The sequence below is a fragment of the Mesoplodon densirostris genome, chromosome 13 (genome assembly GCF_025265405.1).
Source record: "Mesoplodon densirostris isolate mMesDen1 chromosome 13, mMesDen1 primary haplotype, whole genome shotgun sequence".
In the NCBI taxonomy this organism is placed as follows: Eukaryota; Metazoa; Chordata; class Mammalia; order Artiodactyla; family Ziphiidae; genus Mesoplodon; species Mesoplodon densirostris.
In genome coordinates this window covers 88,224,304-88,469,607 of record NC_082673.1, presented here as the reverse complement: position 1 = coordinate 88,469,607, position 245,304 = coordinate 88,224,304, and the positions used below count along the sequence as shown (strand labels likewise).

Here is a 245,304-nt window from a genome sequence, read left to right as displayed (position 1 = left end):
GTGAGTTCTGGCCTTCGCTCTGCCCCCTGCCAGCTGGGAGACCCTGGGGAAGCCCATAGCCTGCCAGGGGTCCAGTGACTCGTATGGGGAAAGGCGTTATCATTTCTTTCCTTCCATGGCCACCAAATTGTTTTTAGGTTTTCTTCCTTGTCTTAATGGTTTGTATTTATTAAACATATATCATCTGCCAGGTCCAAAGCAATTTCCAGTTGGGGAAACTGAGGCACAGGGAGCCTAAGGTCTTGCCTGAGGTCCTATACCTCTGAGGGGCTGAGGTCTCCATCTCTCAGACTGGCCAGCCTCCTGCAGGCTGCCCTGCTGGGTCATGGCCTTCACCACTGGGCATCCTTGCCTTCTCTGTGCACCTTTATGTCATGGTGCCTATCCTTGTGGACCACAGCTATGACCTGGCTCTCTCCTTTCTGGTCTGTGTCCTCTGATGGCCCAGTTGTCTGTATCCCTGGTGCTTTGAGCAGGTCTGTGTGCTTGATCCTGATCCTGGTGTGTTGAAGGAATGAACACCTCCAGGAGATTCTCTGCGTTTGATCCTAAGCAATCCTGCCTTGAAAGGGGGGTGTTGGCCCACATTCCAGATGTGAACACTGAGGCTCAGAGATGCTGTGTGGCTGGTCCTACGTCCCATTCAGAGGTGAGGCCCAGAGATGGGATCTAATGCAGATGGGGTGTTCTTACAGCATGGCAGAAGCTTTCCTTGTAGGTGACACTCCCTTTCCAATGAAGAGATGCTAGTTTTCATTCCTAATGAGATTGTTTTCTTTGAACACGGAGCTGATTCTCATCGCAGTGACCAGGCAGAAAACTAGAGTTATCTACCTCTTTAGAATGGCTGTCTGAAGAAAATTGCCCCGGAGGGAAGGGTATCTGTGAATGCCGTTACGGGTGTTCAGAGGACCATTTCTGCTGCTTCTCTCAGAGCCGAGGAAGGAGCTCGATCTGATAGGGTCTTCCAGGTCCCTGTGGCTCCCCCGGGAACTCGCTGGGTTGTGCTCTGGCATCCTTTCTCTGTCCTCACTTGCTGCCCTGCAGTATCAGGCGGCCCTTTCCTGGAGCTTCCCCACTTGCCATGTTGTAATTCTGTGACTTGTAATCTTTTGAGCACAGTAACTTTGCATGCCCTTTTCATAAAGTCAATGCTGATGTCTATTAAGATCAACACGCCGTTTTTCATTTAATCTTTCAAAGGCCACACACTTTGAAGATTGATGTCTTAAAAGAAAGATTACATTTTAAAGGAAGACGTGTTTGTAAAGGGATTTGTTTCCGAGCTGTATCTAATGAGGTATTGGCATCGTGGTATTTCTCCAAAATAGCCTTAATATTTCTAACAAATTTCCTCAGAGGCTACTGTGAATGTTCTGAAACATTTTTGAAAATGTAAGTAACTAATGAAACATTTGAGAAACATTGCTGTAAAAAGTACAAACAATTTTTCTACCTTAATTGACGCAGAGGCCAGGCCTCCAGGGACCCCAGAGCCTCTAAAATAAAGGAGAGAGGGATAGTGCTTTGGGTCTGGATTGCATGAGGGCCTTTTTTTTTTTTTTTGCAGTATGTGGACCTCTCACTGTTGTGGCCTCTCCCATTGCGGAGCACAGGCTCTGGACGCGCAGGCTCAGCGGCCATGGCTCACGGGCCCAGCTGCTCCGCGGCATGTGGGATCCTCCTGGACTGGGGCATGAACCCGTATCTCCTGCATCGGCAGGCGGACTCCCAACCACTGCGCCACCAGGGAAGCCCAACATGAGGGGCCTTTTGAATTTCTGCCAACAGTGTTGAAGGCAGAAATAAAAATACTAACTGCTTCCACTGATGAGTGATTGACAATTTGCCAGGAAATGGCTGAAGCCCTTTATGTACATGATAATCTTCAGTCCTCAGAGCCACTTTAATGCACTGACATTCCGCCTGCAGTACCCATGGAGAAATGGGGCCTTGGAAGATCCTGTGGTATAAGAACTAAGGGGGGTGGATTCAAGCTCAGCTCTGACATGGAGGGGGGAGGAAAGCTTTGTGCCCGGAGGTGGGAATAGTCCAGGCTGAGGCTGTGAAGACCAGCTCCAGGTGGGGAGAAACTACTCACTTTTCTGAGCAGAGGGAGGTTTGCATGGGTGCCCTTGAACCCAGGCACGACCTCAGGAAATGCTTGTTTGACCTTGAGCACATCAGGATCACACCAAATGTAACAGAAGCATTGAAGCCACTAGAACATGGTGGGGCTCTTTTGTGGTAGGCAGTTAGTGCAGAGATGCCTGGGGTGTGTGTGGGGTTGTGTGTTTTGTGGGTGGGGTGTGTTGTGTATGTGCCATGGGCATCTTGTGTGTTTGATGGGTACTGTGTGTGGGTATGTCGTGTGTTTGTGTGTGTGTGTGTCTGGGTCTGTACCAGGTGTGTGAGTGTGATATGTATGTGTGTCGGACGTGTTGAGTGTGAGCCGTGTGTCGTTCAGTGCATATGTCACGTGTGTATTGTCTGTATGCTCTAACACGTGATCTCTACTGACCGTGAAGACAACTTTATGGGGCGGGTACTCTTATTATTCCCAGCTGGACAGGAGGAAACAGAGGGACAGAGAGATGAACAAAGCGATGGGCCCAAAGGCACGGAGCTTGCGAGGAACCGAGTCCACTCGGGTCTGCCTAAGTCCGTGACTCTCGTCTCTGCACCGGCGGTTCTCCGATGAGTGTTTGCATCAGAATTCCCTGGAGGACCTGTGAAAGCACAGATTCTTGAGCCTCACTCCTGCCCTTTCTGATTTAGTCGGTCCTGGTGGGACCCAAGAATTTGTTTTCATAAAGGGATGCTGGTGCTTCCGGCCGGGGGACCACACCTGTAAATCAGCCCTGTCACTGTGCGCGCTGTAGTCCTCAGAAAGATCAAGGAGAGCGTTGGGACCGAAGCCAGTGATTCTGTTAAAACTTGTGATTTTATATTGGCATAGAGCCGATTCACAATGCTGTGATAGTTTCAGGTGCACAGCAAAGCGACTCAGCCACACATATACATGTATCCATTGTCCCCCAGACTCCCCTCCCATCCAGGCTGCCACGTAACATGGAACAGAGTTCCCTGTGCTATAAAACCAGTGGTTTTGGATTCCTGCAGATTCCTGCACCTCCTACAAAGTGGACCTAGTACAGTTACCAGCAAAATCAATGTGGAGTTTTAAAACTGATATTTTAAATGTGAGCTCGCGTCGTCCTCATTGAATTGGTGTTTGGCTATAATGAATCACGTGGTATTTTTTTTTTAACCCCACATTTGTTTATTTATTTATTTATGGCTGTGTTGGGTCTTCGTTTCTGTGCGAGGTCCTCTAGTTGCGGCGAGCAGGGGCCACTCTTCATCGCGGTGCACGGGTCTCACTGTCGCGGCCTCTCTTGTTGCGGAGCACAGGCTCCAGACGCGCAGGCTCAGTAGTTGTGGCTCACGGGCCTAGTTGCTCCGTGGCATGTGGGATCTTCCCAGACCAGGGCTCAAACCCATGTCCCCTGCATTAGCAGGCAGATTCTCAACCACTGCGCCACCAGGGAAGCCCGTCACATGGTATTAAAAAGGAAAAGGCAGCTTCCCCACCAGGAAGCTGTGTTTGCATCTACATGTTCCAGGATTGCATCCTATGAGTCCCTGAACAGTAGGAGTGTAGGGTGCATCTTCTCAGGAGAAAATATTCTGTACGGTCCTCTCTATGTATTACATATTTTTTTCTTCTAAACATTAATTCCACCCCCAACCCCCGCAAGAAAAACACTGTCTCAGCCCTTCTGCAAGTAAGGACTGGCGCCAGAAAACCAAAGCGATGGGCTCCCGGGTCAGTGTTCTTCCCTCCTGGGGCATGGATGCTCCCCTGTGTGAATCAGAGTCAATACTACCTGCCTCAGAGAGGTTTTGAGATGCGTGTGAAGTGATGAATGGAAATCCCCGAACAGTGCTTAGCCTGTGGATGTAGGGGTGTCCTGTTCCTGCCCTCACTCTGATCCTCCATAAGCTCCCCCCAGGAGCAGAGATCATGGGGGTTCAGGCATTACTGGAACAGATAACCACAAGCAAGGGTGTCAGATGTCTTTGCCAGCTCTGCAGTGTTTTAAGGATTGAGACTGAGTGGGGTGGTGAGAAAGAGGGGAGATGCAGTGGTTGCTGTTGAATGTGAAAACGAAATGAAGCCCAGAGTGGCTCTATCTGCTGGCCCCTCCACTGGCCTTTTACTGGAAATGCCTTGAAATTGAAATTGAGTGGCGGGTTCTGACCTTCGCTGGCTCCGATGCATTCGGCAGGACCGGGGAGCGCCTCGATGGGTCATGCATTAGGGAAATAGGTTTTCAGCACTTTTTCTGAGGCTTTTCCAGGCTCATCAGCTTGAAATTCCATCCTGCAGAATTTATAGAGGTTGGGTCCTAGGATCTGCTGCATTTTAATGTGGCATGCGGAATCCTGTGTCTTTTGATATGTTGCCCCGGATGGCACCCTTGCCAGAGCTGAGATGCAGCTAAGGCCTCGTTAATCCCCTGTGCTCTTATTCTGGGGAGCTGGCCGAGCATGGCCCCATCAGCTGCAGTGAAGTTGTGCTCTGAACCCCAGCGATGGTGGTCTGGTTCTCAAGGTGTCTTGGGGGCAGAAAGAAGAGTGGCTTTGAAAGGAGACTTAGGTACCGATCACCGCTTGCCAGCTAGGAGAGACCAAATTTCCTCTTACTCCCCCCGTCCACCTCTTATTCTCTCCCCTCCCCAAGATCATGCCAGCTGCTACCTATTTAGAACCTTCTAGTTCCCCCAGAACCTGCTCAATTGCAAGGAATTGCAAGTAATTATCTCCTATCCTCCTCCTAGGTAGCTTGTACTGTCCCATTACACATGGTAGTAAACTGAGGCTGCTTCCCAAAAGTACACACCACTAGAATATTCTGGAGTCACAAAGAGGCTCCAGGTTGGAGACTTTCTGATCCTTTTCCTTGTCTGCCCTATGGGGCAAGAACTTTTATCACAACATTCTTCTTGGACAGAATCAGACGACTCACATAAAATATGCAGCACCGGGCTTCCCTGGTGGCGCAGTGGTTGAGAGTCCACCTGCCAATGCAGGGGACATGGGTTCGTGCCCCGGTCCAGGAAGATCCCACATGCCGCAGAGCGGCTGGGCCCGTGAGCCATGGTCACTGAGCCTGCGCGTCCGTAGCCTGTGCTCCGCAACGAGAGAGGCCACAACAGTGAGAGGCCCGCGTACCGCAAAAAAAAAAAAAAAAAAAAAAAAAAAAAAAAATGCAGCACCAAGAATACAGTAAATGCTCAGTAAAAGTCAGTTGCTTTTGCTTCCTCCAAATCTCTGATATCTAGGTGATTTCATATCCTCAGAAAATCCATCCTGCCTTGAGTCTCCCTGTCAATTTGTTTCTCATCCTAGACTGGGAATATTTTAATTTTGTACCCTTTCATCTTTCCTATCCAACCTTCTTATTATTGGCCCAGGGTCTCCTGGCTTGGAAAATCAACAACCTGTCATGTTGGGTTCAGCATCTGCTTGGCGATAGCGCCCACTACCTCTGCTTCCTCTGCTCAGTAGAAAACACATTTGTCCTTGCACTCCAGGCACCATAGATCTTTAGAGGCTACGTTTATACTAACAATGATAGAACCATCTTCATTCATTATTATTAATCATTATTAATTGTCTCTTACATTTATGAGCTTTTTACTACATATTGGGAACTGTGCAAAGTGCTCTATGTGGCAGATTTATTTAATCTCCCCATTGTCTATCAGAGTTATATGCCATTTCCAGTCCTCCTGTGACAGATGAGGAAACTGAGGATGGGATAGGCTCAGTTGACTTGCTCAAGGTCACACAAGTAGAGAGTGGAGGAGTGGGGATTCCTGCTCTGTTGGCCATGAAGCATGTGCTCATAGCTGGGGTGCCAGTGCCTCCAGGTGCTGACAGGTGAGGAAGGGCAGGGAACTAGCCCAGCTTTAGAATTAGTGTATCTGGCTCTGAGTCCCAGTTCTTGGAGGTGTGAGCTGTGTGACATTCCTAAGTTACTTCATCTCTCTGTGTCTTTGCTATAATAGGAACCCCTGGGTGATGGTGTCCAGAGGACATGTCATGGTCCCGTTGGTCAGATACCCTTGTCCATCTAAATCAGTGCTGTTTGAGTTCCAGTTGTAGAAGCCCAGGCTCTCTGTGTTTGGCTGATGTGACCTCAAGCTGTTCATTTCCCTCTTGTTTTTTAGGTAATGAACCAAAAAGATCATGTCTGAAGTACAAGGCACGGTTGAGTTTTCTGTAGAGCTACATAAATTTTATAATGTGGATCTCTTTCAGAGAGGGTGAGTATGCTTTCACTATTTGTATTTGTTTACATATTTGTTTTGTTTCGTTTTTTCTCTGGCAGATCTTGGTGGTGAGGACGGGTCATAGGGAATTTTGGGTTAATGAGGAAAGAATTTGTATTATTTTTCCTGCCAAGTGGAAAATCCAAACTTTTAGTGCATTTGAAAATAAGCCATAAATTGACGAAGACCAGGAAATGCTAATTTCTCTCTAATTTCTCCTCCTGCGCCTCTTCCTACTTTCTCTTTCCATTAAATCTGTCAGTCAGTGTTAAAGGAAAGTGAATTTATTGGAAATGAAGCTTGCCTGGGTAGCTCTGATAAGAAAGGTGTCTGTAGGATCAATATGTCTAGGGGCCATCTCCCCAAACCACATATCATAAAACCTGTACCCAGATCTCTCAAAAACTGAGAATTTACAATGTCTTTTTTAAATACACAATTAAAATATAGCTGCTCCTACTTTTTCAGGATATACTCTGAATTTGACATTTTACATGCATGATCTCACTAAGTCCCACACTGAGATGGAATCACCAGTTCATCCGAGCCCAACACTAAGTAGACTGAGATATGTGCACTTACATATGGACTTGTAACCATAATTATTAATAATGTACCTCATCTGAACTGTATATTGACCATCTGATATTGACTAAAGCTTGTATGAAATCGTCATCGTTAACAAGACATTTCAAAATGGCACATCCAGAACACAAAGAGAGCCCTGTGCAGGCGGTAAGGGAGGTTGAAAATGAATATGGAAATCATGAATTATTCGATAAGCCTGTGGTGTTCTTTTCTTCTTTCCAGATCTATGTGGTTTGGGGAAGCATCTCGTTTAGCTGCATTCACTGCTAAAGTCTAATGTTGAATTAGTCTGAATTAAAACCAGACCACTGAATCACTGTTCTATGTATATATATATATATATATATATATATATATATGTATTTTAACATGCATAATATATTATATATAATTTTATTATTGTATATTACTGTATATATATTACCACTGTATATATAATATATTATATATGTTATGTATACAATTTTATTACTGTGTATGTATATATTACAAAAGTTATGTGTTCCATCAATACATAAAATAATTATTTTTAAAACATGAATTATCACATTTCTTATCTAATCTTTTAAAATACCTTTTCTTGTGTTTATAATGCATACTATATACAAGTAGAACTGTACATGTATATGATTTATAAATAAATATACATATATTGGGGTTGCATGCCCCAAAATGTTTTTACTGGTAAACATGCAAATCAACGTTGGAGACCACTGGTCCATCTAGCAGAGCAAGGAGAACTCTCACAACTTTCTTCTAGCTCTTAATGCTACTATTTCATGGTGTCAAGGAGTGTGGAAATCTAGGCACACACTTCGATGTGGATGAGGGCATAACTGTATGATCAAACTTGCTTGAGGGTGGGTTTCATTTGAGCTACCTCCATGAACAAGCTAGGGCATCTTTTGGATGAAGGCGATTAGACCTCTCGGGGGTGGAGGGAGTGCTAGGATCTCTAAGGTCCCATGTGCAATAAGACCTTGACGTGAATGGTCCCCAGCCCCCTGGATTCTGCCTACAGGGAGCTGTGGACAGGCTGGGCATGATGCCAGCCAGGATTCTGCATCTGCCAGGGGAGTTTCTGACAGGCGTGGTCCCTGATGCTCAAGGGCCAAGGAATTTTCCACTCTGAATCCTACAGGAGCCATGAGGATGGTGAAATGTAATTACTTTCCTAGCAAGCACTCTGTGGGGATGTGATAGCTTCAGTCCAGACCTAGTAGGCAAGGTGGGAGCCTGGGTGAAAGAAAGTGGATGATCTCCTGATGTCATTAAAGCAAAGGAAGATGGGATTTGGGGAAGCTGGCCCCTTTTGTGGGGTGTGAGGATATATGATTAAATGTGTGCTCCATACTGTCCTTGGGATGGTAGAAATCAGAGCTGGGGCTTGCAAAGGGAGGAGAGCGCCCTTCTTAGGGTTGCGTTTGGCTGTGGTCATCCAGGTTCCACCTGCTTCTCCAGTTGATGAGCAGTGCCTATGGGCCTATCTTACAAATGTGCTATAGCTCATGTACCCCATCTGCCCAGATAGACACCCCTTCTTGATTTCTTGTGAGATGTTGTGTCGGAACCGCATGGATACAGAACTGAGAATACTGAGTGAGGATTTGCCCTGATCAGGGAGTTACTTGCTTACAGCACATTTATATTTGTCAATAGTTTTTCTAGTCCCAGAATGCATACTGCTTTTTGGTGATGTTTGCTTTGAACAGTCAACTTGCATTTATGCAAGGTCTGTGTTGACTGAGGTGAATTCTCAACGGAAAAGCATCTCCTGAAACCAGTCAAAAGCATCATGAATTGTCACCCCTGTACTTGGCAGTGAGACTCATCCTGATAAAAAGGCAGGGGCAGGGAGGCACTTGGGAGCCTGGCTTTGGGGTCGGACCTGGCTCTGAAGCTAAGCTCTGCCACTTATAAGCTCTGAGAACATGTCCCTTTAAAACCGCTATCACTCTAAAATGGTGATGACAAAGTCTATCTTGTGGGGTAATAGGAATGGTTATGGCACTAGTTGCATTAATTAATATATGCAAAGCAGCTAGCATGGAACCTGGTATCTAGTAGATGCTGTCTAAATTGTCGCTTCTACTAGAAAATCCTGGCTTCCAATCCACCCTTAACACTATTAGAAGAGTTATTACCCCAAAGGGTTGTTGAGACCATCTCGTTTTCTCACTCCTCAGCCCAGTGCTCAGAGACTGAATGGTTTGAACTTAAACTTCCTCCATCTTACTGTCTATACTCAGACCATTCTTGACCCTCCCCCCCAATATCTGCCTTGAAAATTCTACCCTCTGCACGTTCCCACACAAATATAACCTCCTCTCCAAACCCCTTCTGTATATTGATTGATGTTCTCCTACTGTACTCAGCCCGGTTTTTATGAATCCCTCTTCTCCCTGTTTCTAAAGCGTACCTCATGTGTTTTATTCTGTCATCCACTCACACACGCACGACCACAAACACTAGTAAGCATACATTATTGGGTTATAGGCTCCATAAGGATGAAGATGAAAGATATTCTGCCTTCCAAGTGTTTACCAGCTAATGAGGGAGATGGATACATACATAGAAAATGACCTTGGTGTGTGATACGGTCTATAACAAAGACAGATTCGGGTGCTGTGCTGTGAAACAAAAGCAGGAAGCCAGTCTGTGGGCAGAGTCAGAGAAGATGTCTTGGTAGGAGATAAGCTATCATTTGAATGCTGGGCGGGCGTTGGCCGAGCAGAAGACCTGGAAGGGCAGGACCGGAAGGGCTCAGCGGTGTCAGGAAGCAGAGCCAACCTGAAAGACCAAAGTGCAGTGAAGAGTAGGAATGGAGAAGTGGATGGGGGTAAGAGGGTTATAGAATTCATCCCAGCTTATCTTTTACTGGACGTGTGATTATAGAGATATTAATGTCAACTGCCACAAACTTTCTTAGATTGCTGTGGGGGGAGGGCTAGGCTGCAAAAGGGAATGATAGTGATGTCATGTGTGGCTTTATCTTCTTCTCAACTGGATCCAAGCTCCTTCAGGCTAAGGACTCCATCTTACGTGACTTCATATGGCCAGTGCCCAGCATAGAGCCTGGTGCACCCTGACAGATCAAGAACAGCTTAGGTATGGGGTCACATGGATCTTCATTAAATGATAGTCATAAAGATAAAACAGTCCCTGATTCCTAGTGTACTATTTAAATCAGTGCTAGTCAGAGTGTGGCTGGGCCAGCAGCATCACCATTACCTGGGGGCTGATGAGAGATGCAAGGTCTCAGAACCTGTTTCAGATGTGCTGAGTCAGCATCTCTGGTTGTGAGGCTCAGGAAACCTTTTTTTAAACATGTTCTCCAGGTGGTTCTGGTTGAAAAGCACAGGAAGCACTGTTGGAAAAGTTTCTGTGAAAATATCAACCTAGGCTGTGTACTAGAATCATCCGGAGAACTGGAAAATCCACCCTCCAGACAAATTTATTTAAAAATAAAAAAATTCTGGGGTGGGACCCAGGCATCAGCACTTTCTAAAGTTCCCCAGGTAACCCCAAGGTTGAGAATGACTGGATTAGAACTAAGTGCATATACATCACTCTGTTGTTGATAACCTCTTTATCGTTAAGAAAAAGAGACATAAATCTCTTCTTTCATTATACGGTTGTGACATCTCTTCTTCCCCAACAGGAGACTGGATCTTAACACATGCCTTTGCACATGCCTTCTGCTCAGGAACCTATAGAGATGCCACCCTGGCTTTCTAGCATGGGTTCTGGGAGCCAGAAAGCAAAAGGGAAGCTATTATTTCATTTACAATAATTTTCTCATAAGGAGATGCTTAAGTGAACAATTAATTATAAAACCCATTGCCTGGATACGTGTAAGTCATTAATATATTAATAATTCATGCCTGCTTATGAGAGCATGAACCTTCATTTCTAATAGTGTTAGCTGAAAGGGAGCTAACATTTGTCCTTGAAAATGAATTCAGATTTCATTTTCAGTCTTAACTCAAGACAAGGCTCTGAATCAAAGTGATTTTCTTCCTGAGTGAAGGTTTTCATTGTTTGATGTTCAGATTCACCTCCTGTCTTTCCTCCACCCGTTATCTACAAGGTCATTTAGAAAATTTTCCCTACTCAGAGGTTTTAGATGATTTTACGTATAAATTCTGTCCTGCCCACAGAATAGTTGCACAAAAAAGAACTATAATCAATATGATCAGATCTTATGTGGAAGGTCCAATGCTCGTAGAAATGTTAGGATTGAAATCCCCTTAGAACAAACTCACCTGCCTTGTCTCTACCAGAGTGAAAATGGTTGGCTCCCAAGTTAAGTGATTCCTGAAAGAAAATCCCATCTTGTGTTTATGCCCTGACATCCCCACTGTGGACTGATACCCAGTGACAGCTAAGCTCCCTGGGAAATTAGCTAACCAGCCCTGATGTGCTGTAATAGACTCAGAAATACAGTTATCTTTGCTTGCCAGAGAGCAATTCATTGATTTGTCTGGTTCTGTCGGAAACAATCCTTTTCTTTACTTCTCTTATTAAAATATGTCACGAGCCTTTTCATTCATTCCTACCCTTTTGAAAGGGAGTGGGGATTATACATGGTTTGATTTGGGATTTTTATCACTTGCAGCCAAGGGTTCCATCTAGCACAAGGAGGGTAGATAGGCTCAATGATCTTTAAGTCTTTCTGTGAAATTCCATGATTATTATTTTCATCAAAATTTGATCTCTCTTTCCCCATAAAATGGCATTTTTTCTCCCCACAATAAGTTTTTTATTTTTAATATCTGTTTAAGTAATACTGAGGATAAACAAGAATATAATTATTATAAATGTGGCTTCTTTAGTAAAACTGTTATTTAAGAACCAGTAATATACTGACACTAATAAAGGGATTTATGTCCCTCAAATATTTGTCTCAATGTCCTTCTTTGAAGCAATTTAACTCTCACCATCTTTAGAAGTCTCCATTCAAATATTTTTACTTTGCTAGGTTTTACTTCTTGGCTACATATTCCGGCATATAGGCCTCTCTGGGAAACATCAGTACTCAAGGTGTGGTGTGTGTGTGTGTGTGTGTGTGTGTGTGTGTGTGTGTGTGTGTGTATCATCAGACCTCAGAAATATGGAACGCTTAACGAATTTGTGCATCATCCTTGTGCAGGGGCCATGCTATCTTCTCTGTATAGTTCCAGTTTTAGAATATATGCTGCCGAAGCGAGCACTAAAACGGCATTTTTAATAATTATTCCTATGGAGAGTGAACAGACGTCAGTTACCCAAGGGCTTATGTAGATGGACCTTCTGGATTATTTTTCTAGCAAATCCACATTCCTGTTAACAATTACCCTGTCCCATTTTTTTTTTCCTTTTTATTTCCCTTTGAATCTGTGACTTCATAAGCCTGCTGCTTTAAGCCTTTTATCCTCTTAACCCCTGGCTGAGGACATGCTCAGCAGATCTGTAAAGAAAAGCTCCTTCCAGGGGGCTGAGAGTTGGCCTGCAGAGATTAAAATGTCTCTGGTGAGCTCAGAACCACCCACAGGGCCTAATAACCTCCTGAAGGAATAAAGGTGGAACAGAAAGCCACTGAAGAGTGTGGCCCTTTCTAGTTTTGTGCTCACAATGGTCCTCGCTCAGGCCTCTCAAGGAGAACGACAGGGCATGTGGTCATGGACGTGGTGTAGAGGGCAGAGCAGAGACCCAGATCTGGTCTAAGAGACAGAGACCTTGGATCTATTTCCACATCTTCTGCAACTAGCCGGGTACCCGTGGGCGAGTTACTTTCTCGGTTTCCGTACTTGTTTTGCAGGATCTCTATTAGAAGTCATGAGGTGATATTTGTAAAGCATCTAGTTAGAGAGCTAGGCCTGGCAGTGCTGCCAAAGTGCGTTAAGCCCTCTCTGGCCTCTCTGTCCCATTGATTACAGTGCAAACTCTGCACCAGATGGTCCTCAGCTGGTCAGTGCCAGGGCTGGAGCAGACCACTGGCCTGGTCAGACTCTGGACTGGGTGATCCTTTTTATATTTTAGGCAGCTATTTAAATTCATCACTACTGATCTCCCAGGAAGAGGTCTCCTTGCCAGTCGGAAACCTAATGGACTCCATGCTGACTTGTATTGGCCTCAATGGGGGAAATTCTGCTTTCTGTTCTTTATCTCATTTTTGGAATCTATAAAGTGAAAATGCCACAGTCCTTCTGCCTTTATTGAGATGTAATTGATGTATAATATTGTGTAAGTTTAAGGTGTATGTGTGATGATTTCATATATGTATATATCATGAAAGGCTTACAGTATGGTTAGTCCAGACATCCCTCAGCTCAGATAGTTACCATTGTGTGTGTGTGTGTGTGAGATCATTTAAGATCTACTCTCTTACTAACTTTCCAATACACAGTACATATCTAAAGAAATAATAGCTTTAGGGAAACTCATGAGATACAATCGTCAATAGAGGTATACTGAACTATAGCATGTTTCTTTTCTAGAAGGGTCTTTGAGTGGATCTTGGGTCAGAGTAGAAGATAGAAGAGAGGAAAGTCCTTAACTGCTCTGGTTTCATTCCCAACTGTTGTCAAATGTTGCTCAAAAGCAATTTTAGGGGCCTCCCTGGTGGCGCAGGTGGTTGAGAGTCCGCCTGCCGATGCAGGGGATACGGGTTCGTGCCCCGGTCTGGGAGGATCCCATATGCCGCGGAGCGGCTGGGCCCGTGAGCCGTGGCCGCTGGGCCTGCGCGTCCGGAGCCTGTGCTCCGCAGCGGGAGAGGCCACAACAGTGAGAGGCCCGCATACCGCAAAAAGGAAAAAAAAAAAAAAAAAAAAAAAAAAAAAAAAAAAAGCAATTTTAAATGCATTTCAGGGAACTCTACTCAGTGCTCTGTGGTGACCTAAATGGGAAGGAAATCCAAAAAAGAGAGAATATATGTATATGTATAGCTGATTCACTTTGCTGTACAGTAGAAACTAACACAGCATTGTAAAGCAACTATACTCCAATAAAAATTAAAAAAATAAACTTTCAATAGCACACACATATAGTTTTGCCTAGTGAAAGAATTATGGTGACATTTTCATCCTTGTACTTTTCCTTATTTTTCACAATATACATATCACTTTTGTAATCAGAACCCTCTCTCTCTCTCTCTCTCTCTCTTTCTACCTGTATCTCTCTTTCTCTCCTTTTACACCAGGTAGACAGTATTTCATATGCACATGTGTTTTGCTTTACAAAAATCTAATATATTAGTTTGTTCTCTATTTTCTCTCTTTCCAGGTTGTGAACATTTTTCATCACCCTCTATGTCCCTTTAAAACATGCTTAATAGCTGCAAAGAATTCCATCATAGGACTCCATCATAATTTATTTAACCAGTGCTCAATTTGGGGACATTTTGCTTCTTTTATTTTTTTACATATTAAAATGCATTTCATTATTTACAGTTGTCATGACATTTTTGTTCTTGAATGATTAGGAAACACTTCACTCTTGATAATATAGACAGGACACCCTGAAAATGAAGGACTTTTCCCACGTGTCTTCCTTCCAAGCCCCTGGTAATGTTGATGAAGTTGAATACTCTGCTTGACCAAGCTCTTGTATCATCCAACAGGGTGAGGGAGGAAAGGATCGTCACCCTAACAGTCCTTGTTTAATCTCAAATCTCTGTTCCATCTCATCTTAGACTTCTGCAGAAGGCATTTTACAAAGCTCAGAGGAATTAAACACTGATTAAGAATCTTCATGGCATCAGGCAGGGAATCTCCACCTTCTGAGTAAAGGAGCATTTGTGAACAGTGGGAATCTAAAAATCTCCCACGTCACTGATGTCTGGGTCTCCACGGCCTCACAGATCCCAGGAATTGGCACTCAGGTCACTGCAGTTACTGTTTGGGAAAAGAAAAGACATGCCTGGAAGGCTGATTCTTTGCTGCTCTTCCTAAAAGTAGGCAGAACTTTGCTTTCATTGGCATGCTGTGCTCCCAGAAAGGGTGAAATTCTATGCTGTCTCTGAAAAAATCTCTTTAGTGTCATTGCATGAAACTTTTATGTCTCATCCCACTAGAATCAACCAGAATTTATTTGGAGTAGAAAATTATAAAATTATTATTACAAATAGCCTCACGTAACCCCACAATTCTACAAGGGATGTAGTATTATCCCTAAATCATAGAGGAAGCAGAGCCTGACATGGGTTCCAAGTCTGGCTCAGTTTTGCACATTGTGCAGGTGGCCAGGTGGAGGGTTTCTTGCGGGGATGCCTGCACCCCAGAGTCCATGCATTTGCTTTCTACTTCACGAGGCACGTTTTGTTTGGCTTGGGCAGACAAGGGTGTTCAGATGTTACGATGACTGCACCTGCCTCCAACTTCTTTAAACACTTGCACTTCTGCAAACAACACAACTACAGAGCACGACTTTCCCTCCTGCTCAAACTTCCTTTCCTGGTTGCCTGGCACCTATCTGGATGTTTTCCTTGAATAATCAGGGGATGATGTACTGGGAATTGAATCCTTCCAGCCAAAGACTGGAAGGCATTTGCTTAACCAAATCTATTCACACTTCTTTGACAAAAGATCTTTCCATAAATAGATTCCTCGGAGAAGATCTCTTGCCCCCCCCCTTTTCTACCCATTAAAGCTTCCTCTACTGTCATCTTTCTCAAGAAGGAATATGTAGCATGCCTCCCATGCAACCCTTGCACAAATTGCCCCTTGTAAAACAGACCCAGGGTCGTCTCTTGTTCTTGTATTTATTTCCTCATTATTTTACCCATTTTGGAGACTTGGAGCTCTTGCTCTCGTCGGCTCTGTCCTAGGAATTCTGGGCAGAACGTTGAGAAAGAGCCATGAACTCAAGTTGTCTCCAACCTGCCATGGGAGAAAGAGATGTAAGTTAATAAAGTGATGTCAGAAATGGAACAAGAAAGCAGGGACAAGGTGCTAAGGTGCTGAGGGAGGACAGGGATGCCGTCTCCTCACTCGGGAGGCATCACGACAGGTTATCCAGGAGACGGGGGTTCTACTAGTCGAGTGAAGGCTGGAGGGGAATCTCAGTCATTGAGAACAGCATGTGCAAAGGCCTGGGGATGATAAAGATCATGGCATCCCTGGGAAATGCCACACTGCTGAAGAGTGCTCCCTAGAGGTGGGTTTTTTTTTTCTGTGGTACACGGGCCTCTCACTGTTGCGGCCTCTCCCGTTGCGGAGCACAGGCTCCAGACGTGCAGGCTCAGCGGCCATGGCTCACGGACCCAGCCGCTCCGCCGCATGTGGGATCTTCCCGGACCGGGGCATGAACCCGCGTCCCCTGCATCGGCAGGTGGACTCTGAACCACTGCGCCACCAGGGAAGCCCCCAATGTCCTTTATTTGTAGTTGGGAAAGTTCCTAATACTCTCACAGGGCAGGGTATTGACACAGCAGATTGAGCAATAAGGATTAGGCATAGGCATAGATGCCACAATGGGATTTCTTCCGGCCTGTGTCTGCCCCAACTGAGATAAATCTTTACACTCAAGTGTTTAGAGACAGAGGAGGGGGAGGGAAGGAGAGAAGATGAATGGATACCTTGGGTCCAGGAGGGGCCCAGGATTTATAGGCTGAGCTGTACTTACTGAATACAAAGAATAAATGGCAGATAGAAGACTGTGCATGGCTCTCGATATTTATTGTCTATTATTAAAATACATTCCTTTCAGTATTTCAGTTTTTAACCAATCAATTTGGCAGTGCTTTTCTACACTCACTTCCTGGGTCACCCGGTCCCATGGATTTAAATACCACCTATGAGCCACTGGCTTCGCAGTTTATGTCATCAATTTCTCCTCTCTTCCATACTTCAGACTTGTGCGGTAGGTGTTCTCCATCCATTGTCATCTTGCTGCTAAAAGGCATCTTAAACTTGATCTATCTGAACCAAAAACCTGATCTCCTGCCCTCCCAAACCTCTTCCATCAAACAACCCCATTCAGTCAACTCCATCCTTCTAGGGGTTGAAGCCAACATCTTAGAGCAATTCGTGACTTCTTTCTCCCTCATACCTCGTGTCCACTTCATCCAGAAATCTTATTGGCTCTATCTTCCAAATTTATGCAGGATATGATATTTCTCACCTCTATCGCTAATATGCTGGTTCTATCCACCGTCCTGTCTGTCCCATCTGGATTTGCACAAAAATCTTCCCCATCTGATCCCCCTGATGCTACCCTTGCTCATCTCTAGCCCCCTTACAACACAGAAGCCAGATGGTCCTTGCAAAGCATAAGTCAGACTGTGATGCTCCTCTGTTCTAACTCTCTGTTCTCCAATTTACTATGAACAAAGCCAGAATGACTTACTCTTTACCTCATTGGCTCACCTCCTGCCATAAGAGTCTCTCTCTTTTTTAAAAAATTATTTATTTAGTTAGTTAGTTTTGGCTGCGTTGGGTCTTTGTTGCTGCACGCGGGCTTTCTCTAGTTGTGGCGAGCAGGGGCTACTCTTCGTTGTGGTATGCGGGCTTCTCATTGCGGTGGCTTCTCCTGTTGTGGAGCAGGGGCTCTAAGCACGCAGGCTTCAGTAGTTGTGGCACGTGGACTCAGTAGTTGTGGCTCACGGGCTCTAGAGAACAGGCTCAGTAGTTGTGGCGCACGGGCTTAGTTGCTCCACGGCATGTGGGATCTTCCCAGACCAGGGCTCGAACCCGTGTCCCCTGCATTGGCAGGTGGATTCTTAACCACTGTGCCACCAAGGAAGTCCTCACAATAGTCTCTTTGTAGTTTCTTGATAATGTCGGGCATGGAACCTTTGCACTGGCTGTTCCCATTTCATGGAATGCTCTCCCATCAACTCTTTCAAGTTTACTTACTATATAAATAAGGAGACTGAGTGCAGAGAAAGGGTACTTTGCCTTGCAGTAGTTAGGCAGCTGGGCAGTGGAAGAATCCGCTCAGGGTCTCAGATTTCCTGATTCCTAATCAAGACCTTTTTTCTCACAATCAAAAAAAAAAAAATCCCAAAGTGTGTTCCATGGAACCTTAGTCCCTAGTGGCAGCCTGCCATAGTGCTCTCTTGGGATTTTCCTTGCAACAATATTTCTTTACTCATCATATCACAGATGTGTGCACACGTGCATGCACAAGTATGTGTGTGTGTGCAGGTGTGCACACACGTGGAGTGGGCTGTGTGATACTAGTGTTCTAAAGAACATCCCTAGGAGATTGCTCTTTCCCCCATGCTGTCATCCATTCATCAAAAGGGTAGATTTGCAAAATTGTCCAAAGTTGGAGTTAATTGGTGCGGGGGAATGGTGCATTGCTTTGTGTCCTTTTTGTCTGGAAACCTTCTTCTGAATAATACGGAAATATGAATGTTGATGTAGGTGAAGGAAACAGGTAACATTTATTACCAGCTCTTTGTAATAAGAACTTCATGTGGGATATCTAGTTTATGTCTTTGAGATATCATGTGAATGAGTAAACTTCTTAGATAAGGCCACAGGGAGGTTCAGAGGAGTTTGCTCAGTGGCTGGGATTTGGGCTCTGGTGTCTGAGTCTGTTTCCCGGTCCCAAACCCTCAGAGCAATATGGTCCTGGACAAATGACTTCATCTCTCCACATCTGAAAAACAGGTAATGATAGTATCTGCCTCCTATGGTTTTTGTGAACAAAAGATTACATGTGTGTGTATTGTTCTCTATGATTTTGAGCTATCTAAGTATTATTTATCATCATCATCATTATGGTTATTGTACAGTTTGCCTGAGGGAGCCTTACTGCTGTGAGTGTCAGTCCAGGATTTGAGCCTGCCTCTGGTTCACTGCGAAGCTGATATAGTCTTGTACGTGCTCTGCATTGCTGGCTCCACTTTGCTTATCTCAGCCTGAAGAAGGGGCCACAAAACTACCTCTCTTGAGAATTTGTCCATCTGTCTATATGGGGAGGGGGAAGGGTAAGCTGTGACAAAGTGAAAGCGGCATGGACATATATACACTACCAAACGTAAGGTAGATAGCTAGTGGGAAGCAGCCGCATAGCACAGGGAGATCAGCTCGGTGCTTTGTGACCGCTTGGAGGGGTGGGATAGGGAGGGGGGGAGGGAGACGCAAAAGGGAGGGGATATGGAAACATATGTATATGTATAACTGATTAAATTTGTTATAAAGCAAAAAAATAAATAAATAAATAAGAAAAAAAAAAACATAACCATCCGTTCATTCCCCCATTCATTCTTCCTCTCATCTTGCATATATCAAATAGGTAAAAGGTGGCCCAACCTATGTACATACTGGGGAATTAAACAAACAAACAGAAAAAGAAACAAAAAATGAATCAACCCGAGCTTAGTCCTTGAGGTACCCTAGGGACTGAACTAGGCATTTTATCTCCATCATTTCATCTAATTATCCTGGAGAAGCAGATATTATATTTCCCATTTTACACATGGGCAAACAGCCTTTGACAAACAATAAAACAAAATAACTCTAGCCATGTAGGCTGCTAATGGTTCCACTCCAAGTCTGTCTCACTTTCAATCCCATGCTCTTTCTCAGAAGCCACTCTGCTTCCCTTCCAAAACCCACATCCAGACCCCTACCTCCAAATGTCTTTCTGGGGACTCAAGAAATAAGAAAACTCAGAGATACACCACTCATTCTGTTGGCAGTAATTTCACAAGTTTCATTAGTCCAGACCTTGAGAAGGACCTGCCCAGCTCAAACATCTTGACTTGCATTGTCCAATCCCAGTGCCAGAGGGAAGCTGGGTGTTGGTGTCTCCTCTCTGCTCTGGTCAGACCTCAGGGACTTTGAATTCCACTCCATGTATCAAATCCAGGACACCTGGAAGCGTGTTGACAAACCTGAGTACCCTAAGCCTGCAAATGAAGCCCCATCTCTACCCAACAAGGAGTAATTGAATGAATTAGAAAGGATTCAGAACTGTGTGATCACCATTTAGGGGTCACTAATGGCCTCCCAGGAAAATGAATTAGATTCATCATTAGTTTCTTCAAAGGTCAGAACTAAGACCCTGGGAGTGAAAGGAAGAAATATTTCAAGTACTTGATGTCAGGAAGCGTTTTCTAATGGAAAGATCTTCAAAGGGCAGGGTTGCTTTGAACATCATGGGTGCCCTCCCTCTGAAGAAGATGGGGTCAAGGTGGTTGAGAGTCTTGGAAAGCTACGTATTTGGTGAGAAGAAGGTGACGATGTATTCGAACAGAAATCTTTGAACATTTTTTAAAACCTTTGACTTCCTTTCCTCAGAGTGAATCTTAAAGGAAAGCCTGATATATAAAAGGGAAAAGTGGGACTGGTTTGGTTGACATTTCACGGGGTGCAACCTCCTAGGCTGCTCGTCATATCATGGGGGCATCATTGCATCTACTTGAAAACCTTTGGAAAAACAACAGTAAAGATAGTAACCACTGTATCGGCTAACATTTATTAAACACTGAACCTGGTGCTCTTCTAGGCTTTGTATTTATTACCTCGTTCAGTTCTTCAGACAATCCCATGAAGTCAGGGCTAGGATTCTGTCACTATCATGTAGGTGAAAGAACAGAGGGTCACACAGGTGATGGGCCTCATTTGAGTTGACACTGCTGGGCTCAGGCAGAGCCGGGCTGTATGTTATGACACAGATTGGAGGGTCTCTAAGGTCATGCCAATTCTTACTAGTCTGTGATTCTCCCAGGACTGGTGTGTCTGCGTCAGGTCCCAACTAGCCAACCCCTGGAGACATGTAAGCAGAGCAGATGGTGGGTTGAGGGCTGCTACCTGGATTATCTAAAAAGCAATTAAAAAGTCTCAGGAGACTGCAAGACGGCTGTTCACTGGAGAAGCAGCAGGTTGTCCCTTTCTGTGGGTGCAGTGCTAACTGGTCACCATTCCTTTTTGGCTATTCTTTCTTGGGATCTTTCTGAAGCCTGGGTTTCCATGAACGATGCACTGGCAGAGATGACCTGTAGGACTTTCAAGCCTCAGTGTGATAGTTCCTGATGTTGGTGCAAAGGATTCAAGACTTCCTATAAGCATTGTCACCCCTTTTGTCCTCTGACTTTGACAGCGAATCGTGGGCTTGTGGTTCGTTGATGCCACAGGAAGTGATGCTTTGTGTTTTGAAAAGCTGAGGTCTACTTCCACTCTTTTGTCTAGAAAGCACCAGGGAGGACAAGGACATGGCATTAGCAGGGTCCTGTTCTGAAAACTTCCATCTACCCAGCGAGCAGCCAGCTCCTCTTGGAGAAGATGTCTTCCTACTGCAGACCTGTCATCACCTCCCTTCATTTATTCTTTCTTTTGCTCATTTATGTATTCACTCATCAACACCTATGTGCCTGTCATGGTGCTAGATACTAGGGACCCAGAAGTGATGGACACAAGACCTTTCCATTGAGCTGCTAACTCCTTGTGGTAGAAACAGACACACATTATTGGGCAGTGTGATTGTGATGAGCATTTATGAGCTCCTGCTACATGCCAGGCCCTCTGCTGAGCGCTTTGCATGATCTTACTTAATCTTCACAGAAACTGAGGCAAGTCCAATCCACACCCACCTTCTAAAATGGGGAAACTGAGGCCGTAGACGTTGTGCAAAGCAATATGGGAAGTCTTCTGTGCCAGAATCTGGTTTGCCCTTGGAGAATTCAGGAAAGACTGAGAGTCAAGGATTGGGGTCCTTGCTCCTTTTGAGGTGTCAGATGTTTTGGTTGATCATTGGGTAGTTTGGGGCAGGGAGGGGCTTGAGGTAGAGCTGGACAGGAAGCTGGGTTAATATCACCAAGTTCTCCAAAGGGGTTTGCATCAATATATAGGGACCAACACATTGTTCAACCAGGAATCCTCTTGTTATTCTGGCAGCTAACTTGCCTCCCAGCCGCCCTGTGCGTTAGGAATTAGCCAGGATTTTGTATGTTCTGTTGCCTCCAAGCTTTGCATTTGTCCCTACGACAGCTAGGAACATCCTTTTTGTCTGCAGTGTTCTCCCTGCTAACTCCTGCTCAGGTTTTTTGTCTCTTCTAAGATATCACCTATCTCAGGAGACTTTCTTATGGCTTATCGTGGTCAGGAGGCTCCTCCAGGCTTTCCTTTGTCCTACCACTAGCACTGACCACCTCTCCATGACCTCCAAGGGCCTGACATCCGGGTTCCATCCATTCCTGGTTCCCAGGCTTGCCTCTCAGGGCTGGCACAGAGTGGAGCTCAATGAAAGCTTATTGAGAAATAGACGATTTGGGCTGAAATATTTGGACCCTCCCCATCTATGTACTGAACAATAAAACAGTATTTATTGAGGGTCAACTGTGTAGTTGACACAGTTCTGGATGCCATGTTCATGGTTATGACCTGAGCAAAACAGTCCCTGCGCTCACAGAACATTGGTCCAGTGGGCGAGACAGTCAATACATCTAAACTCCCTTTTTTAAGGAGCCAGTTCGGTATGAAATACGTGCTATGATGTAAAGTGCAGGTGGCCGTAGGAAATATGACAGGAGACGCCTCATTTAGAATGAGGGCTCAGGAGAGATCTCTTGGAGGAAGGAACATTTAAAAGGAGACTTGAAAGTTAATTAAAAAATAGCTAAGTTTGAGTGGGAGGAAAGAGGCTGAACAAAGGGCAGGCATGAGGCCCCAGGAAGGAACACTTAGTCCAGAGAATGAAGTAAGGCCACTGCAGCTGCTGGAAGGTGAACTTGTACCAGATTCTCTTAGGTGTTACTGCTTTTGCTCAGACTTTCCAGAAAATAAATATATGTATATATATATAATTATTAATCATCTCTGTCCTTGATAAAGTCTTGAATGAATAGAGAATTTATTCCATTGCAGTATTAGATTGGGTAGCGGCAATGCTGTTTCATCAGCAGAAGAAGCTAAAGGGCTGTGTATAAGTTTTTGTTACTATGCACCACCTCTGTTCTTCTAAAGCAAGTATTCATGTATCAGTGCTTAAACCATATTCTCTCTGTTTGACTTTAAATTATATTTTTAAAAATTATACTTTTATTATGAATATATATATGAATTATATTTTATATATGAATATATTTAAAAAGTACCAGATTCTGCATGGCCTCGTTGCGCCATTGAGGATCTTCCATTGTATCCCACTGGGTACCTCCCTTTGAGAAGGGAGGCAGCCACACACAATCGAACCTCAGAGTCATTCTTGACACTACTTATGCCTCAGGCAATGCTTTTTTTTTTTTACATCTTTATTAGAGTATAATTGCTTTACAATGGTGTGTTAGTTTCTGCTTTATAACAAGGTGAATCAGTTATACATATACATATGTTCCCATACCTCTTCCCTCTTGTGTCTCCGTCCCTCCCACCCTCCCTATCCAGGCAATGCTTTTGACTTTCGTTCACAAGATACCCCAGACCCAACCCAAGCCTCTGTCATCTCTCTCCGGATGCCTTTCACTGCCTCTACCTAGTCTCTGCTTCCTCCCTGTTCCCACTCTTCCCTCTGTGGTCCACACAGCAGCCCGAGGGTCCTTTTAAGACCGAAGCCACGCCACTCTCTCACCTCGTCCCAGCTTCCCCTTCCCCCTCCCCGAGTCCTCAAGTCCATTCTCTGCGTCCGCGTCTTTATTCCTGTCCTGCCCCTAGGTTCTTCAGAACCATGTTTTTCTTTTTAAGATTCCATATATATGTGTTAGCATAGCACAGGGAGATCAGCTCGGTGCTTTGTGACCACCTAGAGGGATGGGATAAGGAGGGTGGGAGGGAGATGCAAGAGGGAGGAGATATGGGGGTATATGTATATGTATAGCTAATTCACTTTGTTATAAAGCAGAAACTAACATGCCATTGTAAAGCAATTATACTCCAATAAAGATGTTAAAAAATAAATAAAGATGGTGATTATCTGCTTATGAAAAAAAAAAAAGACCTAAGCCAGGGAGTGTCACTTCTCTGCCTAAAACTAGTGACTTGACGCCCCATTTCCGTCAGGGCAGCAGCCCAAGTCCTCATGATGGCCTATGAGGCCCTTCCTGACATCTGGCCACCTGCCTGTTCCTCTAACATCCTCCCCCACAACCTGGGGCCTTTGGGGCATCTTCCTCCATCTGGAACGTTCTTCCCTAGTACGTCCGCAAAGCACAGCCTCTCACCTCCATTAAGTCTTTGTTCTTGTCACCTTCTCTCATCACACTTGAAGTCTGCAGCTTCTGCCAATGGGACCCTCTTTTCCCTCATCATCTTTCAACATACCATGGACATAATTCATTTGCCGTGTTTTTATTTATTTGATCCTCCCGCTGAAATGTAAGCTGTACAGATGCAGGGATCTTTATCTGTTCCTGTCACTGATGAATCTCAGTGCCTAGGATACTCCCTAACAGTGAGTACCTTCTTCAACTATTCTTCATGGTGCAAACTTTTAAAGGAAAACAAAAATGCAGGCACACCTTACAAGAATCAGTGCAGGTCATTGCAGCGTGGAACTTAAGGAAGAAAAGGTTACTGGTCTATGAACATAAAGACGTCATTGCATTTGCTTCTGAATCTCTTGCCTGCATGTTTGCGAGACTTCGTGGTGTGTGCACCCGTGTTTGTGAGCATGTATGGTTTTAGCCATGCATGTTTCCATGTGCACGTGCCTGTGGTCATGTGTGCTTACATTAGTGGGCATGCATGGGCACACACACGTCTGTGGCATGCATTGTTGCGGGCATGCATGGTTGCATATGTGCATGTTTGTGGGCACATGTGCGCACTTGTTTAAACAAATGGACTAGCAGACATGCCTGAACCCTGTCGTGCAGAACTGGGAACTCTGGACTTTGGGGGAGGGACCCTGGTTCTGTCGTTTCTCATGTCCTTCCCCTGAGTCGTTCTTTAATTATCCACCTCATCGTGCTAAACGTGAAGTCTCTGCTGAGTGTCATGGTCTCCTGCTCAGCCGCACTCTCAGGCGTCTTCTCCTCTCCCAGGGGTTTGCGTGGCTGAGTTCTAAGAACAGTGTGATTGCCAACGGCCCTTTAAAGTCACCTGGAGGACTCTTTGGCACAAACACAGTTTAAAGCACCTTCCTCCTTCTCAGATCTGGAAGGAGGCAGTGCCTTTTGGGACCTTGCAGCTGGCTGCACTCACTCAGAGGTCAAAGCAGGGAGGAACGGTCCTGCTGCCTGGGAGAGGAGGAGCTGCTGGGACGGGTCCTTCATCCCTCGGTGGCTGCAGAGGAGACACTTCAACCCTCTGGCTCTCCGTTTCCTCGTCTGTCACTCACGTCTGGACCCGCTCACTGTGGGTCTGGAATTGAGTCCTGGCTCTGCCCCTCCCCAGCTGGAGAGAGCGCTGGTGTCATCCCTCTGAGCTCAGTCTGTATTCTGTGTATCGGAAGAAGAGGCATCTCAGGGTGTTCTTGTAGAATCACGTAGGTGAAGACACGTGGAGGTCTTAGCAGCATGCTCGGCACATTGCAGGCCTCCCCAGTGGTAATCGATGACAGAGTTAAGTGACAGGCCAAGTGCTTTTCACATCTGCTGGCTTGAGAACACCAAGAACGTCTTAAATAACTTTGTAGCCCCTGCATGTTAAACAGCATAGAGTGCACAGTCGGGATTTGTTAAAGGTTCACTATAAAACATAACGAAAGGGTGCATAATTAGCACCTCCCCCTTTTCTTCCTTGGGGAGGTTAATGTCCTCCCTGCTGAGGGAGGGCTTGAATGACGGGCTAAGACACTGATGTTTATGCTTTAGGGGCCAGAAGGGGGCGATGGCAGGGGACATGGGCCCAGTTATGTCCGAGGGCAGACGTCTTCAGGAGGTTATTGAAGTGGCCAGATCTTCCTTCACTCATTCAATTTATCAAACACCATCTTCTCCCATTTAAAACAATCGTGGTAAACACACATGACAAAAACGTACCTTTTAACCATTTTTTAAGCATATGGTTCTGTGGCTGTAAGTACATTCACATGGTTGTGTGCCCATCACCACCATCCATCTCCAGAACTATCCATCTTATATGTATTATCTGCATATATCTATATTTGTATACAGATACATGTACACAAACATGCACACACACTGATGGAAGCATTTTAAAGAAGAATAAGATTATATTGTACACAATGAACACATTTTTTTTTCCCGACTGTTTACTCGCAGTTGAATGGATGAATATTTTCTGAGGGTCTCTACAGTCAAAGGCTGAGGGACATGAAAATGCAAAAGTATTGCCAGAGCAATATCGCCAGAATGAGTTGGAGGTCAGGATCAAGAACTCGGTGGGTTCAGGACTGAGTCACTCACTCATCCCCTCAAATGAAGAAGTCAGAGAAATAGGCTGTAGAAATCAATAAGGCACATGTTCTTCTAGCAAGGAGCTCACGGTCTGGGTCTTGGGTTAAGCAGGGACAATCCAAGTATTCATCCTTTCCTAATCGGTGCTTTGAGGGACTGCTGGGTGCCAGGCATTGTGCTGGGGTTTTGGCCTGAACAGGAAGGAGCAGGATATTCTTGCCCCTCATAGGGCATGACCTCACCAGGGAAGGTCCACCTGGAGAGCCAGCATTGGAGATGCAGTGTCACCAGCCAACCCTCTGGAGCCCCAGGCACATAGAGAACAGGGGATGGGTGAAGGACAGTACCCTACTCTGCAGGTGTCGGGGGGCAGGGACAGGGAGCCTTTGAGTTGAGTCCTGACAAATGAGGACAACTGGAGGTGTTTGAGGCTGTCATCCCAAGGAAGGGGAGTGACACCTACAAAGGTGTGGATGTGCAGAAGAGTAGGAGGCATTCACAACAGCACATTATACCAGGAGCAGAGGCCGATGATGTCAGGGTAGAGAACAGACTTGTGGCTGCCAAAGGGGAGGGGGGTGGGGGAGGGATGGGTTGGGAGTTTGGGATGAGCAGACGCAAACTATTATATGTAGGATGGCTAAACAACAAGGTCCTACTGTAGAGCACAGGGAACCATATTCAATATCCTGGGATAAACCATAGTGGAAAAGAATATGAAAAAGTATGTATATGGATGGATAACTGAACCACTTTGATGTATAGCAGAAATTAACACAACATGGTAGATCAACTATACTTCAATAAAATAAATTTTTAAAAAGATGATAGGAGAGAAGAAGAGACATCTGATGCAGAATAAAGAGTCAGAACTTGATAAAAGGCAGATCCTGTGCAGAGGAATCTGGTCTCAGGTTTAGCTGTCCCAGGCAGGGGTTGGAATTGTCTTTCTTCCACGAACTGGTTTGGAGGCTAATACCAGAAGGTCCCTGACTATGGGATGTTCCCTTATCTCTCCATGGGTCACTGAGCCCTTTGAGATATCCTGTGATTCAGTAACATTCTGCAATGTTATTTTTTTCTCGAAGTGTTTTTAAGGTTTGTTGAAGGACTGTCATTCTAAAATATATATATATATATATATTATTCTAAAATATATATATATATATATCTTTCCAAATCCCAACTGTAGAGTTCTCTCTTATGGAGGATTGGGAGGTAAGAGTGTCACCACTCACCCTGTTTTATTCGAGGTCATCTCCCTTCCACCATCTTCCTAAAGAAGCATCACACAGATGTCCAGAAAGCACTGCCAGCCCTGTTGCTTTGGGTGTGGCTCAACAACTTTTAAGGCTTCTCATTTCTCCTCTGCTGTATTAGGAGTCCAGTTAAATTGGTTTGGAGTTCAGTGGGCTCCTGACTCCTGCGTGGGTGGACTGTACTCAGTGTTCACTCTTGTCTCCTCCCTGCCCCCATAATGTAAGACCACACACACCTTCACCCCAGGTCTTCACATGTCAGGGTTCATGGCATCACAATGCAGCCGTTGCCTGAACTCAGGCAGAACAGAGTGGTAGAGAGGATGAGTGCACTCTCTGCACCCAGATCTGGGTCCAAGTCCCAGTTCTACCATGTCATCAGGTGGGCTGGTTTTACCTGGACTTTCAGGTTCATCTCCTGTAAATTGGGTACGTCAACAGTATGACTGCCAGGGTTGAATGGTGTAATTTATGTGACAGCGTCCACCCCAGCGCCCGGCGCCTGTAAGTGCTCCCTGACACCTCCATCAGCCCTTGCTACGGCAGCACACCCCCTCACCACTTCTCTGCAGCACATGTGACAACATAATCTGAACTGGCCAGGCTCATTTACCCTCCATACCTTTGCTGGTCTCTTTACCTGGGATGAGAGGTAGGTCACCCTCCTTTTTGTCCTCTGCTGGTTTCTTTCTGAACTCTTTCTTTCCTTTAAAACTGAGTTCAAATATCCCTGATTCCTTGAGAGGCAGGTTAAAGAAACAGATTGCAGCAAATGTTAACATATATTTTTTTGCAGCCCTGAGAGTGTCAGCATCATTCTAATGCTGGAAGCAGAGAGAATTCTGGGCCATCCAGTTTGGCTCACAGAGAAGCAGGTGTCCTCATGGGTCTTCCCACCCAGGCTCTGCAGAAATACGAATGTCCCTTATCCTTGCAGACCAAAGGGGTCACTCTTGGACTAAAGTAGGGGGTCATCTGGGCTGCCAGGATGTGGCACCCCAGCCTTGGACCTAGAGCCAGGCAGCCCAAGTGCAAATCCAAGCTTGAATCCCTCCCGCTGAGAATCTCATCGATCAGAAGACCAAGAGGACACTCATTAGTTGCACCCGTCCTTTGCTCTTTTTCCTGCCAATAAGCAGGAACAGGGCTCACAGCCCAAGCTGGAAATTGCAGCATTGTGTGGAGCACTGCAGAAGGATTCTCCAGCGGATGGAGCAGGAATTCAGTTCTGGCTTTCAGACTTCAGGTCGGTCTCCTCACTGTGTGGACATCTAGACAGAAAGACCTGGAGACATAAGGTGACTTGCCTAAGGTCACATGTGACTCGCTGGCAGCAAGCGTTCTAGGACCTTTTGACCACATCGCATGGGGCTGTCCTTTCACCAAGAAGTATCCCGTCCCAGCCTACCAGGGGGCCTCTGCATGCTGGTATCCATCTCAGAGTTCTCATGGGGCTTGCCACAATTCTGTTGTATTTCTTTACCCCAACTTCAACTCAACCTGCTATAAAAGAAGTGGAACCAAACGAACAAAATCCAGGGCTTTGGGAACACAGCAGGTCACTTAAGTGTAAAGTCTTTTTTTCAAGTTTCCACTCATTTGTCATCAGTGTGAGGTGATTAAGGATTGACTGTGTTGTGCTCAACATTGGGAGACCTTTCTGTAGTGTGGGGTTATGTGGTTCAAAGAATCTGACAAACCTTGATTTTCTTTCTTTATTTATTTTAAAATATATTTATTTATTTTTGGCTATGTTGGGTCTTTGTTGCTGCGCTCGGGCTTTCTCCAGTTGCGGCGAGCGGGGGCTACTCTTTGGTGCTGTGCACGGGCTTCTCATTGCAGTGGCTTCTCTTGCACGGGCTCTAGGCGCGTGGGCTTCACTAGTTGTGGCACGCAGGCTCAGTAGTTGCTGCACGCAGGCTCTGGAGTGCAGGCTCAGTAGTTGTGGCACACGGGCTTAGCTGCTCCGCGGCATGTGGGATCTTCCCGGACCAGGGCTTGAACCCGTGTCCCCTGCACTGGCAGGCGGATTCTTAACCACTGCACCACCAGGGAAGTCCCTGACAAACCTTGATTTTAAATCCCAGCTCTGCTGCCTCTTTGCTGTGTGGCCTTGGGGAAGTCAGTCAACCTGTCTGTACCTCTTTCCTCATCTGTAATTTCAGATAATGACTACTTTTAGACCTGCTTTTAAAAGGAAGTGAAACTGTTTTCTGTCATCCTGAAGATAGTAGGGCCATTTTATTTCTTTTTTTTTTTTTTGCGGTTCGCAGGCCTCTCACTGCCGTGGCCTCTCCCATTGCGGAGCACAGGCTCCAGACGCGCAGGCTCAGTGGCCATGGCTCACGGGCCCAGCCGCTCCGCGACATGTGGGATCTTCCCGGACTGGGGCACGAACCCATGTCCCCTGCATCGGCAGGCGGACTCTCAACCACTGCGCCACCAGGGAAGCCCCATTTTATTTCTTGAGAACTTAAATCATAAAGTAAACTATTTGGGGTTTGCACACTATAGATGAAAATCACGCAAAGATCCCTAATTAGTACCCTGTATGCCTGAGTCAAATGACAAAATGCATACAAAAGAGGCATGCAATATATATATATATATATATATATATATATATATATATATATACAGTGCGTTTATGATTTATGTCATTCATTTCTCAGCTTTTTATGTTTTGGGGACTCTGTGTGAAGTCAGCAAACATTTCTTAGCACCCACTGTGCGTGCCATGCCAAGGACACAGGAGTAAAAATACAGATTTATTGAGAAGGGCTGACAGCTCACTCTGGAGATGATTGATTGCCTGAAACTTGGGAGCTTCCAGGATACAAGTCTTGCTAAGAAAAAGTGGAGTGGGGAGAGAACATGGGCTTTGAGGATGGACGGAGCGGTTCTCAATCCCCGCTCAGATCGTTATGAGCAGCGGAGCCTTGGGAACGCCACTTAACCTCTGTGAACCTGTTTCCTTTATTAATAAAATGAAGATGACCATAACTAGGTGGTTCACTGACACCTAGAGGGAAGGTGTCCTCTTGGACGGAGCAGTGGCACACGGCAGGGTCAGTGCTTGGTAGCTAGGAGTTGTGCTCATTGCCTTTGGACAGGGCAGCACCTTCCAGCAGGACAGTGTTGAGGATCGCGACCATGCAGTAGGTTCTCTCCTGTGTCATCTGCAGATTCAGAGATGCCTGGAGCATCGCTGCTTCTTCCCTGTAGGCCCTGCCCTTGCAGATGTTGGTTGGGTGTTTGCCTTGCCCAGTCTTCAAGGGCAAGGGGGACACCGGAAGTGGTGGATTGCTACCAAAGACGGTTGACATTGCCCTGAACTGCATACACCAGCAGTCGGAGCTTTGAACTCAAGGAACCTTGATTATAGATTAAGGGAAAAACATAAGAAAAGGCAACTGATAGTAAAATTGAGCAGCTGGTGCCTGGCTGCAGAAATAAGAGCAGATGCCTCGGCTTTATAGTCAGAGAAGTGGCGGGGTTGAGGGTGATTGGTGGTAGAGAGGGAGAGAGAGAGAGACAAGGAGAGAGGGAAAGAGAAAGAGAGAGAGAGAGGTTGGAGAGTTTGCTTAGGGAGATATTGAGCAAACACAGCCCATCAAAGAGCAGTCTATTTCCCCATCAGGGTGAGTGGCATCTCTGGTTCAAGCTAGCCTTCCTGGGTTCAGTTCGTCACAGATTTATTAAGCCGCCTCTGAATTCTGCTCTTAAACATTTGAGATTCTTTTCCCTTTTGTCTATGTGTTCAATTCACTTAACATTTAGATAGTGTCATCTGTCTGTTAACCTTCCTGACCCAGGTCTTCTTCCTTACACTGAGCCCAGAGCTTGTCCAGACATGCTAATCATGTTTGTATTAACATTCACAACTATGGCCAGAGTGCAGAGCCTTGGCTGGGCATGCTACTGTCTTCTTCACACCCACTTCCTCTTCTGAGCCTCACAGCCAACCCGAGAGGCAAACCTCCTGCTTCTCCAAGTCCTTCCGACCCTGAGTCCTTGCTTTCTACCCCCCTCCTCACTGCCAGCTGGCGGGGAGTCCTCCAGTGACAGTTGGCCTCATAGAATGATCTTTTGGTTTCAAATGCCTCCCCCATTGTAATTACAGAGCACATCTCTTAGTCAAATGGAGCTAAGGGACTTCTTTATTGTGGTTCCGTCGGAACAGTTTTGCAGAAATAAGGATTTGATGGGTGAGGAAATGGACATCTCTACGCAGACAAGGAAATCCCTTGAAATCTCCAGATTGCCTTCAAGCTCCTGTTAGTTTTTATATCAAAAGGCAATTAAGAGGCACAGCAGCTGAGGGAAGACAATTAACCAAGGTGGTGACGATGTCTTTTCTTTTTTTTAAAAAAAATTTTATTATGGGCTTCCCTGGTGGCGCAGTGGTTGAGAGTCTGCCTGCCGATGCAGGGGACACGGGTTTGTGCCCCGGTCCGGGAAGATCCCACATGCCGCGGAGTGGCTGGGCCTGTGAGCCATGGCCGCTGAGCCTGTGCTCCGCAATGGGAGAGGCCACAACAGTGAGAGGCTCGCGTACCGCAAAAAAAAAAAAAAAATTGTTTATTGTTAGCTGCATTGGGTCTTCATTGCTGTGCACGGGCTTTCTCTAGCTGCGGCGAGCGGGGGCTACTCTTCGTTGCAGTGCGCGGACTTCTCATTGCGGTGGCTTCTCTTGTTTCGGAGCACGGGCCTTAGGCGCACGGGCTCCAGTAGTTGTGGCACGTGGGCTCAGTAGTTGTGGCTTGCGGGCTCTAGAGTGCAGGCTCAGTAGTTGTGGTGCACGGGCTTAGTTGATCCGTGGCATGTGGGATCTTCCAGGACCAGGGCTCGAACCCGTGTCCCCTGCATTGGCAGGTGGATTCTTAACCACTGTGCCACCAGGGAAGCCCAACTGTGTCTTTTCAAAAGAGACACATTCTGATGGAAAGGGCTGGAAACTGGTCAGGGATTCTTTTTCTGAGAACAGTTGGCGAGTGTGTTTATTTGTCTCTCTGTTTATACATCTATCATCTATCAAGCTGTTTTTAACGCAGGTTTAGTACCCACTTACCCTTTGTTATAGCCCATGCATGATATATGACTCACACCAGGTTACTTGGGTTTTTTCAGACCGGAAGCAGGGTAGTAGGTGACATCGTCCAAAATGATGTTTGAAGCATCTTGTATTTTCTGAGTACACATGGTGTGCAGGCACCTTTCATACATTATCACATTTATTCATTCTTACAACAGACCTACCAGAGGGGTGTCGCTACTCGTCTTTGACCAATGAAGAAACTGAGGCTCAGAGAGGTGAAATGATTTTCCTAATGTCACACCCCTGGCAGGTGGCAGCGCCAGGATTCACACCCAGGTTGGACTCCAAAGATTGTTCATTCCCAGTGTAGCACAATGCCTTCCACAAAACTATCTTTATTAAAATAATAATGGTAATAATTACATTAATTCAGCTGGTAATTATTAAAGACTTATGTTGTGCTGCACTAAACTTTTTTTATGTCACCCTCAGGCAGCACTATGAGTTGGGTCTAATTGTTTATCTACACATTACAAGAGAGGAAATGGTAGCTCAGGAACGTCAAGTAACTTTCCTAAGGTCAGACAGCTGGGAGGTGATGAATGTGGGACTTAAACCAAGCTCTGTTTGATTTCACAGTTGGTACCTTTAACCACGCCACTTACACGCTCTGGGTGGTGGAGGAGGGGTATCTTGGGCCATGTGTTTATATAGTAGCAGATATTAGAGTAAATTATTTGGGAAATGTCTGTTTGTAGTTCCTCCTTCCCTATCCTGCATTCTAGCCACTTAGCTCCCCACTATTCCCATACGCTCTCTCCAGGAGCCACCCCTCTGCAGGTCTCCAAGCTGCTCTTCCACCTTAAAATTTCATTGCATCTTCCCGGCATGGCCAAGACCTACCCATTCTTCAAGGGTGAGCCAAGATGGTGCTAAGCTTCATCAGTACTAACCTACACTTGTGAAATGGGTCAAAGCCTAAAGAAGGCAGGTGAACTCATGTGCGGCTATATGCAGCATGAACACAATTCCATTATAGAGCACCCCTGTCTGCCAGGATCTCAGTCATGCTCTGGGTCAAAGCCTGCACTCTAATACCAAAGAAGCACACTGTGATTCTACGGAACATGGGTCCAGCCTTGTTACCTGGAGACCAGCATTATAAGGAGGGCCTGCTGAAAATGGGTGACGTTCAAGGTACTGCCTTCTGCTCTAGCCACTGTGCTGTCTTCACTGGCCTTGACTCTTTTTTTTTTTTTTTTTTTTTTTTTTTTTGTGGTACGCGGGCCTCTCACTGTTGTGGCCTCTCCCGTTGCAGAGCACAGGCTCCGGACATGCAGGCTCAGTGGCCATGGCTCACGGGCCCAACCGCTCCGCGGCATGTGGGATCTTCCCGGACTGGGGCACGAATCCGTGTCCCCTGCATCGGCAGGCGGACTCTCCACCACTGCGCCACCAGGGAAACCCTGGCCTTGACTCTTGGCTCACACTTCTGTTTCTCGACATGTGAGGTCTCTCCTGTATGCTGTGCTCCTTTTAAGGACCAGTTTTAATTCAATTCTGCCTTGGATGGACCCCTGCATCCTACTGAAAGCAACATCTCCCAATCTGAGCAAACCTTGCCCTTTACCTCATCCTCTCGAAAACTCTGAGAGCCTCCTTATGATGGGAATTATTGTTTGTGAAATCGGCTTTCATCTCTGCTAGACTGTAAGCTCGAGGACAGGGGCTGTTTTATCATCCATCTCTGGGTCCTCAGCCCCTATTTTGATGCCTTGTACCTGGCTTTGGTCAATTGACCATAAGTGAGTAGGAAGAATATGAATAAAGTGTACAGAAAACTTGCAGTGGCTTTTTCCATTATCATCACTGGCATGGCTTTTCATGTTTGGGCTCTTCATGCTATTATGAGTCATCACTGGACCCCACTTACATTTGCTGGTGACCAGTATATATATGAGTTGACCTTAACTGGAAGAATATATATATATATATATATATATATATATTATCTTTGGAGTTATATAGCTGTGAGCTTGCATCCTAATACTAGTTATAAGCTGTGAGTCTATGAGTATATAGTTTCATTTTTTTGAACTTCAGTTTCCTCAAAGGAATAGTGGAGGAGATAATGATCATCTTTTATGAGTACTGTCCAGGTAGAACGTGACATTGTATGTGAAACACCTGACTCAGGTTGGCTTGTAAGAATGGGTTGCTTCCTTTATTCTTGCTCTGATATTGTGGTTGTTACTGTTAATATTTATGGAGTATCCAAAGCAATGATAAGATAATTTGCTCATCTATGTATAGAAGATATTATCACTTAATATCAACATATATCCTAGAATTAGATTATGTCCAAATATATCGGTACGATGGGTTGGAAAATGGACCAAAGTGAGCAGTCTTGTGTTCTAGTGTGGACTCTGCAAACTAGCTTGGTGGGCTTGGGGATCATCTTCCGATTTGCTGAGTCTACTTCCCAATGGCAACATCTAGATAAGCCACTATTTTAATAATTACAATTATAGTTTTTTTTTTTTTTTTTTTTTTTTTTGTGGTACGCGGGCCTCTCACTGCTGTGGCCTCTCCCGTTGTGGAGCACAGGCTTCAGATGCGCAGGCTCAGCGCCCATGGCTCACGGGCCCAGCCGCTCCGGGGCATGTGGGATCCTCCTGGACTGGGGCACGAACCCGTGTCTCCCTCATCGGCAGGCAGACTCTCAACCACTGCGCCATCAGGGAAGCCCCTACAATTATAGTTTTAAAAGGAATTGGTGCTTCCCACGTCTCATGCACTGTGCCCGGCACCCTCCCTGTAGGGTCCCCTTTGTTCCTCATGACCATTGATTTTTAAGATGAGGAAACCAAAGCCCAGAGAGGTCAAGTGAATTGCTCAAGGTCACGCACCTCGTAAGAGGTGAGTCGGTATTTAACACCTGGTCTGTGTGAGGTACAAGCCAGAGCTCTGAGGTTCCACCACGTGTTTTCATGCCATGCCTCTGGTCCCTGTACACAAAAGACCTGAGTTGTGTTTGCTCCCCAACCCTGCCCCCGGCCTCTGACATCTTGGACCTCGTTGCTGGATCAGGTCTTACCCATTAGAAAAGTTCTCTCTGCAGATACCCTCGGCCCAGTGTGATACGGCACAGCAGATTTTCTGGTCTGCGGTTTTAAATCACCCATGTCATTTAAAGCTGTGTGAGAAGCTTGAAAGCCTGCTTCCACCCAACGTCATTTAATCCAAGCAACACAAATGTGAAGAAAATAAAATGCTGCCTCCAGTCACAAAGAGAACCCACACCCGTTGAGTGTGCACTGGTGCCAGGCATCTTTGATGACATCCCGTCCCACATTGGCTCTCGAGAGGGGACCTTCATTTTACCTGCAGGTGGTGCTTTTCTGGGTGACACAGAGACTGGCACTGGTAACAGTGACACATACATGTCCACTCATGCACGTTAGAACCCCCATCTGGGTTGACTCATCAGGTGGGAACAACAGGTCCCGCAGCCAGTGTGAATGAAACAGCAGAGGGAGACGCCAGGATGGGGAAGCCCGTTTGTTTCAGTGTTCCAGCAGCTCTGCAACCCCATTCTTTATAGATAGCATTTCCAACTAGGCTACGTGTGTTGCGGCTTCGAGTTCCTTAAGTGGGCTGCTTTTATGAACAGGAGCATTTGTTTGTGAACCTATTTGGGTTGCTACGTAAACATAACAATAGCAAAAATAATGCCCGTGATTTACTGCGGGCCATGGTTGCTCCACACCTTGGCTTTTATTTCTTTTGATATCACCTCTAGAAGGGAACTGATAGTCCCTTTGCAAATGAGGAAACTGAAGTTCAGAGAGTTTAAATTGCCTTAAGTCACACAAAAACATCATTATCGCGGCTGTAGTTTTGTTTTGGTTTTTAATGTGAATAAGAAGAGGTGAAAATAGGGGAGGAATTATAGATATTTCGTTCTGACTTCCAAGTCTGTATTCAAAGGGCACCCATCTTGTGAAGGTCATTCTTCTTCCAGCTCGTAGGAGAATTATCCCAGGAACCTAATTGGTATAGCTTTATTCACTGAGGTGTCTCTGAGCAGTAAGATAGATTTTTCCAGAAGGCTCGGCAGTTTGAGTCTCACCCAACGGTGACTTTCTTGGAATTTTTCCACATTGCCCGCTTATTTACTCTGTTCAGGTTTCAGATTCCCTTTCTTTAAAAGAATGGAGTGGTGATGGTACCCAGAGGAGGGGGCCACAGTGGTGTGCTGATGAACGTTTAAAACTGGCTCCAGGGGCTTCTCTGGTGGCGCAGTGGTTGAGAGTCCGCCTGCTGATGCAGGGGACACGAGTTCGTGCCCCGGTCTGGGAAGATCCCACATGCTGCGGAGCGGCTGGGCCTGTGAGCCACGGCCGCTGAGCCTGCGCGTCCAGAGCCTGTGCTCCGCAACGGGAGAGGCCGCAATGGTGAGAGGCCCGCGTACCGCAAAAAAAAAAAAAAAAAAAAAAAAAAAAACTGGCTCCAAAGGAAAAAAGAGTCGAAACAGTGGTCAGTTTCCCTGATGCATATGTACCCATCATGGCCAATTTCAAGCTACCAACTTGAAGGCAAAGAACATGAAGTTTTGCAGTATTGACACACCACTGCCTGGTAGCAGATGTGCCACTTAAACATGCAATAACTCTGTAAATGGGTTTCTGTAGACATTTGATTTAAAAACAGTTTGATTGGACACATGTTTATTAAGTAACCACAACTCAGTTAGTGGTGCCGTTAGTGGTGTGTGTGTGTGTGTGTGTGTGTGTGTGTGTGTGTGTGTTGTCCACACACCCTGTTGGAGAATGACAGTGAGTTAGGTTCAGCTACACAAAGAGATCCCTCTTCCTCCAGGAAGTAGCTTTAAACTCTGGTGGACCAAAACTATTTGCTTTGTTTCTACTAAAAAGTCCAACCTGGAATCTTAGATTTTAATGGCTTAATGCATGGTAAAGCTAAGCTCTCCACTGCCAAGAGAAAGTCAGGGAGAGAAGTCAGATTGCCTCTGTCACGTCTTCTGAGTTTTCCCCCATAGAAAATATGGCCCCAGGACGGTCTGGAATCAGATTCCATCAGGAAAGATTGTGTTTGGCTTCAGACATGTGACCAACCCTGACTTAAATACCACAGGGTGTCACAAGAAGCCCAGATGCAGACAGCATCACTGTGCCACTGTGACACCAGGGATGCAGACTTTTATGTTTCTGATCTACCATCCTTTCCACACGGCTTTCGTCCCCACAGCTGAAAGATGGCTGCTTTAACATCCACTACTGTTTTCTGTCTGTGCCAAGTCAGAAGACAAAGTCAGAGAAGGGACACACAACCCAAAGGTCATAAACCTGAGGCTTCTTCTTCCAAACTTTCTGGTTTGCTCCATCTGACAATGTATGCTTTTCTCTCCATAACCAGGACAGGATCTTAAGATCTCTCCTGGCTGCAAGGGACTCCAGAGGGAGAGTATTTTTGAGTAGGCACACTGTTTCCCCTGACAAAGTCGGTTATTTATTTATTTATTTTTTGTAAGGAAGGAGGGAATTATGGATGCTTAGCAGACAGTTCACAGTATGATTACCAGACCCTTCTGGATCAGCAGGGAGATGAGGATACAGGAATGAGGAGGGCACTCAGAGTAAACATCAGTGGAATCTGACTGAATTATTATAATCGTTTTTTTTTTTTTTTTTATTGTGGTACGTGGGGCCTCTCACTGTTGTGGCCTCTCCCGTTGTGGAGCACAGGCTCCGGACGCGCAGGCTCAGCGGCCATGGCTCACGGGCCCAGCCGCTCCGCGGCATGTGGGATCTTTCCGGACCGGGGCACGAACCCGCGTCCCCTGCATTGGCAGGCGGACTCTCAATCACTGCGCCACCAGGGAAGCCCTATAATCGTTGTTTTGATGCTGTTGAAGTATCCAGACAAATTTTGCTAAAATATTAAAGTGGACTTTCCTTGAAAAAGTATCTCATTATTTGCTACCAAAGCCAGTAAATTCCAACAAATGGATTGTAGTCCTGTTGTGGTGGGTGGATACTGTGAGAACAGATGAATTAGTCTATGAGTCTGTAGTGAAAATATATTGGTCATTTCCTGGGTCTTTTATTTTTTACTGTTGTTGTTAATTTTTTGGAACATCAAGCCTCTCTTACTGACAAGACTTCCTTTGTTTCCCTGCTAGGCCAGAGAGTTTCACCCCAAGATCAGTGGGTCTTCCACTTTCAGGTTGGGTTACACAGCCTTTAACAGGCAGAGTTTAAGAATTCACATTTTTAACCACTGTGCTATAGTGCCTCTGAAGACTCAAAGAAAGATGATGTTTTCCAAACATATGGACAAAGCCGTATCATAGTAGAGCACTACATCTTGTGTCCGCCATTTTGTATTATCATGCAGTATGTGCCCCAGGCATCTCTATACCTTGTCCCACCCAGACCCTCACCTTTCCCCCAGTTTCACCCCAGCTGTGAGGTTGGAGGATACATAGGGATGGTGTTTGGGGGAGGATGTCTATTTCACATACATCTTAGGTAATAGTAACACCAGTATTTTATCTTTAATGGAATATGGGGGCTGAGAATCATACCCAGGGCTTTCCATGCACTGCCCTGTACATACCTCATGACAGTTCTGTGAGGTCATTACAGGTGTCATCACCCATGATTGCCTGCTGGGCTCTGGATCCTAGGCGTTTTGACTCCAGACTCTGTGTTGACCTTTCCACAAACACAGTGATTTGTATTTTAGGTCATGTCAAATGTCCCTGGGTCCCAGAGTGGTGGTTTCATAATATGTCTGATAGAAAAGTGGTTATGACAAAATGCCATAGATCTCTGTATTCCCATTATAGAATAGGATTTCTAGTTTTATTAGTATTAAAAGAATTGCTTGTGGGTTCTGAGTCACTCACACAGTTTTAGATGTTGGGATTGGATTGTATATACCCGTGGTTTGAGGGAATTCCTGTTATTGGAATTTTCATCCATTCATCCATTCCTCTGGCACTAAATGTATGTCAACTGTGTGTCAGCACCATGTTGCTGGAAATACAAAGTTACTGGAAATACAAAGATGAATAGGGTGTGGCTTCTCCTTCAGCAGCTGGTGGTGATGGGTATCTCTATAATCAACTGAGAACTAATGTTTATGAGATGCTTTTCTCTCCTTAGTACAGAGCTCTTAGTAAGAGCTCTAAGGGACACAGGAGTGAAAAGTATCATTCTTGTTCTCACTGTGTTTTTGAGAAAACAGGGGGAAATACATTAGTGATCAGAATGAGTAGGGTTGGGCTTCTGGGGATAAAAAGATGATGGGGAAATTGAGGCGAGCTTATGAAGGTTGAAACACCAGGCTTTGCCTCCCCCAAAATAAGAGCTTGATTTTAGTCAAATGGTCCTGCATTTTAATCCCTAAACTTCCCATGAACTAGCTGTTTGCCTATAGGAAAATTAATTAACCTTTCTGAGTTATAGTTTGTCTATTGTTAGCATAGGGATAACCATTCCTGTCTACTTTGTCGTGAGGAGGGAATTTGAAAGCCTCCATGCATTAATTTACTATTACTGCTGTAATACATTGACACAAACGTAGTGGCTTAACACAACGCAAATTTATTATCTAACAGTTCTGGAGGTCAGAAGTCTGAAATGAGTCTCCCTGGGCTAAAATCAGAATGTTGGCAGGACTGCATTCCTTTGTGGAGGCTCCAGGGGAGATTCTGTGTCCTTATCTTTTCCAGCTCCTACAGGCTGCCCACATTCCTTGGCTGGTGGCCCCTTCCCTCTTCCCAGCCAGCAATGGACGATAGAGTCTTTCTCACGTTGCATTGCTTGGTCACTCTCTTTTCTGCTTCTGTCTTTCACTTAGAAGAAGCCTGGTGAATACATTGGGCACACCCAGGTAATCCAGAATAATCTCCTCATTTCTTTTTTTAAACGTATTAAAACTTTGTTGATCCACTTATTGGCATTATTTTAACTTTTAAACAACATATCAGAAAAATCAATGGGGATATTCCCATTTAAAAATTTTGTGTTGAACATTTTTCCATTATTAAGTATTCTTCAAAATCATAATTTTTATTGGCTATCTAACATGTCATCATATGAGTGCACAGCCATTTATTTAACTATTTCTTTGTTGTTCTGATTTTTCATTATTATACAATCACACACACACACTTTTAAAGTTAGATTCCTAGGATAAGACTATTGAGTCAAGGAAAATAAACATATTTGAGATTCTTGCTGAATTGCTTTCCAGAAAGGCTGTTGTGATTTTTCATTTCTACCAACAGTGTAGAAAAGTACAGCTCTCATTGTACTTAAAATACTTTTTTTTGTTGATTAGCAACTGTAATTCCATCTGCAACCTTAATTCTTTTTTCACAGGTTCTGAAGATTAGGGTGTAGATATCTTTGGAAGGGACATTATTCTACCTGCCACATTAGGTAAAGGGCATAGTTCAGTGGATGGAAGCCAATAGAGGATGACTGTTTTATTATCACTTCCCAAAAGGGGTTCTGTGGAAATCTAGACTCTTCAAACATACCAGCACATTGTCTGAAGTTTTCCACTTCCTGGTCTTAACTTCTCCATTCCTTCTGACTGGTACTTATCCCCCATATTCTCCTACCACTTGTTCATTATCCAAGGATTTGAGCCAACTTCTCCCTTCTTCATGGTGTCTTCCTTGAGTCACCACAGCTGGAAAAAGGTGGCTTTAAGATGGTTAAAGGATATCTATTTGAAGCAATAAGGTTATTCTAGGAGTTGCACTAACATTATTTACCAAATATGTGAACTCGGACAAATTCCTTCATCTCTAGAGTTAGATTTCTAATTTAAAGATGGAAGTCATGGTAAGTGCATCACAGATTTTCTGAAGGGATCAAACAGTATCATGTATATCATATATGACATGGTTTATGAATTTATGACCTGGCAGGGCCTTCATGTCAGACAAAAGAGAATTGCTAAAGGGGTTTAAACATTCTGTGTAATCAAGCCAGAAGCCAAATGGACCAACCTAATTAACACTTATTTCTTTCAACATATGCCTATAAAGCATCTGAAGTGCAAGATGACTAGTTCTTTGAAATACGGTTCAGTAGCACCAGTTCTTTTAAAGAGGAAGAATTCAGACAGTGCTCTGGAGTTGGTTATAAAAGTGTTATAATTATGTAACAAAATGTGATTCCTATGAGAAGTAACAGGCAAAAACAAATTAGTATTATTTCTGGAGTTAGAACCTCGTTGCCCTTTGCTAGCTTAACTACTTTAGCTAAGTAGTTAGATACCTCCAATGACTCAACATCTTCTTTGGTTGACACTTGAGAGGATGCTTTCTTTTACAAAGGCTTTATGGAGTGTCAAACAAGATTGCATACATGGAAGTTCCTAGAACAGATCCTAGTGCAGAGATGCTTAATAAATCTTGAGCATGCCTGCAACTGCTTCCAACACAGTCTGATAGAAAAGTGATGCATAGCCTCTGGCAATGATTGACCTATTTTATGTTTGGAGAGGAAAAGCCATTCGACTATTACAACTGCTGGTGGTGCAATTGTGCCTCTTCCTTTGATGATGGAATTATTGAAATGCACTGGTCTTTTATTATGGAAACACTAAAAGTGACATCTTGTATTTATATAAATTAGAGTTGGCCAATTATTGGCCCTTGGAGATTTAGCCTGAAAATGTGCTTTATCTTGTCAACACAGTGCTTTATTGTTAACACCGTGGCCGTGGTTGCTGCTGCTAATTGTTTTTGCTGTTGCTCTTGTCATTGTCATTGATTTATGAACCAACGTTTAAAAATTTAAAGATGTTTGGGCTTCCCTGGTGGCGCAGCGGTTGAGAGTCTGCCTGCCGATGCAGGGGACACAGGTTCGTGCCCCGGTCCGGGAGGACCCCACGTGCCACGGAGCAGCTGAGCCCGTGAGCCATGGCCGCTGAGCCTACGCATCCAGAGCCTGTGCTCTGCAATGGGAGAGGCCACAACAGTGAGAGGCCCACGTACCGCAAAAAAAAAAAAAAAAAAATTTAAAGATGTTTTATTGAAAATCCAAATTTCTGTCTTCCCTTGAAAAATGGAAAGATCTAGCATTGCATAGCCAACATTTCTTTACAGTGGTAATTAGCTACTGCTAAGTAGCAGCTATATCCTATAGACAGTGCAGGGCCCTTCCACTCTGCCTCAGCCTCCCTCTCACAGTTGACGGTGTCCATGGTTATTTATTATTGTGTTTCCCCTGTAAATTTCATGATGGTAGTAAATGTTCTCTGTATAATGAGCCATGGTTTCCTTATGTGGAGACCCTGTGGGGAGCCTGGATCTCTACCCTCCACACAGCAGTCACAAGGGCACAAATATGTTATGTTCCTGGGAACCTCCAGTCACATTTTCATCCATTGATCAATACATAAGCCTGTTTTAGGTGTGTTTCTGTGTAAAGGCATATATATATATATATATATATATATATATATATATATATATATATATATATTCATCTGGTTCTGGTTCATTAACATTGAACTCATGACTGACAGCAGTGTAACTCATACCAGAACAAAGCCTATCTAGCACACTGTTTTCTGTGTGAGGCACATCACAGCCTTCTTGCTTTTAGGAACACATTAGACAGGACTTTACCTCTACACTCAGAGGCCATTTTGAATATCAAAAATAAGCTCCAACCAAAAAGCCTGCTTTCTCCAGAGAAAGGACCAGGAAAGAAGCAGCCTAGCAAGACAGAAACATTTTGACAATAGTAGTTCGACCCTAGCCAAGCAACACAGGAAAAACAGTGGCTTCACCTCCACCCACACCAGCAAAGGCCAAGTGGGAGCCTAGATGTCCACCACTGCCAAGCTGTAACAAGCCACACCTTCCCCCAACCTGGCAAGAGCAGGTGTCCAGTAGGGAGCTAGATTTTCACTACTAGTGGGTGGTGACGAGAACTCCACCTAGCCTGGTTTACGTGGAGACCCTCTGGGGAGCCTGGATCTCTACCCCGACATAGCAGTCACAAAGGCACAGATATCCCCAAGAGATCTTTTACAAAGTTTCAAAAGCAATTCTGTAAAGCCTTTCCAATAAATGGTCCTGAAGCAACTGGACATCCACAGGCCAAAAGAAAACAAAACAAAAATTCAACTTAAATCACAGTCCTCATATAAAAATTAACTCAAAGTCAATCACAGACTTAAATGCAAAATATAAAACTTTTAGGAAAAACAAATAGAGGAAAGCTTTGGGATCCAGAGCTAAGCAGAGAGTTTTTTTAAACTGGACACTAAAAGCATGATCCATTAAAAAAATGGATAAATTCAAGTTCATCAAGATTAAAAACTTTTGTTCTGTAAAATGTGTTACAGAGGGGATTAAAAGATGAGCTACAGGGAGAGATATATGTGGTATATGAGGCAAAAAAGAAAATGCAGAAAACTCACCATCATGTCTTTCCTTGGACCTTGAGGTCCCTAGACTGTTTGCTTTCTTTTTCACCTTTAAGAATCTTCTTTTGTTTGTTTTCTATATACTGTCTAGAGTTTTTAGCTGTACTCAGTGGGAATAGAAAAAAGTATGTCTACTCCATTTTTCCTGGAAGCAGAAGTCATGACAAGTCCCTTTTTTTCTTTTCTTTTCTTTTTTTTTAAAATCCTCATTCTACAGATACAAGAACAAGTTCAGAGAAGTTGTGTGATGTAGTCAAAGTCACACAGCTCTCAAATGATGTCACCCAAGCTACATAAGTGCAGTGCCAGTGCTCTTTGCTCTACATCTCCTTGGATCACCATATACACATAGACATGTCAACATAAACATTCTCCAAGCGTATTCACAGTGCAACAGAGTCCACAGCAAAATAGCTCCCAGCTGTGAGTTCAATGAGCCATGAGAGACTGATGTGTTCATGGTCTATTTTCCTTCTATTTCACTTTGTTTTATTCGTGTTCTATTACACAATGGGTTTGAAATCAGTGGAAGGGGAGAACAATTATGAGGCCAGAAATGTTCTCAAGTGCTTGCAAACAAAAGGATCATTGATTGCAAAGCACAGAACTTCAAAAAGTGCTTCTGCACATGTGGCAAAAGAAGACAGATGAGAGAGTTTGCTGACAGTGTGAGAACCTGTACGATATTCTGAAATGACCGAGTCGGGAAATGCGGGTGACATAATAAAAACAAAGGCACAGAAATACACTGGTAAAAATGTTTGTCAATATCCCCAGGATTAGCAGTTCAGCTGCCGTGTTTCTAAAGGAAATGTTTGTCTGTGTTGCAACATGATAGCAGTTCAATTTGTGTATGGATTGTCCACCATGCATTAAACTTCCTATTTTTCTGTAAAATGGTCTTTTTTGACTGAAGAAAAATCACACCGCTAATGTACCTGTGCCATATGACCTATCTTTTCCTTTTTCCTATTTCCGTCACTACCAACCTCTTATGTGTTTCATATGATCTCAGGTGTCTTCAGCTTTGCCCATCCCATCCCTTTCCAACTATGCTAACAAAATAAATCTCTCTTTGATGCTAATGATCATGCACATCTTCCAGAAACTTTCCTGGTTCCCTACAATCTTTAGGATTAAGTCTAGGTATTTTTAGCAGCAGCCAACAATAAGAAATCTGATATTCAGCAGCCTGTCCTCTGTTCTTTTCTTAGGTATTATCAGATCCGAGTGACCTTGAAGGTGTCCTCAAGGATCCCCCACAGACTGAGTGCCTCCATCCTTGGGCAGACAGGTGAGCAGGAGGATGGCAGTGGGGCACTTGTTCCCCGCTGGTAAGCCTTCATTTATCACTGTAAGCCAGGGCTTAGCAGAGTGCTAGATACATAAAGGCACTCAGTAAATCATTGTTGAATGTTGAATGAGTGGGTTTTGGAAATGGAGACCCACTGTTGCTTTGGCCATGTGTGTACGTTATTGCAAGGGGGACCTGGCTGAAGGAAAAAACAAACAAACAAACACTCTCCCAGGAGCAGCTGGCATCTGAGGATAAACCTGGCTGTGGAGGTTGACTAAAGTCAAGTCAGGGAGGAAGAGGAAGGGAAATGGCATCCAGAAGATAGGTAAAAAGAAACCTGTTGTTTAAGAGAATTTGATAATCATCTAGGTATAGGGGACTGAGTCAGCAGGCAGGCGTGGTAGCACTTTCTGTGCACAACAAGGAGTCAATGCAACACTCCTAGGGAAGAAGGATTGCCAAGAACAATCCAGGTTCTAACCTTGGAGAAGCTGGAGTATTAGTAGGTATCCAGGGCTCCCAGCAGTTTCAGTGTAATAGTGTTGAGTCCGAAATATAGAACTTATTACATAAAAAATAAGGCTAGGCATCAAGATTATATTCTAACAGAAATATTTTCATTAGTAAATTTGGGCGAATGTTTAGATCAGCCAGACCTGAAGAAGAAGAAGAAACACTTCGGGATGGAAGCGGAAGTATGGAGATAAAAAGACAGAACTAGGTAAAATCTGCTTAACTTTCACTGTACAAGGTAGCCAAGAATATTATAGAAATCAAATCCAGCAGAGTAAGAGGTCCAGTCATCGCTACACTTCCAAAAATTCATCTGGAGTTGCCCTGGCAATTAGACCACCCCATTGTTGACAGTGATATTATGGTGAGTAAAACTGCGTGCAGTTGAATAACCACAAAGTGGGAGTGTAGATGTGGTGACCTGTTTAGCTCCACCTGGGAGGAGGAGTGGGAGATTCGGGGCAGAGTAGGCTACTTGGACCATGCAAGGGGCAATCAGGGGAGGCTCATGGTTTATGGGCAACAGGTTGTCTCAAGCCTGTGATACAGAAAGAGGAAGATACCGGAGACCACCGGCTCCTCCCCTGACTCTGGAAAGGGTCAAGCATTAAGTAGTAGTCAAGGCTCCACATTTCCAGGGAGGTCCTTCTCTTCCACTCTTCACTCTACTCCTCTCTCCAGGAAGTAAATCAGGCATCTACGACTGGTGGTCACTCCCTCTCCTATGTGCACTCAGGACGCCTGCAGTTCCCCACTGTGCTACCACCTGTGTCCTGCCCCTCCCCCAGCCCAGCTTCTGCCAGAAGAAGGTTCATGGTGGTGAATGAGAAAGTAGAAGATTTGACCCCCAATCTTGCAGGAACTAGTCATGTGATCCCAGGCGTTAACAACTTGAGCTTCATTTCCTCACCTGAAACATGAAGATAAATATCCATCCTCTGTAGGGCTTTGTCTTAGACATTGTAGCTCTAATTTTGTTTATTTGGGTCCTCTCTCTTTTCTTCTTGGTGAGCCTGGCCAGAGGTTTGTCAATTTTGTTTACCCTTTCAAAGAACCTGTTCTTGGTTTTACCGATTCTTTTTCGGCTGTTTCTTAAATCTTGATTTATTTCCTCTCTGATCTTTATTATCTCCTTCCTTCTGCTGACTTTAGGTTTTGTTTGTTCTTCTTTTTCTAATTCTTTTAGGTGGAGGGTTAGGTTGTTTATTTGAGATTCTTCTTGTTTCTTAAAGAAGGCTTGTATCACTATGAACTTTCCTCTAAGAACTGCTTTTGCTGCATCCCATAGATTTTATATGGTTGTGCGTCTTGGAGATTATAAATGAAAAGGGCGTTTCATATTTTACAGAGATTATTAAGGTAAATGTCCCAGGTTAGGAACTGGCACAAAGTAAGTGTCCAATCAGTCGGACGTGTGAGTGGTCACCTGATCAGGGGTTTGAAGCTGGGTTCTGGTCTCAGGGACAAGGCTGGACCTGGAAGTCAGGTGGGACTAATGCCTAGCTGACTTGATGGATGCCATCCCCAGGTCCCCGACAAAGGACTCTGCTTCTTCTCGTGACTGTGTAGCTCAAGAGCTCAGTCCCTGTCTCTGGCTGAGCTGTCTCTTGGAGCTGAGAGGCCCAGCTGTGAGGATCAGAGGACTGCTGGGCGTCCAACAGCTGGCAGAGCCCAGCAAGCAGCTTGGGGAAAGGAGAACTCCTGCTGGTGCTGCACAGAGACAAAAAAAAAAGAAAAATGAAATTCAGTTTGGGGAAAAAAAGGCTATTTTCTTCTTTGGTCTAGTTTGAGATGGGGATAATTGTGGTCCACTTGGTAGGCCCTTGAGTTAACATGAGTATGATATTTAGAACAGAAGGCCTATATGGAGGTCAGCAGTAATTACAATAGGGATGGCTCCATGGGTGAGGAATAGATAGTGTTTGCGATTTCTTCCTCAAGGTGAATTTTCCAATTTTAGTGTTTTCAGTTAGACATTGCATGATTACAAAGCACTCCGAAGCTTAGTGGTTCAAAACAACAATTTATTCTTGATGTTTTGAGTTGGCTGGGTTCAGCCAGGCCATTTGTGCACTGCTTTCAGCTGGGATCTCAGTGGAGGACAGGTTACCCACGATCATAATATCAAACGTGTCTTCACACACATCTGATCCCCCAGTTGAGGTGGCTGAACTGCCTAAGGGAACGGTCCAACTGTCTCCAGTTGGGTGTCCAACTTCTTCTATGGTAGCTCAGGTCACCAAGGGAAAGAAAGTGGAAGATTCCAGGTCTCTTAAGGGCTAGGCTGGGAAATGGCACAGGGTCTGTCCTCCACATTCCATTGGTCAAGGCCAATTGCAAGGCCAGTCCAGCTTCAAGGCAGGAGTGGAATAGTCTCCAAACCTTCACGGAGCAACTTCTGTATGTACAGCAAAGGGAGAATGTTTCGGCAGTCATATTTACATCCAGTCACCCAGACATATTTCCTGTTACCTGCATGTAGTTCTCAGTAAAAAAGAAAAAAATATATATGTTTAGTCGAGTACTGATATATTGAGAAATCACCAGAAGGAGTCAAAACACTTGATGTCGTTGACACTTATTAGTTGAGTGATCTTATTGGGACAAATCATTTAATTTGTTTTTTTGGTTGCATTTATCTCTAAAACAGAAATAGGAAAAGCTTTCTCTGTCTAAAGAGGCAGAATTCAGGATTGGTGCAGGACACACATTCAGAAATTTCTGGGTTCAAATCCTGCTTCCGACTCTTCTCAGCCATGTGGATTTAGGAAAGTTATTTTAGCCAATTTGGTTTTTTGGGTTCTTCATCTATAAAGTGGGGCTGGTAGGAGGTCCCTACTTCATAGGTTTATGTTAAGGTTTGAATGAATTATGCAAGGAAATGACTAGAATGGTCCTGGCATACAGTAAGCCCACAATAACCACTAGCAAGAGTAAGTGATGCTATTATGCATTCAGTAGTTGTTTACTTAGTAGCATCTGCCCCAGGCTGGTCCCATGGAACACATCCCTGGGGACGAGAAGATTCCTTCCTGCTCTGGAGGCACCCACAGTCTTCCTGGGGAGATAGAAGTTTCACACTAACAAATACAGTAGAGGTGGAAGCAGACACAGCTCATTTGAGACAATGAGAGCTGGAAGGGTGAGCATGAGTTGGCCGTGCAGGCAAAGGAAGGGAAGGATGTTCTCAGCAGAGGTACCAGGCCCCGATATCCCTGTGACCTGAGGAAAGGTGTTCTTGGGATGACGAGAGATCTGGCGTGGCAGGTGATAAGGATGGGGACAAAATGAGAAGAGAAACCTTGGCAGCCAGGTTTGGAGACCATGATGTGCCATGTTGAGCAGATTGATTTCGTCTCAGAGGCACAGCCAGATGAAATGAAAGCACTCGGAAGACATAAATCCAATGCTGTTCAAGCACAAGATGTTGCTGCACAAATTAAGGGGCAGAATTATACAGTCTTACTCTCTTTTTAAATATATCTGTTCTCTGGTAGCCATATGATATGGAAATGTGTTTCAACTGTGTAGGTGATTTGGATTCTGCTTCTCTAGTTGGGAAATACTTTGTCATTGGGTTTTCCAATGATTTAATTTGATTCTGTGAATAAGAAAAATAGTAACTCCCCATGTGAAATGTAGCCATAACCTGTATACTATGGTGTTTTCTTTTCTTCTGTACTTTTTAAAAAGGTGACTTGGGAAAGGTTTCTGTGGTAAATGGATAGTTCCTTCGTGTCTGAGGTAGCGACATATCTTGTAGAATAGACTAGGACAGGCTGTGAGCTTGCACCAGGTAAGAGCAGTCCTCCCCTGGGCATTCTAGAAAGATCACCACATTACAGAAGGGACATGTCATGTGTGTGAACAGGTGACTGTACCCCAACTGTAACAGTGCATCACATCTGCTCATGGCACTTGATGCCGGGCATAAAGGGAGCTACTTCTCTGTAGATGTGGAAGAGTGGGTGATTCGGGCCAGTGGTCAGTACGACTCTAAAGGCCACTGGGTCTTGGTCATCACCCCAAATAGAAAAGTATAAATTGTAGGTGATCCTCTAATGCTTCACTGACACCAGGATATCCCTGGGCTGTTCCAAAACTTTTCAGATTCCTCCTATAAGCTGAAGTCCTGGGTGCCAAGAGGTACAGAGATGAATGATGGTCAATGAAAATATAAAGGTTAAGGTATTCCAGGAAGAGAAACCAGAAGTAAGAAATTTAAAAAAAATGTGATTCTGCTTGCTTCAAAGGCTTACATTTTGTGGGTCTCACAGATTTGTTCTCTCTTTTCTTCTGAGTTCAGGGTTACAGGTAATTGGCATGTCTGCATCTGTGAATGAATGTTATGGATACTTAGCCTTGGCTGTTTCCTTCCACCAAAATGATGCTATTTAATAGGTTTTGCAGTCCTTCCTACCTGGAGATGTTAAAAAAATATTATTTTCCCTTAGAGGGATGATCACTTAAGGGAAAATAGGGGGAGGGGGAGGGATACTGCTTAAGCCAATGGAGGCTGTGCTAGGTGATTTGGCACAAATGGGCATCTGCTAGTCACCGCTCATCCAAGCAGGAGAAAGGATGAGCATTGAATTGTGGAAACATGTAAAAATTGCCATGATTAGTTTTAGTAATGTTTTGAGAGGTAATTTCCCTTTCCATTAAGCAGAAGCTTTTATGAGTTTCACCGTGTTAAGGGGTGGGGAGAGACATTTATTCTTCAAATGAATCAAACTAACTTCTTTTCAGGGTCCATTAAAGTACCCCTACATATCAAATATGCTTGTTTTCATGGAGAATATTAAGCAGGTAAAACACTCCAGCTCCCAGGCTCTGAGTGCCCACCTGGGGCCGGAGGAGAGTGCTGCTCAGGGCTGTCAGGAAGGATGTGCCTGGGTGAGCCCAGGCTTGAAGGATGCTCTCCCCTCTGGTCCTCGCAGCAGTCAACTGAGAAACACCGAAGCCAGGGCCCCTCACCTTGGACTCCCAGTGTAAGCTGGGAATCTGCTCTGCCAGCTGGTCCAGTGACCCAGCTCCCTGGGGGTCCAAGTCAGAATTGTTGCCTATCCTTTGTCCTTGAGATCAAATCTTAAAGTCTGCTTGACCTCCAAGGTTCTCCTTTGGGAAGCTTTCTTCTTTCTCTTGTACCATGGCTCATGCCTCTCTGCCTCTGCTTTTGCTTTTCATACCTATCCCTCCCTTCCTCACCCTTTCACCCCGCTAGTCCACTAGGCTGGCAGAAAGGATTTATGCCGGTTCTCCAAGGGTGGTCCCTTGCCCCTGGCAGAATTGCTCATTCCCTGTCTGAACATCCTCTTCACTACCTGTACACACACAGCACGTGCCCCTCCCCAATTTGGGTGCTTCTCCTGCCCCTTTGCTCTCAGTACCTGCACCTGGGACTTTGCTTTGGATGACCGCCCCAGGCTCCCAGAAGCACTCTTCCCAAGATCTGAACTTGCCTGGGAGTTTGAAGCCCACTGTCCCCCATCCCCTCCCCACCCAACCCCTGCCATGAACCAGTGAGTATTAGTGCAGGGATACAGAAGCCCATCTCCCGTCTCACGATGGGACAGACTGAGATGTAGCTCACCCTCCAGAGTCCCCTGCAGGATCAGGCTGGCGCTGCCTTCTTGGGGACCTTTGCTGAAATGCACCCTTGCCTGTCTTCCTTCCTTTCCCTGCTCTGTGTCCCCACGTCCCAGGTGGTCTCACTGGGCACACCTGTACTAAATCACCTGCACACAAGTCCTCTTCTCTGGATCTGCTGTTTATCATCTGTATCCAGAAACCACTAGAAGAGGTACTGCAGCTCATTCATTATCATATAGGAGGTGTGGTGTGAAGTTAGCCAGACCTGCGTTCACCTGGGTTCCTTGTGACCCTGAGCCAGTAGCCTTTGGGTTTAGTCCCCTATAGAAATGACCCTGAAGGGCTGTTTTGGGGATCAGTTAAAGTACCGTATACGGGTAGTGAATGGACTTCCTGTCGCATTGGGAGCCTGCATGTACATCTACACACCAAAGCGTGACCTCCTTGATCACCCTCCTGCCATGTTTTTCATGGATGGTCCCCTAATCTATCCCACATTTAAGGCATTTTCTGTGGAGATGCTTACACAGCATCAAATCCCAGATTCTAAAGCTGGCTGTCTATGAGGCACAGTTGACACAGAGCTTGATGGCTGACCTGCTCTCTTGGAGCTCAAGGACTAGGGTGGGGGACCACGGGGTGAGTGACAAGGTCTCAGGAGGAGGGAGGCCCTGGGGGTCCAGGGCTTAGGACAGCCTTCCCTGGAAGGCCTGACTGCTGTCTTCCTGGGTCTGTCTTCTGTGAGCACACCTGACCTCCAGGTGTCCCGACTGTAGGTCCAGGTCATCAGTGCAAATCTCTCTGTGCTCAGAAAGTGAGCAGAGTCCCGCCGTCGGGTCTTCACAGCCTCCGCTGCCCTGCCATCGGCACACCTGCCCTGCTGCTTCCGTCCACGCTGAGCAAGGCTCCTGGGCCCCCTGCCTGCTCTTCACTCAGACAGCAGCACCCCCAGCGCACACCTGCGCAGCAAAGCTGCACCTGGGGAACCGCATTTCAGGGAAACACACCTAGAGAAAAAGGCGAGGGAGAACACAGGCTCCCTGAAGCATAGGCCAGAGAAGATACACACACATCAGAGCCGCTTCCCTTGCAGATGGGAGAGAACAATCTTTATCTCTAGAGCACTACACACAGGCTCCAGAACCAGGTGGCTGAGTCCCAGTCACTCTGGGTGACCTTGGGCTTGTTTCTCACCTCCCTGTGCCTCATTTTCCTTCTCTGTAACATGGGAATAGTGATAACAATAACAACAATAATAGTAATAATAATAATACCTTCTTCATAGGGTTGTAAGAATTTAAAATATTAATGCATGTAAGCACGCAGAAGGGAGCCTGACATCCTAAGCCCTCAATAAATCCTGGCTATTTTTTTTAATTTAAATTTTATTTTTTATTAGGATATGATCTGGCAGCATCCCTTTATTTATTTATTTATTTATTTTGCGGTACGCGGGCCTCTCACTGTTGTGACCTCTCCCGTTGCGGAGCACAGGCTCCGGACGCGCAGGCTCAGCGGCCATGGCTCACGGGCCCAGCCGCTCCGCGGCATGTGGGATCTTCCCGGACCGGGGCACGAACCCGTGTCCCCTGCATCGGCAGGCGGACTCTCAACCACTGCACCACCAGGGAAGCCCCATGTGGATTTTTTTTAATTCAAGGGAGCACACAGAGGAAGAGTCAGGTGTACCAGAACCTCTGGTTCTGGGGAGGTTCTGGGAGGGAGGAGGAATATATTTAAGGGTAAAAGTCCTGCTAATGGAGATTCCCCACACTGGGCACCAGAGCCATTTCAAAACCACTATCAAGTCTTGCTCTTGCCTTTTTATAGAGTGTCTTTGATTCATGGTGCTATTTATGTGCACCCAGTAAAAAATGAGGAAAATATTACTTGAGGCTTCACTCAGAGCAAAATTCCCCAACAGCTGCCCAATGATTTGAACAAGAGCCACTTTAAAGCAGAGTAGGGTTGTCCTGGAGAGTGGGGTTACTGGATCAGGCTTTCTCACAGATTGGCTTTCCATGCATCTATCAGGTAACCCTTTCTTTCTAAGGACAGCCCAAGATAAGAGGATGGATTTATGTTAAAACTGCTCATGCTGGAAAATTAACAGAAAATTCCTATCTTACCTTGACATATCCGTAGGGTATTTGGACAGTTACAGAAACAGGATTTCCCACTTTGTCCTGGTAGCTAGTTCTGAAGATCCCAAGGAGAGGCTATGAGGAACACATAATCTCTGAAGAGTATGGCTTTTACTCAGAATGTTCTTGAAAGAAAAGCATGAGAGTTTTGTTTCTTTTTATTCCATTAATTTTTTTTGTAATACTACATCCACTTTAAATAGACATTGAATTTTTTTTTTTTTTTTTGTGGTACGCGGGCTTCTCACTTTTGCGGCCTCTCCTGTTGTGGAGCACAGGCTCTGGGCGCGCAGGCTTAGCGGCCATGGCTCACGGGCCCAGCTGCTCCGCGGCATGTGGGATCTTCCCTGACCGGGGCACGAACCCGTGTCCCCTGCATCGGCAGGCGGACTCTCAACCACTGCGCCACCAGGGAAGCCCAAGACAGTGATTTTTTTAAAGACTTTACTTAGCATGACCCAGCACGCACATATTCTCAGGGAAACTTGGTAATATAGATGCACAGAGCCATGCAGCCTGAGAATTTTTTTTAAAAATTTATTTTACTGCAGTATAGTTGATTTCCACTGTTGTGAATTCCTGCTGTTCTGCAAAGTGATTCAGTTATACATATATATACATTCTTTTTCATATTCTTTTCCATTATGGTTTATGCCAGGATATTGACTATAATTCCCTGTGCTGTGCAGTAGGACCTTGTTGTTTATCCATCCTCTATATAATAGTTTGCATCTGTTCATCCCACACTCCCAGTCCATCCCTTCCCCACCTCACCTCCCCCTTGGCAACCACTAGTCTGTTCTCCATGTCTGTGAATCTATTTCATAGATATGTTCATTCATGTCGTATTTTAGAATCCACATATAAGCGATGGCATATGATCTTTGTCTTTCTCTGTCTGACTTACTTCACTTAGTATGATCACCTCTAGGTCGATCCATGTGGCTGCACATCAGCCTGAGAAGTTTTCAGTCCATATCCAATGCAGTGATCTTTCTCCATCACTCTCAGGACTCAACTCATTTTAGTTCACCACTGCCAAAGGCTGACCTGCATCACCTTCACACAAAAGCCAGGGTAGTGCTTTTTACAGATAAGTTGGATTATGTTGGACCGCTACTGAAAGTCTTCTAATGATGATGATGATGACACAGAATGCTTAATATACACCAGGCCCTGTTCTATATTCTTTGCGTATATTAAATTTTCTCACTTCTCACAACTCCACAGGGTAGGTGCTATTATTATCCCCACTTTATAGATGAAGGTACTGATGTGCACATCTGGGAAGAGGCTGGGTTAAGGTCCCATTCAGGCAGTCTGGCTCTTAACTACTGCATCACATTGCTTCTTGCAGACCTTCAAACAAACTACAAAGTCCTTAGCAGGTCCTGATTGGCCCCTGTATGGTCTGATCCTTGACTTTCCCCTTAAACGCATCTTCTACGTTCTTCCCCATCACTCTTACTCTTCCTTGAATCACCAAGCTCATTCCCAACTCAGAGCTTCTGAACTTAGGGGGTCCTTCCACTGTGAAGTTGGTCATTCCTCTCACCATCTTCACCTAGCTTGTTTTCTCAGTGAATCCAGGTCAGGTCTCTGCTCAGATGTCACCTCCTCAGAGAGGCTTCTTGCCCAGTTATTTAAAAAAAAATAGATTTCCTGTTATAACCCAATTTCTTGTTCTGCTTTATTTTTCTTCATACCACTTCAGCTAGTTTTATTACATATATATTTATTGTCTGTGTCTCCTCTAAAATTTGATAATAATGCTACTTTCAGTAAATCATCACTGAGTGTTTTCTATGTGCCACGAAATAGAATATTTCAAATATGTTATGTATTTATGTGTATGGATTTACCTTATTATCACACCTTCCCTAAGTGATAAGTTACAGGAATAGGTACCATTGTATAGAAGAGGAAATTTAGGCATGGAGAGCTCATGGACTGGCTCAAGGCCTCCCAGGTAGTGAGTCTTGGAGTGAGGATGCAACCCCAGTGAGTCGGGCTCCAGGGTCTGGCAGGTCCCTACTCCACCCGCAGTGCTAAGGACAGGACTTGTGCTGAGCATCAGCTGGAGGAATAAATCAGCTGTGTTGCTAAATGGCCCTGCTACCCACCTGGTCCTGCAAGATGGGCCGGAATTACTCCTTGAACCCCGTCACCAGCACCCCCTCCACACTGCATCAAATTTCAAGTCCTATCAATTGGGACTTTCTCCTCCTCCTCAGGTCTTTCGGGTCCTCTCCAAGCCCACTGACATCACTCTGGTCAGGCTCAGTCCTCTTTCCTGGGCTCAGCCTCCTCCCCAGCCTCACTCGCTTCACGCTCCAGCCCTCATCACTCCCATGGACACTGTAGTAGCAAACTCAGACCTTCAGGGGCTGCCCCGCCGGGGTCCCATGGATGTGCTTTTAGGATACTGCACGTCGTCCCAATTTTACTATTTAAATATTTTCAACCTTTTTTAAAAGAGGCAGTGAACCAAATGTTCGTACCATTGTTTCAGTGAGTGTTTACACATGGAAGACCCATCAAAGAGCACAAAACGGCATCTATAGTCTGTCTGGGTTCAACCCTGGTTCCACATCTTTGAAACTGAAACAAGTGCCCGGTGCCTCCGTTTCCTCCACACAGGAAACTCAGGGCTGGTTCCAGGGAAGATTTACGCTGAGGTTCATTCATGCAGAGTCACCAGCAAATACCCAGAGATTAATGGGGATAAGTTTACATATGGAAGTTCTGTGGGTTTTGAAGAGAAGGCAGCCAAGGATGGATGGGGCCCCGTGAAACCTAGGCTGAGCAGATGAAAAGAAGCTCATGAAGATGCCTGAGGAGGGCAGCCAGAGAAATGAGAGAAAAAACAAGGATGGGATTGTATTTGAAAGGGAGTCTCAGTTCACAGTACCAAACGTTTAGAGAGAGTATTTTTTTTTAATTGAAGTATAGTTGATTTACAATGTTATGTTAATTTCTGCTGTACAGCATAGTGATTCAGTATATATATACATATACACATACATATTCTTTTTCATATTCTTTTCCATTATGGTTTATCACAGGATTCTGAATATAGTTCCCTGAACTATACAGTAGGACCTTGTTGTTTATGCATTCTGTATATACTAGTTTGCATCTGCTAACCGCAAACTCCCAATCCACCCCTCCCCCACCCCCTCCTCCCCCTTGACAACCACAAGTCTGTTCTCTATGTCTGTGATCTGTTTCTGTTTAGTAGGTAAGTTCACTTGTGTCACATTTTAGATTCCACATATATAAGTGGTATCATATGGTGTTTGTCTTTCTCTTTCTAAATTCACTTAGTATGAAAATTAGAGAGAGGTTTTTGATACAGAGTAGGAAGCATCCAGTAGCTGGACATTTCTAAGCTTTATCTTCAAGGTCGTTGAAATAAAACCTTTCAAGTTTTCCCCTGACACATGCCCTGGCTCAGCCTGGGCTATTTCCCATTTCCCTCAGGAAGTAGTTGCCTCTGCTTGTTCTGTGATACCTACCAGATGTGCTTAGCCCACCCCCTCTGTTTTTTCTTGTTTATGTCCTACTATATTACCAGATCATCACATTCCTCTTCCTATTTACACAAGCTTTTTATCTTCCACGTAAGAGTGACCTTGCTTCTTAGAAGCTTCCCATATTTTATCTGAACATTCTTTGTAATTCTTACTGCTTATTACCATGTATTCATGTTGCATGTGCACCAGCGTTCCCACTAGGGTGCAGGCACCCAGAGGTAGGACATTTTATGCATCTCCCTTTGTCTGTCCTCCCCTTTGCTTCTTTGCTCCTACTTCTCCTTTAGTACTTCTTTTGAAGTCCATTTCCCCCAGGAAGCCTCCCCTGAACTGGCTGAGTGCTGGTGCCTTTGCCTTGTGGCAGTCATCATGGTGTGCATGTATTCCTGTGAAAACCACTTGACTCCTCTCTTGGTCCCTGCAGCCTAGAACTCAGTGAAGGTGGGGACCATGCTGTTATGACTCCTTTCCATTCTTAGCGTGTGGCCCAGTACCCAATGCCTGGTATCCATCAGGGACAGCACTCATGTGCTATAGATAAGGAGACATTGCCTCTATAAAATTGTAGCCCTGAATATTCAGTGTCAAAGCCACTGTGGGAACCTGCATGCCAGGTTCCTAGACCAGTGCCCTTCCTACTAGACTAGACTGTTCTCACCTTGGAGCACAGTCTGAGAAACCCATCCCCTGGGAGCCTTTACTGTTTTGGGGTGTCAGACTTCCTTGGGCTTGTGCATTTGAGGAGTCTGGGCAAAGGGCTTCTAACCAAAGGGATGAACCAGCCATCCTGGGATTTTAGAGTTGCATCAGGAGTTGTGAGGAACTATTGTGATCTAAATCTTTCTGGTTAGTTCACTTTCATGGAGGAAAGACTCCAAAGATCATTGCCTTGAAGTCATTGAAATAGGAACCAGAGAAAATAGACTTAAGTGCGAAATACATCAGAGTTTTAGGGCCAAAAGGAACTTTAAAGATTAAGTGGACACAGAGCACCGAGCTGCTCTCCCTGTGCTATGCGGCTGCTTCCCACTAGCTATCTGTTTTACATTTGGTAGTGTATATATGTCCATGCCACTCTCTCACTTCGTCCCAGCTTACCCTTCCCCCTCCCTGTGTCCTCAAGTCCATTCTCTATGTCTGCATCTTTATTCCTGTCCTACCCATAGGTTCTTCATAACCATTTTTTTTTTAGATTCCATATATATGTGTTAGCATACGGTATTTGTTTTTCTCTTTCCGACTTACTTCACTCTAGAGGGGTGGGATAGGGAGGGTGGGAGGGAGATGCAAGAGGGAGGGGATATGGGGATATATGTGTACATATAGCTGATTCACTTTGTTATACAGCAGAAACTAACACAACATTGTAAAGCAATTATACTCCAATAAAGATGTTAAAAAAAAAGAAGGTACCAGTAGGCAACATGCAAAAAAAGAAAAAAAAAAAGAAAAATTAAGTGGAAACCTTACAGACCCAGAGTCATTAAATGAATTGACCGAGGTCGCTAGTCAATGGAAAAGCTGCTATTTTAATTTAAGAACTTGAAATCTAATGAACATTTTCACGATAAGTGATTGTTTTTGCTCCATTATGAAAAAGGCCCTCCATTTGCAGTTTGAAGAGTCAGAAATTCATTTAAAATTCCTGAGTTTTAATTTCCCCTGGGGAAGAAGAGGCCTGTTTTTTTGTTGTTCAACCAAATGGCTCAAACAGCATGAAGCTCCTAGCATGGTAAGTGGCACTCTTGAAGCAGTTGACTTTTTGGATTCTATACTCCCTTTTTCTGTCGACAATGTGCTAATTGTCCTTGGGAAGTGTCACTCTTCCATCTTCTCAGCGGTGTGGCCTATTGATTCCCAGCTTCAGGCCTGGCTTTGATGGGCTCAAGCAATCAATATATGCCTGGGTCCTGGACAAGGACCTCCAAGGAGGGACCTGTCTTCTCTCTCTAGCCTCCTGGTTATTGGGGTGCTAGGATGATAATTCTGAGACTACTGTGCCCGTGGTTCCATTGTACAAAGAGCCTTGGGATGTCCACTGAACAGTCAAAGGGATGTGGAGAAAGAGAAAGCAGAGAGGCATTTAGGGTTTTGAGTTTCATCCCTTGGCCAAGGAATCAAGCCATACCTGAAGCTAGAGCTACTATTGGATTGAGAAGTTTTCTTTCCTGTTGAAGACAGTTTGAACTTTCTGGCCCTTGGAACAGCTGTCTCATGAATACAGACGTTTAATAAGAATTTCCTTAATTCCTCTTAATTTAAAGTAAATGTCTTTGAAGACTAGAGTAGACAGTCTGATGTCTCATAGTCCACCTTGCTTTAAGAATCACTGATTTAGTTCCGTAAGGAACTGCCAGACACAGGTTTCTCCACCAACAAGATTATAACCCCCCAGGTTGGGGAATTTGATGTAAGTCTTGGTCGCGTCCATATTCTCCTGCAGCACTTGGCACAAGTAGGCACCCAATAACAGTGCATTTAATGGATGAATGAACAAACTTAATTTGTTTCCCACAGGGTTCACGGGAGCTAATGGTAGAAGAGAGAATAATAAAGGAATCAACATTAATTGGCCATCTCATTAATTTGCTGCATAAGTAACACCATTCTGTCATTTTAACAATTTCAGTATTTTATGAATTGGATTACATAAGTGATCTATGACTAAATTTTCCTTGAGCACGTTACAAATCAGGCTACAAATATTTTTGACCACTATCCAAATGTGAAACCCCACCCATCCCCAAAGAAACCATGGCTAACTTGCAGGTATACGTTCTCTGCATTTCATTTCATGTTCTATTCAACAAGAGATAATGGGTAGATTTTGTTTTTTTCTTACTTTGACAAAGTCTGTTCACATAAGCAGATGGAGACCGAGGTGTGCTGTGGTCATCTTACACCTGCGCCTGAGAGTTGATTGTGTTCATCTCTTCCCAGGTTTGGTGACTTCATGTGGGTAGCTTGAAACTGGCCATGGAGGGGGTGGAGGACTGTTTGCACCAGGAAATCTGCAAACATTACAAATCAGTTCTGTTTAGAAGACAGTTTTTAGACTTGTGCTGGCATACCACTGTTCGGGGGGCATTTGTACACAATGACGATTCAGACAACATTGCTGTGCATGCCTCCTTGTGCGAATGTGTGAGGACCTGCTCTAGATGACAAAAAGCCCTGTTGCTAAAGCATCCATCGGGCATGCAGATTTAAATGAAAGAAAACTGCCAGAAGGCGTTTCAAAGTTCCAGTTCAAACTTCCACCAGCAGTTCATGAGGATATTTCCCTGCACAAATCTAGTATCTTGTTTTGTCTGCCTTTCCCTAATCACTTTCCTTTCATGTGTTTATGAGCTATTCTTATTTTCCCTTTTATGAGTTTCCCATTTACAACCTTTGCTGCTGTTTTTGGATAATTTGCTCCTTATTGATGTAATGTTGTCTCCTACCTCCTGCTCAACACAGCTTTGCTCATGATTCCCTGATGTATCGTGTAGAAAATATCTTCTCCTAGTCTGTAGCTTGTCCTTTATCTTTGTTTTAGACAAAGTCATGCTAACCTTTGGAGTCTGATGTTTCAAAGCTTTTGCTTCTCAGCTTAAGTTGAGCTTTCCTGTCATTCCTACAAATAGGGATGTATTCTTCCCAACAATCTATGGATATAATCAACAGTATTCCCAGTTATAGCTGGGGAAACTGAGGCTTAGGGAGGAACATGGTGGGATTGGGATTTGTATCTGGGTCTGTTTGGCTTCACCATCATTTTCACGTGAGCTAGTGTTCCATGCTGCTAATGGGGTGCGACCTCAGGGGTCCTGTATCAGCAGCTCCACACACCTCCCTGCTGGCTCCGCCTGCCCTGGATCTCCATCTTGTAATTGGATGTGTTTCACTCACATAGACTTTCCCTGCCGGGATCTTCTTGTCACATATGTGGTTCCCCTGAGCTGGCCTTAAAATGGCACCAGGTCAGCTCTCCCTACAGATCTCATGTCTGCTCCATACATAATGTCTCCTTTGCCTCAACAAATTCTGAACATCTACGCTTATCCCAATGCATTAACCTCTCTCCTGCTGCATGGAGTGGCCTTAACTTTCTGAAGAGTCCAACATGCACTGGTCCTCTGGTCCCCGAACTAGACGGATCTGTATTAAGCTGTTTGGGCAGGCCCTCCGTGCTTAGATGAGAGGAGGTGACACCGCTTTTCTCTCCTCCATCAGAGGTGGTGTACATAGAGACTGACTTCATAGCAACAGCTTTCTGCAAACATCTGTATGTTTGTTCTCTCTAAGATTCTTTCTTCCCTCTCTACCTGACGCCATGTCACTCCTCTAATCGAACTGAGGAATTCAGAGGCGTGGTTCCCATCCACTCCCTTTGTGAACCTTGCTTTTGAGTCTAACCCTTCACATTGGTTTGTAGGGTCTGTTGTGGCCACTGTCAAACTTCAGTTTTAATAGCCCATAAGATGCCTCTTTTCACCTTAAGGTCATACGCTTCCCGCACCCCAAATTAAGTGTGCCATATTCCCTTCTGTTTCTCTTTTTGTAGCATTTATGACGTTATAACTGAATGATTACTCGAGCATTTCTTTTTTTTTTTTTTTTTCTTTTGTGGTACGCGGGCCTCTCACTGTTGTGGCCTCTCCCGTTGCAGAGCACAGGCTCCGGACGCACAGGCTCAGCGGCCATGTCTCACGGGTCCAGCCGCTCCGCGGCGTGTGGGATCCTCCCAGACCGGGGCACGAACCCGTGTCCCCTGCATCGGCAGGCGGACTCTCCACCACTGCGCCACCAGGGAAGCCCCTCAAGCATTTCTTCTCCCCCCTTTACCACAGTGTAAGTCCTAGGAGGACAGAAACTTGCTTACTGCCATGACTCACACACCTGCTGTCACAGCTTTGTCACTCAGTGCTGAGGTGTGGAGTCCACGGACTGATGGATGGATGAAAGAATGAGTAGGTGGATGACAAGAATTTCACGTCACTTCCAGACCTCATTGAGAGATGCTTTCCCTTTCATCTAAATTCTGTTTGAAAGCTTCACCTGAGCACACCTTCTCCAGTATTGATTGCCTTGGTTTAGAGCCGTTTGGTTCAATATTGTTAAAGTTTAAAGCGCGATAAAAGCCATGACTCCTGAAAGTGAACGTTCTTGTTTATCTTCACTGGAGTCGATGCACTTGGCCTCAGCCTTCTGACATATGTGCCAGTGGATGACCCATAGTTTCCTGGATTGGTAGCAATGGCACTAACAACTTTCTATTGAAATTGCAGCTGAATATACCAGGCACTGTGCTAGGTATTTGGTCAATCCTATTTTGTCAATTCTCACAGCAGTCTTTGGAGAAAAGAATCTCAGTTTCCATTGTCAAAGGAGGAAACCATCTCAGAGAGTTTATACATCAGTGGAGTCAAGGAGTTGGGTGTTTCTGAATCATTGCCACAGTTACAGTGCTAGTTTTGTTTCAAGTGGATAACTCGTTTGGTGATTTTTTGTAATGATCAAATGAGAAGGAAATGATTTTTAAAAAGATATTAAAAAGTCAGTAAGGGTGGGCTTCCCTGGTGGCGCAGTGGTTGAGAGTCCGCCTGCCGATGCAGGGGACACGGGTTCATGCCCTGGTCCGGTAGGATCCCACAGGCCACGGAGCGGCTGGGCCCGTGAGCCATGGCCGCTGAGCCTGCGCATCCGGAGCCTGTGCTCCGCAACGGGAGAGGCCACAACAGTGAGAGGCCCACGTACCGCCAAAATAAAAAACAAAAACAAAAACAAAAAGTCAGTAGGTTAGAGTCTTTATCCATTATTTCAAACCTAAATATATATATTTTAAAATTTCACATTCAGCAAATTTCTATCACGCAGATAGTTCTGTTTGAGCAAGAAGAGCCTGTCTTTCACAGAAGACTTGGTCTAACGTAGGAGATTATTCAAACAGTCAAAGTCATTTTTACACCAACTAATATCACAGTACTCAGAGAGATGCCTTGTGTTATGAGGGCTTGTAATCATGGGTTTGAGAAGATTTAGGGCGATGAGAGAACATTTTCTGGGGAAAGAGATGGGTTAGCAGAAGTTGGCATGATCCACAGGGAAGGGAAGGGCCACTCCAGGCAGAAGGAGTCGGCACGGGCCAAGGTGATGCAGTGACAAAGGGGGATGACAGGCCACTGTGGCTGTGGAAGAGTGATCAAGGGAGCCTGGAACGAGATGAGGATAAACAGGGACAAATTGGGTCTGAGGACTGTATTAGGGCAAAAAAGTGTTTCCTGTATCCTAAAAGGAATGGAAAGCTACTGAAAGAGTCTGAGCAGGGCAGCAGCTTGATTCTATTTGTGTACTGAAAATATGCTTCCTTGGAAATGTTGTAGAGAGACAGACCAGAAGCAAGGTTGAGCAGAACGAAGGCCATTGAGCCACCCAGGTGAGAAGCCAGGTGAGCACGGGCAGGTTGGTTGGTGGTTGCGATGGAGAGATGAGAGATCACACCAGAAGGCGGAGGGAGACAGTGACTCCCAGATTTCTGGTTTACACGACAAGGTGGCTCCTAGAGCCATTTACTCAAATAAGGAATGTTCGAAGAGAAACCAGCATCTTAGCTTTTTTCCCCCCCTCTAGTGGTGGTTTGAAACATGTTAACTATGTGCTGCCTTTGAAAATCCAAACAGAATATCTCAAGTAGGCGACTGGACTTCAAGGTCTTGAACGTAGAGGAGAAGTCTGGGTTAGACACATGGATTTCATTGACTGGCTAAGTAGTGCATTCCGTTTTATGTACAGGACTTGGAGAATGCATAAAACAGGCCAATTTAGTGCTCTCATAGGGCTTACATTCTGGTTGGAAGAGAATACAGTCAGTATGACTCCAGCAGTAACTTAAGTGAAACACACCGTTGTAAGGGAGGTGGGGAGTGACACTGAAGGCAGCAGGGAGGTGACTCTGATAAGGAGGCAGACGGAAGCCACCCTCGAGTCAAGAGGAAACTGGTGGAACTTGATTTCACAGAGGCCACGGGGAGGGGATAGTTCAAGGAGGAAGCATTGACCGACATTGCAGAAAGTTTCTGAGAATTCAAGTACAACGTGCATTAAAACTTTCCTGGACATCTTAGTGACAGCTAGCACATTCATTACCTTGATAGGAGCTCTTTGGGTGGTGATAAGGGTCCAGAAACTAGACTTGGGGGGCACTGAAGCGTGAGTAAAATGATGAAGAAATGGAGACAGCCAGTAGAGGCATTCTTTGGGTAAGCATCACTGCTCGGGCAAGGAGGGAGAGAGAGTGATAGCCAGGAGGGCTGAGAGTTTTGGCTTTTGTATGTATTTTAATTCTAATGAGAGAAAGTTGACTTCGCTTAAAAGCCGTTGGATATATATGGAATCTAAAAAAAAAAAAGTTTCTGAAGAACCTAGGGGCAGGACAGGAATAAAGATGCAGACGTAGAGAATGGACTTGAGGACATGGGGAGGGGGAAGGGGAAGCAGAAGCGGAAGCTGGGATGAAGTGAGAGAGTGGCACGGACATCTATATACTACCAAATGTAAAATAGATAGCTAGTGGGAAGCAGCTGCATAGCACAGGGAGACCAGCTCGGTGCTTTGTGACCACCTAGAGGGGTGGGATAGGGAGGGTGGGAGAGAGACCTAAGAGGGAGGAGGTATGGGGATGTATGTATATGTATAGCTGATTCACTTTGTTATACAGCAGAAACTAACACACCATTGTAAAGCAATTATACTCCAATAAAGATGTTAAAAAAAAGGGAAAATCATTACAGTCATTAAAAGTTTACTTTTTCTCAGCCCCAGTCATATGGCTGCTGAGATGAACTACATGACTGAACCCCAGGACACTCAAAGAGACATTAAATAATGAGGAGATGAGGTGTGATCACGAGGCATGTGATGCCGTAGCAGCCCAGCATGCAGTGGGGGAGGCCGACTCTGCCGGGATGCCCAAAAGGAGAGCTGCCCCCATCTCCTGCCCCCAGCTCATGCCAGGTGGGTGATGGCGGCTGTGGTGCACATCAGCAAGTTTTCACGATCACCTCTGTGCCAAAGTGGAGACGTGCAGAAAAATGAGCCCGAGAGAAGAGACCATCTGGTAATTGAATCTAAATCTGCAATAATTGATTCTGAGGACACAGACCTAGGTGTGCATTGATTTTGGAGCCCACTGGCCAAGCCTTGGCTGACACCCAGGCAGGTGCTGCTGCGACTTTCAGATGCTGTTTATAGAATTTGCTCAGACACAAAGGCATTGAAACAGCCTTGCAAACAGTCCTTCAGTGCCCCAGTGAGCACCAAGGGAGGGCGTTGAGGGGCAGGAGGAAGAGCCCTGGGCTGGATTCTAGGTTCCACTGCTAGTTCTGCCCTTGGGCTGGATTCTCCATCTTCTTGAGCCTCCCAGTTCCTATCTGTGAAATGGGTTTACAGAACTCTGTGATTTCCTTTTAGCTAGTAGTCCCCATATGGATGTGTGGATTCTCAGACTTAGGATAGTGGCTCAGATGAAAAAGGAAAATTTGTCTTCCTCAATGAGGACTCAGTCTACCTTTGGAGATAACCAGGCTAATCCTCTACCTATTACTTTGCCAGAGTCTTATTGAGCACCTGGTTTATTCAAAGCACTCACCTAGGTCACAGGGAAGACACTCAAATGACCATCCTATTGTCTGTGCTTTCAAGTAGCTTGTAGAACGATGCGGGGGGGGCGTGCATGTGGGTGAGGATAAGGTGATTCCAAGCTGAATAAAGTAGAAGGTGGAATACACACAACAAAGATGTGAACATGGATAAAACGCACTGTTAATAAAAATAATGACACCAATCACTGTCTTATCTAACTTTCACGATAACGCTTTAGAAGAAGAGGTTTTTCTGGTTAGTTTACACATGAAGGACATTAGGCTCAAAAAGCATAAGTAATTTGCAAGTGGAAAAATCAAAACCGCTAATTTGAAAAGATGCACGCACCCTAATGTTCATAGCAGTACTATTTACAATAGCCAAGATATGGCAGCAGCCCAAGTGTCCATGGACAGATGAATGGATGAAGAAAATGTGTGATATATATATATATAATGGAATATTATTCGGCCATAAAAAGAATGAAATTCTGCCATTTGCAGCAATGTGGATGAACCTAGAAAATATTATGCTTAGTGAAATTAGTTAGAGGCAAATACTGTACTATTATCACTTATATGTGGACTCTAAAAAAAATAATACAAACAAATGTATATAGCGAAACAGAAACAGATTCACAGGTATAGAAAATAAACTCGTAGTTACCAGAGGGGAGAGAGAAGGTGAAGGGGCAAGATAGGGGTATGGGATTAACAACCTATTTTATATAAATAGATAAGTAACAAAACTATGCTGTATAAAACAAAGGAATTGGGCTTCCCTGGTGGTGCAGTGGTTAAGAATCCGCCTGCCAATGCAGGGGACACGGGTTCGAGTCCTGGTCCAGGAAGATCCCACATGCCTCCCGCACGCAGCAACAAAGACTCAACGCAGCCAAAAATAATAAAATAAATAAATTTTAAAAAAAACAAAGGAATTATACCCATTATCTTATAATAACCTATAATGGAGTATATACTATATACTATACTTCAATAATTTTTTTTTAAGAAGACTAAATGAAAAAATGTAAAAAAATATTACACGTGAATGGAGAGTCTGGACTTGAATGCAGAGCTGATTTCAGAGCCTGGGCTACTTGTAACTACAATGAATGGGAAAATCTCCATGAGGAGGTGACATTTGCAAGGAGACACAGGTTTCTGAGATGAGGATGAGGCTATCCATTCATTAAAAAAAATATTAATTGTGTTCTTTTATGCCAGGCACCTTGCTAGAAGCTAAGAATGCAGTGGTGAGGGATGTATTCCGCAGGCTCAGAGGAGAGTCACACAGAACTTAACTGCACACGATAGATGTTCTAAGTCAGCTGCTGCAAACTGCTCTGGGGTCAGAGGAGAGAGCAATGATCTCTGCCTGGGGCATTGAGAGAGTGTCTGAAGAAGGAGCAAAACCAGCAGCGTCTATGATGACTGAGAAGAAGAAAGCTTAGTGGGAAAAAGGTCATAGGAAACAATATTCAAACAGTATGTATAGATTACCGACTTTGAGCAAAAGCACTGTGCTCGGACGTCTGAAAATTATCAGTAACATAATTTATATTAGCTTTCTTAGCTTTTATTTCTAATCAGAAATAAACTTGTATTTGACACGGTAGAAGTCACTATCAGCCAGTCACTTCCTCCTCCGAAAATAATTAAGAAAGTAGTTAGAACATTGAAAAGTAGTGTTCATTTTAGCGAACCATAGACGTTGCTTCCTGTGATCTAAGTTGGTACTCATGACCATACCATAATTAGAGATTATAGCTGCATTTTACAGAAAGCAAAGTGATGAAAGGAACATCACGTCCTTGTGATAGGGAAAAATCGAGGCAGGCACTAACCCAGACCTCTTGGCAGTGCCCCTCCCCACCGAGTCCCAGTGGTCTAAAAAGTTCTCTGACATTCCTCACGCCATCTTGCCATAGCTCTGTAATTGACCAAACACCCATTGATCACCTGTGATGGGTTATAAGTGCACGATTCAAAAGGTGAAACTATTGGGGGAAATCATGACATTTATTCATCGGAAGAGAATGATAACGGCCTTCTTCAAGAACAGGGACTGTCTCATGTCCACAGATCCATCACGGACCCTGGAATTCTCAATATTTTTGATGAATGGGGTGTAAGCGTGTTGAGGGGGTACAGTCAGAAATGGAGCATCTTCCAAATGCTGAGTGAACGTGTAGGATCCACTTTCCCTCTAGGCTGCGACGGTCAGAGAAAGCTGCTGGAGGGGAGAGTGAAGTGGGCCAGGAGGACGGGGAGGGAGCAGATCCTAGCTCAGTCCCTCAGGGTCCTACTCCTTGCAGTGTCAGCACCACGTGAGTGGGTGCTTGCCAAACACTCCAGCTGTGCTGAGACTGGTCCCGTTGTAGGCTGGAGCTAAGAAGTTCAGATCAAGGAATATCTCAGAGTTGGGTCAGGGCATGGAGTAGACACACTTGTGTCCTGCATTTGCTGTGTGGGAAGTTGAAGGTCAATTACTAGGTTCAGCCGCTGCCAGGTCTGAGTCAGGGTGACCCATCAGAGTCCAGGACTCTAAGGCATGCAGACCAACTTTGAGAGCCTGGGGGTATCTAGCGATGGAGATGGTTTGCGTTGGAGAGAGGAGAGCTGGCCCTGGGGTAATTTCCACGTCCACGCATAGATGCGCCTGTGGCACTTGTTGCAGATGCACAGCAGAAGGACAAGATGCTGATGCAGGGAAGGGGAAAGTAGCGGCTGCAAGGCCACCCATGTCCTGGAGGACAGGCGCTTAGGTTCCTCTGGGCTGACACTGAGTTTAGAGGGAGAAGGAGTGAGATGAAAGCATGGGACTTCTGAGGGGCAAAAATATAACCCCTCTAGCTGCAGGGACAGGTCTCAGCAGAGAGGTTGGGCTGCCCTGCACACGGTTTGGAGAAACCATGTTCATGTTAATGAGGGGCGATGTTCAGCCAGTGCATCTGGTAGGGGCAGTTGTCAGGGTAGCCACTGCCCTCAGATGCCTAAGCTGCCCCTCCACTGGCCAGTTAGCCTGGTCCCTCTCCCAAACCCTCGCATTCCCTGTAGTCCATAAATAAAGGATTTGTGCCTGGCACAGCAGATGGCCTCCAGGACACTGGTCATCACTGTGCCTGGCACGCATTCTGATTAGTTGGTGCCTGTGCTAACCATTTGGGGTATGTGTCCTCTAACAGACAGGGGTGTAATAGAGGAAGGTGAGGCATTGGAGGAGAGTCCAGGGGAGAATGGCCTTGACTGGGGGCAGCTCCACTCATTCACGGCTTGGGGAGGGGACAGTGGTGGGTTCAGCTCTTGGGGAGAGTTGGGCCCTGGGGCGCAGCTCTGTCTCTGGACTGGTCAGTCTTGGCTCAGCCATGGCCATGGGGCTGATCTTCTGGAGGGGACTTCCATCTCTGTGGAGGAGAAAGGCAGAGTGACCGCCTGTTCTTACCTACTCAGCAGTGCCTCTCGGCACTCCCTGATAATTTCCTAGCAAGTCACAACTGCCGCCTACATTCTGTGGTCTCCCGTTAAGGCCAAGGTCACCTTGGGCTGCAGAAGGGCTCTGTGCTCCTTGGAACATGCCAGGCCCATGACTGGGTGGGGATGCTGCAGCTCTTACAAAGATTTGATTAGCTGCAATTGTGCTATACTTAGTTCTCCTTGGGAAGCATATGGCCGAGGCAGATGGCTCGGGAAAGTCTGAATCACATAAACAGGGCTCTCTGCCTCCCATTTGCTGGGTCTGATAACTTTTTAACAGAATGGGTTTCAGAATTAGAAGGTGGAGCCTTGGTTATACCCCTCTCAGAAAACCCCAGGCTGTATGTTTCAGGCATACTTAGCACTGGCTGTTTGTAAGGGAACAGGATAGGTGTGGATTCCGGGTCATCTTGAGGACATAGCAGCAAACAGATCCCTGAGCAGCAAGCTGCTTGAGCCCAGCTTCAGTTCACTTCCACAGATGTTTATTAAACACTGTTGCCAAATTCTCAGTGATCGGACCACTTGGAGCCTTGGTCAGTCATGCGTTTGATAAATATTTGCCTGACCTAGACTTCAGGAAAAGACCTGGCTCTGTGCTAAACCCTCACCTGGACTACAGCTTCCAAACTGGTCATTTAAGGCCAATTCAACCATAGTAGGTAATTTAGATTTTATTCTAAATGCAATGGGGGGAGGGCGGTGATGAAGTCTGGTTTATATTTTATATGAAGAGACTAAAGAGTAGTAATAGTAGAAGTAGAAATAAAGTTTTCCATATTCTCTATTGAGAGAAGATTATGAAGTGACCCAGAAGGGATTCATCAGAACCGCATTTTGAATGTAAACCCACAGGATTTATGGGGGATTGGGTGAGAGGGTAAGGGAGAAAGAGGAACCAAAGATGACCAGGAAGGGGCTTCCCTGGTGGCGCAGTGGTTGGGGATCCGCCTGCCGCTGCGGGGGGCGCGGGTTTGTGCCCCGGTCCAGGAGGATCCCGCGTGCCGCGGAGCGGCCGGGCCCGTGAGCCATGCCCGCTGAGCCTGTGCGTACGGAGCCTGTACTCTGCAACGGGAGAGGCCACAACAGTGAGAGGCCCGTGTACTGCAAAAAAAAAAAAAAAAAAAAAAACAGAGATGACCAGGAAGTATTTTACTCTTTGTGTTTGAGAGATTGGGGGAGGGTGCTCGCTTCAGCAGCACATATGCTAAAATTGGAACGACATTAGCATGGCCCTTGCGCAAGGATGACACGCAAATTCGTGAAGCGTTCCACGTTTTTGATTCACTTTGTTATAAAGCAGAATCTATGTTGTAAAGCAGAAACTAACACACCATTGTAAAGCAATTATACTCCAATAAGGATGTTAAAAAAATTTTATAATACCTAAAAGCAACAGGAGACTGAACAACAACAAAATTAGCCAAAAAAGAAAGAGTACTTTAAGAATGATAATGTAAAAAAAAATGATATAAAAATGAGGACCATTTTTTCTTCCATTATTTACCAATAATAAAATAACAAGAAGTACTCGATTAAAAAAAAGAGAGAGAGATTGGGGGAGGGACACAACCAAAGGTTCTATATTGGGTATGTAAGTTTATGGTGTGGATTTGATGTCAAAGGAGTAATGTTGAGAGGACGGGGGATCAGGTCCACTCAGGAGAAAGGTGCAGCTGGAGTCAGGCATTTGGGGGTTGTCAGCTTGTGAGTGGTGTATAAAGTCTTGGAAACAGCAAGACATAGATGGAGGTCTCCAACACAGAGGTGGGAAGGGCAGGAGGAGCCATCCCAGGGGGAGCAGGGAGAGGAGAGGGAAACCATGAACGTAGCTACTTTCCATCAGCAGGCAGGTGGGGATGGGGAAGGGGAAGCTGGGACGAAGTGAGAGAGTGGCATGGACATATATACACTACCAAACATAAAACAGATAGCTAGTGGGAAGCAGCCACATAGCACAGGGAGATCAGCTCGGTGCTTTGTGACCACCTAGAGGGGTGGGATAGGGAGGGGGGAGGGAGACGTAATAGGGAAGAGATATGGGGATGTATGTATATGTATAGGTGGTTCACTTTGTTATACAGCAGAAACTAACACACCATTGCAAAGCAATTATACTCCAATAAAGATGTTAAAAAAATAAAATTAAGATATACAGTGTAAAAAAGAAAAACAAACAAACCAAAAAAAACAAACCAAAAAATAAGGAATCTTCTTCTTGCCACCCTGCTGAGTCAAATCATTATTGCCATTTTCGTCTGTGAACAAACTAAGCCTGGGAGAGTTAACGTCTCACTGAAAGACCCCCAGCTATAAACAGGGAGATTCCTGAAACTCTGCCTTTCCAGGCAGTGCCCACTGCCCTGCGCCAAGCCTGCTGTCTTCCCAGGATCAAGAAACAATTGAGGATTCCCTTTCCACCTCCCTCGAGAGTTCTGCTAGCAGCTGCTAGAATTCCACTGTGGATAACGTTTCATCGTCACATCAGCTGCACGCTCCTCTCCATCCAGCAGTATATTCACTGCCATTTCTCCGAGACCACCTGTTAAATGTTAGACTCTGTGCCTGGTACACTCCTAGGTCATCTCATTCAACCCTCCCAACCCTTGAACTCCCATCCCCAGTTCACAGGGGCAGAAACCGAGGTTCAGACCAGGTAAGTTCCTTGTTCACAGGTGCGCGGTGTACAAATGGCAGAGCCCTGAGGAAATCCATGTCTTTGAACTCCAATCCATTTCTTGTCGTTACAAAAGCATGAGGGGCAAGGCCATGGACTGGACTCTGTAATTAGAACACAAATGGAAACACCTGAGACTGCACAGGGGTTAGGACCGATCAGAAGGAAGCCCAACAGGGGAAGTCTTGGGCGACTGGAGTGTGTTAGAGGCGGCCCTCTGGCCTTTTACTTTAGAAATTACATAGCAGTGCACATTATTGGCTAATAAAGTGTTATCAAGTGCTAGCCTGACTGGGCTCATTCTAATAGGTGAAAAGGGTTTATAATTAAGTAATTAAGGCCACTCAGTGTGGATGGGAGGATGCTCACGACTAAATTACATCAGCAGCCCTTGTTCATTTTCAGGAATTTAAAGGGTATTTTTTTCTTCCCTGTATTCTTTGGTTTAGTTGCCCTCCTTCTGCAAGTATGAATTTCTGCCAGGCCACGGTCTCTGCTTTGTAACTCGAGTTTTCTTGCAGACTAAGATAGGAGTCAGACGTCCTGGGAACTGGAGCTTCCCCCAACATAGGGAACCTTCCAAAAATCATCCCTTTGTATCCCTGCCTTCATTAATAACTAATTAATTGATTATTCAGTGCATATCTGAGTGAGTATAATACACAAGGCCTGCTGTTCCATCATGCTAGGACTTCAGTTCTTTTCCCGTGAAACAGAAGTGATGGAGTAACGTGAGTGCAGTGAGGAGAGAAAAACGTTGGGAAGTATTGCACTAAGCATTGCAGGCTAGCCCTTATTGTTGCTGTACCATCACCAGTGACTGGTATTATGTCTAACATTGTCTGTGGGGTCGTTTAGTTAAATAATAAATGAGTAAACAAACTCAGAGATGAAAGAATGAAAAGAAGCACGTGATTTGGAGTCACCATTCTACCATCTACTATTGACACATTTGCTGCTGAGGATGTAACTTAACCCAATGATCCTGAGTTCCCTCATGAGGGGAATGAAGACTTTCATACCCAAGGTCAAGTGAGATAAGGAATATAAAGTGCCTGGAACTCAGACCAACCAATCTCAGGCTAACTTTTGTAGAGCAACGTGAAATGAGCAAAACGGTTTCGAGTATGTTGCATCTTACAGAGAAGTGACTTTTTCAAGCCATAGAGTTAGAAGTAACAACATCTGTGCCCAAACCCAGTTTGTTGTACATAATTTGCTCCCTCAATCAAAACTGTTAAAGTAGCCTATATAAGATGTTTTAAATAATGCAATGTATCTGGAAAGCTGAGAAATTCGTTCAGACAAGGAGAAGTCTGTGGAGGTGAACAATTAAGGGACTACTCATCCCTACTCCATGGATAGATGTTCCAGACAGGAACACCCCACAAGGAACCCTATGATTGTTTTTGTTTTGTTTTGTTTTGTTTTCATTTACTTTGTTTTATTGAAGTATAGTTGATTTACAATGTTGTATTAATTTCTGCTGTACAGCAAAGTGATTCAGTTTATGTGTGTGTGTGTGTGTGTGTGTGTATCTATATATACATACATACATACATACATACATTCTTTTTCGTATTCTTTTCCATGATGGTTTATCACAGGGTATTGAATATAGTTCCCTGTGCCATACAGTAGGACCTTATTGTTTAGCCATCTTGTTGTTTATCCATTCTATATACAATAGTTTGCATCTGCCAGTCGCAAACCCCCACTCCATCCCTTCCCCACTCCCCCTCCCCCTTAGCAACCACAGGTCTGTTCTCTATGAAGGAACCCTATGATTGTTGATTACTGAATCTGTTTTTTTTTTGGTTTTTTTTTTTTTGCCTATGACTTGATGCCTAGTAGGTGATTCATAAGAATTTAATGAATTAATTAATATATTTTATAGCAAAACCCATAGAAACATATTAACCTGGAGATATGGTTAAGGCTTACACTCATCTCTATGGGCACTAAAACAAAATAGTCAATATTCCATGTACAGAAGGGTCAAGTAGCAAGTAAGAAAACCATTTGCTTTCTTTCAAATGGCAATAAAAATGACAACGAAAATGCAGCCCTTTATTGGTGTATCATCCATCTGATGCACTTCAGACATCGAAGGTGCCAGTATGTTCACAACTCTTTGGATATTCCACCAACGGGCTTGTGTCTCTAAATGCCCTGTTGGCAGACGTGCCAGCGTGCCTCCCCCGTCTCATATTGTCCAAGAAGCTCTGAGATTCCACAGTGGACCAGGGTCCTTTTCTGAATGCCAGGCTAGGAGAAAACTGGGTTTCTTGGTCTCTTGCTCTGGGCTTCTCGTGGCCATGCTGGTGCTCTGTTAAAGGTGATTCTCTAGAGTTCTGAGAAGGCTCGTCCTCTCAATGGTGAACTTGCTTCTACAAGCATCCCTACACAAGCCTCGGAACCCCAATGCCATTGCTCTACAAAGCACAGCCTTTGTGCCAGGATAGATGGGTCCACAGAGCTTTTCAGGTCACCATGTAACAAAACCAGCCTTCTGCTTACAAACCCCTTGCCCGTGGGCAACATCCAGAGTCATCATTTCAGGCCCCAGCTTTGTTCAAAGTCCTTCTACTTCCAGGAACAAGTTTTCCATGCCGGATCCACACAGTGTGTTAATACCTCCTACATCAGGAGAAGTCTGTCCCAGTGTAACAGACCTCCTCAACTTCCAAACTCCAGAAAAAGTCATCGAGATCTTGGTCTCTTTGCTCCCAGAATTTCCTCCTCTCTCGAAGCAGACTGTTCCACTTGTACTCCTGTGATAGGGTCTCCAGGAAAGGTAGCCGCCTTGATGGAATTACAGAAGGCCATGCCACACCTCTCTGCCCTGGCAGTGAGTGTGCAGTGGCCTTACCAATCTGACAAAGCTTATGTGATACTGAAGGTCATTCTGCTCATTCTCTGGAAAAGCAGTGAACACCTGCTTCAGGTAGCTTTTGTCTTCTGCCTACTCTTTGAAACAGTTAGAAACAATAAACCTTGGCTTCAAGGTGACTTTCTGTCCTTCCTCTTCCTAGAAATAGCCAGACAGTTATCTAGTGTAAAGAGTCATCATCATTATCATCTTCGTCTTACCAGGAAATCTGCTTGGGTTTTGAGAATTTCACAGTTATACATACACCTCTTTAGTTCTCATCTCATCTGAGTCTGACATTCATCATGTAAAATAGGCTGGGCATGACTCTTGCTTCACTTAAGCTCCTATTTACTGTCCTGCCCAAGGCCACATAGCAAGAAAGTAGTGGGGCAAGTCTAGGACCCCTATTTTTGCTTTGCTGAGGAGATCCTGTTCTAAACCATATAAACTCCAAGGTTCTGACCTTGAGTTGCTCATAATCTGACTTGGCTTTTTCAACTTCCATGAACTCTAATGTTTTGGAAGTTTCTCCCATATGAATGTGGCCTGGGTTCGAAGAAATGCTGTGATAGCTTCTTAGAATCTTTGTTTTCAAATAGCCCAGACCTCACCCAGCTGTCCTCAGGCCTGGAGGGCTGGAAGGGGTCCCCCAGAGTTTTGACTGCTTAGCACAAACCTGATTCTCTGGGGAGCTCCTTTGTACTGGCAGAGCCATGACCATGTTCCCAGAGTGGGAGTGAGATTCAGTCTACAAGTCAATGCCCATGAGAGCTCCCTGGCTTGGACTCTGAGGTAGAGGGTCCATGTCAGATAAGCAGCACCTGTGCTTTGTAATCTGTGCTCACAGAGCCCCCTGGGGCTGGAGGGGGCTCTCAGCAGAGGGAAGGTAACTTGAGTTGTAAGCATTTAGAGGCACATAAGATATGCAAAGTATCGGTATCACTCATTTAGGGGGAAAGAAATAGCAGAACCTAAAAGATTTTTACTCTTGCTTTCTGGTTGGCAGTTCCAGATTAAACTGTTGGGACAGTGGGAGCCGTTGAAGAGGTCCTCTCTCTCATCTCTCTGCTCCCTGTTTTCTACTCCCCTCCTCTTCCTTCTATCCCCTTCTCTTGCCCCTCCCACCTTCTTTCCATCAGACTTGTTTTCCCTCAAGGTTCTAACCCTCCTTTCAGATACTCATCCATGGTATCAACCCTGACACATACAAAAGAAGACAGATATTTAGGAAGACTAAGCGACACCTTCTCATTGGACCCCTGGTCTGGTCTCCAAACAATAAGTAAAAACAGTCTAAAGATAATCTTGAGGTTTATCCATGTTGCTGTAAATAGCATCGTTTCATTCTTTTTTAACGGCTGAGTAATATTTCATTATATATATATATATATATATATATATATATATATATATACCACACATCTTCTTTATCCATTCCTCTGTCAGTGGACATTTAGGTTGTTTCTGTGACTTGGCTATTGTAAATAGTGAAGTAAGTCAGACAGGGGAACACAAATATATAATATCACTCATATGTGGAATCTAATTAAAAATGATATAAATGAACTTATTTACAAAACAGAAACAGACTCACAGATTTCAGTAACTTATGGTTACCAAAGAGGAAACAAAGAGGGGGGATAAATTAGGAGCTTGGGATTAATTTACACACACTACTATATATAGAGTGGATAACCAGTGGGAACCTACAGTATAGCACAGGGAACTCAATGTTCTATAATAGCCTATATGGGAAAAGAATCTGAAAAAGAAGGAATGTATGTATATATATATGACTGAATCCCTTTGCTATACACCTGAAGCTAACACAACATTGTAAATCAACCATACTCCAATAACATTAAGGGAAAAAAAAGTGTCAGAATATTTGAAATAACACTTGGGATATACCGAGACATGTTCTTTTCACCGATGAAAAGTTAGAAAGGGATTAAAAAAAAAAAGATGAGTTTGTGATTTCAACAACAAAGACAACAAAACAGTCTAAAGAGAAAAGTGGCTTTTTACCCCACTGCTAGGAAGCGGCAGCCTCCCAAGGTATGAGCAAGTTCTTTCAGAGTAGAGAGAGCAGGCACTGCCCTCACCTCTAGGTGCCCGGAACCTGGTGCATAAGAGGGTGAGGAGAACAAGGTGTGAACGAGCGCCCTCTGTCTGCCTAGGAAGGTCCTGCAAATGAGCCAGTCATAGAAAATTCAGGAAGTGGCCTTGCTGAGGGGAAGAAAGGAAGCTTTCCTTCAGCATGTCAGGAAGAGAGCCAGGATAATGAGCAAGGTGTCCAAGTGTGGGCTGTCATTGTTGAAGAAGGGAGGATCCCAGTGGGAACAAAGCAGGCAGGCGCTGTCCCAGTGATGCCCACAACCCCAGAGGGTGTCTTGTGATCAGTGAACCTTCCTTTGCAAGGAGGCACCTGTTTTGTGCCCTACTTACTAGTGATGAGAAAATGCCACAGAAAGTCTCACAGGGCATCAGAAATGCCTTATCCTGGGCTTAATGAGGCACCTTGGGATGCCACGATCTTCTGTAAATACTGCTGAGTCCTGTGATCTAGTTTGTCAATCTGCTCAAAATCAGAGGAGCTCCATCTCCCATAGGTATGTAGCCGGTGGAAATGTATTCAACAGAAAGTGCTACGACCTTTCTTGAAACACAATGAAAAAGTCATCCTACCGCATTTTGCATGCCTAGGACATGCTTGATCTTCAGATCTTGATTTATCTTTTCCTCTTCTGTCTACGCTGATCCCAGAAGGTCAGTGTGTGGAGATGCCTGTTTTTCACATGGAAAGCCGCTGTTACAAGGAGTGATGTCACTTGCCCAAGAAGGCAAGTGATTGAACTGTTTTGCTGGCTGTCCCTCCAGGTCCTAGACGGCTCAGTGTTGCTCTGACCTTCAGAGTATTTACCCCATCCATCCTCTGCCACGTTGTCGGCCTGGCTTATAGATCAACCAGGCCTTGACAGTGATAGAAAAAGGGCTGGTGCAGCAAATAAAAACAGAAGGGCATTTGCACGCAAGGATCACTTCTGTTGAAAAGCCACATCAGTTTGAATCCAACAGGTCTAAATAGGGCTGTGTCAGGCCAGAAATTTTATCTCCTTCACGATGAAGTGCAAATTAGAGCATGAACATCTACGCAGCCTTGGAAACGACCTGGGATTTTACATTTCTTTTTCCCTACTCTGAAGCTACAATGCAGGTGTTAAGTGTCACTGTGCATGGGGAGGTGACAGTAACCCTTTGTCCCTGTTTACAAGGGACTGTTCCAGCCAGCTGGGGACACTGCACTAGGCACTCAAGCCGTTTTCCTTTGCTGGTTGGGCTTTTTAAAAAATTTTCTTGCTTCCCTTTGCAATCACACTATTTCCGTTTTTCAGTAGACCTTTATAGCATACCTGTCTTTTGCTAGGAAATGGGTGCATTTTATTCATTCACCCAAGACGTCTTTTCTCAGTTGTTAAGTAGGTGGATGTGAGGATGAATCCACACAACGCCTTCTCCTATAGCGACTGTCATGACACCTCCCTCCTCTTCTTTGAGGCTTGGTCTCTTCATCTGTGGTGAAAACTTACCCTAGCAATTTTCTGTGAGGATTAAGGGAAGAAACACATTTGAAAAGCACTTTGGAAGCTGTGAAATACCACTTGGCCATTATTATGAATGAGTTATCTTTGCTTTATATTATATAAACAGTACCATTATTTATTTTAGAAGATTTCTATATTTTTCCAACTCTGCAGTTTGTGTGTTAAGTGATTTGGAAGAATTCACCCATTTTCTCTTCATAGTAACCCTGGTCAGTGGATGCAGGAAGATCTCTTAACCTCCTTGGGTAGGTTTATCTTCCTGAAATTCAACTTAACTTTGAGACAATGTTTAGGGATTAGGGTACAGTTAGAATGCACTGGAAGACATGGGATTGAGCAAGTTCCTTAGAAAACTGTATATCTAATGTAATTAGAATTAGCACATTTATCTAAAACTCAAGACAGAGCATCCTTCATATCCTATGTGCTGTGCAAACAACACTTTCAGGAGAGAGAGATTCTGTAGACGCTAGGATATCCTTGTAGAAGACCAATTTCTGTTTTTATCTCTCTGCTTTTCTCATTATTTTCAGGAGAGGGGGATTATGGAAGGCTTTATGAAGGAGGGGTTATGTGAGCAGGTAAAGAATTTAGCGGGTACTAATTTCCAGCCAAGGAACACTGCCCACTGCACGGCAAGTGATTAAGCCAAGATCCTATGACTTATAAAGGACTGAAGAAGGTTCTTTCTGAGATGCCAGCCCGATTCAGTGACCATAAATCTTGTGTGATGGAATCACATTCATCTGTGGCTTTTGGTCTTTGGGAATTGGAATGCAGTTTGGGGCCACTGTTTTCCTTGAGCTGGACTGACCCCCAAGGAGGCCGCAGATCCAGGCCAGGACGGGAGTCATGAGCTACTACTGGTTCTTGTTTTGCAGACAGCGGCAGCCTGCACTCAGCCTGTGTCCACGAGAGCACTGTGCACAGCCGAGTCTTTCAGATCTTATACAGGAACGAAGAGGTGCCCATCAACGATGCCGTGATCTTCCGAGCTCATTTGCTCTTAGATGGTGAAAGGGTAAGTCCCGGAATCTTCCACCAGCCACAAATGGCTCTTCCCTCCTGTGCCTTTTGTATCCAGTGCTAGGAGAATGGGACGTGAAGGAGACGTTGTATATTTGCTCTGAAATCTGACAGATTGGGACTGGGGATTTCAGAGCGTTCCTGCACCTCCTGATTTATTCCTTTTTGTACTCATGCTTTTGTTCATATACTTGCTGGTTTCATGTTCCAAGTGGGTCCCATTGACTAACTTGCTGACTGTCTCACTCATTCCTCCTTCGCCCATTTGCTCGTCTTTCTGGGCCTCCGTTAGCAGGTCAATCAGCAGGTGTTTGCTGAGCATCTGCTTTGTGCAGGGCTTGGGGCAGGCCCTCGGATGATGGACAAAGCTGAAGAAGGCAGCAGGGCCGATCCCTCAAAGGATGGATGCTCCATCAGATAAACAGATGTACAGACAGGCACTGGTAGCTGAAATGCACTGTGCCAGCTGCATGTGCAAAAGAACAAGGGGCACCAGGGTTGGAGATGAGCTCTGTGGGAGGACATCAACGGCTTCACAAAGGAGCTGGCTTTGAGATGCTGGGACTAAGAGTTCATCACACTAAGAAAGAAGAAGGGCATCCAGTACAGCGGGGGAACAGCATGAGTCAAGGCCCAGAGGCCTTGGAGAAAGTTGATTGAACATTTCCTATTTATGAGATTAACATCTGGTAGTAACCTGATATTAACATCAGATGTTTCAAAATTTATGGTTACTGGGGGGAAAGGGCAGGGAGGGATAAATTGGGAGATTGGGATTGACATATCCACACCACTATATATTAAATAGGTAACTAACAAGGACCTACTGTATAGCACAGGGAACTCTACTCAATACCCTGTAATGACCTATATGGGAAGAGAATCTAAAAAAGAGTGGCTATATGTATATGTATAACTGATTCACTTTGCTGTACACCTGAAACTAACACAACATTGTAAATCAACTATACTCCAAAAACATTCAAAAAATTTAAAAAATCACTTGTACCTTTTAAAAAAATCAGATGTTTCAAAAGAATATCTGAAGTCTAAACCATTTTTCTCACTCTCCCAGCCCCGCCTCGAATCCTCTTTACCGTATTCCAGCTGGCCATTCCCTGCTAGAGTATCTTTAAAGATGTGGAAGTATACTCCTACTTTAGGAGAGCCTAATCAGAGATGTGTCCCCTACGGGCATCCCCTACAGGCATTATAGCACGCATAACGACTTCTACTGGCCTTCTAATACTCCTCTCATGTCCTATGGCATTTTTTAAGTTTTATATTCAGTTGACTTTTTAAAAAAATATATTTATTTGGCTGAGCCAGGTCTTAGGTGCAGCATCCGGGATCTTTGTTGCTGCGCACGGGATCTTTAGTTGCGGCATGCAGGATCTTTTAGTTGTGACATGCGAGATCTAGTTCCCTGACCAGGGATCAAACCCAGGCCCCCTCCATTGGGAGCACAGAGTCTTAACCACTGGACCACCAGGGAAGTCCCTCCCATGGCTTTTTGTCCACATCTTTTGTGCTTGAGGTAGTGATGAGTTCCCCTGTGTGGCTCCATGTGAAAAGCTGTCACTGATTCTTCATTTATGAATCCATGCATTCATCAAAGATCTGTTGAGCACCTACTGTGGGCTAGAGATAAAAATCATGAACAAGAAAATATGCCTGGTGTCTGAGAGCTTATGTTTTAACATGAGATCAATACATCACCATGCAATCAAATAAATACATCCTGTACATTCTATTGCTGAGCCTTCCCACTGCTTCTCGCTCAGCTCACTCATCCATGAGATACACTCACACAGATAATAAGAGTAGGAATTTTCACCCCTGTTGGAGGTCTTGTGAAACTACAGCTGGGCCCAAAGTGGAAGAGAACTCATGGCAGGCGCACTCTGCGAGACTTCATGCTGCCTCCTGATAGATACTCAGATTTCCAAGAGCTCAGCTTCAACACAACCTTCACACGAGATGGCGATTACTTCCTGGAGGGGAAGTGACAGACAGGAGAGCTCCCTGAGCAGCCAACACTGAGCTGAGACCACATGCTGAGGAGGGGCCAGGCATCCTGGGAGGAGGGCACAGCTAGGACAAAGGCTGTGAGGTGGGAATGAGGAGGTGCTGAGGAGTCCTGCAGTGACTAACCCCGAGGTACCCAGCCATCATCATTGGTTGCTTTCCCTAAGTTCCCCCACACCTTCATAAATCAACTCTTTTTAATGAACTGAGTGCATCATCTACTTCTTTACTGGACTCTGGTGGACACAGGTAGTTTAGGAAAAGATACTGGAGCTGGTTTTGAGGGTTAAGGGACTCCCAGTTGGGCTTCATGCACAAGCTCAGCTTCTCCGAATTCTACTAAGAGAAAGTCACTTGATTTCTCATGGGCTGTTGTCCTTTGGCACGTTGATCTCAAAGACCTTCCTGGGCAGAATGGTTGTGACTGGAGGCTGGGTTTGGACATTACTCAGGTCTCTTGGTCATTATTCCATCTTAATTCCATCAGACTCTTCTTCCTGCCCCTAACAGTTTAAAGCTTTTCAAGGTTAATGTTTCCCAGCACTCAAGTTTAGCGTCACACAAGTTTGCAACAAGCCATAGTTCAGAGGTTGAACAGGGAGTGTGTTTGCCAGCATGGGTTGTAGTCTTGTACATATTTTGTACAAGACTTTGTTCATATGGTACATATTGTTTACTTCTGCATATAAAATCACTTATCTCTACAAGCTAATAATTTATTATTGTGTTGGGGGTAATCCATATGGCAGCAAACAACATTATCATTAATCATTACATCCAAATCAGTGACAATTAAAGTTAATTGGATAAGTTCATAAAAGCTGTATCTCTGGAATGCATGCATTAGCTCTAGTGAATGTCTGTTTATGGCAGCCAAAGCACCGTATAGCCAGTTGGCCAGAGTTCACGGTCTTGCATGTACGTAGCCATCAACGTGAGTGGCAGGTGTATACGATGCCAACACATCAAGCGTACTGTTTCCTGTGCTATGGGAAGTGCAGACGTGGAGAAGATTCAGTCCACACAGTTAGTGCCCAAGTAAATGTAAGAGATAACAATGGACAGAACTAATCACAGCTTAAGGCACAAATGTTTTCATAAAAGTTGCAAAGAATCCGGGAGTGTGGAGTAGGATAGGTATATTATTTATATACATTTTGTGTAACACCCCCCCAGAAGATTTGGGAAGGCTGACAAAATACACAGAATAGTAAAAGGGAAAAAATAGCAATAGAGTGAGCCAAAGAAGAGGAAAAACACAAAAGGGAACTAAAGCCTGAGTTAAATGTAACAGACCAAAATGCGCAAGCATAGTTCTGGACCTTTGCAGATGTTGGCCCACACATGCAGTGCTGAGCTTCCCAGCAGACAAGGCAGAGAAGATACAGTTATTAGCAACGAGATGCTTAATGTCCTGAAGAGGAAGAGGAACATGTTACATAAAATAATCTTTGTGGACAAGGTTGCATTTTTTTTTTTTCAGTACCCGGGCCTCTCACTGTTGTGGCCTCTCCCGTTGGGGAGCACAGGCTCCGGACGCGCAGGCTCAGTGGCCATGGCTCATGGGCCCAGCCGCTCCGTGGCATGTGGGATCTTCCCTGACCGGGGCACGAACCCGTGTCCCCTGCATCGGCAGGCGGACTCTCAACCACTGCGCCACCAGGGAAGCCCAAGGTTGCATTTTTTAATTGAAGTGTAATTGATTTACAATGTTGTGTTAATTTCTGGTGTACAGCAAAGTGATTCAGTTATATATATATATTCCTTTTCATACTCCTTACCATTATGATTTATTACAGGAGATTGAATATAGTTCCCTGGACTATACAGTAGGACCTTGTTGTTTATCTATTTTATATATAGTAGTTTGCATCTGCTAATCCCAGACTCTCAGTTTATCCCTCCTCCACCCCCTTCCCTTTTGGTAACCATAAGTTTGTTTTCTATGTCTGTGAGTCTGTTTCTGTTTTATAACTAAATTCACTTGAGTCATATTTTAGATTCCACATATAAGTGATATCTTATGGTATTTGTCTTTCTCTGTCTGACTTCACTTAGTATGATAATCCCTAGGTGCATTCATGTTGATGCAAATGGCAATATTTCATTCTTTTTTATGGCTGAGTAACATTCCATTATATATATGTATATGTGTATATATATATATATATATATATATATATATATATATATATATATATACCACATCTTTATCCATTCACCTGTCGATGGACATTTAGATTGCTTCCATGTCTTGGCTATTGTGAATAGTGCTGCTATGAACATTGGGGTGCATGTATCTTTTCGAATAAGAGTTTTCTCCAGATATATGCCAAGGAGTGGGATGGTTGCATTTTTATGGGCTCCAAAAAGAAAAGCATTTCTCAACGTATGATTCCTAGATGCACCATGTTCTAGTCCTCTGGCAGTACTTTTTTAAAATGCAGATTCTTAAGCCCAGCCCAGACCTAGCCCAGGCAGTCTGACCGCAAAGCCTGTGTTTGTGACCAGTATGCAGGCCTGGGGGTGGAGTTAGTGGATGAAGGGGTCCTTTAGGTGGTCAGGCCCATAGTAAGTTGGAAATAATGATAATAACTAATATTTGTTGAGAATGGCCTTTGTTCACACAGTGTGTTAAGCCCTTTATGTGCATTTTCTTACATAGTCGCACAATAGCAGTGATCTAAGGGGTAAGTGTAATCATTTCACCCCCATTTTACAGATGAAAAAACAAACCTAGAGAGGTTGATTGGCCCAAGGTCACACAGATACTTAATAAATGGAGAGCCAAGCTTTGTACCCATGTAGCTTGACTTCCAAAGCTGCTTTCTTATCTCCCCAGCTATGATGCAGCTCAGGAGAGAAGTTCATAAAGGGGGAGAAGATACAAGGATTACTGCTGTTATGAGCAGAGTTGAAATCAGCTAGCGTGAGACTGTACAACCCACAGCACAGATGAGACCCTGGGAAAGGCTGAAGAAGTGAGGAAGCCTTGACTGAATCTGGGCTTTGGAGCCACTAACTAGTTAGGCCTTGGAAGTGTCTTTCCTACAGCAAGTCTCAATTTCTTCATTTATAAGTGAGGCCAATATGTCTTAATTCACAGTTTCATCCACATTAAATAAGATAGTATATGACCGTGGTAGGTGTCCTGTGTAGTACCTGCTACATAGTAACTCTTCTGTAAATCCTAGCTGCTGTTCTTATTTCCACTACTATGTGAAACTGATGCCCGATGCTAAAAAAGTCATCTACCTGGGAGGTTGAGGTTAGCTGATGTAAGCTATTATATATAGGATGGAAAACAACAAGGTTCTACTGTAGAGCACAGGGAGCTCTATTCAATAACCTGTGATAAACCATGATGGAAAAGAATATGAAAAAAGAATGTATATATGTATGTATAACTGAATCACTTTGCTGTACAGCAGAAATGAACACAACACTGTAAATCAACTATACTCCAATTTTAAAAAATCGCCCTTGAAAGGAAGCAATCCTTTTAACGAAAATAAGGTAGGGCAATGGAAGGGCATGCATGCGTGAGTGTGTGCGCGTGCATGTGTGAATGTATGTGTTTGGAGGAAGGGGCACGTAGCCAACAGCCAATGAAGAAAAATGAGTGGTTAGAGAAACCAGTGACTGCATTCTGGGGCATCTTGCAATTAAAGATTTATTGAGACATCAGTGAAGTCATAGCCAGGCTCCATCTAGCCACAGCTGATCTTGGGCCTGGATTTCTCTCCTTGTTCTAAAAAAATTGCAGCAAGTTTAAAACTGGAGCTTACTGCGAATTTTTGTTAAGTAGGCAAATGCATGCTTGGAGGTGGTTAGGAGGACTTGCTCTGCCAGTCTTATTTCCCAGGAACTGGTGACAAGAGGCTGTGTTGCTTGGGTTGTGTGTATGAAGCGGGGTGAGTGATTATGCAAAACAAAGCTAGGAGAGGAAGTTATTCATAGCGCTTGGATTGAGCAAAATGTTAACTTTTAAATGCTTAAAAAATTTTTTTAAACAAATTTTAAAACCCTGGGGAGCTAAAGATAAATTCCATCCATATGTCTCTGCCTGAGCTATGCTTCACCAGGAACATGTTTCCAAAGAGGCCTTTGGGTAAGAGATTTCCATCCCTACAGAATGAGGATATTCTTGCAAAGAAACAAAAACCAAGGGGTGGGGAGTGGAAAAGAGCTTTATTTATCCTTTAAGACACACAAATACTTTCCGTGGGCCAGACCTTGTCCCTGGAGCTGGGAATCCAGAACGGATTAAGACTAGTCTCTCCCTTAATGATACCGGATTACAGGGGATACTGGGTAAGAAAATGGCCCAGGGGGATTTAGCCACAGTCAGATGGATTTTGTCAGAGAGTCCCCTGAGCCCGATCCAAATGGAGCTTCTGAATGTCAGCCCAGCATGGCCAGATCCATGGATTGTTTTTTTCAGAAGCTGGAAACCCTCAATGGAAATGTGAAATTGCCTGATTTTTAGATGTTTTCTACTTGTTCAAAACATTGTAAAAAATACTATCAGGACTAAACAAAAGGTGTCTGCAGCTAATATTTGTCTCATGGGCTTATAACGCAAAAATTATAAAGCTGAGACAATTTTATAGGAAGTGTTGAATGGTGGGATAGGAAAAAAAACAGGGTTTTGTGGGTCACAGGGGAGAAGGGGTCCATCCCGCGTGGCTGTGGGGAGGAGATTATGCCCTGTAACAGGCGTGCAGTACTTATCTGGGTTTCCTGAGTAGGGACATTAGCTAGATCTGGTACTTATTAGCAAGTGACTGTCCTGGAGGTGGGGATGAGGTGTTAAGTTTGGGAAAAGAAGAGGCGTGGGTTACCATCTTTTAGATGTACCTGAGAAACTGGCAGGTAGAACAAATAGATTCCGATGCTAATTAATGAAAAATGATTTTTTAAAAAAAGCTAAGAATGGAAACGGTCATGGATAGGACATGAAATGCTAAAGTGTCTGAAAGCATAAATGGTTAGATGTAATAGATCTCAAGACAAACGTGAAGGATACGCTTTCACATAAAGCTGAGACGCCTTAGGAACTGACTTGACTTTTCTGAGCATCAGCTTCCTCTTCTATGAACCTGAAGGATAGTGTCAGCCCCTCGAAGGCGCCAGCAGTAACACCACCTCCAGCGTTGTCCCATCTCTAGACAAGTGGGGTTTCCTCTCTGCAAATTCACTGCTCCAACCTTTCCAAAGCACGTGCCACAGAACACTTCACTACTGCTTCAGAGGATTCCAGATCAAATCTGTTCTGGAAATAAGGTGCTCAAAAGTCCTGCAATCTCGAAAACTCACTTAACATTCTTTTCCTGCAAATCGGCTTTTCCCCAAATTTGACGTAAATCCCTTCCTTCTACTGTCCATGTAATACAGGCACCACATTTAACTAGAATTCCACAGAACATGCATGGAAAGTCTGCTTTACACATAAATGACGTTAATTTTGCTGTGAGCTCCTTCTTCTAAACTTTGGGAAACCGGCTGGCTACATGTTTCATTTGGACCAGTCCTTAAACTTTGTTTCTCTTCTAGGTGGAAGAGGCACTAAGTGAAGTCGATTTCCAACTCAAGGTGGATTTGCACTTTACAGACAGTGAACAACAGTGAGTGTCCTTGGAATCCTTGAATCATGATAATACAGTTTCCTTTGCCCAACACTCTTCCAGCCCTGAGGTATCCTGATGGCCATGACCTCAGAACATCCCTTAGAAACCCGGTTCTTGATCAGCTACAGAAACGAGGGCAAGGAATATCCATGTGGTCACTTAGAGCTGCATGCATTTTACGCAGGTAGCTCAGAGGCTGCAGGCACAGAGAACTCCTGACTTCCTGCTTTATGAACTGGCACCTTATATCCGAACCCGCCTCCGTACACTTGCGATGCAGTATTAAATAACTCTTTAGACTAATGACCATATGAGGCTGCAGATCTCAAGCCCCCTTCTGACTCAAAGGAGATCCGGCTGGGATCCTCGTTCAGACATCTGAATGGATTCATCAGGATCCATCCTGATCCTCATTCAGACATCTGAATGTCTGCTATGATGTTTCAACTTTCTGAAAATTGAAAATCCATTGACGTACATTGAAAATCCATCAGCTTCCTGCTTATTGGATTCAATAAGCAGGAAGCAACCCTCCTCCTTCTCATAACTTCTCCCTTTAAGCTGGTTCGGTGGCCTCTTCCTCCTACCCTGGGGTGAACAGTCGTGTCGCATGCTGTTCTTTCATGTCATGAATAGATAGTCCTTTTTTCAGCTACGAAAAGTCCAGTCGAATGTATTACCGAAACGCCAAACCCTCATCCAATTTATAACTTCTTTTCATTGACGCTGTGCCTTTGCTCCACTGCACCCCTGCTCCAGACGTTCTCGGGGTAGGAAACTCCCGCTGTAGCAGCTGGGTATGGTGAGCAGCTTGATACAGCTTCCTGTCTTCCCCCTGGGGTGTGTGGGTGTTGCAGGGCCAGGCACAGGGAGGAGGGAGGAGATTGCAGATGGGGTAGGGAGTCATACGTGATGGGTTCAGTTGCAAGCAGGGCTCTTAACGTGGTAGATGCTCACTCACCGCTTTCTCTGCTCTTGGGGTGTTCTTGTGCCTTCCATGGAGCTGTACCCGTTAGGCGGGCTCCCTCTCCCCCAACCTCTGCTGTTCTTTGATAGAATGATGCCTCCTATGGTTGGGTCATTCTCTCCTTGCAGGAAGCTCTTTTGGCAGATTCTTCTCCGAAGAATGCACATCTGGCTCTTGGGAAATGGACACAAGCACTTTCATCCTCATCTCACACTGGTGGGGACCCCCGCCCCAGTGCTGCTGACTCTTCTTTGGCCAATCCAGCCACCCTCAGCTTCTCTCCTGAGGGCCTTTGCAGGATAAGTCCGGCACCAGGGCCTGTGTTCCCCCAGGGGGCACAGAGCACGCTCACATGAAGACTCCCCTCATGAAGCTGAAGGTGAAAATGGAGGCCCTTCTTTTCCATCTGTTCTTTTAGCAGAATCTCAGCACAGTCTGACCACTTTGGGGAAATTAATTCTCCCTTCTGAGCTCTACAACCTCTTCAGCAAATGCTTCGCCTTCTCCAGTGGAGGATGGGAGACCAGGTGGCCAAGGGGCTAGTGCGGGCGGAATGGTTGCCTGACCCCTTCAAATTTCAGAGTCACTGTTAGCACTTTGGCTCCCTTCCCAAGGACTATCCCATCCCCGAGATGGGTCTGATTGTTATGGGAGTTTTCATAACACGGGGCATTGAATCAGAGGGGATCTGAACCACAGATGGACCACTACTAAAATGTCAGAAACCTGATTGTGTCTGTGCTTTGAGAATAGACATCTGCTGATGTGTATGTACTGTAGGTGGTCACGCCTCATCTCTGGGCTGGCCGGAGGATCTGTCCAAGGTCCTGCCATTGCGTCTGGGCTCAGCATCACAGATCCCTCACTCTTGGGGTCTTTATCTGGACCCCAAGCCCCTCTGGACACCTGCTTTTCTCATCACTTCTGCTTACCTCTTGGTGGGATGCTGGATGCTTGAGAAATCTCATCTTCCTCACACCATCTCCAGGACTTATTATTCTAGCAACGTACTGAACTCAGAAGCCCCATAAGAGGCTGACCTTCTTTCGAAGCTATAAACTCAGAAATGAAGTCCTCGTCTCTATTGCTCTCATAGTCCCTCTCAACTATTTAGGGTTTCTATCATTCACTCATTTTATTAATTTTATTAACAACCCCTGCCCTATCTTCCTATGCCCCTTCATTCAGAGGTATTCATCCATAGCGCCATGGTAGACATTTCCATTTGATCACAGAACCCTGCCATTGATCCCAAACCCAGCCTGGAAGTCATTCCCTACCCAGCTCTCCAGGCAGCCTCAATGGTAAGTTATGGTGGACACAATAAATGTGACCTTCTTACTGTCAAAACAGTAGTTAATGGAGAGGCTTTGTACAGGAGATTGGCCCAAAGAAAGTGTACGGAGTTCAGCAACAGGCTCTGTGCTCACTGACTATGAGAGACTGGGTGCATCCCTGCACTTTTCTAAATCTCAGTAGCCTCATTTATAAAATGGGCATCATTATAGATTCTGTACTTCATAGGTCTGTTATGAAGATTAAGAGAGGTAATACCTAAGCCAGGCCAAGGGCACGGATCAATGTCTTCTTCCTCTTTGTGGCTTCCTAGATGCAGGTGGGGCCAGTTTCCATGTGTCACTTCCTCCCTGTAGTACAAAGCACTTAACAACAATCAGAGCAGAGCGTTTTCATGGAGTATGCGGTTAGCTAACAGGAACAGGAAGCCAGAGGCTGGGGAAGAATTGAAAATGCCATATTTTTTCATTTTCATAAATGGGGTTTAAGGATGACAAGACATCTGTAGCACATCCTGGGGATAGACTTTAGGCTTTGAAACATGACCTAGGCAGTCAGCTTCTTTGTAACCATTTAGGCTTGAGCAGGATCAAAATACAGAAGCGTGACATCTAACGTCAGGGGCAGAAGGGCTCTTGATGTCCATCTCGTCCAGTGGTTCTCAACGTGGGTGGGACAGTTCTGTCCCTCAGGGAAATCTGGCCATTTCTGGGGACATTTTAAATTGTGACACGGGGGGGTGGGTGGCTGCTACTGGCTTCTAGTGAGTAGAGTCCAGGGATGCTGCTAAACATCCCACAATGCCCAGGACTGCATCCCAGCTCCCCAGCAAAGCATTATTCAGTCCCCATATCAATATCACTGAGGGTGAGAAACAGTGCTCTAGTCTAACCTCACATCTGAACCTGCTACTCTGCAAAGACCCATGAGCATGTGCTTGCACAGAGACAGGAGCTCACGTCTCCCCATTATATCCCATTCTGTCGACACTTCTGCTTATCAGGAAATTCCTCTTTACTTCAAGGGACAAGTCATCCTTTGTGCCTTCCTTCAGTTGCCCTCAAGTTCAGTCCTTGTAACCACGCATCAAAATTCTCAGTCTGGGGGCTTCCCTGGTGGTGCAGTGGTTGAGAGTCCGTCTGCCAATGCAGGGGACACGGGTTCGTGCCCCGGTCCGGGAAGATCCCACATGCTGCGGAGCGGCTGGGCCCGTGAGCCATGGTCGCTGAGCCTGCGCGTCCGGAGCCTGTGCTCCGCAACGGGAGAGGCCACAGCAGTGAGAGGCCCGTGTACCAAAAAAAAAAAAAAAAAAAAAAATTCTCAGTCTGGATTGCAGTTCAGGTATACACGTCATCTCTTCCCCTTCAGCTGGACACCAGGGCTCTTTCTCTCTGTTTTGCATTTTTTGTGTGTTTGATTTTTTTGCTGGTTTTAGTTCCTTTATAAGAACCCAGGCATTTTCCTCTCAGTGCTATCCAGTTTACCTCTATGTTTTTTTTTCTAAAGTAAGACCTCCCCTTCCCCCAGAACTGAGTTGTTTTTTTTTTAAACATCTTTATTGGAGTATAATTGCTTTACAATGGTGTGTTAGTTTATGCTGTATAACAAAGTGAATCAGCTATACATATACATATATCCCCATATCCCCTCCCTCTTGCGTCTCCGTCCCACCCTCCCTATCCCACCCCTCTAGGTGGTCACAGAGCACCGAGCTGATCTCCCTGTGCTATGCAGCTGCTTCCCACTAGCTATCTATTTCACGTTTGGTATTTTATCTCCATTAATTAGCTCTATTCATTTCAGGGCACAAAAGAGCTATCATCTCCCTCATTCTGAATTCTTTACTCCTATTAAAGTGGCTTAAATTCTTGTTAACATTTTTGACATCTTTGCTACCCTGACATGTATTTCACCCCCTGTTGTCCAAGCCCTAAGGATAGTCCTATGATTTGCAGCAGCCTGTGTCTGAATGGATTCAAAGTAATTACGTGCAGTAGTGTAGAACAGACTGTGGAGTCAGACAGACCTGGGCCCAGCTTTTAGGTTTGGCCTTGTGACTTTGAACAAATCAGTTATAACTCACGTCGGCTTTACCTCCCCATCGGTAAACGGAATTACATCAGTTAATACCTCATATGATTGTCGTGCACATTAAGGGAAAAAACGCCATGTTCAGTTCACAGTAAGGCCGCAATAAACAGTTGTCAGAATGATAGTGACTATGGATGTTAATGACTTCCTGAGACTCAGCAGAGGACACTCAATGCCCCTCCCCATCAGGCTTCTTCCTGGTAGGAGAGGAGGTCATCATTTGTGGGCTACTTTGGGGCCACGCTGGGCTCCGCTGATTTATTCGGCTCTTTTACCTGGCATTCACTTGCACCCAAGCTCTAAGCGACATGGATTTCCAGAAAGCAAAGCCCATTGGGTGGGGTCTTGGGAGTTTGCTCCCCTCACTGTCTTCTCTCTGTGTCTCTTGTCCTCATCTGTGGAGGAAGAAGAAGCTTCTCATCTGGACATCCTCCGAGCTCCCTGCTCTGCGCACAGAAGATGCTCCATCCAGGTTTCCCAAGGGGTCTGGTTCAGAGACGCCCAGAGAGCCTGAGTGCTTGGTGTGCGGAGGAGGAGATGAGCCCTGGATGGCTTTTATTTAGAGAAAGATCAGCCCCATTTTTACAACCAAAGACTCTGTTAGGCTTTGCTTAGCAGCTGGTCTATCTCTTGGGAATCAGACACATACCGATTACAAAACGCTAGAGAGAAGGTAGGGGAGTCCTTGATGAAATTGATCAGACTCTTTATTATTCTTTGGGGCTCATTCATTTATTCATTTAGTCACATATCCCTTTTAATAAGGAAATATTTGACCGACTTCTACAATATGCCAGATTCTAAGCTTGGTGTTAGGGATACAAAAATGAAGTAGTCATAGTGCTTGCCCTTAAGAAGTAGAAGTCTAGTAGAAAACACAGAGGGACAAAGGAAGTGCTGTGCTGGACATCTGTGGGGGAAATACAAGAGCAAGCAGGGAATGGGGGTCTGGGAGGGCTTCCCCGTTAAGCCTGGAAAAGTGTCTGGGTATCTTTCCTTCACTGACAGATGAGCTCCGTGTCAGTCATACCAGAGTGTGAGCCCCAGCTCTGCTGCATAGCAGCTGTGTGCTGTCCCATGAGTTCTCTTCCCTCTCTGAGCCTCGGTTGCTTCATTTGCCCATCACGGGGAAAACAGTTTCTACCTAGCAGAGTATTTGCAGGAATTGGATAAGCCGATGCAGGCACGGTGCTTGTGCACGGGCCAGGTTGCCTCGTGGACCCACCTGGCTGGCAGCAGGGACAACCTGCCACCACTCATGTGAGTCACTCGCTTGCCTTCCAGGCTGCGGGACATGGCCGGGGTCCCCGTCATCAGCAGCCGTGCTCTGGGCCTGCACTTCCACCCCCGGAGAGGCCTGCATCACCAGGTCCCCGTCATGTTTGACTATTTCCACCTGTCGGTGATCTCGGTGACCATCCACGCTGCCCTGGTGGCCCTGCAGCAGCCCCTGATCAGGTACGAGGTTACGAGCCCTGCTGTTACGGGGAGGCGGAGGGGTGCGCTTTGGGTTTCTTGTCACGCTTGAGTCTCCCGTGTGGCTGAGATGCTGAGAGTTGGCCAGGAGAGATCAGTTCAGGCCAGAGGAGCTTCCCCCAGGCTGCAGGTTTAGGCTCTGAGCCTCACTGCAGGGCAGGGGAGAGATGGGCAGGGATGTTGGAGTGGGAGCCTCTGGAGTCAGGAGGACACCGGCAGGGAACCTCGGTGCTGAATGGGTGAGACCTGCTGCCTTCACCTGAACTGGCTTTTTTCTAACCCTGTCTTATTTGAAAAGTCACCTAACATCCCTGAGACACACAGTGTTCATCCCTAAACCAGGGACGCTCATGGGTCCCATCCGTTTATGGTTTTAGTGACTCTCACACGAGGACGGTGCCAGGCACACGACTTTCTGCCCCTTCCTCCAGTAACTGTTTGTTCAGTGATAAGACCACCTGAGTGGCCCCGTGCTCGCCCTTCAGTGAATTGTCCCAGAGCATCTCCATGGTCCCACGAATCACCGAGGTTCTATGAATGACTTAAGCAGAGGATCAGAGCCGATAACAATGAGCACATTGTACTGTGCCCGGGTGTCTTCCTCCAAGCACCCGGAATCACCAGATGTGGACATCAGCCCACTTCAAACCTCCCACATGCGTGGGGGCACGGGTTGCACACGTGGGCAAAGGGATATTCGGGGATGGAATCGTGCAGCATGGAGTTTCTGGAAGGGAACTTTCCCAATGTCCCTTTTCAGTGCTGGGGGTTGAAATGCACGTGGTGGAGACTCCAGTCCCCACTCACTGTTGGGTAGGGGTCACTGTCCCGATCCCCTGCTGGGGTCAAAGAGTAGGAAATGAGACCTTGGCCGGGCGATGTGACCAGGATGTGCTTCTGCAAGTCACTGTGCCCATCTGCTTGCTGAGCTCCATCCCAGGCTCTGCTTGCTAATGGGGCTATTTTCGACACTCTGCATAGAAAGTTTAACCTCCTGACAGAAACAGTGCTTTACAGGTTTGTCTACAACCACCTTGCTGGAGAGCAGTGCAGATAGAAATTCACCATGAGAGATGAGGCTTCTCCAGGGATGGGGGTAAAAATAGAACTGCCTTCTGTTCTCTGGATTTTGCAGGAAGCATTTCTATGAGTTCGTTCACAGTGGCTGGGAACACTTTAAGGTTATGGGAAATACCTGTCAAGTAGGGCAAGCTCCAGTTTTTCCAGAAAAGCAGTTTCAGCAGCAACTGTTAAATCCAGCCAGGAAGAAGCAGGTGTGAAATGAAAATTTAACCGCAAAAGGTCCTTCACCTTCCCTGAAACAGACTGAGGTCTGTTTAACTCTCAATGTTTAACTCTCAGATGGGTACAGTTTGATTTCACTGGAGAGCTTCAGCAACTCAAGGCCACACGGAAGACAAATAGCGGGTTATTCTAGTGACTAATTTGCAGTCGGTCCCCTGATTGTGCCATGAGCATTGCTGCTCTTACACATATTCTGCATTTCTTCTGCAATGTTCCTTTTACCCATTTTCTAGCTAAATTGTAGACTTGCTTCAAATCTCAGTTCTAAACAAATGGGAGAAATGATTTTATTAGAGTTGATTGTGGTATTTTCAAAATAGCTATATAAATATAATGGTTATATTAGATTTTATTATTTTGTGGTATTATTGACAATAACTTCTAGCATTTATTGAATCATTACTATTTGTCAGACATGGTACTTAAAGGCGTATGTGGCTAAGCTCATGGAATCCTCAAACAACCCCACTGTTAAGGTGCTGGTATCAATTCTTCTGACTTATGAGGAAACAGAGGCACCGGGAAGTTTAAAGCTTTCCCCACGGAGCTGACAGATGCTGCTGCTGGGATTTCAACCCTGGCAGCCCAGCTCTACCGGCTGCCTCTTAACCACTTGGCGATACATATACTCTGCTTAAGTATCATCTCTAGCTGTTCATCCCTTTCACCCAGCTTGGTTTGTAAACTTCCCTTCTGTTCTCACTGGCCTAAGTTTACCCGCATTGTATATATTACATCTGCCTCCCTCTCTAGACCCAAATGTCTTTACACTGAGGACCATGCCTCAACCATCTTGCCACCCAAGTACCTCACACACTGCCTGGCATATAGCATTAGCCCAATAAGTATTTGAATAAATGAGTTAAACCAAAATATAACGTTAGCTTTATTTCCCCATCAAGCTCTTACTCTGGAAGGTGTAAATTCAATCCTTCCACAAATATTTCTTGAGCATCTAGGATGGAGATAATGCCATCTGAGGCTTTGTATTATCAAGACCCTCTTGGCCATTGGAGACTTTGACTCTTCCTGGGGGAATTAGACATGCCTATAAAAAAATGTTCACAATACGACATGACAATTAACCATTAGGGTGTTTAATAGAAGGGATCTGAAAGAAGGGGAAAAGGAGTTTAAATAGACTTTACCGATAGATCAGTTGGTGAAAATCAAAAAGGTTAAGGGAGAGAGAAATGATCATAAACCCAAATAAGATGAATTCAGCTCACATAGACTTTTCTAGTCTCCTCTGATCCTAAAATTGACGATCACAGACACACTCTGCCAGTCAATCTTGTGATGACTTGCAGAGCTGGGCAGGGTCTGTGTTTTTGTCTGGGAACAGGTACAGTATTTCTAAGTAACATCGATGCAGTGAGGGTCTTTGACATCCACGATCCTATGAGACTCCTGTGTGGGTCGTGGAGGTGGGTATTGTTTTATGCTCTTCCACAGAAGAACAGAGGTTCAGGGAGGGGATGGGGGTTGAAGAATCTCGCCCGGGTTATGCCAATGAAAGGAGAGGGGGAGGACTCAGACCAGGTCAGGTGGAGGCTCCCCTTGGCCTCTGGCCAGAAGCCCAACCCACCTGCCCGGGTGGTTAAGTAACTTCTGCCTCAGTGAGTCTCCGCAGGCAGGTTGTGGGCATTTAGGGGGCGTTTCTTTGTACACATAGTGGGATGTGTGTCATCCTTGGCCCCCAGGCTCACATGCCAGTTGCACCCAGTTGTCATGGCAGCATCAGAAAGTCCCACCCAAGCACCCCTCGAGGGTGAGCTACTTCTTCGAAATGGCTTATCTCACAGGCTCCCCAGTAACAGCATCAAGGGGCTGAATTAATGGCCCCATCACTTTCTTCACATCCTTTTAGAAAAAATTATATAAATTTGCAATTCTTTCTGTTCCCTTCTTTTCAGTTTTACTCGTCCAGGAAGAGGCTCCTGGCTTGGGAAAGGCGGCCCAGATATGGGACCAGAACAGTCTAGCCTTTCCCTGGAAAACCTGGTCTTTGGAGCTGGATACTGCAAGCCGACTTCCTCAGAGGTAATGTCTGCCTGGGGGCAGAGGCCCCAAGCCTTGCAAACTTCACTTTGCAGGCTGTGTCTGTTCTATGAGATTTCGGCTCCTTTCCAATGTCCCAGGTAGAGATTCTTTGCTCCCTGCATCCCTTCCTCTCATCGATGCATCCATCCCTTCTTTGGATGGCTGCTGCATTCATCAAACATATTCCCAGTGCCAGGCCCCAGGGTTGATGCAGGGAGTAGCGTCTTCACATGGCACCTCTTCCATATGGTACCTCAAAGGATATGGTTCCATGGAGGTCATGGGATGTGCTGTGAGGGGCTTCCCCTGGACCGTGTGGAACATCAAAAGCCCATTCGCATTGAGCTCATTTCAAAACCTGGCTCGATCCTTCATTTGCTTACTTCTCTGAGCCTCAGTTTTCCCACCTGTAGAGTGGGGTTGCTAATAATAACCTCACAGGGTAACATGTGTATTCGTTGCTGTAATGGATAAAAAGTGCTTAGACCAGTACTTGGTACTCAGTAGGTGCTCAGTAAATATGCATACCCTGTCCTTCCCCTTGCTCCTTCTTCCTAAGAAACACCTGTTGTTACACTTCTGTGATGCACAGGGCTTTAGGCATCTACAGCATTACTCTATATTTCTTTTGAGCCAATACACGATTGTTATTATCAGGGGCCTGCTCAGAAATAACCCGATTGTGTTTGTCTGGGCTCACCAGAGAAGTAGAATCAATAAGAGATGATAGATAGATAGATACGAGACATTTATGCATCTCCGTTCTATATTATAAGAAATTGTCTCATGCTATCATGGAGGATGAAAAGTCCCACGATGTGACATCTGCATCCTAGAGACTTGGGAGAGACAATGGTGTAAACTCCTATCTGAGTCTGAGTTTGTTTTGTTTTTAAACCTTTATTTATTTATTTATTTATTTTGGCTGCATCAGGTCTTAGTTGCGGCATGCGGGATCCTCGTTGCAGCACACAGGCTCTCTAGTTGGGGCCCGTGGGCTTAGTTGCCCCGTGGCATGTGGGATCTTTGTTCCCTGACCAGAGATCGAACCTGTGTCCCCTGCATTGGAAGGCGGATTCTGCACCACTGGACCACCAGGGAAGTCCCTGAGTCTGAGTTTTACGGCAGGAGAAAACCTGTGTCCCAGTGCAAAGACAGGAAGAGAGAGAAGCCCTCTCTCACACAGCCTTTTTGTTCCGCTCAGGCCTTCGATGGATTGCATGCTGCCCGCCCACACTGGGGAGGGCAATCTGCTCTACTCATTCTCCTCTTTCAAAGGTTCATCTCATCCAGAAACAGCCTCACAGACACACCCAGAATGATTTTTAACCAAATATCTGGGCACCCGGTGTCCTAGTCAGGTTGACACACATGGTTAACCATCATACAACCCGTGTCATAAGTGGGAAAACTTGTCCACTCAGCCAGCCCCCAAAAGAGATGCTGCATCTCCCTGTGCAGCCAAGCCCTGTCCTCAGACGTTCCAGCACATCAGGTCCTACACTCAGCCGGCTGTCCTGTGACATCACCTTTCCCAGCTCTGAGCCCAACCAGGAAGTCTGGCCTCAAAAGCTGCCCCGTAGGGCCTCCCTGGTGGCGCAGTGGTTAAGAGTCCGCCTGCCGATGCAGGGGATACGGGTTCGTGCCCCGGTCTGGGAGGATCCCATATGCCGCGGAGCGGCTGGGCCCGTGAGCCATGGCCGCTGGGCCTGCGCATCCGGAGCCTGTGCTCCGCAACGGGAGAGGCCACAACAGTGAGAGGCCCGCATACCGCAAAAAGAAAAAAAAAAAAAAAGCTGCCCCGTCGAGTCTCCATCTTGTCCCGGCAGCTGTGTCACATGTTCTCAAGAGAGGAGCTTAGAAGAAAATTGCCAAGACCCTCCTGAGGGACAGGGGACCTGAACGCAGGACTGGGCTCTGTGCTCAGGAGGACACAGGCTTTAGAGCCAAAGAGAACTGCTGTGCAGGTGGATTCCTGTAGATGCGGGACCTCAGGCAACCACTGAGCCTTAGGAACCAGTGTCCTGAGCATTGGCAAAGGACCTGGGGACAGTAGCAAGGGAGAGGAAGGCAGAGACCCAGCCAGCAGGGGTGGGCATTTCCTTATTACCTTGTGCGCGTGGATGGCTTCAGGGCTCCAGGATGGGATGGGGAGGGATGGAAGCCAGGGACTTCCTGCTCCCTCTGTATCCCCAAGGCCAAGCGCAGACCCTTCCTTATCAGGGGCTGTTGTGTGCCTCCCCTAGGTCACCCCCGACCCCTGCCGCAGGTCAGTCCCTGCTCCATACCCGCTGGAGCTTGACTGAAGGCTTTGTCGTGACCATATCACAGCTCAGCTTCTCCGTCTGTCCAGTCCTGCTTCTCATTCCTCTGGCTCCAAGAGCCTCCCCAGTAGATCCACATGAAAATCTCCAGTTCAGACTCTGTTTTCCAGGGAACATGGTTTGGAACATCAGGGGTCATAGATCAGTTCAAAGCATCTTTTGACACTTACATCCCAAGACAAGGGCCTTTGCTGGGGCCACAGGAGCATATGGGGATGATGGTGATCTGGTGTCTGCCCTGAAGGAACTCTCTGTTCCTTCCTGTCTGCACAGCCTCTCATGCCTCATTCAGTTGCCACCACCTCCAGAAGCACTTTCTGATTTCCTAGCAAGAAATTCCCTCTCCCAAATGTTTTCACCACAGTCAACTCTAGGCATCTCTGTCTTTCCTCCACTGGGCTCCGAGTGGTTGGGGACAGAGGCCATTGCCTTTAGCTGCACACCTTCAGGGCCCAGCACCGTGCCTGGCACACATAATGAGTGCTCAGGAAATGTGTGTTGGACGAACGATTGATCCAAGTGCATGATCGTGTTTATATAGAACTCTGAGCGGTGAGAGGGCTGAGCCGCAAGGTGTTCCTTGCCTTACGTGGCAGCAGACAGACAGCAGCGGGAGAGCAGGAGAGTGGGACACCTCCGTGGACATGTGGGCGCCAAGCGGGACTGCCCTTGGCAGAAGCCCTGGACCTGGCATGGGGTGGGGTAGGGAACATTGTAGCCCATTTCAGCCTATCTGATTCAGTGACATCTGAAGAGGCCGAGCATCACCGCAGTGATGTGGCAGAGAGAAGATTCTGGTTTCGAATACCTGCTCTGCTCAGTGCTTTGTGCCGTGGACGACCCTATTCGCCCTGTAAAAACTCAGGCTGCTCAACTCTAAAATGGGATAATACCTATATTTTAGAAGGGATTTTAGACCTTATTATGTGTAAAAACAGTATAGAAATAGACCCATAGCAGGCATACAATACAGTAGAATTTTTTTCCCCATTTTTTTCTTGGCTATTTTTGGGGATGTGTGTCAAAGAAGATATACCTGACTTTTACAAGAGTCAGATAAAATAGCTTATTTGTGGGTGCTCAGCAGTGAACTTGCTCGCAGCTCAGTGGGGTATTTTCAGGACCTGATTCTTTCCCTGTGCATTTTCCATTTGGGTCCCATCCAGTTATGCAGGCTCAGAGCCTCGTGCCCATCCTGTGCCTTCCCACCTGGCAAGGGCTGCCAAGCAAAGAATAAAATCCACTCCCCCGCCTCCCTTGGGGGCTGTGCCTCCCAAATCCCCAAGAAGTCCAGCGCAGTAGCAAATAGCATCGAAGTCCGCACAGATTGCAGCATCAGCTGGAGCGATTAGAGAACAGGTGTCCCCTTCAAAATAGGCCTTTCTGTGCAGAGACATGTGCAGAAACTAGAGATTCACAGCAAAATGAGCCCATTGGCGTGGAAAATCATGGGGAGGCGAGGCTTGCTGTGACGTGTCGTGCCCCTTTTCCCATAAGCCCAGGTCCCTCTGGTCCTGCAGCCCTGCTCTTTCCTGCAGCATCTTAGGCAGGGAGAGCTTCACATTCAGGGTTGGAGCCAGAGCTTATGGTCCCCTTCCCCCAAAAACCAGCAGCTTTGCCCCAGGGGAATTATTTTACCTCTCCCACTCATGGCTTATCTGTTAAAGAGTATACTAATGCCTGCCTTGCAGGGTTGCTGAGAAGATTAAATGGAATAAGCATATAAAAGCCTGGAGCAGAGAGCTTGGCACAATAAAATCCTCTGCTGGTCTTATTTTTATTTGAATTTATCCATGTAATGAAATCAAACGTTACTACAAGAACCTCAGCGTTATCTTGTGGATAGGACATGGAATGAAGGATCTTAGATGTTTCCTGTTCTTGGCTCTACCCTGCTGTGTGACCCTGAGCCAGATACTTGCCCTCTCTGGGCCCCAGTTTCTCAATGTCTAGAAAGAAGATTGGATGTGATCGTGCTGGAGGCCTCCTTCAGTCTTTGCTATGCTGTTTTTACTGTGATATCCCTGACACTGCCTGGTACAACTGGGGACACGACGTATGCTTGATGTATTCATTCAGATTCTACAGAGAAACATAATCAGTAGGATAATAGGATCTCGCCTGTGCATATATTCATATATATAAAGAGAGAGAGAGAGAAACAGAGACAAAGAGACAGAGAGACAGACAGATTTATTGTAAGGAATTGTCTCATGCAAATGTGGAGGCCAGCAAGTCCAAAATCTATAGGTCAGGCCAGCTGGTTGGAGACCCAGGGAAGAGTTACAGTTTAAGTCCAGAGGCCTTCTGCTGACCAAATGACCAACTTCCTTCTTCTTTAGGGTGGGGAGGGCGGGTCTTATGTTCATCAGTTGTTTTCTTTTAACGTCTTCAACTGATTGGACGAGGCCCACCCATATTGTGGAGGGTAATCTGCTTTACTCAGAATCTAATGATTTAAAGGTTAATCTCCTCTGAAACATACCTTCACAGAGACATCTAGAATAACGCTTGACCACCTATCTGGGTGCCATAGATGGGCCTAACTGACATGAGAAATTAACCATCACATTTAATCAATGCTCAGAGTCTGACAGACTCTTCTTGAAGATCAGGAATCCAGTGACTCAAAATTAGGAGAATCCCTTTCTCGGTCCAGGGAAGCTGCACGCCCCCTTCCTTCTCACTGAAATAAGTGGGTTTGTTCCAATTCCCCGGGGGAGGAATGGACACGTGGTGGAGAGATGCAGACTTTAGAACTCTCCTCATTCTCAGACCTCTGCTTCTTCAGGCAGGAGTATCAGTGTGTCTGTCTATTTATCTGTCTGCCAGTCCTTTACTTAGCCCCTACTCTGTGCTAGCATCTCTGTGCTGCAGGGGCTAAAACAAATAAAACTCAGTCCTTACCCTCAATGGGTCATGAGATCCAGTGTGTGAGGCAAAGGAGAAATGAAAAGTTTTGAATTCCACAATCATGTGAAAAGTGTGATGCTGATTGTTTGAAATCACATTTTTGAATACCTGCTTTGCACCGAGGTACTCTGTTAAACGACTGATGTGCATGGACTCTGTCAATGTCCACAAAAAAGTTTCCTATTTTCATTGACAGCTGAAGAAACTGAGACAGAGAGAGGTTAAGCCACATCTGTAAAGTCACACAGCTGGGCAGGGACCAAGCTGGCGTTTTAACTCAGTCAGCCCGATGCCAGCCCACCACCCGTCATCAGCCACTAGGTTGGTGGTTAACCAAAGAAGGGGCTTTGGTTCGTCCACTCTGCGAGGGCAGGTGCTTTTCTACTTTGTTCCCCTGCGTGTGCCTGGCTCAGTGCTCGTGCTCAGGAAGCCTTTGTTCAATGAATGAGTGTCTGAGATCGTGGAATCTGAGAACATCAGAATGCGAGAGAACAAAAGCCCTTGTATGCAGATGGTTAGGCATTTACCTTTCCAACAGATCTGTTTCCCGCCGGTGCTCTGAGCCTCCCGAGTCCTGTGCTCACCTGTGGAGATCACAGAAACCATGCTGCCAGAGCAGATGACTGTGCCTGAGATGAATACCTTGGCCACGAAAGTGAAACACCTCCATCCTCTGCTTCCCTTAGAGGGTGCTTCCCCATACAGAGGAACATGTGTCATTGAGAGGAAATGCCAGCTCCCTTTTAAGTCAGATTGCTGAGAACTGAAGAATAGCATCTTCCTTGAAGGGAATAATGCTCACACAGCACATGCACACACACGGCTTGGCTTTGCAAGTCCTTCTGTGCTGAGCCTTGTTGCATGATGGCCCTGCCCTCACTGATGGGAGGCGTGGGTCTGCTGAGCATGGAGGTGGGAGGGAAAGTGAGGCACGGACCTGACTTCCAAGCAGAAATCCCCCCTCTCCCAGGCATGTGCTTCCTCTTTTTCCTTCTGCTCCATTTTTATTGGCTTCTTTGCTCTTTACCCTTTGCTTTAAATATACGCTTGCTTGTTATTGTCAACATCTTCCTTTCTTGAGGATCTGGAGTCATGAGGATAAGACACAGACATTCACGATTACTGTGAACACATCATTAGGTTGACTCTGGATGGTGACATCTCCGTAGGTAGAGACACTGCCATTGGTTTGGTTGCTAATCAGATAATTATCTAGCGCCTACTATGTCTCAGGCTCTGTACGAGGAATTTGTGACATAGCCCTAAGTAAACTGGCTGCCTGACCTGCCTGGTGGGATGTTAGCATTTCTGTTGCTCTTGGTGCCCATCTGAGTTGTTGGCACATCGTAGGTGCTCAGTTAATGTTGGAGGGACAGATGAGGTGAGTTGAGACCTCATTCGATTCTTGATTTTATATAAGATGTGACCACAGATGACTTAGCCATCAGACACAGTAGGCTCAGTGCTGAGGGCCCAGAGTACTTCCAGGGGCCGACAGAAATGTTTTAATTTCATTTAAAATCAGAACCAAAAGATGGATATAATCCAATATGGATTATAGTAATCTTCCTATCAGTGCAGTCATACAAACATAATTTTAAATCTATTTTTTAGTGGATGAAAGGGCCTGGGGCCCACGAAAGTCATAATTTGACCCCGAGAACAATGATTGTTCCTTGGCTTTTGTTTCCTGATTATGGGCATAAGAAAGCAGAGTCTGGTGGACTCAGATAACTTCCCCCAAATGGACAAGTGCAAACCTAGAATTCAGCTCTCTGGCCCTGTGCTTTGTCAAAACTCATTTCACCAGTGTGATACCTACACATGGAGTGTGCTACACAGATATTTGTACGTGAATGACATCGAAGAGATGTCAGAGGGTGCAAAGAACAGCTGTTTGAAGTGTGTGAACACTGTGCTCTAAGGTTAATAAGTACCTGAGGAAGGACCAGAAGTTACCAGGAAAACAGTAGTTACTTAAAGGAAAGCATGGGTTGTAGTTTTCACAAAAACTGCATTTAATGCCTTCTGTTACTTTGGCAAGTAAGATGGCAAACACTGTTGTGTTCTCCCACTCCATTAAAATTAAATAGTTCTAAATTTCTCATTTAAATGATTTTCTCATTTACTAAAATCCTGTGGAATAAATACCAGGTTGCTAAATGGTGCACAGGCTATGATGGGCTTTCTGTATGTGGTATATTGCATCAGTCTGCATATGGATCCAACATGATTGCACAGGTCATTTCTAAAAGAGGATATAAATCAGTGGAAATGGGCTTTTCATGCAAAAGCCTATAGTATTGCTTATTTATGTACCACCCTTTTCATTAGTGAAAAATTGCCTGTATTCCACATTGCCTGCTTTCAGATGTCTTGTCCCTCTCCAAAGAGTCTAGGCAGGATGGGGAATGTCAGGTAGCAAAGATGAGGTAGGTGCATCCCTTCCCAGACTGCCCTGCGTTTCCCCGCTGCATCTTCAGGTTCCAGTGCAGCAGACACTCAGTGAACACATACCAAGTGAATATAAGATGCAGACACAGCAGGGTATACAGGCAAGAGCACCAGATTTGGAGGAAGAAGACCTGGTAGGGCTAAGGCCAGGTTCTTCCATGGATGAACTATGAGAGCTTGGACAAGTCATTTCACCACTCTGAGCCTGTTTCTTCTTGTTGTCTTAATGGAGAGGAAGAAACCCGCTCACTTTGTGAATTTTGCCTGGGATTCAAGATGGGAAAGTTGGTTCCCCCTTTGAGCATCCCTGTCTCCCGACCGTCTCCTCTCCCCTCCTGTTCCCCACCCCAGGGATGGTGTGATGCTGACACTGCAAATCACAGCTACCTTCTAGGATAATTATATCAGCTACATATATTAAACACTTCTTTGTGTTAGGCTCTGCGCTGGATGTTTTCATTATGCTCCCTCTCAGCTCCCTGCATAGATTCACATGAAACAATTGAGGAAACTGAAGCTCTAATAACTTCAGCAAGCCACTCAGCGTCAGATAGCTGGTCCCCGGCAGGGCTGGGGCCTGAGCCCAGGGATGCTGAGCCTGACCCCTGCTTTCTGTCCACTTGGAATCATTTCTCACCTGCTCGTCTCCTTTAATCCTCCTGTAAGCGTTGGGGCTGTGTCTGCCACACTCAGCACCAAGCATTTAACCCAGGTATGTCTTGAATCAATAATTATATTAAAGTGTGCTCCTTTTTGCAAATAATAATAATTTGTTTTTGAGGAGCCTGAGTCTAAACCATTCCTTATGCGCGTTTTCAGACAATGCTTATAGTTAATGCTCAAGCGGGAGGATGAGTGAAGTCATCGTGAACAGATTAGCCCCATCCCTAGTTTCCTGGAATTTACAATTTTGCCAGAAAAAAAATATTGAAAAAGTAATTTCATGGAAGATAGGCATTAAGAAGGAATCATCTACAGCGCTGTAGCACTGCTGGAACATGTAACGGGGTGGTCTCAAGATTATCAGGGTGATTGAGGGCAAGCTTCTCTGCAGGAGGAAATTTAAGTCGATTTTTCAGCTAGTAGGTAACAGGGTGCAGGACTGGGTTTAGATCCATCTCTTGTCATGGACTAGTGGCTTCCCAAGCCCTCCATCTTCCAAGGCTAGACATCAGTACCTTCAGGACCTTTGAAGTCATTTGGCCCATCTTCCTTTTTTCAGAGAGAAGATCCTTGGTTTGAAGCTTTGATTTATTACTTTATTTAACATGTTTCTATAGAGCACCTATTTTCATTGACCTCGTGATGAATTAGACAAGCACAGCCTAGAGAGAGAGGAGGACCTCACACTGCAGGGGGTCGATCTTTGGATAGGGGTCTGCTAGTGAAGCATAAGGGAAGGTCAGGTTCCCTAGAGTCAGATGTAGTCAGGAAACCCTTCTCAGAGGGAAGGATCTCTAATCTGAGTCTAATAAATGGATTGTCAGTTGTTGAGGGGAGGTGAGGGGTGAGGAAGGGTAATAGCAGGGCCGAGGGCAGGGAGTGAAGGGGCATGGCACCTCTGGGGACTCCAGGGAGGTCATTGTGAACAGACAGGGGGCCAGGAAGGTCATCGGTGATCTGATCATTAGGGGCCCCGTGAACTAGGTTAGCCACAAAAATATTACAAGCAGGGGACTGCCACAATAGGATGGGTTATCTTTCTTGCTGCTGTACAGAGGACTGATTGAAGGAGAGGGCTGAGGCCAGAGAGGCAAGGTTGGAGGCTGTTGCAGTGGTCCAGGAAAGAGTAGAATAGTTGCCTGGGCAACGCAGAGGGGAGTTGAGCAGAGTGGAAAGATAAATGGATGTCAGAGCTGCAACTGAAGTAGGAATGGAGAGAATGCAAATTAAGTAGATGTACTAGTTTTCTGTCAAGGGTCCTAATGGATGACCCTAATTTACGCTTTTACATTTAATAAATGAATGTTTAACTCACAGGAGGGAATATATGTGATCCTCTCTGCCCAGAATATCCTTCTCTGACCCTCTCCCATCACTCACCAAAGAACTCCTATTTAGCCTTCAAAACCCAATTCAGTCATTGCCTTTTTGGTGAAGCCTTCTTTGACCACCCCAGATAACCCTAAGCCACTAATCTGTCTGTCCTACATTTGCACTTTGGGCACACTTCTCTTATTTTGCTTAAATGTAATGATTGTTTAATGAGTCTCTTTGTTCCACTTGAAAGCATTCAGTGAGGGCATATTCGTTCATCTCAACACTCACAGTTAAGTCACTCTAAGCACATTTTACCCCCCTTTCCCAGGGTAAACCCAGGTCATGCCCTTGAGGAAACAGACAGATGATAGGCTTGATCAGTAACCAGAGTTTAAGCAAAAAGGAATTAAAGAACCCAGGAGCGAGCTGACAGTATCCAGAGCTCTTTGCCATGTGCCTGCCTTTGCCCTCTTTGTGGATGTCATGACAGGTCATGGGGAGTCTTCATCAAGGAAATTAGGGGCTGAAAGAGATCCAGGCTTTGTACATTGCCTGGTCAGGAAAGAGGGAGTTGGGTTCTTGGGCAGGTTCCCATTACATGATGTCTAACACACCACTGCCAGGCTACTAGTTAAGAGAATCGTCTCTGTCACTCACTTGCTCAAGAACCATCAGTGGGGTAATATTGCCAAGAGAAGGAAGGTGGCAGGGGAGAAAGTGCATAAACTTTAGTTCCAGACACCTGCTCTGAGGTGGGATGTGCAAACTTTGTATTTGGTCCCTTATTTTGTAAGCATTCATTTCATATCCAACATGCACTGCATGCTTAAGTCTGGGAATTTAGATAGAAGCAAGTGGTATATGTTTCCTGTTGTCAGGGAAGAAAGGAGAGAAAACATATAAATTCTTAATAATATTGTCATGAATGCAAAGAAGTGGCATGGGGGGATCTGACCTGGTCTGAGGTACAGGGCAGCTTTCCTGAGCAGAAGGAATGTAGGCTGGGATGTGACGGATGAGACATAGCCAGGAGAAGTGAGGGGGGAAATAGGGCTGCCATGTACAGTTGTGTAAGTTGTGCACTGTGCACAGATGCCCGGTGGAGCAGGTGAGTTGGGGCTGAAATCCCACCCGCTTTCCACTTGCCAAGCTGTGCATCAATAGGCTTGTGCCCACCCAGACAAGGGACCTTTTTTCCCCCTAATTCATCCACCTAAGAGGGAAATTTCTTTCTGATAGCACAGAGGCATCCAGTGGGCTGACAGTGGCCCTGGAGGAGGAAGAATATTTGAGCTAAAGGCTTGCTATGGCAGGGGAGTTCCCTGGTGGGCCAGTGGTTAGGATTCGGCACTTTCACTGCCGTGGCCCAGGTTCAATCCCTAGTCAGGGAGCTGAGATCCCACAAGATGTGCAGTGGGGCTAAAAAAAAAAAAAAAAAAAAAGTGTTGCTGTGACAAAGGCCCAGAGGTAAGAAAAAGTGGCATGATAAAGGGTGCTCTTGCCAGTGAGGCTGGGACCTAGTGACCAAGAGGGCAAGGGGTACGAGTGAGGTTGCTCAGGTAGTTGGGATCCTGCAGCTAACAGTTGGGATCCTGTTATCCTGTTCGAAGGATAACCAGGCTGACCGCACAGGGTGAGTGATGATCAAGCGTGGAATGAATCTGAAACACCCAGATGGTGTCTGGCAGGGAGGCTGGGCTCCTTGAACCAAAGCCGGTGTTGCTGTAATCACAGCAGCCTGACAGCCCACCTCTAGCATCCACGTCTCCATGCATGTCTGCTGGTCTCCAGTCTCCATCCCACATTCAGTCTTTCTAGAAAGGTGATTTGTTATTTAAGAAAAATGGCTTCATAAGAAAGTCAGCTGTGGGTGACCAGATGTAGGAGAATGAGGCTTCCTGAGAATACAGTGGTTCTTCACCAGAACTAGGTGTTTGGGGTGATTTGAGGCTAGAGTGTAGGATTGACTGTGGCATTGATCTGCACTGTGGGAGGGTCCACCACGTGTCCTAAGCATCCGTGAAGGGAAAGGAGGGAATCCGGGAGGTGGTGTCCCAGTTGCTTTGACCATTGCAAATACTGATGACCGAGTTAGAGAGGGGGGGCAGAGTTACAGCCAGAAAGACAGTTGGCCAGGGGTTGACTCTAACTCTGCCAAGATATGTTTAGTGTTGTGTTAATGTGGAAACAAGGACTGAACATACAGCATTTCACTGTGAATGGATTTGTTGGACCCAAATCTCTCAGCCGGTTCTTGATAGATGGCGAGGGCCTGTAATTGGCTTTGCCCAGAATAGTGGTTATTCATTTGGTTCTTTCATGACATCTAGCTGGGCGCATATCCCCCAGTGGAAGTCTTGACGTCAAAGAGAAGGCCTTTTCTCTTTACTGTGGTCTTAGTGTAAGGGTCACTGCTATAGGAGCCAGAATTTGGAGATTCTAGAAGGGATTTCCCCCAATGTCGGTGCTGTGTGACCCCAGCAGAGACCACCCCCTGCAGATGCGCTAAATTAGGACACGTGGAACCTTGGTGTTCGGGTGGGTGTGGAAGAGACTGTGGACATGGTCCCAAACTCCCTTCATTCTTTTCTTTTCTTTTCTTTTCTTTTTTTGCGGTACGCGGGCCACTCACCATTGTGGCCTCTCCCGTTGCGGAGCACAGGCTCCGGATGCGCAGGCTCAGTGGCCATGGCTCACGGGCCCAGCAGCTCCACGGCATGTGGGATCCTCCAGACCGGGGCACGAACCCGTGTCCCCTGCATCAGCAGGCGGGCTCTCAAGCCACCAGGGAAGCCCCCCCTTCATTCTTTTAGGTGTCCCTAAGGACTGTTTTTCTCGCAATTATGTTTAGGCTTTGGGACTAGGTTCTGGCCATTTAAGTGGGAGAAGCGATATAGGCCTCTTTCCCCACTCTTAAAACATCTTGCTTGATTCTCTGGCCTTCCTTTCCTTTCAGTGGTGACCCCAGGGGTCATGTGTTTAAGATGTCAGTGGCACAAAACAGAAGACACTGTTTGGAGGAGAGCCACACTGGACAGCCACTGACCTGTATCAGACTTTGGGAAAACAGAAAAGACAGAGACTTGGGACAAAAATCAGATTAATGCCCTGAATCTCCTATATACTGACCCAGAAAGCTTTAAGCCAGCTTCCATTCAGTTTCTAGGAGAAACCTGAAGACAAAATCAAAGAAATGAAGCAGATTTAAGAGCTCATAGGAGAGACTAGAAACAAATGCATTGACAGCCTAGGTTTTTTGTGGGGTTTTTTTAACGTTTTTATTGGAGTATAATTGTTTTACAAGGCTGTGTTAGTTTCTGCTTTATAACAAAGTGAATCAGTTATACATATACATATATCCCCATATCTCTTCCCTCTTGCATCTCCCTCCCTCGCACCCTCCCTATCCCACCCTTCTAGCTGGTCACAAAACACCGAGCTGATCTCCCTGTGCTATGCGGCTGCTTCCCACTAGCTGTCTGTTTTACATTTGGTTGTGTATATATGTCCATGCCACTCTCTCACTTTGTCGCAGCTTACCCTTCCCCCTCCCCGTGTCCTCAAGTCCATTCTCTAGTAGGTCTGCATCTTTTCCCATCTTGCCCCTAGGTTCTACATGACCTTTTTTTTTTTTTTTTTTAGATTCCATATATATGTGTTAGCATACAGTGTTGGTTTTTCTCTTTCTGACTTACTTCACTCTGTATGACAGACTCTAGGTCCATCCACCTCACTACAAATAACTCAATTTCATTTCTTTTTATGGCTGAGTAATATTCCACTGTATATATGTGCCACATCTTCTTTATCCATTCATCTGTCGAGGGACACTTAGTTTGCTTCCATGTCCTGGCTATTGTAAATAGAGCTGCAGTAAACATTGTGGTACGTGACTTTTTGAATTATGGTTTTCTTAGGATATATGCCCAGTAGTGGGATTGCTGTGTCATATGGTAATTCTATTTTTAGCTTTTTAAGGAACCTCCATACTGTTCTCCATAGTGGCTGTATCAATTTACATTCCCACCGACAGTGTATGAGAGTTCCCTTTTCTCCACACCCTCTCCGGCATTTATTGTTTTAGATGTTTTAATTATGGCCATTCTGACCGGTGTGAGATGATATCACATTGTAGTTTTGATTTGCATTTTTCTAATGATTAATGATGTTGAGCATTCTTTCATGTGTTTGTTGGCAATCTGTATATCTTCTTTGGAGAAATGTCTATTTAGGTCTTCTGCCCATGTTTGGATTGGGTTGTTTGTTTTTTGATATTGAGCTGCATGAGCTGCTTGTAAATTTTGGAGATTAATCCTTTGTCAGTTGCTTCATTTGCAAATATTTTCTCCCATTCTGAGGGTTGTCTTTTCATCTTGTTTATGGTTTCCTTTGCTGTGCAAAAGCTTTTAAGTTTCATTAGGTCCCATTTGTTTATTTTGTTTTTATTTCCATTTCTCTAGGAGGTGGGTCAAAAAGGATCTTGCTGTGATTTATGTCATAGAGTGTTCTGCCTATGTTCTCCTCTAAGAGTTTTATAGTGTCTGGCCTTCCATTTAGGTCTTTAATCCATTATGAGTTTATTTTTGTGTATGGTGTTAGGGAGTGTTCTAATTTCATTCTTTTACATGTAGCTGTCCAGTTTTCCCAGCACCACTTATTGAAGAGGCTGTCTTTTCTCCATTGTATATTCTTGCTTCCTTTATCAAAGATAAGGTGACCATATGTGCGTGGGTTTATCTCTGGGCTTTCTATCCTGTTCCATTGATCTATATTTCTGTTTTTGTGCCAGTACCATAGTGCCTTGATGACTGTATCTTTGTAGTATAGTCTGAAGTCAGGGAGCCTGATTCCTCCAGCTCCGTTTTTCTTTCTCAAGAATGCTTTGTATGACTGATTCACTTTGTTATAAAGCAGAAACTAATTTAAAAAAATAAAATAATTTTAAAAAATGCTTTGGCTATTCGGGGTCTTTTGTGTTTCCAAACAAATTGTGAAATTTTTTGTTCTAGTTCTGTGAAAAATGCCAGTGGTAGTTTGATAGGGATTGCATTGAATCTGTATATCGCTTTGGGTAGTATAGTCATTTTCACATTGTTGATCCTTCCAATCCAAGAACATGGTATATCTCTCCATCTATTTGTATCATCTTTAATTTCTTTCATCAGTGTCTTATAGTTTTCTGCATACAGGTCTTTTGTCTCCTTAGGTAGGTTTATTCCTAGGTATTTTATTCTTTTTGTTGCAATGGTAAATGGGAGTGTTTTCTTAATTTCACTTTCAGATTTGTCATCCTTAGTGTATAGGAATGCAAGCGATTTCTGTGCATTAATTTTGTATCCTGCTACTTTACCAAATTCATTGATTAGCTCTAGTAGTTTTCTGGTAGCATATTTAGGATTCTCTATGTATAGTATCATGTCATCTGCAAACAGTGACAGCTTTACTTCTTTTCCGATTTGGATTCCTTTTATTTCTTTTTCTTCTCTGATTGCTGTGGCTAAAACTTCCAAAACTATGTTGAATAATAGTGGTGAGAGTGAGCAACCTTGTCTTGTTCCTGATCTTAGTGGAAATGGTTTCAGTTTTTCACCATTGAGGATGTTGTTGGCTGTGGGTTTGTCATATATGGCCTTTATTATGTTGAGGTAAGTTCCCTCTATGCCTACTTTCTGGAGGGTTTTTATCATAAATGGGTGTTGAATTTTGGACAGCCTAGGTTTTAAAGAAAATTATATTGTTGAAGAAACCACCATTTTAGTCTACAAGACGATCTTTATTCAGAGGTAATCTTAACCCTTGGGCCTCCGATGCTATAGAGCAAGAGATAGACTTTGAATGCTGTATCCCCCCAAGGGATCATTTCCCCCACTGCCCCCTCAGTGCCCCAGAAGGCAGAGCCAGGTCCAATAGCTACATGGATCCAGGGGAATGGATCAAAGAGTTCCAAATAGTAGCAGAATGTGTGTATCATCAAGGCTTTCCCACACCCAACCAGAGGGCCTACCCTTTGTTGGCCCAGCAGGATTTCAAGATCGCTGTAGACCTATGTCTGCTCTGTGTCTCCTTTTCTTCATTCCTAGTGGGAGTGCCCATGTCCGTTACCCTCTCCTATTGTGCATCGTGAAGGACAGTTAATTTATACTTTTAGATGTTTAGTTGTTGAACCAAGAAGAGCCTGATTCAGACCTATTGTCATGAATACCTCCCATCACTCAGGAAACCCTACTGTTGGAATATGATGTAGTGGGTCCATAAGATTCGGGTTGTTTGCTGGTATGATGGTATTGCAGGTGTGGGAAGAAGAGTGAAGCAGATGGTTGGTGATCAGGATGACAGTGGTGGTAGAGCTGGGCTGTATTCTCACCAATCTCATTTCCCCTTAATGCGCACATTTGAAGATCTCTTTCCAAGCCTCGCTTGCAGTTAGTCTGGGGACATATGCCTGGATTCCAGCCAGTGGAATACATAAGGCATGGACCTTAAAAATATTTTGCATGGTGCTCTATGCTTTCCATTCATTCTATGGAAATGTTGGAGAATGCCTGTTAAAGGTGGGAGTGTAGGAAAATGGAAGGACCCTGGATCCTGAGTCCCTGCTTTTAGGACACCTGCTCACAAAAGAACTGCTTACCTGCAGTAACTTTTGCATAAGTGATAACTCAGCTTCGGTAGTGTTACACACTGAGAGTTCAGGGTTATTTGTTACTGCAGCACAGTCTGACCTACCCTGACTATAACTGTGGATCTTTGCAGGAAGAAATCTATATTTATCAAAGACTGGAAGTCTGACATGCAAAACCTGTTTAGAGGCTGTGGTGTGGTCTTCAGATCTAGGATGCATGGTAGGGTTTAGTGGAAGATGGGCCAGACCATGAAAGATCTCCAGTACCAGGACCAGGCATCCTTGGTGGTGACAATTTTGGACTCAGTTTCTCGCAGGCCCCATGCCAAGGGTACCAACAAGGAAGACATAACAGGTGGAATGCTGGGAGAGAGCACTTAGGTATGTGAACCCAGTGACACTCCTTTAAATGCCTTCCTCCAATAATGAAAACACATAGCAGCTGGCTGATTGACTTTTTGGTGACACTGTTGTCCATGTGAGTGTGATGTGTGCACACACACACACAGAGGTGAGCGCATACATAGGCAAATGTGGCTTCTGCAGGAAAGACGCAGCAGTCCCCACAAAGTAGCTGTGTTCTGGTTTGAACCCCGTCAGCAGACTAGCAGGGCAGTGCACACTTATTTCCATGAGCCCCCTGCTTCTCTCTTCGGTCTAAGAAGTTAGCTGGCCCAAGAAGGACAGATGCCACAAGCAGATGGCTGGAGAGCATCCTGGGAGCCAGAGGGTGATCAAGGTCCTCTTGATCATTTGCAGGCAGCACTTGCAAGCCGAGCTACCCTCTCCCTTCCTTCCTCCTTTTCCCAAGTCTCATCCTGGACTAAAGGTACACTTGTATTAAAAAGGAAGAAAGGGAAATTCCGATAGCCAACCTAAAAGCTGACATATATGCCATTCACCCTCAGTAAGCTGGCTCAAGAGAGTCTGTAGTTCAGCTCAGCCTGTCAAACCTACCTTGTCAAAGGCAGCTCTACCCACTGCCAACATGTGCCTGTCAAGCTCCATGGCTTCTTAGCCTTCAGTATATTTGTTACCATAGGCATAGACAGCAGATGTCCAACACATTTGCACTTCTTAGTAGCTTGTTGGCAGTAAACAATCTTGAACATGATACCAGTTCACAGGCAGAGAGAGCCTTTCCCTGGGGCTGCCCCTGCAGTTGGAGACAATTATTAACCAGGAGTGCACATGAGAATCTCCTGGGAAGCTTTCTTTTTAAACATTATGCATATCTGAGCCCTATTTCCAGAGATTCCAATTCAGCCCAGCTAGAGTGAGGTTTAGAGAGCAGTAGTTAAAAAATCTCTCCAGGTGGTTCTGAAGCACCCTGGAGTCAAGGTCTCCTGGAATGAACCAAAAGGTACAGGCTTTGGAGTTGGACTCACTTGGGTAGAAACCCAGGCTCTGTCACTCTAGTCCTTGAGCTCATCACCTCTCTGAGCTTGGAATAATGCACACATACAGGTGCTCAACTTGGAAGAAAGCTCAGTAAGATCCCTGGCTCAGTGGGGATTTGTTTCATGTTTATGAAGAAGGCTATCCAAGCTTTAACATATGTGATTCTGCATATTCTAATTAGGCTTTGTTGATTGTAGCATTTTTTCCTCCAATTCCTACCCTCTCCTCTGACCCCCGATTGGTTAGGCCCTTCTTGGGACACCAAATATCTTCTTGCTCATCCTTATCATCTCAAACTTTGTATTTCATTGTCACTGCTCATTTTCTAGCCAGTCTTTCGCTAGACTTTGAGTTTCTAGATTGCAAGTATTGGGGGCAATAGGGCAGTAACTATTCCTCACTGTGTAGTTTCGGACCAACAGGTGCCCCCCAAGAAGGGACTCCAGGTGAACAGCCATTGTTACATGATTCTTGATGCTCTCTGTGCTTTATCCTATTTAACGCCCATGATAACCCTCTGAGCTAAACATCATCACTTGGAATTTGGACACAAGGAAACTGAGGCTCAGAGAGGTGGACCAACTTGCCTCACGTCTCACGAGGACAAAGCTGCAGAGGAGAACCCAGTGTGGCAGACTCTGTCTAACCCCTGTGTGCCTGGCCTTGGAAGCTACCTACAGAGACCTGGTCCACAGTGTGTGAGAGCCTCACGTTCTTGGCATGTCCCCTCCCCTGCCGTTCCCCGTCCATCCCATTGCTTCTCCCTCGCCTGCAGCTTTATAGAATGTTTCTTTCTCCTAAATATAGCAGAGATGCACCCTGAGCCTCTCTGTACTCATAACTGCTCCATCTGAGAAAATAAAAACTATAATTTGAGCGTAACTATTCATTGAGGAGTTGAAGGCTTGGCAGGAGTTCCTGAAAAGAATCATTTTATGTTCTGGCTCTGAGGCGTGGCCTACACTTGGAGTAAAGAAACCCGTATTCAAATGGGACTCTGCCCTTTACTAGCTTTTGTTCTTGAGTAAGTCAGTGAACCTTCCGAGACCCAGAGCCCCGGTCAGTAAAGCAACAGCAATACTTGCTCTTTTTCTTCCTTGACGTATTCAGTAACTGGACCCCCTTGCTATGTTTCTGTATCTGTTCAGCTTTGGTAAGACTGCAGTAAGAGCTGTGTTGTCCTGCTGTCGTGGACAAGCAGGACGCTGCGGGGGGAGTTTACTGGGGGAGGCGTATGTATTAAATAAATACTTGTATCATTACGCCATGCGTTATAATTGTTATGAGTTAGAAACAAGTACAGCAGGTGATTGCTCTTCTACACTGTCGTCACAGTTTTCTTTGGGTTTTTTTTTAGCATCTTTACTGGAGTATAATTGCTTTACAGTGGTGTGTTAGTTTCTGCTTTATAACAAAGTGAATCAGTTATACATATGTTCCCATATCTCTTCCCTCTTGGGTCTCCCTCCCACCCTCCCTATCCCACCCCTCTAGGTGGACACAAAGCACCGAGCTGATCTCCCTGTGTCATCATGTTCTGTGTCCTGCTTTGTCCCTCCCTGGTCCTGCCCCTAACTCTGCCTTGTCCTCTAGCCAGGTGTCTGGTCCCTCATTTCCCCCTCACTTAGATGCCTCGCTCTGTTTAGCCCCCTCGCTGTTGTCTTCCTGCTTCTGCCACCTCTCAACTCCCCTCTCTCTCTCCAGCTCCTCTTGTCTCTCCTCCATGTCTCCACCTCCCACTCTCTGCCTCACCTTCTTTTCCTCGCGGTAACTCTCTTTGCTGAGAACTTTTTTTTTGCGGTACGTGGGCCTCTCACTGTTGCGGCCTTTCCCGTTGCGGAGCACAGGCTCTGGACGCGCAGGCTCAGCGGCCATGGCTCACGGGCCCAGCCGCTCCACAGCATGTGGGATCCTCCCAGACCGGGGCACGAACCTGTGTCCCCTGCATTGGCAGGTGGACTCTCAACCACTGCGCCACCAGGGAAGCCCCCCCCCCTTTTTTTTAATCATCTGTGCCATTTTGGATTTGTTTCTATTGCTTGATTTTTCTCCTCATTGTGTGTTGTATTTTCTTGATTCTTTGTATGCCTGGTAATTCAATGTCAGGCATGGTGAATTTACCTTTTTCATGTTCAGTGCTATTTATATATCTATATCTTTATATAGCTATATCTTTATAGAGATATTTGTATCTTTATATAGATATAGATCTTTATATATATATTACATATTTAGAACTTTATTATGAGATGTACTTAAGTTATTTGGAGTCAGTTTGACCAACCCCCTCCCCCCACCAAGACTTGCTTTTAAGGCTTGTTAGGAAGGACCAGGAAAGTCTTCAGTCTTTAGGGCAGTTTTACTCAACTCCTAGGACGATGCCCTTCTGAGCTCTCTACCTGTCTGGTCAATAGTGAGGTTTTCCACTTGGATTAGTCGCTGCACCAGTTATTCTCAGTTGTGTAGGAGCTTTGGGACTTGTGTACTCTGCTCTCCTCTCCAGTGTATTGTCCTGTGGCTCTGGGCCCCATTGACCTCCTTGTGCTCTCAGCTCAATCTCCTCAACTCAGAGAGTCTACCAGGATTTACTTGCGTTCCACTCTGCTGCATCATGCCATGGAAACTCCGTGCAGGCGGTATGTCAGGACAGTTGTAGGGCTCACTTTTAGTCTAGGCAGCCTGATGTCCAGTATCTGGAAACTGTGGTTTCATATATTTTATGTGGGTTTTTAGTCATTTCAAATGGGAGAGTAAACTGGGTCTCTGTTTCTCAATGCTGACCAAAGCAGTTATCCCCATCCCCCCAACCTTTAGTGGAAACTTTAAACAATGATATATGTGCAGGTACTTCTTGTTGTTGCTGTTCTATTTTCTATTTTCTTGTAAACCATGAGCTGAAATCTACACCAGCTGTTTGAATAAAAGGCTTGAAAATGAGTTTCCGAAGGCGTCTTTTGTGGGGTAAACACATAACTTATTTTAATCCCCATCATCGCCACCACCATCAACATAATTGATGTGCCAAACACGCTTCTACGTTCTTTATATTTATTTACTCATTTAATTATAATGACAGCCTATGAACCAGGTTATTCTTAGAGTCATTTTGAAGTTGAGGAAACTAAAGCACAGAAAGCTCAAGGAACCAGCTAGTGAGCAGTGGTCTAGAAGACAAACCCAGGCAGTGTTCCAGAGTCTCCAGGCTCAACAACTGGCTATGTGTTTCTCACTAGCAGCTGAGCACAGTAGGGCCTTTCCACAGTGTCCCAGAATAGCACTTCAGTTGCTGGTTGGAGTGATATTTGAACTACATTCGTAAGAATGCAGGTCTGAATGAAATAGCAGGTCTTCTCCAGATTCCAGGCTAAAAGGATGACTTAACCATGTGCCAGAGGGCTCTTGTTATAATATTGTCATCTTTGGGAAACCCAAGCATTTCAAATCATATACCTGCTTGAGTGTCTACAATACCTTCCATGAAGCCTGGACTCTGGATCTAGGTCGCTAATTTTCTGTTCTCGACCCTGTGAGTGAGTGAGAGAGAGAGAGTGTGTGTGTGTGTGTGTGTGTGTGTGTGTGTAATTTTAGACAAGTCTCTTACTCTCTCTATACCTGAGTTAAACACATCTGTAAAATATAAATTATATTAATGTGGGAAATTCGTAGTTTGGGGATGAGAAGTCAATGTGTTAATATATTAAAGCATGTGACTTAGTGCAAGGTACAAGGTCAACCTTGCATAAGTTGCTGTCCATGTACTAGCTCCTGTTAACAGCTTATCACCAGCACCTGCATACACAGGCATACCTGTGTCTCTGTCACCCGATAGCTCCTAGAGGGAAGGAGTGAAACAGGTAAACAGGCGGTGGTATGGGTGGCCCTTGCAGTAATCCAGGAACGAACCTGCCCCCAAGTAATGATGCCAGGAAATGAGTAGTGTTAAAGAGTGAGAGGCATTTTGGAGGGAGAATAAATAGGTCTGGGTGAGGGAGAGAAATTTCAAGGACAACTCTGGGTTTTTTTGTTTGTTTTTGGCTAACTGGGAGCGGTATGGTCTTCATCATTTATTACCTTAAACCATTCTTTTGATATTTTCTCAATCTCCAACTCAAACGTTTAAACCGATTTGATACTCTTTAACATATGATTGCTGAGTGTTCTCCCCGAGTTTACAGGGCTCTGAGCATTTGCTGGTACCTGGTGGGCTTTTGTAACATGACTAAAGGCAGGAAGTCAACCCCACAATGAAAGCCACCAGGGGCAGGTTCCAGGCTTACCATTTCTAGAAATTACAGGAAAATTGGATATTGTGATCTTTTCCCCTAAAAGATCAGCCAGTTCTAATCAGGGTCCTTTTTTTCCTTGCTGAAAAATGAGCAGGACCAATGGAATATTCCAAAACTCCACACTTTCTATCTCCAATGTTATGCATAATTGAATATGTTTGATAGCTTCTATCATCTTGAAAAATCACTTTTCAAATATTGAAATAATAAAAGATCCATCAAAGAACAGTGGTGTGATAGTACCTTCTGTTCCCATGGAGACCAAATCACTAGTGCTCAGCTGTGTGATTATTAATGGCATCTTCCCATGTAGCACACGCTGAGTTTGCTTGGTAAGTAAGCACATGATATTTATCATCGCCTGCAATGTTTTCAACTCATTTCAACTTATGTTTGCCGTTGGGATTTTATAAATGGTTTTATTTTCTAGTTTGGTTCAGTTTAATTTTTTGAAGGGCGTATTGCCAGTGTCTGGTAAGAAATTTCTTGGCTGTGTTGCTTAGTCTGATGGGAAACACTTTATTTGTGTGTGTGTGTGTGTGTGTGTGTGTGTGTCTTTGGGGGAAGCAGGTCATTGAACAGGATTTCTGTAGTGTAGACTCAACAGCTGTAGCACACTTAAGGAGGCAAGAAATCCAGTACCCAGGAAAACTAGAGAGGGATATGTATTGAGCACTTTAGGAGGCAAGAAATCCAGTACCCAGGAAAACTAGAGAGGGATATTTATTGAGCAAGGACTATGTGATATACACAGTGTTCAGTTTTTGCAAACAGGATCTCTTCTGAGCTTTCTAACATCCGTGAACATTTCTTATTATGAAACCCACTCTATAGATGAAGAAACTAAGGATCTGAGAGGCCAAACATTTTTCCTAAGAGCACTTATCTGAACCAAAATTCTAACCCACTTCTATACAATTCTGAAGCGATTGCTCTCTTTTGTATATTGCACTCAACTAAATTGTGGTTCTGAGCAGAACATAATGCTATAGCCCCATGGGTTGTTCTCGTGGTCAGCATATTTAAAGTGATTGGCACATGGTCAATATTGAATAAATGCTAGATCTCTTCTCCTATTTTCATTCCGCTGTTTTTATTTTTCTCATTATTTTTAGTACAGCTACAATTAGAAGGAATAGAAGTTGAATTATTGCTATTTTTGCTCATGTGCACAAGAGAATTTTGACTCGAGAGCTACACTTACATGGATTCAGTTTTTCTTTTTCCCCAGTCTCGCTCAGATATTTGGAAGTAATCTGAATTATCATGTTTCCATCAACACTACATTTGCACCCATTAGAGTTTATCAGTTATACTTCGTATGGAGGGGTGGAGGTAATTATGTTTTCCATTAATAGTCTCGCTGTTATTTGGAAGAGAGAGATCATGTTTATCACAGAAACGAGAATTCCCTGAACTTGAAATCCTGCCTAGAAGGAGCCCGTGAGTTTCATGTCTTTACCTGATGGTTATTTCATAGTAACCATCTACTTCCTATGGTTTATTCCCATTGTCTCTCCATCACCACCAAAGCTCTGAGGAAGGGACCATGTCTTTCTTGAACTCTGCTGGATCCAGTGCCTCGTTAACTATTTTTGTGTAAATGAATGATGAGTGAACAATGAATAACTCATGAGGAACTCCAGAGTCAAGGCTTGTTTTTCACCTTTTATAGAGGAGGATATTGGAATTCCAAAATCAGTTCTTCCAGCACTGAAGCTACAAGCTCTTTCAAATCTCTCATCTGGTTGTCTAGATAGAAGTCTCTGGAGATATACAGATAATTCTAGCCATAAGGCACATTTTTTTAATTTAGTTATCCTTTACATGCACATAGATCATGGATAAATTTTCCAGACTCACAACCGAAGTGGGCATCTTTGTCCAGTGCTGTACAATGTTGATGATTTTGATGATGATGTTGACAGTCAACACTTACATAGATCATCTCATGTAACCCTTACAACAACTCTGAGGCTAGTGTTATTATAGCTATGCTATGCATCAGGAAACGAAGACACCAAGAGGTTGTGTTATTTGCCCAAGTTCACAGAGCTGGGAAGGAAAGAAGCTGTAGTCTCTATAGCTGAGGGGCTGTGTAGGCTCTGCAGCCTACTGGTTACAGGGTCTCATGCCTCAGTTTCCTCCCCTTTAGAAAATGGTTAGTATTGAGACAGCTATGTTCTTCAAGTGGCATCTGTTCGCAAACATAACAGGGAACTGAATTTTTTGTTTTTCAAAGGAGCGTGAAAGGCAGTCCATCAGTTTTTTTTGTTGTTGTTGTTGTTGTTGTTTTAGTTTTCCCCCACGTATCTTTCAGGATCCAGAATGAATGTTACTTGCCCAAGGAGGGTTTGTCTAAGAACCTAGACTGGTGTGAACCCTCAGTGATCCCTCTTTCCCCCTTTGTGCAATGCTCATCTCACTGGAAACAGTTGAATCTTCCCTGCTAGATGGAAAGCCCTATGGGGACAGACCACATCTTCCTTTACCCGGTAACCCTCATCATCTGGGTGGGCATGTGGCACTCCATAAATATCATGTGCATGAATGTTATTAGAAGTTATTCTGAAAAATCCTACCCCTGAACTGACTAGATAACCCCTCTTTTATTTAAGTGACCCCCCAATAGTTGTAAATAGTTGTGAATCTTGCTCATGACTTCGTAGAAAGTTCTATTACAGTCGTTTATATTTTTATTGGCACTCACCCTGGACCTCCCATTCCAGGAGTAGACCTGTCAGTGAAACCCTCTCGGAATGAATTACGTCTTCAGACCGTTCCAGGTGTAGACCAGCTCCTGGTCTGCAGTCCTGTACTATGTTGACTGACCCTGTCACTTCAACAGAGTCTGCTCCACTAGTAGTTGTTGGAACTGACTCTCATTCCTTGCTGACTTTTGCCATTCTCTCTGCCTCATTGGCTGCTTTCTCTGGGTAGCATAGGGAGTCCTGTTCCATATTGATCTCATTCTCTTTCCCAAGAGAACTTTCAATGAAAATGCTGCCTCCTTGTGGCTGCCAGAATGTCTGCTGGGGGCTTCAGCCTTGGCCCAGCCTTGCCTGTAGGCTCTGAGCCATTCATGGGAGGGGCGAGGGTCGGAGAGTGGAGAGCCCCTGAAAACTTCCCAAGGTGCCTAAGTTACACTTTTTGAGACTTCCCATTGATGCTTCGAGTAATGGTGATGTGATCCCTGAGTTCCATAGTGTGCTGTCTGTCCCAAAGCCCTTTCACCCTGGTTCCTTTAACAGCCATAACACCCCTACGATTTGTGAACCCCCATTCATAGATGGGGATGCTGAGGCCCTGAGAGTGGAAGTGACTTACCTAGGATTGTCCATATGGTAAACTTTAGATGCTGGATTTAAGGCTCTGAGGTCAGTGTTGTGTTTGCTATGTAAATTTTCCTGGTGATCATGGCAGTGAATTCATAGAGATACAAGGTTCTGTGGCTAAGATTCAGATCAGACTCCATACTTTCAGTGAATTACTAGACTAATATTAGCTAAAGTATATTGAGTGTCCTTACTCTTTTCCAGCCCGTCTTAAGCCTTTGCACACACTAGCTGATGTACTCTTTGCTAGCACCCTATGAAGAAGGTATTTCTATTTCCCTCGTTTTACAGACAAGGAAACTGAGGCGTACCCAAGACCAGGTAGACTGTGAATGATGGCACTGGGATTTCATCCCAAGCTGGTGGACTCTAGAGATTTAATCTCAGCCAACGTATCTATTCAGCTGGCATCATCCTCTTGGGACCCAAACATTTTTTCTGTGTTGCTTATTTGAGTGAATCACCAGCAACCTCAGGATCATCTTTGATCCCTTCTCTCTTACATTCAAATCAGTAACTGATTCCTTCAAACTCTAAGTGGCTTGGGTTATCCCTCTTCTACTGCCTAAGCAGATGCCCTTTTACCTGGAAAATGCACAGCTTCCCAATTTGTCTCTGATCTTCTGACCCTCCTCCCTCTACTGTATCTCACCTAGGCTAATTTGAGATGATGAACCTTACATTTATCATCATGACAAGCAAGAGAGGCCTTCATATTGCCTTATTATTTATTTATTTATTTATTGCAGTACGTGGGCCTCTCACTGTTGCGGCCTCTCCCGCTGCGGAGCACAGGCTCCGGACGCGCAGGCTCAGCGGCCATGGCTCACGGGCCCAGCCGCTCTGCGGCATGTGGGATCTTCCCGGACTGGGGCATGAACCCATGTCCCCTGTATCGGCAGGCACACTCTCAACCACTGTGCCACCAGGGAAGCCCCATACTGCCTTATTTTATACCCCTAAATCTAAACTCATCTTCAGCCTTATCTCCACATGTATGCTGTGCTAAAACCATACTCATTTTCATTTTTCACTTCTGCAAAAGGTTGTCCTTTACATGAGCCTTCACAGATGTGCCTGGAATTTTCATCCTCCTTTTTTTAAAAAAAGAAATGTGTCTCTTAACTTATAGGGTCACTTCTTACATGGCACTTTTCTTGACTGGCCCGAGATGATACAGATACTTTGTGAGTGTGTGTGTGTGTGTGTGTGTGTGTGTGTGTGTGCTATAGTAGCCTTTGTGTATACATTTCTCACAGCACTTCCCGAGCTGCAGCACAACCAGTTATCCCCATGTGCTGCCTCACACACTGAACTACGAGGGGCTGGAACCCAGAAATCCTGCACCAGTAATCTTTCAACATTTCCTAAGAGCATTTTGCTTAGTGCCTAGTCCAGAAACAACACCCGATCAATGATTCTTGAAGAAAAGTATACAGGATTGATGTGGGCACCTTGCTAAATATTTTAGGTATGTATGTCTATTCTACTCCATTCTAAAATATGGCTGTTTGTAAAAATATCAACCATAATTAGGGTCAACACCACCCAAAACTCTTCTTGAAAGAAGTTTCTCTTGCCTCCGTGTAGACGTATTACTAAAAGTAACACTTGTGTAAAGGAAATGACAGAGTAGTCCCCAAGGAGAGAAAAACTTGCATTTACTATGATCTCTGTTGAGAATCAGCAAGGGTCTATCCCCAGGGCGTCTGTGACATGGGTTTGGTAAGGTGAAGGCATACGGATGCTGGTAGGTTGGGATGGGAGACTGGTTTCAGGGTCAGAACAGGCTGGTATCCGGGCAATTAAAGTCAGGACAAGGAGAAACCATGGCGAGAGGGGCCAGGCTTTGGCCTCTGGATTAGAGCAGCTTTCATAAGAAATCCACGGGGCCCACATGTTGAGTTATTGTGAGCTGGGTTGAGAGCAGACTTCCGGCCACAAGTCTCCAGCGCTGATGAGAAGCTTACATCCATCAAGCCCTCCTGTTCTGTGTGGTGCCTACTTGGTGCCCACCTCTATGTGGGTTCCAGCCCAGTGGAGCTTGTTGCTTCCTCTCTGCTCCTCCTTGAGCTCATCAAATCTTCCCTCCTTTGTACTCCTGTTTCTTTTCACCTCTTGCATCTACCCTTCTCTTGCTTACATCCACAAGCAGCAGTGTGCAAGGGGGATAAACCTCCGTATTTGATCCTGACCAAGCTAAAATCCTATTCCCAAAAGGTGTTTCTGCCAGAGCAGAGAGCCAAGTCTTAACGAATCAAAGGCACCAAGTAAAACAAAGAGGAATGCATCAAATTGAAAATAATGCTCAGAATGTAACTGACCTCTCCCATTGCCCCCTCTGCCTGTCTCCTGTAACTCTCGAATGTGATCTGATGAGGAGGAAAAATGAGATGATGTTTTATTAACACTAAAATGTTATTAATAAACATAATAGGATTAACTATAATAATGATAACAATCATCATTATTATTTTATTCATTGTATCTACTATTTATGGAGTGGCCATATGGTACACTTAATATCAACCAGGCTTTTGATTTATTATATAACTAAAGCATGTCATCAATCTTGTATTATAGATGGTATCTCATTCCAAAATTATTTTGAATAGATAGATCGATTCAGTGATTACACATGCAGAGTAGAGCCCTGAAGAGGTTACAGTCTGCAAAGCCAGCATTTAAATCCAGGTTGACCCTGACAACGGAGGGCATGCTTCTTTCACTCAGCATGCGATCGCTCGTGTTTTTAAAATATCACATTAAGCGACTGTTTGGGAATTTTTAAAGGCATCCGATTATATGCATCCGATTGACTTGATGGATAGTATTTAGTTAAGTCAGAGCCTTCTTCAAACTAGACTTTAAAAATAAAGACATTCATCAGAAAGGTGTTTTGGATTTGATGATGATCTGACAACTAAATTGCTTGTTCAGCTTGAGTTGTGTAATGTTCTCAATTAGATTAAATATTAAGCATCCAGTTTGCCAACTGCTAACAAAATGACTGAACATTGCACACAGTTTGGGGAAATGCTTTTAATGAAGAAGAACTGGGAGTAAAATACTAGAAAATCAAAGTGTCAAAGCTATAAATGTTTTATTGGAGAGATTAGGCATTTTCGAATGTGGGATGTTGCAGTATTTTCTACATCATAATGATGTAGTGACTCCAGTCACCTTAATTAAAGAATCTACTGTCTGTAGAGTCCTCGTTGGTAGACACAATTTTCAAATGGCCTGTTGATATCATCTGAAGGCTCTATCTGTAATACTGAAAGTCAAAATCACCTGTATTTGGAAGACTGCAGGGAAATGGGATTCTGGTTCCCCCTTACCCCCTGTTTCTATGCCTCGATCTCTTTAGCTCAGAGAAAAGGGAGGGAGTGTCTGTAAGTGTGCTTGCAGGTATGATGGCCAGCAACATCACTGTACCTGCTGGGCCCTCTGACCTGTCCTTTCTTTGCACGGTAGAACTCTGTCATCTCTCCTCCCATACCTGTGAAGTGGCTTGAACTCCCCTCTTCCATGTTCCTGTAATACAAATACCCATTCTTTGTCAAATGTTCATTCTTTGCCAGATACTCTTCTAAGTACCCTGCTTCCATTTGCTGTCTTAGTTGCTCCTCATCATATTTCTTGGAGGTAATTGCTCTTGTTATTCTTATTTTATCGGTGAGGTGATAATCACCAGTTCAGGTCGGGCTGTATGTCATATAGAAGGTGCTCACCGTAGTCAGTAGAGTACTAGCAAGTAATGAGCAGCCAGTTAACTTCAGACCAGCATTAAGAACAACTCAAGGGCTTCCCTGGTGGCGCAGTGGTTGAGAGTCCGCCTGCCGATGCAGGGAACACAGGTTCGTGCCCCGGTCTGGGAAGATCCCACATGCCGTGGAGCGGCTGGGCCCATGAGCCATGGCCGCTGAGCCTGCACGTCCGGAGCCTGTGCTCCACAACGGGAGAGGCCACAGCTGTGAGAGGCCCGTGTACCGCAAAAAAACAAAAACAAAAACAAAACAAAAACAACTCAAATGTCTAACCTTGGTTCAGAAGTGTGGCAACGTTAATGCTGTCACTTTAGTGGCCTTTACATTTAACAGCTTGATCTTGAACCCTGAGGAAAATGCAGCTACTTAATGCACAGCAATATTTGATTGCAACGTGGTCCTGGACACAATCCAGATTTTACTTAAAATGTGTTCAGATTATTATTGGTCTATAAATTTGGATAATATTTTATGGAAAACTCTCAATTCCTGACACTTTGAGAGATCCACCACTTTGTCTCTTTATCTATAAAATGAGGACCATAATGACACAGACTTTATAGAGTTGATTTAAAAGCCCTAGGTATACTATGACTTATTATGCAAATACTCTTATTTTGGTTTCTACGATTGCTATGGTCATTCCAATAAAAGCCAGAAGTATTCTGAGCTGGTTTCTTATAGAATTAAACATTCTAATATGACAATATTGGTGCAGTGGCCTCCCATTTGCCTTAATAATTTCTCAGAACAGCCTGATCTGTTTTCTGCAGAGGCTAAGAGAGAGCCAGTGTTCGCTCCAGGGAGGCCAGAATTAATTGTTGGTGGTGCAGGAGTGTGGGCTCTGGGGTCGGGCACACCTCATTCAGGTCATACCCATGCCCATACCCACCATCTGACATTGAGATGGTCATCCCCCACCTCACTTAGAAATGACTCTGGGTGCTCTGTGTGTCTCAGATAAGAAGATTTAAAAGGAGCCACATGGGTGTTTGTATGTTTGCTATCAGAACATAGAATCTGTTTTCAATGATGCTCTGCTCTGGTCTGCTTTCCAGGTTCTCTATAGAATGAGCTATATAGAAAGCCCACCAGAAGTACGAGGGGGAAAGACAAGGACCAAATTCACACAAGAGACTTCAGAACTCGAAATAGGAGAGTAATTATACATGCTGACTCTATGCCGGTCCCAGTGGCAGCTAAAGGAATTTAATACCTTTCATAATTAAAATCACAAAAGCATAGAATTTTACATTTTTAAGAGACCATAGTGAACCCCTACAGAATCCAAAGTAGAAACATTTACAGTGGTGACAAGATCCCAAGGCACTGAGACTGACAGCTCATTTATTCTGCAGATACGTCTGAGTTTATGATCTTGGAACTGGCCTCTTGGGGGTGGAAGTATTCGTTGCTTGACCCTTCACATGCTACATAATTAATCCAGTGTATCTGATGGCCATTTCACCTTACTCCTGCTGTTTTTATTATCCCTATTCTTGCTGTCTTGTCTTCAGTTGAGAAGATGTTGATTCTGGGGCATTCAGAATAGTACCCTCTGGGATAACAGACCAAGGCTGTGCTGTTTTGGAATGCTGGACTTGTCTTTTAGTACTTATGGGACCACAGGCCATTTACTTAATGTCTCTGGACCATTCGACTTTTGCAAATTTACATTATGATTTCAACTTCCCTACATGTTTGGAGGTCCAGATGCAATGACTAGTGAGAAGCCAGAGTCATAGAAGAGGGCTTGACACGTGTCTTCCCATCTCCCACTGACAGGCACACTGGCACACATGTTGTCCATTTCCTCTGTGTCTCTGGGTGCCTGGGAATTGATTTTTGATCAACATGATATGACCGACCCTCCATGCCCAGACCCCAGGCTGTCTGTCTAGCATCATCTCCTGCTTTGCTCTCCTGGGTGCATTTACCTTAGCTGCATGCTATTGATTATATTTTCCTGCACTTTATTGATTTGTTCCTTCTCTGTCTTTGTTTATGACAGTTTCAGTGCCTTCCCTCATCCCTGCTCTACTTGCCTAGTCTTTCAAGATTCAACTGCAGCGCTACCTGTTCTAGGAAACCTTCCCTACCTACGCCTTTCCACGCACTCACAGCATCCTGAGGTTTCCTCTAGTATGATGCCTACCGCATTGCACTACACTTTTGCATTTGTGTCCCCATTTCCTCTAACTTGAGAATATGTTCTTCCAGGTGGGGGCAGGGTGTGTTAATGTTTGGAGCTCAAGTGTTTAGCACAATGACAGGTACACAGGAAGCACCAAGTATAGAGTAATTAGGATCATGAGGATAAATGGAATTGGACTGACCCCAGTGATGAGCTGAAGACACCCAGTGGGACTCCCAATCCTAATACTTCTAATATAAATGCACAATTCTCTAAAATCCAGTGGGTCAATAGCAGCAATATATGCATTCACCCAAATTACATCATAAGCATCAAAGTAACTTACAAGATGGTTATGAATTATTCAGATTCAATATGTCAACTTATCTAATTACTAACGAGTTATACTTTTTAAAGCTTTAAATAGGTCAAAATATCTTAGTTATATAGGAATTGAACAAATTACTAAAGAAAATACCATCACTTAAGCACATCGCTGGAAGGATTCACACGGCGTTCTTACTGATAATAAGACCAATGGACTATGTGTTTGTTGTACTTTATGGAAGGCAAAGAACATTTCCCCTTTATCCTCATTCTTACCCGGAGGACAATTAAGCCACTGTCAGAAGTGCTGAAGCTGGGGAGCAGCAAAAGCAGGACTTAACCCTTTGACCCCAGGTCATTCCTGTAATTCCAAGTCCACTGAATTTTTATGGAACTCGGTTGCTTTTTCCTGCAAAGTGGAAGAACAAAAATACCTCACGGTCATTTTGGAGCAATTCGAGTCAAAAAGTATCTTTGTAAAAACTGCTGTTTAAAACAGGCTTATAAACAGAGAGGAAATAAAACAATAATTAGGAATCAGGAAGGAAAACAATAAACAACAAGGACTGTTGAGGTCTGATATTCAGCTACACAATTTGTACTTGTCTTCTGGACTACAATGGAACAGCTGAGCACTCGGGCATTAGATGAGTCCAGTGGTTTTCAAATTTTCTTTATTTTTTTAACTAAGGACTTCTTTTTCAAATGAATGCTCTTCAGAACCCATCATAAGGCTGCTGTGAACAGAAAAGCTCTGATGAAGTGGGGTCCTCGCCCACGCTGCCCGTTTCTTACTGTTTAAGGTATCCCCAGGATTTCTCCAAACAGTGATTGAAATCCACTGGTCTGTTCTAACCCAACACTGGCTGCTCTTCTTGTTTGCTCCCTCTGTTCCTGAGCACCCCAGGTCGTATGACACAGGGAAGTGTTAACGTTAGTGACTTCATTGTCAAAGAGATCAAATCTCCTGGGTGTGAAGGGGAACTGATACACAATACCTTCTTCCTCTTAACTGAGTGCTGACCCAATTGGAAAATAAGACAAAATAAGACAAACTAGAATTCAAACTAAGATGTGAGATTTGGTTTACATCTTTGATCAAGGGGGTTCCCAGACATTGAACTCTAGAATTGACTACTTACTTAATCAGATACAGCCATGCTAGACAAATGTAGGCCTCCCTTGAAGAACACCTCATCTACCAGGCTTCCCCCAGGGCTGAAGGTGATGGAGATAAATGCCTCTGAGGGAGGACTTGCTACTAAGAGAGGAAGACACCAGGGAAGAACCTAGTTTCTTATCCCAAACTCACCTTTTGCTCAGTAAGTTGGCAGAGAGGAGCTGGGAGTACTATGCTACTGGATGTCCCTCCACGTTGCAAACACATCAAGAGTGGAGAAGCAGTGTTCTCATCCACAGTGTGTACCTTCCTAGAACTTCCAGCCATTGGCTCTAGCTCCACTCAGTGGGACATTATGTCATAAACTCCCCCATGGTAGCCTTTTACAGAGTAGCTCTTCAGCCCCACTGTGACCCTTCATTCTTTCAAAATATCACTTCAGTCAATGACATGGATGGATTGCCCACTAGGTGAAAGTAGCTGGGAATAGAAGATGAGTAATATTCTGTTCCTGATTTCCAGGAGGGGAGGTTAGGGCAAAACAAACTTATAGAGGGAGAGAAACACAAACCCAAGTTTATTTCTTTTATGGCTGGAGCCATGTAGGATCTCTCTGTGATCATTCCACATTTGCTTGTATGATGCTTCAGTGCTGGAGCCATGTGAAGATGGCAGGCAGCAAGCACATGCCTGTAGAATGGAGCAGTTCCCTGCGTGGGAATGTGACCTAGACCTGGGACTGTCAGTCACCTTCCCCACCCCATGCCTACCCATCTGTCCAAGCCTGACAATGCTCACTCTATTTTTCTACTGCTGAAGGAACCTCTGTGGGGTGTCGGTAAGAGGGCGGCAGGAACAGCATTGGTCGAAGTCATAGTAACATGAAATCATCTGTGATTTCTATATTTTAACCATTTTGGGTAACAAATACTTGTAGTTCAGCTCACAGTTAGTCACCACAATCCAGTGTGTTGGGACACAAAAATTGGGAACTGCTAACCAAGATAGCAACAACGTGTTGCTGACAATTAAAAGGCCAGAAAGTTAAAATTGTTTTCCTGGAATCACAGCTAGTTAGTTACAAAGCTAAAGGCTAGCACGTGGTGGGGAGTGGGGGTGGGGTTTGATTCCCTTTGTGATTTATAGAGCTGATTTCCTTTTAAAATCTAGGCTTTAACATGGGTTAGAAGCTCAACTCTTCTACCTCCTGGATGTGTGAACACAGGCTATTTGAACTTCCTGAAGCTCAATTCGAAGATTAAGTTCAGTATTAAGACTAGGAATGTGTGGTTTCCAGTGTCAGACTGTGTCTGCATTGCTGATCCACATCTCGCATGCCATGAGACCTGCAAACAAGTTGTTTATCACTCTGGGGTTCAGTCTCCCAGTCTATAAAATGGGGATAAATAATTGTGCTTATCTCATCAGGTTGGCAGAAGAATTAAATAATTAGTACATATAAAACACTTAAACAATGCCTGGTATTTAATAGAGTCAAATAATAAATGTTAGCTGTTCATTAATGCTGTTGTATTATTATTTTCTTATTGGTTAAAAACAAAGATAGTAATGAAAAACTCACTGAATCACCAAGAAGAGAAATTCAGGGGCCAAAAAAAATAGTACCAGGCACACAGCAGGCATACAATGAACAGTAGCTACTATTAATAGAATTCTAGATTTTGAGGTCTGCTTGAGCTTGCATTCCCTTTTCAAAGAAACATTCAGAATAGTACAAACCAATTCCATTTGTGCATTCTCCCATAACTGTAACACAGAAGATGACTGATATTTCTATACAAAAATGTGTTTTGCCTTTATGGGTGTGTCTGAATTAAATGAAAAGTTATCAATGTTTACCGCATGCTTAGTAAAAATCAGATTGTATACATATTTCATATAGAGTATAAATAAGTATATTTCTACAGGACATAAATATCTATAGCAGGATTATTGTGGTAGTCTAGCAAATCCAAATTCCAAAATTGCGTGAAAGCTCCACAGTTCTTAAGTAGGGGGAAGTGAAGGTAATTTGGACCTTCAATCTGGGGCTATGTTCACCAAGCCCATTTTGTCATGATGCTGCCAAGACCTCTAGAGGATGCTACAATTCATTCATTCATTCATTCATTCACTGTTCATGTAGTCATTGCATTCTGTGTCCTAGGTGTGTCAGGTTCAAAGACAAATAGCATATTGTCTAACCTCAAAGTGTGCAGGGAGGGTTAGAGAGAGAAATTTACAGAAATAATGGTGGTCTAATGAGGTATGTGCAAGGGACCCAAGAGGAGGGAGCAGTTGGAGAAGGTTTACAAAGAACAGGACATTGACCTGATTCTTGGTGGTGACTTTTAGGCAGCAAGGGGACAGGCCCTGAAAAGAAGGTAAAACAGCTAGTGGACTCTGGAGTGAAATAAGAGGCAGCCGCTGAGCCAGGAGATGTGATCGGGACTCAAGGCCTTGAATGCCATGCTAAGGAATATGAACTTGATCTTGTAGACAGTGGGAACACACTGGTGCTGCAGATGAAAGGGAAGACCTGGGCAGTGAGACCCAGGAGAAGGATGTGTTAATAATTAAAGTGAGCAATAGAGAAGACTCAAACAAGGGCAGAGGCAAGAGCATTTTAGAACTTTCAAGACTTCATAACTGGTTCTTGGGGTGAGAAAGAAGTCTGGAGACTAGAGGAACTCCCTGGCTTTCTTGGATGTTGGGCAAGGTGGGTCCATTAACAAAGACCAGAAGGAAGAGAAGGACCAGGTAAGGGGGGCAGTAATAAGCTCCTTTCAAGATGCGTTTGTGACAACAGGCAAGCTATCCAATCAACAGTTTGGAATAGAGCTCTAGAGCCCAGGGCAGTAATTAGATGTAGAGATGCAGACTCATTCGAGAGGCATGTATACAAAGGTCTGATGTGATGGCAAGGTACCTCTGTTAGGTAATAAATGAATGAAAAAGCAAAACTTCTAACGTCTAACAAGTACTTAATATAAACCAGTCACTATACTAAGCACTTTAACTTTATTATTGTCCCCACTTTTCATGTTAGGAAACTAACATTTCAGGTGTTGAGGACCAACTGAGTCACGCTGATAGTCCACAAGCGAGGAATAGACCCTATACGACTCCAGATTCTGTGTTCTAACCAAACTTTATCCCTGCACAGCTCCCAGAAGACTTCCATCAAGTTAAAATCCATTTGCAGGTTTCTATGTGGATGACCATTGAGGTTTGAGCTGCATAATCCATAGACACATTTCCAGAGGCCATCAGTGGGTGGGTCCTACTTGAAAAACATTTTCTTTTTAGTGCACCCTGACATTACACTGGGGCATCACATAAGTCTGTGTTTTACCTGAGTGTTGTTGTTTAATCCTTCACAGCAACTCTAAAAGCCAGATTATTATCATCCCCTTTTTACAGATGTTGCACAGATGATGCCGTGTGGTGGGCCCTGGTCGGGAGCCTTCTGTTGTGAGTTTGCACACAGCCTATGTTCTGCTTACCCTGCGTGAATCTGTCGTATTACTTAGGGTTTCCTTTCTGTTGAAAAGGAGGGATGCTAAAGTGTTCTTTCTTTGTGCTGGGGAGATTGGGCAGGGCTTTTCAATCCACTTCATGCAATTCTAATGGCGGGGCGGGGGGGGGCAGGCATTGGCTGCTCCATGCTGGCTCTGTGGGCCTGGAGGGCCGGCTAATGGGATTTTCTGTGGCAAATCATTCACTTTCTAAAAGTCGTGTTGTTGAGTGTTTATGGGAAATGGCACTGGTTTTGTTTATGATCATCTCCAGCCATATTTTTTTAGGATTTCTCTTTGGATGAACACTTTGACTTCATATTATTTCAATAATCATATCAAATCAGCCTTATGAAGATTCTCCAACATTTTCTTTACGTCTCTCTCGAAAAATCCATATGCTATTGGTGTCTAGTCTTAAAAGTGAAACTTAATAACATACTTTGTAGATCCCTTGCCCTCTTCCATGGGTCCTGGAGCACTGTCAAAAGGAGGCCTTGGTGATAAGAAAATGCAGTTGTGAGCAGGTAGCAGGACCAGAAATTGGAGGGTTCAGGGGATGTTTGAGGTAAACAGGCTGTGGACTCAGAGCTGTGAGATCTGATGCCTTTGTTAATCCTCTGTCTGCTTTCATTTCTGCTTAGTCACAGATAATGGAGTCACTGCAGGACTTGTATTAATGCCTATGTCAAAGTAAGCAGACCTAGCTGAGCCGCTGTCCTCTGCCAGCCATGCTTTTCAAAGGCACACATGGCAGATGAGAAAGGCCTGCCTTCCCTGAGCACCTGAACTTGAGAATCCTTTCTGCTGCGGGCAAAGCAGAGTAACTTGTACAACTCACTAGATTCTTTGAGCCGCAGTCTTCAATCTATGAAATGGGAATTGGAGTTGCTATCACTTCTTTGGTCTGAGAAGAAAGAACTTCAAGGCATAAGTGATAAAAATGAGTAGCCAAGAAATATCCCGAGCATTTTTCAACGTGAGTGTGTCTCTGTGTGTTTTTAGGACATATATGTATATAAGTGCACATATATACACATAGGTATGTATACATATAAAAGCATTGTAGAAGGATGTACAAGAAAATTATTGGACTCTAGGGAATAGGAAACTTTATATTGTGTTTCCTTTGGTAATACTGAGATTTTTACCATATCTGTATTCTATTTTGAAAACAAATATTAGAATATCTGCCTTATAAGGTGATTGTTAAGCATCCAGTGAGATACAGTATGATGGGACTATCTAGACGTTTCATGATTAGTGTATTCTTTCTTGCTCTATAGACCTGGGGAGTCCAACACACACAGCCTGCTATGCACAAGCTTTGCTGGTCTTCCTATAACTGTACTGACTTCTGATCTTAATATAATAGGAAAGATGAGAAATGGGAATATACAAGTTACCCTGAGTTCCTGGCAACCACAGATGTCCTGACTGAATTTTCTGCTTATGAAATGGAAAAGTCTTTTTATGACAAAGCTTGTTGAATGTCTCTGTTACGTTCAAATCAGAAGGGACCTCATAACGTAAAGCCAGGTTTAATTTGAGGCACTGGGGAGTGAAGGATGCTGCTGAGACTTTCTCCAGGGAGTTCTGTGGTGCCCAGTTTCTATCTTCAGGCCTGAATCACTCCTTCCTCATCCTACCAAGGGTGATGGTGGCCAACTGCATATGGCCAAGTCCCTCTCTGGAAATTGCCCTGTCTGGGAGAGCTGCCGACCAAGGTAACACCTCTTCCCCGAGGTAACCCATGCCCAGTGACAGTCAGTGCATGGGTACAAAGACCTGGCCCTTGTCTCAAGGCCAGACAGCTGCAGGTCCAGCTCCCCCTGGGATCAACTGAGGTCCCTGTGCCTGCATGACAGCGCAGTGTACCTCCTCCCTGTGCCCCACCCTACTCTCCCGTGGCCGTTGCTCCCAAGAGCACACGCCATGACCTTCCTGCAGGCCAATCTCTGTCTTGCAGTCTTTCTCCCAGGGAACGAATCTAAGACCGTCTCAGAGTGAGGTGACGGCAGACCTGAGACTTCCATCCAGGTGTCCTAATCTGTACCACCTTGCGAGCCATGACCCAACTATCATGATGCAGTGATGAGTGCGAATATAATTCTACCCACCATTGTCTGCCTTCATGGCACCACTGGGGATACAGATGGAGTTCAGGTGGCTCTTGACCCTTATCAGACCTGTCCTGCCCCCACTGGACCAACTCAACCCTCTTAGATGGCAGCCAAGAGAAAAGGAAACAAAGGAAGCAAGAGGCTGCCACATCGACAACTATGCAAGTCAACTCACAGAAACCAAGAGGATGCAATTCCACCAACACTCCACCTGGCGTTTCTCCCAGCAGGACAGGCCAGGAAGCCCTGGATGGACCATGAAAAGACATTTGCTTGCTCTCCTCTTATCCACGTGAGCAATAGCTTCCTACATCCGCAGAATTCTCCAGGTCACTACTCAATGCCTCCTTTTTTCTGCCCAAACCCATCCTGGTGAGGTTCCTTCTTCTGTTCTTAAAACAAATCCTTCCTGAAATTCACCGCAAGCCAGCCTTCTCTGGTGGGCTTGCAAGGAAGTCAGAACGGTCCTGGTCCTTCTTTTTCATCATGTCTGGGCCTCCAAGTAAACTGTAGACTTAGGCATCTTTTCCTCATCAGACAAATGACATGTGTGGAATTCTACTGCTGTCATGCGTCCTACAGCTACCGACACAGTAGAATGTGCAGAGCCTTCTCACACTGCACGGGCACATCCACAGTCTCTTACACTTTCAACACTGAGAATTGCAACTCACAACTACTTCCTATTTTACAGCAAAGCATTTTTCTCCTTCTCAGCACTGTGTGCTATTCATCCGTCAATACAGAGGTCTTTCTAAATGCCTTAGCTCCCTGTGAAAAGGAGCCCACCTCAGTCCGTCCCATGGCTTCTTCTTACAGTGGCAAGAGAAAGAGGCTTGTAAGTGGGTGACATTCAGTGGCCCCAAACCTGTGATGTCTGTGTCCTCCTCCTCCTTGTCACCATCATCTAATATTATTATTACTATTATTATTTTAATTTGAATACAGTAAGATAGAGGCTTGGCCGGTTTCAATGGTTTCCCCATACAGAAGGATAGGGAAGACATTCCAACTCTTCTGTTGGCATCTTGAACCGCTTTCCAGTTTTGCTCAGGACCTGGCCACGTGGGATAGCCCTCAGCTTGCTTTTCTGTTTTCCCCTGCAGGGGAGCTTCTACGTGCCCTCTGAGAACTGCATGCAGCATGCTTACAAGTGGCACCGGGAGCTGTGCTTCCTGCTCTTACACGCCTACCGGGGACTCCGTGCCTACTTCCTGACCATCATGAGGGACATCCCTGAGCTGCCACGCATGGAGCTGGGTAAGGGGCTGGGCACAGGGGAAAACTCACCCCAGCAGCCGACCGAACTTCCTCTTTTGGACTCGGGCTCGAGAAAAGTCAGCATGCTTTTGTAAATGTCACAGCAGCAAGCACCGTTTCAGATTTTTTTTTTTTATATTCGACATCATTCTAGCCAGAGAAAATCTTGGACGTGCCAATGCAGGGAGAAAGGACGCAAGCACCTCGAGTCACATTCATTAACTCATTCATTCATCCACAAAGCATTTATTAAACACCTACTTCCCACCTGGTGCTATGGGTACATAATGTGGAGTTGCTTTCTAAGGGAAAGTGCCTGTTTACAGCCTTTTTCTTAATTAGTCTGTAGTTACTGTATTGCAACTTACAGGAGTATAAAACAGTCCTACATATATATATGTAGGTATTTCTACATATATATATATTTCATCTGGATGATATTAGCAAGCTCTCAATAATCACCATATTTGGTTTTGGTTTTCTGGGGATAAATTGCTTCTTGTCCATCATCAGACATCATGATCATTGGGCCTCATCCCTCTTGATTGACAGATGGTGGAACTGAATGTCAGAGAGGTGAAATGACTGCTCGGGGTCACAGTGTGTAGCTCAACAAGGCAGAAGCACAGAGATTCTTCAGTGATGCCGGGGGCAGAGTCTTTATATCAGGTCACACTCATTTACAGCAGGTGATGGGTTGTGGTTTTGCTCTAAGTCTTCTGATGAAGCCCTTTGCCCCTAGAACAGAAGCCAGGTCCTTAGTCTGGTATTCAAGGGTAATAACAGTCCTGCTGGGAAGGAACCTCAACTTCCCTCCCTGCACCCCGAGACCTTCCTTGCGGAGATAATCCTGCTCTGGCAGTATTGATGGCCTTGTGCATTATCTGTTATTACACTGAACACACCACACAACAATCATTTATTTGCATGTTTCTCTTCCCCGCTAGACTGGGGGTCTTTGAGGGCAGAAGCCCCCCAGATCCCTCACACACAGTGCTTGGCGCGCAGGATGAAGGCATAGGGGCAACGTTGTTGTTGTTGCATTGACTTCTGGTGCCATCTTACCATCTGGCTTTGTCAGCTCTAATGCCCTCTTTGAAGCACGTGATCTTGGAGTTGAAATTTTTCAGGCAGTCACAGGAGACCCACATAGTACAGAGCCAGTTTAGCTCAGGGGGAGAATGAAGACAGTGTCTTAGCAGTTGGCTTCTTGCTTTGACTTTTTTTTTTAACCCAAAGGAACTGAATTTATTTGTTCATTCACTCACTCACCATATTTTTATTGAATGTTTACTGTGTACCAGGCATTGTGCCAGACCCCAAGCTTACAGCCATGATCAGTGATAAAAGTGCATTGTGCCTCGTGGAGCTCACAGAGCTGAGGACAGCTGCTGGACGGGCAGCATGTGCTCATCCGTGAGGACTGCAAGGAACTGAAGGTTTGCTTGCACTCACCTTGGCAACAATGCTTTAATTAAAACCCACACATTGGCCCCATGCAAGGTCTGACCACAGCCTCATGGAACTACGGGAAAGTTCAAACACAGGCAAAGCTGCGACCGTGAAACCACAAGCGGCCAGAGTCCACCCAGTTCAAGCTGTAAGACAGCGGGGTTGCGGGCTTCTCTGTTGCCAGTGCGGAAGACTGGGACAAGTTGGTGGCGCTGAGCAGTAGTCTTAGCTCTGCTACCCCACTTCCCTGGACTTCTGAACATCCACCTGTATGAAGGACATACAGATCCAGGTCCTAGATGTGTCACACAGACGTGTGTGTACGTGTGCGTGCCTGCATGTGCGTACATACCCGCAAAAGCACAACAGAATGTGGAATCGCTTTGGACCACACAAAGTGAACATGGGGCTCTTCTGTTTCTTAGAAATGCATCCATGGAACAATGTTGACCTTTATCTAGTGTGAAGCCACATGGGTCCAAATCACCCTCTTTATAAACAGGACCCTTTAGACAGAATAGATAAGGAAAGTCCACAGAAGCTGTGTTTTTTTCTGTGACTTCAGTGCCGACTTGAAATCTGTGCTCCGTTCATTCCGTTAACAAATTCTGCATTTCAGTGTGTGTCCATTTAATTGTGTGGGTTTTTTTTTCTTTCCTAGAGTCACTTGCTGTTGAAGAAACACTCTCTCAGCTGTGCTCAGAGCTACAGGTAATTAGGAAACTGACTCCTTAGTTCTGAATGGCAGTAGTTATGTGGGGCAAACATAGTTGCTTGCTTGGTGTAGAAATCAGAGATGAAAAGACACGACTGGTTACCTCACGTTAGATCTTAAACTGAAGAAATACTCTTCCATCCACTGCCCTAAATCATTGTGTCTCTTAGACACCTGTTGTGTGCCTGGCCATGTGCTAGATATTTTGAAAAACACCAAGCAGGTTAACAGGTCTTGGTTTCCCTGACATTCACACTTTTTATTTGTCTATTAGCCATGCATCTAACAAACGTTTATTGACTACGGGCTATGTGCTTCTCACGGAGGGTGACAGAAACCTTGCACCTGTGCTCAGGTGACTCACACATGGCAGGAGGCTAGCTTCCATGAAGATGATGATTTTGAAAACAGTGCTTTGCATTTGCCAAAAGTTCATCAATCACGTATTAAGAGTATGTGCTTAATGAGTACTTGGCCAATGCATGCTGTTCTGTTATTTACAATCTCTGAAACACTTTCACATCCCATTGCATTGGATGGTCTGGGTGAGCACTGCTTTCCTCATGTAACAAGAGTCAGATGAGATGGAAAGGAGCGTGTAGCTCAGGGTCGGGGACACAGCTAATCCATGCTCAGAGCAGGACTCATGAGACTGTCTCATTGCCAACTGACGTTTCTATCTTTTAAACCAGTGTTCCTCATCCCTGGCCTCTCAGTAGAAACACATTTGGACTTTAGACGCACCCTGGCCTGGGTCCCATCTAAACTGGTTAAAACAGAGTAGATGTGAGTAGAGCTCAGGGATTTGCATTTTCATCACAAGTTCCCCAGAGGAATCAAAACCACAGTGAGAGCATCTCACACCTGTTAGAATAGCTCTCATCAAAAACACAAGGGGTCAGTGCTGGCGAGGATGTGGAGAAAAGGGGACCCTCGTGCACTGTTGGTGGGAATGAAAATCCGTGCAGCCACCGTGGAGAACAGTATGGAGGCTTCTCAAAAAACTAAAAAATAGAACTACCATATGATCTAGCAATCCCAGTTCTGGGTATTTATTGGAAGGAAATGAAATCACTATCTTGAAGAGGTATCTGCACCCCCATGTCCATTGTAGCATTATATACAGTAGCCAAGACATGGAAAAAACCTGAGTGTCCACCCAAATGCGTAAAGAAAATGCAGTGTGTCTGTACACAGTGGAATAGTATACAGCCATCAAAAAGAAGGGATACTTGCCATTTGTGACAACATGGATGAACCTTGAGGGCATGATGCTAAGTGAAATAAGTCATTCAGAGAAAGACAAATACTGTATTATCTCACTTATATGTGGAATCTAAAAAAAAAGCTCATAGAAACAGAGACCCTATTGGTGGTTGCCAGGGGGGATGGGGGGAGGTGAGGGAAATGGGCGAAGGTGGTCAAAAGGTATAAGCCTCCAGTTATAAGTAAGTTCTGGGGATACAGCATGGTGATTATAGTTAACAATACTGTATTATATATTTTAAATTTATCAAGAGAGTAGATCCTAAAAGTTCTCATCACAAGGAAAAGAAAATTGTAACTATGTGAGGTGATAGGTGTATTAAGTAAACTTATTGTGGCCATCATGTTGCAATATATACATGTATTATTATGCTGTACCCCTGAAACGTACAAATGCACCAGGGGTTCCTCCACTGCAGCCTGCGAGTGCAGGGGGAGACATGGATATGTCCCCATGCGTTTGGCCACAAGCAGACACAGGGGAGCATCATGGTCTCTGAACCACTAAGGGGTGGGCTGGGGACCTGAACCCAAGGCCATCTGAGAGGCACTGCAACACTGAGGCATCTGGTCCCTGCAGTGGTTCAGGCCGCAGCTCCGGCTGCCAATGAGTTCTTAGATATATTTCGTGAAAACCCAGCGGGTTGCCTGCCTCCTTTGGTACCGCAGGAGAAAGATCCCTGGGTTTGAGCGACAGTGTTGCCTCAGGCTTTATTTGGTACAAAGCAACCAAATTAGCTGACTGCTGCAGGGATGCAGCTGGGTGACACGGAGGGAAAGGGGGAGTCGGGGAGGAGCACAGCCTGGTCTGTGGTTTGCTAAAGGGCTGGCCTGGTGCTGGGAGTGAAAGAAACAGAGCTTCCTCCCTGCCCCCCGCCCCCGCAAAAGGCACATTCCCAGCCCACAGAACTTTTAGAGGCAGGACATCGCCACCTAGTGGTCAACCAAGCACATGGTCACAAAAGCATCCATCTCAAGGATGGATTGGACAGTGGAAACTGTTTCAGGTGATTTAAGACAATTTGAAAGCATAGAGCTCTACAGTCATGGAGTACTTCATCTGCACCTTTACTCTGTGCAAATCTTTTACACATTTCTTAAGCACCTACGATGTGCCAGCTACTCTACTGTTTGTTGGAAATACAACAAAGATGGCAGAGAGCTCCCCAGGACTACCAGCCTAGGGTGAAACAGATTTGTTCACGCATGAGGCAGTAGCTGTCAGTAGCATCAGTGCTGGACCGGGAAGTGTAAGACGAGGGGCCTCTGTGAGCCCCGGAGGCTCTAGGTGACATAGGAGTGAGGCAGGGAGGGAACAACCATGCAAAGCCAGGGCGAGACTCGACCTGACGGAAGCACCATGGGGGCTCGGGGCCCAGGACGGCTGCAGAGGGAGCCTTTGAAGCCAGTTTTGGGGGTCTGGGCTGGAAAGGTGATTGGGGCCCATGATCAGGATCCCCGCTGTGCAGCCTGATTAGAAAAGGGATGGCTTGTGCTCTCCATAACGGGTGGAAAGGTTCTAATGAAACTCAGCCACGTGCTTTGGTACAGCAAACAGGTTCAAATCAGGTTGAGTGTCTACCAAACAGCAATGGAAAAATCCTGGTGTCTGGGTCCTACCCTCAGAGATGGGCCCAAATGCTTTATGGTCTCCCAGTGGTTCAGTGTGCAGCCAGGACTAAGGCCCATGGTGAGAGAACGCGGCTAGCTCAGGGCGTATAAAGCAGGCTTTCCTCCACCTGACACCTGCTTACCTTGAAGACGCAATGCAGGCATCACCTCCTCCGGGAAGCTTTCCATGACCCTTTCACAGCACTCAGGACCTATCTCTTTCATAGTACTTTGTAGGTCTAACTATTGAAATAAATAGCTGTAACTGGACCATGTGCCCCTTCCAGGACTGGACGTATTTATCTTTGGCTTCCCAGAGCTCGGCATACTCCAAGCTCAGACTTCAGTAAACAGAGCAAGGGGCGGAGGTGGTGACTAAATGAGCAAAGGAGCGTGGCTAGCCCCAGATGAAAAGCACGGCAGGGGTGGCTGTATATTTTTCAGGAGCTTCACCTGAAATGGCACTGGGTCCAGACTGCCTCCTTGTCAGTGTGAAGGGCTTCTCTTTTCCTTGCCAGAGAGACCCTTCCACACCCATCATCTGTAACTGAACAGGCCCAGGCCCCTGTGAGAGCAGGAAAGTCCTCTTGTGGCTTAATTAGAAGCTTCCTTAATCTTATCTAGAACCATTGCTGTAATCAACTCGGGGAAGAAAATAATGCTCCCAAAGACACATTTAATGAATGGCTTTTCCTTTCCTCTCTGGGGGCTGAGCTCAGAATTCATGCTGTGTTTGCCAGTATTGCTGGAGTGGACAGTGGGGAGAGCCGTGGGTGTCAGGGCGAGAAGGCCAGTTAAGGAAGTCCAGTTCCTAAGGCACGGGTGCCTCTCACCGATGCAAAGTCACCAGCTGACTCAATAAAGAGTTACCGAGTTTCCATCATCCATCAGCCACGGTGTAGGTACCGAGAATATTGAGAAGGCTAAAGCTCAGGGTGCAGGCAAAGGAGGGTACCAAAGCACCCTATGGCAAGTGGTGCCTGAGAGTAGTCTGTGCAAGGTCAAGTCGACCGCAAGGACAAGGGAGGCTAGGCTTACACGTGGAACACAGTAGAAGTTCTGAAAGAACCATCAGGAACAAGAGGGACTGCACTGGCTTCTGAAACAGTTACCTCGTGGAGAACAGACAAGTCCAAAGTGGTGAAGAAAGGGAGAAAGGAGATTGGAAGAGGCGGTAGGCATTCCAAGGAGAACGTGCAGCCCGATCAAGGCCCTGGTGCTTGGAAAGAGCTGTGTGTTCAGGTTGGTGTGACTGGAGCCATGGGCAGCACTGGGCCAGAGGGGAGGTAGCCAGAGGGAAGGCCGGGAACATTGTCAGGGGCAGAAAGGTGTCTGGTGTTGATGCAGGAGCTTGGCGTCTATTCGTGAGGGTAACGTGTTGGAGAATGTAAAGATAAGGCACTAATAGACCATCTAAAAGCCTTACTCTCCAGCCTAGAGGTTTCCAGTGGCCAGTCACATCCCCTACTCTTCCCAGCCCAGTCCTTCCTTTTCTGCCTCTTAACTCTTTGGGCCATGGATTATGGGACTGAACCAAGAGTGGACGTTCCATGTCTGGTCCCCGTCTCCCAACAGAGCCAGTGATGGAAACAGTGCTTCCATCAGAAGACAGGGTCATTCTCTCGTTTTGGAGTTTTGTAGCTTGTGTTGTCTTTGTCACCAAAGACTGATCTTTCCTCTTGGAAGGAGCAGCTTAGAGACGCTACAGGTGAATGATGCCTTGTACCCAGAAGCTAGTCATTAATTACAAAGCTGCAATACCCAACAATTAAAGAGCCCTACAGAGGGTCAAATTCCTCCTTCTCTGCTTTTCTTTTTTCTTTTTCTTTTTTTTTTTTTTTGCAGTACGTGGGCCTCTCACTGCTGTGGCCTCTCCCGTTGCGGAGCACAGGCTCCGGACGTGCAGGCTCAGCAGCCATGGCTCACAGGCCCAGCCGCTCCGTGGCACGTGGGATCTTCCCGGACCGGGGCACGAACCTGTGTCCCCTGCATCGGCAGGCGGACTCTCAACCACTGCGCCACCAGGGAAGCCCTTCTCTGTTTTTCTTACTCTCAGATGCTTCGCTCCACCCAGCATGCCTTACACTGGCATCAGCCTTTAGTCCAGGAAGAGTGAAGGGAACTTGCAGCGTTTCAAGCGAGGCTTTGAACTTAGTCCCCCCATACATTGTTACACCCAATAAAGGGTTATTTGCTTTGCACACTCATTTTGCAGATGAAGAAACTGAGGCACCTGGCAAAGAAGGAGCTCAGAGATGGGTTTGAAACAGCAATGGTTATGTGTCCTGCTGTGTCTTCCAAGACAGACACATGCCCACCACTCTTTTTTTTTTCAGTGTTCTTAAGTTGACTTTTTAAGCATATTAAGGATAGGGATGGTATAAACCTATTTTTATTGAAATACAGTTGATTTACAATATATTAGTTTCAGGTATACAGCATAGTATTTGATATTTTTACAGATTATACTAAATTTAAAGTTACAAAATATTGGCTATACTTCTTAGGGTTAACCCACCTTCCTATCTCCTCTGGTAAATGAGGCTCTCTGCAGGCAGAGACACTCCTTTTTTTAAAAAATACCTTTACTGAACTTCACTTTATTTATTTGCCGTGCCCTGCAGCATGCAGGATCTTAGTTCCCCGACCAGGGATCGAACCCGGGCCCCCTGCATTGGGAGTGCGGAGTCTTAACCACTGGACCGCCAAGGAAGTCCCAAGAGACACTCTCTCATTCATCTTTGTGCTCCCATGTATTCTAAACATGTGCCTGGGATATGAGAGATGCACATTAAATTCTTGGTGGGTAAGTGATGAAGCGTAGAACTCAGTGTTAGGTTTGGACCACTGGTTCTCTGGCTGTCCTCAGAGATGTGATCTCTCTTCTCACCTCTCCACAATGAAAGTTACCCCCAGGCAGACAGCTCTCATCGTTCTAAACTGAAGCTAGCCAAAAGTTCCCCCAAGGGCTCCCGACCTCTGTAGGCTGGGTCCTTCAAGCTTTTGTTAAGACAACCTGGGATCCTCCTTAAGAAATTTGGAGTGATGGGGAGAAGGTGGTGGCGGGTCTGTTGAGCACGGCCATGTGGAAATCACCTAGCAAGTTAGATGCCGTGAGGTTATAAAGACTTGATTGTTTCTCGGGAGATGTTTTACGACGCCTACTCTGTAAAGGCAGCGTAGTGCCGTGGCTTTGTGGTGAGATGGTCTTACAGTTGAATCTCAGCTTTGTGTGACCTTGGGTGTGCTATTTAATCCTCTCTCATTTAATTTTTGTATAAAATGATGACTACATAACTCTACCAAAGGTTCATGGTGGGGATTAAATAGGAAAGGGCATATAAAAACACCTAGTGTTCTACCTGCCAACTAGTAGATATTAATAAGTGGAAGCCATCATCATGGTCGAGTACTGAGTTCAGAACGTAATAGGATGCAGAGGAGAGTCCAGAGAAAGGAGAGGGATTCGTTAAAAGCAGAGAAGCCAGTAAAGGCTTCAGGAGGAAGACGGCAGTAGCTTCATGGAGCAGAGGTCCTTTACTGCCACCCTTTTGCCTCCCCAGATGTTGAATAATCCCGAGAAGATAGCTGAGCAGATAAGTAAGGATCTTGCCCAGCTGGCCTCCCACCTGATGGCTCTGTGGACCCAGTTCCTGGACACGGTGACATTACACTCCCAAGTGACCGCTTATCTCACCCTGGAGCATCACACCTTGCGGGTAAGGGGTTAAATGGTATCAGTTCTCTAATCATGCACCAGTGATCTCTCAAGGAAGCTTTACAATAGTTGGTTCATTGGGCAGAATTAAAGTCAGGATTGACTTCCTCAGACCCAAGTGCTAGCCCTGCTCCACTGTGAACTTGCGGTGAAACTTGATGAACTTCCTTCGGCTTTCACGTCTTTGCTCTACTGTTCAAAAAATACCTTCCTTGGCTACCAAGGGATAGCAGACCCATCTCAGTGATGTGACGAAGTGCTTTGACAGTGTCTCAAAGAAGTGTCTTCACATCTACTCCATTGTTCCTAGCACATTTTTTGCCACCAGCCTGAGTGCACAGTGGTGGGTACTAATGCCTAATAAAAGATGTTGGTCTTCTCATTCCCAGCAAGAGGACCAAATAGCTAAGTCTACAAAGAGCTTAGCGGACACACTTGCATGACTGGCTTTGCACATTCTATTTCATCTGCATTTATTTACGGCCTCTGTTTTCAAGGGTCTCATATTCTAGTAGAAGAAATAAGACCTAAATGTAAAAACGACAGAAGGCAAGCCAAGAGCAGATGCATAAACATGCATCCAGTTGTGTCCATAAATCAGGTTTGTGCTAAGAACCAGAAATAGAGAGGGCAGCGGGGGGTGGGTAGAAATACTAGTGTTTCAGAACCTCTGGGTTGTTGGCTAAGCTCTCCCTGATATTAATATATGTTACTTCCCTCGTTGAGCCTTAATTTCTTTTTAAAAAGTCAAGGCTAGGGACTTCCCTGGTGGTCCAGTGGTTAAGACCCTGTGCTTCCACTGTAGGCAGCATGGGTTCGATCCCTGGTCGGGAACTAAAATCCCACGTGCTGCATGGTGTGGCCAAAAAAAAAAAAAAAAAAAAATGAAGGCCAAACCCACCCAGTGAGTTACATTGTTTATACTATTTTATTCCTCAGGTCCGAAGGTTTTCCGAGGCCTTCTTTTATATGGAGCACCAAAAACTTGCAGTCTTGACCTTTCAGGAAAATCTGTAAGTAACCAGTTGCACGCCCACATCATGAACCCTAAGCGCCAAGGACATTCTTGTTCAAAGTTATTTCTTCCCTTCATCTCCAATCATGAAGGAGAGAAGTCTGCCCACCTCTGCACTTTCAGGTGCATTCTCTCTGAAGGCAAAAGAGTCAGACAAATTGCAGAGGCAGGAGCTGGCAGGTGTCAGAGAAGATCAATAGCCAAAGTTTTTTGTTGTTGTTGAGTATCCTTATGGTTCTGTAGACAGAATCAAGACTTCCTAGGTCCCTGAAGACATCTGTGCTGAGTCCTCTTTGCAAAATGAATTAGAAGCAGGTGGTGTGGGCACAAGCTATGTCAGAAAAAAAAATTCACCTGAAACTTTGCAGCAGCTATGAAATGCATTTAGCATATGAATTAAGGCTGAACTACCTAATTAGGAGGACAGATGAATATCTAAGTTTGGCTTCCTCCGGAAAAATTTTAAAAATATTCAGAAAAGTCGAAGGGTTGACAAAAGATGAGGTCATTGTCTCTCATTGTAGATTTCCCTTGTGGGCACAATCATTGCTTCCTCCAAGATGTCTGGCCGTAGCTACACAAGTCCAAGCATTTCTTCTGGTTTCTGAATAGTATGTTTGCCTCCAAACTAAATGTGGATGGAATAATGTTTGAGATGCTATAGTAAATCCAGCAGGAGAAACACTTGAAATCCATCCATCACTTAGGACAGACCCGAAGATCTTTTCACCTTCATCTTTATAACCTTATTTTCTCCCCACACTTAATTCTAGTTGGAAAGTTACAGCAATGTTTTTTTTTGTTTGTTTGTTTTTTGCGGTACACGGGGCTCTCACTGCTGTGGCCTCTCCCGCTGCAGAGCACAGGCTCCGGACGCGCAGGCCCAACGGCCGTGGCTCACGGGCCCAGCTGCTCCGTGACACGTGGGATCCTCCTGGACCGGGGCACGAACCCGTGTCCCCTGCATTGGCAGGCAGACTCTCAACCACTGCGCCACCAGGGAAGCCCCAGCAATGTTTAAGTTTGCCTCATGGATTCTGAAATTGAGAAGGGCACCAAGGAAAACATCTCTCATGTTAAAATGGCTTTTCTAGAAATATCTAGAGTCACTCACTCATGCATTCATTCATTCAGTCCAGCCCCCTGCTAGAACCAACTGTATTTTTTTTTAATGAAAATTGGGAGAGTTAATTTGGCAAATAGAAACATCACTTTGAGGACCACTGAGCAAAGCACTGCAATTCAAGACTACTGCAGGAAGTCTAATTCCAAATCACCACAACGATATGTAAACCTCAGACTGCCAGTCCCTGGCTGCATTCCCAAGGAGTGTGAACACACAAGGAGGTGACAGACACATAGGCAGCTAGTGTCCTGGAAGAGTTTTGTTGGAATGACAACCACTTGTACAAAGTACAGATGATATGGTATCCGGGAGACCTGGGCTCAAAATCCTGCTGCTCTACTTGCCACAGATCCTTGAGAGAATTAATTTTCTGTTTGTTTGTTTGTTTGTTTTTTCCCTGAAGCTCACCTAGTCTTCGTTTCCTTAAAATGGGTAGGATAATAGCTGTGAGGATCACATGAGAACATCCATGCACAGGACCTGACCTGGGGCAGCTGCAGACTCTGCTCAGAAAGAGTTAGGTGATGCCTGATGACTTAACACAAATGTTTGCTCTTCACATAGACACTGGGGATGCAGCAGGGAACAGAATAAAGATGTTCTCCCCGTGGGTCACTCATTCTAGTGGAGAGACAGACAAGAAGTACATGATATCATTTCAGATAGTGATCAGTAAAGAAAAACACATCAAGGTAAGGACATAGAAAATTATGAGAAGAGGTATGGCCAGTGTCCTCATGAATGTTTCACAACTAGCTCTCAGGAAAGCAAAAACAAGCAAAAAAACTCCAGTCTGTAGTGTTTGCCAATTTCCATGTGTCGATGCTCCCACCATAGTCAATTTCAAGCTAGGGATATGTTAGCACTGAATGTGGATTCAGGAAGAGATGTATACAGCTGGCTCTTGCAATCCAATATGAACTGGCTCCAACACAGCACTGGGTGTGGGAGAAGGAATGTTTTAGCCAAAGAGAAAAAAGGAAGTCTTTCTGAGGATGTAGCATTTGGGCAGAGACTGGGGTTTTAGCAAGCCATGCCCTGATATGGGAGAAGACTCTTTAGTCAGAGGGAATAGTTGGTGCAAAGGTTCTTGTATGGGAACACAAAGTGTTTGGAAGCAAGTGTAGCTAGATTGGAGTGAGCAAGTAGGAGACAAGGAGGTAGGACTGGGGAGGACCAGGATGAGGAATTCAGACTTTGTGCTATGGTAGTTATAACGAATGCCTTAAAAACCTGGCAAGTGACTATGGTGGTGAGACCTTGGATTTCAAATCTCATATACCTGTTTTGAAATCTTGATCCTGTAACTTATACTACTTGTGACATCAAACTAGTTACTGCTTAGCTTGTGCTTAGATGTAAAAGGGAGATTCCTTTATTCAACAAGTATCTATTTAGTGTTGACTGTGTGCCATATACTCTTTGGGCTATTGGATACCCAGCAGTGAACAAAACAAACATATTCCATGTCATGGAGCTCATCTTTTAGTAATGGAAAGCATATGCATAAATAAATATACACATAAATATATGAATATATACATAAATAAATATGATATGGCAAACGTAATAAGTGCTATGGAGAAATATATCAGCGTGACAGGCACAAAATGTGCTATTTCATAGAGCTGTCAGAGACAGGCTTCCTAAGGAGACACTTGAGTGGGGCTCTAAAGCAGGGGGAGGGACTGAGCCCTGCAGATACCTGGGAGATTATAACATTTGCCCCATAGTGCAACTCTGTCAGAGATTAGAGGAATGTGTTACCATTCAATTAATAGTAGATATTAACCTACAGTAGAAAGCATATACTAGAATACCAATGATGCTATTTAGGAAGAGGTAAACGATTAATTATGTCATTAAATAAGAACTATAGAATCAAGAGGGAAATTTTATTTCAGACTGAGAGAATTACTGGAGGACAGGCCCTAAGGGCTGTGAACAGAATTAAATTGTAGATTGAGGTAGTGAACAGATGCTCTGCAATGCTGGCGACTGTGCATGGACACGGGGGTACTCACCTGGTGGTCAGAGCTGGAGGGGAGGGTGCAGCCGCAGGGAGCTCATGCTGTTTGCATAGGGGACAGGACCATCCTCCCACATCAGGGTGGACAAGTGAAACTTCTCTGTCAAGACCCTTCTTGTTCAAGCACATGCTAGAGCGTGTTTCCCAAATGATAGGTCACAGTCACTTAGTGAATGGTGAGATCATCTTAGTGGATTTACAATGGCCTTTTTTAAATGACATAGGATAGGATAAGATAGGGTAAGTTAAGATAGGTAGTAGTAGTAAGAAGTGTTTCTGAAACTTTTGTTTCAGCATGTGTGTTTCTGGGACTGTGCGTGGTTGTACTCCGTGGCCATGTAAAATGAAGACCATTTCTTGCCATGGGTTGCACTGTTTAAAAAAGTGTTTTAAAATGATTTAGAACTGGTTAGTAGCAAGGGTGTGTTTTATTGTTCCTCTTTCTGTTTTTACCAATGCCAGCCAGTGCTTTTCACACAGTAAGGAAGTGTTCAAAGAAAGTTTATTGAATGAATGAATGTGAAAATGTTGATGAGTATGAAGACCTATACTGATGTCTTAATTTCTGTAAAATGATCATTGAGATGTCACTCTTTTATGATTTCTGTAGTAATAATTGTAACACCGTCTCCTTTTTAAAAATCATTTATTCTACAAGTTGCTATGTATATAGAGTTGAACACAACAGGCACTTCACCTGCCTTCCTGGTGCTAATAAGCCTATTGAGAAGCTTCCAGTAAGAAGCTGTGCTAAATACTTTACATGCAGTGGCTCATTTAATGTTCACACTCAGCCCCTGAACAAGGAACTGTTATTATCCCCACTTTACAGAAGAAACTGGAGAAACCTGGGCTCACAGAGGTTAAGTAACTTAGACCACACAGCAAGCAAGTGATGCAAACATGGATCTGTCAAAGTCCAGATCCCACACTCCTAGCCTCCCTGCTATGGCTACTCTATATAGTGTTGAACCATTATCCTAAAGAGTACACCAGAAAAATAGAATATAGATTTTTTGACCTGTAAATAGAAATATCTGTATGCTGTTGGGCTGTACTCCGGGAGTCAGGATAAACCTGACCTTGAAATAAAAATGAAATGAACAAGGCCCTATATGCTCTACACAGCAGATCTCTAGAACTTCTTCATCTTACTTCATTGAAACCTTATGCCCTGTGATGAGCAATTCTCCCATTTTCCCCTCTCCCAACCCTTGGCAACCACCCCTCCCCTCTTGGATTCTATGAATCTGACTAGTTTAGATACCTCATGTATAGTGGAGTCATGCAGTGTTTGTCCCTCTGTGACTGGCTTATTTCATTTAGTGTAATGTTCTCAAAGTCCATCCCTGTTGCCACAGATTGCAGAATCTCTTTTTTCAAGGCTGAATAATATTCCATTGTCCCACATTTTCTCTATCCATTCATCTGTCCATGGGCAATGAGCTTGTTTTCATATCTTGGCTATTATGAATAGTGCTGTTATGTGCATAGGAGTGCTAATATCTCTTAAATATTCTGATCTCAATTATTTGGGATAAATACTCAGAAGTGGGATTGCCAGCTCATATGGTATCTCTATTTTGAAGTTTTTGAGGAACTTCTGTACTGTTTTCTATGGCCGCTGCACCATTTTGCCTTCCCCTCAACAGGGCACAAGGGTTTCAGCCTCTCCACATACTCACCAACACTTGTTTGTTCCAATAATAGCCATCCTAACAGGTGTGAGGTGGTAGCTCACAGCATACATGCCCTGGAATTTTTAGTTATTTGTTAACACATGAGAAGCATTGTTTGAGGCGTGTGGTCACATTCACAATGTCTGTATACTACCTTCCAGCAAGAAGGAACTCCCTGCCTAAAATAACTTAGTTCTGACTCTCCAGCACCTATCCTGTTGTATTATAATTAACCTGATTAACCACCTAACTTATTCATGACTCTATAAGTTCTTTAGGTCCAGAATCAAGTTTCAATCCTCTAGGTTTACTCCCTACCCTGTGCACACCATCCTATGCATGTTGGTGTTCAATCAATATACCTTGTTAATAAGCTGAAAACTGGACCAAAAACTGATGATAGCTGAGAAGTGCAGAACTGATTGCAACAAAATTCCATTTAAATATTCAGACAGTGGTCCAAAGAATGATGAATTTGCAACGGCCTTCATGGCTTTGAGGGAGAGAATAAATTGCTTCTCTTTTTCTTTCATAGGTTAAAATCCAATTGAGAAATAAGAGGCAAATGAAATATGCACATTTAATATTTATGTTAAATATACATATATAAAATAGCATATGTGCGTATATGTCCATCTTCATCATATTTCTTACTGAGGATGCTGGATTACAGAAGTTGCCCTGGCCTGTGCAACGTTCCACAGCTACAGAACTGTTCTCTGTGGGCAGATAAGCTAAAGGGCTGGAGAATGAGTTTGGGACTTCCAGAGTCAGGCTGCTCTAAAAACATCTGCAGTTGGACAAAGAGACAGAAAGACAGACAGACAGGAAGTAGCTATGCATGCTCAATTCTTCTCCCAAACTCACCAACCTGATAAGAGCATCATCTTTGCCTGGGGAAGAGTGATTGAGCTGGCATGGAGAAAAATGATGGATTGTTAATAATTTTCCCTTCATGGGGGAAAAATAAACCCTTGCCATTTTGCAGGGACTTGAGGAGAAGGGAGTAAATGTTTTCCACCAGCCCAGCCTTTGAACTAAGAATACTATTTATTTCAAATTCTGGAATCATATCACTACTCGTGGAGTGATATCTGGGTCATGGAGGAGGAATAAGGTGCCTTTTAAAATCCTATATGCAGAAACCAAAAATATGGCTCCTGAACTAGGGGAATTTATACCCTAATCAAGGATCCTGTTGTCCACACAGCAAGCAGTAAAAAAGCAATTTTAGATGGTTCTGTATTCAAATGCCACCAAATATGATTAAGACCCTAAGTGCTATAGGTAGTTAGAGAAATAGGAGTAAAGTATATATAGATTTACAGGTTTCCTCCAAAACACTAATTTACGATTCCTAGCCATTTAGAAACTCAGCATACATTCCACTAGAATGGTATTATTACATTCTACTAATTGGTATGTGATAAATGCCCTGGTGTTTTGACTAAACACACAATCCATGTCCTGATCAGCACCCAGAACAGTTCTGATTCAAAGCAGACTAGGGCTTTGGGGGCTGGGTAAGTAGCTGGGAAGAAAGGGAGGGTAGACAGACAGAGGGCAATTGTTAGAGTCTACTGAACGTTTTCTGAATGCTGTCTTGGGATAAGAGGGATGGAGCAGTAAGTTTAAAACCTTTAAATCTTCCTTGAATGCTCATCGGGTCTATGTTCCCCAGGATCCAGACCCACAGCCAGCTGTCTCTGGATGTCCGGAATTCAGAGTACCTCACCACCATGCCCCCACTGCCCGCAGAGTGTCTGGACATTGACGGCGACTGGAACACTCTGCCCGTTATCTTCGAGGACAGATATGTGGACTGCCCTGCCACAGGTGTGTCTTTTCTGTTTTTGCTTTGGAAACCTCAAGGGTAGGGCTTACCACTGGGTTCCCATCAGTTGCTCTGTTTACATCCCAGCAGCCATGGGAACAAATCAGTGAAGTATTTGTCAGTTCCTAGAGGAGAAGCAAGGTTAAGGTTAAGCTTGTTATTAGAAATGACTTCGTTGCCGTGAATGGACAAAGCAATGGAAGCAAAGGACACTTACAGTAAAGACTCCCTTTTGGACTCCTGGGGTGGAATTGTATTTAGTGCTTCAGTGTTTTCACCTGTAAGCTGGGAACCAAATTCTCCCCCTCACCAGAGTCCCCTGAGAGTCAGATGGAGATCTTTTCTTATCTCAAATGTACAATTCAAGTATAAATTCATTTCTGGTTGAACCTAAATGGCATTCGGTTGACATTCCTATGCGGTGCTTGCTTTATGGAACGAGCCAGGTAAAGTATTTGAGAAAGTGGGCACGTAAATATATGGATTAATGGATGAACAGCTCACTTCAGGGGGAAGAGGTAACATGTTTGTGTGTGTGTGTGTGTGTGTGTGTGTGTGTGTGTGTGTGCGTGTGCAGATTGCAATCTGTTTTGCTGGGGCTGCACAGAGTTTGTTAATGAACTGATCCATCAACTGGAAAGAGCCTAGTGCAAACTGTAGAGTGAATGTCTGTTCCCTGTCCCCTGCACAGCCCTGCTCATGGAAACACAACAAGCTCTTACAAATGACAGACCTGAAAGAGACCCATGATCCGTTAAAGGACCACACTATGCCAGCCCCTATGCTGGAGGTTTTATGAGCTTTATCTCTTTAACACTATAAACAGCCTCAGAAGCCCTATTTAACAGAGAAAAACTGAGGCACAAAGAGGGTAAATATTAATCAAAGATGACACAGCTTGTAAAAGCCAGCATTCAAAGCCAATTCACTGCAATGCCAAAGCCCATGTCTGCTTGTCATCTCTTGGCAAAATATTTTTTAAACCATTCTATTGGTGTGCCCATAATTAAAGGAGGGGCCACTTAAATTTCAGAGTTTCTGCAATCTGAGATTTGTAGGATGTTTTAAAAAGTCTAGGTGACTTCCAAGGACTGCAACGTTGCAAACAAAGGATGTTATTCGGTTTTCGGTTGTACCCTGACATCTAGTGTCTATGCTGTGTATGACGGCTTGACTGCGTGTGAGCTCCAGAGATGGCAGCCAACCAGCTGCTCAAAACAATATCAAGACTCCCTAATGGCCTATATAGGAAAAGAATCTAAACAAAAAAATAAAACAGTGGATATATGTATATGTATAACTGAGTCACTTTGCTGTACACCTGAAACTAACACAATGTTGTAAATGAACTATACTCTAATAAAAGTAAAAAATAAACAAATAAATAAATAAATAAAATTTGGCACCCATCTCAAAAAAAATACATATATATATTGAAAGGAAAAAAAAAAAGCTCAGAACATTGGATTGAGACTGTGTGTGTGGGCCAGTCCCCTTTTTTCTGTTTGGTGTATATGGAAATTGAATAATATATCATATAGCTTTCTCAAAAGAGCTGTGTTACAGGCACTTATCCCAATTATGCATATTGGGAGGGGGAGAGAGAGAGAGAAAGAGAATAAAGAAAAGAAGGAGGAGGGGAGGAGGGGAATGAAATAGAAGAGAAAAGAGACTAGGGGAGAGAATGAGAGACAGAAAAAAATAGTTTACCCTCAAGAAAAGTAAGAAAAAGAAGGTCACACTTTGGCACGCCTCCATCCTGCTATAAAGACCAAAACGACCTGGGAGCCTCTTGTGGTCTGAGTGCCATGTACGATAATTGCCCTGGTTATGGAGCTCAAGCTTGGCAGTGTTTCCCATCAGAAAGCAGAAATCTGTCTTCCCCATGTGTCCATTTCATATCAGAAGTCTACTCTGAGTTATGGCTGTGAGGCCCACTGGTTACTATGAACCTGCCCACCCAAGAAGAAAATGTATTCAACTAGGAAAAAAGTTTATTTTTTTTTCTAACTGTCCGAGGTCTCACAGCTGGCAAGTGTCAGTGTCAGGATTGGAAACCAGGGGCTCCTGGCTCCAGAGCATTCTCTATACTCTGTAAATACTGTACACAAGATGGGTAAATGTTTTAATATTTGTAAGTGGTAATTATTCAAAATGTTTTTTTTACTAAGTAAAAGGTAAATCAAGAATTATAATCTTTGGCAGCTTTTGCATTAGTGTGATGCATTTCTGACACTGATAATCCGGTATCAGGTCAAACCTCACAGGTTAAGGGCACAGTCTCTGATACGATTGTCCTTCCTTCACAACTCAGCCACAAGCTCAGGGGTTCTCAGGCCTCCCAGACTTCTGACCAACTGGCTACCAATCCAGGGATTCCCATGACCCCCTCAGGTTTGATAATTTGCTGGAACAATTCATAGAACTCAGGAAAGGGATATACTTATGATTTCAATATTATTAGAAAGGGTACAAATAAAGACCAGACAAAAGAATAGACTCATAGGGCAAGGTCTGGAAGGGTCCCCAACATGAAACTTTTATGCCCCCAGGACTGCTATTCCTGGTATATGAATGTGCATTGCCCACCGGGGAAGCTTAGTCAGTCCTCCATGTCTAGAGTTCATACTGCGTTTCATAATGATTGATTGAATCATGGGCCACATGAAGGAACTCAATCCGCAGCCCATCTCTCCTCCCCAGAGGTTGTACCAATGCCACCTGGTTCAAATCCTCAGTCAGCTAGTCACGTGGTTGGTCTTTCTGGCATGGCCAGCCCCCGTCCTGAGTTACCTCCTCAGCACAGACTACCAGAGGACTCACCATGAGTCACCTCGTTATCATTAGCTCAGGATCCACCATGAATAGCTGACATGGGAAATAGCTGACTTGGGAAATGACAAGAATTTAGAGGATATCTCCCAGGAAGCAGGAACAAGGTCCAGACAAACTCTTTATTATACAATCAGGCATTTGGGTAATTTGTGCATGTAGATTTTTTAAAATAAATGTATTTATTTTATTTATTTCTTTTTGGCTGAGTTGAGTCTTCGTTGCTGTGCACAGGCTTTCTCTAGTTGTGGTGAGCAGGGGCTACTCTTCGTTGTGGTGTGTGGGCTTCTCATTGCGGTCGCCTCTCTTGTTGCAGAGCAGGGGCTCTAGGCATGCGGGCTTCAGTAGTTGCGGTGTGCAGGCTCAGTAGTTGTGTGGCGCACGGGCTTAGTTGCTGCGCGGCATGTGGGATCTTCCCAGACCAGGGATCGAACCCGTGTCCCCTATATTGGCAGGTGGATTCTCAACCATTGCGCCACCAGGGAAGCCCCATGAATGTAGATTCTTAAAGTATAACACATGTTTCTTTCTTTTTTCTTTTTGTAGGGCATACTTTGAGTGTGTACCCTAGTTTTGATGTTCCAGCAACAAGTCCCGCAATACTGAATCTAAACGACAGAGAGGAGAACCATATTGTAAATAGAAAATCATCTTTGAGGGAAGACCTTGTCTTGCCCACCATGAAACCACCCCAAATGGACTCTAATGAAGAGGTTATTAGGTGTCCAGGGCCAAATGAGAATGTCACCACACCGAGTCATACGGACGTGTGCTCAGAATCTCAGGTGTATCTGACAATTGGTGAATTCCAGAACAAAACAGGTTTGCCTGAGGATGAACGTCGGACTGGCCAAAGGTCTGATGTTGGAACGCACCCGCCGACAGATGAGGACCTGCCCAGGAGGAGTCCTGGTCCAGAGGATGACCAGGCCCCAGCACTGACCTACATTGATGTGAATTTTAGCAATAAGAACCCCTGCAGAGCTGAACCCACAGCAGTCACCAGTACCCAGCATGAGAGTGAGTGCTCTCGAGATAACTATGAATTAGACAGAACTGAGCTGAGCAAAGGGGTAGCAGGTGGAAGTCATCACAATGCCATCTCTTCAGAGAAAGCCACACTCCATGAGTTAAGTACTCTCGGAAAGGGAGCGGACCAGGGGAGCAAGATGGTGCTGCTGAGTCTGAAGCTCATCCCCTCGGAGCCCTGTGATCCACTAAACTCTTCTTTGAGGGATCCCTTGGATGTCAAGGCTTCCCCAAAGGACCCTCACACAGAGGAGCAGGAGGAAGTGTCCGTACTATCTGGGCTCATCAAGAGATCCTCTTCCATCATCTCTGATTCAGGCATCGAGAGTGAACCAAGCTCCGTGGCCTGGTCCGAGGCTCGAAGTAGAGCCCAGGAGTTACCTAGTGACCGGGATGTCTTGCACCAGCTGGTTCGAAGACATGCCTTGCACAGGAACTCCTTAGAGGGTGGACACACAGATAGCAATACGAGCTTGCCAAGCGGGATCCAGGCCTCTCTCACCTCCATTAGCTCTTTGCCTTTTGAGGAGGAGGAGCGGGAACTGGCACTCACCAAACTGACCAAGTCTGTCTCTGCGCCCCAAATCAGCAGCCCCGAGGAGTCTGCTGAAGATGCGGACTCCCTGCAGCAAGGGGGAGGTCTCTCTGAGACTTCAGCTGTGCACACCAGGCGCACGGATCCCTCTGGACACCGCCTTCAACTTAGTAATGCTGGGGTTCACCGTTCCCTTGTGGAGGTAGTTTCAGATGCTGACAACCAGCAGGGCCCTGGTTACATAGATATCCCCAAAGGTAAAGAGAATCAGCTTGATCCTCAAGGACGCTGTTGTCTCGATGGCAGGACCGATAACCCTCCAGGGGTTGAAACCAAAGGCCTGAGTTTAAAAATACCACGCATCCCAGCACTTGAAACCCCTAGGTACAGAGCTTTTCCTAGAGAACTCGTGGAGACCCCAAAGCACATGCCTAAAGACCCTAATGTGGGGAAAAGAACTCTTTCCAACAGCAGCGTCTTGGACGTTGAGCATTTCACCCCCCATAAGGTGCCTGAAGTGAGTTGTACGTCAGCTGCCGAAATCATCAACCCGGATTCAACAGGTGAGCGAAGCAGCTCACCTAGCATCGTTGATGCTACAGCACTTAGTGGAGGACCTAACACCTTCCCAGAGGATGGACGTGAAGCAGGCACCGTGTGCTCCACTGTGACTCACTCCCAAGCTACAGGAAACCAAGAGCCAAGGGCAGGCCCCTCCATCATGCTGTCCCACGTAACCTCTGCAGAGACCTTCTCTCTGGACAGCCTGAAAGCTGTCGAGGTCGTCAACTTATCCATGTCTTGCACTGCCACCTGTCTCCCTTTCTCGTCTGTGCCCAAGGAGACCCCTGCCAGGGCTGGATTCTCTTCCAAACAGACCCCATTTCCCATCACTCATCAACCTTTGGGTTCATTTGGAGGTGTTCCAAACCATTCCAGCAAGTTGGAGGAGGAAGTCAGTGAAAGGATGTTCAGGTAGGTTTGCTGGTGGCTTACCTATACCAGCACCATCTTTTAGATTTTTCCACATATTTCTCAATTTCAGGTATACTATTTCAAAATTGTGATATCAGTTATTTTCTGGTTTAAATAAAGTGTTATATTCTTATCATACAAGTCAGGAATGTAGAATAGTGTAAAGAAGTAAAAAATATCATCAATAAGCCCGTCTCTCAAATAATAGCCCCTGGGCTTCCCTGGTGGCGCAGTGGTTGAGAGTCCGCCTGCCGATGCAGGGGACACGGGTTCGTGCCCCGATCCCGGAAGATCCCACATGCCGCGGAGCGGCTGGGCCCGCGAGCCATGGCCGCGGGGCCTGTGTGTCCGGAGCCTGTGCTCCGCAACGGGAGAGGCCACAGCAGTGAGAGGCCCGCGTACAGAAAAAAATAATAATAATAATAATAATAGCCCCTGTGTTAGTTCATCTATACTTCTTCCTATGTGCATCTCTATGTATATACTATTAATTTGAAAAAGTAAGATAATTCTTTACAAACTCTAAGTTTTTTCCAACTTAATATATTGGAAACATCTTTATATGTTTATAAATCTATTTTTGCATTACCATTTTAGTGTAATATTCCATTGTATAAATGTACCATGATTTTGTTAACAAAATCCTTTAGAGATAAACCCTAAATAGTGTTTTTCAGTTTTTCTTATGATGAACAACTATCTTATGAGTGTCATTGTACCTCTGTCTTTGCACACTTCTTTAAGAGCCTTTTGGGAATAGGACTAATTCAGATTTTCTTCCTAAGCCCCTTTTGTGTGGTTCTTAAGTTTATCGTTCCTTTTGAAATGCCAGAATCCATCCCTTTATCCTTGTCTTGGATTTGTATTCCTATTACTCCCTCACCTATAAACTATGTATTTGATTAAGTATAGTATGGAATCATTTCATCAAAACATCCCATCTCATTCACTTGTTCAAAAAATGCTAAACAGTTACACATTAATGTTATCCCCCAAAGAAATTGCACAGGCAGGTAAACTTTGGATCCCATGTTTTATAAAGACCACTAAGTACCTATTATATGCCCATGTCATCAGCTTAACCAGTGCATAGCAGGCACTGTCCAGTGCTTGGCCACTGTTGTCCTGGTTGTAATTGTGCTGTCAGTCTAACAAGGAGACAGGGAGATGATAGAAGCAAATGAGGGCAACTGAGTAAATGGGATGGTTCATGTATGCACAGCTGAATCAGAAAGAGAAGGACCTAATCTGGCTGTGGGGCAGTGAGTGTGAACAGAGATTGTGGCCATGAGAAGCGTTTTAGAGATGATACCTAAGCTAAGGAGAAAATATGAGACATCATGTTGATGATAATGATGGTGATGATGATATGGCTGGTAATCGATCACATCTCCTTTTTCACATTTAATCTGTTTCAAGTACTGTTCTAAGCATTTTGAATAGATTATATCACGTAATACAACAAGGCAAAGACAACTTTATGAATTCGATACAGGTGTTATTCCCCTTTTACAAATGAGGAAACTGAATGCAGAGAGGTTAAAGCAGTTGGTGCACAGCTAGTCAGTGTCAAAGCCGAGATTCTGACTTTGGAAGTCTGATTCCTGGGTCCGTGGTCTTAACCATCTTGTCAGGTAACCAGGCAAAGAACAGGATAACCAGGCGGGAAAGGAATTTCAGACAGATAGACCCAAATGCACAAAGACATGGAAGTCAAGACAAGATGCATAATTCATGCAGGGACTTTATGAGAAATGTGTTCTTTTTGGAGGCTAGCTGATGATGCTGGAGAAGTAGATGGAAGCAGGTTAATAAACTCTCACTCCCGGAAGATCGCTTAAAGATTGCATGGATCCTTGGAGCTGGAGGGAACCTTAGAGGTTCTATTCAATGCAGGAACCACATCTGCAGAACCCAAATCAATACAGTCCTTGGTTTTCCTGGGTCACTTTTCTGCCTCGTTGTTCAGAACAAACCTTCTTTCACTAGCGTCTCCCATGAGGTCCCACATTCAGCCTTGGTTGCTTGGCAGATACTTCCTTGTAGTTGTCCATCACTCCTACATCCCAGCTCAATGCATCTCCTGTTCAACATGGAATACACAGCTCGGCTCGTGATTAATTAGTGTATTCTCCAGTTTTTATCAGGCCAAAGAAAAATTTAAAAAAGAGCTGAAGATTGATGGATTTCTGTACAGTGACTTATCTGTACTAGCTTCTGACATACCGTATTTCCCACCAGAGGAAGAGGAAGAAAATTTGGAAGATGGGATTCACCTGGTAGTCTGTGTCCATGGCCTGGATGGTGAGTTCTAAAAAGGTTTCCTCCTCAAAGTTTTGTGCTGTAGACAAATTATCATATTTATGAATTAATCTAGTTTAGGGACTTGTTCAACCAATGTTCAATTAGTGACTGTGGAATATTAGTAAGTATGCTGGATCTAGGAAAATGGCCTGGCTTTGCTCTCAAAGAAAAGATCTCTTTGGCAAAAAAATATGTTGAGTTAATGAAATACACAAATGAATGAATTAAGGCAATGAAGGAATGAATGGAATGAATAAATCACATCCACTTCATATGGATTCTAATGTATAACTAAGGGTCAGAGGAGTGAAAGGGCTCCTCTAGGGCTTCAGTGGTGATGAGGAGCAAAACCAGTGGTCACATTCTTCTTATGATGATCAAATAGGGAATGGTGATGGGCTTCACTTCTATGACACGCTCTTGTTAATATCCTTAATCTTCCTCACTCTTGGGGCTCATGCATTTAACTGTCCACATCAACTCCTGGCTATATGCATTGCATGCCAGGACGCTAAGTCAACAGGTCTATTTAGTGAAGTGTCAAAGAATCCAGTGATAGATCATCCATTCCAGATGATGATGATGATGATGATGATGACGATGACGACCATGATGATGATGATGACTATGATGATGGCCAGAATGTATACATCACTCACCAGGGGCCAGGGACCATTCTAGATACTTAACATTTATTAATGTGGTTGATCCTGACAATAGCCCTGCAGAGTAGCTGCTATTATCATCCCCATTTGGAAGTGGGGAAAGTGAGTAAGAGGGCAGCTAAGTAACTTGTATGAGGTCCCACAGCTAATACGGTTGAGTCAGGATTAAAACCCATCTGTCAGGCTCCAGAGCCCATGGTTTCATTTTGCCTTTTACCAACAAGCTCATCTCTCCCCCAACCCGAACCTCCATCCACATCCCTGAGTCATCTTCTTAAAATCTTACTAGATCTGGCCATTCCATCACTGGAATGGAAGCTCTTTGTAGCTCTCAGAAAATAAAATAAAATGAACTCCTATTTTAGAAAGCTTAGAAAATTCCCAGCATAAAATATTCTTTATGTCTGATCCTCCTCATTCTCATTTCCTGCTCTTTCTGCTCTTCCCTCTTCCAGCTGCACCAATTCACTCCCATCTCCATGGACAGGGACCATTTCACACCACTGTGTCTTTCTCAACACTGGGTTTTCTTTTGGGTGAGCTTTCCTCTCTCTGCACTGACTTCAGTGCTTTGGAAATTTCACCTGTTCACACATTCCTTTCCCCTTATTTACTCTACCCATGTACCTTGTACTATAATTTCAAAATTTGTACTGAAATGGGCATACTTTTTGAGTTTATTTATTAAAAAAATAAACTTCAAATCACACCACAAATTAAATACTAGACTCACGTGCTACACACAAAGAGTAATACTAAAAATAATTAATATAAACAAAATAAGTTTGCTGAAGTTTGACATGTGCCATTGTCGGAAGACGTTTTTGAGCTTGACACTCACTTTCTCTTTGCAAAAGTATTAAGCTGTTGAAAACATGCTTGTTTTTAACTGGGGCTTCCAATCAGAAGGACTTCCAGAAAGTCAAAGAATAACGTTCTCACTCAGCTTGTGTATTTTAAACACAGGATCTATGGCCTTGCATGACCCGTGTGCATCTCTTACTTATATGATATTAAATTAAAATGAGATAAGCCTCTCAATCTCTTTGTGAAAATAAGAAATCTGGTCAGGCCACAGACTCCATCCTGCAAGTGGGAGAAGAGGGATGCTATAAAGATAGGCCAGCTTCTCCAGTATTTGTGCTGTGTCAGAAAACGGAGCCGCCAATCACAGCATTGTCACTTGGGCATAAAATCATCAAAAAAGACAACCAATAACAAAGCACACGTTTCTTTTGAAGGTGATTTCTCTAGTTCAACGTCCATATGTTTAAACTTTGCAGAGTTTTACAGGATCCATTGGTTACATTCCACTTACAAGGCTATATTGATATGAACAGAGAACTGAAGAAATTGGTAATGGTTATGGATATTTGCCCAACTCTTCATATTGTGCCCAGAGCCCAAGATTTGTATTCTTGTAAGTGTCCTCAGTGGAACACATTATCAAATCATATTTTTTGAAAAAGTTTTAAGTTGCAGAAAGTTTTCTGTTGCTCGACAGCTGAAGGAGGGGGGCCCATTGTCATCTCTTCCTTAGACTCCTTCTGCTAAACAGAAACACTTGATACATGTTTATTAAGGCCACGACCTAGAATGCCATTAGGTAGCTTTAAACAAGAGCAGGACCAAAGAGCAAACTTTTACTGTCAGAAATGAAAGGAATGAACAAAATTTAACTTAGTACAAAATAGAAACATTTTCTAAAAGAATGGGAGTATTTTATAGCTGTAGCCCTGCATGTATGAGCATGGGCTCTGATGGGCCATTGTCGTGGGTCACCCTTCTATTGGGTCATCCTTGAAAATTAGGAGGAGTCTGTCAAACATCTTTAGTTCTCCCATATTCTGTGTGTCATTTTCATCCTCCTTTGAATCACTTGGTGGTTTCATAAAGAAGGGTATAAAATTGGTAGTCAACGATATCACTTCTCATTTCCCAGCTGCTTTGAAAGGATGGTTACATGGTAAAGTAGGTCACCTATATAGCCACATAAGCAACTTCGGACTTTCAACTCGGGAGGGATCCCTTTGAGGAATAGATTAAAACATTCATTAAGCTACCACTGAACCCCATGGCCTGCATGAAATTTACCCCTAACCATACTTGAACACGAAGCTTATTCTCTTATATCAGAACTATTTTCCACATGATTTTCGCTTCAGGGATGCATTCTGTGTGTTCTTTGTGTCTTTTCTATTGGCAGCAGAGCCTCAAGTCCTCAAGCTCTTCTTCCTCTGCCCTGATGGTCACTCTGGCAGATGGTACCCATGGAGCTTGCCCTTGCTGACTCTGCTTCCCAAGGGTGATTCTTACTCTGTCGTACATAACTGTGCCCCTGTTTGAGGGACTTACTTGCTGACAACCTGTAAATGGCAGAACTAGTCCTTGTATTAAGGAAGCAACTTGAGAGGGGACTTGTAGATATCACATCGTGCCTCATCAGTGTGTCATCATTAAGTGACACCACTTGCAGAATGTCCTGAGTAAACAGAATTGGCTGTCAAAGAAGGGAGAGGCGACGTGCCTTCAACCGTTCCTGTGTACAGAATGTTCACAAGCCACATATTTATAGATCAGGGAATGATCCCACTGAGGGAGGACTACCAGAAAGGCCCTGACCCTGTGTGGACAGGAGGAGGGGCAGCACGGGGACCCGTGGATTGGACATGTTTAGTTGTTTTTATTATCAACTTATTGAAAAAGCAGGAAATGGGAGGCGGACCGGAAAGGAGTAAGAAATAAATCCCTTGTGTGTCGGCTGTTGTATGATTAATTGTGGATCCGTGGTGGGGTTATCTGTCGTTTTTAGGGAACAGTGCGGACCTCCGTCTGGTAAAGACTTTCATAGAACTGGGGCTCCCTGGAGGAAAACTGGACTTCCTAATGTCTGAAAAGAATCAGGTATGACAACAAAAGCGTCAGAACTGAAAGAATCCCTGATTCGTGTCTTAGATGAGCCTCCTAAAGTCACCGTGATGGTTTATGGCCACACGGATGGGAGGGGATTTACCAAGGAACACTGGCCAGGCACTTGGAAGGTCTAGAGAGCTCATTTTCTTTTGGGAGGAGGAAATAGTAAGAAGGGGGGACATGAGAGTCAGGTGACTGGGCCATTTGACCTCACAGGTCATAGGTTGAGTGACAGCTCAGAACATAATGATTGGGCATCCGTGGGTCTGTACTGGGGAAGGAGTTTGTCACTGGCATCTACGTAACCAGTGGAACTGGATTATGACCTTTTCATAGTCAGAGGTAAACTAGGGGGCCTTTGCCATTTCAGGTCTGGAGCCTTAAGGGAATGTCAAGGTAGATGAGCACTGAGAGATTCCATGGCCAAGAGGTGGGGTTGCACTGAGTCCCAGTCCATGGGACTTGAGATGGATGAGGCTGAGTATTCTTTGGAGGTGTAGCACTCCTGATCTAAAGGGCCCCATGACCACTGACAATGGGACTCGTACAGAGAATAATCAACAAGCAAACACTGGAAGGGACCGTCTCATTCCTCCTCTCTTAGTGGTCCGTCCTGTTGCCTTTTCTTTGACACCTGCTCTATACAAGGCATGCGCTTGGGTGCATGGGGTATAAATATGAGGAGGAGGAAAGAGGATCGCTTTGAGCATCTGCGCTGCACTGAGCAGTTGGCGTCTGTGTCTTCATGTACTTTTCCCAACCGTTCTGTGAAGGGTTGGCACCATTGTCGCCTCACAAAGAGGGAACCCACAGCCTGACCTGGAGACCCCCAATCGGGGGCTCCTTTTCTGATTGTTGAATATGGATTTGCACCCTAATGTCAGGAGTGGGCATACCCCCAGGACGCACAGTGGTGTTTAGTGGAGGAGGAAGATGGGCTTGTGCATGGGGCCCGGCCTGGCACCACGCCCTCCCCAATACCCGTTCCCTCTCTCTCCTTCCAGATGGACACGTTTGCAGATTTTGATACCATGACCGATCGGTTACTGGATGAAATCATTCAGCACATCCAGCTGTACAACCTCTCCATATCGCGAATTAGGTAAAAGGAAACCACAGGTAGTTAATGCTGGGGGGAGGGGTGCCATTTTTACGTGTTTGCTGTGTACAAGTTCAGCATGATGCCGTCTGTATACTGGTCTGGGATAAGTTAACTTGGGACCTTTAAGGGGGGTAGATTACTTTCCGAACAGAAGTGGGTACCAGGGCTGCTTGACACACCCATATCTGTCATAGCAGGTGTGCAGGAGAATAAACACCGTGTAGCTCAGTAGAAGGAGAACTGGACTTAAACAAATATCCTAGGTTTTAAATTCTCGTTCTTCTAACACTCACAAGTTTGTGTCCCGATTCTACCACATAACCTTTTACAAGCTTTCTACATCTCTGAGCCTCGGTTTCCCCATCTGTTAAGTGGGACCAGCCCTGAGGGGATGCATCGCCTGCCCCATAAAAGGGTTTCAATCAGTGCTAAGTGTGTTCTTCCACTGTAACAGGCAACTTGGTGTAAATATTGAGATGGTTAAGGTGAAAGTCAGTAGCTTGTGTTTCTCGGGCACTTGCAGATGTGGACATAGTGGTGAGTCCTCAACATCCATGACCCCATTTAGGCCTCTAAGATACCACTTCTTTATTCAACAGATGAGGTTTCAGAGGCCTACAGAGTTAGGTAAAAATAAAAGGACGCACACCAGAAGAGCTAGGGAGCTAATATAATATATAATATAATAGGGTTTTGATAAATAATCATTTAATTTGAAAGTGATGATGTGTCGAATCCATAGATCTTTGAGCAGCAGTGCAGCTGGAGCACAGCACGTGCTGTGGGCTGAAAGCAGGCAACTCACTAACTGTACTGAGTGAACAAGGGATGAGTAAAATTGGAGAGGCAGGCAGAAGTCGGGACATGAATGGCCTCGTAAGCCAGACTAAGGAGCTGGGATTTCACCCTGTGAATGACCGGGAGGGTTCAATGCTCCAATGTGAATTTCAGAAAGAACCCCCAGGTGCACTGAGGGAGGCGTAGAGACCAGAACTGGGGGGAGGAGGGTGCTCTAATGACACCAAGATGCCCACGCTTCTCTTCTGACCACACTGGGCTCAGAGCTTCCATTCACAAAGGCCCCACCTCGGGGTTCATGTGGCCAGCGTTTAGAAACCCGATGGGGATGAATTAGCAGCCCCCCTTCTCCCTGCTTGTTCCCCTAAATCCCATGGGAGGAGGAGGGTGGCTAACACCTTGGTGCTCCTGGTGCAGCACTTTCCTGGCAGCCAGCCTCCTGCTGTCACTCACGTGGACCCCTTCTGTCTCTCAACAGCTTCATTGGCCATTCTCTGGGCAACATCATCATCCGATCGGTCCTAACACGGCCCCGGTTCCGGTATTACCTCAACAAACTCCACACCTTCCTGTCTCTGTCCGGGCCGCACCTGGGGACCCTGTACAACAACAGCACCCTGGTCAGTACAGGTAAGACTCTCCCCAGCCTCATCATTCCTCAAAGTTCATCCAGGACCCAGGGGAGGGGGAACCAGAGACAGACGCTCTTCTTGATGGAACCTGTGGCTTTGGAACCTCTTCAAAGCGTGAGATGGTGGAAGGAGACCTGGGCTCAGAAAGATGTTATTTTGTTTGTGAGCTGAATGAGATTAGACAAGATGTTTCACAAGGTCTCTTCTGCTTCAGTTTTCTGTGAATAAAAATAAATAGTGGTGGGGAAGAGAGAGTGTGGGTGTCTGTGCATTCAAGCTGTTGTAACAAATTGTCATAGACTGGGTAAGCGGGGATTTATAAATAACAGACATTTATTTCTCACACTTCTGGAGGCTGGAAAGCCCAAGATCAAAGCACTGGCAGATTTGGTATCGGGTGAGGTCCCGCTTCCTGGTTCACAGACGGCCGTCTTCACACTGTGTGCTCACATGGTAGGAAGGTCAAGGGAGCCCCTGGGGTCTCTTTTATAAGGTCACTAATCCCATTCACGAGGGTCCAATCCTCATGACCTAATCACCTTCCAAAGACCACACCTTCAAATACCATCACATGGAGGAGTTTAGTTTTCAGCATATGGATTTTGGGGAAACAAACATTCAGTCTATAGCAGTGGGCTTTGAATCATGTCACTTCCATGACAAGCTTACGGTTAAGTTCTAACCCAGGCACTCGAGGAAGACTCTGACCAAGACATTTCATCTCTGTGCTACTTAGTTTCCTTATTGGTAAAATGAAGCTAATGTGTATATGTTTGTATATAAGTATGGATACATGCATGATGTGTGTATATGTATATATATACATATGCCTATCTGTAAACATATATTTTATATATGTGTGTATATGTGTGTGTATGTGTTTATATATGTCTATAAACATGTACATTATATATATACATATATGGGGGTGTGCATGTGGGTGTGAATGTGTGTGCCATAGAATTGTTGAGGATTAAACAGGAGAAGGAAAAAAGGAGTTATCATGTATGGAAGGTGACCTATAGCCGGATTCAAAGCTTTTTCCTGGGATGACCACACAGCCACAGCTCCAAGGCTCTCACAGTTTCCTCTGTTGTAAGGGAGGGACATCATGGAGGGTGAAGCAGTGAGACTCCATGAATCTTGGAAGATGAGCAGAATTTCCAAGACAGCGAATGGTAAGACGAGTTTTCTGTGCAGAAGAAATAGTGTATTTAATAACCTAGAGCTCGATGTAATCAGGAAACTACAGGTGGTTCTCTGTGACAGAAACACAGGGCAACCTGCAGATGCAGAATGACCATGGCAGTCAGCAAGAGCCTGGTGATGATGAAGAGCCTTGTGTGACATGGTGGTGCTAGAGTTACCCTGTAGACCATATAGATACGACTAATGGGGTGGCATCTGTGGAAGTGACATGATTTGACGTAGACAGCCCAAGTATTATAGGTCACTGGGGTTTGTATAATCATGAACAGTTTATTAAATTATATTCCTAACAAGGAGTTCAGTAGTTCCTGACTGCCCAAATCCATGTCGTGTTATTGGGGGTCACCCCAATAAGCTTCCCCTCCATGCCTATCTCCCAGCTCTGCCACTGCTCCCCTATACCTGACCGGCACTCAGGGCAGACTGGGCTGCTTGTTTTCCTCACAGGAGGTGGGTCAGATTTGTTTGCTTTTTGTTATTGTAGGACATCAATTGGGAACATGAGTTATCTGACACAACGATACATAACAAATGGAAGTCCTTTCCCCTGTCAAGCTGTCTTTCCTCACAAACCAAGGAAGCCATTTTTGAACAGAAACAAATGATTTGAACCACATTTTTTCACAACAATAAAGTAATTTTGCAACACTATAAAGAGTTGAAAAATGAGACATTACCAATAATCCTTCCAATCTAGCATAGCTAGAGTGATTTTGTATGGTTCACTCTCCTTATCTTTGCATGCATGCACATTAACATGGCAGTAATCATAATATATATAGACCCCGTGTCTTGTTTATTTCCTTGCATTTTTTAATAGATCTTTATTGGAGTGTAATTGCTTCACAATACAGTGTTAGCTTCTGTTGCACAACAAAGCAGATCAGCCATATGCATACACATGTCCCCATATCCCCTCCCTCTTGAGCCTCCCTCCCACCCTCCTTATCCCACCCCTCTAGGTCATCGCAAAGCACTGAGCAGATCTCCCTGTGCTATGCTGCTGCTTCCCACCAGCCAACTATTTTACATTCAGTAGCCAGCATATATATGGGTCTTGTTTTTGTATGCATTCAGCCAGTCTGTGTCTTTTGGTTGGAGCATTTAATCCATTTACATTCAAGGTTATTATCGATATGTATGTTCCTATTGCCATTTTCTTAATTGTTTTGGGTTTGTTTTTGTGGGTCTTTTTCTTCTCTTGTGTTTCCCGCTTAGAGAAGTTTCTTTAGCATTTTTAGTAAAGTTGGTTTTGTGGTGCTGAATTCTCTTAGCTTTTGTTTGTCTGAAAAGCTTTTGACTTCTCCATTGAATCTGAATGAGATCCTTGCTGGGTAGAGTAATCTTGGTTGTAGATTTTTCTCTTTCATCACTTTAAGTATATCTTGCCACTCCCTTCTGGCCTGCAGAGTTTCCACTGAAAGATCAGCTGATAACTTTATGGGGATTCCTTTGTACGTTATTTTTTTGTTTTTCCCTTGCTGCTTTTAATATTTTTTCTTTGAATTTAATTTTTGTTAGTTTGATTAATATGTGTCTTGGTGTGATTCTCCTAGGGTTTATCCTGTATGGGACTCTCTGTGCTTCCTGCACTTGGGTGACTATTTCCTTTCCCATGTTAGGGAATTTTTCCACTATAATCCCTTCAAATATTTTCTCAGACCCTTTCTTTTTCTCTTCTTCTTCTGGGACCCCTATAATTAGAATGTTGGTGTGTTATTCCAGAAGTCTCTGAGATTGTCTTCAATACTTTTTATTCTTTTTTCTTTATTCTGCTCCTTGGCAGTTATTTCCACCATTTTGTCTTCCAGCTCACTTATTCCTTCTTCTGCCTCCGTTATTCTGTTACTGATTTCTTTTAGTATGTTTTTCATTTCAGTTATTGTGTTGTTCATCTCTGTTTGTTTGTTCTTTAGTTCTTCTAGATCTTTGTTAAACATTTCTTGTATTCTCTCAATCGTGCTTCCATTCTATTTCCAAGATTCTGGATCATCTTTACTATCATTACTCTGAATTCTTTTTCAGGTAGATCGCATATTTGCTCTTCATTTATTTGGTCTTGCAGGTTTTTACCTTGTTCCTTCATCTGTGACATATTTTTTTGCCATCTCATTTTTTTTTTTTTTATGAGTGGGATTGTGTTCCTGTTTTACTGGTTGTTTGGCCTGAGGCTTCCAACATTGGAGTTTGTAGGCTATTGGGTAGAGCTGGGTCTTGGTGCTGAGATGAGGAACTCTGTGAGACCTCACTCCAATGAATATTCCCTGGGGTCTGAGGTTCTCTGTTAGTCCCATGGTTCAGACTCGGAGCTCCCACCACAGGAGCTTCCCCCCGACCCCGGGCTCGTGAATCAAGATCCCGCAAGCCATGTTGGGTGGCAAAAAAACCAAAAAAACAAAGTAAAAAGTAAAATTAGACCAGGAAACTAACAGATATGTCAGAAGGAATGTAAAAATAAAAATATAGATGAATCAACAATGGGAAGGTACATCAGTACCACAATAGTAAAAAAGAGGAGGAGGGAAAGGAAAAAAGGGTGGGGGGTAAAGGCCTTGGCTGTGGAGGGCGGGGCCTAAGTAAGGGTTCGGGCGGTGGGTGGGGCCAATGCTCAGGACCAACAGGGCTGGAAAAGGCCCTGGGGGCTGTGGGGGGTGGGGCTTATGCTCAAGGAACAGAAGGGGTCCAGGTGTGCCCCCAACCCTGGTGTCAGAGGACAGGGGACCTCACCTGGGAGCCTAGCAGGCTTCCTGGGCTCGAGTGGGTGGGGCAAACACCTTCCTTTCCTCTCCTGCTTCTTGGGGCGTGGGTAGGTAGGGCCCCTCCCACCTGCCTCTCCTGATCTCCCTGGCCTCCCTCCTTTGCCCCCAAGGACCCATGCAGCCGAGAGGGGGTTGGGAGGGCAGGGGATCGGCCTGGGAGCTCAGCAGGCTCCCCGGCCCCAGTGGACCAGGCGATCGCCCTCTGCTCCTCTCCCGCTCTTCCCAGAGAGTCCCTCCCGCCTGCCTCTCCTGATCTCCCTGGACTCAGCAGTGCTGATCTTGTCTGGCCTCCACTTCTCCTCCCCACTAGGTCCCCCTACGTCCTACTGGTTCACTCTAGGGTGCCTTCCGTCTCCTTGGGGGTCAGAGTCCCCCACCAGCAGCCGACAGGTGCCCTAGTTGTGGGGAGATGCTACCTCTCCGTCTTCCCACACCACCATCTTCCTTGCATTTTTGTCAAATTCATTTCTTTGTGCTTGTGACATAATACTCATACTCATCCATGTTAGTGTCAGCATAACCATAGTAAATGGATAGACTTCGAAATAGGTTGAATTTGGCTTTTTGATATTCTAAATGGATCTGTAAGGAGCATTCTTATATACTTTCTTTTGGTACTTAGGACAGTTTCCTTAGGCTAGATTCATAGAAGGGGACTGAAAAATCAAAGGGTTTGGGTAGTTTCATGACTCCTTAAGCCTGTCTCATAAGATTTTCTATCCCTGCTACCAGTACATAAGAATACAAATGTCCCTCTGACTTCCCAAGGATTTGTTAAATTGCCTAGCACGCTCTCATTTTTAAGTTAGCTAACAAATCACAGTTTAATGTTAAGCTTTCCTCCATTCTTTTTTGCTTTCTTTTTGTTTGATGCGTTTGATGTGGGTTTTGCTTTGTTTTCATCTTTCTAGGCTTGTGGCTCATGCAGAAATTGAAGAAATCCGGGTCCCTTTTGCAGCTGACCTTCAGGGATAATGCTGATCTGCGCAAATGTTTCCTTTACCAGCTAAGCCAAAAAACAGGTGAGTGGATCCCCTGCATGACCCCGAGGCCGCGATGAGTGAGAGACGGAGAGCCAACTCCTGAGACCCAAATTAGAGTCAAGGCTACTTTGACTCACTCACAGAAGGATGTCATCATGAGCTGCATTGTTACACAGTCTCCTAAACTCATGGAGAGGCCAACAGCTACCCAAGAACTCAGCTGCCCCTGGACCGTCTCCCCCCATGGCCTGAGGATGTGTGTGCAGTGTCATCTCTACAGCAGAGCTGTAACCACCACTGCCCACCAAGCCTTTAATGTCCTAACTGCACAGGCCCCAAGGTCTATGTGCCAACTCCCAGCTCTTTCAGCCAGGTGCAGATCCACCTACAAAAAGGGCAGGTGGACACTGTCCATTTCTGTTGGCAGTGCAAGGGGAGAGGGGGGTCCCTCTCGCAGGCCTGAGATCATACCTTCACCCGCACTCCATAATGAGGAAGCACACATAGATGTCGAAGATCCTACCTGCCATGGGAGTGAACAGAGCACAGCAGTGACCTCGTGTCCGCGGAGAGAGCAGAGAGGCTGCCCGACTGTCCCGCTCAGTCCTGCTGAGCAAGCCGGCCTGGCCCAGGGTCTGCCTCATGGTCCACAATCTTCCATTAATTTATAAGCACTGACTCTGATGATATCTCTGTCTCCTTGAATGTGAGTCCGGCATAGCCCTGGGCTGACGATAACCTTGGTCAAGTTCCTTACCCACGTGTGTCTCTGTGTGCTATGTTGAGGGTTATCCCCCCATGGGGAAGTGAAGAAGGAGGCTTGGGCAGCAGGGCAGTTGGACCACAACGTGGTCACCCCAGACATCTCAGCGGGCCCCACCCTCTGGGAGCTTGGGAGCTGGGCTGGCCCTACAGAGGTATCCTGACGGAGGGCAAAGGGCTGGTCTTTATACTCCCTGCCCCGTATCTGCCGGTCACTGAGTCCAGCCAGTCCCCAGTGTATTATGGTCTTGGGCTGTGATCTTGGATGAGAAGACTCACGTCAGTGAAGGCGTCCCCCGCAGGGTCCCTGGGCTGAGAGCAGGCCGGTGGAGGACCTGGGCGGAGCACTGCAGCACCTGGAGATCCCTGATGGGCTCTGGGGACTGAAATAATAGGCTGTGATGCTTAATTTCAAAGATCCCTCTGCCTCAGTGTGAGACTGATTCCAGGGAGGTGAAGCTACCTGCAGGGACATGAGGTCAGAGGTTGATTTCCTCAAGCAGGTGACATGACCGAGGCTGGAACAAAGGGAGCCGTGGGGTTGACGACGAGCAAAATACTAGATTTACTTCCTCATGGGCTCCCCAGTATTCCCAGCCCAGAAGGGCATTTCTGTTACTTCCGTGTTGTTTATCTCTCACTGTTCAGAGTAGTGAGCTATGTGTCTCCTTAACTTCCATGGCTGATGAGGACAAAGCCATCACCTTCCCTCTTTCAACCTCCCAGACCAGAAGGTCCTTATGCAGTGACTCAGCCAGTGTGTCTGGTGTCTTCTCCCTTTTCCTCTCTCTGGGGCAAGTTTGTAAAATGTATGCAAAGCAGAGACTAAGATGAAACTACCTGGGTAAAAAGCACCCATCTGGCTTATTGCAGGTCTGCAGTATTTTAAAAATGTTGTGCTGGTTGCTTCTCCCCAAGACCGCTATGTGCCATTTCATTCAGCCAGGATCGAGATGTGTAAAACTGCCCTCAAAGACAGACACACAGGTGAGCCACATTCCTTTTCCTTTTTTCTTTTCTTTTCTCTTTTCTTTTCTTTCCTATTCTCCTCCTTCTCCTCCTCCTTTGTTTCAGTGACTTTCTGATTTAAAAGCAGAAGGAAATCATGAAGGTGCTGTACCCACTAGGGCACATCAGCTGTTCTGCTCAGGACTAGCAGCCCGACACACACCCAGCATTTTTCTCTAGATTCTATTTTTCTCTAGATTCTTCCCTCCTTGCAGGACCCGTTTTCGCAGAGATGATTGACAACCTTCTCCGCCCTCTGGTGGATGCCAAGGACTGCACTTTGATTCGACACAACGTGTTCCATGCCTTGCCCAGCACTGCCAACACCCTGATTGGCCGAGCAGCTCACATCGCTGTACTGGACTCCGAGCTCTTCCTGGAGAAGTTCTTCTTGGTCGCAGGACTCAACTACTTCAAGTAGCGGCTTCGAGGGAGCGGCCTTGGGGAGCTCACCAGAAACGTTGAAGATCCGTAAGAGCTCTGGCTAAGACATCCTTTTACAGACCTCTGTCATTCCAGGCTGGAGCTCCGAGAGGAAGGCGCTGAGGGATGGAGGGAGGGGTAGGACCAGACCTTCGAGGTGCTTCAATTTTGGAGATGTGGGAAAGCTGTACCAATAGTGTAAAAGACAACAGACTTTGCCCGAACCTGTCTAGCCACCTGGAGTCTCGTTCAAGATGCTTTCTAGGAAAATTCCAAGAAAATAAAGAAACACAATACTTGGAGTTGGTGAGCCCACCTGCTTAACTACCACTGGCTCACAGAGAGGTCACTCCAACGTAACTAGATTTGTTCGGTGTGTGACTAGTTCATAGCTTTATCATTTTTGATACACACAAGCATTTCAGAACTCAGGTTAACCTCTGTGCAGAAGTGGAACATATCTGTGTAAATACAATCCTTAATAGATTCAAATGTGCCACTTGTTCAAGACCACGTGATGCCCATATTCTCATTCTCTCCTCATGTTTTCTCAACAAGGGACAAAGGAATGCTTTGTAAACACCAATTTTATTTCATAACAGCAGTGGGTGGGGTGATTTGAGGTATGGGGAGAGGCAGGTGATGCTATCGGTAAATGCAGGTTTGTTGCAGAGAAAAAGTAACTGGTGAACTGGCTGCTCCGCCTACTTCTCCAGATTTTTTCTATGCGTAGCCTTGGTCCGCACATTACTTTCATGATTGCTGAAATCTCTGTCTGTGGTAGGGAAAACTGACTGAGACTAAACCTAGCAGAAGGAGGCACTGAGTTGAATGCACATGTGTGAAGCTCCTGCTGATATACTTCCAAAGAAATGCTATGTTAGCATTTGATGCACTTGCAAAAAATTAAAACTATTCACATGGCCAGCTGCTTCTCCTCTCCGTGGAAGGGGAAAGACATCTAACTGGAGGAGTGCTGGATTTAAAACCTCAGGGGAGCTCTAAGAAGGGTGCTGGTTATCTTTCACTAGAAATGTCTTCTTGCCTTAGGAAAATAAAGGGCTAGGAAAGGTCACCACTGATACAAACCAAGAGACAACAGGGACAAACGTGAGATCAGAGATGAGAACAACCGCCAGATCGAGGACTCACTTTAAATTGTTATTGGTAAGTGACTTGAGGGGAAGTTTGGAAAATTACCAGGGTGTTTAATATGGTCCCAAAGACTGACTACACTCTATGAGTTAAAGGAAGACTAGAGAATCAGTTGTACTGAAGGAATGCATGACCCAGGACCATAGGGATAACTAACATGGGAGACCCATCTTCCGGAGGCAAAAACTCCTGCTTCTGCAAAATTTGCTTCTAAAAATGTGGAAACTCATCTAGGACCAGATTCGTGGTCCCAGCCCCTGGACCTGAACCTTGGTGATGACCACCAATGCCATGGTAATAAGCCAAGTGATTCTAGACTCATCTGAGAATTTTAGTTCCTTGCATATTAGCAATGTGACTTTGGAAAACAAAGTAGACCATGGGGATCAAGTCCAGGTGGACAGCTTTGCAGGAGAGCAGACTTATTCATTCCTTAAGAAAGGAAAAGGTGGGGAGGGAGTTGAAAGACAGACTCCCACACAATGGATGTAGGGTTTCTGTGGGTCTTCTTCAAACTTACATTGTATCTTGGTCTTAACACGTATGGGATCAGTAAGTCCTCTGGTCACTCTCCCACTCGGTACTTTTCCAGGTTCCCGATGGGCATAGACTCTGGTTACTTGTGAACAAGACCAGTCTGCTATATAACCCAGAGGGAATATGCTTCCTGCAATGCAGCCTGTGATGTTGTGTTTCTTGGTCCAGATAAGTGCCCAAGCTCAGTGCAGGACCATACGTTTGTAGCAGCTTCTCCTTTTTGGCCTAATGAGGAGCCCTGCCCCTCCAGTGAGCATTTCATTTTTGTGTTCCCAATGCCCATCAGCAAAGTTTGTCATTCCCTGGTCATTTGAAAGACCGTACAGCCAGCGGTTATGGAGCCAGGGTGAATCAATGATCATCGTCTTTTCCAATAACCAGATGCCATTTTTAACTTGAGTATGCTGTCTGGACATAGAACTAATGGCAATAAACGTCCAGCTGCATGGTGCACCTCTTTTTTATAGGGGTGCTCTGCTGTCTTTGTAAACCCTCTCTGGCCTCTGAGCATCTATTGTAATTGTGCAGAAAGTACATCTCTATATTGTAAATAAGAGTGTCCAGTGTTGCGTGTCATGCCTCATTTGAAAAGGCTTTTTTATGTCTCTTTCTATTGAAGTATAGATATATAATGTATATATATATATATATACACATAAAATATATACCTAAAATGTAAAACAGGGACATCCTATTATTGACTATAAAATTATAACAAAATGCCTGCCAAGATAATAATAGGTCTTCATCCTCAGCAGACTTTCTGTTGTTTTGTTTTGATGATTTGTTAAGTTTCTCAGAACTAGTTAGAAGTAAAAATGAGTAATATTGAGATGAGCTGGAATTTGTTGTTCATGCGCCAGATACACCCAGAGAAGCAGATGTAAATCTAAAGTGACCTTGGGGCAAAGTAAATACCTCCATGGCAGGTTGAAATCAGCTGAAGTGTTGTGCACCTGGGAAGAAGGTGGACAGAATAGATTCCTGTTAGTTTCTAGAGTCCACAGGTATTGACTGAGTCACTTGCATCTGTGCCAGGTGAGAGCACAGGGTCAAATGCAGAGTCCCGGCTCTCAAAGAGCACGAGGAAGATCCGGTCTTGTTATTACAACACGATGTAATGAGGGCTTTGATGAGGCCCAGGCAGGATGAAGGTGATTCTAGAAGTCCAGTCTTCATTGCCTGGAGAAAGCTGGGAATGAGGCTTTGAAAGGGAGACCTGGAAAATGAGACGCTTACATTGCACAGCCTGTTGCCACCAAATGCACGTTCATCAATTCATTCATTCATTCAACAAATACATATCAAGGGCTTACTGTGTGCTGGAAATGTATTGGTAAGATTCAGTAGTTCATGGTTTAGCAAGGAACACAGCCAGTCAAATGGGAAGTTAGAGCAGGTGGTCACCATGGAGGCGGCAGGGATCTGATGGGGGCCCAGAGGAGGGACATCCAACCTATGCTGCAGATGTGGCGTGGCGTGCAGTCTGGAAGGTCCTAGTGGAAGACTTGATATCTAAACCCAGACACAAGGCTGAAGAAGAGTTGGCTGGGTGAAAGGTGGGTTGTGGGGACTCTCAGGGAGGGAACAGAATAAGTGAAAGGTTGAAGGTGAGAGAGAGCTGGGAGCCTTTTGTGCACTGGACAGGCAGATGGAGAATCAGTTTGGGCATTTACGAGAGTGACAGAAAGGAGGTGTGAGAACTCAGCCACCATGCGGGGATTTTCTTCTCCTATCAGGAGGAAATTTCCATTGTTAACACTAGTAGGAAAATTTCTACTCGGTAATGAGGGTCCCGTGGGAGACCAAGGTTCACCCCTGTCATCACATCTCTCTCCAGGGTTATTGAATTGAAAGCACGCTCTTAGGTATTTATAAGCCCCCAAATGTAATTGATAATTTTTGTCTTTTTTTTTTTTTGGCCATGCTGTTTGCTTTGATTTCACAGAGTTTACTTCTAAGCATTGGCAATAACCAGGGCTGCCATGTACAGATGCACAGGTTGTATACAAAAGAAGAGTGGTCATGGCAATGAACACATAGAAGAATGGTGCTTTCTTACCCCATTCTTACAAGGTGTCCATCCCAGTATCTTTAGGAAGGATGATGTCATTCTTTAATTTATAGAACCAAGCACCATGTGCTAACAGCTGGATCAGTTTTTTTTTCTCCTATTTTTTTCATTCACTTTTTCTTTCCATGTTTTAATGAAAATCTATTTTGTGTTGGGTATTGTACTAGACTGTAGAGATATTGAGATATTAAGATACATCATATATTTCTAAACACTGAAAGGATCTGGGACAACCATAAAACTTAGTGTTTTATTTTTAGCTGTTAGTTTTGTTTTGTTTTGTTTGTTTGTTTTTGCAGTACACGGGCCTCTCACTGTTGTGGCCTCTCCCGCTGTGGAGCACAGGCTCCGGACGCACAGGCTCAGCGGCCATGGCTCACGGGCCCAGCCGCTCCGCGGCATGTGGGATCTTCCCGGACTGGGGCATGAACCCGCGTCCACTGCATCTGCAGGCGGACTCTCTACCACTGTGCCACCAGGGAAGCCCTAGCTGTTAGTTTTTAAATTAAAATCATGAAATCTCAGAATTGGAAGAGGAACAATAGGTTGTTTCATTCAGACTCTGTCTGATATTTAGCATCCTGGGCTATGTCCTTCCAACCTACACGACCAACACCAACCACGTGGATCTTCATCTATGTATGACAAAGTAAGAGAGTGCTGTGGTGACGTTACAGGCAATAGTACACACAGACATACATGCTTTCTTCTTTTAGATAAAGAGCTGCCCCCATGAAGATTTTTCTAAACCTTCAAGGTGCCTTCCTGAGTCTTTCTGTGTCCCTTCCTCTTTTACCTTTTTTTTTTTAAAGCTTTATTTTCCATGGTACCTCTTTCCTACTACACATAATGCTAGAGATGTCGCAATAGACAGCTCTATGGAAAATCTAGAAAAGAAAAGCTGAAATCCTCCCAGTGTGCTTCTTTTCATGTTGAATGGTAACAATGCACCTTACTATTCAGTGTGTCGAATTCTAAAAACCGGTTTTAATTTTAGGGAAAAGGACCCCAGTGCCTTCTGTAACACAAAGGAATGTCCTTACTATACAGAACTGGGCTTCTAGAACAGATGTAAACTATGGATGGTCATGCTCTGTTTATATCTAAACCAGGTTATTTACCTACAGTTGATCTTTTCACAACTAAATTATAAAGTGGAGAATGTGTGTGTGTTCATTTCATAGATGTGATTAGGATTATATGGCTGTAAGACATAATCCTCAAACCCAAAACTTCAGGACTCAACACAGATTCAGAGATTTTTAGAGGTAAAACCAACCTGGGCCCTCATTTATCTTATTTTTAACAGGGGAAGGAGCAAAAGAATGGAAATAACATACAATGCTCAACTTTGGTTTGCTAAGTCTTGTGCGTGTATGATTTCATTTAATCTCTAAAACTCACAATATACAGATGATGTTGGTGGAAGTCAAGTAACTTGACGAAGGTCACACAGCTTAGCCATAGTGGAGTCAAGATTTGAGCCCTGTGCCTCCATTTTATCCTTCCTGCTACAATTCCTCCAACCCAGAGAAGTTAATAAATTGCGAAAGTCACAGGTCTGTTAAAATCGACGCCAGGGTTCAAGTCTTCATCTCCTAAACTGTAATCTTATGAGCTTTCTCTCGTAACATATTCCTGTACAAGGCACCTACAAAACCTATAAATTAGACGGCAAAGGAAGACATCATTCAGTGACAACGGTGGTTTTATAAAGCACTGTCCCTAAGCATAGTGGGGTGATTGGGATTGGCTGGCCTGTTGCCTCTTGGTTGATCATCTGTGTTTCTCAGTCCCTATGTCTCAAGTTCTTCTTTCTCCTACTAGCCCAAAACCACTTTTCCCTAGACCACAATGCCTTTCCTTCCAAAGCTGCCCCAGACCATGCCTTCCATCTACACCTCCTGTCTCTTTCTGCTCTTCCCACATTGGAAGGGCTGGTCATACTCATCTGGGAATCAATTCCTTGTACTCTCGGTTGTGAACTTGCCCTCAGTGGTTCACGGATTGTAGATTCCCGCTTCAGGATGAATCTGAGTTCCAGGTCTTGCCCTCAGAGCTCAGTTGTCTCATGGTTCCATGAACCCACTCCTATCTCATTCCTGTGTTCTGGGGGGTTACCCACACATGTACTCCTTAGATCAGGAACCATGTCTAATTTATCAGTGTATCTCATGGCCTGGCACAGAGTTAGTGTTCAGTGAGTAAATACCAAAGAAGGCTGGTTCTTTGGAAGTTTGCGTTTTCTTCTCTAGTGCCTCATCCAATACACAGTAACTGATTCCCATAAAGAAACTGTTTGACATTCGCTTACGTTTACCCTCTGAGCTTCTGAATTTGCAGGAGGAAAGTAGTTTCATGAGACAAGACGTCATCATGGCAGTTTTCTGTAATGGGAAGAACTACTATGTCTCTGGGGCATGCTTTCAAGTCAGGGGCTGGGGTCAAGTTTCCTCATCTATAAAACAGGCTTTAAAATGTCTCCTTTGAAAGGTAGTTGGGGGGGTCTGGATTAGAAAGAGGTAAGCAGAGTGTCTGGAACAGTACTGGTGTCAAGTAAGCATTTTAAAATTGGGAGAATAGCTCAGAAATATTTTATAGCAAAAGTTAGCTCTAAGGAATTTTCTTTATAATAACTCAGTATATTTTTACATTCATACACAATGGCTTGAGGGAGATCACTGTGTTTGAAACTTTGGGCTTAACCTTCCAGAAGTCAGAACATTTTGTTGTGATTCCAGGAGCCTCCAAACTGGAGTTTTCCAGCTCAGTTCTGTGCATGATTGGAGGATCGATGTAGTAAAACTATTTTCCTGCTCAGGGTATAATGTAAGTCATTGTTAAGTTGAGAGGAAGGGCTGAAACCTGACACACAATTGAGAACAATATTACATCCCATTTAAGGTGTTTGGAAGTGTTAATTCTGTAAATGTCATTCAGAATCTTTTTATTGCATCAAACTGAAAAGACTTTTAGCACTTGGGCTGAAATGTCTTTTAGTCCAAACTTATTGCACATGGCAAAATATCCTGCTTCATTCTTCTTGCTCCAAGGAAGTTTAATAATAAGCCAGGTACATCTGATAACCTATGCATATATCTTTTGCTTGTTTTTAAAACATTTTTTTTTCTTAAAAGAGAGCACCCCACTGTGCCCCACATACTGTCTTGCTTGTGTGTAACAATATCAAAGTCTGTGATTTTTACCTTCATTCATAATTTTCCTATAACTTACAACTGAATGCATTTCTTTTTAAACAGTGTTTATTTATTCTGTGCCGAGTTCTGTGCTAAGCACTGGTGGCTACAGAAGTTCATCAGATGAGACCCTGCCATACAAAAATGTATAAACTGGGGGGCCGGGGGGGGAGTGGACATCCACATAAATAGAAGAATGTCCATATAGATAAAATAAGGCAAGAGAGCAGATGGGAAACATTATCATCCTGGCGCCTCTTAGAACAAGTTAAACTCCTGATATTGGGGTTCCAGCATCCCATCAGGGTCTGGAAGGAGGAAACCAGCCCTGATGCGATGCTGCAATGATCTCAGCTGTGCCACTCAAGCAGGACCTCAAAGCTTCCTTGGTGACACTGACGCCACCCCCAGGTCAGCGTCAAGTTAGGAAATTTGCAAAAGGAGAAGCTCCGTGGTACATATTACAGCTCAATGTGTCAAGAAGTGCCACCTCCTGAATGGCATATTATCTCTCTGCAGTACAAAGTCTTTGGATGCTCTGTGGTTAATATTTCTACTTATTTTCAAACTAATAGATAAAAATAGATTATCAAGCAAATAAATGGTCCACTAATTGTGTCCATAAACATCACATTCAGGCTCGACCAAGAGAACTAACCTGTGGCTTTTGTTTATCAATCATACAGTGTAGGGCTCTGGAATTTATTTTGTTCTATTCTGTTTTAGTTTAGTTTTCAAATGTGACCTCCTACCTTGTAGAAGGTAAAGAGAGGTAGTGTCTTCAACATGGTCCCTTTCTCTGAAAAAGAACCTGAATGTATAGCTTGATGCCACTGTGAATTCCTAATGCATATTTATTCTGGTGACAATGTCTGTATACAATAATTACAATCTCCCACACACCCTTGGAAATTGTCTGTAAAATTATGATGATGGGAAAAACAAAGTCATTAGAACCAATATAATTCTACTATTTTTCTACATTTGCTTTTTTTGGTCGGCATTTTGTGTAGCTTGTGATGTGTATCAATGATAAACAACAACAACAATAATAAAAAAAATCCTTTGACTTTCTCTTGCCAGGACTTTGTGTTTATGAAATGTACAGTAGCCACTCTTTAGAAATGCACCTAAGGCTAAAGAGGTTATTTCTACATTTGGTCAGAGGACCTCTGGCATCTGATGGTTATTTCTGGAATGCACATCAGAGGAAGGGTCCACGGTATCTTGAGGTGGTTGAACAGAGCAGTGAGGAAACTCCAAACTGGACCTTAGGAGGATCAGGTCAGGAACGGGATGTGTTTCAGTGAACAGGAGACACCCACGTCCTCATTCCTATGTTCAGTGTACCTTGATTACTTGGACATTTTAACAATCAGAGTTGCTCATTCAAAATGCCTCTGGAAGGGTGAGTTCTTCGTCTCTGGATGGTGGCTTGGCTGAGTGTGTCTGGAGAATCAGAAGCAGCACGCCGTGGGAAAAAGAGCCCGTTGTTTCCTGCTGTACTGAAAGGTCCGTCACGATGAGTCCATGCCCACTGCCCACTTCCAGTAGAAACTGCCCATAAGTATAGCTCCTGCTGGGAAAAGGCACCCCCGGCAGTTCTGCAGTCTGTGTGATGTGATGTCTACACCACCTGATCCTATTCCCACCGACCACAGCTCGTTGGACCAGGGGTGAACCTCTGAGCCAAGAACAGAGCTTCTGTAGAGCAGCCAGTGACCTGTAATAGGCAGGCAGAACAGCAGTGGAGAAAATTAGCCAAACCAATAAGGATATAACTATATCTCTAGAATCTAAACTGGAGTAAGTCAGAAAGAGAAAAACAAATATCATGTAATATCACTTATATGTGGAATCTAGAAAGATTGTACAGATGAACTTATTTGCAAAGCAGAAATAGAGACACAGATGTAGAGAACGGACGTATGGATACCAAGGGGGAAGGGAGGGTGGGATGAACTGGGAGATTGGGATTGACATATACAAGCTACTATGTATAAAATAGGTAACTAATGAGAACCTACTGTATAGCACAGGGAACTCTACTCAATGCTCTGTGGTGACCTAAATGGGAAGGAAACCTAAAAAAGAGGGGATATATGTATACGCCTAATAGATTCACTTTGCTGCACAGCAGAAACTAACACAACACTGAAAAGCAGCTATATTCCAGTAAAAATTAATTAAAAAAAACTGGAGAATGCAGTGAGGGCAGGGCCTTTGTACCTGGGAGGAACAGAAAGACAGGAAAGCAGCCTGAGCAAATGGCCGAGTCATTGCCAAGGTGGGCACTGGTGAGAGGGGACTCTGATCACAGAGGTGACAACAAGGTAACCAGCCTGGAGCTGCCTTGGATTCCTATGTCTGGTCTCTGTGGGATCATGAGAAACCACAGTCCTGGGTCACCCATCAAAGATTCTGCCTCTGAGTGATGTTCAGGATCCCCGAACAAGGAGAGTTCAACATTATACAAATTGGAGTAAAAAGTGTTAGATTAAACTGCCAGTTTAAACACATTCTTCCCAGTTTTATATTCTATGTTTTTTTTTGGAAAGATCCTTAACATTCATTGTCCTAGTCAAGTCTGTGAAGTAGGAAAAGCAGGAAATCTTATTTGCCCCAACTTAGATGGAAAGAAACTGAGACTCTAAGACGCTTAAGAAATTAATCATATATTTCCAAGATAACTCATGACAAAGTCAAGACTTAAATCCAGCTCTAATTTTATGCAAACATTTTAAGAATCTCTGAAAACGGAAATTGTTGTATGAAGTGCCGGGTAAAGACACCTGGCAGTTTTCACGGATTACAAATGGTGCTCAAGCCCGTTATCCTATTGGACCCTTGCCAAGCTCTATAAGAGAGGACGATCTGATGGGTGAGGAATCCAAGGTGCAGAGAGTTTAAGTGTTTGACCAAAATTATGTCTCCAGTAAATGAAAAAAAAAAAGCATTCCATCCCCCATTTCTCCTTCTGGGTTTGGTTGTACTTTCTGCTAAAATGTTAGTGGAGCTGCAGATGAAGATACTCTTACGATGGCTGATGTCTGGGAACAGCACCCCAGGGAGAGACAGGAACCTTGACAGGGAGGCAGAAGCTCACCCAGGCACAGAATGAACAGAGGGCAGCAGTGCAGGATGACTTGAAACAATTTCACCATTCACCTCGGGCTTCTCAGAGATCCTAAGTCACTGAGCACATGAGGAATGTGCATGGGCGCTGATGGACAGCGGTGTTCGTTGGATCCCCCTGCAGTGTCAGACACTGGACCAGGCACTTTCTTAATCCCGCGAGCCAGCATTATTATCCCTATTTTATGGCTCAGAAGACAGTATGCTTGAGTTCACACAGAAGCTTGCATTGGTCTCTGAGGCTCTTCTTATCCTCCTTATAAGAACCTATAAGACCTTGCTTCATCTGGCCACTTGTCACTTCTCCTGACTAATCTACTTCTCTCCCCTATTTCCCTCCTTGCTGTCTCCTGCCCAGACACATGGGCTTCTTTGCTGTTCCTTAAACATACGGCACATTACTGCCCCGAGGCCTTTGCATTGGCTGTTCCCTCATCCCGATGCCCTTCCTCCAGTGCTGCAAGCCTGCTCCTGCTATGTTCCTTCCTTTTGGTCTTCACTGCAAAGTCGCTCTCTTAACGAGGCTCTCCCTGGACACCTGGTGTAAAACCTCCCTGCTCTCCCCCCTCCCCACTCCTCAGAAGCTTCAAAGCCCTCCTCTTGCCTATTTTTCTCCTCAACACTTAAATCAGCAACTAACCCACTACCTGTTTTGCTTATTTATCTTATCTAGTGTCTTTTCTCACTAGAATATCAGCTTCATGAAAACGGGAAATTTTGTTTTTTGCCTTGCTTTCCACTTTTGCCTTCTAGTGTCCTGGCACGTGGTAGGTCTTTAATAAACATTTGATGAGTGAGTGGATGAAAGAATGAATGGTATTCATTAAGCGCCTACTCACAGTAGGTGCTAAATGAATGTTGACTAACAAATTCCTAGGCTGGAGCCCTTCCTGCTAGAGCAGGCTGTCTCCCTGGGGGCATCACTGGCTCTGTCCAGCCACATGGGAACTCTTAAGTGTCCTATTACCATCTCGCTCATGGGGGAAACAGGCAATGCAGCCCTTGGCTGCAAGAATACAGCTGTGGAGAGAGCCCTCCCTGGGTTGCACATCTGGGCAGAGCAGGTGGCAGAGACAGATTCATGCAGCCTGCAGAGGGCACCCAATGCCTGGCAAACAGCAGAGAGCCCGCTGAAGCCTGGAGGTTCCTGCTTCCAAAAGTTGCTTGGAATCTGAGCAAGAAAAAGAAAGATGGAATTGGAAACAAGAGAGGAGCATGGACGTCAAGAAGCTGGGATTAGGGCAGCGTGACTTTTTAGGATTTTTAGCTAATATTAACCTGACGAGTGAATTTATCCCAATTCCATCCACAAGCCCTGACAGAGGTGGGCCCTCTGCTGCCGTGGTGCTAGGGAAATCTGTGGGAGAATAGACTACTCTCCTTAACGGAGTCTGGCTTTATCATTCAGTGATTAGCTTGCAAGTTGCCTTCTCAGAAACGGGTGCTCAGATTCCCCTCTGAAAGATGGCATTTACTAGCTTCATTCAAAAGAAGCTCCCTGGCTGGCCGTAGGGCAAAGGGAGCCCTTTGGAGATTGGGGGACCACTCATTCTTTCATTTCGCAAGTATTTATTGACAAGTTATAAGGTTCCAGGCTCTCTTTTAAGCACTCAGGATAATCATTTGCCAACACTGGCAAGATCCCTGCTTTAATGAAGCTTACATACTGGTGAAGTTGTTATACAATGACAACAAACATAATAAATGAGGAAAGATGCTGGTTTTTTTTTTTTTTTTTTTTTTTTTTTTTTTTGCGCTATGCGGGCCTCTCACTGTTGTAGCCTCTCCCGTTGTGGAGCACAGGCTCTGGACGCGCAGGACCAGCGGCCATGGCTCACGGGCCCAGCCGCTCCGCGGCATGTGGGATCTTCCCGGACCGGGGCATGAACCCGTGTCCCCTGCATCGGCAGGCGGACTCTCAACCACTGCGCCACCAGGGAAGCCCACTTTTTAGTTTTAAAGGATGAAACCCTTTCCTTCTCCACTGACCCTCATCCCCCAGAGATTTGATTCTGTGCCTAATGGGGCACCCTTTGGACAGTAAAACTTTCTATCAACATAGGCATTATGCCATCGGATACTCAAAACTCCATGAAATATGTATGAACATCATTCCCCTTTTTTTGACAAGGAAACTGAAACTCAGAGACTAACTTGCCAAAAACACACAGCTGTAAAGAAGGAAACTAGGGTCGCAGGAATTCACTCTGGGGAGTTTGGGTCCAGAGTTTCTGCTGTTAATAACATACAACAGGATACCGTACTGCCAGCATCATTTCCCCTCTCTTCTATTTTTCTTGTCCCTCTTTATTTATTCTTATGTTAAATGAATCCACTTATTCCAAGAGTTTATGAAAGGCTCTGACATTTGTCAGATAGCATGTAGACACTTGTCAGATGGTGTGTAGGGAAGAGAATGCACTTGCCCGCAGACTGAAGTAACTGCTGCCCAGAGTTTCCAAAAATGAAAAAAACTGGCTAAGCTTCCCCCAGGACCTAGTGGCTCTTGGCCACACTTAAGCCAGTCCCTTCTTTCCTTATAATAGAGAGGCATTGGCATTTTTAGAATGGAAGTGTCCCCTTAAAATCACCTGTTTTACAAGTACAGAGAATTGAGACTCAGGGCAGCTCAGTTGCTCCAGGACATGGTTCATCCTCTTGCTGGTTGCTAGGAGACCAGATCCCCAGCCCTGTGCAGGTCCTGCTGCAACCTGGGTTCCTTTGTATATGTGGGGGGTTTACTGACACCATATTAGCCTGGAGTTCTACCTGTTACAGCTGCTTCTCCATCAGTGGGTCGTCCCATAGTGTGGTCTGGGGCTGCTTTTGTAAAGCTTTCTGCTCCAAGTTTCCTTTTCTCTATTCTGTCCCTTAAAAAAATGTACTTCTGGCTGAAAGACAGAGAGTGGCTTTTACTCCCATATTAATCAGAAGGGCCCTCTAAGTCCTTTTAATGGGAGACCAGATGTTGGAGGAGTTCTCATGAAGTCCTGGGCTTGTAGGTTGAATATTCATATTTACTTTTCAGTTTCGTATCATTATTAATCCTGCCAATAATATATTTTCCAATAAATCAGAGGGAATTTTCCAATAAATTAAATGGAATTTTCCAGTGGAAATGGAAGAGGCTTTTGGCCATTTTTTTTAATGCCCTTTCCACAGTCACCCTTACCAGCAGGGCTTATGGGGGCCTGTCTTCTTGTCTTGAGGAGGATGATTAGAAATGAGTCAGTGTAATTAATGGACATTGGACTCAGAACATCCTAGGGGGAAAATTCAGCCCTTATATTTGTAAAAATCTCATTTCACAAATTCATCTTTAAAAATGCAAATGTGATATATTGCCTCCTGTTAGAAACCCTTCACTGAGTCCCACTGCTCTTAGGAAAAAATTAAATTTCTTATAAGACCTGATCCAGCCACCTATAAGTTCTGTCTCTTGCTTATCATTATATGTCTAAAACCTAGCACAGAGCACAGATCATGGGGCTTTTAAACTGTTCACTATTATCCATTCACCCACTGTTCACTATGAATAAATCTTGTGATCAGCATCAGGGATGCATATGGGGATAAAGAAACCTGCTTCAGTCTAGCGTGAAACAGTGGACACTTTCACCAGCACAATGACAAATTGAACTGGTAGAAATAATACAGAAAGCAATCATTCAATGTGTCAAAGCAAAAACTGCACTGGACCAAGTTAAACAAGGTAAAGAAGACTTTATTCAAGGCTATTACAATAGGGGAGAGAAACTAGAACTCAGCATCAGAGGAAAGTCATGGGCCATCTGTGTGTGCTAATTGGCTTTATCCAAAGGACAAGTAAGATTTATCCTATGTTAAGATAGGAGGTGGTTTTAAAACTTGGAGCAAGGCAACCACCAAAGCTGGGCTCCTAAACTTTTGCAGAGACTGGGAGATATTGAAACTGTCTTCCTTGATGATTGAATTTCAAAGAGGCGTTTCCCCGGTCCTTGAGAAAAACTTCCACAGGGTTGTGAAAGAGGCAAAAGGTTTTTAAGAAGATTTACATCTCAAAGTGGCAGAGAAAGAATTTATAACTGCAAGTTTTTCAAACTTGCTATATGAAAAGAGAGGTCAGGGGGCCAGAGTCAGGAAGAAGTCTACCTAAAGTTCAGTCAGGCTGAGGAGAACGTGAAGGGCTTCTCGGTCAGAAGATTCAGAAAATTTTCCCTATAAGGGCATACAGAAATGGGCAGGCACTCACTCAAGAAAATTTACTAAATTTCAGTAAGAACAGTGGAACTTTGCAGCACTGGGGCCATGACCTGGTTAGTTGTACCCACCCCAGCTCCTTGTCACAGAAGCTCTGTCCTGGGCACATGCATCCAAGAAGATGGAGGCTCTCTTTTCCTCCAGCTCTCAGTCTGGGTCTGTGGCTTCACCCTGGGAGGGGAAAGGTGCTAGTGTTTCTTCTCTTCATCCCCCTCAGCCTCGAGATGCAGAGACTGTCTTCCAGGCAGGCACAACTGAGAGGACCGGGTCTTTCTTACTCTATCCAGCCCCTAGTGTAGTGTGGAAGGTCTACCCCAAGTGCAGATGCCCAAGAATACTGAGGCCAATCTGATCGCACCCTGGCTCACCCACAGTGTGAAGGCTGCATGCCTGAAAGGTCAAGGTAAGAAGACCAGGACCACCATTATCCCTGCTTCCCACTCCCAGACACCCACGCTGACCCCCCAGTGCCCACTCCTACAACAGGATTGTCACTCCAGGAAAAATATGCCCTTGTCCCCCACTCTGGTGCTCTGGCTCAGGGGTTCAGCCCAGGAAGAAATCAGGTTGTAAAGAATAATTGCTCTGCAGCTCTGCCTGACTGACTTCATTTGAAACAAAGAGCAAAGATCTTCACATCTAAGGATATTGTGGAAAGCAATGGAGACCTTGGGGATATTTGTAGGAGCTGAGAGTGGCCCCCTACTGATGACTTTCATGAAATCTGGGATCTCAGTCCAGCAACCACAAGGAGCCGAATTCTGCCAATAACGTGTGAGCATCAAAGAGGACTATGAGCTTCAAAAAGGACTATGAGCTTCAGAGGGAAACAAAGACCACCCAACACCACGATTGCAGCCTTGGGAGACCCTGAGCAGAGGAACTGTAAAACGATGTCTGAGTGCTGATCCATGGAAACCATGAAATCATAAAGGTGTGGTGTTTTAAGTCCCTACATTTGTGATAACGTGTCATGTGGCAGAGAAAACTAACACACACAGTTAACATTCTTAATGCTCTGCTGCATGCTACACCACGTCCTCCTTGCTGTCCATTTTATATACCAAGAATCTGCAATTCAGAGAGGAAACTTGCCAAAAGTCACACACGCTCACCAAAGGGCCACCATGATAGAAGGCTGAGTGTTCTTTTTCCTCCAATGTTGGGACTTCCTGATTTACCAAGCCATCTCACAACTGGGAGATTTCTTCCAATACTTGTAGAAGTGTCATATTGTGGCAAAGTAAATGTGGCAACTCCCATTTAATTATTGGAGAAAAGAAGATTCAGAGAGGTTTGGAGACTTGTCTGAGATAACACAGCTACATTCAATATCATCACCCACCACTGTTTTCCCCCTGCCACCTTTTTTGTTGTTTGGATTATAAGAGTAGGGCTTGGTTGAGCAGTGAAAAAACAGTCCTGGAAATCAATTAAAAAGAATCTTGACTTTCTAGAAGAAATGGGCATCACCACTGCAGATGATGATCACTCAAACTAATTTTGGATAGGAGGATAATAAATTTCTACACCTGGAAGATTTAAAACCAAACTCCTCCTTAATCTGTTGCACAAATTTCATCAACACCTCCTTTGTTACCATTATAAAAGAAGCTGAAGAAGGAAAATAAAACCTCTCCATAGTACACATACTTAATTTAGATTTTATTAGCTGGTGGTTTATCCTGCTTAGAGTCAGAGCAACAATGAGGCTTTCTGCTCTTCCTCCCAGTGCCTTTGGTAAAATGAATTTAAAAAGACATAAAATATCTCGCACCTAATTGAATAAACGCATTTGCAGAGTTTGAGCTGATAGAGCTTATTAAAAGTTCCAAGTCCCGAGGACAAAAAGAGTGAGGAGCCACGTGTAAGGTCTGCGTGGTCACTCCTGGATGCCCCAGCAAGGTAGAGGAAGGAGTCCCAGCTCTGTACGAAGACAGACCAGGGGAGAACACAGGCTCTGTCCGGGATGGCTAAGGGAAGTGACCTTGGTTGAAAAAATGTGGACACTGATTAATTCAGCTGGAAAGAGGTTTACATGAGACGCTACTCAGTAAAGAGTTGTTTAGCTGAGCTGTAAATGTTTATTTCTCTAGCACAGTGTTTACTAGGATGGTATTGCTTGTCAGTATTAATTTTGCTACTCCTGTACATTCCTCTGTCCAGAATACCTACCTCGAACTATCAAATCAGAATTTTTGGGTTTTCCTTCCTCAGAGTTTCTCCCTGCCCAGGGTTCACCATTGCAGTAAATGGAAACTCCACGGAATTAGACGCTCAAGTCCAAATCCGGGAATCACCCTCCACCTCTCTGTCTTCCTCACTGCCCCATAGTCATCCCTTTATTAAGTCCTGCTGACACTTCCCTCATAACACACCCCAAATTTGATGACTTCTTGCCATTTTCATGGTTCCACGGTACTTCAAGCTCTCATCATCATTGACTTGGACCACTGCTAATTCTCCTATTCTCATTACCTCCTTCTCTTGAGCTCCTATCATCTATTCTCCCAAAGCAAATCATATCATGCCACTCCTTCCTTAAGACTCAAATGGCTTTACCTTTTAGCTGGTATAAAGCCCCTCATCTTGGCATTGTGGGTCCTCCATGTCCTGGTCCACATCCAGCACTGTCAGCCCTTTTGTCACATTTCCTGCCCTTTCTCTCTGCTGCACCCATGCAGCACACACCCCAGACCAAACCCACCTTGGGGTCTTTCTCTAGAAGGCGGAGACTTTGCATGGCGGGCTCCTCTTTGCCAACAAAATTCCAGCTAAACTTTCACCTTCTCAGAGAAGTATCCCTTGACCACCCACCCCAAAGTCACTCTCTGCCACTGCGTGATTCTCTGCCAGCACTGGTAACCGTATTTTGAAGTATATTTGACAACTAAAATTTTAAGGTATTTAAAGTGTACAACATGATGATTTGGTATAGAAACACACTGTGAAAGGATCTCCCCCCTTCCCCAAACTAGTTAATTATCACATCCATCACCTCACATATTTATCTTTTTTTTTTTAGGGTGAGAACATTTCAGTTCTACTCTCTTAGCAAATTGCAATTATACAATACAGTGTTATCAACTGTAGTAACCATGTTTTACATTAGATCCTAAAATCTTATCATTCCTATAACTGTAAGTTTGTACCCTTTTACCAAACTCTTCCTATTTCCCCCACATGCCAATATCTGGCAACCACTTTTCTATTCTCTGTTTCTATGAATTCAACATTATTTTTAGATTTCACATATAAGTGATAGCATGAAGGATATTTTTTTCTCTGTCTAGCTTATTTCACTTAGCATAATGCTCTCCAGTTTCACCTATATTGATACAAATGACAGGATTCCCTTTTTTATAAGGTTGAAAATGTTCCATTTTACCTGTATATTATCCATTCATCCATTAAGGGACACTTAGGTTGTTTCCATGTCTTGGTTATTGTGAATAATGCTACAATGAACATGGGAGTGCAGATATCTCCTGGAGATTTTTTTTTGGGGGGGGGATATATACCCAGAAGTTTGAATGGCTGGATTGCATGGTAGTTCTATTTTTAATTTTTTGAGGAAGCTCTAGACTGCTTTCCAATCCGTTTACGTTCCCTTTTCTCTACGTCCTCCCCAACACTTGTTATGTCGTGTCATTTTGATAGTAGCCATTCTAAGAAGTGTGAGGAAATATCTCGTGGTGGGTTTTTTTTTTTTTTTTTTTTCTTTTTCAGTACGCGGGCCTCTCACCGTTGTGGCCTCTCCAGTTGCGGAGCACAGGCTCCAGACGCGCAGGCTCAGCGTCCATGGCTCACGGGCCTAGCTGCTCTGCGGCATGTGGGATCTTCCCGGACCGGGGCACGAACCCGTGTCCCCTGCATTGGCAGGTGGACTCTCAATCACTGCGCCACCAGGGAAGCCCCTCATTGTGGCTTTGACTGGCATTCCCTTGATGCTTAGTGGTGTTGAACACCTTTTCATGTATTTGTGGACCTATATTTTCTATGGGAAAAGTGTCTATTCAGGTCTTTGCCCTTTTTTTTTTTTTTTTTTTTTTTTTTTTGCGGTACACGGGCCTCTCACTGCTGTGACCTCTCCCGTTGCGGAGCACAGGCTCCGGACACACAGGCTCAGCAGCCATGGCTCACGGTTTGCCCATTTTTTAATACAGATATTTTAAAATTCAACTAGAATATAAATTTCATGAAAGCCAGGATCTTGTCTGTTTTGTTCATCTCTATCCAAGGCATTTAGGACAGTACACAGCATAAAGCAGACCCAGAATAAACCCTCTAAGATACCTGAGGTGAGGCTAAACTCCCTTCTTATTTTCTCATTGAATGTGGTGGCCCTAAACAAGGCTAATCCCTGAGATTTTAGGATGTGCAGTTTGCCATTCTCTGCATCTAGACTTTGCTCCACTAGAGAGAAGAGTTCGCTGCTTCTTTTCCTTTGTCCTTCAAAGGGCCTAGCACCATGTCCCAAAGAGTATAAGGGCAACCTTTTGGTCACTATAAGGGCTAATGCATAACAGGTTCTCAACACCCACAAAATAAATTGCCTAATATAATTTGACATCATCCCTGCCAAAGTGAGAAATTAATACAAACCAAATGCAAAACAAAAATCTAACATTTCTATTAAACAATTTTCTTCTTACAAGACGCTGTCACAGCAATAAAATGTTCAAACCAAAGAAACACACTGGTGTGCCCACATTTTGCATTAATAGCAAATCAATCACTCCAAGCCCCTGTGAAATAAATGTTAAACAAATATTTACAGACTGTCAGTTTGAAGAGCACCAAATTACTGGTCTCTCCAGGGCACTTTACTCCATCCACTGGGTTCCTCTTGTTCATCACTAGGTGGGACCAATGGGGCTCTTATCTCCTCTGACCCCTTTTGCAAAAATGTCTGCTGACATTACTGAATGTTCCTGGAGCAGGAGTGGGGAATCACCTTGCATTGAGAATCCCTGGATTCCAATAAGGTTAATTCCAACTGGGTTAAAAGATAGAGCTGGGCTCTCCCTAGAAAGCAGTGTTTTATTCCCATGGGCACATCTGGAAGAGAAGAGCACATCTGGGAGTGGTCCTTTGCTGATCAAAGGCCTGGAGGAGAGACTGGAAGGTTTATATTGGGAAATGTCCCGGAGTCTGGGGTGGATGGATGAAGGTAGTGCTTTAGCTGAGGAAATTCCCTGGAGAGAAATATGAATAGGTAGAACTGCAAAGCTGATATCTCTAGATTGCATTCAATTCTCAACATGGGCCAGATAACGATTTTCACTTTCCCATTCTCCAGAAAGGTAAACTGAGGTATGTAGAAGTTAAGTGGCTGTGCCAAGGCCACGTGGGTGGCCATGGGGTCCCCTATGCCTGTTCTGTCCAGGAATAAAATGACTGCATTTGACTGGAGCATCTGGGCTCCTGGATCCTGTGGGTGGCCGGTCAGGTTATAGGAAAGTGAAGGGACTCCACAAGAGCTAAGCAATCCATGACATGATAAAATGGCAAATGTCTCTCATGTCCTTTGCTCGCATGTAAATTGAGAGAAAGAAATGGTGTGGGATGACTCAGACGTGAGATGGCTCTGTCCCAAATCTCCGCTGTCCCTTAGCAACTGCAGAACAGAGTGGAAAAGGTTGGGAGGGTGAAAGAGGACCCCCTTCTCACAAAGCTTATTTTCCAAATGTCCCTGTAAGATGCACATGCTGGTAACTATCTAATGAGGCACAGATTGAAAATGGCTAAACACTTGTAGTGAAACCAGGGGGATGGGACCCAGAGGCACTGTGAAGAAATTCCTCTGACTGCAGTTTTAGTTATTATCAACATGGTCCCCATACTTCACAGATAAATACCAGAGAGCTGTTTTCATGTTTTTCTCTACAATTTCCAGGTCTTTTAGAAAACCAGGAGATTTGGAGCAATTACTTACCTCAGGACCAAGGACAAGGATGTTTGTATTTAGAATTTGTGTCACTCCTGAATATTCATGCACAATCCTTTTTAGAGAGTGAATAATAAGTGCTAGGCATTGGGTGAAAATTATTTCCATGTTAGCTTTTATTAATATTAATATAACGATTGCCATTAACACTGATGGCTTACCACAGACCAGATATTGTCATAACTGTTTAACGTGCATTGACACTTATATTTAAAATTTCTGGGGTAAATAGTGTGTCAGGAACTGTGTTCAGTCCTATGTACCTTAAATATACTACTTAACTTAATCCTTATAATGATTCTTTAATCTGAATTATTGTCAAACTCTATATACAGATGAAATACAGGTTTGAAGATATTAAATGTCCTACCCAAAGCCACAACAATGAGAAAAAGTAGAAATTCAAGGTCTGGTCTGTTTGACTCCAAACTCTGCCTTGCTAACCCTAGAAAGCTGCTTGAGGGTGAATTTGCTGTATAGTTTATACTTGTACCAATACCTAATGTCATCAAAGCTGCTATGATAGCTTTATAATAAGTCCTATTGTCTGCTGATAAATTATCCACCTTTTTCCCTGTTTTGCCTTAGCTGCTATTGTCACTTTTGAAACTCCATACACATTTAAAATCACCTTATCAATTCCCATTTGAAAACTGTTTGGTATTTTGTTAGAATCACCATAAACCTATGGTTCAATTTGAGGAAAACTGAAATATTTACAATAGTGTTTCTTCCAATTTATTATCAGGACATATCTCTCCTTTCATTTAGGTTTCACTTCATTGTTCTCCTTTGTGTTTTGCAGTGCTGTGAATTATAGGTCTTATATGTCACTTATTAGATTTACTGTTAGATATTTGACATTTTAATGATATTTTAAATGGCATTTTAAAAATGCATATTTTAATTTTTTTGCTGGAATATAGAAATGCAATTGAGTTTTGTATATTGATCTGCATCCAACAATTATCTAAATTCACTTCTTGGTTCTAAAGGGTGACTGATCAACTTTGTTACATATTCATTCTACTTTTGCAATTATATTATCTGTATATAACATCGCTTTTTTTCTTACTGTCTGATCCATATATCTTATTTCATTTCATTTCTTTGTACGGGCTACAGGATTATTTGTGGATAATATCTATTAAGGAAGTTTGCTTCTATTCTTTGCTAAGAGTTTTTCATTTTTATTGTGAAGTGATGTTGACATTGTAAAATGATTTTCTTCCATCTACTGTGATGATCATATGATAGCTTTCCTTCATTCTGTTAATAATGTAAATTATATTAATTTGCAATTATTAAGCCACCTTTGCATTTTTGAAATAAACCCAACTTGATTGAAAAGTATTTGATGCCCATTTTATTATGGGTATTACATATCCATTAGTATTTTACTGATGATTTTTTCATTTTCTGTCTATGAGAGAGATTGGCTAGTACTTTTCAGTTTTTGTTATTCCCTTTTCTAGTTTCCACACTAGAAGTTATGTCTAGGCTTCACCAAGCAAGTCAGAGAATTTTCTCTATTTTCCCATTTTCTGAGGGGGGAAAGAGAAGCATGCTGTTAGTATAATTTTTCTTTCAAATGCCTGGAAGAGTTTATTGGTCTAGCCATCTGTTCCTGAAGATATTTTCAGGTACATCTTTGAAGTATTTAGTATGATTATTCAGATTTTATTACACTTTGTTTCAGTTTGGGGAAAAATTTGTTTTCATAAGAATTTGTCCTTTTTATCTGCATTTTCAAATGCAGATGTTAGTAATTTATTTACTATATATTTTAATGTTTGTAAGATTTAGAATACTGTCCCCTTTGATCATTCAGGATATTTCCTTGTATTGCCTCTGACTCACATCATTTTTGCTAGGGCTTTTCAATTCTGTTTCTCTCTTCAAAGAACCAACTCTGTGTTGTGTTGATTTTTATCTATGGAAAGCATTTTTTTCTGTTTATTAAATTGTATTTTTATATTGATCCTTCCTTTTGCTTATTTTCTTTGGGTTTAATCTGCTGCTCTTTTCCTAAATTCTTCAAACAGATATTTAGATCATCGATTATTAATATTTCTTTTGTATTTTCTATAGACATGCTTAACTATGAATTCAATTATGTAATTGATAAAGGACTAGCCGGTAATCTAGTTCTTTTTTTTTTTTTTTTTTTTTTTTTTTTTTGCGGTACGCGGGCCTCTCACTGTTGTGGCCTCTCCTGTTGCAGAGCACAGGCTCTGGACGTGCAGGCCCAGTGGCCATGGCTCACGGGCCCAGCCGCTCCGCGGCATGTGGGATCTTCCCGGACCGGGGCACGAACCCATGTCCACTGCATCGGCAGGCCGACTCTCAACCACTGCACCACCAGGGAAGCCCATCTATTTCTTTTTGATTGATATTTTATGTTTATTTTTATGTATTTTAAGGAATTTGTCTATTTCACCTCCTAGATTGTTTAATGTATAGGTATAACTTTATTCATAGTATTTCTTCTTATCCTGTCAATGTCTGAAGTATTGATCTATGGAGAAATCCTCTCTTTCAGTCCTGACTTTAGCAGCTTGCATCTTCTCTCTGTTATCCTTATTCAGTCTGGCTAGTAATTTATCATTTTTATTGATCTTTTCAAAGAACATTTTTTTCCCCATTCATTTTCTATTTTTTTCTCTTTGCAATTACATTGTTTTTTGGGTTTTTTTCTCTTTATTTTTTCCTTTCTTTTACTTGAGTTGGTTCACTATTTTTTTTTTTTTCTAATTTCTTAAGGCAGAAGCTCAGATCACTGGTTTGAGAACTTTCCTCCTTTCTAATATAAAAATTTAATGCTATCAATGTCTCCTTAAGCCCTGTTGTAGCTGTATCCACATGTTTTACTATGCCATATTTTCATTTCCATTCAATTTAAAATGTTTTCTAATTTTCCTTCTGATTTTCTATTTGATCCTTGAATTATATTTATGTGTATTCTTCATTTTTCAAATATTTGATGGTTTTTCTCCCAGATAGCTTTCTGTTATCAGTTTTTAAAATTTAAATCCATGTGACCAAAGAACATACAGTTTATCCCGCGCCCAAGCTCCCATTCCCCTCAGAATATGGTCTCTCTTGGTGAGTGGTTCCTGGGCACTAGGAAAAAAAATTCTTCTGTTGCTGGATGTTCTATGAAACTCAAATAGATAAGCTGTTCAACAATGTGTTAAGTTCTTTTATATCTTTACTGATTTTCTGTTTTGTTCTGATTACGGAGAGAGGACTATTGAAATCTCTAATGATAATTATGGATTTGCCTATTTTTCATTTTAGAGCTACTGGTTTTGCTTCATGTATTTTGAAGCTGTGTTTGTAGATGGATATAAAATTAGGTTTAGTATATCTTCCTGGAAAGTAACTCCTTTATCATTTTGTATTGTCTCTATTCTCAGTAAAATGTCTTGTTTTCAAGTCTTCTATGTATGATATTAATGCTGCAGTGCCAGTTTGCTTCTTTTAATGAGTGCTTGCAGTGTTTGTCTTCTTCCATGCTTTACTTGTAACCTATGTATATATTTATATTTAAATATAAATATTATATTTATATAATATTTAAATATAAATTTCTGCTGGGGATGATAAAGCCCAAGAACGTTCAATGTCTTGCCCAAGGCCACAATGTAAGAAAGTACAGGTTCGGAGCTGGCAAACCAGTCTCCAGACTGCCAGAGTCATACAATTCCCACTGCCACACCCTTTGTAAGATCGAGGATATGTGACATATAACAGAGCACAACGTCTGTTTGGATTGGAGTCCTTTTGTCCCTCCTGCCCTCCTCAGCCCTCTACAGTGGAGGAATAGCCAACACTCAGTCCTGAGCCAGTCCTACTGAGGACTCAGAATGTATTCAAACCTTTCAACCATCAGTCAGGGTCTCTTGAAATTAGTTTTATTGCCCTAAACCTAAAATTAATTGTATGTTGAACAAGCCCTGAACACCTGCTTAACTACTGTGCACAGCCTTCTCTTAAAATTTAGATTGTGACCTAAGGGTTGCATTTTTCCATGCCCCGTTTATTGGCGTCACCAATGATTGGTGCTAAAATTGCCAATTTTGCATTGATTCTAGGATAGGGGAGTAGGAGATGAGGAGAGGGCTGTTACATTAAATAAGACCCTCCACATAGAATCATGAGATGGGGAATGAAGGATTTCCCCATGAACAAGGAACTCATAGAAGAAGAAATAACCCAGCCACTCAGGAGAATGTTTTCTTCTGTTAGACCACACCCAATAGTTTAGCTGGTAGCTTAACTTCAACACCAAGCTCACAATTCTCTCCTTGGACTGCGGTGGGCTTTTCTAAATCATTCCCCAGAACAATGCTGTTGCTGTTTTTTCTTTATAGTTTTGTATCCCTGAACTGTCTCAATCTTCCTGAATGAAGATACCTTGGAGGTACCCAGAGATATCCAGACATCACTTCTGTGTGAGCCCATTAATACATCAGGCACGACATTGTTGGTGAGAAGCACAATGTCTTATTACACAGGAGAGAAAAGTTAGTGGTATTTTAACCGAAAGTGGGGTTTGGCTGCTTGCTGCTCAAAAGCCGATAAAGAGGTCAGGTTGGTAGAAAGGAAAGTTTGCTTTATTTTGGATGCCGGCTACTGCAGGGGAGGGAGGATGCCTTTCTGAAGGCCAACTCCCCCCACCCGCCACCCCAACAATCAGGGGGCAAGAGCTTTTATATGCGGAGGGAGGGGCTCCATGCAGAAAGAGCACAGGCATCTCTGACAGTCATCTTGAAATTGGTCATCAGTGGTCTGATCAGCATCATCTTGATTGTTGTTTTTTTCTTTTTTTTTAAATCTTAAAAAGTATTTATTTATTTTTTATTTTATTTTATTTTTCACACACACACACTGTATTTTACTTTTACAAGAGATAAATAAACTGACACCAAGCATTGTAAATGGATTAAGTACTGTTAGTCTTCAGTTCCAGGTTTGGTTTGTTCCCATTTCCTTGAGGCCAGTTCTCGGAACTGTGGCAGCTTATGTCATGGCTACACTCTGGTCATCATGTAGTTAACTTCTTCCACCTGGTGTGGGTTTCAGTATCTATAAGACAGCTCACAGGATATGGCTCAGAATATTATCTATAGCCCTTGAAGAGGAGCTAAAAGTCCCTATCTATGTTTAATGACTAAAGTATTAATATTTGGTCTCCTTTGACTGTTTACCTTTGTTTCTGCATTTTCTCACTTCTCTGATTAAGCTTATTCTTTGGCTAACGTTTTTCCACAGACAGGAGACAGGCAGAGGACACAGTTGGGAAGGACCATAGGGTCCTGCTCTGTTTCAGTATGACTAGATCCTACTGGTACATTTTTGCAAAAAGAATAATAATATATGAGATATTGCAGAAGTCCCAAGAGTTTGTACTTTTGAAACCATAATTTAAAATGATGCATAATGACCATCTTGGAGCCACTGAACCTGATGCAGGAGCTCTGAACCCTGGGGAAACATCTGTTTCAAAGCATCAGCCTTCCCTTTTCTTCTTAACAGGTGTCTTCAAAGAGTTTGGAATGAGGTGCACTCAAATAAACATGGAGAGAGGAGAGAGAGGGCCGGCCTCTGCATGATCTCTTTTAGACTTTCACCAGTAGCTCACTGCAGCAATTACTTTTTTGCACTTGGCCCGTGTACACGTAGCATAAAATGCTGTTGTCATTTTCTGAGGTTAGCATAAATAAGTCCCTTTGTAGATTGATGATTTTTCATTTCTTTATTATTTACACATTATGACATGTTTTGAATGTTACATAATAAAATTTTAAAAGGGGAAAAAAGGAAAAAATAAATCACGAATTCTTAACTCTTTTTTTTTTCTTTTTAATTTGAGAGCTAGTTGAGGAAAAAACCAAAAGCTTCTTGTAGTAAATACTGTGGATTGGATCAGTTGATATCCACTCCAAACTCTGTCCTTTGGGGTTAGAAACCTCAGTTTTCACCAGTTTTTCTTAGCTCTGCTTGTTATTAGAGTTCCAGATGTGATTTAGAGCAACCAATTTAAAATATTCACCTGAATTCAGAGCAGAGCTAAGGAAAAAGGCATCTGCTTAGTGGATGCTGATCATGGCCTGGTTCTGGGCCCCATGGTTGTACATGGCTTCCCTGATTGGCAGACAATGTTCTAATTCCAAAGCCTTCAGGTCCTGCAAGGCACTGCTGCACCTATGAGTCAGTTCTACAGTGAGTTATGGAAGCTCAGTCTAGTAGATTCTTTTTCTTCAGCTCTCCCAATAATTCTATTACCTCCTTAATACTCTGTAATAAATCCCCTGAAACTAGCTAGAGGAGATTCTGTTGTCTGTCAATGAACCCTGATCAATGTAGCATTCAACACATATGCTTAAAAATAGTAAAAAAAATTGGGTTCTTCTGCTGGGCCCAGGGATATGCAGTGCTCACTGTAAGACTAACCTGTCTTCCAGCAATGTTTTTTTACTTGATACTCCCGGTAGATATTCCAATCAAAATAATGTGAGAAGAGAGGGCCAGCTCCCAAGCTTGCCCGCAGATGCTATTTTAATTCATAATACAGCTGAACTCTCGTCCATTGTAATCTACTATGTGAGTCTTAGAGCCAGCTTAAAAAAGCAGAAGCAATGGGAATATGTATAAAGGCAGCTCTTGCACATTTTCTGAGTGTAAATTCAGTTTGAACAAAATTTTTAAAAATTAATTCATTAATTTATTTATTTTTGGCTGCGTTGGGTCTTTGTTGCTGCACACAGGCTTTTTCTAGCTGTGACGAGCGGGGGCTACTCTTTGTTGTGGTGCATGGGCTTCTCATTGCAGTGCCTTCTTTTATTGCAGAGCATGGGCTCTAGGCACGTGGGCTTCAGTAGTTGTGGCACGCAGGCTCAGTAGTTGTGGTGCACGGGCTTAGTTGCTCCGCGGCATGTGGGATCTTCCTGGACCGGGGCTCGAACCCATGTCCCCTGCATTGGTAGGTGGATTCTTAACCACTGCACCACCAGGGAAGTCCCCTGAACAAAATTTTTAAATAGGCAAAATTTGCATTTGTCTACGGTCTACCCAATAGAAAAATGTCAACCCAGAAACAGTATGATATGTGGTAGACTTTTTAAGTGTAGTTGATACAATGGACCCCCACCCGTGCCCTGGTCTTCTTCCTCTTCCACATCATCACGAGTCTTCTTCCTGTGACTACACAAAAATATCCTCTTCTCACCCCCACCTCTATTATTCACAACCAGCATTTTCTTTTTTTTCTTTTTTTTTTTTTTTTTTGCGGTATGTGAGTCTCTCACTGTGGTGGCCTCTCCCATTGCGTAGCACAGGCTCCGGACGCGCAGGCTCAACGGCCATGGCTCACGGGCCCAGCTGCTCCGCAGCATGTGGGATCTTCCCAGACTGGGGCACAAACCCATGTCCCCTGCATTGGCAGGTGGACTCTCAACCACTGCGCCACCAGGGAAGCCCCACAACCAGCATTTTCAAAGCTTCTCAGGAAGGAAGCAGACTCGCTGGTGAGACAGTTGGCATTAAAGATGAGACTTGGACCACCTCGCAGAAGACCATGGTTTCCCAAGGGCGAGTTCTGGCAGCTCCGATGGTGTCTAATAAGAAACTGCTTTTTCTAAAAACTCACACAGGGAGGGCCCAGTATGGAACTCACTCTCCTCCTTTGGAGTGAAAATACTGCAATTATTAGCATCCTTTTCATAAAGTGCAAAGTCGTTTAATGAGCCCATCTGCTTGCCTGACCTCTAGTTCTCCTCTCTTTTCAGTTTGTACCACATATCATGCAAACTTCCTCTTGTGGTTCTGGATTTGTCCGCTCCTTTGTCTTCTCCTGACAAATCAGCCACGACCCTGCTTTTTGTTTTTCCCACTGGAAGGTGGTTGTTTTTCTTTTGTTTGTTTTCCTATTAATTATATAATAGATTTGGCTTCTGGAAATTCAAGTGAGTAAATTGTGAATGAAAGTGAAAGGAAGCTGGTAAATACAGTACTGAAAGTAGAAGCTTTGCAGATGAAGAGACCTGACTTCATACCCTGTCTCTACCACTTCCTGCTGTGGCAAACTGGGTCAGGAACATTTCTGAGCCTATTTTTCTCCTCCAAGAAATGGGGGATGATGAACGTGTCCTTCTTCTGCTCTTATTTTCCTTCCCAGAGACTTTGGATAGTCTGTTATAACCATTGTAACGATTTTGTAGAAAGCTGGGTCTTGTAGAATAAGAAGTGATTCTATATCTCCTCCCTCTTCTGTCTTATCCTCTCCTCTATCAATATAATTTACTCTTTTCTTCTTCCTTTTACATTTTCTTTAATTATTACTTCACCATCACACTCCACATTTCCCTGAAGATTTCTTCCTGTTTTCCTCTTCTATTCCTCTGACTCTCTTCCTCCTTCCCTCTCTCCTTTCCTAGTTTCCTTCTGTCTACCTTCCTTCCTTCCTTCCTTCCTTCTTTCCTCCTTCCTTCCCCTTCCTTCCTTCCTTCTTTCCTTCTCCTTCTCCTTTACTTTCTTCTTCTTCATTTCTCCTTCTGCTCCTCTTCCTTCCCTGCCTCCTGCTTTTCCACTCCTTCCAATCCTCAACCTCTAACACCATTGACTGTTTACTGTGACCATCTCTATCACTTGAGATAGAACAGAACTATCAGTATGGACTTATTTCCAGGTGCCTTATTCCAGCGGGTTAAAAAAAAGGTTTGTAATCTAAAGTATTTTTCAAGAAGAAAGAAGGCACATCCAACAACCTTCTTCCAGGTTTATTTTCATCACATTCTTAAGTAAAGCCATCAAAAACAAATTGGCTGAGACTGTTCTTAGCAAGATTCTGTGCTTCATTTGGTGATGACTTAGACCTAAAACATGTGGTATAAGTCAACATAGGACAGAGACAGTGGTCCTTCTAGATAAAATAATAAATTGGCTTCCCTGCAAAGCACTCATCTTGTAATTTTATTTGAAGTAGAGGCTGAGTGCTTTGTGGGAGAAAAATTAAAAAGGATTTCTGGTGGCAGAGCTGTTCTGGGGTGGGGGAGGCATTATTTTCAAATTTGTTGAAAAAATGCTATGTTAAATAATGCATATTATCATATTCATTTATTTATTTTTCATCACTTATTTATTAAATGCCTACTATGTCTCTGGTGTACTTCTAGGTGATGGGATGTGGCTATTAATGTAAATAAAGTCTTTGCCCTTATGGAGCTTATATTCTAGTTGGGAACATACAGCAAACAAAAGTGGGCATAAATCTAAGAAATAACTATATAAGGTAGTAATAAATGCCAAGGAAAGGAAAAATAAACAGTGAAAGAGGATAAAGACTGAGGAAAGATGCAATTCTAGACAGGCTGGGTGGGCAAATTAGTGAACAAGCCAGCACTGAATAATGAAGGGGTGTGAAACACAAAAATAGAAAGGCAAAGAACATCACAAGCACAGAATAAAGCAGATGCAAAATCCTTGGTATAGGAGAGCAGTTGGCACGTTTGAAAAAAGAAAGAAGGAACAGCTGAAGGAAAAACATGAGTAGGGAATCAAGTGAGAGAGGTAGCTAGGGTCCAAATGATATTGAAATCTATGGTAACATTTTTGAATTTTATTCCAAATATGAAAAGTAGCCAATGGAAGATTTTGATTGGAGGAGTAGGCATGGTCTGATTTACACTGTAAAAGGACTTCACTCTGAGTCCCATATAGAGCACATATAGAAGTGAATCACTTCTAGAAGTAGAGGGACCATTTAGAAGTTGTTCTACTAATGCAGGTTAGAAATGATGGTGATTTGGACGAGTTCAGATGGGGTGGATTTGGGATTTATTTTCAACGTATGAAATGGCAGGAATTGATGATTGCTTGAGTTTTACATCTCAGAAATAAGTCAGTCAAAGATAAAACTAAAGATTTTAACCTAAGAACCTGGAAAATGGTGCTGCCAGTTTGGAAGAGTTCAAGGAGAAGATCGAGTATTGGGGAAGGAAAACTCAAAATGTATGTTTTGTCCATGTTAAATTTGAGATGTTTATTATATATTCAGATAGAGATTTCAAGTTAGCTATAGAATCAAGAATTCAGGGTAGATATATATATATATATATATATATATATATATATATATATATATATATATATATATATTTATTTATATTATATATGTATATATATAATAAAATACATAGAATAAACTATAATATGCAGTTTATTAAAAGATCTACATATGAAATAAATTATATATGTACTATATGTAGTATATACTATATAAATTACATATGTATATTAATAATAAATTACATATAGTAAACTACATCTATATGTAGCTTATTAAAAGTTCTCTATATAAATTCTCTCTATATATATATGTAGTTTATTATATGTAATTTATTAAAAGCTCTAAGAAGTTCTGCAGTAAAGAAACTCCTTTATCATTATTTGGTCCAGAGTTTCCCAAAGCAATTTGGCTAAGCAACTTTTGTGTCTTATATGCACCAGGGAACTAGTGTCCCACAGAACACATTTTGAGATATGCTGGTAGAAAGCATAGACTGGAGACCGAACAGTTATACGTCTTGAAAATTCACTGCTGAATTAAGAAAGAAGAAGAAGAAGAAGACAAGTGTCCATGTTCATGCAGAGAGAGAACTCTGTAGAATCAGTGCTGAACGGATGGGTCTCCTCATTGTGTTCATCATGTTGAAATTAGTGAAAAGTCACTGTTGGAGGGAAACTATTCTTAAATCCAATGGAGGCTACATAACAGTATTTCTCCTGCCACCTCGTAAATATATCCAAACTCTCAAAAGCTGAAGCCACTGATTCTGAAAGTAGGGGTGAAGCTGGAAGGGAGCCCCTAGCAGTTGTTTTCAGTCTCCCATGCTGATGTAGGTTCATAAAGCATATGGGCATTGCATTCAGCAAGATATTTTTCAAACAATGTATAGAAATTTATTACTATTTAGTATACAGTGAAATGTGTTTAGGTTTGAAACACTACTGTTAATTTAACACACTGGAATGCTCTGACATAGAAAGAAATGGAATGAAATGGATTGAAATAAGGATAAACAATATCAGAGTACATCCCAATTAGGAAGGTTAAATACTGTTTCTTAAGTCTTTGTTTCAAATCTGTGTGTGCGCGCGTGTGTGTGCACATGCCTGCATAAACTCAGAGATTCTTGGACCAGATTGTACTGATTTACAATATTCTTACAAAGAGCCATGACTAATATATTTGAAAAATAATACAGATGGATGCCTTCATCCATGACTTATAAGATGGAAGAGATAAAAAGATTAAAGCAATCCAAATTCAAGAGCCTGTCAGTAGTGTTTGCTTCAGGATCTCAGAATCAATTACTAAACAATTTCTGCCATTCTTCTCCGAGTCTTAGCCATCTCATATTCTAAGCATCATAATTGCTTAAAATGAAGTATCGTGGTAGGTACCTCATTGGTCTTTGTTCTTCTATTCTTGCATCTTTCAATTCATTCTCCAATTAGCTTTAAAAATATAAGTATGATGAAATCTCTCTCTCTCTTTCACACACACCCACCTTGTAACACCTTGATGAGTTACTCATCCCCTTTAGAATAAATTTCAAAATACAAAAACTAACATAAAGACCCCTGGCTTCTGCCTCCTGTTTGGGTTCATTTATCTCTACAGATTCCCTGCTCTTTCAACTTTAACAGTACAGTACACCTTACAAGTCATCAAATATTCCATGATTTCCCTTGACTCCAAACTTTTGTGTTCCATTTAATTCTGTCACTCTCTGTCTTTCAACTTGTGTATTTAGATCTTTAATTTCATGGTACTTACTGGAGGCAGGGGTTGGGTCCGCCATTTTATTTTCTGCTTTTGGTTTGTTGTCTTTCTCATTCCTTTCTTGCCTTTCTGTGGGCCATTCATTTTTTTTTTTTTTTTTAGAATTACGTCTTGACTTAGTTGTAGCATTTTTAATGTATTAATTGGTATATTTTTCTTAGTGTGTGTTCTGGTTACTGTACTGCACATATCCAGGTCCGCTGATGCATTAATGTTTTTCCACTTTGTGAAAAACTTACTCTCATTTAGGATCTTTTGTTCTCCAAACCTTAAAATATAACCATGTTAATTATTTCCTCTAGATATATTGAACACCAAGTCCAATGGTGGTGTAGTTTTTGTTTCAACCAACAAATATGGTTTAAGAAGCTCACAAGAATGATGGTTACTTATATTTTTGTGTATTTTTACTCATTCTGATGTTTTTTCCTTTCTTTATTTTCAACCTTCTTCTCTTAACATTTCCTTTCTGTTTAGAGAACATTCTTTAAGGATACAATTGCTAACAAATAATTCTCTTAGTTTACCTTCATTTGAGAATGATTATATTTTCTTTTTTATTCCTGAATCATTTTAACAGTAGGGAAACATTAGACCACTTCTTTCTCATCTCCATAATTTCATATAAGAAATCTGCTGCACATAATTTACCATTTCTCCCTGGCTGCTTTCAAAATTTTTATTTGTGTTCAATTTTCAGAAGTTTAATAATGATATATGTTGGCACAGGTTTCTGTATGTTTGTCCAATTTAGGATTTTCTAAGATTCTTGAATCTACGGGTTTCTTTCACCAAATTTGGGAAGGGTGCAGCCATTATTTATTTGAATAACTTTTCTTTTCATCCTTCTCTCTCTCTCCTCTTCTTATGATGCTCCAATAATATGAATGTTAGGCTCCTTTGTTATTGTTCCAAAGGTCCATGAAATTCTGTCCATTTGTTTTTCCAATGTATTTCCTCTCCATTGTACAGACTGAATTCTATTATCTGTCCTTAATTTCATTTCAAATGGTGTGTAGAGTTTACCACCATTTAGGTACCTTTATCCACCAGATTTTATGATGTAGTAATCATAAATATTACCTCTATTACATTTAAGTAATATTTGTTTGGTACTTATTATGTGTCGGAGAGCACTACATGTTTCATTCAAATATTCTTACATCCATTTCATAAAGAGTTGTCAATACTGTTATGCTGTTTTTGTAGATGACTATTAACACTATTTTCAACATTTTTATAAATGCAGAAGCTCAGATTTAGAGACTTTAAAAGTTTTATCTAAAGTTACACTGTTGAATGATTGAGTCAGTTTGTCATACAGGTGCCATATGAGTTTAAAGTATAGAACCTTAATTCTGCATTATTGTTATTTTCCGTATGGAAATATTCAAGGATGCCACCAAAACTGGGAAGTTGGAAATGCTACTGGGCCAAGAGATAGGAGGCTTGGGTTCTAGTCTGACTCTGCCACAGTAGCTCTGACTGTGGGCAAGTCCTTGCACCAACTTGGAGCTCATTCTCTATCTGCAAAAGCAAGTGTTTACATCCAATGATTTCTACTGTGCTTTGCATCTCAGACCCTACGAACCAAATGCTGGCCAGTACATTTAGTAATGACCACTTTAGTTTTAATATTGGATGGAGATATTTGTGTCACTGATAAAATCTAGTCCTTTCCTTAGTTGAAACTAAGTGTCAGTGGTTTTCAGGAAACATTAACCCAAAAAAGATGATGTATACAGGTCTGGAAGTGCTGTAGTCAGTGTGATTGAGAAAACAACACCTTTCGTCCCCCTTTGGAGAGTCAAAATGTGCCTTAATCCACAGCATCCTGGAAATAATAACCTGCTTTAATTTACATTCCTCCAGCATTTTTCCAAACTGGAGTCCATTTTCACAACATACCCTTTTAAACTACTTTGTGAAAACTTGGATTGGATTTATCCAGCTTGAATTCAGGGGCCTAGACTTATGACTTCTCAAACTGTACACCTCTTAAGACATAAGGTAGACCTTACTTAATAAGGTGGAAATAAAAATAACTGTTTTTAGATGGTTATTTTATATTTGTCTTATTCACTTAACAAGAGGAGAGAGGCCGTGATTTGTATAATGGAGGATCATTCATGAGGAGATGTTTGTGAGACCTTCACCAGGACATGCTTCACTTTGTTTTGATTAATGAGAACTTGCTCTTTGTACCTACTATGTGCAGCTCTATCTGCTAGTAAGAGAGTGAGAGGGAAAACAATACACACGTGAATTTATTAAATCATTATACTCAATTGGCTTTCTTTCCATCCTCAGAATCAGAAGCTTTTGTGACCTGTATTTTAGGAACTAAGTAGATGCTTTCACATTTAGGAAAGTATGATGTATTCATTCAAACTAATAGCTATTGTCTGCATCTCTGAGTCATTGATATGGTTTGTAAGGACACTAATATCTAGGACAAATGATCATCTCTTCAAGTTCCCTCCCATTTGCAAAAAATAATGTCTCCTTTCTAGTGGTCTCAGTTTCATACTTAAAAATACTTGGAAATGATATACAGGGTAGAGAAGCAGTTTTAAGAATTTCTTTAATTTCCTGACAACACGGCTATGTGTAGGATATGTGACCAAGACAGAAAGGCTTTTCATCATGTCAGTGGCGGTGACAACCTGCTGCTGTGCCTTCGAGCTGACCACTGTCTGAGGCAGCATTTGAACTATTCCGACACCAGGGAAATACCCGAGCTTAACTGGAAAGTCCATATCAGGGGACTTCCTCACCCTTCTATGATACAGGTTTCATCCCTGCTTTTGTGCATTATGTACCACCAGCAACGGATGTTTTTTCTTCTATTTACAAATATTTATATCATCCCAGATCACTCTGGATAGGGACTCATCTTCCACATCACTCTCAGAGCACAGGATGTAAACATCATTTATGTCTGCATGACTATTTCCACATTGTGGTCATTTTTTTATAAGAGCATCTTGTCTGCCCTCCTGGACTGTGAGGCCACCATAACCTGGTCCCAACAGTAAAGACACACGAACGCTCTTGCCATGGCCTCATAAGCAGTAGAATTGATAGAGCTGTGCACACCTACAGGGCTGGCACCTTGGACAGAGGTGACTGTTCTCCTTTGGGGCATTCCCAGGGGAGAGATCCTTGATCTGGAATCATGGTAGGGAGTGTGCCAGATTCCTAATAATGGCAAAGGCACTCTAGGGAGAAAAAGAATTGTGTATTGAGAAGCTCTTAGTGTGGAGACTAGAGGGGCAAAGAACAGGTAGTGATAAATGAAGGTGGAAGATTTTGGCAGAAGCCAAACCACATAGTACCTTCCTACAGCCCATGGCCAAGTGCATTTATTAAGCGGTATTAGGGGCTGTACACCATCCCAGGCTTTGTGGATACAGCAGGGAAGAGTAAAGTCCCTGCTTTCCTGGGCTTATATTCTTGTTGGTAAGATAGGCAATTAAAGTAAACAATGCAACAGCATTTTCAGAAATGATGAGTGCTATAAAATATGTAAAACAGGATAAGATGATAGTGAATGAAGGGTAGTAAGTGGTTGCTTTAGATTAAATATTGAGGAGAAGCCTTACAGAATTGAAACCTGAACACTAATCCAAAAACTAAGACAAAGATCTGGGGAGAGCATTCTGAGGAGAGGGAACAGCTAAGGCCGAGGCCAAGGAAAGCATGGAGCTTGGCAAATCAGCTAAAATCTCTAGGGTGGTTGTTGCAGCATAGGTAGAGGAAAGGAGACGTGGGCAGGAAGCCACTGTAGGGCTTTAAGTCAGAGAGGGCCATTCTGCGCTCAAACGTTCACCAAAGCCGGAGAAGGAGAGCGGGGCACACAGTGGGGGAGACATGAAGGTTGAAAGACACGTTAGAAGGAGAGAGATGATAGTGGCTTGGAAGAGGCGATGATGGAGATGGAGGTTGGGAGAATGACTTTGACAGCTTCTTACCACCTGCAGCCAGATAACCTAGTCCCAGCCCTCACCGTCTGTCACCTAGATGGTTGAGTTAGCCTCTTAACTGGTCTCCTGTCTCATTTCTCTGCCATCTCTTACCCATACAAGACGCACAGGAATATTTCCTTTCAAACTTTGTATTAATGTATAATATAATACAGAAAAATGCACATACAAAAAGCCCACAGCTTGAATTTTTACACGTCAAACGTCTCTTATAACCGGCATCCAGATGAAGATCGAGAACCTGTGCCTTCATCCTCAAGCTGCCTCCTGCTTCCCTCCAGGTACCAGCTGCTCTCCACAGAGACCACAATCCTGAAGGGTTGTGCCCACTTTCCGACTTTGGATAAAGAAATCCAGCATGTATTCTTTGGCGCCATGGTTTTCTTCCATGTACAATGTTTTTGTGAGATTTGTCCATATTGCTGTGGGGAGAATCTTTTAAAAACATAAATCATACCATGCCTCCCTCCTGCCCCAAATGCTCTGATGCTTTCCTATCACATTCAGAATAAAACCCTTATTTTTTGACATTTTTTGTGGGGCACAGATGTCTACCTGCTCCAGCTCCCATTCCTTTCCCACCTTGCCCTACTGCTTCATCTACCACCTCTTCTTTGCTGTTGCCCCTTGGAACTCACTGAGATGTTCCCCGTATCAGAAGCCATTGTGTGAGGTTGGGATTACTACGCCCAGTTGATAAGTGCTCAGTTTATCTTAGGTCACAGAACTCAGTGCATGAAGAGCCAATATGCAACCTTGAATCTAACCCTCTGTCTCCAGGGCCCTTCCCCTCCCTGTATAGCCTGACCATCAAGACTGCAAACATGCCGCCCATCCTCCCTGCTGTGTCATTCTCCACAGAACCTAGTGACACAATCACCCTTTCATCAGCAGCCACCTTTTCCCTCAATCACTCTTTACTTCTACAGCCATTCTTTGCCGAGATCACTTCCGCCCCCTGGAATGTACAGTTGCCCCAATCCCAGGCTCACCACCTCACCATCTGCCGTTATAACTTGCTTGCTAAAGTTCTTGCCCATTGGCCATGGCTGGGTTGAAGGAAGGTAGTTTCCTTTATATGGAATCATGGAATCTGGAGACAAGGAACTTGGATGTTAACACATCTCAGTTTCTATCTTTGATTTGAAAGGCAGACTGCTATGCAGCTGGTAGGAACTGGCATTTATTGATGAGTGGTTAGAACTTGAATTTGAGAGTCAGACCACCTGGATTTGAAGACCCGCTTTCCCTAGGTGCTCACAGTGCTTCTGTGGAGATTAGATGAGTTAGTACACACAAAGTGTTTAGAAGGCTGCCGGGCCTGAGCAGCACTAAGTACATTTACCTTTTATTGTTGTGATCTGCCACCTCTCCAAGGAAGCCTCCAATCACTCCCCAGTGCACTGGAAACACTTTTGTGGAAGCTTGCCTGGCAGGCTACATGGGCTTCTCCTCTTTCAGCAAGTCGTGGACATGTACATCTCTCCAGGAGGGATTTTACTTCTTGAGGTCAGGGAGGGTGTTTTTTGGTTTTTGTATCCTCTGTGTCTGGCAGACATGAAGCCTTTTACCTTGTTGGATTTTCTAGTCTGGAAAAAGAAAAGGAAAATCCTCAGATGCCCACGAGATGGAGCTGTGAGTCCACAATCGTGATGAACAGGAATTGCAGGAAAAGAAGAGCCAGACTAAGACTCCATACAAACCGGTCCCAAGCCCATTTCTTGGGGGCTGGGGCAACTGATCCTTGGAATTTAAGCAGCACATATATAAGCCAATTCTCATACAACATGTGTTTTATCAAGCATTCTTTTCTGATGTTAGGGAAAAATTCAAGAAGAGCCGGGTGAGAAACTCTTCTTTATTGAACAATGATTCTATGACATTTGTGCATTGATGTAATTTCATTTCGTGGTCGCTGAATGAATAAATCCTTACAATCACTTTGCAGAGCCTGCACTATTATCCCTGTTTTCTAATGAGCACACTGAGGATTCCAGAGGTCGAGTTCCTGGCCCAGGCTCGCCTACAACACTCCTTAGGCTGCCAAGTCAAGATATGAATACTGCTCCTTCCAAATTTCCAGCCTGTATTATTTTCACCTCCAGTGCCCTACAATTTCAGAGAATCATGGCATGAACTTGGACGGGTACCATTCATGGGTGTAGTTATCCTCTCTGTAGAAATGGATCTTGTTCCTATGGGGAGTAGGGGATGGATTGGCCACCCATGACCTTGTGTAAAACTTCTGCAAATGGTCGTCACATACAACATTTATTACATAGATTGCTGTGTTGAAATTATTAGTTTATGCTCTAAATGATCTCCTGTGCTATGTATAGTAGTGGGTCTGTCTCTTTAATGGATTTTCCAGTTTTTACTGCAGGCTGGTAAAATGCAGACAGTAAAGGGTCAAGGGTTCCTGGTCTCTTTTTCTCCTTAACTTACTAAATTTCAATTTGTTGACTTCTGAGATAAGTTAGTCTGGTGAGAAAGCCTCTCTCTCTCTCTTTTTTTTTTTTTTTGCGGTACGTGGGCCTCTCACCGTTGTGGCCTCTCCAGTTGCGGAGCACAGGCTCTGGACGTGCAGGCCCAGCGGCCATGGCTCACGGGCCTAGCCGCTCCATGGCATGTGGGATCTTCCCGGACCGGGGCACGAACCCACGTCTCCTGCATCGGCAGGCGGACTCTGAACCACTGCGCCACCAGGGAAGCCCAGAAAGCCTCTCTTTTTGTCGATGTGACCATGCTTTGATTTTTCTAAAAAATAGACCAAGAGGGAGGTGATATGGGGATATACATATCCATATAGCGGATTCATTTTGTTATACAGCAGAAACTAACACAGCATTGTAAAGCAATTATACTCCACTAAAGATGTTTAAAAAAAAGAGAAATTGGGCTTCCCTGGTGGCACAGTGGTTGAGAGTCCGCCTGCCGATTCAGGGGACATGGGTTCGTGCCGCGGTCCGGGAGAATCCCACATGCCGTGGAGAGGCTGGGCCCGTGATCCATGGCCGCTGGACCTGCGCGTCCGGAGCCTGTGCTCTGCAATGGGAGAGGCCACAGCAGTGAGAGGCCCACATACCACAAAAAAAAAAAAAAAAAAGAGAGAGAAATCATTAAGGCAAATCTGCAATCAAATGCCTTTTTGGTGCTTCTGAACCCATTAATTCATCCAATAAAAGTTCACTAATGTGAAAAAAAAAGAAGAAAATGAAATAAAATATAATAAAAACAGTCCTTTTTTTAAAAAGATGAAAATAAAATAAGAACAGTTCTTTAAAAAAAAGAAAACAAAATAATATGAAAACAGTCCTTTAAAAAATAAGTAAAATAAAAACAGCCCTTTTAAAATAAAATAAAATAAAAGCAGTATTTTTTTTAAAAAAGAAGAAAAATAAAATAAAAACAGTTCTTTAAAAAAAAAGAAGAAAAAAAACCAAAATAAGATATATTAAGGAGGAGCTTGGTCAGATAGAGCTTTGTGCTTCTGACTATAGTGAAAAGGCTCTGAAGGGTTGTAAGCAAGGAGACTGTGTTAATATAAGTATCAATATGTGTTCAAATCACTTTGATGCTGTCTGGAGATTGTCAACAAGCAGAAGTGGAAACGATGATGGGGATATCAAGCAAAATGACTGATGGCTTGGGCTAAACTGTACAATAGTCAACAGAGAGAGATCAACAGGTAAAGGATGAGCTTCGGATGAGGCATGGAGGCTGAGGTACTGGCTAGTAGAGTAAATATGAGGAGGAAGAGAAGAAGTGGAGAAGCAAGTATAACCCTCAGAGCAGTTGTCTTGAGCACTAGGATGGAAGACAAAGTTTGCCAAGATGGGGAAGACTGCAGGAGGAATATGTCTTCAAGAAGAAAGCATGAGTTTTATTTTGTCCCTATTTTGTGTGCAGGGCATATTTGATATCTAGGAGGACTTTTACATAAGAGCCTATAATTCTGGATGTTTAGGAGTCTCCATGAAGCACAAATTGCCATTGGCTGCTAGTAACAAAGATAAAAATAACAACTTAAAAAGAAAGCTTATTGTTTTCACGCATTAATAAATACCCATGGGTAGAATATCTTGAGCTGGTTTGGGGGTTCTGTGTCCTCAAGGATCCAAGGTCCTTCTTTGTTCTCTATAAATCTTACTAAGTAATTTCAACCATTAAGCTGGCTTCATGTTCAAATATGATTTTTGGAGATCCAGCCATCTTGCTTATGTTCCAGATAGGAACTATCCAGGGATGAAGGGCACAAAGGAATAAAAGGGAATTTCCTATAATGCCATTTGCAGCAACATGGATGGACCTAGAGATTATCATATTAAGTGACATAAGTCAGACAGAGAAGACAAATCTCAAATATCGCTTATATGTGGAATCTAAAAAAAAGATACAAATGAACTTATTTACAAAACAGAAATAGACTCACAGACTTAAAACAAACTTATGGTTCCCAAAGGGAAAATGTGGCAAGGGAGAGATAAATTAGGAGGTTGGGATTAACATATAGACACTAATATATATAAATAGGTAATCAACAAGGACTTACTGTATAGCACAGGGAAGTTTACTCAGTTCTTTGTAATAACTTATAAGGGAAAAGAATCTGAAAAAGAATGGACATATGTATATGTATAACTGAATCACTTTGCTGTACACCTGAAACTAACATGATATTGTACAGCAACTATACTCCAATATAAAATAAAAAAAATTTTTAAAGGGAATTTCCTGGAAGCTCAAACAGATAGTTTCTACTTTTCTTTTTCTTCTAGGCTATGCCCATCTGCAAGGGAGACTCAGAAACAGTTTAAAATGTGTGCGTATTGACTTTTGGAATAAAATAAGGATTCTATTGTAAGTGAAAGGGCTGGGTGAGTACTGAGGGGATAACCAACCATTTCTACCACACAGACGTTGGCAAGTAGATGATGTCTAAAGCCACGGGAGCAGGTAACATTACATTAAGAGAGTTAGTATGCGAAGAGGGTTGGAGGATCTAGGCTGAGCCTGTGCTCATCACCGTGGAGATGCTGAAAGGAGGGGCAGCCCTGACGGTGGAATGCAAGTTGAATATGACAGGATCCCCGCCGCAAAGGAGCTTGCCATCTGAATGTGGAGAAATCAACACTCTACGTACATTGACAGCCGACACTATGACAAGAAAAATATACTTAAGGGAGGGTATAGGATTCAGAGGAATTCCACCTCCGCTTCATATAGACTTCCTGTGCCAGAATTAGAAAGATACAGGCATGGAAAATAGAAATTAATGATACTTTCTAAGGTCCTGCTTTATTACTATTTATGGTTTGTAAGTATAAGGAAAAGAAAGGAGACATTTGATACATATCTATGATGCATCCCCAAATTTTATGTAATATTTGTAACAAAGACACTATCTCCATTTGTCCACATATAGAAAGTAAAGCTCTGGAAAGAGAAATCACATCCTCAAGGTCACACAGCAAATAAGTAGTAGATCTGAGATCTAATACAGGTATGCCTTGCCCCAAGGTTGTCATTCTTTCAGGTCTCATTTTCATTGTGAGACAGGTTACTCAACCTTAGCGCTGACATTTGAGTACTTACTGGATGGTCCTTTGTTGTGCAATGTCGGATGTTGTGAATCGTCTTTGTCCTCTTCCTACCACATGCCAGGAGTCCTCTCTCTGAACAAAACATCTCCTGACATTGCCAAATGTTCCCCAAGGGGCATTGTTTCCTTGTTGAAAGCTGAGAACACTTTAGTTCTAGAGTGGACTTCAATCAATCTCTCTCTTTCGCTTTTCCTTCCTCTCTCTTTCTGCATACACACACACACACACACACACACACACACAATTTTTCAGTCTGATGGTTCCCCAGACATTCATTATCTTCCCCCAAAATATTCTCCTCTTGTATAATACACTTTGCACAATACCTATATCCATCCATCACCCAAAATGGAACATTGCGAGTCCTCCTAGACCCCTCCTCCTACTCTTTTCTCCACAATAGATCAGTCCTCTGCTTCTAAAACAGCTCTTCTTCCCTGAATTCCTATTATTACCACCCTAATCTGGGCCTTATTCGTACTATCCCTGCACCCTGGTGGCAGTTCGGTCCCTAATAGGTTTCCCTGCTCCATTCTCTCTTCCCTTCTATCCATACCAAGCTTTCTCAAATGCAGATATAATGCCTGGAACCTGGCCCTTGTAGTCAGACCTTCTAGCATAACAGAGGCTCTCCCAACCCAATCCCAGGGTGTATTTCCAGTCCTAACACTTACAATTTCCATGCCTGGACCTCAATAGACTCTGGCCATTCGCTGATCAAACTTGCCTTTTCAGCAACATTAGAATTTTATTCAGGGTGATATTTCTGCCTTTAATACCATTTTGTTTCAATTCAGCATGTCAAAATTCTAAGAAATCTCCAAGGGTCAGCCTAAATGATATATTTCTTTGAAAATTGTGTCAATACCTTCTTCATGCCTTCTACTTCCCTGAAGAATCAGTCTGTTCCCATTTCACTTGTACATCCATTTATGATCATATTTGTCAGGTTAAGTGCTCAATAAATATTTAATGAGTTGAATAGTTTGATAATCATGATTTAAATGACATAACTCATAGATGTGCACTGATTGCTTCAATATGGCATTTGTGTGGCAAAATAAAACTGATAGCTGACCAATAATGTTTAATTTCTAGAAGAAAATGTAGGAATTGGTAGATGAGAATAGTGTTGATACGGATATCTTTGAACAATCTGATGCTATGGTAAGAGCGTGAGTCCCAGCATCAAACAGATTTGGGTTTCATTTGCAACTCTCAGTGTTTTATGTGATGTTGAGTAAGTCCTGTCATCTCTAATATGCAAAATAGGAAATATAATGCCCACCTACAAACGTAAAATTTGTGTGTGTGTGTATAAGCACATAAATCATGATACTCACCATCTTGTTGACCATGAGAAACTACTGATTTGCTTTTAAGCATTGGGATGTGAGTATGGAATGATGTAGTAGAATGGGTTAGGAGTAGAAACAGAAGACTATAGTGAATATCAGCCAGGAGTGAGCTGATGTAGGGTAAAGAATGAAGGGATATTCTCTTGGGGGACAGATGATAGGTTTCACCTTGAACATACTGAAAAAGACATGACCAGAGCATATCCACATGGAGATGTCCAGATCTCAAACTGTATTCAAGCTTTGATGGAATAAAGTTAACGATGACAGTAAACTCAGAACCTGACTCACCCAGAGCTCAGTGTTTGAACCACAGCCTCCTCTGATTCACATCCCTTCACTTGCACTGGATGAATAAAGCTATTCAGGTGCTGAACTCACAGGGGATAAAATTCACCATTCTCATACTGCCCTCAAGTCCCTGGAAGTATGCCCCCAAGTTCACCACATAGACACCGTGTTTTAATTCTGAAATCACACTTGGAGACAGGCTGTCCTTCAATTTAATTTGATTCAATCAATATTTACCAAAGGTCAGCCAGGTTAACGCAGTTAATATAGTAGATTCCACAAAGAAGGATACTGAAAATGAAAGGTTGAGCTTCCTGGCTTTTAATAGTTCACAATATAATTGGAGCCAAAAAATAAAGACAACAGAGAAAATAATATCTTTTAGTAGAATGCATTGTCTATCTATGAAACATATTTAAAAGAACACTATGATTTCTTTTATGGATTTAAAAGGTCCTAGAAAATTTCTATAAAGTAGATCAGATTTTACTAAGGGTTTCCATGATAAAATGACAGACATGCACCATTCAGGGAGAGGTTCTCGCTGGACTGAGTTAAAAACCTTCAGGAAGATGGAAATTGGGAGGTGCTGATTACTCTGTCATCCTGCAGGTAGCTGTCTCTTCTCTAGCAGTTCATCCCTAAGCCTCCTCCAGGGAACCTCCCAGGCTCTGATGGATTTCACCATATGCAGTGCTCCTCTGTGAGCTGCAGAAGTTTGAGATGTAGTCACTGAGAGTCAGGCATGAGCAGGTTATTAATCACATGTACTCACAGCCCCAAAGAGGAGAACACGTGCCACTCAGGGCACACCACGTGCCACGAAGATTACATCTGAGGACAGAACAAACATCCCGGGGCTGTAGGAGACAGGCTTTGTAGTATCAGGGGGCGAGGTGTCCCCTTCTTCCCATGGGAGGATGTGATTGGCTTGTTTGAATAGTTCCAATGGCTGGCGGGAAACTGAAACCTACTCCTCAGGTGTGAGCAGGAGCTGTGCCTGGTGCTTTTGATACAGAGAGCTGTTTGGTTATGAGACTTTACCCATGGGAGCACAGTGGGGAGTGGAATTTGCAATTAGGTCATGGAAGCTCTCCTCGTTTCACCAGATGTCAAGACATTACATAATATTGAGACTTGATTTTAGATCTTACACAACAGCAATGGAGACTTTGGATATCCTTGTCCTCTCTGCTGTTGACATTTTTCTCCCATTGACAAATGGTAGCTACTTTTTCAAAGCATGCAAAGCCAGGAGCATCCACTTTAGTAGCTTTTATTAAAGGCTTTTAAGGATCAGCCACCTTATCTTTTACAAAATCCACAAGCCTAGACCTATGGTCTCCTGTCTGGTTCTATATGTAAGTACTTGCTGATTGAACTGCATGTGGATTGGTGATCCCATCTACTTCCTTTAGAAAGCTCTCAGTCCTACAAAACAGTGGCACTGATATTGACATCATTAACAATGGCTATTGTCTCTAATCCTATCAGGAAAGGGGAATAGCATATTAATTTATCAGGTGATGAAATGGAATCCCAAAGAGGTTAATTAACATGCCCAAGACCATATTGCTGGTGAGAGTTGGATCCAGGACATTTCACATTATACTTGTAATTGCTAATAGAGACCAAAGTGTATTAATTGCTTCCATCCTGTCTCCCTCACTTGTAACATGTTTCCTGGTGACAGAGACCATTTCATAATCCTCTCTGCATCATTGCAGTAGCTTCACGGTCAGGACAAAAATAAATGTCTGATGAAAAGACATTGTATTTTGTTGTAGTAAGAATGGAAAGGGGAGGTTTTTAAGGAGGAGTGAAGAAAGGCTGACTTTCTTAATTATAGGATGGTGAGTGGGTCCCTTTGGGCAGGTTAGTTGTCTTATCTATCCCATCCTTCTTATATATAAGTTGGAGGAGTGGTGCTGTTGAGTGATTCAGTCTCCCTCTAACCCATCAGTCTTAACCAATTGTGGGCTGACTCAGGAGTCAGATCCAAAGAGAAATCAAGTCAGTTAGGTCTGTTTTGGAGTCTGAAATGAAATCTCCTATGACCTGCAGCCAACCTAGACTTTGGAACACATTTGTAGAGAGACTTGGGTCCATCTTCAGAAACTGACTCGGGAGATGGTGAGGTGGGAGCCTGGGTGTTCTGTAAACCCTAGAGTTGGGTTATAAGACACCAAAAGACCTCTTCAATTCGGATTTTCTATGCCATGGTGGATGCTGGATCTCTGGAAACTGTAGGCTAACAATAAGAGACAAAGGAGAAGGAATTCTGTAGAAGGGGAAGGATTCAATCAGGGTATAGGGAAGAGCATGGCCACAGATTGGATCAGGGAAGAGCTCAGAGACAGTTAAGATATGCAAATTTACTCTCTTACATAAGAGAGAAATTCAAAGTGTCCTCATGGAATAAAGCAAAGAGCTGTATCACAGAAGAGAAGAACAGAGAGTGAAAGTACAGGTACTCTGGGGACACTGTTTTCTCTCTTTGAAATACACTGACTCACGGGAAATGAACTCCAGGCCCGTCCATCTGCTGGGCACAGGTTGAGAAGGTCATCGGGAACACTACTTGTGCATGACTGTGGATCCTCTGAGATTCTTGGGAGTTTATCTATGCACAGGGCAGGCTGACTCTGAGATGCCTAACAGCATTGGTCCGCCGGCCCTGGCACTTTAGTTACCTAGGATTTCACCTGCATTTCTGCATTGATATTTCTCAATAGCAATGGGATCCTCCAGCAAGAATCCCAAAACATACCCTCAGGAACATCAGTCTTCATGCAGAGTGAGAAGGGAACAAAAGGAGGGGGGGAAGTGTCCCTTCCCCTGACCATACAAATGACCCCCTTTCCCCTGACTTTGGTCTTATGTCCTTCATTCTTCCTGGGCAGCGAGAAGGCTCTGTTTGAATTTGGTTCAGACTTGACACTGTGGCTGTCCAAACACTGGTGTATTTGCAGAAGGGAGAGAAAGGCACAAATTCCAAATATATGTGCTATGGCTGGGCCCATTCCATGTAAAAGATAAGGGAAACATCTAAGACGTTTCCATAAGCAAATTAATTATATCCAGAATGATCTTGGATTACCTAGACCTCTAATTGCTATAGCTAATAATGACCGCTGAACCAAAGGAACAATAGTAAAGCCAAAAAGATGGACACTACACACTTCAGCTCCCTCCTGAGAATTGGGAATACCCGTCTCCAAATCCTTTCCCCTCTGTTGCCATGAACACTTTAAAAGAACCTTAATCCTGTGGTTCCTCAGGTAACCCATTTAGAAAATGGAAATGATACCTGACTCAGAAGGATAAATTCGACAATCAATAAATTAAAAATAATCAATCAATAATAGCATTTGCTTGGGTTTCTCTTTGCTCCTTCTCTTTCTGGAAAATAATCATAGAGATGATTGTACAAATATTTGTTGCTTACTTTACTAATTAAAGTTACTAATTACCAGGGTTTACTAATTACTCATTCCAAAAAGCTGGAAAATACTTTGTTCAAAGCTTACCTGAGTCAAGGCTCCTGGAAGCCATTTATCTCAGGGGTGGGGTGAGAATAAGGAAAATGACACAACCTTGGGGCCAGTTATGGAGTTAGACAGGCAGCAGGCTCTGGAATCAGAGCTAAGATATCCTGAGTATCATCCCTGGAAGGCCACTCCACATCTCTACCATAAAGCCTCAAACTGAGCTGGCTGCCTCACACAAATGATGGAAACAATGACAATACCGGATTACAGGGGATGAGAAACATAGAAGGATGAGTGGAGGAAAAGAAGGAGACAAGAAAACAAAACCAAAAAACAAACAAACCAACAAACAAAAACAAACCACAAAAAAACTTCCGTTCACAGCAAGGTTCCAAAACAAGATTCCAAAACACAAGAAAATCCAGGGTTAAATCAGGCTGACATAATCCACAGTCAGATTACAACTGTATTCTAGTCTGACAAAGTGTGTTTAAGATGTTATTCGAGAGATAAATAAGGCATGGTTTCATTAAAAAGAAGAAAAGAAACAAAATCGAGCAAAAAATGAAATATGAGAGCATAGATATAAAGCACATAATTCCCAAAATAAAAAAGGAAGATAAAATAGGCAATAAACAGATAAACTGTAGACTTCCAAGACAAAGTTGAAAAGTAATGAATTGATAGATGGTGCTGATAAAATCATTTAGGACCCAACAGAGAGAGATAAGATAGAAATTTGAAATAATAGTTAAATGCATGGAAAAATAGTTTTAGAGGCTGAAATAAGCATAAAATATTTTCAGAGGAGAATGTTAGAGAAGCAATAGTTGATGAGATAATAACTGAAAAGTTTCCAGAATCTAACACAGAAGGGAAGTTTTTGTACATGAGCAGTAGTGCCCACAGAAATTGATGAATGATCTGCAAAACAAATCCAGTAATGCATTAAACACACAGGTACACACAAGCATACACATCAAGACCAAAGAACATGATGCAGCAATGTGAGCATGGTTTAATATTATAAACATGCACTAATATAATTCACCATATAAAACTGAAAATTATATATTTATCTCAACAGATGTAGAGAAATAATGTGAGAAAATTCATTTCCCATCCATGACTTAGATAATAAATGTTTAAATAATAAATTCTTAATAATGAATTATTAAATAATACATTATTTGAAAATAAATTTAAAAGAATTTTATTTGTAGTCAAAAAAAAAGAATGCTCACACTCACCATTTTTACTCAATGCTGTCAAGGAGAAGACCAAGTTGATGAAATAAAAACATATATAAATTTTAAGGAATTGAAAAGAAAAAGATAAATAAACTATCTTTACTTAATGATGATGCAATAATGCCTAGGAAAAACAAAATAATCTAGAAAGAGAACTAATAACATAATTTGATAAGATTTCTGAATACACAATTTACATACCAAATATCTAATAGGCTAGTAAAAGCCAACTAGAAAATTCAGAGGAATGAAAATGAAAAGACAAGAAAAGAAAGAAAGAAAAGCTCCTATTTATGATAACAATAGTAATTATAAGTTACAATGAAATAAACCTAAAAAAAGATACAAAAAGCATCTATGGAAAAATATTCAAAATTATTTGAAGGACATACATTTCCAAGAATAGGGAGGCAATTAAGTCGTCACAGTAACTGGAGGTGCTACTAATTGAATGCCAGGAATAGGATGCCAAAAATCTTAAAATTTGCAGGAAGGTTTCAGACAAAAACTAGCATCTCACTCAAATTGCAGTTGCCTGATTCCATTGAGAAACACTGATCTAAATAAGTGGAAAAATAATCCACATTGATGAATGAAGATCAAAAAGAAGACTCAGTATCATAAAGATGTGAATTTTCACCCAGTAAATCTATAAATTCTCTCAGTTGAAAGAAGGGGGAAAGTCATTATGCCATGTTTTATCACGGAAGTGGATTTACGAAGATTTTTTCTTATTTCATTACTTTTTCCTTATTTCCTATTTCACAGTATTATAAAAAAAAGAGAACTTGTTCTTCCACTTTACATTTAATAACACAAAACAATAGAAAAGGGGTACATCTTTGTTCAAGATTTCTAAGATGGTGTCAGAACCAGGAGTCAACCACGCAGAAGCCCAACATAATGTAAATGACTTGACACTATCAGTTGGATGTTGGTAGTTTACATAGTCAGACTGCTTTCTTACTACCTGTATGATCAGTTATTCTCATATTGAAGATTTTGATCGATTTGATTTAATTACAAAGATGCTATACAAATTAGCTGCTCGGACACTTATGTAGTAAGAAAATTGTGTATCTTATTCATTTAAGCATGTACGAAAATACTAACAAAAATGATACTGAAAAGTCTTAATTGAATTTATACAATTTAAATAGGAGGAAGAAACAGGCTTTTTTTTTTTTAAAGGATCAATTACATCCTAATACCCTAAAGCAGTTTTTTATGCATATGGGTGCAAAGAACATTGACTCTTCCAGTCTCTAGACCAAATAAATGTTTTCAAAGCTATTTAATATATGGCAAGAAATCACTGGAAAAATATTTTTGTAATAAAAATGATTTCTTGCCAAACGTGGTATTCTTTTTGGTACTTCCCATTGTTTTCGTATATTCTGGTCTCATTCCTTTGCTCTCCCCAGCTGGGAAAATGAAGAGGTTGGGTTTTACAGAAAAAAATGAGGTGTAGAGAATAATGTGAGAGAAGGGAAATTTACTGAGGGTATAAGGTAAAGCACCATTCTCCACATATAGCATCTTATTTATTTTCTCAGCTGCTACAGGTAGGCATTATTATTCCATTTTGTGGTTGAGGAAACTCTCTCCAAGAGCACCCAGCTAATGAGAGGCTGAGGCACAATTCAAAACCAATGTGGATGTTGAGAATTAAATCCACATGCCTTCTTTCCCCCAGTCACCTAGTGGGACCCTTAAAAATTAAAAAAAAATGGGGATAAAAGAGGGTGCCACGCCCAGCAATTCAGCTCCTTGGTCTATATCCAAATGAATAGAAACTAAGTACTCCAAAAAATACCTGTACATAAATGTTTACAACAGAATGATTAACAAAAGGTAGAAATACCCCAAATGTTCATCAATAAATGAATAGGTTAAAAACATCTTATATCCATACAATGGAATATTATTCAACCATTAAAAAGATTGATGTATGGATACTGCAACAATCTGAATGAACCTTGAAAATATTATGCTAAGTGAAAGAAGCCAAACAAAAGTTTACAAGTGATTTGAGTATATTTATATGAAACATCCAGAATAGGTAAAGCCATGGGACAGGGAGCAGATTAACAGTTGCCGAGGATGTGGGAGAGGACAATGGTGAGTATCTAATGAGTAAGTGTATTTTTGGGGGGGGAGGGATGATGAAAACATTTTGGAACTTGACAAAGGTTGAGGTTATACAATATTGTAAATTTACTAAATGTCACTGAATTGTGCACTTTAAAATGGTTAATTGTATGTTATGTGAATTTCATCTAAATTATATTTATTCATATAATTTTATTATATTCAGAGAGGGAGCTGTGATAGAGACCAAATAAGTGGTGACATAGGCCAGTCAAGGAAGACTTCTCTGAGGAGGTGGCAGTTAAGTTCATACTCACAGATTCTCAGAAACAGGGGGCACAGCACACCATGCAGACCACACGGGGAAGTGCCAAGGTCGGTCAGGAGGGAAGAGCATGGCCCAGAGCCTTTATGGGGATTTAGTGGAAAGAAATGGGCAAAACAGAGTAGGTACTCTTACGTTTAGTATTGTTTAGCTTGAATAATTTTGGTGGGGCCTGAGCTATATAAGAGTGGTCCTAGTTGTCTGGTATCTGGCCCTAGGGTGATTTAGGGGAGTTGAAATACTGGATCAGTGTGGGACGGTTTAATAAGTAGGTGGTTAGGGTGTGGTCTCCGAATTGGGTGTTTTTTATATCAACGGTATGCTCTCAGAGACATCCTTCGCTATCTCTACAAATTTGCTAGCCCTATGAGGAGCAGTCTCTCCAGGATCATGGTGACGAATGTCAGTGCATCAAGAATACAGAAAACAAGGGGCTTCCCTGGTGGCACAGTGGTTGAGAGTCTGCCTGCCGACGCAGAGGACACGGGTTCGTGCCCCGGTCCGGGAAGATCCCACATGCCGCGGAGCCGCTGGGCCCGTGAGCCATGGCCGCTGAGCCTGCACATCCGGAGCCTGTGCTCCACAATGGGAGAGGCCACAACAGTGAGAGGCCTGCATAGCGCAAAAAATAAAAAGATCTCAGGACTCACCAGAAAATGCCAAACTTTGATCAACCCTCCACAGGTACCTGTTTAAAAAACACTCTTATAAGATGTCTAATCAGGCTATAATTAGTAAGCTTTAAACATTGATTACTAGATCACCAGTGCATGATCCTTCCCTCTATAAGCAAAGAAATTTTACAATCAAGGCAGAACATCCTAGTGTTTCAAGGTACAGAAAGGTCTGGATTAAACCAGACTTGCCTCCTGGTTTTGAAACTCAGATCTTTTTGCACTTATTACTGTGAGAATTTGGCAAATTAATCTCCCTGTGCTTTAGTTTTCCTCATCTATAAAATGAGTATAACAAAAGTAGCAACCTCACAGGATTGGGTTAAGGAATAAATAAATTAAGTTAAAACACATAAAGACTCAGACCTCTCTGAAAAAGCAACTTAAGCTCAAACCTAATTCTCAAGTTTGAAAGTCAAACCAAATATCATAGTTGCAGGTGATCTCATGAAATCAGATTGGGTGAATGTGAATGGACCTAAAGGGGATAGCTTGAGAGAACAATTTGGTAAAAATGGAAAACTATCAAGAATTCTTCAACACTGTTTAGGAATACAGGTGATTCTCATGTACCATAGAGCAGGTTTGAAACTTTTGATAGATGTTTACATGTATGCTAATGATTTAGATACCTCACCCCCCCGCCCCAATGTTTGCAGGGTATGGCCACTGTTTTTTTCTTTTTATTTCCTATTTGTGCAAATTCACTACCGTGCTCTAAGCTGAGGAGAAACATGACTGGTTTTGGCCCTGGCCTCACTGAAGGCAGTCAGGCCTGAAAGCTTTGGGAGGGTCTCTAGCTTGTAAATATACTTACAATCCCTGGTGAGTTGGCTGCTGTAGTTACTGTAGGATGAAGCCAGCTTACTAGGTATCTATCATCTTTCTCTCTCTCTCTCTATTATCTGTCTATTTATCTACCTATCATTTACCAATCTACCTACCTTTCTATTTATTTGTGGGGAATTTTTGCAACATAAAGTATTGGTATTGTCAATACCAATCCCAGCCCATCAACGGGGAGGATGGTACATAGAAACCAGAAGTGGGTGGGCCCCAGGATTTGCATGTACTCTTGGTCTGTGCTGTAAATTCTATCAAGGCTTTTAGATAATTTTTAGAATTATCAATTGCTTGGGTTATACAGAGTAGGAAGTGGTCTTGGAGCTGAAAATGAATCAAAGGAAAGTTCCTGGGAAGTTTTACCATTTCTTTGAAATTGGAAGGTGGTTTCCTTAGGCTATGGAACACTCAAATACCCACCTTTCCATTAGTGTGGCCAAGTTAGTTAATTTAGGTTAACGCACACTTATATTGAGTCAGTCCCTGTGCAAAATGTTGTCAGCAATGTCTACATAGTTATTCCTTATATTAGAGTTTCCTGACATTAGTCCAGTTAATGACTGAGGATTCTCAGTTATGAATATATACTGGCCCAAGTTCATATACCAAGGGTCTTGGGGTTGGGATTGGAACCAAGGCATTTCTTTTTTTTTTTTTTTGAGGACTTTCTATTTTTAATCTTCATTTGCAAGTTAAAAGATTATTCTGTATGTTTTTAAAAACTACCCAGATATATCATGCCGTGAGTGATATTTCCATCTATTAGGGGACAGCAGCAACAGCAAAATGCTTTCATATATTTGATCATCAGTATCAAATTTGCAGAGATGGATGGGTATATGTATTCTGCCCGGATGACTTAACCAAGCAGACTTGTGCAAACTGACACACCCTAAATTAGATCCTTTGGCTACTGGCATGGGACAAATTATGACATGTGCATGCAGGAACATGAACCCAGACATTTCTGGGTTCAAATCACAACCTCCTGATACCTTCTCCTGACTCTGAACAGGGAGAATCTGGAACCTCTATTCCATAGCAGAACGGGGGCTTTCTATGATTCCCACATATGTGTGTCTCTCTGCTTAATTCCCTTTTGGTTTCCATATGATGTTTATTACTTTTTATTTTCTTTCTTTTTTTTTTTTTAAATTCCAGTCTCTCTTAGCATTACCAAGGGGAACCAAGGAAGGGACTTTCTTTTCAGCCAACGCACGGAGGACATTCTGTAGTAAAGGCAAAACCCCTGTAACTCTATTTGAGGTATGAAGCAAAGATTAACTAATGTTATAAAATATGGGCAGAAAAATCTGTCCTCCACCAGAGAGATACAAACGGACTTCCATACCTTTTACGATAGAAGTGCCAGAGAGCTAGAGTTCTTTAAGGTCCACTTTAACTCTCAGATGCTGTGCAGGTTGAGAAAAGTCGTGCTGAGTAGACCTCATAGTAGAAGGAATTAAATATTTTCTGGGGGCAGAGGAAGGGTACAAAATCAAGCAACTTTTGTGCTGGATCTTAAAAGATGACTGGGAATTTTAAGACAGGGACGGGGACAGATTTTTGAGTTAGAGAAAAGAATGAGTACAAAAGTATAAAATGAGAATGGTGTGGAAGGTTTAGAGAATATTAAGAAATTCATTGTGGTTGCAGTTTATGATTCATGGGGCCCCAAACCAAGGAGCCCAAAGTTTATCCTCTAAGTTGCAAGAAAGTATTGCTTTTCTATTAGGCTTTTGAGTCAATCCTATTTATTAAATTCTCACTTTGCACCAGGAACTATGTTAAGCAATTTACATACGTTGACCCATTTAATCGTCACAATAATACATGCTATTATTACCTCTACTTCTTTGTAGTTAAAGAAATTGATGTACAGGATAATAAATAATCCACCTCATTCAAAGTTTCACCATATTAAGTGGCAGAAACCAGATTTTGACCCTGCAATTCTGGTCCCAGAGCCATATGCCCGTAATACTGTGTCTTTCTTCCTTGCTGGTGTCAACGTCCCTCTTGCTTTACCTGATTTGGGGAACAGGAGTGTGGGCGGCCGGGAAGATAAAGGGTGATGTTGCAGCAAGCTCTGTGGCTCTAAATTGCTTTGAACTGCAGTGATGGAGAATGCGGTCTTTGTATACTCAGATGCCAAAGCCCATCAATCAGGCAGCCCAGGAGGGGTGCAAATGGCCAAAAGCTAATTTCTTCCAGATAGTTCATTTTCCTTCCTGTCTTTCCTATAAGTCCTCCTCGTGTTTTTTGGAAAATCATTTGTGCAATGGTGAATGGTATTTTGTCTATGAGGGTTTGGGTATTTCCCTCCTGTCATCTCAGATTTCTGTCACGTCCAGTGTTACCTTGATCTATAAAGACAGGTCAGATTTGAAAATGTTAACTCTAGAAGAATGATGGTTTCCAACCTGCTGTTTTGGCCAATTTATGAAAAATAGCCAGGCAGGGAGGCTGTGGAAGGGCAACGCACAGCTGTACTCAAATAAGAACAGCTGCTCTGCAGGTCCCTTTCCTGCAGATTGGGTGCTGGTGGGGTCCTCATTGCTTCCTCTCCATGTCTAGGTCAGCCGTTCCTAAGGCATTGTAGTTTCTTATATTCTACTCTTTCCAAAGACTCCCTGGGTTCCCAAACTGGCATAGAACTTTTTGCATGTCTTTCCAAAATCATACTCATATTTTCTACCTCTAACTAGACATTGTTGTGCACATGTCTTGTTATCTGCAGGTTTCTGTATTTTTTGCAGGCAGAGACTGAGTTGAAACCCAGAGCTGACAAACTAGGAAAACCCACAGGAAAATCCTACCACTGCTTGCTGTGCATGGCAGGTGAGGTTTCACATTTTTTAATGACTGGGAAAAAAAATCAAAGCAAGCATGCATTTTACGACATGGGAAAATTATGTAAAATTTACATTTCAGTGTCGATAAAGAAAATTTTGTGGAAGTATGGCCACATACTTTCATTTCTATATTGTCTGTGGCTGCTTTCAGACTGCAGTGATGGAGTTGCGTAGTTGTGACAGAGACCACATAGCTCATAATGCCTGAAATATTTGCTCTCTGATGCTTTATAGGGGAAAATATATTCCGACCCTTGGTCCGAATCACTATTTCGCCTCTCAAGGTACACAGTTCCATAGTGCACACGAAAGTGTGGTGCTCAGTAAATGTTGTTGAATCTTCTGTGTTGCAGGTATAGATGTCTCTTCCCTACTCTCAGCTCCCACCAGGACCCTCCCTTATTCCTTATAGACTAACCCCTGGCTCACTAGTTCTAACTATTAGTGGATTTTGTATCCACATTGATGGCCCCTCGGGTATGCTGCTCACTCAGGTCCTTGTCCATCTCTGGTCCTCCACCTCACCCCAACTATCCACTGCCATCATCCAGCTTGACAGAGACCAGAAGGAAAGCTATGGAAGGGAAAACAAACACCCTCCTTCCTGTTTGCTTTCTGTCCCTTTTTCGCTTCCCGTTCTAGCAACATAACCCAGGCAATGCTTTTTCATTCAGGCAGTGGCAGTTCCTTCCTGTAGTAGTCTGTGGTTCCAAAATGCACATACAGATCCAGCTGCCACCTGTATCATGTCTCCTAGAGACACCGGCACCAGCTGACCACTTCACTTCTTTGGAAGTCCAGGTCCCAGCTCCACAGAACCCCTCCCCTGAGTTTATAGATACCAGCATCAATGTTCATTGCAGCACTGTTTATTGTACAAAGCCAAGAAATGGAAGCCACCATGTCCATCGACAGATGAATGGATAAAGAAGATGTAGTACATATATACGATGGAATATTACTCAGCCATAGAATGAAATAATGCCATTTGCAGTGACATGGATGGACCTAGAGATTGTCATACTGAGTGAAGTAAGTCAGACAGAGAAAGACAAATATCATATGATATCACTTATATGTGGAATCTAAAAAAAATGGTACAAATGAACCTGTTTGGGTTCATTGGGATTGACGTATACACACTACTATATATAAAATAGATAACTAATAAGAACCTACTGTATAGCACAGGGAACTCTACTCAGTACTCTTCAATGACTTATATGGGAATAGAATCTAAAAAGGAGTGGATATATGTATATGTGTAACTGATTCACTTTGTTGTACACCTGAAACTAACACAACATTGTAAATCAACTATACTCCAATAAAAATGAATAAATATATATATATATACAATAGAATATTACTCAGCCGTAAAAAGAATGAAATAATGCCATTTTCAGCAACATGAATGGACCTAGATATTATCATACTAAGTGAAGTAAGTCAGACAGAGAAAGACAAATATCATATGATATCACTTAAATGTGGAATCTAAAAAAATTCTACAAACAATCTTATTTACAAAACAGAAACAGACTCACAGACATAGAAAACAAACTTATGGTTCCCAAAGGGGAAAGCTGGGGGGAGGGTTATATTAGGAATTTGGAAGTAACAAGTATACACTACTATATGTAAAATAGATAAACAATAAGGACCTACTGTCTAGCACAGGGAACTCCACTCAATATTTTGCAATAAACTATATGGGAAAAGAATCTGAAAAAGACTATATATATATATATATCTGAATCACTTCATTGTGTTCCTGAAACTAACACAACATTGTAAGTCAACTATACTTCAATAAAAAATTAAAAATTAAACATAATTACTAATGTGATTTCTGTTTGTCTGGCCCCTGGTGATCCAGCTGGGTGTAGAAATCAAGGATCCTGAATCGCAGTTCTGTACTTTCTCACTACTTGTTCAGAAATGTTCTCCGTGTGTATATTTTCTTCACCTGCTGCAATGCAATTTCCCTGAAGGCAGACAAATAATTTACATTTCTCTTCCATGTCTCATAGCATCTTGCAAATATTATTTGATTGATTTGACAAAAAGAAAAAGTGACAGCATTCCAAAAATATGTTACATTAATTAACTGCTCTGAACAAGTGCCAGGCTCTCCTGGTGTTCATGCAGGTGCATGCGTGTGTGTGTGTGTGTGTGTGGTGAGCATGTGTGGTGTATATGTGATGTGCGTGTGCATATGTGTGATGTGTGTGTGTTGTGTATGACTGTACTTGCATTGAGGTATGCATCAAAGAGCAGAGGACAGAAACCACTTTAATTTGGGGCCCTGAAATTTCTGCTTTCGTAATTCACTCTCACTATTCCAGGTTCACGGTACAATCTCGGCCAAAATGGGCAGTAGGAATTGAGGATACTATTTCTAAATGTATAATTGAAGTGACACATATTGCTTACGGAGAATAATGGGATACCGAGGTGACTCAGAACAGAGTATGATCGCGGGGTGTGCAGATGGAGGGTAAGCTTGCAAGTAGAAAATGAAGGCAAGCAGGTTGTGGCTGGGGCAGCCAATGTAGGGTGAATAATGGAACAGTAGACCATGTAATTGGATGATGCACTGTCCTCACTGTTGTGGATTATTGCTGCAGGCCCGACAGTGCACGGGGCTGAACCTGCCTGCCCTGTAGAGAGAACAGGCAGTGGGCAGCACGGTGGAATTGTAGGGATACTGAAAACTCCTTTCCTTCTCCCCAGGTGCCTGTGATAGTCTCTTACTTGAAAAGTTTTTCTTATAATCTTTGTATTTTGCATTAAAAAGATTATAAATGGGAGAGATTTTCTTGATTTGAAATAACTATAAAGGATAAATGAATATGTTTGTTAAGACTTTTTTTTAGCAGAAAACACAACATGAACCAACTTAAGCCCAAAGAAGACTCATTTGCAAAGTATTCAGGGTTTGCATAGGAACCAAGAATGGGCATGCAGGTGGGTTTCAGGAATCAACTGGAATCGGGCACTTGAATCTATCCAAATGCTTTCTCTTTCTTCTTTTCTCCTCTTTTCCTCTCTTTGCAAATTCTTGTTATCTTTCTCGAACAGCTTCCTCCAAGTTTCAAGTCAATTTTGGATAATCATGGCTGTCAACAGGACCTGGGTTTTACACATTACAACTCCGGCACCCAGTTAATGGATCTGGCTCAGTTGTAGTTTCAAAATTATGGAGTAAAGAAAAATAGAGGACCTCATTGTATCACATATACACCCCTGGGTAAATCAAGAGTGCCTAGGGTTGTGTCATGCCGGAATGCCAGTAATTTCTGCAAGAACCATGTGGCTGGCAGTATGGGGATAATTCCAAGAAAAAGGAAGGTCTTAGAAAAATAAAACATTAGCAGCCCACTGAGATAATATATGTACATCATATGCCGTAAATAACAATTTGGAAAATGTGTCAGTGGGTTATCGTGCATGCCCTGATCATTGGTAATCAATAATTCATTCAACAATCATCGTGGAGTACCTCCACCATGCTGAATATTGCTGGCTACAGAGGATATGAAGGCTTATAAGATGGACACTCTACCCTCAAGAAGCTTGTCATTTGGTGGGGAGACTGTTCTAAGCTGAACATTCTTAAATAAGACTCAGCTTTAGAAGTCTGAGTTTTCTCATCTGTCACATAGGAATGGAAATAATGTCACCCTCACCTGACTCTCAGAGCTTTTCATTTCTTAATACTCCTGATTTTAAAGTATACTTTATCTGATGTTAATATATCAATACTACTTCAGACTTAGGCTTTCTCTGTGCCTGGTGTATATTTTCTGTCAAATTACTTGAAGCATATTGTGTCTTTCCATATAAAGTCTTCAAAGGAGGTGATGCTAGTTGAGAGGAGTCTCCAAATTTGGAGCTACCAGACCTGTGTGTGTTGTAACAGGAGTCACTTGAGAGCAGGGCAGTAGAGATGATACAGTCAGACCTGGGGCAGGTAACTGTTCACATACAGGCATTTCTGGGAGTGAAAACAAGTCAAAATAGACTGAGATTAGAGAGACCAGATTTCAGGGCTATACAGGGTCAGGAAGCAGGTGGTCAAAAGGAATCAAGACATGAAAGCATGGATCAGAGTTCCTAGAAAAATCCAGAAGTGTGCACCAGCCAGACAGAATAGAATCAAAGCTGGAGAGTGGAGAGGGCGTGGAAGCATGAGGGTGTGCAAATACAAGGACCCAGAAGAAAATCTGCAGGGAGCTTGAGTGTGCCTTCAACTATCTTTTATTTCTGCCTATTTCACATTTGAATAACTCCAGACTTTCTGACTGGAGGCAAAAATCTTCTCTTCTGGGACTTGTCCATGCAGAGCTGCTTTAAAGAAGAGGTCTGAATAAATAAAGAAATTAGTTACTGGCATGTGATATAACTGTTGATTTTTATTAACTCCTTGCAGAACATGGAAGGGAACTATTCCATAAAGAAGGGTAAGGTACAGAGATTGTGGCTCATAGCAAGGACTGAGCTCACTCACATGCTCTCTACATTAATTAAATAAGGCATCCATTTGAGACATAACATTGGGTACCTAGCATATGTTAAGCCCTTGCTAGGTACTATGGATATCCTGTTAAACAGGACAGACACAAACTCTGCCCTGTAAGGACCTATGGAATACCAGGTGGTATTGAGCAAAGCACCTTAAATACTCAAAAGATGTGGCATACAGCAGCATCATGTTGAATGATGCTATGATTGGGGAAAACAAAATAGTCTGTGTGAGAGATTCCTTAAAACAAATTGTGTGGTAGACAGACATTGAAGGGGACCCCATGATCCCACTTCCTGGTAGTCATACCTTTGTATAATCCCAAGATGGGACTTGTGACTTGTTTCTAATCAATAGAATGCACAGAAGTGACAAGGCCCTACTCTCGTGATTATGCTGTGTTATGTAAGACTGTGATTTGTACTCCCTCCACTTCAACATAGTACTGGAAGTCCTAACCACAATGATCAGACAAGAAAAAGAAATAAAAAGTATCCAAACTGGAAGAGTGTGGTTTGTTAGCTGACTCTGGAGTCTTTTTCTCCTTGCTAAGTTTGAGGGGGAAAAAAAGTGATCCTAAATCCTCCAGCTATAAGGAAAGGATTCTGCCAACAGCCCGAGGGAGACTGGAAGCAGGTCCTTCTCCAGTGGAGCCTCTGATGAGATACCAGCCCTAGATAATAGCTTGGGAGGCTAAAAGCAGAGGAAATAGCTATCCCTGCCTAGACCCATGAAACTGTGAGGTAATGTGTTTGTTTTTTTTTTTTCGGTACACGGGCCTCTCACTGCTGTGGCTTCTCCCGTTGGGGAGCACAGGCTCCGGATGTGCAGGCTCAGCGGCCATGGCTCACGGGCCCAGCCACTCCGCGGCATGTGGGATCTTCCCAGACCGGGGCACGAACCCGTGTCCCCTGCATCGGCAGGTGGACTCTCAACCACTGAGCCACCAGGGAAGCCCAATGTGTGTTATTTTAAGCTGCACAATTTGTGGTAACTTGTTATGGAGCAATAGAAAACAAACACAAAAAAATATGTTAAATGTCTAACTCTGTTCCAGTCCCTGCACTTGGGACCAGAACCAGCGATAAAGAATTCAAGAATCCCGACCCACCACCTCCAGCCATGCTTGTTCTTCAGCTCAGTATGGCTATATGCTCATAAATATCAATGACACACCGTGTGAGAAGTATCCCTGGTTTTGTGGTAACTCAGAGAAGTGAGCTTCCGACTCCACCTTGTGGGGTTCAGGTAGGCTCATGCTATAGAAAACAGGTGAGCTGAATCTTGGAGAGTGAGAAGGTGGTCACTGGCAAGAAACTCCAGGACTGGGAGGGCATCGAGCATATGGCTGGACATTTGCAAAGGCTCAGGTTTGTAGACTGCACATACCATCAGAACTTCTTTACCATTTTAGGGCAAGAGGAAGCCCTAGAGATCTCAGAGAAGAAAGAGAAAACACAGCCTCTGTTTATGGAATGACCGTGTGTATTAAAATCAAATAGAACTACTTGATTATTCTCCGTTCCAGCCTCTCCCCCTTCCCTGAGTTACACACCTCTTGCCAATTTATGACAGTGTCGAAAGAGTTATTATCCAGCTAAAATTACCACTACCCACAATGGGAATTTCTGCTGTTATAAAACAAAAGCAAACGCCAAATGGGGAGGAGAAAGAGTGCATATGAGAGAAGGCCTTTTGCACCTCTTTTCTGGCAATGTTCTTTTTATGCTAATATCTCATAGTTTCCTACCTTAATGACTCCATTAAATGCCATGAGAGTATTTGCAAGAGGAAAGCGCTACCTGGAGATGAAGATGTAAAGTTACTAAGTGTGTTTTGAGGAACGGAGAAGATTTCTCAGTAAAGGAGTTAATGTTCCAAAGAAAGCTTTGTTTATCCGACAGACTTTATGACTGTGCTGTTTTCTTCACTCAGCACCTTAATTCTCAACCACCATAAGGCTGTCCAGATGTTTAAAATAAAAAGCCCATTTGGGTATTATCAGAGATTACTGGGAAAAGATAGACAAACATGATGTTTAGCTATGCAACATAAATTCCCTGCGTATGTGCCAGCCAACACACTCTATATTCTCACCCCGCTGAAGGACTGAACTAATAAATAATAAAAACGAGACACAGGGCCTAGAACACAATTTACCTCTAGCCAGCTGCTGTCTCTGGGAGGGACGAGGCGGGTGGAGATGAAGAATGTGAGCAGTGCTGCTACACAGGGCTTTTCCCTCTGCAGAACTTTGAGAATGTGTGTTCTGTTCCCGACCTTCCTCTACAGACTTAGCACCAACTTTGTTAGATGCATATTCGGTTGGAAGCAGCCTTGTCAATTTGTCAGTGCCTTGCCAGCTCCCTTGTCTCATTCCTGAGCCTTGATTTATTTCATTCTTGCTGCTTGCTGTGCCTGTCCGTTTTATCTCTGCCAATTAACATTCTACTTCTCCTTCAAGGTCTTGAGACCTCAAGCTTCTTGACACCCTCTAGAATCATACTAACCAAAGCAAATCTCTCTTATGTTCTCATGTTCATTAGTCTGAGTTGCCTCGAAGGCGCCTATCACGTTACTCCTTGAATACGTGGGCATCACCATCCAACTTCTCCACAAGACGAAATGTCTTGAGAACAGGAAGCTTAAGTTTTATTTTATGTAGTTCTCATGAGAGCAGCCATTCTGTATTCATCCGCCTAGCACAGTACTGCCCTGGAGTCCATGCAAATATTTGCCAGATCAGTGCATTTACAGACTGTTTTGTGATATTGTAATCATTATTGTGATTCATAGAGGTAAGGGCCATTGGTTTTGCTTTCTAGATAAGGAGAATGAAACCTGTACCTGGGAAGTGTTTTACCCAAGGTCACGTAGCAGGGACTTGAGCTTAAGGCTCGACTCCATAAATACTGCACTATCGGACCTCCCCAGGCCAAGCACATGATAGGGGATTAAAAAAAAAACAACACAGTTATGAAATGAATGAGAATGCAATTCGGGCATGAATGAATACTCACATGGAAACATATTTACTCTCCTCTGGGGCAATATAGCTCAGCATCAATTATTCTGTCTTTCCAGTGTTTTTATCACTGCTTACACACCTTGCCTTGCTTGCCTTGTTTTTGTTGACAAGTGAGTGGCCCAGCCCACCATATCCCTTGGCTGGGTTCTGGCTCTCTTATTACCTTGGGCAGGTCCCTTAATTCCTTTTTGCCAATCAGGAAGATAGGGGCATCACTCATATGCTTACCTGGTGGTCAGTACACACTGACACCAATTGTAATGGCATGCCAGTGACATGAAAAAGGCTAGAAAAGATCAAGAGAGGAAAAATAAGAAAAAGGGAGAGAAATGTCCTTGGCCTTCATTGAAGAGGAACATTGTTCCCACAGCAGCACAGAGGGGCTGATTGTCCGTTACAATGATGCGGTTCTCCAGAAAGACCAGTTGACAAGTCTGCTCCCCTTGACCCTTGGTTCACCTTCTTCTCGTGCAGCTGACTGCTAACTCACCTGTCTGTCATTTACTGACCATGCCCAGTGGACAGAGATTTATTCTGACACTTTAGACGGAATAGTTCTAGAAAGAAAAATAATGTCATGTAGGGTGGCTGAGAAATCAGTGTTCTAGTCCAGGTCTACCACTAACTAGTTGGGTGACTTTTAAATTCCTGAGCCAACATTTATTTATCTAAGCAGGCGTGGGGTTGTCCTTTCAACACTCATATTCTATGTGTGTGTGTACATTCACCACAAGCATTCCTGGGAATTTTGATCCTGCTACTTCTTTACAAACAGATGGCCAATGATGAGGATACTCCTGTCCCTTACCTGCAATTCCTAATTACACAGCAAAAATACAAATTTAGATGTAATTCTTTTTTTTTTTTTTTTTTTTTTTTTTGCGGTATGCGGGCCTCTCACTGCTGTGGCCTCCCCCGTTGCGGAGCACAGGCTCCGGACGCGCAGGCTCAGCGGCCATGGCCCACGGGCCCAGCCGCTCCGCGGCATATGGGATCCTCCCAGACCGGGGCACGAACCCGTATCCCCTGCATCGGCAGGCGGACTCCCAACCACTTGCGCCACCAGGGAGGCCCTAGATGTAATTCTTAAGTGGTAATGAGGTGAGGACATAATACTTGAATGTATTACTGCAGTTTGGGTTGATAAGCAATGGACAATACTATTTGTGTTCCATTAGATTCTATGCAATGTTTTCAAAATCTTTTAAAATGGCCTCAAAATACTGTGGTTGTAATAGCCTATTAGAGGGAGAAAAATAATGTATTTGGAGAAAAACAAATATATGCATCTTAGAGAGACCTAAATTTAAGTCATTTTAACAACTGCTTTTCGAGCCCTTATTAAGAGCACGACATCAAAGAATATTATATATTCTTCACATCTTCAAGTCCATATCCCAAGTGGTGTCAACATGTATCACACAGACCACATCTTCACCTCTGTGTTCCTGACTTCCAACCCCAATGACTGGGACTTCCATTTGTGTTTTGGTTACATTCTTCCCACTGGACCTTAAATTCGGCTGTCATCTAGCACTATTATTACCAAAATTTTAAACCACTGTCTCCCTCCCAAAACATAATCATGTGCCCTTGCAGCAGTCTCCCTCCCTACCCACAGCACCTGCAATGCCTTATCCTAGACTCTGGTTCTTTCCTCCCTCACCTGAAGCCCAGGGCTGTTCATCTGAATGGTGTCTTTTCACGTTAGCTCTTTTCAGTTCCTTAGCAACAGTGTCTTTCTGGCTTAGCTGCGCACCAAAATTCCAAACACAGATCCGTGGAACAGAACACCTTTCTTTTGTGTGTGTTTGCACCCAAATGGCTGCCAGAGAATAGAATGAAATTCTAGATATCGAGGTCAGTCAACTACATATCTTAAATCTTAGCAGAATCCTCAATAACGCATTTTGAACAGGCTCCTGTTTTCCATGCAGAACCCTAACAAGCTTTGCTACACTTCTTTTGAGATGAGCAGAGATACTCTGATCACAGTGAATAAAGTGAATCCTTCCTGGTTCTTTTTCTCCTTCTCTCACATCCAATCTCTCGGCAAACTCTCAAATCCCTTTATTTATCTTTCTATAACAATACCGTATTTTCTAAACCACCATCATCTCCGGCTAGAATACTGTAATATCCTGCTAACTAATTGCCCTATTATGATTCTTGGACACATAAAACCCATTACAGCCCAGCAGCTGTAAATTGACTCTAAAGCAAAGTTGTACCCGGCCACTTCTCTGCCTCTTCTACACTCCATTGGCTTCCTATTATACTTTTTTTTCTGTAAAAATGCTTTTTCTCTGGCTTAAGAAAGTATACATTTCTACATGATTGGTTCCCAGTCTATTCCTTAAACAACAATTTTTTTCATTATCTCTTTGTTTATTTTGCTCCAAACTGTTTATTTTAATTTAATTCAATGTCTTTCTCATTTTAGGAAAATTATAATTGCCATCCCTCTATATAATCCTCATCTCCTTACTCCTTATATCACCTGTTCTATCCTATATTTTAGGTCTCAGCTCACACGTTACTTCCAGAGAGGAGTCTTCCCAGGCTACACAGTTTCAAGTGCCTCTCACACTGATGTTCTCTGTCTGAACCTCCTTTTGTGTTTTTTCTTATCCTCATTCTATGGGATGTATCTCTTTACCTGCTTTAGTATCCTAACCTAGTAGAATGTAAACTTCTGAAATAATAGGAAGAAAGGTACTTCTTATTGTCTTTGTTTAGGGCAATGCCTGGCACATAGTAGAATTTTGATGTACATTTGCTGAATGAGTAAGAGAGGAGGGGGAGAGAAGAGGGAGAGAAGGATAGGGAGAGAGAAGGAGAAGGAGGAGGAGAGGAAGAGGAAGAAGAGAAAGAGGAAGGGGAGTGGGAAGGAGAGGGAAAGAGGGAGGAAAGGAGGAAGACGGTGTCTATCTTGTACATGAAGTCACTTGGAAAAAGAGAGATGAAATGACTTATTTCCAGGACAGACGACAGATTAATGGTCTTTACTCTCTTGGTGTTTCAGGTAGAGCGACTTTCTTGTTTGAGACAGGAAATCTTCAGATAACTTATATTAGCCTCCTTAGCTCATGTAGAGAATGGAAGCTTCTCTGATCGAAGTGGGGTTATTTTCACAGACCCTTCCCCTTGTCCATGGTCACTCCAGGCCATAACATATAACAAGGTAGGAGGAGTCAAGCCTGACTCCAAAAGTGTACCTTTCTCATAGCATCCATCTTTTTCTCACCATTGATGGATGAGGACAATGCCGCAGTCTGGGTGCCCTTTCTCTTAGAGTCTCTGTTCTCCCTAAGACCGTGCTCATGAAACATCTTACTTCTGTTCTGCCTCCTACCTTTCCTCACATGAATTATCTAAGTGTCAACTTTTTTTTCTACTTTTTGCCAACATGAGGCAACACCGGGACAAAACCCAGGGCTTCAGCTCTTCGTGCATTTGGCACAAAACCCCAGCAGTGTTCTAGACGCTGGGATATAGCGAAGTCCAGGCAGCAGGATCTCTAGCCTCAAGCTGCTGCCACTTCCCAACTTCTTCCCCAGGTGGAGGGTCTTGGGATGTCCTCTTTTTATATGACATTGGACTTTCAAAAAAGAATCCAAGTAGACAGCTCACTGTCTTATGAAGTTAGCTTTATTAGCTCTTAGTCTCACCATATGTCAAGACAGAAGGATTGTTTGTACAAGATTGCTATTGAGTTCGCTGTCACTAGAATAAATCACTATTGACCTTCCCACTTTTAAGAGTTTAATGAACTTAGGAATGGAAATTACCCACAGAAGTAACAACTGTAACCTTGGCTTCTATAATTAAAACCCATTGTCATTAGTGTTCACTCTTGGACATGCCAGCGCTCACTGCTATTAACACTAATGAATCAGACCAGGGTAGAAAAACTGACAGCAAATCTAAATGGCCCCAATTCAAAGTCAAACAAGAGATTCTAAATGAAAATTCTATGTAGATAGGAAATGCAGAAAGACAGAATGGCATGGAATCATAATGCACTTGCAGGCAGTGAACTAACATGTATTATACAATGACTGTTTTTTAGGTACTATATATACTATATATACTCTAATCATTATTGTGTATCTGTGAGTTAGCAGTCATTTTCTCTACTTCAACTTATTGTCATGACTTCATGCTACAGATGACATAAAGATAAGGAGACTGAAGCTTAGAAGGAAAAAAATAATGTGTTAAAATAACTTATTCATTTAACAGTACTTTCTCCTTTACCAAAGGCCTACAATATTCTAGGAGACAAGGATATAGAGATACCTAAGACAGACTTCCTGGCTTATCATTCTAGACAAACACCTGACTTTTCCGTGATATAGTGTGGACTTTTCCTAATTTGCAGTGAGCTAACAAAGTCATCCAGCTGTACTCCCACCTTCCAGTCTTGGTTTCTGGTCCAATCTCATTGTCACTGGTCTAATCCCCTGACACGCATTCTCTCATTTATAATAATAAGACCACAGGTTTATTTGGACACTTCTCCACCAAGGTAAAGTTTCCCATTTAGACAAGTAAGGTCATCATGTAATTAAGTTCTGGACAATGAATTGAAAGTTCACTCTGACATGCTCAATGGTTATTGGGTAATTTGGGATTGGATTCCAGGTATGGCTGGTCCTGGAGATGGTATCCTTGCTATTACATTATTTCCCTTTCTCAGACACAAGGCATTTAATGTGTGTTTGGGAGACAGATAACTCCCATTCAAATCCAAGTAACCAATGACTAGTTGTAGAACCATGAGTAAGTTATTCATCCTCTGTGAGCCTCCATTTTTTTAAATTTTAAAATAAAGATAATACACCTAACTTTCAGAGGTGAAGAAAGGATCAAATAAGATAATTCATTAAACATTTTTAGTTTTGTGGCTATAAAATAAGTAATCCATTAAAAAAACTTTCTGTTATAATCATTATTTTTTTCATATGGAGGTTTATTACGTAGCCCTTTCTTTCATTCACCACATTTTTATGGATAAATTCCTTCCCCTGTTGGAAAAGTGAGGGAGCCATGCTTACTTTTAGGTGGAAGGTGTCATTCAACACATTTACGTAAACATGGAATATCGGAGTTGAAAGTGAGCAGAACAAGTCACTGAACTTCCCTGGATATCTATTCAGTAACCTATAGGATGCAACATTAAAACTGAATCATATTACTATTAACCATAGAGATGATAATGAAAATAGAAGTGGCAATGGGTCATATTGCTTACATGTACAGATTACAAATGGCACTCATATTTGATTAGACATGCCTTCGTTGTGTCTCCAAAATCAATTCTGACTCCCCAGTTCCAAATGCCAATGGCTTCTGTTTGGGGTCCTTAGGGTTCTGGGTAAGTTGACTACCCCAGGCTCCAGGGGCAGAACGTGTGACATAGGTTCACCCGTCACTGCCTTTATCCACCTTGGACACATTGATTGATTTTAGGGTGACCGATTGATCCACTAAGAGTTGGTCTTGGGATTTGGGCTGGGAAAACAGGTTTCAGCAGCTATCTGGGACCACGAAGGAAGCCAGCTCTACAGTAGTAAATCTCAAGAACAGTTCACACATTGAACACGTACATTCCGCTTTTCACTTTGACGGTTTCAGCTTATTGCCGTGACTTGTTCAAACTTATGATGATTCCCTGGTCTGCCTACAACCAGTTAGGTGTCATTTGAAACCAGAAGAGCCCACCATGATACACAGTAATACTTATTTCATCAGAACCTCCCAGTCAGGTGGTCCAGTGATTCACAAGAAGACACCAAAGAAATGACAAAATCCCACTTCTTCATACCGCAGATGACTTAAGGGGCTTAAATCAAAGAAGAACTCCTAAGGTCCTTTTCAAGTCACAGATACCAAGTGACTGAATCTGGAAACTCCAGTTTTCCTATTTCAAGGATAAAGACTTCAGAAGCGTGTAGGGCTTGCTAGAAGTCTACCTATAAAGATCAGAGTGTTGCTTTTCTTTTATCCTTTCTCCTGATTCCAACCTGGAACATGAATATGATAGTTTGACCTACAGTCACCCTCTTAGATGACTAACTGGGGAGCTGGGAGGAGCCTGGGTTCTTGATCACCTAGAGGAGTTGCTGTGTCTGTCTTGGACTGCATACCTCCAGTTCTTTTATAGATGACAAAGAAACAGATGTATCTCTTGTATTCTCTTTTGTATTTTTTCATATGTGGCATAACCTTATCCTGCATGATATACTTCTCAGTAGGCAGGTAGGCAGCTTTGTCCTCTTGATATCTAGAGAGCTTACTCCTTCTCTATCCATTAGGGATAACTTGGGATGTTGAGAGCACCTTTATTACACTTTATTGAACTCAGCTGATCTATAACTACCTATTTCTTCTGGACTCTTGTGCTCTACAGCATCATGCCAAAATCTTGTTCATATGCAACCGTTCACCATTGTGAAAACAGGTATGGCAACAACACATAAAACATACTCAAAATGACCCTAATTTCATCCTGTAATTTTGCTTCTGAATGGAGTGAACACAGAAACATTCAATAGTGTAAAAATAAGATTTTTTAGAAGTTTTGATAGCCAAGTACATATTGATTTTATACCATGTCCATATGTGAAATGAATCAGAAAAATCTGGAGAATGATATTAACTGTATCGATATAAAAACCATATAAGAAATTACTTAAATTCCTATAAATAACAAACATCCTTAGTGTTTTTCAAATTATTCCACTTGCATAAAAATATATTTTAGTGTCTTAGTTATCTAATGTTATATAACAAAGTATCCTAAAATGTATCATCTTATAATAGCCACTTAATTTGTGCAAAATCAGTTTAGTAATTTGAGCTGGGTGCACCTGGGAAGATTGTTTACCAGCCTAGTGTGGCATCACTCATTTACCTGTAATCATCTGATGGCTAAACTAGGTCAGTGTGGTCCAAGATAGTCTCATGTCCATGTCTGGTGGTTGGTGTCAGCTGTTGGTTGAGGCATCTCTGTCATCATCCACAGGGCCTCTCCAGCAAGTTAGCTCAGACGTGTTCATGTGATAGTCTCAGCGCAGCAAAGAAGCAGGCAGAGAGGCTGCGAGGACTATTGAGGCCTAGGCTTGGAACTCCCACCATGGCCTTTCTGTTGCAATTCTATTGACGTGAATCACAAGGCCAGATTCAAATAAATGAAGAAATAGAATCCATCTCTTGATGAAAGGAGCCACAATGTCACATTCCAAAGGGGATGGGAGGGCATATTGAAATAAGAGGAATTTCTGGTCATTTTTTTGCAGTCTACCAGAGACTGCCCTATGGTTACAAAATATTCACATTTTCCCACAATTTAAGCTTATCTCAGTCTCAGGATCTTCAAAATTATCATCCCAATTAGATCATATCCAGGCTTAAAACCCAGTACCTCATGATCTGCATCAGATCTGGATGAGGATGGGGTTTCTCTTATTTGGAATAAGGTTTACCAACACCTTCCTCCTGGAAGTGAACTTGTCCCCCTCACTGTCTCCGAGAGCTCCATTCTCTGGTGAGCCTTCTCGTGATCTAAGTTAAATAAAGGTGTGTACCCACCCCTAACATACGATCATGCAGAGGGATAAAATACAAGCACGCCTATTAAAACAGGGAGGAATAGGAAGTACACAGCAAATGCAAGTCCATAGCAATTCTGAAGTCCAGATGGGTCCATGTTGTCATATTTCCAGACTCTGAGGCCAGGGAAATATTCCTGATGAGGGCCCAGTTCTGCTCCCATAGATTTGTTGAGTGGATTTTCAGTACATTGTTATTCTTGACTCTGGGCTCCACTCTCTGGGCTCTGAGCTCTACCTTCTGGGCACTCAGCTCCTCCCTCTGATTTCTCCCTTCTTTTCCATAAGAAATATCCCCTTTTGCAGCTTTGAAGCTTAGAAGCTTTCCTGCCCATAAACAGTTGACAACTCCAAAGCTTCTTTTCATTTTTAACTATATCAGTCCCTTGAATACAAGCTGCCAGTGTTTTTACCTATTAAACATTCTTTAAAAACTCTGTGAATTTCCTATATACAATATCAAATTATTCTTGCCCTGCTGGGTTGTAGATTTGTTTTAATTCAGTGACTCCTTTATTCCTTCTATTATGTCCCTTTTGGAATTGGAATTCTATCTTATGCCTGTTTCACCATTATATTTTGGAAGCAGATAACTTGTTTTGTAATTTCACTGGTCTATAGATGGTGAGGAATTTTGCCCATGGATGGGTTACTCTGCAGGACGTTATGTCTCTAGCCAACTTTGATGTGGACAGGGATTAACTTGATGGAATATTTAAGAGAACACCATGGTAAGTAGCTTGCTAGGGGTAAATTAGGGTGCCAGAGTCTCATTTATTTACCTTATTTAGATGATGAGAGTTGGAGCTTTTTGAGTTGATGACATTTAGATGAGATTTGGGGTTTAGTATTAATACTAGAATACATTAAGAGGTTTGGTGACGTTGGAATGAGGTGCATGTATTTTGCATGTGGGATGGACATGAATTTTAGGAGGCCAGATGGTAAACTATAGTAGTATATTAGTGTCCTTGAAAAATTCATGTTCCGCCAGGACCTCAGAATATGACTTTACTTGGAAATAGGATCTTTGCAGATGTGATTAGTTAAGATGAAGTCATACTATAGTGTACCCTAAACCCAATGACTGGGGTTCTTCCAAGAAAAAGAAGGACACACAGAGACACACACAGAGGAAAGAAGTCCATTTGAACATGAAAGCAGAGATGACTGGTGTGTCTGTAAGCCAAGGAACACCAAGTATTGCCAAGAGCCACAGAAAGTAGGAAGCAGCATGGAAGGATTCTCTTCTAGGACTTCTGGAGGGAGGAAGGTTCTGCTAAAAACCTTGCTTTTGGACTTCTAGTCTCCAGATCTGTAAGAGAATACATTTTTTTTACTGTTTTATGCCACAAAGTTTGTGGTCATTTGTTATGGCAAACCTAGGGGATTCATACAAGGATAACTGCCATCATGGCTCTAATGATCATGCAGGGCCTCTGACTACAATGACAGTGCCTGTCCCCTTGTCATTTTTCCATCCAAACTCTAGCTTTACTTGGCCTTAGTGGCCAGCCATACCTAGGGATCTGACTTCCATCTGGCTTTCTCACTTCTCTTCCCACAATTCAACTCTGGCTTTGACAGAGCATGGTATGTAATGTGAGGAAAGCTGTACCTACAACAAATGTCAGCATTATTGAAGTGTGGAAGACAAAGCACAAAGAGGGGATGTTTTGCTCAACCCAAGGCAGCAAGGGGATGCCTTTGGACCAAGGTGAAAACCTTGTTAAACCTGAAAGGATGAGTAGGAGTTAATTAGGTCAAGGACAGGGTGTAGTGATGTACGGAAGATGAGAACAAGTACAGAGTATATGAAAAAAAATGACTTTCATTGGGAAAGTTGAAAAGTCTATATGATTGAAGGGTGATGCTACCCAGACCCCAAACATATCTTCCTAAGGAGATATGTCCTGAAGGAAACGTGGTACCACTGCAAGAATTTGGAAATCATTGAAAGATTTTAAAATAAAAAGTGGTATTGCTGGGATTATGTTTTAGACAAATCTCTCAGAAAATATTTTGAGGGAGAGAATCAAGGGGCTAGAAGGCCCCGATTAAGAGGCTTCAAACAGTCAGATGAGAAATAGTGAGGGCCTAAGACAGTGAGCTGGGGGGGAAGGAGACCAATATCTGATAC

General features: G+C 43.6%; 1 protein-coding gene, 1 non-coding gene and 1 pseudogene across 2 annotated transcripts; 2 read left to right on the top strand and 1 right to left on the bottom strand.

Annotated features, from left to right (window-relative positions):
- Window positions 1-6,258: 6,258 nt before the first annotated feature.
- On the top strand, window positions 6,259-173,085 carry FAM135B (family with sequence similarity 135 member B). The gene is made up of 19 exons (XM_060116030.1): window positions 6,259-6,335; window positions 45,159-45,238; window positions 79,166-79,305; window positions 86,895-86,965; window positions 92,607-92,780; window positions 96,020-96,146; window positions 135,560-135,713; window positions 137,827-137,876; window positions 144,321-144,476; window positions 145,415-145,488; window positions 152,006-152,160; window positions 155,537-157,529; window positions 159,667-159,833; window positions 163,311-163,402; window positions 164,416-164,513; window positions 165,790-165,941; window positions 170,823-170,933; window positions 172,530-172,643; window positions 172,880-173,085. The coding sequence occupies exons 1-19, from the start codon at window positions 6,259-6,261 to the stop codon at window positions 173,083-173,085; spliced, it is 4,191 nt and encodes a 1,396-aa protein (XP_059972013.1).
- LOC132501110 (U6 spliceosomal RNA) lies at window positions 12,037-12,142 on the bottom strand. Its single transcript, XR_009534150.1, has one exon. It is a non-coding gene; the product is annotated as a U6 spliceosomal RNA (small nuclear RNA).
- On the top strand, window positions 70,311-70,408 carry LOC132501119 (U6 spliceosomal RNA; annotated as a pseudogene).
- Window positions 173,086-245,304: the final 72,219 nt, after the last annotated feature.

What these genes read in the sequence shown, in the direction of transcription:
- FAM135B (XM_060116030.1), top strand. Translation starts at nt 6,259, where the DNA reads ATGTCTGAAGTACAAGGCACGGTTGAGTTTTCTGTAGAGCTACATAAA. An exon ending in CTCCATCCTTGGGCAGACAG is followed by an intron (nt 45,239 to 79,165) that starts GTGAGCAGGAGG and finishes CTTGTTTTGCAG; the next exon opens with ACAGCGGCAGCCTGCACTCA. An exon ending in AGCTGTGCTCAGAGCTACAG is followed by an intron (nt 137,877 to 144,320) that starts GTAATTAGGAAA and finishes TTGCCTCCCCAG; the next exon opens with ATGTTGAATAATCCCGAGAA.